Below are 288358 nucleotides of genomic sequence, written 5' to 3' on the forward strand. Positions count from 1 at the left end.
AAATGTCCGTATCTCTCCTTTAACTGAAGAAAAAATTAACAATAATATTTGCAGAAGGCAAAATGGCAAAGACCAACTCTCCATCATATGAATCTTGGGTGCAAAGATTATAGGATTCATATATTAGGGAAGAAATCCTTCGTAATTTAGGATTGCACAAGGAAGAAGAATGGATTCCTGCGATGCAAATAATGGTCTTAAAGGGCAAGACCACTTTGGTAGAGGTTTGGGTTGTGTAGTTACCTTGCCATGATGCAACTCCAAAGGTGGACAAGAAATCGAAAATAATTGCTCCATTGATTAGAAATTGATAATTCAAAATATGCTCTTCATTGACTTACATTGTAAGGTAAAACAGCTCTCAAAGTCACTCTTTTACCCCATCAACGAATGCAAACAAAGTTGATTCAGACAATATAGAACATCACCAAACCCAGTACTGTTTATTTTTTAAATAAAAATGTCAACTTCCTGTTGATTTTACCATTTTTATTAAGAAGAAAACCCGGACTGGATCCGCGGATCCGGATTCAGATCTTCAAATAGTAAAATCAACAGGAAGTTCACATTTTTATTAAAAAAATAAACAGTACTGGGTTTGATGATGTTCTATATTGTCTGAATCAGCTTTGTTTGTGTTCGTTTACGTGCTAAAAGAGTGAATTTGAGAGCTGTTTTACCGTACAATGTAAGTCAATGAGGAGCGTATTTTGAATTATCAATTTCTAATCAATGGAGCAATTATTTTTTATTTCTTGTCCACCTTTGGAGTTACATCATGGCAAGGTAACTACACATCCCAAACCTCTACCAAAGTGGTCTTACCCTTTAAGTGAATAAGGTGAAAGTAGCCAATCCGTTTTTCCATGTTTCTGCAACCAGACAGAGTGAGCAATTTGTTTTAATCATCAGGATATTATCATTGTCATGATATATTTTGTCATGATTATTTCTTAGTAAAATTAGATATTGTGACAGCCCTACAACAGAAGATGGCATTCAATAGATTTGCGCTGCAGTAATCTGATCCCTGGTCAGTCAGTCTATCATAGCAGCACTTGATTCTTGCAGCCCGAGCCCCACGGGCATCTAGTCCATGAGCCAGAGCCCCAAAATGTAACCAGATATTGAATATTCCGTCGTTAAAAACCTTTGACTCCAACATCTAAACAAAATTAAAAAAAAATGTTGACTCTGGCTTTGTCCAATGGTCCAATGTTGATTCTGGAAAGTTATGCAAATTCGGGCATATTTTCCTAATGCCTAATTTGCATATTTAAATATCCAATTTCAGAAAACTTGTAATACGATTCCTGGTGAATCATGACCATAAAACGTTTGATTCTGTGAAAAAACTTTTTTGAAAACGGCAAAACAGAGGGTATTTATTAAATATAGTATATCATATAATTAAATATAAAAATAAAAAAATCACAGAAAAAAACTGTTTTATGGTCATGATTCACCAGGACCCTGGATGGCTTGATTCTAGGCTTAAATTAATTGATATAAATATTTTTGGAAATGTCAATGGGAAAAATGCATTGAGTTTTTCCTTCCGGCACCAGGAAAAAACAGGAAGTGGGCGGGAACTGCGATGCTCTATACACAATTTAATATAGGTATGGTTTTGCCCACTCTTTCAATAATGAAATCTTGTCTGGCTCATTGACTAATCTGCTTCTTTCACACCCACAGGCAGAATACGTAAAGAACAGCGATTTGTTGAGTATTAGCTTGTCTGGCTCCTAGTTTATCGAGTTGAGAGAGCAACTGCACACGTAGCCAGTAACAGAACGGTCATTGCGGCGAGAGGCAAGCCAATGCAGCCAATACACAACAACCATTGTGCAACACGATGGGAACAGTGGGGTGCTAGACCAGAGCTGGTCGGGGATTTATTTTTTAAAATAAATAGACCAGCGGTCGGCGAGATCGACAAGCCGATTGCTAGGCCCTTCTGACCCCCCTTCCGGTGCCTATGGTGTGTGTGCACCACAAGGCAACATGGCCAATTTGTTTAATCATCGGGATATTATCATATATTTTGTCATGACTATTGCATAGTAAAATGTTCATATTGCGACAGCTCTACAACAGAACAGAAAAATATTTAAGAAAGAGAGAGAACATTAAACGTACTGAGGTATGGATGGTCTTCAGGTTCCTGTTTAATAGAAATGGCACTGGCTGAGTCTGGAGAGTTCATCTTCACCTTTAGTCTGGACTCCACACACTTGTCTGAAATGAAGGAATTGAATAAGGATTTTAGGGTTCCATGGTTCTAGTTTCCCCTAAAAAGGTGATCATTGGGTATTATTAATATATGAGGAAGAATGTTTTTCCAAAAATGTTACAGTAAGTGTTAAAATGATATTTGTATGTGGACAAATCCCACCAGTTCATCAAGTATACCTGGTTGGCACCTTACCACCACCCACCTGACCAAGTCCCTCCCCTCCTCCTACATGACCACCCCCACGTGTGTCATTTTCCAACCCGATCGTAGTAACTTGGCAACGCCCCCTTCTGTGACGCACGTGGAACTGCTTCGCCCCTAATCACTGCGTCTCATTCCAAGAGGACAGCACTGGCCGGCTTTCCTCCGTGGTGGAAGATAGTCCTCGGCGCTGGCACTGCCTGGGGGGGGGGTTTAATTTACGATTCTGTCCCTATCGGTACATAACTCCAACGGCACTGAGTCGGCTCTAGTGGACTTCGCAACGTTCGTCACGGCGGCTCGCTCGGCGGTGCCTCTTGTTGCTCAAGTCCACTAGAGTCGGCACGCCGCCGACGTTGTAACAGTTTTTTTTTATCTCCAGGCTTTTATTTTTTAGTTTTGCTAAAAAATAAGAGCCTGGACCAGCCTATTGACGCGAATGGAATAGGAAGTGTTTCATTTCCCCAACCAACCAGAGTGCAGTGGGCGTCGCTCCAAATGTTGTGATGTCAGGGCTCTCAATGCTACACATTGTGGAGGAGGAGGGGCATGGAGCGGGGCGGGGGCTGACGGACAGATCGGTGAACCAATAGGATCCGGCGGAAATTTTCTCAGCAGATTTTGAACCCGCCCCTCTATGCCAGATATGAGACACGTTAGGGCAGCCTAGTTCTCAACAAGTGGGCCGAGTGGTCCTAAACCTAACCTTAACCCTAATAAAATAATGTGACACATTTTAGATTAGATAAATAAACAATGGCGGGAGAGGGATTCCATCCAGACTAGATGCTGGGATTGGAAGTCCAATGTTTAACGTTGAACGCCACAGAACCATGTGGTATTTAGGGATGGGACCATAATCCTTATTATCGTTTATCCTGATAAAAAACGCTCACAATAATCGCATCGCAGAGATTTTAATTCATGGTGAAATTGTCCTCCGTCATACACTGGGATCAATTCAGCTTTGCCGAGCTGCATATCCGGTACCACTTAAATCCTGTAGGATTGGTAAAACACAACTGTAAAGGACTTACTTGATACAGTCTTTTTTTCACTCTCTAAATCTCTTTGCCAAAAAATAGCAGATCTACAAGCTCACAACGCGACGCGACCCCAAGTCGCAACGCGACTAGGGATGCTGTTGTGTTGTGTCGTGTCGCGTTGCGTCGCGTTGCGTCGCGTTGCGTTGTGAGCTTGTAGATCTGCTATTTTTGGCAAATGTTCCACCCCAGACTAGGGATGCTGGGGTTCAAGTGGTTAACAAAAGTGGCATTTTAAGAGTTTTAAAGCATATTTTGATTATCGTGATAATATCGTAAATCGCAATTATTTTGGTCACAATAATCGTGACATGAAATGTTCATATCGTCCCATCCCTAGTGGTATTTCAGGGTTTGGGGATTTATTTAAAGTGGTCCGCTCATGTGAGAGGCAGTTTCGCGGACCCCCAGCAAAATGTATAGCATCAAAATCACTGTAACCAGTTTAAACCTAATTTATATACGTAGGTGATCTGAAAATAGCAGATCTACAAGGTATTGAATAATGATGCATCCCGATGAGACACATTGGGCCCCGATTCACTATCGCTGTTTACGCCCATATTTTTTACATAAAGGAATTTACGCAACTTCCAATGTTAGTAGTCTGATCCATTCATTCTTTTGTCTGTGAATTTTGTGGGAGGCTCGCTCTTTCTCACGTCTGCTCGAAGGCAGACTTACACATAGGACCAAAGCTTTGGTATGTCATTAGAATGCATTATTCTTCATGAAAAATCTATTACAATAGTGCCATACCTCAAATAAAATATGTATGTGCCCAACATTTTGTCAACACATATATAAAAAAAGATATAGGCCTACTATGGCCCTATGTCAAACAATCTATTGCTCGTAGGCTTATGCATATTATAGACATGATGCAAATTCAACCGATTTCTTTTTCCTTTTCAGCATTTAGAGCTGAATTTTTATTCCCACTGCGTGTTTGCCGTTTTCGTAAAATTGTGATGTAACAATAAAGTTTATAATTTGAAAAATAAGGAGAAATCCTTTGTCAATTGATAATAACAGCAGACAGGTGAGTTTGGAGCTAAACTGTCAGATCATTTCCAATGCCATGCATTACCTGGACGGTCATTCTAGGTCTGACACAATACAGCATGACAGATGTTTAGTTGGTATAAGGATTCAAGGTGCATGAAGACATGGAGCTCTAACTTCACTTGACAATCACATTAACATTACAGACAGACTCTGTCTGAAAGAGTAAAAATACTACTGGTGATACTACTCCAGGAGGTATAAATGCCATTAAATGGGGGTCCGTAGCCTAATGCATGTCAAACTGGGGGTCCTTGAAATTAAAATGGTTGAGAATCACTGCTAGAGAGCCGTAAAAACCTTCTCTTATTGGGGTCTCCGGCTTATCTTTTCAAATGGGGGTCTGCGGGGTAATAAGTGTCAATTTGGGGGTCCTTGACATGAACAAGTTTGAGAACCACTGGTTTACAGGATACGTTTGCTTTGCACCTCATTACTTATTATGGGGAGTATCCACTGTAATGACGTAGCATTGATGTAACTATAGGGTTACCATGACAATAGTGACGTGAACAACAACAAAACCATACATGTATTGCTGCTGCTATGTAGGTAGCCCTGAAACATGACAGTCATGGAACCGAGAGTTCCTGGTTTAGAGTGGTGTTCGATGTTTTTACATTGCCAACTCTCACATGTACATAAACGTTCAGAAGTGCTTTATACCCATGAGCCACGGATGTTACAAGTTGATCCGTTCCGCGATAAGTACCGTATCTCCCGTATTGTTCAATAAAAAGCATTTTAATCCGATCATCAGAGTGCAATACACCTCCCAACCGTTAGTGTCGCATGGTTGAAAGCATCGGAGAAAATTTGGAGAAAATGGCCGACGATCGGATTAAAATGCTTTTTATTGAACAATACGGGAGATACGGGTACTTATCGCGGAACGGATCAACTTGTAACATCCGTGGCTCATGGGTCAGCACTTTATATTTGAAATGTGAACGTTTATGTACATGTGAGAGTTGTAAATGTAAAACAAATCGAACACCACTCTAAAGCAGGAACTCTCATGGCTAACATAGATGCAAAACAACCTGAATGAGTTGATCTTTATACCTGCTGTGTTTCAGTGGTTGAGCTGCTAACAAACGTCCTCCTGCTGCTTAACGACGACACTGTTTAGAAACGACACGTTTTACTTTTCTTTGCATTTGACTTTGATATAAATCTATGGTATTTTAAAGTGTCAACAACAGTCAGTCAACACACCATGCTGTTTTCACTACTGCATTGTGGCACTAGAGCAGTGTTGCCAGGTTCTGTGAGAGAAATAAGCAAACAGGGCTAGGAAAACAAGCCCAAAAGCAGGCCACATGAGCACTGTTAACTTATATGATCTATCTAGCGTCTAGCGAGCAGTGGTGGAAAAAGTACTCAAATTCTTTACTTAAGTAAAAGTACCAATACTGCAATATAAAAATACTCAGTTACAAGTAAAAGTCCAAAATCCTAAATTTACTTGAGTAAAAGTACAGAAGTATTGGCATCAAAATGTACTTAAAATACCAAAAGTAAAAGTACTAAAATATTTGAAAATAGCAGATCGTTGTGAGCTTGTAGATCTGCTATTTTCAAATATAAAATAGGGCTAAAGTGGTTAATGTATGTTTTATAATGTAATCATTTATATCTGAAAAGTAACTAGTAACTAAAGTTTTCAAATAATTGTAGTGGAGTAAAAGTACAATATTTGCCTCTGAGATGTAGTGGAGTAGAAGTAAAAGTATTGGAAATTGGAAATACTCAAGTAAAGTACAAATACCTAAACCTTTTAGTTAAGTACAGTACTTAAGTAAATGTACTTAGTTACTTTCCACCACTGCTAGCGAGCCTATTTGAAAAGACCCAATCTACAAGCTCACAACACGTTGTGACTGTGAGCTTGTAGATCTGCTAGATCTGCTATTATCTTTGAAACATTTTAACAACACAAATCTGGTGCGGGGGTCCCTGGCACAAAAAAACACAACTCGCCGCAACTTTTAATATTTACAAGAAACCTTACTTATAATAAGCAGACATGGCAACCCTGATTTGTTGTTCTTCTTGTCTGGCATTTCAAGGAAGTTGCGTCCGACTCCAATGAGCAGGCGCGCCGCCTACTGGGCAGGAGAAGAATAAGAAAATGTGGCACTACAGATTCCCAAACTTTTCAGACGTGACCCCCAAGATAATGACATTTGAAATGGGGACCCCTCACCCTGACAACTTAAGCACTTGGCATTGTAGGAGTTGAGGCATTTAGTTAGCATTACATACAATTAGTATCCCAACCTGAAAATGTAGCTATCTTCTATTTAATAGAGAGCTGGAGAGAGACACCTGTTACTGAACAAAAGTGGGTTTCAACCTTTTTCATGCCAAGGACCCCTAAATTGATATACATTTGGCCGCGGACCCCCATCTGAAAATGTTTTGTGCCAGGGACCCCCAGAAGCAATGATTTGAGTTAAAAATGTTCACTTATAAATATAAATGTTCAAAGATATGCACAAATGTTCAAGATTTTTCAAAAACAGCAGATCTACAAGCTCATAGCACGGCACTCTGTGCCGCGCTATGAGCTTGTAGATCTGCTGTTTTTTAATAGCCAAAGCTAAGTGGTTAAAATGATTGTGACGCTATGTTAACTAATTTTGCTGGGGGGACCACCGCTGGTAGGCTACCCCCCAAGGACCACTGGTGGTCCCCGGAGGGGGGGGGGTCGTTATCAGTGAGAACCAGTCATTAAACCAGGTTTATCAAGCTGTGGGCTATCACACAGGAGCACATTGAGAATGTATTAAAATGGCATTAACATTAACATTGAAGTTCAACCTGTGGATGGTCGTGTCCAGCAGTCCTATTTTAGACATGTTATTAATACACAACCACAACAAAAACAACTACTTTTAAAGAGGTTTTGACATGTTTATTAATTGAAATTCAGCATCTCAACATCTAAAAAGCTATGAGGTCAAGTTTTCAGGATGGACGGGGGCTGGGGTTGGTTGGTGGAGGAGGTATCTCTCTTCAGTTATAGCAGGGGTCATCACCATGCTTTCTTGAGTCATACATATTCTGAAGAAAACTAAATAAGAACATTATAATGGTGTGTAAATCAAAAAAATTGCCACAGACAAGACCAAGTCTTTGCCACGGACACATTTGTCTGTGTACGGACATGTTGATGACCCCTGGTTATAGTCTTGCTTGATCTCTTTTTTTTTAAACATTTTTAGTTGGCAGCCATGACCTGGTCCTGTTTTTTTACCAACACACAGACGTAAAGGGTGTTCAATGGCCCTGATCTATGGAACAACATGCAAAAGCGTCAAAATGGAGTTTACTGGTTTCTGCCGGACAGCCTAAATAATTGTTACCGTTAACACTTGAAGGGATATTTCACTTAAAAAAAAACGTTGGGTCATTTTATCGTCTACTCAGGCTTTTGGGAGCACCCCGGACAGTTTTTAAGTTGCTTGATTCAATATTTAGATATTTGATAGTCATTTTATCAGACACGACCCCTTCCTATACAAACCCATTGTAACTACAAACTCCATTTTAACCATGTTAGATTCATCGGAAACACCCGTCCTTGGTTCTGGTGACTGATATTGTCATTCTAATACATGAGGAGACTGTTTTTCATTGATTTTTTATATATTCTTTGGAAAATGAAAAGAATTAAATACAACAAAAAAAATGTATTAAAAATGGAGAAGAGATCAACGCTGGAGCAACACAGACTTTTTAAGCCTTTTATTTATTTAGGTGCAAGTATAGACTGACGTTTCGGTCTTTCGACCTTCCTCAGAGTCAGCTGATTAAAAATGGAATTTGAAGTTATAATGGGTTTGTATAGGAAGGGGGCGTGTCTGATAAAATTAATATCAAATATCTAAATACTGAATCAAGCAATTTCAAAACTGTCCGGGGGGCTCAAAAAAGCCTGAGTAGACGATAAAATGACCCAATGTTTTTTTGAAAGCGAAATATCCCTTTAAAACAAATGAATGTGAGGATTTAAAAGAAGAAAACAAAAGAGCTGGAGAATGTCTCTAAAGCAGGGGTTCTCAAACGTTTTTTCGGCCGCCTGGGCCACCACACAGGCAGAGGGCCCCATGAGATCTCAACACTAGGGCCTCCCTCAAACCAGAAGAGGCAACTCTTGAGCGCTGCATTTACATTTGAATCAGCACAATCTAATATACATTCACACTCTATCTCTCTTTCTCTCTCTCTCGACCCAGGGGCCTCATACTGGGGTTTGCCTGATCAATGAGCACGCCCCTGTATGGTGGTGTTTCTTCAGGTTACCTGACTGACTGTAACTCTTGTCACAATGTTCACACTGGAAAGGTTTTTCTCCAGTGTGGACACGCTGGTGTCTCTTCAGGTTAAATGACTCTCTGAAACTCTTGTTACACAGTTTACACTGGAATGTTTTTTCAACAGTGTGGACACGCTGGTGTGTCTTCAGGTCACCTGACTCACTGAAACTCTTGTCACAATGTTCACACTGGAATGGTTTTTCTCCAGTGTGGACACGCTGGTGTGTCTTCAGGTCACCTGACTGACTGAAACTCTTGTTACACAGTTTACAGTGGAATGGTTTTTCTCCAGTGTGGACACGCTGGTGTCTCTTCAGGTTACCTGACTCTCTGAAACTCTTGTTACACAGTTTACACGGGAATGGTTTTTCTCCAGTGTGGACACGCTGGTGTGTCTTCAGCATACCTGACTGACTGAAACTCTTGTTACACAGTTTACACTGGAATGGTTTTTCTCCAGTGTGAATACGCTGGTGTATCTTCAGTTCAGATGACCGACTGAAACTCTTGTCACAATATTTACAATGGAAAGGTTTTTCTCCAGTGTGGACACTCTGGTGTCTCTTCAGTTCAGATGACAGACTGAAACTCTTGTTACACAGTTTACACTGGAATGTTTTTTCTCCAGTGTGGACACGCTGGTGTGTCTTCAGCATACCTGACTGACTGAAACTCTTGTTACACAGTTTACACTGGAATGGTTTTTCTCCAGTGTGGACACGCTGGTGTGTCTTCAGCATACCTGACTGACTGAAACTCTTGTTACACAGTTTACACTGGAATGGTTTTTCTCCAGTGTGAATACGCTGGTGTATCTTCAGGTCATATGACCCACTGAAACTCTTGTTACACAGTTTACACTGGAATGTTTTTTCTCCAGTGTGGACACGCTGGTGTCTCTTCAGGTTACCTGACTCACTGAAACTCTTGTTACACAGTTTACACTGGAATGTTTTTTCTCCAGTGTGGACAGGCTGGTGTCTCTTCAGGTAACGTGACTCTCTGAAACTCTTGTTACACAGTTTACACTGGAATGGTTTTTCTCCAGTGTGGACACGCTGGTGTCTCTTCAGGTTACCTGACTGAGTGAAACTCTTGTTACACAGTTTACACTGGAATGTTTTTTCTCCAGTGTGGACACCTCCACTTGTCTCACCCCAATCATCACTGTCTTCAGTGACTTCAGTGTCAGATTCAAGCTCAACTTCAACTTCAGAACAGTGTGAAGAGATGTCTTCATCAATTTCACTTTTCACTGCTAGTAATGTCAACATTGATCCATCAGGCTCCTCTGGTCTTTGAAGTAGCTCCTCCTGTTCCTCTTTAATGTGTGAAGGCTCTGGTTTCTCGTGGAGCAGACTGGGGCTCCTCTCCTGTTCAGAAGAATCCTCCTCTTTACACACAACAAGGTGCAGGATGTCTAGGAGCAGAACAATAACATGATATTGAACAATGGATTTCTAAAATGTAAACTATTCTTCCTTTGTCCATGTAGAACAGGGGTCGGCAACCTTTTCGACATGAAGTGCCATGTTTTTATCTTCTTGATAGTCAGCGTGCCTTAAGTTTAAGTATGACACCACATCAAAATGTCGTATTTCCACCTGATTTTGATTGTCCATAGGCTATACATAACAAACATTAGACTCAATGACCCACCTATCTCCCAGACAGCCTCCCCAGTCAGAGTTATCAGTTTGAATAAATGTAGAATGATGTGCAGGATGTAATTTGTATATAGATGTGAGGAGACTTAATTTAACTGACTAAACCTTTTTTTAATATTTAATTTTAAAAGGAAAAAAAAACTCTCACACTTATGTCAGTGTGCCAATGATCACCCTCCCCTGCGCCAATGTTGGCACTCGTGCGTAAGGGTGCCTACCCCTATTGTATAATAATTCATTGTGGCCCTTTGATGTCATCGGTTTTGTAGGCTTGCCTTCCAGCTGACCAGGGAGCATTGTTGTAGCCAACAGACCAGCACCACCTTCCCCACAGGAGTCGGCACCAACCGCCAGTCCTTCCCGCTCTACTCCTGAGGCCCACATCACCGTTCAACTCTACGTTACTCTGCAGGCTGCCATCGCTCAAACCCAAGCTACCCTTCAGACCAATGCCACCGTTCCAACTCCACACTACACTGTTGGCCATCTCCGCTCAACTTCACGCTATACCAATGTTTTCTCTATACTTGCCTACTTGAAAATTGGCACTTAAAGTTGCGGTTGAATGTATAGACCCCTTAACAGACGACGTCACACTGATAAGAACCAGTATGCGTGCAACCAGTATGCGCGCAATGAAACCCATTCTGTCAGGTCTCGCTAGGACGCGCCTCACTAGCCAACACACAAGAGGGGGTTGGGGTGTGCTGACATAGATATATATAAAGGCTATATGACTCACCCGCGCTGCTGGCCAATGGAGTACGACGTTGCCACATGGCGGCCATCTTGGGACGGTCATTCATAACATTATGTCTATGGTGCATGTACTTTGAAATAACCATAGCGTGCTCAATTTTCATCCGATTTTCAAATAGTTTGGTGTTGAAAAAACATGATTATAATTATAAGTATGCAGTATCATAACTACATCTTTGGTGTTTACAAAACACCAAACCATTTGAAAATCGGATGAAAATTGAGCACGCTATGGTTATTTCAAAGTACATGCACCATAGACATAATGTTATGAATGACTGTTGCAAGATGGCCGCGGTTGAGCTACGCTTGCGACGCCCCCTTGAGCCATCTAGCCTTTATTTATATCTATGCTGAAACCAGCGCACCCCGAAACAACAGGTTGGGAATTGATTGCATGAAACAATCACCTGTGCGTCCAGTCTCAATGTTAGTAAAGTAAAGGTCTATAGCCCAGGGGACGGCAACCTTTTTGACATGAAGTGCCATGTTTTAATTTTCTTGATAGTCAGTGTGCCATGTCAACATTAAGTTTAATTATGACACCACATCAAAAAGTTATATTTCCAACTGATTTTGATTGTCCATATACTGTACATAACTGTACATTTTGTCTTCTTCTTTATCGGTATGTAATGATCATTAGACTCAGATCAATAACCCACTTATCTCCCAGACAATTTGATATGTACCCTCTACACCAAATCTCTTTACCTAAAATAGCTGATCTACAATGCAATGGTGAGTCAAGCTCACCATTGCAGTTGTTTATCGCCCACCGGGCCCTGCTGGTGGCTTCCTGGAGGAGCTGGACCATCTAGTCTCCCACTTCCCTGTCGATGGCTCTGGATTCATCCTTCTGGGTGACTTCAACCTCCCGACTGAGAAGCAGCTAGACCCACTACTTTCGTTTCTCGCCGCCTTTGACCTAGTTATTTCCCCATCTCCTCCTACCCATGAGGCGGGCAACCAACTGGACCTGATCTTCACCAGAGGCTGCTCTATTGCTAACCTGTCTGTCACTCCTCTTTCCAGTGAAAAGGGTAAGAAACTCTCTGATCACTACTTCATGTCCTACTCTCTCTCTCTCTCTCCTCTCCCCCCTCACAGCCCCTCCCTACCCACATGATTTCCTCACGTCACAATCTTCGCTCACTTTCCTCAACTGATCTTTCCTCTTCTGTTCTCACTGCTCTCCCTGCCCCTGAATCCTTTGCTCTTCTATCCCCTGATACTGCCACAGATCTTCTTTTCTCTACTCTTCTCTCGACCATCTCTGTCCCCTCACCACCAGGCCTGCACGCCAAACTCCACCTGCCCCCTGGTTGTCGGACTCAGTGCGGACTGAGAGACGGAGCCTGAGAGCGGCTGAGCGCAAATGGAGAAATGGCAACCTCCTGGAGGACCTTCTCACCTTCCAATCTCTCATTTCTACTTTTTCCTCCTCTCTATCAGCTGCTAAAGCTGCTTTTTTCTCCACTAAAATTCAGGCTTCTGCTTCCAACCCTAAAAAACTCTTTGAAACTTTCTCCTCTCTCCTGCAACCACCACCCCCTCCTCCCTCCTCGTCCCTCCTCCCCGACGATTTCGCCAACTTCTTTGACAAGAAGGTGAACGATATCCGATCCTCCTTCCCTCCTCCCCCGGCTGGTGCCCTGCGCACTACCCACACCCGTCTGCCTGCCACCCCCCCCTCTCTACCTTCATCTACTCCTCTTCCCCCCCCATCCCCTCTCTATCCCACTTCTCTCCCCTCTCCCATAACGAGGTCCTTCTCCTTGTTACCTCTAGTCGCCCCACCTCATGCTCTCTAGACCCGGTCCCATCCACTCTGTTGCAGTCTATTGCACCTGAACTTCTTCCCTTCTTAACCCACCTTATTAACACCTCTCTGACATCTGGCTACTTTCCCTCTACTTTCAAGACTGCCAGAGTCACCCCCCTCCTGAAGAAACCGACACTTGACCCCTCTGAGATCAAGAACTACAGACCGGTTTCCCTTCTATCCTTCCTATCTAAAACTCTCGAACGTGCTGTCTTTAAACAACTGTCCTCCTATCTCCACCAGAACAACCTCCTGGACTCCAACCAGTCTGGGTTCAAAGTGGGTCACTCGACAGAGACTGCCCTCCTGGCAGTGACGGAGTCGCTCCATGCCGCTAGAGCGAACTCTCTCCTCCGTTCTGATACTCCTGGACCTGTCTGCAGCGTTCGACACGGTGAACCATCAGATCCTCCTCTCCACCCTCGAGGGGATGGGTGTCTCAGGCTCTGCACTCTCCCTGTTTGCATCCTACCTGACGGGTCGCTCCTACCAGGTGATGCTGAGAGGGTCTGTGTCAGAACCACACAGGCTCACAACTGGGGTTCCCCAAGGCTCGGTTCTGGGTCCTCTTCTTTTCTCTCTCTACACTACATCTCTGGGTGCTATCATCCACTCCCATGGCTTTTCCTACCACTGCTATGCCGATGACACCCAGCTAATCCTCTCATTCCCCCCCTCTGATACCCAGGTGGAGGCACGCATTGCTGCTTGTCTGGCTGACATCTCGGAGTGGATGTCGACAAACCACCTGAAGCTCAACCTGGACAAGACCGAGCTGATGTTCCTCCCGGGGAAGGGCTGTCCGCACCGAGACATGGCCATCACCATTGATAATGCTGTGGTGACCTCAACTCGGACTGCGAAGAATCTGGGTGTGACCCTGGACGATCAACTGACGTTCTCGGAAAACATCGCATCAGTGACAAGGTCCTGCAGATTCCTCCTCTACAACATCAGGAGGATTCGCCCCTTCCTCACGGAGAAGGCAGCCCAGGTGCTCATCCAGGCTCTCGTCATCTCCCGCCTGGACTACTGCAACTCCCTCCTTGCTGGTGCTCCGGCATCTGCAATCAGACCTCTGGAGCTTGTTCAGAAAGCTGCGGCTCGTCTGGTGTTCAACCGCCCCAAGTTCTCCCACACAACCATCCTTCTCCGTTCTCTACACTGGCTCCCCGTAGCGGCTCGCATCCAGTTCAAAACCCTGGTGCTAGCCTATAGGGCAGTGAAAGGAACAGCTCCTTCTTACCTCCGGGCTATGGTCGATGCCTACACCCCTGCCCGACCACTTCGGTCTGCCACCTCGGGGCGACTGATTGCCTCGTCACTCAAGGGTCCTTCTGGCCGATCCACACGGTCACGACTCTTTTCTGTTCTGGCCCCACAGTGGTGGAATGAACTTCCCACTGATGTTAGGACAGCAGAGTCACTGCCCATATTTCGCCGCAGGCTGAAAACCCACCTCTTCAGGAAACACTACCCTTCCTCTCTGCCTGACCTACTTGTTGTTAACTAGTTGTACAAACGCTTGTTTTCTATTGCTGTATTGTTTATTGGATCTTGTTTAGTCGATACACTTATTTGTTTTAGCTCATGCTCATTTGATTTAGCTATTTTTGTCTCATCTGTTTAAGGAAATAGGTGGCTGATATATTGCACTTTTACCTTAGCGCTAGGTATACTCTTGGTTGCTTGTTTTTGCAGAAAATGCACTAAAGACTTCTGGTGATTAGTAGTTTTCGTTCCCTACCTATGTTGAATACACTTATTGTAAGTCGCTTTGGATAAAAGCGTCTGCTAAATGACTGTAATGTAATGTAATGTACAAGCTAGAGATCTTGTAGATCAGTTAATTTCAGCAAATGCCCCCCCCCCCCAAAAGAAAATAGGGACGCTAGGGATCAGTGTTATTATTGTAACAGCTCTACAACAAAACAGAAAATATGAAAGAAAGAGAGAGTATATGAAACTTACTGAGGTGTGGATGGTCTTCAGGTTCCTCCTGTTTAATAGAAATGTCCCTGGCTGAGTCTGGAGAGTTCATCTTCACCTGCAGTCTGGACTCCACACACTGGTCTGAAATGAAGCAATTGAAAAAGGACTTTGTTAACTGAAGAAAAAAATAACAATAATATTTGCAGAAGGCAAAGGTAAAATGGCAAAGACCAACTCTCCAACATATGAATCTTGGGAGCAAAGATTATAGGATTTATATATTAGGGAAGAAATCCTTCGTAATTTAGGATTGCACAAGGAAGAATGTGTCAAAAGGTGGATTCCTGCGATGCAAATAATGGTCTTAAGTGAATAAGCTGAAAGTAGCCAATCAGTTTTTCCATGTTTCTGCAACCAGACAGAGTGAGCAATTTGTTTTAATCATCAGGATATTATCATTGTCATGATATATTTTGTCATGATTATTTCTTAGTAAAATTAGATATTGTGACAGCCCTACAACAGAAGAGAAAAGAATAGTGGGTGGTCTTCAGGTTCCTCCTGTTTTATAGAAATGTCCCTGGCTGAGTCTGGAGAGTTCATCGTCACCTGCAGTCTGTCTTGTTATGGACATGACAAACCTAAAATGCTGTTCTAACACAGTATTGGTGAGATGTCAGCTATACTCCATATGAAATATGAAATCTAGCCTAGCTGTAGCCCTGAAACATGACTGTCATACCATGACAGTCATGGGCCCACTTGTTCCTGGGTTGCGATTTTTTTTACATTTACAACTGCCACATCTACATAAACGTTCAGATTTCAAATATAAAGTGCTGACCCCCGAGCCACGGATGTAACAAGTTGAGGCGCAAAAGGTTTAAGTACCTGTATCTTCCGTATTGTTCAATAAGAAGCATTTTAATCCGATCGGCGGCCATTTTCTATAAAATAAATTGTAATGTATCAGAGTGCAATACACCTCCCAACCAGTAGTGTCGCATAGTTGAAAGTATCAGAGAAAATTCGGAGACAATGGCCGGCAATCGGATCAAAAAGCTTTTTATTGAACAATACGGCAGATACAGGTACTTAGACCTTTTGCGCCTCAACTTGTTAAATCCGAGGCATGGGGGTCAGCACTTTATATTTGAAATCTGAACGTTTATGTAGATTTGCGCTGCAGTAATCTGATCCCTGGTCAGTCAGTCTATCATAGCAGCACTTGATTCTTGCAGTCCGAGCCCCACGGGCATCTGCTTCTTTCACACCCACAGGCAGAATACGTAAAGAACAGCGATTTGTTGAGTATTAGCTTGTCTGGCTCCTAGTTTATCGAGTTGAGAGAGCAACTGCACACGTAGCCAGTAACAGAACGATCATTGCGGCGAGAGGCAAGCCAATGCAGCCAATACACAACAACCATTGTGCAACACGATGGGAACAGTGGGGTGCTAGACCAGCGCTGGACAGGGATTTAAAAAAATAACAAAATCACACCCAGTGTGAAGTGGGCGGTGTGGTCATCACAGTGATGGAAGCTCACTTTAAAAAAAAGTGGTTTTTTTTAAGTGCATAGTCCTATTTATAGGTTATTAATTTCATCATGTGTCTCGCTAGCCAATCACAGTGCTGAATAGAGTCAGCCAATAGAGTCAGCCAATCACAGTACAGCTAGGGGTGTACTAATGTAGGGGTGTACTAATGTATGAGCCAATCACAGTACAGCGAAGGGTGTACTAATGAGATGTCCCAACCCCACTTATAGGGGCGGCTACACCGCCCAAAAATAGACCAGCGGTCGGCGAGATCGACAAGCCGATTGCTAGGCCCTTCTGACCCCCCTTCCGGTGCCTATGGTGTGTGCACCACAAGGCAACATGGCCAATTTGTTTAATCATCTTTAATCATCGGGATATTATCATATATTTCGTCATGACTATTGCATAGTAAACTGTTCATATTGCGACAGCTCTACAACAGAACAGAAACATATTTAAGAAAGAGAGAGAACATTAAACGTACTGAGGTGTGGATGGTCTTCAGGTTCCTGTTTAATAGAAATGGCACTGGCTGAGTCTGGAGAGTTCATCTTCACCTTTAGTCTGGACTCCACACACTTGTCTGAAATGAAGGAATTGAATAAGGACTTTAGGGTTCCATGGTTCTACTTCCCCTAAAACGGTGATCATTGGGTATTATTAACCCATTTAGACCTGAGGCCCATTCTAAAAACGCCTTATAAATCCTGACCTAAGTTTTCTGAAAAACTTCAAATATTTATTCCAAAATGACAAACAATGTACAGTATGTTGCTATATACTGTACATAACAACAAGAACCCTAAAAGGGGTTCCCGTCCTGAAAGGTATAGTTACAAAAACGGGTCCCCGCCCAAAATGGGTTAATATATGAGGAAGAATGTTCTTCCAACAATTGTGTTAAAATTATATTTTTATGTGAACAAAACCCACCAGTTCAAAAGATATAGGCCTATGGCCCTATGTCAAACCATCTATTGCTTGTAGGCTTATGCATATTATAGACATGATGCAAATTCAACTGTTTTTTTTTCTCTTTTCAGCATTTAGAGCTGAATTAATATTCCCACTGCGTGTTTGCCGTTTTCGTAAAATTGTGATGTAACAATAAAGTTTACACACTATATAATTTGAAAAATAAGGAGAAAACCTTTGTCAATTATAATAACAGCAGACAGGTGAGTTTGTAGCTAAACTGTCAATTTGCAGCCCATGAACAAGACAGGGAGATCATTTCCAATTCCATGCATTACCTGGATGGTCATTCTAGGTCTGACACAATACAGCATGACAGATGTTTAGTTGGTAGAAGGATTCAAGGTGCATGAAGACATGGAGCTCTAACTTCACTTGACAATCACATTAACATTACAGACAGACTCTGTCTGACAGAGTAAAGATACTACTGGTGGTTTACAGGCCGTGACCCCCCAAGATAATCATATTTGAACTGAGGACCCCCCACCCTGATAAGGGTAGGAGTTGAGGATCTGCTATTGTGAAAATAGCAGATCTATAAGCTCGGCTATTTTCAAAACGTTTGCCTATTTCTTATATTATTTGACAATTTTTTGGCCAATGTTTGACCAGTTTTTTATAGTACTTTGTTGATTACTTTTGATGCAGTAAATTATTTTCGAGGTATTAAAAAGGTCTTAAAAGTCCTAAAATTGTCACTTCACCGTCACCTGGGGACCCCCCAAAATCATGTGGGGACCCCCCTGGGGGTCCCGACCCACAGGTTGAGAATCACTGAACTATAGGGTTACAGTGACAATAGTGACGTCAGATTCGTCTGGTCCCAGGCTAACAAAATCATACATGTATTGCTGCTGCTATGGAGGTAGCCCTGAAACATGACAGTCATGGAACCGAGAGTTCCTGGTTTAGAGTGGTGTTCGATGTTTTTACATTGCCAACTCTCACATGTACATAAACGTTCAGAAGTGCTTTATACCCCTGAGCCACGGATGTTACAAGTTGATCCGTTCCGCGATAAGTACCGTATCTCCCGTATTGTTCAATAAAAAGCATTTTAATCCGATCATCAGAGTGCAATACACCTCCCAACCATTAGTGTCGCATGGTTGAAAGCATCGGAGAACATTTTGAGAAAATGGCCGACGATCGGATTAAAATGTTTTTTATTGAACAATACGGGAGATACGGGTACTTATCGCGGAACGGATCAACTTGTAACATCCGTGGCTCATGGGTCAGCACTTTATATTTGAAATGTGAACGTTTATGTACATGTGAGAGTTGTAAATGTAAAACAAATCGAACACCACTCTAAAGCAGGAACTCTCATGGCTAACATAGATGCAAAACAACCTGAATGAGTTGATCTTTATACCTGCTGTGTTTCAGTGGTTGAGCTGCTAACAAACGTCCTCCTGCTGCTTAACGACGACACGTTTTACTTTTCTTTGCATTTACTTTGATATAAATCTATGGTATTTTAAAGTGTCAACAACAGTCAGTCAACACACCATGCTGTTTTCACTACTGCATTGTGGCACTAGAGCAGTGTTGCCAGGTTCTGTGAGAGAAATAAGCAACCAGGTCTAGGAAAAAAGCCCAAAAGCAGGCCACATGAGCACTTTAAACCTATATGATCTATTTGCCTATTTGAAAAGAGCCAATCTACAAGCTCACAACACTTTGTGACTGTGAGCTTGTAGATCTGCTAGATCTGTTATTATCTTTGAAACATTTTAACAACACAAATCTGGTGCGGGGGTCCCTGGCACAAAAAAACGCAACTCGCCGCAACTTTCAATATTTACAAGAAACCTTACTTATAATAAGCAGACATGGCAACCCTGATTTGTTGTTCTTCTTGTCTGGCATTTCAAGGAAGTTGCGTCCGACTCCAATGAGCAGGCGCGCCGCCTACTGGGCAGGAGAAGAATAAGAAAATGTGGCACTACAGATTCCCAAACTTTTCAGACGTGACCCCCAAGATAATGACATTTGAAATGGGGACCCCTCACCCTGACAACTTAAGCACTTGGCATTGTAGGAGTTGAGGCATTTAGTTAGCATTACATACAATTAGTATCCCAACCTGAAAATGTAGCTATCTTCGAGAGCTGGAGAGACACCTGTTACTGAACAAAAGTGGGTTTCAACCTTTTTCATGCCAAGGACCCCTAAATTGATATACATTTGGCCGCGGACCCCCATCTGAAAATGTTTTGTGCCAGGGACCCCCAGAAGCAATGATTTGAGTTAAAAATGTTTGCTTATAAATATAAATATTCAAAGATATGCACAAATGTTCAAGATTTTTTTTAAATAGCAGATCTACAAGCTCATAGCACGGCACTCGTGGTAGGCTACCCCCCAAGGACCACTGGTGGTCCCCGGAGGGGGGGGGTCGTTATCAGTGAGAACCAGTCATTAAACCAGGTTTATCAAGCTGTGGGCTATCACACAGGAGCACATTGAGAATGTATTAAAATGGCATTAACATTAACATTGAAGTTCAACCTGTGGATGGTCGTGTCCAGCAGTCCTATTTTGGACATGTTATTAATACACAACCACAACAAAAACAACTACTTTTAAAGAGGTTTTGACATGTGTATTAATTGAAATTCAGCATCTCAACATCTATAAAGCTATGAGGTCAAGTTTTCAGGATGGATGGGGGCTGGGGTTGGTTGGTGGAGGAGGTATCTCTCTTCAGTTATAGCAGGGGTCATCACCATGCTTTCTTGTGGTGGACATTTTGGTCAAAATTCCATTTTTGGAATACAAAATGATAGGACATACAAAATGAGTGGACAATAATATTACCAGAAACACATAAAGAGCTAGCCCTGAATGACCATATAACAGGTCTGTAACTCTGAGAACCAAATGGACCCTTACGGGTCCATTTGGTTCCATTTGTACACCCTCAGAGTTACGGTGGTCCTTGCAAATAAAACATTTAAGAACCACTAGTACTAGTAGGACTCCTAATGTTCCATACATAGTGTCATAGTAAATCAGAGTCATGCATATTCTGAGGAAAACTAAATAAGAACATTATAATGGTGTGTAAATCAAAAAGACCAAGTCTTTGCCACGGACACATTAGTCTGTGTACGGACATGTTGATGACCCCTGGTTATAGTCTTTTTTTTAATCTTTCTTTTAGTTGGCAGCCATGACCTGGTCCACCCAGCTGCTGAACTGGGCCACGCGGGAGTAGACGCCGGGCACGGAGGTGGAGCAGCGGCTGCTGCCCCAGGACACGATGCCGACCAGGGTCCACATGTTGTCCTTCTCACACACCAGGGGACCACCGGAGTCCCCCTGAGACAGGGCACAAGCAAGGACAGGAGACAGGACACCATTAACAAGAAGCAGACCATTAAAGAATCACTCAATCAATTTCTTCACAATCCTCAATACCATGGACGGATTACCAGTGGTGGAAAAAGTACTCAATTTTTTTGCTCAAGTAAAAGTAATAAGTATCAATACTGCAATGTAGAAATACTCTGTTACAAGTAAAAGTCCGGAATTGAAAATGTACTTGAGTAAAAGTATCAAAAGTATCAAAATGTACTTAAAGTGCCAAAAGTAGAAAGTACTCATTATGCAGAATGTCCCATATCAGGTGTAAATGTAAAAAAATCATTTGAAAATGGCAGATCTACAAGCTCACAATGCGTCGCATCGCGACGCATTGCATCGCGACGCATTGTGAGCTTGTAGATTGTAGATTGTAGATTGTAGATTGTAGATTAGCTATTTTCAAATGGACGAAAACAAAGTAACTAGTAACTAAAGTTTCCAAATAATTGTAGTGGAGTAAAAGTATAATATTTGCCTCTGAGATGTAGTGAAGTAGAAGTAAAAGTATTTCAAATCAGGGGTAGAAGAGGAAAGTTACATAGTGCTGCTTTAAGCATTTAAATACATTCTCAGAATTATAGAGAGTGTTCTGTCGGGGGGGTTGGGGGGGGGACAGACGGACAGAGATTATTGTTTTATTGATACAACTTGCAAAATGTTTAAATAGTACAGTAGTGGTTCTCAACCTTTCCAGGCTGCGACCCCCCCCAAAATAATCATATTTGAACTGGGCACTTGTAGTTGTAGGAGTTGAGGCATTGCATTTAGTTTGACTCGGTTCCACAGATAAATATTGTGAAAATAGCCGATCTACAATCTCACAACACAATCAAAAGTGTACATCTGCTATTTTTGAAATTTTGGGGAATTTTTTTTTAAACTGTTGGGAAGATTTTGAATAATCTTGCACAAATATTTACTTTTCTGGACAAAAGGTGTATTTTAGACGTGAGGTGGGGGGGCTCAGAGTGTTCCCACTAAGTAGAACAGGCTTTCAACTCCATAAAACCGTCTTTGTTTTGGTTAGTAGCAAAAGTGTATTTTTTATTTTGACTAAAGATGAGAGGCTGCTCAGCCTGCGCTACAGCGGGTGTGAGGGGAAAGGATGGAAAGTACCATAGCGTTAAGGAGATCTCCTTCTGACGCTATGGACCAGAGCTAGCCTGTTACCCAACTCATTTCTCCTCCACGTGGAAGATAATAGTCAAAACAATTGACTATTGTCCCCCCCGCTCTGGTAGGACAGAACGGGAGGACAGACAGTGTCCATTGACATTACAGAGAGAGTAGAGAGGGGGGTCCTATACCCAGTGGTATAAAAAGTACTACATTGTTTTACTTAAGTAAAAGTATCGATACTGCCATGAACAGTAGCAATACTCTGTTACAAGTAAAAGTCCAGAATTAAACATTTTCTTGAGTAAAAGTATTGATACAAAAAATTCTAAATGTACTTAAAGTACCAAAAGTAAAAGTACTCATTATGCAGAATGTCCCATTTCAAGTTTTCAAATGTATAAAAGTATTTTGAAAATAGCAGATCTACAAGCTCACAATGCGTTGCATCGCGACACATTGTGAGCTTGTAGATCTGCTATTTTCAAATGTCCAAAATGTATATACAGTATATAGGGCTGAAGGGGTTAATGCATGTTTTGTAATAATAATCTAAATCTACAAAGTAACTAGTAACTACATCTTTCCAAGCTTTTTCCGAGATGTAGTAGAAGTAAAAGTAGTTGGAAAGTTGGAAATACCTTCGTAGCTGGTCTGAATACAAGAAGACTCACTCCAAAACCAACTCACCCCAACTCAAAAAGGAAAACTCACCCCGGAGCTAGGAACACTCACCCCGGGGGGTGGGTAAACTCACCCCAGGACCTGAGAAAACTCACTCCGGAACACTCACCCCGGGGGTAGGAAAACTCACCCCGGGGGTAGGAAAACTCACCCCAGAAAAACTCAATGGTGTAAAGTACAGTGAGTTTTTGTTTTGTGGGTGGGTTTAACTTTTCCCCTCTACACCAAGTCTGTATGTTTAAAAAAGGCACATCTACCGGCTTGTGAGCTTTCCTTTTTCACAGAATGCTTTCATAATGAGACATGTTTAATCCATACTGGATTAAATTCTTTCTTTGAAGGTATAGAATTACCAAATTATGTCGTTCAATGATATTTTTGTGTTTAAAATATTGTCATCATTGTCCATGTAGACGGAGGCAAGATTATATTGATTTCAGCAGAAAAGCCCAAAACTTGTAGAAACACTGCTCTAAATATCAGGTTTACACATAAGCTACAAGTTGCTGTTCACCATAACACAACACAAGAGGTCAAATGTAGGAATAGATCAGTTTATTTGACAAAACTAAATATCCTAGGTAAAAATAGGGGAAAGTGTTTAATGCATGTTTTACAATAGTGAAATGTATATCTAATAGTAACTAAAGTTCAATAATGCTTACAATAGTGAAATGTATATCTAATAGTAACTAAAGTTCAATAATGCTTACCAAAAGCTTTTCTCACAAATGTGTTCACACAGAAAACAAAACATTATACCTGTGTTTTACCTTCACTGGAGTTTTTCTTATTTTTTCTTTGTTAAGTTAGTATTTGTTTGCATTATAAACACATCGATTATAAACACATTGGAATGTTCACTTTTCTGATGAAATCTACCTTGTATTTAAAGCATTTTAATTAGCTAAATGTAATTGAACAACATAATTTGACATTGGAATGTTCACTTTTCTGATGAAATCTACCTTGTATTTAAAGCACTTTAATTAGCTAAATATAATTGAACAACATAATTTGGTAATTCTATACCTTCAAAGAAAGATTTTTTCTTTTTTCTTTTTTTTAAAAAACATTTTTCACCATCACATTATGAAAGCATTCTGTGAAAATGGAAAGCTCACAAAGTTAAAAACCATTGGGGTGAGTTTTCCACAAAGTTAAAAACCATTGGGGTGAGTTTTCCACAAAGTTAAAAACCATTGGGGTGAGTTTTCCACAAAGTTAAAAACCATTGGGGTGAGTTTTCCGGAGTGAGTTTTCTCAGGTCCTGGGGTGAGTTTTCCTACCCCCAAAAATCTTGGGGGTGAGTTTTCCTACCCTGTGGGGTGAGTTTTCCGGAGTGAGTTTTCCTAGCAATGGGGTGAGTTGGTTTTGGAGTGAGTCTTCTTGATACCGCTGGTCTGACCCCAGCCGGAGGTCACGCAGGTCATGCCGGGGGCGAAGACGTTGTGTAACTCGTCAGACAGCGTGGGCAGGCAGACGGGGGACACGCTGGGACCCAGGCGGGCGGGCGTGGCCAGCTTGATCAGAGTGATGTCTAAAAGTGTTGCAACGCGCAACTCCGACAGTAGGCCGCAATCCGCGGCCTTCGGAGTAAGTTTCCATCCATGCAACACTCGTTCTGTGATAGCCACTACTGCTAGTAGCCACTACTGCTAGTAGCCACGGTATATTGTCTGGAAACAGATGAACTGGCCTATTGCTTCTATATTTCAGACGGAGATAAAGAAACAGACGAACATTGAAGAATCCTGGCTTGGCTTCCCTCTACTTGAAACCCCCAGTATTGGCACACATATTGTCTTAGTTATTTATTGTATTTTAATAGCACCTGCACTTTACTTTCGAATAAGTACTTGATGCACTATTGCTATTAATTTGCACATTGCTTTGGCCGCAGAAACCCCCGGTGTTGCACTTGAACTGGCCTAATTATAAATGATATTTACAACGCACTTTATCTAGCACCTGCACTTTACTTACGCAAAGTATTGTTGCCTTCTTGCTATTTATCTGCGCTCTGCTATCATTGTTACTTTCGCCCCATTTTTACATTTTTGGATTGAATGTATTTTAGTTTAGTTTAGCGGCGCCATAGGAGGTTAGGGTTTATATTTTAGGATTGTTGTTTATTTTGTATGCTGGTTTTAAAGGCACAGAGGCCTCTTGTAACAGGGATAAATCAAATAAATGTATGTTCACCCTTTTTATCCATTGTGTCGACTTCAGTTTCCTACTGGGTTTTAAGTTGTGTTGTTCCCGGGGGCACGGTGGCACAGTCGGTAGTGCTGTCGCCTCACAGCTAGAAGGTCCTGGGTTCGATTCCCGCATTCATTCATTCATTTGTTTATTTGGACAGGACAATGCATATTAATTAAGGAGCAAGGAGGCGAAGGCATGTGTTGCAGGATATGTTACTGTGTGTCTGTGTGTGTGTGTAAATGGAAGTCTGTGGTTGGGTGGATGGGTGGCCATCATTCACACTGTATTTCGCTGGGGGATAAAGTCCAGGTTTTTTGGTGTGGGGGGGTCCAAATTGATCCTAGTAGTCCAAGCAGACATTTTGTCTACTTTTTGTACCATTGTGGGTCATCCAGTCTGTCTATGCCCGCTCTAATCAGGGTCAAATCGCCTCGTAGCGCGGTCAGTTCGCCGCGCAGAGCGGCGGCTCGCTCAGCGTTGCCTCTGGCGTCGTCCGCCGCACGTGCCATGATGTTGTCCAGCTTGGTGTCCAGCCCCCGGACCCTCTCGTTGTTGTTATCCATCTCGTGCCTTAGTTCGTTGATGTTGCCCATCTTAACGTCCAGTTTGGAGATCCACTCGGTGATGTTATTCAAGTCGCGTTTCAGCTCAGACACACCTGTCTGAGTAGCCAGCGCTCTGCTCGACTCCGCTCCGTCCAAGGCAGCTCTCTTGACATTTTTTCGATACACAAGTGCAATGCCCGCTCCAATCAGCAAGAAACCTGTTATCATACCAATGAACAGATAGACATCTTCTATGTCCTCGATCGACAGGACTTCCAAACATATAACTCGCCATTTGTAGTCCGAATCCCCCATATATCCTGCCAGATAAGTCCCGTCTGGGCAGATTGGCTCGTCCGGTCCAGATTGCCGGGTTGAGAAAATTTTGTCAATTGCGTTTAATGACCAGTTGATAATATAATCCATGTTTTCCCCCAAGACTGTTAGCTCGTGCAGTGTGGTGAGGCTGGAAAGTTGTGGGATAGGAATGAGGAGGGAGGAGAGGATGCGACCGCCTTCGTCAGCAGCTAGGGAGAATTATCTCCAGGGACGCTGTGGGCGCTGGGGGTGTGTTCTCTCCTCCGCGTCATCAGTGCCCATACCCTAGGTGGGGTTGGCGAAAGGGCCTTTCTGTGTGGAGTTTGCATGTTCTCCCCGTGTCTCCTATATAGGTACCCTCACAAAAACATGCAGTAATCCTGGTCACTATACTGCCTCCCCCTGGCCAGCCGGGGCGCCTGATGGAGGGGAAGGGAACTGGTTGGAATAACGTGTTCCTTCCACGCGCTACGTCCTACCAGGGAAACTCTCCCCTGTCAGGTGACAAGAAGGTCAGTTGGCTCTCATGCATTGAAGGAGGCATGAGCTCGGCCCTGGCCTCCCTAGGTTGGCAGAGGGAAGGTAGTGCCCAGGATTACATAGACAATTGGCACTGGGTGTAAAAAATAGGGTTACAAAATCGTGGGATAAAAATTTTAGAAAAAAAATAAGTTGTGTTGTTCTCCTAAAGTCTAAATACTCACCTAGTTATCTCGAACCTGTGAAAAGCCTGTTAAAGAAAAGAGAGTTAATCAAGGAGTTCTTAGGCTCCTTTAATCCAAACCTAAGTGGCGACAGGCGTAGTCTGCAAGTTAATCATTTTATTCCATTGGTATTTACAACAATTACGCACCCCGCACTTTAATGTGCAACTGATATTTTATTGTTGTAAACCAAATGTGAATAAGTTCAAAGGTGTCATTACTTAACCAGTAAATTGGCAAAGTTAAATGTGACTCAGTCGGCAGTAGCTCACATAAGTAGTAACCTGGGGTTAGGTAAGTTATCTGGCAGCATTTTAAATTCTAGAATTATAGATTTCCTCACCGAGCACAATGTCTTCAGCAAAAGTCAGGTTGGATTCCTCCCAAATTATATAACAGCTGAATGTTCACCACACACACACACACACACCACACACACACACACACCACACACACACACACACACACACACACACACACACAGTGGCGGAGCGTCCGGGGAGGCCAGGGAGGCGGCCGCCTCCGGGCCCGCGACCCAGGAGGGCCGTCAGATAATAAATCGGTAAAATCAGGCAAAAATAAGAATTAAACAACATAACCCTAACCTAACCCTAACCCTAACCCTAAAACCGAAATAAAGTGACCAAAAAACCCCAAAAAGGTAACCGAATCCGCCGAAAACCCGCAAAATTTTGAGCGCGCGCGGGATGTGCATCCACGCACGCGCGCTGCGTGCGCGTGCGTGGATGCGCGAGGGGGGCCTGATCACTGTGCTGTGCCTCCCGGCCCGGCTTTGAGTTGTTCCGCCACCACACACACACACACACACACACACACACACACACACACACACACACACACACACACACACACACACACAATCAAAGGAACGATTCATACATGCTTTGTCGATTTCCAGAAAGCTTTGGACTCGGTCTGGCATGAGGGTTTACTTTTTAAATGAATAGAAGGTGGTATAGGAGGAAAAGTCCTTTGAGGTAATTAAATCCATATGTAACCACCCTGGCCAAAATAGGGGTTACTAAAAACATAAATACTACTGATTACGCCAGTTGGATTTAAACCAACAAGCCAATTAAGGCTCAACATTAAAAGGAGGTTCGTTTAACAGAGCTTTGAAAACTGGGTAGGAGGCTCAGCAATGACACCATGACGCTGCAAAAGTTTTAAATTTTATTCACATTAAATTATTAAAAAATATTATGCCACTGCAATACAACTGGTCAATAGAACACATCTCCCCAAGCATTGTCCAGAGCAGATAAGCCACAGCACACAAAAAGGGAGTAATTAACTCAGGTTAGTCGTTTTACTGCAAAAGAGCACACACACACATATTAGTTCACTATGCTCAGACATGGCATCAAATAGGAGTTCAAATGGACCATCATCATTATATAAATACAGTGGGTTTAAAACATACAACTACATACCATGTACACAAAACAATCTGACTGCATTAAATAGCTTAATACATTGACACACATTTCAAAACAACCTGACATTACGCACACATAATAAAAACATCCTTACCACAGGGCGAGCAGAGTGGAGCGCACCTTAATGGCAGAATTCTGCCCCACAAGCTACACACTCCATTGTTAGCCCCATTTAAAAGTAGCAATAACTATAAATGAACTATTACATTTACCATGGGTGACGCTGGTTCACACTCTGCCCGCCTGTGCAAAATCTGCAAACAAATCTGTTGTTGAATGACAACTTCCTGCTTTTAAAAGGCCAACCAGACCATGATTGGACAGCAGTCGGATTGGTTCACCAATCATGATCCATCCTCAGCTCTACACACACACACACACACACACACACACACACACACACACACACACACACACACACACACACACACACACACACACACACACACACACACACACCACAGGGGGAATACATCCACACGGCGTAGTGTCATCAGTGGGTCGTACCTAGGGTGGTGGAGTCGGCTCGGGGGAAAACACAGATTTCCCCCAGCTGGTATAGACCGAGGGTTGTGGGGTTTTCAAACTCATATGCTGTAAAAGTATACCAATTTAAAAAGCAGGTGTCATGGCTTGCCAGATCACAGGCACAGAACCTTGTTGCCACTCGACAAGGAACGCTACATTAGCAAATTAAACAAGAGTCCGATTGGAATGTTGTCCTGACTGGACAGAGGATCCAACACAACACAATGGCCCGAGGTTATCCGCTTTAATCGCCTGGTAAGAGACACTATTACATTTTCTATAGATATGATCAATTAAACTTATCATAATATCAAAAAGCAAAAGCCATTCATTCATCAATGATGTTTATAACACGTTTTAGTGAATTCCAAGTACAGGAGACATCGACGCCATTACAGTTTGGAAACGCAGTTCAACATGCAGCGATTTACACACAAAACAAGCCAAACCCGGCTATCCTCATTTAAAACCTACAGAAAACACAATTGTAAATCTGGCAATGAACACGGAGCTAAAGCAGTGTGTAAATCCTGCATGATATTAAATGGCGCACTTCGCCAAATGATAATGGCGCCAGTACGTGCCGTTCCGACGTTCCGTGCCGTCGAACTGGGCGAAACACCGGGAAAAGACAGAGTCTGCACACTAATTCTCGTTAGCCTTGGCTAGCTAATTAGCATATTTTATTGTGTAAAGGACACATTTGTGAAAAAGGTTGATGATGTCATCATTTTGCTGCTGTTATTAGTATTTAAAAGCTGAATGGACACACATGTATTTACTCCTGTGTCGACCCTGGTCTATGTTGTGTCCATCTGTTTAGATGTGTTTTTGTTTGTCTGTTGATAACTTTATTGTTACACTGTGCTGCTGTGACACCATAATTTCCCCTTGGGGATTAATAAAGTATTTCTCATCTCATCTCATCTCATCCTCTCTCCACCAGGGGGCAGCGATGACTCTCTGCTTCTCTGAAAACACACCCAGGTGTTCTGTGAAAAGACAATAAACCAAGAAGAATCAGAATGTATTAACTGTGTGAACATGTTAACACTTTAGAATAACCTTCCCTTATAAAATTAAATTAATCATTCCCAAATGATTAGTTAATGTGTTATTTATAGCTTGTTAAATGTGTGTCAATGGTTAATGCTTTAACGATTATTTATAAAACTATGCTATTAATAGTTAATAGATCATGAACAAGTTATTAGTAGGCCTAAACTACTTAAAAACCTAACCTCCCAGCACCTTCCCTGCAACTACAGTAACCATCAAAGTAGAAACAACTCAGTCCATTCAAACAACATTTGACCAATACTTTGTCAATAGTGTATCTTAGTAGGAAGGGCAGCTCAGTTGGTAGAACACTCTCCTTTGGACCACAAGGTTCTGTCTTTGATCCTGTTAGTGATGGAATGATCAGTGTTTTCAATGAACTGAATCATTGGGTACAGTTCACTGAAATGTTGTGTTCAATGTACTGAATCATTGGGTTCAGTTCACTGAAATGTTGTGTTCAAATGATTGGTTCAGAGTTTGGCTGCATTGTGTCGTCTCTTCACTTCCTAACTGAGTCACCTGAACGTCCTCTCAGGCTATGGGATCTAAACTCCTGCGTCATGTAAGACATGTTTATATTTGATTGATGATGAATGGTCCAAACTACACAGTTCACCAAGAGCACCCCCCCCCCCCCGTCTGACCACATTGACATCAGTGTTGTCTGATACAACAAATCATTTGATTATTACATTTGATTATTAGATTCATTATTATAAGAAATGAAGCAGAAGACACATGATGATGTGAATTCACGCGACCGGGATGGTTTACCAGGCTAGTTGTTTCACTTCTTACACAAGCATGTTGTTATGTGTATGTTTTCTAGTTGTATACACTTGTATACATTAAAACTGTATGAATGTATGTACAAAAGTTTAGTAAAAAGAAAGAGGAAGTGAACCTGGGTGTGTGGGAGGAGTCTAAAGATCGTCATTGGCTGTCGGCACCAGAATACGACCTGATAGAAGAAGAAGAGAGACAGTTAAAACAGACACACAAATAAATCCTATGTACTGTATTGTGTGTATTTCTCCATAAAATGCATAAATGTACACACAACACAATAACACAACAACATTAGGGTTCAGTCATCAGGGTCACATGTTACATCAGAACTAATGTGAACATTTGACTCTTATTTAAGACTAAATGTGAAAACATAGAACACACTTTGACCTCTAACTAGGTCGTCTAAACTGGTCTAAACTGGTTAAGGTTCTAAACCAATATAAACCAGTTCAGGTTGTGGCTTTACATTATGTGTTTATTTGTTTGTTTGTTTGCATTTATGTGAGGGTTCCACATGTCATGTGATCCTCTGTTGATCTGACCTCATTTCTTCCACTGGTAGTAGATTAATTAATGAAACTTGTTAATTAAACATGCTAATCACCTTGTTTCTTCCACTGGTAGTAGATGAATCCAGACAGGAACAAGACCAGACCCAGAACCAGACCTGATGCTCCCATGGCCACCTTGTTCTTCACTGACTCTGGCATGGAGTCATCTGACAATACAAATATTATATTAATTATATTATATTATATTATATTATATTATATTATATTATATTATATTATATTATATTATATTATATTATATTATATTATAAATTCTATAAATGTCTTTATACCTGCAGCCATTAGTAAACAAAGATGATGTACCTGATCTAGACAAGACACTTAAGCTCTAAGTAGGTGAGGCTCCTGTCATGACCTTCTTATTAGAATGGTTACTTTTTTAGGATGTTTTAATGTATTTGTATTGATTTTTATTTCTGGTGTCTGTATTATTATTGTGTCTTGTTTTTAATTGGATTGCTGTGTTTCCTTTCTGCAAAACAAATGTACCTTCAGGTACAAAAAGAGAAGAATCCTTGAACCCTTAAAACAGAGTGCAGTGTAACACATTACAGTAGATTACAGTAGAATACAGTAGATTACAGTAGAATATAGTAGAATGCAGTAGAATACAGTAGATTGCAGTAGAATATAGTAGAATGCAGTAGAATACAGTAGATTGCAGTAGAATATATTAGAATGCAGTAGAATACAGTAGATTACAGTAGAATATAGTAGAATGCAGTAGAATACAGTAGATTGCAGTAGAATATAGTAGAATGCAGTAACTGACCCCAGTCCATCTTGATAGGCGCGGTCAGGCTGGGATGTTCCACCATGCATGTGATCTTCTCTCCTGATCTGTAACACACACACACACACACACACACACACACACACACACACACACACACACACACACACACACACACACACACACACACACACACACACACACACACACACACACAGTTTTTCTGCTGATGATCCTCTTCAAAAAGCACAGCATGTTTTCTATTTGATGAGGATGATCAGTACCTACGCACAGGTGCCCCCTCTGTACCACGGTGCGGGGGGGGGGGGGGGGGCACCACGGTGCCGAGGGGGCACCCAAAATGAGCCATGCCGCTCATCATAATAACTAAACGATGAACTATTATATGTAAATGTAAGATTAAAAACACAGCTACAATTATGCACCATAGCACTAGACCGTTATAGGCAATAAGATAAGCTTATACTGATATTTTCTCCACCTAAAATAATCATGACGTGCGTGCGTCCTCAAGTTGAATGTGTGTCCATGTGGATCTGCTCAGAGCTGAAGCGGCCCCTCCTCCCCGCCCGGTCTGGCAGTGAGTGAGCAGCTGTTAATTAGCACTAACATTAGGACAGATTGTGAAAGTAGCCGATCTACACACTGAAACGCGCCGCGCTTCCACACATTGATCCGTTGATCTTTGTTATGTGGTATCTGAAAACCACAGACTTAAAGGTTTCTATTGCTTTTGTAGTTGCCAACAACGCCATATTGCAGTTAAGTTTGTTGTCCCAGAGATGAGAATGAATGGTTGTAGAATGAAGGAGTCATCACTAGTAAGTGAGGTTTCGTTGCTTCCATTTATTGCATAGTACAAAACAGTACAAAACAGCTTCCATGGACCCTGAGGTCCTCTCAGTCAGCCTGCCGGCCACTGAGTCACACACTAAGATGCATTTCGGTACAGTTTATATAACAGAGAGATCTAGAGAAGGTACATGTGGGTGTGTGAGCTTCAAAGGTGAGCCCCCCCACCCGGCACAAACAATAGATCACCCTTCGAGCCCCCGATTCGATTTGCACCTGTATGAAGCAGGAAAGGGGATGGAGACAGATGCATAGACCTCTGTCTCCCAGCTAAACAACAAAGAGAATGTTAATTGTACCCCCAACCAGCTCAGACCAAAAGGCACCTCTGAATACACTCTTGTGTCTGACTGTAGGCTACCTGTAGACTTGTGAAGTTATATAATACTATACTAACAAATATGTATGTTATGTTATCAAATATACTACATTCCCCCCATGAGAGACTTTAAACGTCTTTCACAAACACGTATATTTCAAAAGAACCACAAAGAACCCGCCCCCCATGAAAAGCGACCGGAACACCAACCAGGAAAAAAATAAAACATTCAGGAAGACCAAAACAGCAAACAACATCATACAGAACAATGCACATACAAAAACCAGGATTACATAGTACAGCGACAAGGCGAGACATACAGCCAACCCAGAGAACCCCCCAGGTTTAATAAAATTCCAACAACCCCATCACATAGTTCCCACACCGCCACCCCTCCATGTACCTCGTCACGGGAGTCGCCCGGTCTTCTCAACACACAAACAAAAGGCGGGCATCAAAGCAATTATATTACTCGACATGAGAACCATTGAAGAGAAGTCCAAACTCAAAAAAATATTAACTTAATCCAACATCGCCACCCTATGTACTACAGATAAACAAAAGGCGGGCAAATCAGTGATTACATCAGTCGATATTGGGACAGTTAATTCTAGTAGGTATCCCCTAATTCACAGTCTAACCCACCATTATCACAAAAACACAATCCCAGGTCCCATATGCGCAGCGTTCCGTCCGATAATGTCCCTCTTGCAGTCTCCCTCAATGTCATCTTCTCACCCCAGCCGCGCACCAGCGCCGTACCCAGATTTTCCAACAGATAGCTGCATGTTTACAACAGAGCGCTCCACTCGCGATCGCTGAAGATGTGTTACCACACTCTCCACGAAGAACCCCATCATCGCAAGTCCTCCGCTCTGCCGGCACCCGCTGTCCTCTCCCCACAACATACCCGCCACGAAGAAATTCGACACACCAATTTCTCCGCTCTGCCGTCTGCACCGCAGCGCGCTCCTTTAGCGATCGCAGAAGATATGTTGAGCAGCCAGATGAGTCGTCCAGCCGTCCTAGATCTGGTCATGAAGTCCTCTCCTTGTAGATTCTCGAAAAGTTGCCGTCATGTCGTGCCGATGTCCATGATCACCTACACAGTGGACCCCCCACGTCTCAGGAAGAGAACGTGATCCGTACACCCACCGCAAGGCAAAACTCAGACATCACCGCCCGCCGCCGCATGTCCTTCCGACGCCTGGCTCAGTATCCCTGGAGACTTGCGCCCCCAAAAAAACAAACCAACGCGACTGCCGACTTTGACGCCATAATGTGGTATCTGAAAACGGTAAAGGTTTCTATTGCTTTTGTAGTTGCCAACAACGCCATATTGCAGTTAAGTTTGTTGTCCCAGAGATGAGAATGAATGGTTGTAGAATGAAGGAGTCATCACTAGTAAGTGAGGTTTCGTTGCTTCCATTTATTGCATAGTACAAAACAGTACAAAACAGCTTCCATGGACCCTGAGGTCCTCTCAGTCAGCCTGCCGGCCACTGAGTCACACACTAAGATGCATTTCGGTACAGTTTATATAACAGAGAGATCTAGAGAAGGTACATGTGGGTGTGTGAGCTTCAAAGGTGAGCCCCCCCACCCGGCACAAACAATAGATCACCCTTCGAGCCCCCGATTCGATTTGCACCTGTATGAAGCAGGAAAGGGGATGGAGACAGATGCATAGACCTCTGTCTCCCAGCTAAACAACAAAGAGAATGTTAATTGTACCCCCAACCAGCTCAGACCAAAAGGCACCTCTGAATACACTCTTGTGTCTGACTGTAGGCTACCTGTAGACTTGTGAAGTTAAATAATACTATACTAACAAATATGTATGTTATGTTATCAAATATACTACAGTTATTATTTCGTTTTTTGGAGAAAAAAAAAAGGTTTGACTATTTTTGTGTAGGAGCGTGAATGCCCCGCTGGGCTCTCCTCCGCTCTAGTGTTTATTGTGTATTCCACTATTCCCTCCCCATTGCAGGAAAAATAGGAAGGCAAGAGGCAGAAGAAACTTAGCAACGAGATATGCACGTTATAGCGTATTCCTGTGTGTGTATTCATGTATAGCACACTCGCTCGCGGGTCTCTGTGTGAGTTCGTCATGCTTGCACGACGACGAGCTTGCTGCGTAGTTGTGTCTGGAGTGTGTGTGTGTGTGTGTGTGTGTGTGTGTGTGTGTGTGTGTGTGTGTGTGTGTGTGTGTGTGTGTGTGTGACTTAATATTAGCCTACCAATTAATGGGCAATTTTCAGCAAGTGAGTAACACTTGTTTTGTTTTTAAAGCATATATTGTATAGGTGTCTATTAGGTGTGTATTTCTATGTATAGGTGTCTGTTAGGTGTGTACCTGGGTGTGTACTCCAGGTAGGAGTGGTACTGGTAGTACCAGTCTCCATCAGACAGCTCGTCAGTAGAGGAGAGACCAGAGGTCAAAGGTTCTTGACCTATCCACCAGGTCACCAGGATCACTTTAGGATAGAAGTCGTAGCTGCTGCACCTCAGCATGTGAGTGTGTTCACCACGACGAGGGGGAGTCTCTGACTTCAGACTCACTTTGGGCTCCACTGGATAAATAAGATTATTATTATTATTATTATTATTATTATTATTATTATTATTATTATTATTATTATATAACCGTCATAGGAAGTAGGAACATGTTATTATCATTAATAATTGTATATCATCCAAATGATCCAGAAAGCTGCAACACACTTGTTCTTCAACCAGCCAAAATGTTCACATTTCCCGGCTCTCCCCCGTTCTCCTCTCCCTCCATTGACCCTCCAGTTGCTGCCCTCACAGAGTACAAAACACTGATGTTGGCCTACAAACCAACCAAAGGTATAACACCTCCATATACCTGATCCAACCCTATACAACCCCTCACCCTCCACACGTCCTAGACTCTTCTCCTTTCCCTAAAACACCCTGGACAACGCTCCTCATGTCCTAGACTCTTCTCCCTTCTCTAAAACACCCTGGACAACGCTCCTCATGTCCTAGACTCTTCTCCCTTCTCTAAAACACCCTGGACAACGCTCCTCATGTCCTAGACTCTTCTCCCTTCTCTAAAACACCCTGGACAACGCTCCACGTGTCCTAGACTCTTCTCCCTTCTCTAAAACACCCTGGACAACGCTCCTCATGTCCTAGACTCTTCTCCCTTCTCTAAAACACCCTGGACAACGCTCCACGTGTCCTAGACTCTTCTCCCTTCTCTAAAACACCCTGGACAACGCTCCTCATGTCCCAGACTCTTCTCCTTTCCCTAAAACACCCTGGACAACGCTCCACACGTCCTAGACTCTTCTCCCTTCTCTAAAACACCTTGGACAACGCTCCTCATGTCCAAGACTCTTCTCCCTTCTCTAAAACACCCTGGACAACGCTCCACGTGTCCTAGACTCTTCTCCCTTCTCTAAAACACACTGGACAACGCTCCACACGTCCTAGACTCTTCTCCCTTCTCTAAAACACACTGGACAACGCTCCACATGTCCTAGACTCTTCTCCCTTCTCTAAAACACACTGGACAACGCTCCACATGTCCTAGACTCTTCTCCCTTCTCTAAAACACACTGGACAACGCTCCACACGTCCTAGACTATTCTCCCTTCTCTAAAACACACTGGACAACGCTCCACACGTCCTAGACTCTTCTCCCTTCTCTAAAACACACTGGACAACGCTCCACATGTCCTAGACTCTTCTCCCTTCTCTAAAACACACTGGACAACGCTCCACACGTCCTAGACTATTCTCCCTTCTCTAAAACACACTGGACAACGCTCCACACGTCCTAGACTCTTCTCCCTTCTCTAAAACACCCTGGACAACGCTCCTCATGTCCTAGACTCTTCTCCCTTCTCTAAAACACCCTGGACAACGCTCCTCATGTCCTAGACTCTTCTCCCTTCTCTAAAACACCCTGGACAACGCTCCACACGTCCTAGACTCTTCTCCCTTCTTGACCTAGCCTTGACAACCTTGCAGTCTTATTCAAAGGTTAAAATGTCATTTAGATCATTTAGATAGCATATTATGTAGACAGATGCGAGGTTCAACCTGGTATCCTATCATTTGGATAGTTTAAATGTACATATTATTTATTTGTTTGATATTATACTGTTTAGACTGATGATAGGTTATTGGTTTACATATGATCCTAGATTACTATTTCTATGCATTTGATGTATTACCTCATGTTTACCTTGCTTACTGTAAATCACTCTGGATTAAGAGCGTCTGATAAATGCCTACATTGTAAATTATAACTGTAAATGTCAGTGTTTGGCCACCAGATGGCACCAGAGTACTGTAGATTCTACAATAGTCTACAGTTTTCTACAACGTAGAATGCATTTATATAATATAATTTAAACATATTAAATAATTCACAGTTACACAGTGCTTTACATAAACAACAATAAACCAAGCAATATCATTGTATGCAAATGATATTGCTTAATAAACAAACAAAACAATATACATAATCCTGTAAAATATTGTGATTAAAAACATACAAAACAAACTAGTTAAGACAATAATTAAAATATAAAATCAGGTGGTGAAATGAAGTGTATAGAGGTGTGTTTTAGCCTGCATGGTTCTTTTTAACGATATTTTAAAAACATTAATCCTGGTGTCTTTGTTTTAGGCAGGTCATTATATGTAGGTGAAAACGCTCATAGCCTATAGATCTATGTTTCATTTATACTCGGTGTATGATGGTGACACCACATGTTGTGAGCTTGTAGATCTGCTATTTCCACTGCGTGACAGCCTGTTAGGATACAGTATAAATCAAGAGGATCTGAAATGTTTCTCAGCAGATAAAGAAATATGTAATAATTATTATATGATCAATATTAACACCATTAATCAACTCTGAATAGAATCATGTGATTTCATGTTATAGTTTATGAGGTGATGAGTGTTGAGTGCTGCTCTGAGATCAGCTCACCTCTCTTGTTCAGAGCAGAGGAGTAGTAGTTCTCAATGTTGGGTTTGCAGAGTCCCTCTCGGTTTGCTCTCATCCTAGCCAGTGCTCCAGGATCTTTATTGAGGCGCTCTGCGTTCTTCACACCAAACTCAGTGTATCCAACAAACTGACCTACTCTACTGTCCCACCTGAAGAACTCATCACCATCGAAATTATGTGAGTATATGTACTGTATGTCCTTCAGCTCACTGGAGTTAAACACACAGCGGGAAGCCACATAGTACACATATCCATCTGAAAGTAGTCGACAATGAAAAATGTCATTAATGTTCAGTTTTATTCATCTGTATAATATCAACACTAGGCTAACTGCCCCCCATCAGCCAAATATGTCTCTACATAAAGTCTACAATAGGTTCAGGATGTGAAATCTGGCATTAAAATGTTTTAGGTTTTGTTTCTCTATGTGTCCAGTTGTCTAGTGCGGCTGAGTTAACAAGGACTCTGTCTGTCTGTCTGTCTGTCTGTCTGTCTGTCTGTCTGTCCAGCTGTTGGACTCTAATGTTAACCGGGCATAAACTGTACCCCCCCCCCCCCCCCCCGTTGTGGGGTGGGGGGGGGGGGGTACAGTATATGTATATGAATACATTCTGATATGTTTTATTTTGATGGTAAAGGTCGTTACACACCGGCGATTATGCGAATATACGCAGATTAAAAGACGCTTTTTCGCTTCGCTTTTTCACTCCAAGGAAGCTTGCATTGACTTTATAAGGTTTAAAAAAACGTATTATTCGCATGAAAAAATCGCCCCCGGTGTGTAAGGAGCATAACTGTTGTATAATCGTATTATCTTGGATTTTGACATAATTCATGTCTTTATATTGAAAATCCCAATAAATAAGTAAAGGTGTGTGTGTGTGTGTGTGTGTGTGTGTGTGTGTGTGTGTGTGTGTGTGTGGTGTGTGTGTGTGCAACCGTTTTAGTTAATAACTATTGTGTTAATAGTATTCATGTACCTTTCACTGGTGGTTTCTTCAAGGCAGTGCGAACGATGTCCAGGTTGGCTTTGCAGAGCGCCTGATTACCCAAAGCATTTTCATAAGCTCCTGTGTAGGTCATATGATCTACAAACGGAGGCTGAGGCTCCACCGCCTTCCCTTTGTTGAAGTCTGCGTACCGCAACACTTCACCATCCAGTCCCATCATCCACTCTTTATATGAGTCTTTAACTGTGTCTGAACAGCTATAGAGTAGAATGCTCTCATGGAACACTGGAAATAAAACAAAGATGACGTTCAACAACAAACTTCTTCACAGTGACAATAACACATAATCATCATGTTAAACAATCATGTTTGGTTCTTATATGAAGTGAAAGGTTGGATATTAAAAGTAGCTTCCTGTCAAACGTTTTATTCACACTGATTCAATATTGTATATACAGGTAGCAGGGCCGATGACAGGATTCTTGGGTGGGGGGACAAGTTTTTCGAAAGTGGGCCCCCCCCCATGCTTGCGCGCGCGTGCATGGGGTGCGTCCTCGCGCAATTTTTTTCCGGTTTTAATTCAGTTATTTATTAATTTCTTATTATTATTTTCGGGTTTTTCTCGTTTTTTGAATTAATTTATTATTATTTTTGACCTCAAAACATTAAGTCGGGTGTCTTTGCGTGATTTCACGTTGGCCACTTTAGCCTCAAGCCAATATATAGTCAGTTCTGTTCATAACCAGTGGTGGAAAAAGTATTCACATGTTTTACTTAAGTAAAAGTATGAATAATGCAATGTAGAAATACTCCCTTACAAGTAAAAGTAAATTAAAAATGAATTTCAGTAAAGGTACAAAAGTATTGGTATAAAAATGTACCTTGATTACCAAAAGTAAAAGTACTCCAGTCCATGTGAGTACTTTTACAGGGCTATTTTCAAATGGCCGAAATGTAGCCTATATAGGGCTGAGATCTACAGCTCACAGAGATCTACAAGCTCACAGAGCTTGTAGATCTGCTATTTTCAAAAGGTTTTTATACATTTGAAAACTTGAAATGGGACAATCTGCATAATGAGTACTTTTACTTTTGATACGAGATTACAAGTCCATTTTATACTTTTGCACTTTTACTCATAGGCACTGCAGCCACTTCTGCACATTAAACATTCTGCACTCAATAGCTGTCCCTCCAACGTCCAAACATCTCCTAAATTCATCATTTCTAGTTGAAAACATGCTATTTTCTGTCTCATCATAAATCCACACAATGTTTTGTTTACTTTTCTCCCCGTGACTTGTAACTTCTAGTGTTGCCATATTCTGTGAGAGCAATAAGCAAGCCGGTCTATGAATATTACATGTTTATGAATTGAATACCAAGGACCTCAATGGAAACAAGACCACAAGGACTTTTTTGGACGGACCTTTTAAAATATTCAATCAATCAATCAATCCTGTAAGCCAAATTTTTGCTTTTTTCATAGATTTGACCCGGCAACCACTCCCCCCCCCCCCCTCTCTCTCTCTCTCTCTCTCTCTCTCTCTCTCTCTCTCTCTCCCTCTCTCCCTCTCTCCCTCTCTCCCTCTCTCTCTCCCTCTCTCTCTCTCTCTCTCTCTCTCTCTGATCAGATGCGCAGCAGCGCACACACACACACACACACACACACAGTCACGTCGCGACGCACGCAGCGTGCATTTCCACCAGTCCACCACCACACAAATATAAATTAAATGAATTCTTATGTGAAGAAGTTTGCGATGTCTCTGCCGGCGGGACCCCCCCCCCCCCCGCCTGAGGCCCCTTTAGCCCCGCCTTTCAGCGGGCCTGACAGGTAGTAAAAGGAGGATGTGTGTGTGTGCGTGTGTGTGTGTGTGTGTGTGTGTGTGTGTGTGTGTGTAGTAGATTTTATTTGGTCTGTAAAGCAGTTATATACATACACTCTTCTTTTAACTCTCTTTTTTTTTTCCATCAATAATAATTACAATAATAGTAGTAATAAATAATAAATAAATAATAAATAATAATGATGGTAATACACAGACCAAAAGGTGTAGGCTGAAGCCTAAGCTTATTATGCCTACCCTTTGCACATGTTAATACACATCATGCTTAAAGGAGATACTAGCATACTGAGTAATACAAACACAAAACAACCAAAACAAAGCAAAGATCAAAACATACAAGATGTTTTGACAGAAACGAGTACAAAAAAATAAATAATCAAAGTACAATCACTTGAATTTGCAAACAATAAGGAAGAGAAGAAAGCAATGAAAGGTGCAAGAATTTTTTTTTTTTTTTCTTTCTCTTTTTTTTTTTTGTCACCCAATGTTGTCTTTTTTTCTTTTTTTTTTTGTGTGTGTGTGTGTGTGTGTGTGTGTATGTGTGTGTGAGTGCGTGCGTGCGTGCGTGCGCATGTCATTTGTTTGTATTGTGCATTGTTCATATTTGGTTTTATATAATAACAGTAGATATAAATGTATATATTATATAATAACATAAATATAATGTACTTACTTCCTGGGATCGCTTTGACATGAAGTACAGAGGAGAGGATGAGGAGGGTGGCTGTAATCTTCATCATCACTGATCAAAACTGAACTGAATTCAATAGATGAGAATAAACAGATGAGAATAAACAGATCAGAATAAACAGATGAGAATAAACAGATGAGAATAAACAGATGAGAATAAACAGATCAGAATAAACAGATGAGAATAAACAGATCAGAATAAACAGATGTTTACTGAAAGAGAAGTTCTGGAGTCTGAAAGAGAATGAAGGAGGACTCGTTCTTTAGTTCAGAAGAATCAGCCAATCAGATTAAAGATAAGATGTTACATCATCTGTTTCCAGAAAGACGACAGTCTGTATTATTGCACATAATCATATATGGTATATAGCTGCTGCTTATGCACCTTATGTCTCCTCATGTACATACGGTACCTTATGCACCTTATGTCTCCTCATGTACGTACCTTATGCACCTTATGTCTAACCTCATGTACATACTGTACCTTATGCACCTTATGTCTCCTCATGTACACCTTATGCACCTTATGTCTCCTCATGTACATACTGTACCTTATGCACCTTATGTCTAACCTCATGTACATACTGTACCTTATGCACCTTATGTCTCCTCATGTACATACTGTACCTTATGCACCTTATGTCTCCTCATGTACATACTGTACCTTATGCACCTTATGTCTCCTCATGTACATACAGTATGTAAATATCTTTGTTTCATTCATCTTTTATTCTCTCCTTGCCCCCCCCCGTCTTCTTTTCTTTCTCTTTCTGAAAATAACTAAAACGATGGAGCTGCACAAAAAATAATTCCACCCACTTCTTCACACCTTTAACCTGTGATGTGACAATAAAGATGATTCTGATTATGTTGAAGAGAAACACAAGAAAGTAAAATGTTATAATTAATTAAAAGCTTTCAGATGAGACATGATGGGAGGCTAAAGGTTAAAGTTAATCACTTCAGATTGAAGTGATTACAGAATATTTAAAATATGAATAAAATAAATAATGTTTCCCATGTAGTTGCTGTTGGAGGGCAACGGGTGGGGGGTTCCAATCCACACCAAACTTTACACAAACACTGTTCAGGTCTGGTAAGAGAATAGTCTCACCAAATAAACTGAATGTCACACATATGGTTCTACAGCAGTGTTACACAGTGTTTAACACTTCATATGGACAGAACTCAGAGACCATTGGATTGGAAGGCTGTGCAGTAAAAGTCTATTTAGTCTATTAATTTACTTTTACTAATTTATAAGCTAAGATGTTCTCACACAAAGGAGTCACATTTGACCTCCTAACTCAACCACATCTTCTTGGTCAAAGGTCAAAGGTGACATCTTGGAGCATCAGAGTGGTTAAAGGTAGCCTGGGATCAAATACCATTTTCAGGTTTCTGGTCCGGTCTGGAGTGGAAATAACTTTACGTCATCAGGCGGCCGGAACCCACGACCGGAACCTCCAGCACCGTGCGCCTCCAAAATGATTCCCCTAGTTTAAAACTTGTTTAGTTTGGTATAATCGTTTAGTTTCTTTTGGTATAATAATGGTTTGGTTTGTTCATCTTTAATTCTAACTCGTAGCGTGACTAGTGAGACTAAACAAACTGATTCACATTATGTGGGGAACAAAAATAATGTGACACCAACCGGAACCAACCACCGGAACACGATTCCCCCCCCCCTTTTTTTGTAAACCGGATCACAGGGCTCAGTTTTAGAATGAATACCAGGCTTTCCTCCAACCTGCTCATCAGAAGCAGTTAGGGGTTCAGTGTCTTGCTCAAGGACACTTCAGCATGAAGCCAGGAGGAGTCAGGAATCAAACCGGGAACCTCTGTTAACTGAACTCACAGACGCTCCTCTAATCCAAGCCTCATTACATCTCACTGATGGGGTGTGTGTGTGTGTGTGTGTGTGTGTGTGTGTGTGTGTGTGTGTGTGTGTGTGTGTGTGTGTGTGTGTGTGTGTTCAGCGTTGCTGGTAAAATGCTGTTCATGTTCATTAAACATCAATCCAAGCCTCATTACATCTCACTGCTGAATCTAATGTCTTTAAAAACACACTGGTCATGTGATCAAAGTGTCACATGAGAGGTGTGTGTGTGTGTGTGTGTGTGTGTGTGTGTGTGTGTGTGTGTGTGTGTGTGTGTGTGTGTGTGTGTGTGTGTGCGTGCGTGCGTGCGTGCGTGCGTGCCACTGAAGCTTCTGACTGGAAACTCAAACTTGAATTTCACTTCCTGATTCACTCAGCAGCCAATCAGAATTATTATTTTATTAATCATCACCAGTTACTAGAGAGACATGTTGATGTCAACAACCTCACAGACTGTACATAATTATGTATTTATTTATTGTTTGTTTTATTTGACTCTTGTTGGTAATGTCAACGTGTTGCTCTTTAAATCTGATGTTAAAAGTTGAAACAGACAGACAGACAGACACACATGCAAAACACACTGTTTTGTGTGTGTGTGTGTGTGTGTGTGTGTGTGTGTGTGTGTGTGTGTGTGTGTGTGTGTAATTTCACTTCCTGATTCACTGAGAGAGAGAGAGAGAGAGAGAGAGAGAGAGAGAGAGAGAGAGAGAGAGAGAGAGAGAGAGAGAGAGAGAGAGATTGTTGTCACATGATCTAGAAGCTTCTATCACTTAAAGGACAAGACCACTTTGGTAGAGGTTTGGGTTGTGTATTTACCTTGCTATGATGTAACTCCAAAGGTGGACAAGAAATAAAAAATAATTGCTCCATTGATTAGAAATTGATCATTCATAACATGCTCCTCTTTGACTTACATTGTACGGTGAAACATCTCTCAAAGTCACTATTTTAGCACGTACACGAACACAAACAAAGCTGATTCAGAGAATATGGAACATCACCAAACCCAGTACTGTTTGTTTATTAAATACAAATGTCAACTTCCTGAAGAAACCCGGACTGGGTCTGCAGATCCGGATATTCAAATAGTAAAATGCATTCAAATTTAAATGTTTATCTTTTCGGGCATTTCTGCTTCATTTGGATAGGTCAGTGTAGAGACAGTGAAGGTGGGGGAGAAAGTAAGGGAGTGACAAAGAGCAATGGTCGAGCTGGTCTGGGAATCGAACCAGGGAATCGCTGTCATGGCATTAGAGTCTAAGTTGCTAATAAATGGTGATTTCAAATTGTACAATAAAAGGTATTTCCATGCACCTCATATAGTGGATTCAGCATTCAGCATCATTCCATAAGATTAATTGCATAAGATGTTACAGTCCAATTGGACCTTATAGTTAATTACTCTCAAAAGGTGTGTATACTACATCGTCTCTGTCGGGTAGAAACCTCATATGTCCAGAACTGTTACTTTTCAGGATTCAAATTCAAAAATATCAAAAGTAGCAGATCTACAAGGTCAAAACACGTCGCTTTGCGCCACGTTTCGAGCTTGTAGATCTGCTACTTTTGATGCTTTTGTGTGACGCTGCATGATCAAGTAGGGCATTAATTTAGGAAAAAACTCACAAAGTTAAAATATGGAGGTTTCTGCCCGACTACACATGTTAACCACAAATAGCTGATATACAAGCTCACGTGTGTTTTGTGTTTTCACTAGTTTTTTATTTGTGACGTTTTACCCCTATGCTCAAAATAGGGACAGCAGGTCGAAAGTGGTTAATATAATGTATAGAGCAGTAACACACTGGAATAATAATAATAATAATAATAATAATAATAATAATAATAATAAATATTATCTATTTTATTTTTTAATTTATTTTTATTGTCTATTTTCCTTACAGCAGGAAAGTGCAGAAAAATAGATTAGCCAAGTTTGTTTCTAAACTGGTGTAGAGCAACAGACTCAGACTAACATTGCACCTGATGATGATGATGATGGTGATCTGAAGGTGGAGCACAGGGCCAACACTAGGCAGAATGTAACTCCAGAAAGTGACCAGGTTCCAGTCAATGAGGCTGAAGAGAGTAGCCAACCACAGGCAGTTGAAGCTAAACCTGAGCCAAAAAGATACCCTTCTAGAGTGAGGAGGAAGACCAGTTACACCAAAGTAACATAGATAATTGTTACAGAGTGACATGTAATGTACCTGTAACTTTCACAGGAGCCTTAAAGGGGAATTTTGGACGAAGGATTTTTTTTACCTTTTCTATGACGTTATATTATGTTAGGATGAATGGTACAGTAGAAACATTTCATAACTCCATCCTGAGTTCACCACAGCTTAAAACGTGCGCCAATAGGCCTTGCGTTAGATAGCGTATTTTAATAGCTTTTTTTTTTTTTTTTTTAGATCTGACGTTCATAGTGACAGAACACTGTCCAAAAAAAATAAAAAACCTAGAAGACTTAGGTTTATGTTTTTTTGTTTTTTTTGTTACATTGTGTTCAAGAGTCTTTTTACATAGTGTTCTGTCACTATGAACGTCAGATCTCACCAAAACAAACTTTTAAAAAGCTATTAAAATATGTGATCTAGCGCAAGGCCTATTGGCGCACGTTTTAAGCTGTGGCGGACCCGGGATGGAGTTATGATTTTTTTCTACTGTACCATTCATCCTAAGATATCATAACGTCATAGAAAAGGTAAGAAAACCTAAGTCCAAAATTCCCCTTTAAGCTCAGATAACTCAAAAGAGTGGGTCCATGCGATGGATGAGGAAATGCAATCGATTAAAGAAAATAACACATTTACTCTAATAATCAACTTACCTGAGGGTAAGAAAGCAGTGGGGGGGTAGATGGGTTTATGCTATTAAGAACAACATTGATGGGTCTGAAAAATACAAGGCTAGGTATGTGGCTAAAGGGTACCGTACAGTCAAAAGATGGGAGTTGATTATGAGGAGACATTTTCTTTTACAGCTAACTTGACTAGTATCAGAGTGTTGATGCAGAAAGCAGCAGGAAAACCTGATTTTGCACCAAATGGACGTTAAAACTGCCTACTTGAATGCACCAATAGACTGAAATTTGAAACACAGGTCACAACTTACCATAGGGAGCAAATTCGTACACCTAATTAACGCTTAATTAACACTTTATTAATGATGAACTCATACATTAATTTACCATGCATTCATCATTAATTGGAAGTCACTATGACTTAACCAAAGTTAATTTATCATTAGTTAAGGGCCACACGTGGTGGGTTTGTAGATCTGCTTTTTCCCCCGGTGGCTTCTATGCCCAGGATGAGTGCTCATACAGTAGGTAGGTACGTAGGAGTAGTGAGGAGAGTCGCTCTCTAGTGGTGTTTGTTCCAAAACCTCCATGCGGTGCATTGCTGTGTGTTAGGGTGGCGGGGGTCTCCCAAGTTGGACTGGTTCACTGGACGGGCCCGGTGGTCCCAGGTGGGTCATGGTTTTCATCCTTAGTAAATCATTACTATTAATTAATTCATATTTACTCAACATTTAGTTCATAACTAGTTACTTGATTTCCACTTTTTTCTACTATTTTCTACATTGTTGCTTGCAGCGAAGCTCACAGTTTCACCAGGAACTGCACTTTTCTACTTTCATTTGTAAACACTGAGGATAGCGGCTAAAAAACAAGGTAGGTTGTAGCTTTTTACTCCAGTGACATCACTAGGGAAACTTTGAAGCACATCTTAAGTTGTATTTCAGAGTTATATGGCTGCTAAGGCTAATAGAGCATTTTCCTTGCTGTCGGGCAGAAACCTCGTATCTCCATATTCTAACTTTCATAAATTAACGCCCCACTTGATCACACTACAGCGTCACACAAAAGCAGCAGATCTACAAGCTCGAAACGCGTCGCTTCGCGCCGCGTTTCGAGCTTGTAGATCTGCTACTTTTGATGCTTTTGAATTTGAATCCTGAAAAGTAACAGTTTTGGACATACGATATAAAGAAGAATATGTTGAGAGTGATTAAGTTACAGCTCTATATTGTGATAGTAATCATTGTATAGAGTGTTTGTTCAGTATCAGGGGTCTCCTCGTCTCTCCATCTCTTTAGTAAACAGAACATGTTCAGGTCAGGATACCAATTTGATCCAATCAGAAGAGAAACTCCACAAAGATCATTTATCAGCTTCAATAATAAAGTGTTCCAGTTCCAAATGTGTCTATTTGTTTTGTTTTCGTTTCATCACTTCCTATTTCACTTGTTTATCCTGTATCCTGTATGTTCTCTCTCTTGATTGGATAACAATGACATCCTGACATGAAAATGAATGTTCCGTTTACTAAAGAGCTGGAGAACAAACACTGGATTGCAATGATTAATATAGGAAATATAGGACTATTTAGCACTTATTTTAACAAAAACATATGACTTACAAGCCCTTTTATGCCTGTGTATGTACTATGTACGTACAGGTAGTCACTCACTGAAGCACGGCACTTTGCAGCATTTAGTTCATATATAAATGCATTTATTTAAGTTAATCATTTTGTCCTCATTCAAAGTTGAATTTCTTCCATTTCTATAAAACAGAGAACAGTTAGAAGCGCAGCGCTGTACAATCCAACAACAAAACTATGAACTGAGGCCAAATACACGGTGTATATCTGTGCAGATTCTACACACACTGACAGGTATATACAAACAATGTACACTTTTACATGTGATATCCCCCATGCCACAACATTCACAAACTCATTTTAATAATATTATTATTTGCTTTTGCTTATGAATTCAGTTTTCTGGCATAAAATGGCGATGGGACTTGGGTACTGCCTACGCTCACAAGCTGAACGAAGTCAAATACGAATGTGATCTGTCTCAAATGTCTCACCATGACTCAAACATCCTAGCATGACTCAAACATCCCACAAAGACTCAAACATCCCACAAAGACTCAAACATCCGACAAAGACTCAAACATCCCACCAAGACTCAAACATCCTAGCATGACTCAAACATCCTAGCATGACTCAAACATCCCACCAAGAATCAAACATCCTAGCATGACTCAAACATCCTAGCAAGACTCAAACATCCTAGCAAGACTCAAACATCCTAGCAAGACTCAAACATCCTAGCAAGACTCAAACATCCTAGCATGACTCAAACATCCTAGCATGACTCAAACATCCTAGCAAGACTCAAACATCCTAGCAAGACTCAAACATCCTAGCAAGACTCAAACATCCTAGCATGACTCAAACATTCTAGCAAGACTCAAACATCCCACCAAGACTCAAACATAGCATGACTCAAACATCCCACCAAGACTCAAATATCCCAGCATGACAAACACCTTTCCATACTAATAGTAACAGAGGGATAGTTGTACCCTACACAGGATGTTTTAAGATGGCGATGTTAAAAAGGTGATTTGAGGCATTCCACTTGTTAGCATAGTTGTCATAATCGGTGGATAACTGATAACACTCCCCGAATTCAAACTAATCATCAGTTTAGAGATTCTTCCTCCCAAGCAGCTAAAATGGGATTCATAACTTTTGATTTGCACGCTACATAGTGTTTTCTACATATGACATTGGGCTTTTATTCATCCCGTCAAATACATCATCGCTGTCGGGCGGAAACATTGCATCGTCATACATCGCCTTCGTTCTGCCGTGCAAAAGTCGCCAAAACAGCCAAGCTCACCGCGCGGCTATTTTTACAACATTTTAAAAGTGAACGTGGTTGAGTCTGTCTGTGGAGTTCATACATATTGAACCAACGAAAGGTATTAATAAGAGCTTGTGACTAAATAACTACATTGAATCCATTGGAACACGGGGTTTTTTTTTTTTCATTTTCGTCAGGGTTTTGGACATGCAAGGTTTCCACCAGACAGCGATGACTTGATACTAGATGGTGTCGAAGGCAACATCCCCTGGTCCAACCTCCAACCTCCAGGCTCAGTTCACATCATGTTCAGTCAGATGGAGGAGACTTGTAGAAGTGTGTGGCAGTCTAGAGGGGCGGGTTCAAAATTTCCGGTGAAAAGTTCCGCCGGATCCTATTGGTTCACCGATCTGTCCGTCAGCCCCCGCCCCTGCCCCCGCCCGCGCCCCTCCCCAATGTGCAGCATTGAGAGCCGTGACGTCACAACATTTGGGGCGACGCCCACTGCACTCCATAGACATATAAAGGTAGACGTCTCCTTCGGCTCTGAGGCGTTGGTATCTCGGGCGCCATTTTAGAGAAGGCAAGCTTCCGCGTGTGTCACAGAAGGGGGCGTTCGGTAGGCCAATCAGAGGCAGGTGGGGGCGGGTCTTTTCGTAAGAGGCAGCCGCGCAGCAAAAGTCAGTTAGACACGCTGTGATTGGCCACTAGTCAACGCGCTGTGAGCGCTGTGATTGGCCAGTCTACTTTGAGTGTGTGTCCCCCAATGCACCGCATGGAAGTTTTGGAACAAACACCACTGAGTGAGTGTCAGCTTTCCTCCTCTAAAATGGCGGCCGCGATACCAGTTGCTCCAACGAACTGCAGAGGCCAATGAGGTATCTAGGTTTCTATATCTATGCTGCACTCTGGTTGGTTGGGGAAATGAAACACTTTCATTTAAGGAGACTCAATGGAGACTCCTTTAAAGGTTTCATGACATTAATTTTCATTTTCCCCCTGTTTTTTCATATTTGTTTTATGACCTCAATTACACCCCAAAAAACGGAACTTTGAACATTCAGTGGATTTTCTGTGGTCTGAGGTTTTCTGAATAATTAGGCTAAAAAAACGTGTGTGTCACAGAATCTCTCTCTCGCTCTCTCTCTCTCTCTCTCTCTCTCTCTCTCGCCCCTGTACAGTGGTTTGTCTTCAGACTACCTATCTCAATGAAACTCTTGTCACAATGTTTAGACTGGAATGTTTTTTTCTCCAGTGTGGACACGCTGGTGTCTCTTCAGGTTACCTGACTCACTGAAACTCTTGTTACACAGTTTACACTGGAATGGTTTTTCTCCAGTGTGGATACGCTGGTGTTTGTTCAGGTGACCTAACTGAGTGAAACTCTTGTTACACAGTTTACACTGGAATGGTTTTTCTCCAGTGTGGACACGCTGGTGTTTGTTCAGACTACCTGACTCACTGAAACTCTTGTTACACAGTTTACACTGGAATGGTTTTTCTCCAGTGTGGACACGCTGGTGTGTCTTCAGTTTACCTGAGTCTCTGAAACTCTTGTCACAATGTTCACACTGGAATGGTTTTTCTCCAGTGTGGACACGCTGGTGTGTCTTCAGGTTAAATGACTCTCTGAAACTCTTGTCACAATGTTTACACTGGAAAGGTTTTTCTCCAGTGTGGACACGCTGGTGTTTGTTCAGACTACCTGACTCACTGAAACTCTTGTCACAATGTTCACAATGGAATGGTTTTTCTCCAGTGTGGACACGCTGGTGTGTCTTCAGGTTACCTGACTCTCTGAAACTCTTGTTACACATTTTACACTGGAATGTTTTTTCTCCAGTGTGGACACGCTGGTGTTTCTTCAGGACACCTGACTCACTGAAACTCTTGTCACAATGTTCACACTGGAATGGTTTTTCTCCAGTGTGGACACGCTGGTGTGTCTTCAGGTTACCTGACTCTCTGAAACTCTTGTTACACAGTTTACACTGGAATGGTTTTTCTCCAGTGTGGACACGCTGGTGTCTCTTCAGTTCAGTTGACCGACTGAAACTCTTGTCACAATATTTACAATGGAAAGGTTTTTCTCCAGTGTGGACACTCTGGTGTTTGTTCAGACTACCTGACTCACTGAAACTCTTGTTACACAGTTTACACTGGAATGGTTTTTCTCCAGTGTGGACACTCTGGTGTCTCTTCAGTTCAGATGACTGACTGAAACTCTTGTTACACAGTTTACAGTGGAATGGTTTTTCTCCAGTGTGGATACGCTGGTGTCTCTTCAATTTACTTGACTCACTGAAACTCTTGTTACACAGTTTACACTGGAATGTTTTTTCTCCAGTGTGGACACGCTGGTGTGTCTTCAGCTGACCTGACTGAGTGAAACTCTTGTTACACAGTTTACACTGGAATGTTTTTTCTCCAGTGTGGACACGCTGGTGTGTCTTCAGGTTACCTGACTCACTGAAACTCTTGTCACAATGTTTACACTGGAATGGTTTTTCTCCAGTGTGGACACGCTGATGTGTCTTCAGGGAACCTGACCGACTGAAACTCTTGTCACAATGTTCACACTGGAATGGTTTTTCTCCAGTGTGGACACGCTGGTGTCTCTTCAGGGCACCTGGCCGACTGAAACTCTTGTCACAATGTTCACACTGGAATGGTTTTTCTCCAGTGTGGACACGCTGGTGTGTCTTCAGGTTACCTGACCCACTGAAACTCTTGTTACACAGTTTACACTGGAATGGTTTTTCTCCAGTGTGGACACGCTGGTGTTTGTTCAGACTACCTGACTCACTGAAACTCTTGTTACACAGTTTACACTGGAATGGTTTTTCTCCAGTGTGGACACGCTGGTGTCTCTTCAGGTTAAATGACTCTCTGAAACTCTTGTTACACAGTTTACACTGGAATGTTTTTTCTCCAGTGTGGACACCTCCACTTGTCTCACCCCAATCATCACTGTCTTCAGTGACTTCAGTGTCAGATTCAAGCTCAACTTCAACTTCAGAACAGTGTGAAGAGATGTCTTCATCAATTTCACTTTTCACTGCTAGTAATGTCAACATTGATCCATCAGGCTCCTCTGGTCTTTGAAGTAGCTCCTCCTGTTCCTCTTTAATGTGTGAAGGCTCTGGTTTCTCGTGGAGCAGACTGGGGTTCCTCTCCTGTTCAGAAGAATCCTCCTCTTTACACACAACAAGGTGCAGGATGTCTAGGAGCAGAACAATAACATGATAATGAACAATGGATTTCTAAAATGTAACACTATTCTTCCTTTGTCCATGTAGAACAGGGGTCGGCAACCTTTTCGACATGAAGTGCCATGTTTTTATTTTCTTGATAGTCAGTGTGCCTTAAGTTTAAGTATGACACCACATCAAAAGTCCACCTGATTTTGATTGTCCATAGACTACACATAACAAAGACTCAATGACCCACCTATCAGAGTTATCAGTTTGAATGAATGTAGAATTATGTGCAGGATGTAATTTGTATATAGATGTGAGGAGACTTAATTTAACTGACTAAACCTTTTTTGAATATAAAAAAAAAAACTCTCTCTCACACTTATGTCAGTGTGCCAATGATCACCCTCCCCTGCGCCAATGTTGGCACTCGTGCGTAAGGGTGCCTACCCCTATTGTGTAATAATTCATTGTGGCCCTTTGATGTCATCGGTTTCGTAGGCTTGCCTTCAGGGCCGGCCCAAGGATTTTCGTGGCCCTAAGCAAGATCTTATTTTTTTTATATACCCTCTACACCAAATGTCTTTACCTAAAATAGCTGATCTACAAGCTAGAGATCTTGTAGATCAGTTAATTTCAGCAAATGCCACCCCCCCCCCCCTCAGTGTTATTATTGTAACAGCTCTACAACAAAACAGAAAATATGAAAGAAAGAGAGAGTATATGAAACTTACTGAGGTGTGGATGGTCTTCAGGTTCCTCCTGTTTAATAGAAATGTCCCTGGCTGAGTCTGGAGAGTTCATCTTCACCTGCAGTCTGGACTCCACACACTGGTCTGAAATGAAGCAATTGAAAAAGGACTTTGTTAACTGAAGAAAAAAATAACAATAATATTTGCAGAAGGCAAAGGCAAAATGGCAAAGACCAACTCTCCAACATATGAATCTTGGGAGCAAAGATTATAGGATTCATATATTAGGGAAGAAATCCTTCGTAATTTAGGATTACAAAAGGAAGAATGTGTCAAAAGATGGATTCCTGCGATGCAAATAATGGTCTTAAGTGAATAAGGCTAAAGTAGCCAATCAGTTTCTGCAACCAGACAGAGTAAGCAATTTGTTTTAATCATCAGGATATTATCATTGTCATGATATATTTTGTCATGATTATTTCTTAGTAAAATTTGATATTGTGACAGCCCTACAACAGAAGAGAAAAGAATAGTGGGTGTTCTTCAGGTTCCTCCTGTTTAATAGAAATGTCCCTGGCTGAGTCTGGAGAGTTCATCGTCACCTGCAGTCTGTCTTGTTATGGACATGACAAACTAAATTCTAACAAAGTATTGGTGAGATGTCAGCTATACTCCATATGAAATATGAAATCTAGCCTAGCTGTAGCCCTGAAACATGACTGTCATACCATGATCCGTGGCATGGGGGTCAGCATTTTATATTTGATATCTGAACGTTTATGTAGATGTAGCAGTTGTGAACGTGAAAAATTCGCAAACCAGGAACAAGTGGGCCCATGATGCTTGTGACAGACGAGCGTCATGTGAACCATGGCTAGCCTAGCTGTAGCTGCCTACAATAAGAGACATTCACCTCATGAATAAGGAATCCATGATCACAAATGCCACGGTGCACTTTGATTCCACGGAGGTTTAATGCGATTTGTGCGTGCGCTCTGGGCTCTCACTTTAACTGACGGGGGAACAACTTTGTTCCCATAGCCTATTGCGCTGCAGTAATCTGATCACTGGTCAGTCAGTCTATCATAGCAGCACTTGATTCTTGCAGCCCGACCCCCACGGGCATCTGCTTCTTTCACACCCACAGGCAGAATACGTAAAGAACAGCGATTTGTTGAGTATTAGCTTGTCTGGCTCCTAGTTTATCGAGTTGAGAGAGCAACTGCACACGTAGCCAGTAACAGAACAGTCATTGCGGCAAGAGGCAAGCATGCAGCAAATACACAACAACCATTGTGCAACACGATGGGAACAGTGAGGTGCTACACCAGCGCTGGTCGGGGATTCTTTTTTTAAAGAGGTGGTGCCATGATTTTGCACTTTTTCTGTTTTTCATGTGTCTATGAGGTTGATAGAACTTCATTAAGCCCCCTGGTGGTGTTTTTATGGTGTTTTATGTCTTCTCTGACTATTTTGAGTTTCTTCCTGGAGGCTGAAACCTTGAGGGTCAAACGTGCCAATAGAAAAAAAGCCATTTAATGACACAGTAAAAATATACCCTCCCCCTCATTATTAGAGATGGTCCGATCAATCGGCCATGGATCGGATAGGCCCGATATCAATGAAAATAATTTGATCGGTCATTCCGATAAATAGGTCAATTAACCGAGAGTTTGATATCACTCCAGATCCGAAGGTGGCGGTGAAACGCTGGCTGAATAACAGCCGCCTTAACAGAAGGAAGAAGTGTTTGTTATGATCTCGCTGCAATGCTCTGCTGCACGCACGCAGGTTGGAAAATGTCCGCGGAGTGGAACTTATTACAGTTTGTGAGACCAATGCAACACACGCTATGAAAAAAAACAACAACGCTGAAATCTGTCGCGCACAGAAAAAAACAGCCACGCAGTCTGTGTAAGTGCCTGCCCTGTAGCCTGTGTGTGTGTGTGTGTGTGCGCACAATATTGCCTCGTTAAAAAAAAAGAATCCAGCAAACAGCCCAAACAAATAGTCCATTGAAGTAGATAGGGACAACACTTATTGTCGATGTAAGCACAACATATTAGACCCCTTGAGATAGTTTAAAACTATCAATTTGATGGGAGTTTTGGCTAGCACTAGTATTTAGCTTAGCACATAGCAGTGACAAATGGTACTTTTTCCCCTTGAGTATTCTTGAAAAGCAAAGAGTGACATGGTTTGTTTTTCGCCTTGAATACAAGTGCATGCACCTTGAATGGGGAATTTTTTTTATTTTATTAGGACTCATAGAATCACAAAATGTCTCTGGGACCCATTCAAATGACCACAACTACATTGAGAACCTAACATCACTGCTACTGATGAGGAGTTATTTTGTTGCATTGGAATTGCTGAGGTTTTAGAGATATTAGTTTGTTCAATACAGTATATTTAAATGTAATATGTTGTGGTTATTTGGTTATTTTGTGCTGCATCACTGGGCTATAAAGATATTAATTTAGTTTACTTGTTTTGAACCAATGCTGCCCTCATTTGACTTGTGATTTAAACAAGCCTTATAAAAAATTACAGCAATTCATTGATGTGAAAAATAAGAAATGTACTTTTACTTTTACTTGTACTTACGTATTTTTAAAAGCATGTACTCTTGAATACTTTTTACTCTTACTTGAGTAACATTTTGACTGAGCTACTTTTACTTGTAGTGGAGTAAATTTAACCAGGAGTACTCTTACTCAAGTACTGGGGTTGAATACTCTGTCCACCTCTGGGCCTGGACGACCAGCCAATACATGCATGAGTGAATGAATTAATAAATAAAATAAATAAATAAAATACAAAAAGTTAAAAAATATAAAAAATACATGATCGGATCGGTATCGGTATCGGATGATCAGATTTGAAAATGATCGGATCGGTTTAAAAAAACCTGATCGGACCATCTCTACTCATTATCATAACACAACAGGTGTGGGCATGAGTAGGAGGAGGGACTAGGACAGGTGGGTGGTGCTAAGGTGGTGGAGGAGGTGCTAAGGTGAGAACCAGGTATACTTGATGAACTGGAGGCGTGTCCACATAAAAACATAAACACTTTCTGTCTACACTTTTTTGAAAAAAGATCTTCCTCCTAGTATAACCGTAATACCTGATGATTATGTTTTAGGGGGGGAAAAAAAATCACTGAAAATCACGGCACCCCGTCTTTAAATAAATAGACCAGCGGTCGGCGAGATCGACAAGCCGATTGCTAGGCCCTTCTGACCCCCCTTCCGGTGCCTATGGCGTGTGCACCACAAGGCAACATGGCCAATTTGTTTAATCATCTTTAATCATCGGGATATTATCATATATTTTGTCATGACTATTGCATAGTAAAATGTTCATATTGCGACAGCTCTACAACAGAACAGAAAAATATTTAAGAAAGAGAGAGAACATTAAACATACTGAGGTGTGGATGGTCTTCAGGTTCCTGTTTGATAGAAATGGCACTGGTTGAGTCTGGAGAGTTCATCTTCACCTTTAGTCTGGACTCCACACACTTGTCTGAAATGAAGGAATAGAATAAGGACTTTAGGGTTCCATGGTTCTACTTCCCCTAAAACGGTGATCATTGGGTATTATTAATATATGAGGAAGAATGTTTTTCCAAAAATTGTGCAGTAACTGTTAAAATGATATTTTTATGTGGAAAAAAACCACCAGTTCAAAAGATATAGGCCTATGGCCCTATGTCAAACGATCTATTGCTTGTATGCATATTATTGACATGATGCAAATTCAACAGTTTTTTTTCCTTCTTTTCAGCATTTAGAGCTGAATTAATATTCCCACTGCGTGTTTGCCGTTTTCGTAAAATTGTGATGTAACAATAAAGTTTACACACTATATAATTTGAAAAATAAGGAGAAAACCTTTGTCAATTATAATAACAGCAGACAGGTGAGTTTGGACCTAAAATGATATGTAGCCTGCGAGTTAGTTCTGGCCAGCATACACTCGAGATAGGTTACATGCATTGCTCATTCTATGGGGCTGGTTACAGCGTCATGCAGACCCATACAGTACGTCATACTATGGGTTATTTTCAACAGCTTATTGGTTATTATCAACAGCTTGTAGAAAAAGATGAGCTCGGACTCAGAGGATCAAAGTTGATGAGCAGTTTCGTAGTTTTATTTAGCTTCCATCATTGTTACAGTCAAGGAAGGAGACAGTCAGGTCAAAACTTGAGATGTTGTCCGTTGATCGAAACGTGGAGAATCTCGCGGCTGTCTGTCTGGCGACCAGCAGCTTGTAGCCTGCTCATATACTGTTTAGATCTAATCTAATAACCTGCATAATACAATAGTATGCATACATGGGATCTAATAACCTATGGAATGATCTCGTGACTGTTGCACATGCCTAGTCACATGTAGAAGTGGGACACACACATTATGTTCTATGTAACATGTAGCTTGTAAAATATCCTATATTCCCCCCTTTGTGGCACCCTAGTGTCACAACGAAACGGGGGAGCGTACCTAAACACAATACAACGATATGATCAGGACCAATGACAATGATAATAACAAAACAAGTATATGATAATCATCAATCACATAGACATATATAGAGCCTATGTAAAAGAAAGATTAGGCACACACAACAGAGGCCAAATGCATACAGGGTGAATGCTCACATTCAATGCATGTAGCCCCTCTTCGTTGTTAACACATCAAATACAGCCATACAGTTTAACTATACCAACTGGGCTGTAGTACAGTGCTTGTCAAATAAAATACACAATCGGCAATCACCTTAACACACTACGGCCATCAAGAAATGGCCGATCTACAAGCTTCTCCAAGGCCACTTAAGCAAAAACGGGCCAAGGAAGGACGTTCCACCAGGTGGAAAACAGTCATATCTTTTTACATGTTACACAGCATTACGGGCTGTAAATAGCCAATATGATTACCTCAATTGTGTTTCAACTTGAAAGCGCTGCACAAACACATACAAATCACAATAGTAGAATCACAATAGTAGAAATACGAGGCACAATATCACAACAAGGCATATAGGTGTTGTAATTAGTGTGGCCAAGGCATATACACTTAACGTAAACAAGTGGTGTAATAAATGTGATTAATCCATATATATATCAAAAGAATCCCTATCACCCATGTCAACCTTGTCGTCATCATAATCTAGAATGCGTGTGGCCTCACTGTCTACCTCGCCAAGACGCACGGGTGGAGACAGGACGATGTGCTGCCCAACTGCCGCCCCCATTACACGTTTAACCATGGTCTGAAGCAGTGGGACCACACAGCATATCAATAATAAAAACAAAAATAACACCAGGCCTAGGATAAATCCGACCCTGACCAAGCTCGCCCTCCAAGAAGATGACAGAAGCCATCCCAACCAACTGGTATCCTCACCACCCTTAGTGTGACTGACATGTTCGTCTCTAAGTGTTTTCAACAGTTCAAGAGCCCCCGTGATGTTCCCCCCTTCTCCGGTGTGGATTGGAATTACAGTGCAGCAGTCGCTCCCTATTTTTGCGCAGGCCCCTTGTTCCTCCGCAAAAAGTATATCTAGGAGGAATCTATTTTGTAACGTCATTGTGGAAGTGGCATGCAGTTGTTCACTAAAGTACTCAAATGTAGTGATGGTAAAATTGATGAATCGTTGCTGATTATACCACAAAAAAATTATCCAACGACCGTTTGTTTCAGGATAAAAGAACGGATTAAATTGCAGCGTCTCCTCTGGCATAGCTCTATGCTCCCATGGAATATTCATCGGACCAAACGGGCCCATTTCCACCTTTCCATCAAGACTAGCGAATTTCAGGTCTTTAACGCTCTCAGCACCTTTCTCACCCGTAACATCAGTTGATCTTTTAAGTCTTGTCGAATTCCCATGCAATGTCAAAATTGACAATGGGCCTGTGAGCATAACAGGGGCACATACTCCAATCCAATTACGCTCTAAATAATCGTGAATTTGCTCACCCCCACAATACCAAAAAATGTCAGCTACTGAACGAGTCCCCCCTTGCAAGCTTGGCAGTGGGAACCCATGACGTATAACCGTTCCATTGTCAGCCTTGCGTGCATGAACATGAGCGTTATGTGCGATCACTTCCGTACATCGCATGGGAAGATCCGTCCTATTGTTACAGGCACGTCCTTCCGTGTAATCTGAGCACTGCAAATCATTCTGATTTGGACCAGATACAAGACATAGTGGGAACACAATTCCCTCAGGAATGTTTACAAATGGCGGCACAAATGCATTGCCACTTAGAGTGAGCAACTCAAAGTCCTTACATCTACTGGATTTGTACAGGTCCACACTTGCTTCGGTCTGTCGCATGAATGACAGAATGCATTGAATATAGCATTTCTCCTTTACTGCTGTTTGCAAATCTTCAACACATTGATTCGGTTCAAAAGGTAAAGGTTGAACCCAGGGTGTTCTATTAGCATTATAACACGTAATACAAGTTTCTGTAGTCACACGCTGAGCCGAGAATCGCATCCATTCATAAAACAAATTATTTCGACCACGTGCTGTGACCTGCTTATTAGCAGACACAAAGGCTTGTACTGCAGTTTTGGCTGGTGCACCAATAACAGAACAAATACTATCACCCAAAAGTGTACAAATCAAAATCCACATCACACTCCAAACTCCCTTCATCTGGCCTAATTTATACTGTCTCATGATCTTCTGTATTCTTCAAAGGAGCAGATTCCGAATTCTGCTTAGACCGCAACGGATAACGTTGGCCCATTTCCCCTTCTAGCTGGTCTTTGTCTGTTTGAAGTTCCTTTTCCTGTATCTCAACCATGCTTAACTCGTTCAACAGGGTTTTTTCCAGGTCCCCATTTTTCTCGTGTTCTTCTACTGAGTCTAAATCCTGTATGATCTGGCGTTTCATGCTGCTTACGCTACGTAAGTCTCGAGTTAATTTTTCCAAATCACTTGGAATATCTTTATAGCTTCTCGGGGTGGCGTTGACTGATGAAGTGCCTGGTTTAGTACCTGGTTTGCCTGGTTTCTGAGACCAGTCTGCCTCCTCATCGTCGCAACAGTCTGGCACAGTACTCACCTGTTTAGATGAAGCTTTAGAGCGTGTAAGTTTTCCACGCTGTTCAGCTTTTGCTAAAATATCTTTGATCTGGGAATCATAGCCTCCGACCCTATGATCCTCCTGTCGGTACCTCTCAGGAGTACCACCGGTTCCAGGCCTGTCTGGTAATGTTTCCAAAACCGTCTTGGCCCTGCCCTTCTCAAGGACTTTATTATGATCATCTCTTGTCTCATAATTACCCTCTGCAGTAAGAACAGGATAAATGCCAGTATTCTTATTATACGGAGGAGGAAACAGTGAGAAGGCTGTTTCAGTCAGCTCCTTTTCGCCAGGACGCGGTCTGTCCTGGGTTTTCAATTTTGCCTCAGCAGTTTTCTGAAAGGCTTTAATCGCGATAATCTCCTGTGTACGTTTTTTTACACGTTTCTTGCCAGTCTGGTTCATTTTATAAGTGTCAATCAAATTTTTTAAAGTTTTAATGACATCGAGGTCGAACGTTCCCTCGATCGGCCATGGCTGAAGTAACTGGGGCCAACGTTTATTCCATTTCTCAGAAAATTTACCAATATCTGAGATATGTTCATATCTTGATTGGACTTGCTCAACCGGTGTCGTTTGACTCATTATTGAATCTGGCGGAGATCCACTTCTGAATGACACGCTTAAGATGTGTGTGTGTGTTCCCTAGAAACTCAGTATTAGACTGCTGACCTATCACAGGACCCGAAAATGCCGACCTATATACACTGCCTAGCAGAAACTAAACTACCTAAACTTGCCTAAGTCTTCACTCCCCACGACTGGCTTTTTAAACACCCGACAATTCCTGTTCTGGGCTGTTGTACTCAACTCAAACACAGTAACAGAAACTGAAGGTATACCATTGAACCTCAGGTATTGACCCTTGGCAAGGATATGTGTCCCGGAGGAATTTCACGCAGGAAACCTCACTTGGCCATGGTTGTTGGAGCAAAAATAACAAACAGCGTACTGTCTCTCCCGGTCAGTTTCAAAGTCCTGCAACTTTTAGTCATGCAATCAAACAGGGTCACACTCACACAGCGTCAAAGAGGATCTCGATTATAAATGTAAGCTGATAAAGATTTTTCTTTAAATACACAAAGGTACTGAACTCTATTACGTTACAAAGATTTATTAAGTTACTTCACTTATTGATAACTAAAATGCAAAGATAAGAAATTTATTAAGTTGCTTCATTTATGAAGTTACTAGAAGATGGCAGAAATATAGTGTTTCCAAAAGCATACTATAGGCTGCTTCTTCCCCTCTTTTTTTATTATTATTTTTTTTTTAGATAATTTATGTATTTATTATTATTATTATTATTATTATTATTATTAATTATTAATTGATGTACTGAGTAATTAATCAAGCAATGAACAATGTGATCAAATAAACAAAAAATGAAGTAATCTGCCACTCAGGAAGACAATGAAACAGTGTTTCACTGGTCAATACATTAGGTCAAATGAATGCAGCCTAAACACCCCTCCCCGCTGGATAAAATGAGTAAGATACTGCTGAGAACCTGTTAATCTGCCCGATAGTTAATGACGTGTGTGTGAGGGCGTGTATAATCTTACACGAAAGTGCAGCAGACAGCAGGCAGTCAGCTGTATCCAGACGTCAGTCAGCTGTATTTAGACGTCAGCCAAGGGGGGGTGCGACCTCCAAGTGGGCTGTCCCTGAACCAGGTCTGCTTCCGAACCTATGAGAGCTCAGACACAGCGCAAAATAATGAGGTTACAATGAGATCAGCCTCACATGTCGTCATTCTAAAGTAACTCAATAAGAGAGAGCAGGGTGGGGTCCCTGCCGGAAACATATAATTAGTGGAACAAAGACAACAAACTTCATTAAGAGGTAGAGAGAGAAAGAGAGTGGGGGGGGGGGGGGGGGGGTCACTATGTGCTGAATCAGCTTCAGACCACACGTAACAGCCGCTCATACATTTTAACAGGAACTAAAGCCGGTTATATTCAATCCAGCAGGTATAAAGTTAGTGAATGAAAGCTGTCATATCCAATTCAGCGTTCATAATGTCAGTGAATGAAAGCCGTTATATCCGATTCAGCATTCATAATGTCGGTGAATGAGAGCTGTTATATCCAATTCAGCATCCACAATGTCAGTGAATCATACACAAAGCATAAAATGTTTCCCTAAAGTCATGTTTGTTCTCTGTGTTGGGAAAATCATGCAGTCATTAAAGATCTGCGAGATTCCCAAGACAGCAGATCTACAAGTCTGCAAAATCCCTCAAAAATAGCAGATGTACAAGTTAATGAGGCTGCACATCCACTATTCCCGAGTTACACAAAGCGTGTATTGTCTCTCCGCTCCCGTTCTCCCCTCCTCTTTTGGAGCAATAGGGAGAGACGGAGATACGAGGTTACAATAACGGACACACGGAGCACGGAGGAGAGGGTCTAGTAATCCCTTCACAAAAGTAATCTATACTCTATGTGCTGCACGTATGTGACTGCAGCCCTTGTTTTAGGTCGGAACACACTGCAATCATTGTTATTATTATTATAAATAGACCCGCTATCAGGGTACATCATTGACAATATCACTAAAACTTTTATATTCAATTTGAAACACACAAAACACATCACTCACAGAAAGCACGGCCGGCGCGCGTAACGGAGTGTACACTCATGAAATTCTATTCCACATTTCCAAACTATGATATCATTTAATATCAACCAGTACTTTAGTCATTAGAACCAAGAATAACAGGCGTCCCTATTAACACTATACAGGCTCAAAGACTTGTCAGCATTCTCAGCATGTAATTACTAATTACTTATTAGTGATTTGGGACCGAAACTACAGCATTTTCTGCTAAAATGTCATGACCTAATTTAATTAAAACCCAAACAACAGCCCCTTTGTGCTGACATGCGAGTGCTCCTCTTCACTTCAAGTGCTGAATTATCAGAAGTATTTATTTCTCTGTCTTTTTATGTTGAAGTTGTCCAAACAGCAGTACTTATTTCACTCTTTCTTTTTATTTTTAAGTTGTCCAAACAGCAGTACCAGAGTACAGCATAAGAAGTATAGTGCACTTACTTCATGCATTTATCATCATGTACATGTATTCTTAAATGTGTCAGACTGCTCAGTTCAATTTATCCCTCCGTTACCCAAGTTCACAGTTCTAGGTGCGTTTAAATTGCAACGACAAAAATTTAAGCAGACCTTGCCTCGGGGGTGACAGTACTCGCAGCGCGGGATGCAGGGTGATCAATCTCGCGGCTGTCTGTCTGGCGACCAGCAGCTTGTAGCCTGCTCATATACTGTTTAGATCTAATCTAATAACCTGCATAATACAATAGTATGCATACATGGGATCTAATAACCTATGGAATGATCTCGTGACTGTTGCACATGCCTAGTCACATGTAGAAGTGGGACACACACATTATGTTCTATGTAACATGTAGCTTGTAAAATATCCTATAATACTCTGACGTGGCAGTCACGCCAGTCAGCTGTCCAATCGGGCGGGTTATTTAAAGGGACACTTCACCGAAAACTTATTTTAATGAAGTTTAGGACTCAAGAAACAAGATCCTGGGTTTTTTTTTGTGTATAATCTGTGTTTTTAGATATCTAGTAATCTTCGCAAACGTCGTGACGTTATTTACGTCACGAGAGATAGGTCTCATTCCTTTCCGCACTACATGTTGTCTCGATGCGTCTCAGTCAGACCAGCTTCAAAGACAGCCCCAAAGGGTGTCCCCAAGATTTGGTCCAACCTTGAACCATCTTGGACTCCACCCCATAGAGTTGTAAATAATCCCCACCCCTTTAGCTGCTGAGTGACGCATTACTTTACCTGAGTTACATCTTCTGATAGTTGTACTTGAATTTTGACATGAAATAATAATCCTGTTTAGTGTTTCATAAGCGCAAGCGTGAAAGAATCCAAATACAACGTGGAGCGACGCGACGGTAAACAAACACTGTGAAAGGCTAGGATCATAATATCAAGGATTCGACAGTTACAGTATGTCGCTACTACACAGAAGTAGAACGCCTAAAGATACCAAGGATTTGTCAGTGATGTGACATCACTAACGAATCCTTGAACATGAAGGATGAGATGGACGCTTTTGACTTCCAGTGTTGCCAGATATTGTGAAAGAAATAAGAAGCCAGGTCAATGAAAACAAGCCCAAAAGAAGACTAAGACTAAGACTAAGCCAAGAGCACTTTAAACCTAGACATGGGAATGGGATATTATATATTTGAAAAATGCCGATCTACAAGCTCACAACACATTGCGATGTTACCCATTGTGAGCTTGTAGATCTACTATTTTCCAAAAAATCTTGAGGGGAAAAAAGTGCAAAATGTGGAGTATTTTTTAATCGTTTTAACAACACATATTTGGCACAAATTATAATTTCAGATGGGGGTCCGTGGAAAAATACATGAACATCTTTGAGAACTACTGGTTTAAACAACAATCAAAACATTTGGAAGGATACAAGCCCAAATATCAACTACATTTTAGAAAGAAGCCGCTTATAATAAGCAGACATGGCAACACTGAACACTGGCACACATGTTGTGTGTTGTCGTTGAAGATCACACCCTCAGGCAGCCTCCACTCCCCCACAAGGAGGTGCAGTGCACCAAAGCATTATGGTCATTGTAGTATTGCAGCGTTCCAGTCAAATCCTAGTCAAACACACAGATTTCATTATTTTTCTGGCCATAGGGTGCAAATTTTTAATTGTTCTACTGTTATCTACTACAAATACTATTAACATTGAGTGATTGCAGTTTCTTCCAGGGGTGAAATGCTCCTTTAAGCTCACCTTCATCTGTGTTCTGTCTGCTTTGTGTTTCATAGGTGTTGTCATGCAGCGTTTGCTCCCACCACCACCCCAGCACCACCAGTGGGCTCTGCTATTGTTTCTTTTCCCCAGGGGGGGTTGTTATGTATATCTATCTCCCTGCTCTTAATGGTTAATGATGGCTGTATGATTGTGCTGAGCAGGGAGAAAAAATATAGCAGAGCCTGAACGCCAAAATAAAATATTAAATCCACACTTGTATTCTCATTCTATTATATTGCTTAAATATATTCAATCTAATCGTGAGTTAGCTGACAGAACTGTCAATTTGCACCCCATGAACAAGACAGGGAGATCATTTCCAATTCCATGCATTACCTGGATGGTCATTCTAGGTCTGACACAATACAGCATGACAGCTGTTTAGTTGGTAAGATAAGGATTCAAGGTGCATGAAGACATGGAGCTCTAACTTCACTTGACAATCACATTAACATTAATGAACTGAGGACCCCCCACCCTGATAAGGGTAGGAGTTGAGGATCTGCTATTGTGAAAATAGCAGATATATAAGCTGACAACGCCTCGCGTTGCGAGGCGTTGTCAGCTTGTAGCTCGGCTATTTTCAAAACGTTTGCCTATTTTTTATATTATTTGACAATTTGGCCAATGTTTGACCAGTTTTTATAGTACTTTGTTGATTACTTTTGATGCAGTAAATTATTTTCAAGGTATTAAAAAGGTCTTAAAAGTCCTAAAATTGTCACTTCACTGTCACCTGGGGACCCCCCAAAATCATGTGGGGACCCCCCTGGGGGTCCCGACCCACAGGTTTAGAACAACTGAACTATAGGGTTACAATGACAATAGTGACGTCAACAACAACAAAACCATAGCCTGGTCCCAGGCTAACAAAACCATACATGTATTATTGCTGCTGCTATGGTCTGGAGCTATTGTTTGTGTTTATGATCACCTTATAACAACCTAACAGCTATTAAAGTAATTGGATTTATGTTCCAACTTAAACGATGCGTTAATAAAGACAAATAGATTAAACAAGACGTGATCCGTTCATCTAAAATGATACATAGATGTAGCCCTGAAACATGACAGTCATGGAACCGAGAGTTCCTGGTTTAGAGTGGTGTTCGATGTTTTTACATTGCCAACTCTCACATGTACATAAACGTTCAGAAGTGCTTTATACCCCTGAGCCACGGATGTTACAAGTTGATCCGTTCCGCGATAAGTACCGTATCTCCCGTATTGTTCAATAAAAAGCATTTTAATCCGATCATCAGAGTGCAATACACCTCCCAACCGTTAGTGTCGCATGGTTGAAAGCATGGGAGAAAATTTGGAGAAAATGGCCGGCGATCGGATTAAAATGCTTTTTATTGAACAATACGGGAGATACGGGTACTTATCGCGGAACGGATCAACTTGTAACATCCGTGGCTCATGGGTCAGCACTTTATATTTGAAATGTGAACGTTTATGTACATGTGAGAGTTGTAAATGTAAACAAATCGAACACCACTCTAAAGCAGGAACTCTCATGGCTAACATAGATGCAAAACAACCTGAATGAGTTGATCTTTATACCTGCTGTGTTTCAGTGGTTGAGCTGCTAACAAACGTCCTCCTGCTGCTTAACGACGACACTGTTTAGAAACGAAACGTTTTACTTTTCTTAGCATTTTACTTTGATATAAATCTATGGTATTTTAAAGTGTCAACAACAGTCAGTCAACACACCATGCTGTTTCACTACTGCATTGTGGCACTAGAGCAGTGTTGCCAGGTTTTGTGAGAGAAATAAGCAACCAGGTCTAGGAAAACAAGCCCAAAAGCAGGCCACATGAGCACTTTAAACCTATATGATCTATCTAGCTAGCCTATTTGAAAAGAGACAATCTACAAGCTCACAACACGTTGTGACTGTGAGCTTGTAGATCTGCTAGATCTGTTATCTTTGAAACATTTTAACAACACAAATCTGGTGCGGGGGTCCCTGGCACAAAAAAAACGCAACTCGCCGCAACTTTCAATATTTACAAGAAACCTTACTTATAATAAGCAGACATGGCAACCCTGCTTTGTTGTTCTTCTTCTTGTCTGGCATTTCAAGGAAGTTGCGTCCGACTCCAATGAGCAGGCGCGCCGCCTACTGGGCAGGAGAAGAATAAGAAAATGTGGCACTACAGATTCCCAAACTTTTCAGACGTGACCCCCAAGATAATGACATTTGAAATGGGGACCCCTCACCCTGACAACTTAAGCACTTGGCATTGTAGGAGTTGAGGCATTTAGTTAGCATTACATACAATTAGTATCCCAACCCGAAAATGTAGCTATCTTCTATTTAATAGAGAGCTGGAGAGAGACACCTGTTACTGAACAAAAGTGGGTCTCAACCTTTTTCATGCCAAGGACCCCTAAATTGATATACATTTGGCCGCGGACCCCCATCTGAATTTTTTTTGTGCCAGGGACCCCCAGAAGCAAAGATTTGAGTTAAAAATGTTCGCTTATAAATTTAAATATTCAAAGATATGCACAAATGTTCAAGATTTTTCCAAAATAGCAGATCTACAAGCTCATAGCGGGCACTCTGTGCTGCGCTATGAGCTTGTAGATCTGCTATTTTTGAATAGCCAAAGCTAAGTGGTTAAAATGATTGTGACGCTATGTTAACTAATTTTGCCGGGGGGCCCCCCGCTGGTAGGCTACCCCCCAAGGACCACTGGTGGTCCCCGGAGGGGGGGGGTCGTTATCAGTGAGAACCAGTCATTAAACCAGGTTTATCAAGCTGTGGGCTATCACACAGGAGCACATTGAGAATGTATTAAAATGGCATTAACATTAACATTGAAGTTCAACCTGTGGATGGTCGTGTCCAGCAGTCCTATTTTAGACATGTTATTAATACACAACCACAACAAAAACAACTACTTTTAAAGAGGTTTTGACATGTTTATTAATTGAAATTCAGCATCTCAACATCTAAAAAGCTATGAGGTCAAGTTTTCAGGATGGATGGGGCTGGGGTTGGTTGGTGGAGGAGGTATATCTCTTCAGTTATAGCAGGGGTCATCAGCATGCTTTCTTGTGGTGGACATTTTGGTCAAAATTCCATTTTTGCCACGGACATACAAAATGAGTGGACAATAATATTACCAGAAACACATAAAGAGCTAGCCCTGAATGACCTTATAACAGGTCTGTAACTCTGAGCGTGTACAAATGGAACCAAATGGACCCTTACGGGTCCATTTGGTTCCATTTGTACACTCTCAGAGTTACGGTGGTCCTTCATAAAACATTTGTGAACCACTACTACTGGTAGGACTCCTAATGTTCCATACATAGTGTCATAGTAAATCAGAGTCATACATATTCTGAAGAAAACAAAATATAACATTATAATGGTGTGTAAATCAAAAAATTTGCCACGGACAAGACCAAGTCTTTGCCACGGACACATTTGTCTGTGTACGGACATGTTGATGACCCCTGGTTATAGTCTTGCTTGATCTCTTTTAAAAAAAAACATTTTTAGTTGTTAGCCATGACCTGGTCCTGTTTTTTTTTACCAACACACAGACGTAAAGGGTGTTCAATGGCCCTGATTTATGGAAAAACATGCAAAAGCGTCAAAATGGCGTGAGCTGGTTTTTTGCCGGACAGCATAATTGTTACCGTTAACACTTGAAGGGATATTTCACTTTAAAAAAAATCTTTGGGTCATTTTATCGTCTTACTCAGGCTTTTGGGAGCACCCCGGACAGTTTTTAAGTTGCTTGATTCAGTATTTAGATATTGATATTCATTTTATCAGACACGCCCCCTTCCTATACAAACCCATTGTAACCATAGACATATAAAGGTAGACGTCTCCTTCGGCTCTGAGACATTGGTATCTCGGGTGCCATTTTAGAGTAGGAAAGCTTCCGCGTGTGTCACAGAAGGGGGTGTTCGGTAGGCCAATCAGAGGCAGGTGGGGGCGGGTCTTTTTGTAAGAGGCAGCCACGCACCAAAAGTCAGTTAGACGTGCTGTGATTGGCCAGTAGTCTACTCGCTGTGATTGGCCAGTAGTCACTTTGAATGGTAGCTTGCCTACTCTAAAATGCCGACCGTGATACCAGTCTCTCCAACGAACTGCAGAGGCTAATGAGGTATCTAGGTTTCTATATCTATGATTGTAACTACAAACTCCATTTTAACCATGTTAGATTCATCGGAAACACCCGTCCTTGGTTCTGGTGACTGATATTGTCCTTCTAATACGTGAGGAGACTGTTTTTCATTTATTTTTAATATATTCTTTGGAAAATGAAAATAATTAAATACAACAAAAAAATATATAAAAAATGGAGAAGAGATCAACGCTGGAGCAACACAGACTTTTTAAGACTTTTATTAGTGTGGTTGCCCTAACAGGGCAACCAGACTATAGTTATCTTCGCGCTTTATTAGTGTGGTTGCCCTAACAGGGCAACCAGACTATAGTACTCTATACTCTTTATTAGTGTGGTTGCCCTAACAGGGCAACCAGACTATAGTACTCTTCCCACTTTATTAATCTTCCGGATAAACAATACTTTGGCACGCTACTCCTCCCACAGTTTTTTTTCCCCAATTTAGTGCCATATGTCAAAATGACCGGCCTCACCGGGAATCGTGTGCTTGTATTTTGCTAAGAGATTGGTTACATAGTTTTATTGATATTGATTTATTAGTGCATTAAATTTCCCCATCCACTTTAATGGAAAAGTCAAAAAACTCAAATTCAAGTATTTCTTTCTCAGAAACTGTAAGAGCTACAGTTACCAGATTTGGAGAGGAGGTTCATAATTTAGCGCAAAATTATTTAAAAAATAATTACACCAATCGGCCCGATGGTGGCGCTATAACAGCCCACTTTACGTTTTGGCCTATAACTCTTGAACCGTAGGTCGTAAAATCAAAAAAAAAAATCACCTGGATTCCTTGGGTCACGACGCAACTCCCCATATAGGCCACGCCCATTTGCGTCAGGATAGATTTTCCACCATTTTGAATTTTCTTCAAAACACACTTTTAGCTCCTCCTCCCACATATTTTGTCCAAATTTCACAAAAATCGGTACACATGATCTCTGAACCCATGCGATGAATATCTCCAAGCGGAATTTTGATAGTCCGTACCGTTCGTCCGTAAATGGCTTCCGAAGTTAGCGGAAGGGGCCCGTTTTACAAAAAAGGCCAAAAATCACGAACAAAACGTCCGGTCAATCCCAAATTTGAATCACATGTCAAGGGTGGTTTACTCAACGAATCTCCAAAAGCATTTCCACTTTCATCCATAGGGGGCGCCACAAATGCACAAAACGTAACCGTTTGATGCAAAAACCTTATTTTGTGGGGATCAATCCTCTCTAAATGAAACGCAAGTGATCTCAGGAGTGACGTAACAATGTAATTGGCGCAGCCTCCGACCGTATTCCTCCCAGCGTATCCCTCGAGTCCCGGCGGCAGCGACCCGCGACCCGCGTCGGCGCAACCACACTTTGCAATTGCCCTGAATTGCGAAAATTCTAGTTAGTGTGGTTGCCCTAACAGGGCAACCAGACTATAGTACTCTTCCCACTTTATTTATTCTAGATAAACAATAGTTTGCCGCGCTACTCCTCCCACAGTTTATTTTTCCCAAATTAGTGCTATATGTCAAAATGACCGGCTTCACCGGGAATCGTGTGTGTGTATTTTGCTAAGAGATTGATTAAATAGTTTAATTGATATTGATTTATTAGTGTATTAAATTACCCCATCCGCTTTAATGGAAAAGTGAAAAAACTCAAATTCAAGTATTTTTTTCTCAGAAACCGTAAGAGCTAGAGTTACCAGATTTGGAGGGGAGGTTTATAATTTAGTCCGAAATTATTGAGAAAATATTTACACTAATCGGCCACATGGTGGCGCTATAACAGCGCCCTTTACGTTTTGGCCTATAACTCTTGAACCGTAGGTCGTAAAATCAAAATGTCTTTTTCCCTGGATTTCTTGGGTCACTACGCATCTCCCCATATAGGCCACGCCCATTTGCGTCACGATAGATTTTCCGCCATTTTTTATTTTCTTCAAAACACACTTTTTGCACCTTTTCCTAATTTTTGTTTCCAAATCTCACAAAAATCGGTACACGTGATCTATGGACTCATGCGATAAACATATCCAAACGGCATTTTGATAGTCCTTACCGTTCGTCCGTAATTGGCTTCCAAAGTTAGTGGGAGGAGCCCGTTTTACCAAAAATGCCAAAAATCACGAACAAAACGTCCAATCGATCCCAAATTTGAATCACATGTCGAGGGTGGTTTACTCAATGAGTCCCCAAAAGCATTTCCACTTTGACCCATAGGGGGCGCCACAACTGTGCAAAACGTAACCGTTTGATGCAAAAACATGATTTTTGGGGGGATCACTCCTCTCAAATTGAAAAGCAGGTGATCTCAGGAGTGACATGACGATGTCATTGGCCCGCTACATTTGTGGGAGGGGCTTATTTATTTTAGTCGGAGGGGCCTATTTCTTCAAATCAAAACGCCATGTATCACAAACACAGGATCCAATCAGCACCAAATTCGAATGGCACGTCACGCGGCCTCCGCCGGTATTCCTCCAAGCATATTCCTCAAGTCCGGGCGGCGGCGACCGGCGTCGCGCAACCACACTTTGCAATTTCCCAGAATTGCGACGCGTCTAGTTATTCATACGTATAGATAAACTTTATTTCCAATCGTAACTCCTCCCACAGTTTATTTTTCCCAATTTAGTGCCATATGTCAAAATGACCGGCCTCACCGGGAATCGTGTGCTTGTATTTTGCTAAGAGATTGGTTGCATAGTTTTATTGATATTGATTTATTAGTGCATTAAATTTCCCCATCCACTTTAATGAAAAAGTGAAAAAACTCAAATTCAAGTATTTTTTTCTCAGAAACCGTAAGAGCTAGAGTTACCAGATTTGGAGGGGAGGTTCATAATTTAGTCCGAAATTATTGAAAAAATAATTACACTAATCGGCCACGTGGTGGCGCTATAACAGCCCCCTTTACGTTTTGGCCTATAACTCTTGAACCGTATGTCGTAAAATCAAAATTTATTTTTCCCTAGATTCCTTGGGTCACGACGCATCTCCCCATATAGGCCACGCTCATTTGCGTCAGGATATATTTTCCGCCATTTTGAATTTTCTTCAAAACACACTTTTAGCTCCTCCTCCCATATATTTGGTCCAAATTTCACAAAAATCGGTACACATGATCTCTGGACCCATGCAATAATCTGGACCGAAACAGAATTTTGATAGTCCATACCGTTCGTCCGTAAATGGCTTCCAAAGTTAGCGGGAGGGGCCCGTTTTACAAAAAAGCCCACAAATCACGAACAAAACGTCCAGTCAATCCCAAATTTGAATCACATGTCAAGTGTGGTTTACTCAACAAATCCCCAAAAGAATTTCCACTTTGATCCATAGGGGGCGCCACAAATGCTCAAAATATAACCGTTTAATGCAAAAACCTTATTTTGGGGGGATCAATCCTCTCAAAATGAAACGCAAGTGATCTCGTGACAATGTAATTGGCACAGCCTCCGACGGTATTCCTCCCAGCGTATTCCTCGAGTCCCGGCGGCAGCGACCCGCGACTAGCGTCGGTGCAACCACACTCTGCAATTGCCCTGAATTGCGACGCGTCTAGTTTATTTAGATGCAAGTATAGACTGACGTTTCGGTCTTTCGACCTTCCTCAGAGTCAGCTGATTAAAAATGGAGTTTGAAGTTATAATTGGTTTGTATAGGAAGGGGGCGTGTCTGATAAAATTAATATCAAATATCTAAATACTGAATCAAGCAATTTAAAAACTGTCCGGGGGGGCCCCATGAGATCTCAACACTAGGGCGTCCCTCAAACCAGAGGAGACTTATTCCTTATAAGCCACCGGCATAAAGTCTCTCTCTCTCTCTCTCTCTTCCCCCCACCCCCCCCCCAGGGGCCTCATACTGGGGTTTGCCTAGGGCCTCCTGATCATTAAGCACGCCCCTGTACAGTGGTTTGTCGTAGTGTACCTGACTCACTGAAACTCTTGTCACAATGTTTACACTGGAATGTTTTTTCTCCAGTGTGTGGACACGCTGGTGTCTCTTCAGGTTACCTGACTCACTGAAACTCTTGTCACAATGTTTACACTGAAAAGGTTTTTCTCCAGTGTGGCTACGCTGGTGTCTCTCCAGTGTGGCTACGCTGGTGTTGCTTAAGAGAAAATGACGCACTGAAACTCTTATCACAATGTTTACACTGGAAAGGTTTTTCCCCAGTGTGGACACTCTGGTGTTTCTTCAGGTTACCTGACTGAGTGAAACTCTTGTTACACAGTTTACACTGGAATGGTTTTTCTCCAGTGTGGACACGCTGGTGTGTCTTCAGCTTACCTGACTGAGTGAAACTCTTGTTACACAGTTTACACTGGAATGGTTTTTCTCCAGTGTGGACACGCTGGTGTGTCTTCAGGGAACCTGACTCTCTGAAACTCTTGTCACAATGTTTACACTGGAATGGTTTTTCTCCAGTGTGGACACGCTGGTGTGTCTTCAGGGAACCTGACTGATTGAAACTCTTGTCACAATGTTCACACTGGAATGGTTTTTCTCCAGTGTGGACACGCTGATGTTTCTTCAGGTCACCTGACTCTCTGAAACTCTTGTCACAATGTTTACACTGGAATGGTTTTTCTCCAGTGTGGACACGCTGGTGTGTCTTCAGGTTACCTGACTCTCTGAAAGTCTTGTCACAATGTTCACACTGGAATGTTTTTTCAACAGTGTGAACACGCTGGTGTCTCTTCAGGTCATATAACCGACTGAAACTCTTGTTACACAGTTTACACTGGAATGTTTTTTCTCCAGTGTGGACACACTGGTGTGTCTTCAGCTTACCTGACTGACTAAAACTCTTGTCACAATGTTTACACTGGAATGTTTTTTCTCCAGTGTGGACACGCTGATGTTGCTTCAGGTTACCTGACTCTCTGAAAGTCTTGTCACAATGTTCACACTGGAATGTTTTTTCAACACTGTGAACACGCTGGTGTCTCTTCAGGTCATATAACCGACTGAAACTCTTGTTACACAGTTTACACTGGAATGTTTTTTCTCCAGTGTGGACACACTGGTGTGTCTTCAGCTTACCTGACTGACTAAAACTCTTGTCACAATGTTTACACTGGAATGGTTTTTCTCCAGTGTGGACACGCTGATGTTGCTTCAGGTCACCTGACTGATTGAAACTCTTGTCACAATGTTCACACTGGAATGGTTTTTCTCCAGTGTGGACACGCTGGTGTGTCTTCAGGTTACCTGACTCTCTGAAAGTCTTGTCACAATGTTCACACTGGAATGTTTTTTCAACAGTGTGAACACGCTGGTGTCTCTTCAGGTCATATAACCGACTGAAACTCTTGTTACACAGTTTACACTGGAATGGTTTTTCTCCAGTGTGGACACACTGGTGTCTCTTCAGCTTACCTGACTGACTGAAACTCTTGTCACAATGTTTACACTGGAAAGGTTTTTCTCCAGTGTGGACACGCTGGTGTTTGTTCAGACTACCTGACTCACTGAAACTCTTGTCACAATGTTTACAATGGAAAGGTTTTTCTCCAGTGTGGACACGCTGGTGTCTCTTCAGGTTAAATGACTCTCTGAAACTCTTGTTACACAGTTTACACTGGAATGGTTTTTCTCCAGTGTGGACACCTCCACTTGTCTCAGCCCAATCATCACTGTCTTCAGTGACTTCAGTGTCAGATTCAAGCTCAACTTCAACTTCAGAGCAGTGTGAAGAGATGTCTTCATCAATTTCACTTTTCACTGCTAGTAATGTCAACATCGATCCAACAGGCTCCTCTGGTCTTTGAAGTAGCTCCTCCTGTTCCTCTTTAATGTGTGAAGGCTCTGGTTTCTCGTGGAGCAGACTGAGGCTCCTCTCCTGTTCAGAAGAATCCTCCTCTTTACACACAACAAGGTGCAGGATGTCTAGGAGCAGAACAATAACATGATATTGAACAATGGATTTCTAAAATGTAACACTATTCTTCCTTTGTCCATGTAGAACAGGGGTCGGCAACCTTTTCGACATGAAGTGCCATGTTTTTATCTTCTTGATAGTCAGTGTGCCTTAAGTTTAAGTATGACACCACATCAAAATGTCGTATTTCCACCTGATTTTGATTGTCCATAGGCTATACATAACAAACATTAGACTCAATCTCCCAGACTGCCTCCCCAGTCAGAGTTATCAGTTTGAATGAATGTAGAATGATGTGCAGGATGTAATTTGTATATAGATGTGAGGAGACTTAATTTAACTGAAAAAAGTCCTTCCCGCTCTACTCCTGAGGTCCACATCACCGTTCAACTCTACGTTACTCTGCAGGCTGCCATCGCTCAAACCCAAGCTACCCTGCAGACCAATGCCAGCGTTCCAACTCCACACTACACTGTTGGCCATCTCCGCTCAACTTCACGCTATACCAATGTTTTCTCTATACTAGCCTACTTGAAACTTGCCACTTAAAGTTGCGGTTGAATGTATAGACCCCTTAACAGACGACGTCATACTGATAAGAACCAGTATGCGTGCAACCAGTATGCGCGCAATGAAACCCATTCTGTCAGGTCTCGCTAGGACGCTTCTCACTAGCCAACACACAAGAGGGGGTTGGGGTGTGCTGAAACCAGCGCACCCCAAAACAACAGGTTGGGAATTGATTGAATGAAACAATCACCTGTGGGTCCAGTCTCAATATTAGTAAACAAATAATTGGTCTATAGGCCAGGGGACGGCATCCTTTTTGACATGAGTGCCATGTTTTAATTTTCTTGATAGTCAGTGTGCCATGTCAACATTAAGTTGAATTATGACACCACATCAAAAAGTTATACTTCCAACTGATTTTGATTGTCCATATACTGTACATAACTGTTTTTTCTTCTTCTTTATCGGGATGTAATGATCATTAGACTCAGATCAATAACCCACTTATCTCCCAGACAATTTGCTATGTACCCTCTACACTAAATCTCTTTACCTAAAATAGCTGATCTACAAGCTAGAGATCTCGTAGATCAGTTAATTTCAGCAAATGCCCCCCCCCCCCCCCCCATTATTGTAACAGCTCTACAACAAAACAGAAAATATGAAAGAAAGAGAGAGTATATGAAACTTACTGAGGTGTGGGTGGTCTTCAGGTTCCTCTTTTTTAATAGAAATGTCCCTGGTTGAGTCTGGAGAGTTCATCTTCACCTGCAGTCTGGACTCCACACACTGGTCTGAAATGAAGCAATTGAAAAATAACTTTGTTAACTGAAGAAAAAAATTACAATAAAATTTGCAGAAGGCAAAGGCAAAATGGCAAAGACCAACTCTCCAACATATGAATCTTGGGTGCAAAGATTATAGGATTCATATATTAGGGAAGAAATCCTTCGTAATTTAGGATTGCACAAGGAAGAATGTGTCAAAATATGGATTCCTGCGATGCAAATAATGGTCTTAAGTGAATAAGCTGAAAATAGTCAGTTTTTCCATGTTTCTGCAACCAGACAGAGTGAGCAATTTGTTTTAATCATCAGGATATTATCATTGTCATGATATATTTTGTCATGATTATTTCTTAGTAAAATTAGATATTGTGACAGCCCTACAACAGAAGAGAAAATAATAGTGGGTGGTCTTCAGGTTCCTCCTGTTTAATAGAAATGTCCCTGGCTGAGTCTGGAGAGTTCATCGTCACCTGCAGTCTGTCTTGTTATGGACATGACAAACCTAAAATGCTGTTCTAACACAGTATTGGTGAGATGTCAGCTATACTCCATATGAAATATCAAATCTAGCCTAGCTGTAGCCCTGAAACATGACTGTCATACCATAACAGTCATGGGCCCACTTGTTCCTGGGTTCCGATTTTTTTACAAATACAACTGCCACATCTACATAAACGTTCAGATTTCAAATATAAAGTGCTGACCCCCGAGCCACGGATGTAACAAGTTGAGGCGCAAAAGGTTTAAGTACCAGTATCTTCCGTATTGTTCAATAAGAAGCATTTTAATCCGATCGGCGGCCATTTTCTATAAAATAAATTGTAATGTATCAGAGTGCAATACACCTCCCAACCAGTAGTGTCTTATAGTTGAAAGTATCAGAGAAAATTCGGAACAAATGGCCGCTGATCGGATTAAAAAGCTTTTTATTGAACAATACGGAAGATACAGGTACTTAGACCTTTTGCGCCTCAACTTGTTAAATCCGTGGCATGGGGGTCAGCACTTAATATTTGAAATCTGAACGTTTATGTAGATTTGCGCTGCAGTAATCTGATCCCTGGTCAGTCAGTCTATCATAGCAGCACTTGATTCTTGAAGCCCGAGTCCCACGGGCATCTGCTTCTTTCACACCCACAGGCAGAATACGTAAAGAACAGCGATTTGTTGAGTATTAGCTTGTCTGGCTCCTAGTTTATCGAGTTGAGAGAGCAACTGCACACGTAGCCAGTAACAGAACGGTCATTGCGGCAAGAGGCAAGCCAATGCAGCCAATACAGTTTTTCATGTGTCTATGAGGTTGATAGAACTTCATTAAGCCCCCTGGTGGTGTTTTTATGGTGTTTTATGTCTTCTCTGACTATTTTGAGTTTCTTCCTGGAGGCTGAAACCTTCAGGGTCAAACGTGCCAATAGAAAAACAGCCATTTAATGACACAATAAAAATATACCCTCCCCCTCATTATCATAAAACAACAGGTGTGGGCATGAGGAGGAGGAGGGACTAGGACAGGTGGTGGTGCTAAGGTGGTGGAGGAGGTGCTAAGGTGAAAACCAGGTATACTTAATGAACTGGAGGCGTGTCCACATAAAAACATAAATACTTTCTGTCTACATAGTTAGGGAATTTTAGCAAGATGTTTGGACCATGTGTGAAAAAAATTACTACCAATAGCTTTCTTCACCAATGTGTTCTTATAGGTGTCTAGAATCACCTCTGAATTAATTGAAACCCAAATCCTCTCCGGGCATATCTCCAAACCAGAGACTGGCTACTGCTACAAAGTCCATCACTGGATGTCCTCGACTACGGGTGGAAACTGGGAGCAGAAGGCTATGCACTAGTCCCTACCACAGACCCCATTGCCCTTGACTATCTACTGAAATTCATCAGCTGCAACTGTGAGGGAGACTGTAGTACAAACAGGTGCTGCTGTAAAAAGCAGGGGGTCAAGTGTATATCTGCTTGTGGCAAGTGTAATGGAGAATGTAAGAACATCAACCAGACGAGAAAAGGAGTGAGGAAGATGAGGAGTTGGCTGAGTAAGACTGACACCAGGTTTCATCAATACTGCACATTTCTTACTTTACATTTTTCTTGTAATATGTAATAATAATATGTTCTTATGGAAAATGAGTTGTTTCTTTTACTCAAAAACTAATGGTTGGAATAGATTCAGCACCCCTGAAAACCCCTAGTTCCACCTCACAAGTTAATTTTAGACTTTTTATTTTTTTTTGTTTTTTTTTCACCCAAGCCCTCGGGGCTCCTTAGGTCCCCACATGCAGACAGTGTATCCCACTGAGCATGTGCACAGTAGGTGTACACTCTTATCAAGTGTTTAGCAATATTTTCTTATTTTACTTTTCAGAATAGAATCAATTCAACAACACCCCAATCCCCTACCATTGATTATACACTATGCTATACGTTACAGCTTAACAATAACCAATATACCAATATTATATGGCCAGGGAGACATTTTTACTCAAAAATAATGGTTGGAATGGATTCAGCACCCCTGAAAACCCCTAGTTAGACACCTCACATGTTCATTTTAGACTTTTATTTATTTTTTCATATTTTTCACCCAAGCCCTCTGGGCTTCTTAACTTTGATTGGCTCTCCAGGATTTCCCATGAGGATTTGGGTTTCAATTAATTCAGAGGTGATTCTAGACAACTATAAGAACACATTGGTGAAGAAAGCTATTGGTAGTAATTTTTTTTCACAGATGGTCCAAACATCTTGCTAAAATTCCCTAACTAACACTTTTTTGAAAAAAGATCTTCCTCCTAGTATAACCATAATACCTGATGATTATGTTTTAGGGGGGGAAAAAAATCACTGAAAATCACGGCACCCCGTCTTTAAATAAATAGACCAGCGGTCGGCGAGATCGACAAGCCGATTGCTAGGCCCTTCTGACCCCCCTTCCGGTGCCTATGGCGTGTGCACCACAAGGCAACATGGCCAATTTGTTTAATCATCTTTAATCATCGGGATATTATCAATCATATATTTTGTCATGACTATTGCATAGTAACATTTTCATATTGCGACAGCTCTACAACAGAACAGAAACATATTTAAGAAAGAGAGAGAACATTAAACGTACTGAGGTATGGATGGTCTTCAGGTTCCTGTTTAATAGAAATGGCACTGGCTGAGTCTGGAGAGTTCATCTTCACCTTTAGTCTGGACTCCACACACTTGTCTGAAATGAAGGAATAGAATAAGGACTTTAGGGTTCCATGGTTCTACTTCCCCTAAAACGGTGATCATTGGGTATTATTAATATATGAGGAAGAATGTTTTTCCAAAAATTGTACAGTAAGTGTTAAAATAATATTTTTATGTGGAAAAAAAACACCAGTTCAAAAGATATAGGCCTATGGCCGTATGTCAAACGATCTATTTCTTGTATGCATATTATAGACATGATGCAAATTCAACTTTTTTTTTCTTCTTTTCAGCATTTAAAGCTGAATTAATATTCTCACTGCGTGTTTGCCGTTTTCGTAAAATTGTGATGTAACAATAAAGTTTACACACTATATCATTTGAAAAATAAGGAGAAAACCTTTGTCAAATATAATAACAGCAGACAGGTGAGTTTGGAGCTAAACTGTCAATTTGCAGCCCATGAACAAGACAGGGAGATCATTTCCAATTCCATGCATTACCTGGACGGTCATTCTAGGTCTGACACAATACAGCATGACAGATGTTTAGTTGGTAGAAGGATTCAAGGTGCATGAAGACATGGAGCTCTAACTTCACTTGACAATCACATTAACATTACAGACAGACTCTGTCTGACAGAGTAAAGATACTACTGGTGGTTTACAGGCCGAGATCCCCCAAGATAATCATATTTGAACTGAGGACCCCCCACCCTGATAAGGGTAGGAGTTGAGGATCTGCTATTGTGAAAATAGCAGATCTATAAGCTCGGCTATTTTCAAAACGTTTGCCTATTTCTTATATTATTTGACAATTTGGCCAATGTTTGACCAGTTTTTATAGGACTTTGTTGATTGCTTTTGATGCAGTAAATTATTTTCGAGGTATTAAAAAGGTCTTAAAAGTCCTAAAATTGTCACTTCACTGTCACCTGGGGACCCCCCAAAATCATGTGGGGACCCCCCTGGGGGTCCCGACCCACAGGTTTAGAACCACTGAACTATAGGGTTACAGTGACAATAGTGACGTCAACAACAACAAAACCATAGCCTGGTCCCAGGCTAACAAAACCATACATGTATTATTGCTGCTGCTATGGTCTGGAGCTATTGTTTGTGTTTATGATCACCTTATAACAACCTAACAGCTATTAAAGTAATTGGATTTATGTTCCAACTTAAACGATGCGTTAATAAAGACAAATAGATTAAACAAGACGTGATCCGTTCATCTAAAATGATACATAGATGTAGCCCTGAAACATGACAGTCATGGAACCGAGAGTTCCTGGTTCAGAGTGGTGTTCGATGTTTTTACATTGCCAACTCTCACATGTACATAAACGTTCAGAAGTGCTTTATACCCCTGAGCCACGGATGTTACAAGTTGATCCGTTCCGCGATAAGTACCGTATCTCCCGTATTGTTCAATAAAAAGCATTTTAATCCGATCATCAGAGTGCAATACACCTCCCAACCGTTAGTGTCGCATGGTTGAAAGCATGGGAGAAAATTTGGAGAAAATGGCCGGCGATCGGATTAAAATGTTTTTTATTGAACAATACGGGAGATACGGGTACTTATCGCGGAACGGATCAACTTGTAACATCCGTGGCTCATGGGTCAGCACTTTATATTTGAAATGTGAACGATTATGTACATGTGAGAGTTGTAAATGTAAAACAAATCGAACACCACTCTAAAGCAGGAACTCTCATGGCTAACATAGATGCAAAACAACCTGAATGAGTTGATCTTTATACCTGCTGTGTTTCAGTGGTTGAGCTGCTAACAAACGTCCTCCTGCTGCTTAACGACGACACTGTTTAGAAACGACACGTTTTACTTTTCTTTGCATTTGACTTTGATATAAATCTATGGTATTTTAAAGTGTCAACAACAGTCAGTCAACACACCATGCTGTTTCACTACTGCATTGTGGCACTAGAGCAGTGTTGCCAGGTTTTGTGAGAGAAATAAGCAACAAGGTATAGGAAAAGAAGTCCAAAAGCAGCCCACATGAGCACTTTAAACCTATATGATCTATTAGCCTATTTGAAAAGAGCCAATCTACAAAATCACAACACGTTGTGACTGTGAGCTTGTAGATCTGCTAGATCTGCTACTATATTTGAAACATTTTAACAACACAAATCTGGTGCGGGGGTCCCTGGCACAAAAAACGCAACTCGACCCAACTTTCAATATTTACAAGAAACCTTACTTATAATAAGCAGACATGGCAACCCTGCTTTGTTGTTCTTCTTGTCTGGCTTTTCAAGGATGTTGCGTCCGACTCCAATGAGCAGGCGCGCCGCCTACTGGGCAGGAGAGGAATAAGAAAATGTGGCACTACAGATTCCCAAACTTTTCAGACGTGACCCCCAAGATAATGACATTTGAAATGGGGACCCCTCACCCTGACAACTTAAGCACTTGGCATTGTAGGAGTTGAGGCATTTAGTTAGCATTACATACAATTAGTATCCCAACCTGAAGATGTAGCTATCTTCTATTTAATAGAGAGCTGGAGAGACACCCGTTACTGAACAAAAGTGGGTTTCAACCTTTTTCATGCCAAGGACCCCTAAATTGATATACATTTGGCCGCGGACCCCCATCTGAAAATGTTTTGTGCCAGGGACCCCCAGAAGCAAAGATTTGAGTTAAAAATGTTCGCTTATAAATATAAATATTCAAAGATATGCACAAATGTTCAAGATTTTTCAAAAATAGCAGATCTACAAGCTCATTGCACGGCACTCGGTGCCGCGCTATGAGCTTGTAGATCTGCTGTTTTTGAATAGCCAAAGCTAAGTGGTTAAAATGATTGTGACGCTATGTTAACTAATTTTGCCGGGGGGACCCCCGCTGGTAGGCTACCCCCCAAGGACCACTGGTGGTCCCCGGAGGGGGGGGGTCCTTATCAGTGAGAACCAGTCATTAAACCAGGTTTATCAAGCTGTGGGCTATCACACAGGAGCACATTGAGAATGTATTAAAATGGCATTAACATTAACATTAAAGTTCAACCTGTGTATGGTCGTGTCCAGCAGTCCTATTTTGGACATGTTATTAATACACAACCACAACAAAAACAACTACTTTTAAAGAGGTTTTGACATGTTTATTAATTGAAATTCAGCATCTCAACATCTAAAAAGCTATGAGGTCAAGTTTTCAGGATGGATGGACGACGAGGTATATCTCTGGTGGACATTTTGGTCAAAATTCCATTTAACAAAATGAGTGGACAATAATATTACCAGAAACACATAAAGAGCTAGCCCTGAATGACCATATAACAGCCAGGTCTGTAACTCTGAGAGTGTACAAATGGAACCAAATGGACCCGTATGGTGGTCCTTGCAAATAAAACATTAAAGAACCACTAGTACTAGTAGGACTCCTAATGTTCCATACATAGTGTCATAGTAAATCAGAGTCATACATATTCTGAAGAAAACTAAATAAGAACATTATAATGGTGTGTAAATCAAAAAAATTGCCACGGACAAGACCAAGTCTTTGCCACGGACACATTTGTCTGTGTACGGACATGTTGATGACCCCTGGTTATAGTCTTGCTTGATCTCTTTTTTTTAAAAACATTTTTAGTTGGCAGCCATGACCTGGTCCTGTTTTTTTTACCAACACACAGACGTAAAGGGTGTTCAATGGCCTTGATTTATGGAAAAACATGCAAAAGCGTCAAAATGGCGTAAGCTGGTTTCTGCCGGACAGCATTATTGTTACCGTTAACACTTGAAGGGATATTTCACTTTAAAAAAAACGTTGGGTCATTTCATCGTCTTACTCAGGCTTTTGGGAGCACCCCGGACAGTTTTTAAGTTGCTTGATTCAGTATTTAGATATTTGATATTCATTTTATCAGACACGCCCCCCTCCTACCAAACCCATTGTAACTACAAACTCCATTTTAACCATGTTAGATTCATCGGAAACACCCGTCCTTGGTTCTGGTGACTGATATTGTCCTTCTAATACGTGAGGAGACTTTTTTTCATTTATTTTTAATATATTCTTTGGAGAATGAAAATAATTAAATACAACAAATTTGTTTTATTAAAAATGGAGTAGAGATCAACGCTGGAGCAACACAGACTTTTTAAGCCTTTTATTTATTTAGGTGCAAGTATAGACTGACGTTTCGGTCTTTTGACCTTCCTCAGAGTCAGCTGATTAAAAATGGAGTTTGAAGTTATAATGGGTTTGTATAGGAAGGGGGCCTGTCTGATAAAATTAATATCAAATATCTAAATACTGAATCAAGCAATTTAAAAACTGTCCGGGGGGCTAAAAAAAACCTGAGTAGACGATAAAATGACCCAACGTTTTTTTAAAAGCGAAATATCCCTTTAAAACAAATGAATGTGAGGATTTAAAAGAAGAAAACAAAAGAAATGGAGAATGTCTCTAAAGCAGGGGTTCTCAAACGTTTTTTTCGGCCGCCTGGGCCACCACACAGGCAGAGGGCCCCATGAGATCTCAACACTAGGGCCTCCCTCAAACCAGAGGAGACAACTCTTGAGCGCTGCATTTACATTTGAATCAGCACAATCTAATCTATATTCACACTCTCTCTCTCTCTCTCTCTCTCTCTCTCTCTCTCTCTCGACCCAGGGGCCTCATACTGGGGTTTGCCTAGGGCCTCCTGATCATTAAAAGCACGACCCTGTACGGTGGTGTGTCTTCAGACTACCTGACCCACTGAAACTCTTGTTACACAGTTTACACTGGAATGGTTTTTCTCCAGTGTGGACACGCTGGTGTTTGTTCAGACTACCTGACTGACTGAAACTCTTGTCACAATGTTCACACTGGAATGTTTTTTCTCCAGTGTGGACACGCTGGTGTTTGTTCAGACTACCTGACTCACTGAAACTCTTGTTACACAGTTTACACTGGAATGGTTTTTCTCCAGTGTGGACACGCTGGTGTGTCTTCACACTACCTGACTTACTGAAACTCTTGTTACACAGTTCACACTGGAATGGTTTTTCTCCAGTGTGGATACGATTGTGTGTCTTCAGGTGACCTGACTCACTGAAACTCTTGTTACACAGTTTACACTGGAATGGTTTTTCTCCGGAGTGGGTACGATTGTGTGACTTCAGGTGACCTGACTGACTGAAACTCTTGTCACAATGTTCACACTGGAATGGTTTTTCTCCAGTGTGGACACGCTGGTGTGTCTTCAGCTGACCTGACTGACTGAAACTCTTGTCACAATGTTCACACTGGAATGGTTTTTCTCCAGTGTGGACACGCTGGTGTGTCTTCAGCTGACCTGACTCTCTGAAAGTCTTGTTACACAGTTTACACTGGAATGTTTTTTCTCCAGTGTGGACACGCTGGTGTCTCTTCAGCTTACCTGACTCTCTGAAACTCTTGTTACACAGTTTACACTGGAATGGTTTTTCTCCAGTGTGGACACCTCCACTTGTCTCACCCCAATCATCACTGTCTTCAGTGCCTTCAGTGTCAGATTCAAGCTCAACTTCAACTTCAGAACAGTGTGAAGAGATGTCTTCATCAATTTCACTTTTCACTGCTAGTAATGTCAACATTGATCCATCAGGCTCCTCTGGTCTTTGAAGTAGCTCCTCCTGTTCCTCTTTAATGTGTGAAGGCTCTGGTTTCTCGTGGAGCAGACTGGGGCTCCTCTCCTGTTCAGAAGAATCCTCCTCTTTACACACAACAAGGTGCAGGATGTCTAGGAGCAGAACAATAACATGATATTGAACAATGGATTTCTAAAATGTAACTCTATTCTTCCTTTGTCCATGTAGAACAGGGGTCGGCAACCTTTTCGACATGAAGTGCCATGTTTTTTTCTTCTTGATAGTCAGTGTGCCTTAAGTTTAAGTATGACACCACATCAAAATGTTGTATTTCCACCTGATTTTGATTGTCCATAGGCTATACATAACAAACATTAGACTCAATGACCCACCTATCTCCCAGACTGCCTCCCCAGTCAGAGTTATCAGTTTGAATGAATGTAGAATGATGTGCAGGATGTAATTTTTATATAGATGTGAGGAGACTTAATTTAACTGACTAAACCTTTTTTGAATATTTAATTTTAAAAGAAAAAAAAAACTCACACTTATGTCAGTGTGCCAATGATCACCCTCCCCTGCATGCGCGCTCACATGCATTCAGTCAGCATCTGTTGTCTCAGACACTGCCACTAACTACGTAGATCAGTACTTAAGTAAATATTTGAGGTATTTTTTTTACTGTACTAGAGTATTTCCAGTACTTTTACTTCTACTCCACTACACCTCAGTCACTGCTATAACTACAGTATATCAAATTCTTGGCCGAAACCGAATACCGAATATAGGAAACACTTGGCCAAATGGCTGAAAATGTTTATAAATATATATACATTTTCTTAAATATTATTTCGTACCATTGTTGTCATGGCTATGCCTCTGTTGTAGAGCTACATGATTATGGCAAAACGTATCATAACTATAATCCATAGATCAGTTATTTAAAACATATTTTTAGAATTATTTATTTACTATTGTGTAGTAATATAATACAATATGTCTCAAAACCTTAGCATGCCATACAGTTGAATTATTGCAAAAATAAATAAATATGATTTCAAGAAATTAAAACTAACATTGAATAGCCTAACAAAAGGCAATATAATGTCTGCAGTTGCATTATTGCACACAGCCAAAATGCATCAATAATATTAGACCTAACAGTCTAGTTATGTTACTTTCAGTTTCATTTCAGAAAGACACACACACACACACACACACACACACACACACACACACACACACACACACACACACACACACACACACACACACACACACACACACACACACACACACAGCTGGTGTTAATTATTTTGCCCTGCGCAGGCTCTTAACTATCGCTGGTTATCCTACTAATGTCACACCCTCTGACAAATGGATTCTAGTTTTCAAGATGGGAACAGCAACACTGGTTACAAAGTGGGGGGGGGGGGGGTGGGGGGGCGGGGAGGAATGCAGCCGCTCTCTCTACTCCTCCAGACAAGTAAGACGCGCGAACGCGGGAAGCGAACGCAAAAAAAGAAAAAAAAGAATGAAAAAAAATATTTTAAAAAAAGTAACCAATAAATTTTTTTTTTTTTTTTTTTTTTAAATCGGCGTTAAAAGGAGCATCTTAGAAAAATACAAATTCACAAAAAAAAAACTTGGAATGTTTTTGAACAATTCAACAAAGTGTTTGAAGTGCCTGTTTCACCCACTTCCGGGGGGCGGAGCCAAAATCCGAGCCCGATGTATTTGTTCGTAGACCCCCACTTAGGGGGGGTAGAAAAAGTTTGGGAGCGATTCGGGCACTTTTCATTTAACATGGGGTTTCAATGGGGAGTTTTTAGGAGCCTTCTCCGGGGCGTGGCTTCCGGGGGAAGGGGCGGGCTTAAACGCAACCTTGACAGGTGTGTTCAGTTTTCAAAGACCTTTCATTTGATGTATGGTACGTCTAAATTGGACATTTACTTATCTCAGAGGAGCTGCACACAGGCAGTGCACACAGGCAGTGCACACAGAGACCCAGAGACACACACAAGCCGAGCACGGTTTCATAGTATGCTCCACTTGCGCGGAGGCGCGCCTTCGGCGCGCCTCCTTCCGCTGCGTTCGCAATGAGAGACGCAACTGTCATATACTTCTCCATAGAACGGTGTTTTACCGGATTTGTGATGCTGTTGAAAAAGCGTTCTCTCAGGTAGAGTTGAATGGTGATGGTCCTCTGTATGCTAATGACCTTGGCCGTGGCTTCACGGCTTGGTCATTGTTCTCACAGAACAAGTTTGTCCAGTATTCAGACACTGAGGCTGGCAGGCGGCAGCCTTTTTTTTTATTTTTTTTCTCGCTCGTTTTTTTTTCCATTAAAAGGTAGTATTAAATGGCGTTTTCTAAAATCACATCGCGGGCCAGATTTGACGGTTTCTGGCCCGCGAAACACCAGTGTCACTGCTTTAGACCAATGCCACGGTTCCAACTCCACACTACACTGTTGGCCATCTCCGCTCAACTTCACGCTATACCAATGTTTTCTCTATACTTGCCTACTTGAAAATTGCCACTTAAAGTTGCGGTTGAATGTGTAGACCCCTTAACAGACGACGTCACACTGATAAGAACCAGTATGCGTGCAACCAGTATGCGCGCAATGAAACCCATTCTGTCAGGTCTCACTAGGACGCGCCTCACTAGCCAACACACAAGAGGGGGTTGGGGTGTGCTGAAACCAGCGCACCCCAAAACAACAGGTTGGGAATTGATTGCATGAAACAATCACCTGTGCGTCCAGTCTCAATGTTAGTAAACAAATAATTGGTCTATAGGCCAGGGGACGGCAACCTTTTTGACATGAAGTGCCATGTTTTAATTTTCTTGACAGTCAGTGTGCCATGTCAACATTAAGTTTAATTATGACACCACATCAAAAAGTTATCTTTCCAACTGATTTTGATTGTCCATATACTGTATATAACTGTTTTTTCTTCTTCTTTATCGGGATGTAATGATCATTAGACTAGATCAATAACCCACTTATCTCCCAGACAATTTGCTATGTACCCTCTACACCAAATCTCTTTACCTAAAATAGGGATGCTAGGGATCAGTGTTATTATAAAACAGAAAATATGAAAGAAAGAGAGACTATATGAAACTTACTGAGGTGTGGATGGTCTTCAGGTTCCTCCTGTTTAATAGAAATGTCCCTGGCTGAGTCTGGAGAGTTCATCTTCACCTGCAGTCTGGACTCCACACACTGGTCTGAAATGAAGCAATTGAAAAAGGACTTTGTTAACTGAAGAAAAAAATAACAATAATATTTGCAAAAGGCAAAATGGCAAAGACCAACTCTCCAACATATGAATCTTGGGAGCAAAGATTATAGGATTTATATATTAGGGAAGAAATCCTTCGTAATTTAGGATTGCACAAGGAAGAATGTGTCAAAATGTGGATTCCTGCGATGCAAATAATGGTCTTAAGTGAATAAGCTGAAAGTAGCCAATCAGTTTTTCCATGTTTCTGCAACCAGACAGAGTGAGCAATTTGTTTTAATCATCAGGATATTATCATTGTCATGATATATTTTGTCATGATTATTTCTTAGTAAAATTAGATATTGTGACAGCCCTACAACAGAAGAGAAAAGAATAGTGGGTGGTCTTCAGGTTCCTCCTGTTTAATAGAAATGTCCCTGGCTGAGTCTGGAGAGTTCATCGTCACCTGCAGTCTGTCTTGTTATGGACATGACAAACCTAAAATGCTGTTCTAACACAGTATTGGTGAGATGTCAGCTATACTCCATATGAAATATGAAATCTAGCCTAGCTGTAGCCCTGAAACATGACTGTCATACCATGACAGTCATGGGCCCACTTGTTCCTGGGTTGCGATTGTTTTACATTTACAACTGCCACATCTACATAAACGTTCAGATTTCAAATATAAAGTGCTGACCCCCGAGCCACGGATGTAACAAGTTGAGGCGCAAAAGGTTTAAGTACCTGTATCTTCCGTATTGTTCAATAAGAAGCATTTTAATCCGATCGGCGGCCATTTTCTATAAAATAAATTGTAATGTATCAGAGTGCAATACACCTCCCAACCAGTAGTGTCGCATAGTTGAAAGTATCAGAGAAAATTCGGAACAAATGGCCGTTGATCGGATTAAAAAGCTTTTTATTGAACAATATGGAAGATACAGGTACAAGACCTTTTGCGCCTCAACTTGTTAAATCCGTGGCATGGGGGTCAGCAGCACTTAATATTTGACATCTGAACGTTTATGTAGATTTGCGCTGCAGTAATTTGATCACTGGTCAGTCAGTCTATCATAGCAGCACTTGATTCTTGCAGCCCGAGCCCCACGGGCATCTGCTTCTTTCACACCCACAGGCAGAATACGTAAAGAACAGCGATTTGTTGAGTATTAGCTTGTCTGGCTCCTAGTTTATCGAGTTGAGAGAGCAACTGCACACGTAGCCAGTAACAGAACGGTCATTGCGGCAAGAGGCAAGCCAATGCAGCCAATACACAACAACCATTGTGCAACACAATGGGAACAGTGAGGTGCTACACCAGCGCTGGTCGGGATTCTTTTTTTAAAGAGGTGGTGCCATGATTTTGCACTTTTTCTGTTTTTCATGTGTCTATGAGGTTGATAGAACTTCATTAAGCCCCCTGGTGGTGTTTTTATGGTGTTTTATGTCTTCTCTGACTATTTTGAGTTTCTTCCTGGAGGCTGAAACCTTGAGGGTCAAACGTGCCAATAGAAAAACAGTCATTTAATGACACAATAAAAATATACCCTCCCCCTCATTATCATAAAACAACAGGTGTGGGCATGAGGAGGAGGAGGGACTAGGACAGGTGGGTGGTGCTAAGGTGGTGGAGGAGGTGCTAAGGTGAGAACCAGGTATACTTAATGAACTGGAGGCGTGTCCACATAAAAACATAAACACTTTCTGTCTACATAGTTAGGGAATTTTAGCAAGATGTTTGGGCCATCTGTGAAAAAATGTACTACCAATAGCTTTCTTCACCAATGTGTTCTTATAGTTGTCTAGAATCACCTCTGAATTAATTGAAACCCAAATCCTCGTGGAAAATCCTGGAGAGCCAATCAAAGTTAAGAAGCCCAGAGGGCTTGGGTGAAAAATATGAAAAGAAATGAAAGTCTAAAATGAACATGTGAGGTGTCTAACTAGGGGTTTTCAGGGGTGCTGAATCCATTCCAACCATTATTTTTGAGTAAAAATATCTCCCTGGCCATATAATATTGGTATATTGGTTATTGTTAAGCTGTAATGTATAGCACAGTGTATAATCAAGGTAGGGGATTGAGAAAAATAAGAAAATATTGCTAAACACTTGATAAGAGTGTACACCTACTGTGCACATGCTCAGTGGGATACACTGTTTGCATGTGGGGACCTAAGGAGCCCCAAGGGCTTGGGTGAAAAAAAACGGGAAAAAAATGAAAAGTCTAAAGGTGTCTAACTAGGGGTTTTCAGGGGTGCTGAATCTATTCCAACCATTAGTTTTGAGCAGAAAAACAACTCATTTTCCATAAGAACATATTATTATTACATATTGCAAGAAAAATGTAAAGTAAGAAATGTGCAGTATTGATGAAACCTGCCTGGTTGATGTTCTTGCATTCTCCATTACTCTTGCCACAATCAGATATACACTTGAACCCCTGCATTTTACAGCAGCACCTGTGTGTACTACAGTCTCCCTCACAGTTGCAGCTGATGAATTTCAGTAGATAGTCTGGGGCAATGGGGTCTGTGGTAGGGACTAGTGCATAGCCTTCTGCTCCCAGTTTCCACCCGTAGTCGAGGACATCCAGTGATGGACTTTGTAGCAGTAGCCAGTCTCTGGTTTGGAGATATGCCCGGAGAGAATGTTGTGCTGCAGCTGTTGTAGTGGGACCGTACCTATGTTCCCCAGGTTCTATGTTCCCCGCAAAAAAGGTTCTATATTCCCCACTTACCAAAAAAGGTTCTATGTTCCCTGGGTTCTATGTTCCCCTTTTACCTAAAAAAAGGTTCTATGTTCCCTGTTTACCCCAAAAAAGGTTCTATGTTCCCCATTAACAAAAAAAAGGTTCTATGTTCCCCGCTCACCCAAAAATGCAGGAAACATACATTTCTAATTTCCAATTATTAATAACATCTCTGAACACACACAACTGAACATAATGGGGAGAAATTACTATCAGAAACTTGCCCGCCCCTTTCCCCTGGCGGCCATCTTGGTGATATAGAGCACCTTGTAGCAACTCTTAATGTAATATCATGGTCTCATCATGTATCATGGTCAGTACCATGTCAGTATCATGTCAGTATCATGTCAGTACCATGTCAATATCATGTCAGTATCATGGTAGTATTAAGGTAGCATCATGGTCAGTATCATGGTCAGTATCATTTTAGTATCATGGTCAGTATCATGGTCAGTATCATGGTCAGTATCATGGTCAGTACCATGTCAGTACCATGTCAGTATCATGTCAGTACCATGTCAATATCATGTCAGTATCATGGTAGTATCAAGGTAGTATCATGGTCAGTATCATGGTCAGTATCATGTTAGTATCATGGTCAGTATCATGGTCAGTATCATGGTCAGTATCATGGTCAATATCATGTTAGTATCATGGTCAGTATTAGGGGTGTCACGATACGCCTAATCCACGATTCGATTCGACTTTCGATATTAAGGTCACGATTCGATTCGATTCGATACGATATATATTTTTAAAACGTCCTTTTTTTCAGCTTTGAGGGCTATATGATTATTAATTTAGGCTATTGTCTTGATTTGTAAAGAAAAACACATGTTTCTCAATAAGTCCCTTTTATTTGAATAATATCAAATGAGAATGAGAATAACAAAAAGGGTTTTATGCCCTTACAACAACTGTCATTTTCAGATTCTTCTTTAAGATGAGTTAACAACAAGAAGCTCTATAACAAAATAAAATCTAAATACAAAGTTGAACATGTAAGAAAAAAGGATCCAAAGACAACTGTTATTTGGCTACATGTTCTTAAACATCTTAAAGTATGTTCACATTGTTTGAACAGGTAAGAGCTTTAACAAACAAGAAATGTGAATAATAAGCTAAGCCAGGGGTCTTCAACAGGTTTTTTTTTTTTTTACCTTAACCCCATCCCTTTTCTGAGGTGAACTTTAGCCAAAAATAGCAGATCTACAGGTTCACAACGCCTCGCGCTGTGAGGCGTTGTGAGCTTGTAGATCGGCGATGTTTGGCCGTGAGGTATAGGTGTAGAGGGGAAAAAGAGAAGACGGAGCAACTATCAATGTGAGTCAGTCAACAACAACAACAAAAGCAAAACAACACCAGAACTATACTAAAATTGAAGAAATTCCAGTAAAAATGTTAAGATATGCCTATCAAATTTAGCAAAATCAAAAATGTACACGGTCTAGCCCATGTAAATGATACGGCTGACAGCCCTCCAGTATGAAGGCAGATCTCTGTGGCCCTGATTGTATTGCGGTTAAACATGAGGTATCATGTCAGTATCATGTCAGTATCATGTCAGTATCATGTCAGTATCATGTCAGTATCGTGTTCAGTATCGTGTTCAGTATCATGTCAGTATCATGTGTCATGTCAGTATCATGGTCAGTATCATGTCAGTATCATGTCAGTATCATGGTCATATGATATGACCATGCGATCATGGTCATATAGAAAGGCATGGCGAGAGAGTATGTTTTACCCCCTGTCCGTCCGTCCGTTCGTCCGTCCGTCCGTGTGTGTGTCCTGTCCGTGTGTTACCAGCTAATCTCCGGCAACATTGGCCCGCTTGCTGAGAAACTGTGCACACACACTCCCTCGATACCAATTCAGAACCTCTGCCCCAAATTTTTCACATGGGCCTGTTATAGCGCCACCAGGAGGCCAATTTGTGCAAAACCCATTTTTTGACATTACTCCTACAGATTTTATCCAAACGTCATGCAAATCGGTACATAGTATCTCTATAGTCATGTGATCAACCCGGATCTGTCCGATTTCCCATATTCCATCCTGATTGGCTTCCAAAGTTTGCAGGATTGGTCCGTTTTGAACAAAATGCCTCGAATCATGAACGCAGCTTGCAATTTCCGTGAAATTTCACACGCACATTCCCACTAGGCCGAGGAAGAAATGCCACCCATTTCACATTGGCCTGTTATAGCGCCACCAGCAGGTCTAATTTATCAAAACACATTTTTGGAACAAAATGCCACAAATCATAAATGCAGTGTCCGATTGCCGTGAAAGGCCTAGGAAGAAATGGCACCCTTTTCACATTGGCCTATTATACCGCCACCAGGAGGCTACAATAACGTACCTGACCTGGCGTAGACCTGTGCTCCGAGGAGCACTTTTTCTAGTAACTTTTTTTATATGCTTTATAAATTAAGCACTTTGAAACTGAAGATGATGGCCAATGTCGATGATAGCAAAAATGATAATAATATCGTATCGATATTGTGAGCCCAATATCGTGTATCGTATCATATGTACGGTGAAATTAATGTATCGTGACACCCCTAAATAGATTTTGAGTAATGTCAAAGAAGTTTTCAAAACATGATATTTTGACACTTTAAAAACTGAAAAATTACAAATAACTAATGGGTATAAATACATGTATTTAAACCTTATTAAATGTCTCACCATTTCCTGCATTTTTGGGTGAGCGGGGAACATAGAACCTTTTTTTGGTTGAGTGGGGAACATAGAACCTTTTTTGGTTGAGTGGGGAACATAGAACCCTTTTTTGGTTGAGCAGGGAACATAGAACCTGGGGAACATAGGTACGGTCCCGTTGTAGTCGGGGGCAGTTTCTCTGGTCTGATATTCCCAGCAGCAGCATGCTTGCTGAACATCTCAAATCTCAAGTCCCCCACCAGTCTTTTGGTGGTTTCCCGTGGTACATGAGTTTGAAGATTTCACAGCCGGCTGTGATGATGGCATCTTTCTGGGCTTGGATGTCAAGAAAAACGTCCATGGCTGTCTCTGCTTGGTCCGTCTTGCAGAGTTTACGTAGTATAGGTGGTTTGCCAAAACCAAAAAGTATCACAGCCCGAGAAGCTGTGTAAGAAGAGCAGATACTTCCTGTATTTCTCTGGGAGGGCCTCTTGGATCTTTGCAACATCGTAAAATATTTTTTTTGCTGCTGTGATGAAGACTGAGTGGTCTGCTTTATGATGAATAAGCATAACCAGAATGTCCGTATCCTCAGCTCTCACCTTAACAGCGGACTCTCTTGCTTCATCTAGAGCTAAGTGTCTGCACCCTCGGAGCATTGCTGTACACGGATTCCATTACCACTGAATGTCTCAGCAAGTAGCAGGATGAGCTGGGCCTTGTTACTCTTGTTGTCAAGGAACTTTTCTCTAGGAATAATGTTTTGGATGTCTGGACGAATCTGGATGTCACAGCATGCATGCTTTGTATGTCTGACGTGATCATGCATACAGCAGCTGCAGCACAACATTCTCTCCGGGCATATCTCCAAACCAGAGACTGGCTACTGCTACAAAGTCCATCACTGGATGTCCTCGACTACGGGTGGAAACTGGGAGCAGAAGGCTATGCACTAGTCCCTACCACAGACCCCATTGCCCCAGACTATCTACTGAAATTCATCAGCTGCAACTGTGAGGGAGACTGTAGTACACACAGGTGCTGCTGTAAAAAGCAGGGGGTCAAGTGTATATCTGCTTGTGGCAAGAGTAATGGAGAATGTAAGAACATCAACCAGACGAGAAAAGGAGTGAGGAAGATGAGGAGTTGGCTGAGTAAGACTGACACCAGGTTTCATCAATACTGCACATTTCTTACTTTACATTTTTCTTGCAATATGTAATAATAATATGTTCTTATGGAAAATGAGTTGTTTCTTTTACTCAAAACTAATGGTTGGAATAGATTCAGCACCCCTGAAAACCCCTAGTTCCACCTCACAAGTTAATTTTAGACTTTTCATTTTTTTCGTTTTTTTTTCACCCAAGCCCTCGGGGCTCCTTAGGTCCCCACATGCAGACAGTGTATCCCACTGAGCATGTGCACAGTAGGTGTACACTCTTATCAAGTGTTTAGCAATATTTTCTTATTTTATTTTTCAGAATAGAATCAATTCAACAACACCCCAATCCCCTACCATTGATTATACACTGTGCTATACGTTACAGCTTAACAATAACCAATATACCAATATTATATGGCCAGGGAGACATTTTTACTCAAAAATAATGGTTGGAATGGATTCAGCACCCCTGAAAACCCCTAGTTAGACACCTCACATGTTCATTTTAGACTTTTATTTATTATTTCATATTTTTCACCCAAGCCCTCTGGGCTTCTTAACTTTGATTGGCTCTCCAGGATTTTCCACGAGGATTTGGGTTTCAATTAATTCAGAGGTGATTCTAGACAACTATAAGAACACATTGGTGAAGAAAGCTATTGGTAGTAATTTCTTTCACAGATGGTCCAAACATCTTGCTCAAATTCCCTAACTAACACTTTTTTGAAAAAAGATCTTCCTCCTAATAAAACCATAATACCTGATGATTATGTTTTAGGGGGGGGGGGGAAATCACTGAAAATCACGGCACCCCGTCTTTAAATAAATAGACCAGCGGTCGGCGAGATCGACAAGATTGCTAGGCCCTTCTGACCCCCCTTCCGGTGCCTATGGTGTGTGCACCACAAGGCAACATGGCCAATTTGTTTAATCATCTTTAATCATCGGGATATTATCAATCATATATTTTGTCATGACTATTGCATAGTAACATTTTCATATTGCGACAGCTCTACAACAGAACAGAAAAATATTTAAGAAAGAGAGAGAACATTAAACGTACTGAGGTGTGGATGGTCTTCAGGTTCCTGTTTGATAGAAATGGCACTGGCTGAGTCTGGACAGTTCATCTTCACCTTTAGTCTGGACTCCACACACTTGTCTGAAATGAAGGAATAGAATAAGGACTTTAGGGTTCCATGGTTCTACTTCCCCTAAAACGGTGATCATTGGGTATTATTAATATATGAGGAAGAATGTTTTTCCAAAAATTGTACAGTAAGTGTTCAAATAATATTTTTATGTGGAAAAAAACCACCAGTTCAAAATATATAGGCCTATGGCCCTATGTCAAACGATCTATTGCTTGTATGCATATTATAGACATGATGCAAATTCAACTTTTTTTTTCTTCTTTTCAGCATTTAAAGCTGAATTAATATTCCCACTGCGTGTTTGCCGTTTTCGTAAAATTGTGATGTAACAATAAAGTTTACACACTATATAATTTGAATCAGAATCAGAATCAGTTTTATTGTCACATCACAGGTTTACAAGGTAAAAAAGTGGGTGAAATTCTTTTTTGTACATCGTTCCCATCGCAACGTTAGTTTCCATAGAAAGAAGAGGGGGGGGGGAGAAGAAGAGGGTGGGGGGCAGGTGGGAAGGAGATCAAAAACAAGAGAGCAACAGAAGGCCAGACAAGTTATCTACATATTTACAAATTACCTGAGATAATAAAAACTAAAAAACTAAACTAAGGTGCCTGAGCGTAGCAGCAATGTATTGTACTGTGCATGTTATACTTATACTGTGCATGATAGACAAAGGACGTTAAGGTGCTTAGAGGAAAAGGAGCACAATAAAAAGACCCAAAAAAAGTCAGTGCGTTATACAAGGGATTAAGGTGCAAAAGGTCAGTGCGTGTCCACCTAGAGTGGACTGACCCTAGTATAATCCGCATGTAGCTCCATGAGGGAGTGCAACAAAAAGTCATTTGTACCTGGTGTAGTCCACAGGTGTGTCCGAGGGGGGGCTAAAGTCCAAGTCATTGTCCCTGGTATAATCCACAGGTGTGTTCAGGAAGAGCCAGAAAAGTCTGCGCCGCCTGCTGTCAGGCTGCTGAACTCATCCAGGCTTATGCCCCATTCAGCATTCTGACAGCGGCTGGATTGAAACTACACCAAAATCTGGTGGTGGAACTCTTGATACTGCGGTAGAGCCCCTTGCCCGGTCGCGGTCGTTGTAGGGGGTTGAACAGTCTATGACTTGGGTGGTGCTTGTCCTTGATGATGCGCTTGGCTTTGACCACGCACCGCTTTTTGTACAGTTCCTGGAGCGCTGGGAGCTCGATTCCCATTATCCGCTCTGCCGATCGCACTACTCGTTGTAGGCTGACCTTTTCTCGGGCAGTGCAGTTCCCGTACCAGGCCGTGACACAGCCTGAAAAATAAGGAGAAAACCTTTGTCAATTATAATAACAGCAGACAGGTGAGTTTGGAGCTAAACTGTCAATTTGCAGCCCATGAACAAGACAGGGAGATCATTTCCAATTCCATGCATTACCTGGATGGTCATTCTAGGTCTGACACTGTGATATATGGTACTCTGTGTTCGACTAAGAGTACTGCACTAACCTGTTCTATGATCGACTGCTCATGTCTGTTCATTCATTCCCCTACGTTCTCAGTAAAACTGAAGCTGCTGCTACAAACTGCTCGCAAGTGTGTTGTCCAGTTATTATCTTAAAGAACCCATTCAAAACTATAACATGGTGTCAGAAGTGGCCGGATCTTCACTCGATGCACGTCGATCTCACAGAGAGTTATAAAAACCCAGCGGATTTGCGGAGCGAGCGAGTGAGGAACGCTTTGTTGTTGCTAACGCTAGCATTAGCATGGAGCAGCTCAAACCACCGTCATCGCTGCTACTCACTGGAAACCTGGCCGAGAATTGGCGCAGGTGGGAACAGCGTTTTCAACTGTATATGACAGCCACTGGAGCAATCGAAAAAGATGAAAAGATTAAAGTTGCCATACTGTTACACACTATTGGAGAAGATGCTTTGGATGTATTCAATACGTTTACATTTGCTGATGGAGAGGATGAGAAAATGGATGAAATCATCAAGGCATTTGAAAAGTATTGCAGCCCACAGAAAAATATTGTTTTTGAACGGCACCAGTTCTGGTCTCATGCTATGGCAGATGGGATAACAGTGGACAAGTTTGTCACAGAACTGCGCCAGAAGAGCAAAAACTGTGAGTTTGGAATAAGTGACACTGAAATGATAAGAGACAAGTTGGTATTCAGCTTGAATAATGCCTCTCTGAAAGAAAGGCTACTAAGGGAGAAGGATTTAACCCTTGAGAAAGCAGTAGGCTTGTGCAGAGCATCAGAAGCTGCAAGGAGCCAGATGCAAGCTATGCAAACAACACATGCTGTGGGTGAATCACATGTGCAAGCCATGAATAGAGCTCCAGCACACACAGAGAAAGGAACACCTTACCAATACAGAAAGACAGAAAAGAAAAACAGAGAGTGGAGTGCACAATGCAACAAGTGTGGGAGGACACATGAACCGCGCCAGTGTCCTGCTTATGGTGCTGCATGCCACAAATGTAACAAGCAAAACCATTTTGCGAAGATGTGTGCCACACCAACTGACAGGACCGGCACCCCAACCAACAGAACAGTGACAAGACGTGGTGTCCACGACCTAGAGGTAGAGACAGAGATAGACTCACTGTTTATAGGTACTGTGTCATGTGTGGAAGTGAATGCAGTCACTGAAAGTAAAGACACTGCATGGTACACTATGGCCAGTGTTATGAATGTCCCGGTCAAATTCAAGATTGACACAGGAGCGGATGGAAACGTGCTGCCTATGTCCATTGTAGAGACATTCCCAGGTCGCATCCAGCTACAGCCCACAAGAACAGTGCTGGTGGCTTATGGAGGGAACCGTCTGAAACCTGAAGGTACTGTGTCACTGATGTGTGAAACTGCTAAGGCTAAAGCCAAGCTTGATTTCTACGTGATCAACCAGTCAGCCGTGCCAATCATGGGCAGAGAGGCAAGTGAGGTACTGCGGCTTGTGAAACGAATTGATGCACTTGAGAGGAGACTTCCAGCCACAAAACAGGAGCTGAGGAGAACTCCAGCCACAAAAGAGGAGTTGTTGGAGATGTATCCATCAGTCTTCAGCGGGCTGGGTGAGTTCCCAGGTGTACATCACATACACACTGACCCCAAAGTTACACCTGTGGTGCATGGGTGCAGGAAAATTCCTCTTGCTGTCATGGACAGGCTGAAAGTCACACTGCGACACCTAGTGGAAGCAGATGTAATAACCCCTGTAAATGACCCAACAGAATGGGTGAGCAGTTTGATGATCACAGAAAAAAAAGAACGGATCACTAAGGGTGTGCTTGGACCCTCGTGACCTGAACAAGGCCATAAAGAGGCAACATTACTCTATTCCCACTCCAGAAGATGTCCGCTGCAAACTTGCAGGGAAATCCATCTTCACCATTCTGGATGAGAAGGACGGATATTGGCAGGTGAAGCTGGATGGGCCATCATCTGAGCTGTGCACATTCAACACACCATGGGGCCGGTACCGCTTTAAGAGACTGCCATTTGGCATTAAGTCAGCCAGCGAAGTGTTTCAGCAGAAGAACTGTGAGACCTTCGGCAACATTGAAGGTGTACATGTCATAGCAGATGACATGATAATCGCCGCATCATCAGACCAGGAGCACGCTGAAATCCTCCAGCAAGTCATGAAGAGGGCACAAGCTGCCAATGTCAAATTCAACAAGGACAAAATCCAATTCAAGGTCAACACAGTGAGGTACATGGGCCACATCATCACACCAGAGGGTGTTAAACCAGATGATGCAAAGGTGACAGCCATCGCCAACATGCCGGCACCAGAGGACAAGAAAGGTTTACAGAGACTGTTAGGCATGACAAGATACTTAGCCCAATACATTCCAGGGGAAGCTACAATAACAGCACCTCTGAGACAGCTGCTGAGGAAGGATGCAGCATGGCAGTGGGCCCATGAACATAATGCAGCACTGGAAAGCCTGAAGGTTGCTCTCATTCGAGCCCCAAGTCTCAAGTTTTATGACCAGCACAAACCCTTGATAATCCAAGCAGATGCATCCAAAGATGGACTGGGGGCGTGTCTTCTACAGGAAAGCTGCCCGCTGAGCTATGCCTCCCGAGCATTGTCAGACACAGAGAAAAACTATGCTCAAATAGAAAAAGAGCTGTTGGCAATTGTGTTTGCAGCCAAGCGGTTCCACCAATACATATATGGGAAGACAGTGAGTGTGCAGTCAGATCACAAGCCTCTTGAAGTCATCTTTAAGAAACATATGAGCAAAGCACCTGCTAGATTGCAGCGGATGCTTCTCCAGTTGCAATGCTATGATCTCGAGATTGTGTACACTCCAGGAAAAGACATGCATGTTGCCGACACACTCTCTCGTGCAGTGGTGAAAGGGCGAGTTGATGACCTCACTGAGAACCTGTTCGAGGAGAAAGTGGTGTACGCGATGGAGGCCACAGATGCGTTGAGTGAAAACATGCTCAAGCAACTCCAGGAAGCAACTGCAGCAGACAAAGTGTTACAGGCAGTGATGCAAGCACACCAGAAGGGCTGGCCAGAGAGAAGACAACGCTGCGACAGCATATTACACCAATACTGGCCGATGCGTCACACATTGAGCATCAGAGATGGTGTAGTAATGACGACAGACAAGATCATCATTCCTCAGAGCATGAGAGCAGTCATCATGGACAAATTACACCTTGCACACCAAGGTATCCAGCGAATGAAAGCCCATGCCAGGAAGGTCCTGTACTGGCCAGGAATGGCACAAGACATAGAGAAGAAGGTAGAAATGTGTGCCACATGTCAGCAAATGCAGCCACAAAACCAAAAAGAACCTCTCCAGTCACATGAGATACCAGAACTGCCATGGTTGAAACTGGGGACTGACATATTTGAGCTGCATGGACAACCCTATCTCGTGATTGTAGACTACCTGACTAAGTACCCAGAAGTGCTAAACCTACCAGACAAGACTGCCCACTCAGTCATACAAAAGATGAAGTCAGTCTTCGCCAGACATGGGATCCCCAAAGAGTTGGTGAGTGATCATGTGCCTTTTGCAAGCTGTGAGATGCAGAAGTTTGCTGCAGAATGGGGCATCAAGCTCACACACTCTAGCCCAGGATACCCACAGTCCAATGGACTTGCAGAGAACATGGTCAAAATTGTGAAACGTGCACTTAAGAAAGCAGCACAAACAGGGACTGACCCACATCTGGCTTTACTGTCATTGAGAAACACACCGGTGACAGGCCTAGATGTCTCCCCAGCACAGATGTTAATGGGACGTGTCCTGAGAAGCCCACTGCCGTGCACTAGTGCAGTGTTGCAACCCTTCACCCCAAGTAACATCCACGACAGACTCCAACACCTGCAGACACAACGGCAGCAGTACTACAATGTGGGAGCCAAACCACTACCTGAACTGACTCCTGGAACCACAGTACACATGAAGACAAGGCAAGGCTGGAAACCTGCTGTCGTGTTGAGCAAGAGAGGAGAGCCACGCTCTTACAGTGTGGAATCACCGGCAGGCGTGATCTTCAGAAGGAACAGACGTCACCTGAGGACAATTCATCCAAGTCTGCTTGAGAATGCTGATCCTGAGTCCGTCGACCAGCCAGAGACTCTGCGGGACGAGCTACCTACTTCTGAGGCCCAGCAGAACCAGGCCTCCCAGTCCAGCTCGGGCGACTCCCCTACACACCGCACCAGATCTGGGAGAGCTGTCGTTCCACCTGTAAGGTACAGAGACTATGTCACGAGCCAACGCTGAAAGTTGAGCTCCACCGGTGGGCCATGTTCTGGAACCTCTGGCCCCACACGAACAATGACTTTTGCACACTGAGTGTTGTTTACTTCTATTATTGCCAAGTCCTATTTTGTTACCTATGTCTGCTAAGTTATAAGCTAAAAGGACAAAAAGAAAAAAAAAAAAAAAAAGGAAAAGAAGGTGGAATATCTGTGAAGGGAAATGTGAATGCATTTTACATTGTTTTTGTTTGTCAGCTATTTGGGAAGAGAGATTGAATGATTTTGCTAATTCTTGTTCAGCATTTCAAAAGTTAATATTTTCCTTAAGAAAGGAGGATGTGATATATGGTACTCTGTGTTCGACTAAGAGTACTGCACTAACCTGTTCTATGATCGACTGCTCATGTCTGTTCATTCATTCCCCTACGTTCTCAGTAAAACTGAAGCTGCTGCTACAAACTGCTCGCAAGTGTGTTGTCCAGTTATTATCTTAAAGAACCCATTCAAAACTATAACAGACACAATACAGCATGACAGATGTTTAGTTGGTAGAAGGATTCAAGGTGCATGAAGACATGGAGCTCTAACTTCACTTGACAATCACATTAACATTACAGACAGACTCTGTCTGACAGAGTAAAGATACTACTGGTGGTTTACAGGCCGTGACCCCCCAAGATAATCATATTTGAACTGAGGACCCCCCACCCTGATAAGGGTAGGAGTTGAGGATCTGCTATTGTGAAAATAGCAGATCTATAAGCTCGGCTATTTTCAAAACGTTTGCCTATTTCTTATATTATTTGACAATTTGGCCAATGTTTGACCAGTTTTTTATAGGACTTTGTTGATTACTTTTGATGCAGTAAATTATTTTCGAGGTATTAAAAAGGTCTTAAAGGTCCTAAAATTGTCACTTCACTGTCACCTGGGGACCCCCCAAAATCAAGTTTAGAACCACTGAACTATAGGGTTACAGTGACAATAGTGACGTCAACAACAACAAAACCATAGCCTGGTCCCAGGCTAACAAAAACATACATGTATTATTGCTGCTGCTATGGTCTGGAGCTATTGTTTGTGTTTATGATCACCTTATAACAACCTAACAGCTATTAAAGTAATTGGATTTATGTTCCAACTTAAACGATGCGTTAATAAAGACAAATAGATTAAACAAGACGTGATCCGTTCATCTAAAATGATACATAGATGTAGCCCTGAAACATGACAGTCATGGAACCGAGAGTTCCTGGTTTAGAGTGGTGTTCGATGTTTTTACATTGCCAACTCTCACATGTACATAAACGTTCAGAAGTGCTTTATACCCCTGAGCCACGGATGTTACAAGTTGATCCGTTCCGCGATAAGTACCGTATCTCCCGTATTGTTCAATAAAAAGCATTTTAATCCGATCATCAGAGTGCAATACACCTCCCAACCGTTAGTGTCGCATGGTTGAAAGCATCGGAGAAAATTTGGAGAAAATGGCCGGCGATCGGATTAAAATGTTTTTTATTGAACAATACGGGAGATACGGGTACTTATCGCGGAACGGATCAACTTGTAACATCCGTGGCTCATGGGTCAGCACTTTATATTTGAAATGTGAACGTTTATGTACATGTGAGAGTTGTAAATGTAAAACAAATCGAACACCACTCTAAAGCAGGAACTCTCATGGCTAACATAGATGCAAAACAACCTGAATGAGTTGATCTTTATACCTGCTGTGTTTCAGTGGTTGAGCTGCTAACAAACGTCCTCCTGCTGCTTAACGACGACACTGTTTAGAAACGACACGTTTTACTTTTCTTTGCATTTGACTTTGATATAAATCTATGGTATTTTAAAGTGTCAACAACAGTCAGTCAACACACCATGCTGTTTCACTACTGCATTGTGGCACTAGAGCAGTGTTGCCAGGTTTTGTGAGAGAAATAAGCAAACGGGGCTAGGAAAACAAGCCCAAAAGCAGACCACATGAGCACTTTAAACCTATATGATCTATCTAGCCTATTTGAAAAGAGCCAATCTACAAGCTCACAACACGTTGTGACTGTGAGCTTGTAGATCTGCTAGATCTGCTATTATCTTTAAACATTTTTAACAACACAAATCTGGTGCGGGGGTCCCTGGCACAAAAAACGCAACTCGCCGCAACTTTTAATATTTACAAGAAACCTTACTTATAATAAGCAGACATGGCAACCCTGATTTGTTGTTCTTCTTGTCTGGCATTTCAAGGATGTTGCGTTCGACTCCAATGAGCAGGCGCGCCGCCTACTGGGCAGGAGAAGAATAAGAAAATGTGGCACTACAGATTCCCAAACCTTTCAGACGTGACCCCCAAGATAATGACATTTGAAATGGGGACCCCTCACCCTGACAACTTAAGCACTTGGCATTGTAGGAGTTGAGGCATTTAGTTAGCATTACATACAATTAGTATCCCAACCTGAAAATGTAGCTATCTTCTATTTAATAGAGAGCTGGAGAGACACCTGTTACTGAACAAAAGTGGGTTTCAACCTTTTTCATGCCAAGGACCCCTAAATTGATATACATTTGGCTGCGGACCCCCATCTGAAAATGTTTTGTGCCAGGGACCCCCAAAAGCAATGATTTTAGTTAAAAATGTTCGCTTATGATTATAAATATTCAAAGATATGCACAAATGTTCAGCTTACATGACTGAGTGAAACTATTGTCACAATGTTCACACTGGAATGTTTTTTCTCCAGTGTTGATACGCTGGTGTTGCTTAAGAGAAAATGACGCACTGAAACTCTTGTCACAATGTTTACACTGGAAAGGTTTTTCTCCAGTGTGGGTACGATTGTGTGACTTCAGGTGACCTGACTGACTGAAACTCTTGTTACACAGTTTACACTGGAAAGGTTTTTCTCCAGTGTGGACACGCTGGTGTGTCTTCAGTTTACCTGACTCTCTGAAACTCTTGTTACACAGTTTACACTGGAAAGGTTTTTCTCCAGTGTGGACACGCTGGTGTCTCTTCAGGTCACCTGACTCTCTGAAACTCTTGTCACAATGTTTACACTGGAAAGCTTTTTCCCCAGTGTGGACACCCAGGTGTTTCTTCAGGTGACCTAACTGAGTAAAACTCTTGTCACAATGTTCACACTGGAATGGTTTTTCTCCAGTGTGTACACGCTGGTGTGTCTTCAGGTTATATGACCCACTGAAACTCTTGTTACACAGTTTACACTGGAATGTTTTTTCTCCAGTGTGGACACGCTGGTGTGTCCTCAGCTGACCTGACACTCTGAAACCCTTGTCACAATGTTCACACTGGAATGTTTTTTCTCCAGTGTGGACACGCTGGTGTGTCTTCAGGTTACCTGACTCTCTGAAACTCTTGTTACACAGTTTACACTGGAAAGGTTTTTCTCCAGTGTGGACACGCTGGTGTGTCTTCAGTTTACCTGACTCTCTGAAACTCTTGTTACACAGTTTACACTGGAAAGGTTTTTCTCCAGTGTGGACACGCTGGTGTCTCTTCAGGTCACCTGACTGTCTGAAACTCTTGTCACAATGTTTACACTGGAATGGTTTTTCTCCAGTGTGGACACCCTGGTGTTTCTTCAGGTGATATGACTGACTGAATTTCTTGTTACACAGTTTACACTGGAATGGTTTTTCTCCAGTGTGGACACGCTGGTGTCTCTTCAGTTTACCTGACTCACTGAAACTCTTGTTACACAGCTTACACTGGAATGGTTTTTCTCCAGTGTGGACACCTCCACTTGTCTCACCCCAATCATCACTGTCTTCAGTGACTTCAGTGTCAGATTCAAGCTCAACTTCAACTTCAGAGCAGTGTGAAGAGATGTCTTCATCAATTTCACTTTTCACTGCTAGTAATGTCAACATTGATCCATCAGGCTCCTCTGGTCTTTGAAGTAGCTCCTCCTGTTCCTCTTTAATGTGTGAAGGCTCTGGTTTCTCGTGGAGCAGACTGGGGCTCCTCTCCTGTTCAGAAGAATCCTCCTCTTTACACACAACAAGGTGCAGGATGTCTAGGAGCAGAACAATAACATGATATTGAACAATGGATTTCTAAAATGTAACACTATTCTTCGTCCATGTAGAACAGGGGTCGGCAACCTTTTTCGACAAGTATGACACCACATCAAAATGTCGTATTTCCACCTGATTTCGATTGTCCATAGGCTATACATAACAAACATTAGACTCAATGACCCACCTATCTCCCAGACTGCCTCCCCAGTCAGAGTTATCAGTTTGAATAAATGTAGAATGATGTGCAGGATGTAATTTGTATATAGATGTGAGGAGACTTAATTTAACTGAATATTTAATTTTAAAAGAAAAAAAAACTCTCTCTCACACTTATGTCAGTGTGCCAATGATCACCCTCCCCTGCGCCAATGTTGGCACTCGTGCATAAGGGTTCCTACCCCTATTGTGTAATAATTCATTGTGGCCCTTTGATGTCATCGGTTTCGTAGGCTTGCCTTCCAGCTGACCAGGGAGCATTGTTGTAGCCAACAGACCAGCACCACCTTCCCCACAGGAGTCGGCACCAACCGCCAGTCCTTCCCGCTCTACTCCTGAGGCCCACATCATCGTTCAATTCACTAGCCAACACACAAGAGGGGGTTGGGGTGTGCTGAAACCAGCGCACCCCAAAACAACAGGTAGGGAATTGATTGCATGAAACAATCACCTGTGCGTCCAGTCTCAATGTTAGTAAACAAATAATTGGTCTATAGGCCAGGGGACAGCATCCTTTTTGACATGAGTGCCATTTTAAAATTTTCTTGATAGTCAGTGTGCCATGTCAACATTAAGTTTAATTATGACACCACATCAAAAAGTTATATTTCCAACTGATTTTGATTGTCCATATCAGGGGCGCCGATGACGTGGGGGCGTCGGGTCCAGCGCCCCCACACTCAATTGGTCAGCCCCCTCATGAATCTCAGATGTCAGGCTAAAACTTACAGTACCATTACTATAGCGGGGCGCAGATAGGCGTTAACGCGCCGTTGACACCTAGAACAATAGCCCAGACAGAGAAACGGCTTGCGGCGGGGGGGCGGGGCTATTGCGGCTCGAGTTGAGCCCCCACGGCCGTGCACATAAATCGGCGTGCCTGGTCCATATACTATACATAACTGTTTTTTCTTCTTCTTTATCAGGATGTAATGATCATTAGACTCAGATCAATAACCCACTTATCTCCCAGACAATTTGCTATACCCTCTACACCAAATCTCTTTACCTAAAATAGCTGATCTACAAGCTAGAGATCTTGTAGATCAGTTAATTTCAGCAAATGCCCCCCCCCCCCAAAAATAAATAAATAGGGATGCTAGGGATCAGTGTTATTATTGTAACAGCTCTACAACAAAACAGAAAATATGAAAGAAAGAGAGAGCATATGAAACTTACTGAGGTGTGGATGGTCTTCAGGTTCCTCCTGTTTAATAGAAATGTCCCTGGCTGAGTCTGGAGAGTTCATCTTCACCTGCAGTCTGGACTCCACACACTGGTCTGAAATGAAGCAATTGAAAAAGGACTTTGTTAACTGAAGAAAAAAATAACAATAATATTTGCAGAAGGCAAAGGCAAAATGGCAAAGACCAACTCTCCAACATATGAATCTTGGGAGCAAAGACTATAGGATTCATATATTAGGGAAGAAATCCTTCGTAATTTAGGATCGCACAAGGAAGAATGTGTCAAAAGGTGGATTCCTGCGATGCAAATAATGGTCTTAAAGGTAGGGTAAGTGATTTGCTTTGGTTAAAATAAGTGTTAAATAGCTCTATATTCTGATAGTACTCATTGCTATAGAGTTCAGTATTAGGAGTGTCCTTGTCTCTCCACCTCTTTATTAAACAGAAAATGCATTTTCGTTTCAGTTTCAGTTTCATTTCCAATTTTATCCAACCAGGACAGAGAACTCAATCAGGATACAGATTAAACAAGTGAAATTGGAAGTGATGACACTAAGAAATGAGCAGACAAAATTGGAACTGGAACACTATACAAATTAAGCTTAAAAATGGGTACTTTCTCCTGATTGGCTGAGATTTTGACACCTACCGAAAAATGTATTTTCTGTTTATTAAAGAGCTGGAGAGACAGGGAGACATCTGTTACTGAAAAAACACTCTATAGCAATGATTACTATCAGAATATAGTATTTTAACCTTTTAACAAAATACTTTTTGTTTTAACCAAAAAATATCACTTACCCTACCTTTAAGTGAATAAGCTGAAAGTAGCCAATCAGTTTTTCCATGTTTCTGCAACCAGACAGAGTGAGCAATTTGTTTTAATCATCAGGATATTATCATTGTCATGATATATTTTGTCATGATTATTTCTTATTAAAATTAGATATTGTGACAGCCCTACAACAGAAGAGAAAAGAATAGTGGGTGGTCTTCAGGTTTCTCCTGTTTAATAGAAATGTCCCTGGCTGAGTCTGGAGAGTTGCTGTTCTAACACAGTATTGGTGAGATGTCAGCTGTACTCCATATGAAATATGAAATCTAGCCTAGCTGTAGCCCTGATACATGACTGTCATACCATGACAGTCATGGGCCCACTTATTCCTGGTTTAAGATTGTTTTACATTTATAACTGCCACATCTACAAAAACGTTCAGATTTCAAATATAAAGTGCTGACCCCCGAGCCACGGATGTAATAAGTTGAGGCGCAAAAGGTCTACTGTATCTTCCGTATTGTTCAATAAAAAGCATTTTAATCCGATCGGCGGCATTTTCTATTATTTTTCTAGTAATGTATCAGAGTGCAATACACCTCCCAACCAGTAGTGTCGCATGGTTGAAATCATCGGAGAAAATTTGGAGAAAATGGCCGGCGATCGGATTAAAATGCTTTTTATTGAACAATACGGGAGATACGGGTACTTATCGCAGAACGGATCAACTTGTAACATCCGTGGCTCATGGGTCATATTTGAAATGTGAACGTTTATGTACATGTGAGAGTTGTAAATGTAAAACAAATCGAACACCACTCTAAAGCAGGAACTCTCATGGCTAACATAGATGCAAAACAACCTGAATGAGTTGATCTTTATACCTGCTGTGTTTCAGTGGTTGAGCTGCTAACAAACGTCCTCCTGCTGCTTAACGACGACACTGTTTAGAAACGACACGTTTGACTTTTCTTTGCATTTGACTTTGATATAAATCTATGGTATTTTAAAGTGTCAACAACAGTCAGTCAACACACCATGCTGTTTCACTACTGCATTGTGGCACTAGAGCAGTGTTGCCAGGTTTTGTGAGAGAAATAAGCAACCAGGTCTAGGAAAACAAGCCCAAAAGCAGGCCACATGAGCACTTTAAACCTATATGATCTATCTAGCCTATTTGAAAAGAGCTACAATCTCACAACACGTTGTGACTGTGAGCTTGTAGATCTGCTAGATCTGTTATTATCTTTGAAACATTTTAACAACACAAATCTGGTGCGGGGGTCCCTGGCATAAAAAAAACGCAACTCGCCGCAACTTTCAATATTTACAAGAAACCTTACTTATAATATGCAGACATGGCAACCCTGCTTTGTTGTCCTTCTTCTTGTCTGGCATTTCAAGGAAGTTGCGTCCGACTCCAATAAGCAGGCGCGCCGCCTACTGGGCAGGAGAAGAATGAGAAAATGTGGCACTACAGATTCCCAAACTTTTCAGACGTGACCCCCAAGATAATGACATTTGAAATGGGGACCCCTCACCCTGACAACTTAAGCACTTGGCATTGTAGTAGTTGAGGCATTTAGTTAGCATTACATACAATTAGTATCCCAACCTGAAAATGTATCTATCTTCTATTTAATAGAGAGCTGGAGAGACACCCGTTACTGAACAAAAGTGGGTTTCAACCTTTTTCATGCCAAGGACCCCTAAATTGATATATATTTGGCCGCGGACCCCCATCTGAAAATGTTTTGTGCCAGGGACCCCCAGAAGCAATGATTTGAGTTAAAAATGTTCGCTTATAAATATAAATATTCAAAGACATGCACAAATGTTCAAGACTTTTCAAAAATAGCAGATCTACAAGCTCATAGGCACTCGGTGCCGCGCTATGAGCTTGTAGATCTGCTATTTTTGTCGTTATCAGTGAGAACCAGTCATACAACCGGTTTATCAAGCTGTGGGCTAGCACGCAGGAGCACATTGAGAATGTATTAAAATGGCATTTAACAATAACATTGAAGTTCAACCTGGAGTCGACTAGTGTCTCTCTCACATTAACTGTGGATGGTCGTGTCCAGCAGTCCTATTTTGGACATGTTATTAATACACAACCACAACAAAAACAACTACTTTTAAAGAGGTTTTGACATGTTTATTAATTGAAATTCAGCATCTCAACATCTAAAAAGCTATGAGGTCAAGTTTTCAGGATGGACGGGGGCTGGGGTTGGTTGGTGGAGGAGGTATCTCTCTTCAGTTATAGCAGGGGTCATCACCATGCTTTCTTGTGGTGGACATTTTGGTCAAAATTCAATTTTTGCCACGGACATACAAAATGAGTGGACAATAATATTACCAGAAACACATAAAGAGCTAGCCCTGAATGACCATATAACAGGTCTGTAACTCTGAGAGTGTACAAATGGAACCAAATGGACCCTTACGGGTCCATTTGGTTCCATTTGTACACTCTCAGAGTTACGGTGGTCCTTGCAAATAAAACATTTAAGAACCACTAGTACTAGTAGGACTCCTAATGTTCCATACATAGTGTTATAGTAAATCAGAGTCATGCATATTCTGAGGAAAACTAAATAAGAACATTATAATGGTGTGTAAATCAAAACATTTGCCACGGACAAGACCAAGTCTTTGCCGTAACAAAATCGGAGATGTGGTTCTTTGTCTGTGTACGGACATGGTTATAATCTTGCTTGATCTTTTTTTTAATCTTTCTTTTAGTTGGCAGCCATGACCTGGTCCACCCAGCTGCTGAACTGGGCCACGCGGGAGTAGACGCCGGGCACGGAGGTGGAGCAGCGGCTGCTGCCCCAGGACACGATGCCGACCAGGGTCCACATGTTGTCCTTCTCACACACCAGGGGACCACCGGAGTCCCCCTGAGACAGGGCACAAGCAAGGACAGGAGACAGGACACCATTAACAAGAAGCAGACCATTAAAGAATCACTCAATCAATTTCTTCACAATCCTCAATACCATGGACGGGTTACCAGTGGTGGAAAAAGTACTACATTTTTTTGCTCAAGTAAAAGTATCAATACTGCAATGTAGAAATACTCTGTTACAAGTGAAAGTCCGGAATTTAAAATGTACTTGAGTAAAAGTATCAAAATGTACTTAAAGTGCCAAAAGTAGAAAGTACTCATTATGCAGAATGTCCCATTTCAGGTGTAAATGTAAAAAAATGGCAGATCTACAAGCTCACAATGCGTCGCATCGCGGCGCATTGTGAGCTTGTAGATTGTCGATTGTAGATTGTAGATTGTAGATTGTAGATTAGCTATTTTCAAATGGACGAAAACAAAGTAACTACTAACTAAAGTTTCCAAATAATTGTAGTGGAGTAAAAGTATAATATTTGCCTCTGAGATGTAGTGAAGTAGAAGTAAAAGTATTGGAAATTGGAAATATTCAAGTAAAGTACAAATACCTCAAAATTGTACTGTACGTAAAGTAAGTACATGTACTTAGTTACTTTACACCACTGGCAATTAAGGTCCTTACACACCGGGGCGATTTTTTTCATGCGAATAATACTTTTATTTTAAAAACTTTATAAAGTCAATGCAAGCTTCCACACCAGTTTCGCGGAGCGAAAAAAGCGTCTTTTAATTATTCGGAACGAGTCCGAATTTTGCGTATATTCGCATATTCGCCGGTGTGTAACCGCCTTTAGACCCTCCCATGCCAGCACACACACACACACACACACACACACACACACACACACACACACACACACACACACACACACACACGATTCAATACATCCCCTGAGCAAGGCTATATTCTCAATGGTAAAACATTTTCAAATCAGGGGTAGAAGAGGAAAGGTACATTGGTGCTGATTTAAGCATTTAAATACATTGAGCGCATGAAGCTATTTCAGATAGACAGCATGAGTGGCACGTCCACATCAAGGTGATTATGTTTCGTTAATTACAATAATCGGGTGTTCTATTTTAGATGCTAAGCCCACGCTCATTCTAGCTGCTGCTACAGATAGATAGATCATTTTAGATAGATCATTTTTTATGTCTGTGTCCTGCACACAAAGTGCCCAACCCTCATGGGTTTATAAGACACCATTTTACGCTTATAACATGTTTTACAATATTCACGTAATACATGCAATTACATCTCAGAATTATAGAGAGTGTTCTGTCTTCTCTCCCAAGCTTGACAGATAAAATCTGCCACAACAAAAGCTCCTTTAACAAAACATATCTCTTACATAATCATCTAACTCAAGGAAATTTCCACAAATAGAAGACATCTTACTAACAAATACCTGGAGACACCATCGTCGTGGGTTCTCAGATGCACAGCGTTACGTGTGTGCTAAAACTACATTCAGGAGACAGCATGCACGTAAAGACCTCCCGGACGAAGCCTACGTAAAGCCTACATAAACTACGTAGTGCTGTCCTACGCTACACAGCAGTTTAAACACCCTTTGCGAATATATGCAGTGAAATGGATCATAAAAATACCAGAGCCAACTGTCAGATGTCCTGAAGCAGTCCACTCCAAATACAACTTTTGAATAATATATTTATGAATTAAATTACAGCGGTGAGGTGACATCTGCAAGGTAAATAAAACACTAAAGTGTCCCCATTATGCAAGTAAATTAAATATACTTAATATACCAAAAGTAAAGATATGCAGAATGTCCCATTTCCCAAATTTAATATGTATTAAAATCTTTTGAAAATAGCAGATCTACAAGCTTGTGAGGCGTTGTGAGCTTGTAGATCTGCTATTTTCAAAAGATTTTTTAACCGTTCATAAACATGGCGAGCGCAAGAGCTGTCACTTTGTGAGAGGAACTGTGGACTTTAATCATAACGTTTAACTATAAAACTTCGAAATTAAGGAAACATGTTTAGCTCAGCATCATTTATATACCTTTAGTTAACTTGGCATATGCTTAATATTTTTATCAGACGATCGGATCATCCGTGAGAGTACAATTTGTAAACTTCGGGTTCATGCATAGAGGACGAAGCAGCGCAGCCGCTCTCCCTACCCAAAAGAACAGATCTGCAAGCTATCGACACGGCATGTCGCAGTGCGTTGACAGCTTGTATGTCTGTTTTTTTGGGTAGGCATGCACGTTATGCACCGGCCCGGCCGTAATATATATATATATATATGTGTGTAACCGCTGTATACCCGTCCCACCAAGAACACACACAGAGGCACTGGGTTGGATGATGTGGTACTTTAGTGAAGCTGCAATGGGTTGGTTCAAGACACAAAACATATGTGGTTAGCACCTCCACTGGTTCTGACTTCTACAGGAAGAAATAACATTGATTTCAGTATCAAATACATAGTGCATCTAACGTGAGTTACAGCAACAAAACGAAAACACACAGAAACAACATATCAACTGCTGTTACAGGACAGTGTATCTTACAGTAAATCTCACGTTAGCTTTAGTGCAATTTATAATACTTTTACAGAGCAGCACACATGTCCAGAACTGTTACTTTTCAGGATTCAAAAGTAGCAGATCTACAAGCTCAAAGCTTGGCACCACGATTGGAGCTTGTAGTGATGAAGTAGGGCATTAATTTACCAAAACACTCACAAAGTTAAAATATGGAGATAAGAGGTTTCTGCTCGACAGCAACGATATGTTACTACTCGTGTTAACCACAAATAACTGATATACAAGCTCACATGTGTTTTGTTTGTTAAATCTTTCCCTTATGACATGCTCAAAATAGAGAGAAAAATAGGTCTAAAGTGGTTAATGAAATATATAGAGCAGTAACACATTGGAATAATAATAATAATAATAATAGTTGTTTTAACTATGTAATGGTGGAATTCCATTGTATTATGTTTTAATTTGATTGTGAATGTTTGGACCCCAGGAAGAGTATAGCCTTCACTGCTGTGAGGACTAATGGGATCCTTAATAAACAATGTGACACATTAAAACCATTTTGGGCTTTAGTTTTTATTTTATCCAAATGTCAAATTCCTCTATTGCTTCACTGTAGATTAAAAAAAATAGTTTAGATTTATAGTGTAAAAATTGATAAGCATACAATATGCTGTAATGATTGCCTATGTTCCTCAGTAAGGTTTGAGCTAAATTGTGGATAAAATGGTAAATGGTGCATTAATATAGCGCTTTTATCCTTTTATATGTGCCATTAACCCATTCACACACACATTCATACACCGATGGCGGAGGAAACCATGCAAGGCACCAACCTGCTCACCGGGTTCAGCGGGGTTCAGCGTCTTGCTCAAGGACACTTCGACACTAACAGCCCCAGCCCGGGATCGAACTGGGAACCTTGTGGTTTTCCAGTTCACTCTACCCAGCCACTTTACCCCTGAGCCACTGCCGCCCGCCGCAATCACTTAATACTATCTTCTGATAGTTATGGATACAGACACACTGTTTGTTGTGTTTTCATCTGACCACATTTCTGTATTGTAACCAATGGAGAAAAGGGAAATGTAGCTGTACTTAAACTTGAACTGCTGATTTAAAGTGGAATTAAATGTGTCTTGTTCTTTGTTTTATCGTTTTTTTTTTATTGACCAGATCCAAAACATGTAAGTTGGGGTAAAATCACAGTTAACAGGTAAAATGTACAATATTATTTACAGTAGCCTACTTACTGACTTGAGTACTCGGTTACAGTATTACAGCAAAAATACAAGCAATATTGTTTACTTAATATACAGCATTTTACTGTAATTCCACAGACTGTCTCTCATAGCAGCCAGTCTATGAACAGATAAATGACAGAGAAATATATCAAACACTGCAGCCTCTGAAGCAGCTCCATCATTATGGCTTCTCCAGTGACTTCACATCATACTCCTTTGTTCTTCTGTCAGGACATTCTGGCATGATGTTCATCGTTCTTCTGCAGACTGAGGAGCTCCCTCTTGTGTGTGGAAGCATCCATGACAGGCTGCAGGTACCTCCTTCTGAGGAAGACTTCAGTGTAGACACCTTGTTGAAGGGCTATGCGTTGGCCTGTTCACAGGCATCTATCCACTCACTGAAAACATCCACCGGCTCTGACAGATAATGTATAGGCGTTTGGTACGCCTCCATGCACACATAGCATGTTATAATCCCCACACTCCGAGTCCTTTCCATTGTGACAGAACAGGAGTTTAGGTAGTTACAGAATGGACAGGTGAACATGGTGTCCAGACCCATCTGTTGTTTCTTGGCCGCTGCTGGCTTCCTGGTGGACTTTCTGCGTCCCATTGTTGACAGTCCTGGATCCAATGTGCTGTAGACTCTGCTGTAGGTGATGCTCTGGAACGAACAGTACGAACTCAGTACAGAGCTTTGTCTCAGTGAGACTGAGTCCTGGAACTCATCTTCACCTTTATATAGACGCCTCTGCTCTGACGTCACAGCACCAAGTGTTCCATCAACAAAACATGGTCATACAAACGCGTTGCCATGACGACGCAGATTTGCGCATGTGCCCTAATCCTTGCAGTTGGCCATGGATGTTATGTGCACATAATAACAATCTCTTTATGAATGACGCTGCTTTCCATCCACAACAGTTGTAATGCTAACTACATGATAACACATTTAAATGGTACAATACTGCCATCTGCTGTTTTCTTTTAAAGTCAAACAAAAACACTGGATTCATGCATCAACAGTAAAGCGGCACAACTTTCTTTTTAATGAATAAAATGTAATTTAGTCCAATCTGTATGGTAGAGTATGTTAATACAATTAATATAGGCTAACTATGAAGAAGTGGGGCTTGGCAGACAGCGCGGCATGTGAGTGAGCCTGAGCCGAATCGAGTCTGACTTTGACTTTCGTATCTACGATAGTCCTGGCTGCACCCCCCACCGCGTCCTGCACTTTCACCAGTAAAGCCCGTATTTCTCCGCACATGTACAAAAATATATAAGGTGATTTCCGGTTGCTGCAAAATGTTACCTCAGCATCCGGAGTCTTTGTGCAATGTATTAGTCCGTATTTGTCAATAAATATGTGTTTTAATCCCGTTTGTGGCCGAATGTCAGTCTCCCCCCTCGTTTACTTCCTGTTTACATTGAGTGTAATACCGGCTTTCACCTGATGCGTCCCATCACTACCGCCCATTGAGGAGTACAGTAGAATCGGACACAGACGGGATTAAAACACATATTTTGGAAAAATACGGACTAATACAGTGAACAAAGACTCTGAGTAAAAGAATGAAAGTATTGGCATCAAAATGTATTTAAAGTACCAAAAGTACTCATGCAGAATGTCCCATTTCAAGTTTTCAGATGTATAAAAATCTTTTGAAAATAGCCAAAGTATATAAAGGGCTGAAGTGGTTAATGCATGATTTGTAATAATGAAAATCTTAACTAAAGCTGTCAAATAATTGTAGTTGAGTAAAAGTACAATATTTGCCTCTGAGATGTAGTGGAGTAGAACTAAAAGTATAACAAATTGGAAATACTCCAGTCAAGTTTCGAGCCGTTTCCCTCACACCCCCGGTAGCGCAGACTCTAATCTGTAGTAAAAAAAGATAGCTAGCTATATGCACTAAAACAGACGGTTTTATGGAATTGAAAGCCTATTTACCTTAGTGGAAAAACTCAAAGCCCTCCATCTCACGTCTAAAATACACTTTTTTGCCAGAAAAGAAAATATTTCACCGGAAGAAAAAATGTTTTAGTTATTCCACTGGGCCCCCTACAAATCTTGTCAATAGAAAACTACCATTGACCAATTCTGTTGGGCAGTGGTTCTCAAACTTTTTCATGTAAAGGACCCCCAAATTGACACTTATTAGCCCGCAGACCCCCATTTCAAAAGATATGTCAGGGACCCCATAAGAGAAGATTTTTTACGGCTCTATAGCAGTGATTCTCAACCATTTTAATTTGAAGGACCACCAGTTTGACATGCATTAGGGCTACGGACCCCCATTTAATGTCTTTTCTATCACTTGGACCGCAATTTATATTTTAAAATCTATGTCAATTTAACTCTCAGAGTTACAGACCCATAAGGGTCCATTTGGTGCCTAATCTATCATTTAGCTGGGGACCCCCTGGAACTCCCTCAAGGACCCCTGGGGGTCCCCGGACCCCACTTTGAGAACCAATGCTGTAGGGAGCACAGTAGAGTAACTTTTTAAAAAATCTTCCGGTGAAACCTTTTCTTTTCTGGCGAAAAAGTGTATTTTAGACGTGAGGTGGAGGGCTTTGGTGTTCCCACTAAGAAAGAGGTGGATTTTGGGACTTCATCGAAAAGACTGGAAACACAAAGCATTTAACTCACATGACTCTCGATGTTGCACCATAACGTAGTATTTGTATTATAATTGGTATTTTCAGTGGGCCTGTATCATAAGTAGAAGTCACATTGCTTTTTAATACCTTTCCACATTTCCAAACCAAACATGTCTCCAAACATGCTCATGTTTCAATTGTAGGCCTACCAATAAATATGTTTTTCTTTTCTAATAAATAAATAAATACATACATACGAATGGATGAATGAATGCCAACGTATGTTCATGTTCTATAAAGTACACATTAAGATAAGATATTAATAAGATCATCTCATGATAATACTCATCTACATTACGTTTGAATGTGTGTAATTTGCTGCTCCATTAATTCACATTTTGCACTTATTCTCTGATGCTTTGTGTCCTCATATGTAGCAGTTCATAACTTTATTCAACTTTAATAACTGGCATGCTCAGGTGGGCAGAATAGGGAAGAACTGGTTTGGACCCAATTGTCTATAAGTTAATATGGTTCATGAATAGGACTGTTTCCAGACATCCTGATTGAAAGAAAGGTTTCACAGCCTCCTGCACAACCAGCAGACTAGCAGCCCAATGGACACCAGACATTATGTATAAAACATGTTTTTTACAACAACAACAAAAGTGTTCAAAAGTATTTAATGTCAGAGTCAGACGTGCAGAGAATGTTACAGGGGGAGGGGCTAAAACTGAACTGAACTTTTGTTTTGACATTTCTAGACAGATTTAGAGGAATGTCTCATTTTAAATTAACATTAGAATGATACACTATTTGTCACACAACATAAACTCCACTAGCTGAATATTATTCATACAAAATGTGTTTCATGTCATTATTCACTTGTCAAAAAATCACTTAAAATAAATTCTTCGTCTTAAACCTCAATATTTGCTCCTTTTCTCACTAAGTTTCATCTCAACACATGCTCTCCTTTTAAACTCAGAGCGAGCGAGCAAGAGAAACTAAAGGCTCTGCAGAACCAAAAAGCATGTGGGCCTGATGGCATCCTAAATGAGATGTTAAAATATACCAACAGAAAATGTAAATTGGCCACCCTAAAACTATTCACCTTGGTACTACGTGTGGGTCACTAACCTGAAAGCTGGAGTGAAGGGTTGATCACACCCATTTTCAAGTCCCAACAACTACAGAGGCATCTGTGTAAGTAGTAACCTGGGGTTAGGTAAGTTATCTGGCAGCATTTTAAATTATAGATTTCCTCACCGAGCACAATGTCTAAAGCAAAAGTCAGATTGGATTCCTCCCAAATTATAGAACAGTTGAATGTTCAGCCCACACACACACACACACACACACACTTTTTAAATGAATAGAAGGTGGTATAGGAGGAAAAGTCCTTTGAGGTAATTAAATCCATATGTAACCACCCTGGCCAAAATAGGGGTTACTAAAATCATAAATACTACTGACTACGCCAGTTGGATTTAAACCAACAAGCCAATTAAGGCTCAACATTAAAAGGAGGTTCGTTTAACAGAGCTTTGAAAACTGGGTAGGAGGCTCAGCAATGACACCATGACGTTGCAAAAGTTTTACATTTTATTCACATTAAATTATTAAATGCCACTGCAATACAACTGGTCAATAGAACACATCTCCCCAAGCATTGTCCAGAGCAGATAAGCCACAGCACACAAACAGGGAGTAATTAACTCATAGGTTAGTCGTTTCACTGCAAAAGAGCACACACACATATTAGTTCACTTTGCTCAGACATGGCATCAAATAGGAGTTCAAATGGACCAATATTATATAAATACAGTGGGTTTAAAACATACAACTACATACCATGTACACAAAACAATATGACTGCATTAAATAGCTTAATACATTGACGCACATTTCAAAACATCCTGACATTACGCACACATAATAAAAACATCCTTACCACAGGGCGAGCAGAGTGGAGCGCACCTTAATGGCAAAATTCTGCCCCACAAGCTACACACTCCATTGTTAGCCCCATTTAAAAGTAGCAATAACTATAAATGAACTATTACATTTACCATGGGTGACGCTGGATCACACTCTGCCCACCTGTGCAAAATCTGCAAACAAATCTGTTGTTGAATGACAACTTCCTGCTTTTAAAAGGACAACCAGACCATGATTGGACAGCAGTCGGATTGGTTCACCAATCATGATCCATCCTCAGCTCTACACACACACACATCAGAGGGGGAATACATCCACACCGCGTAGTGTCATCAGTGGGTCGTACCTAGGGGGGTGGAGTCGGCTCGGGGGAAAACACAGATTTCCCCCAGCTGGTATAGACCGAGGGATGTATATGCTGTAAAAGTATACCAATTTAAAAAGCAGGCGTCATGGCTTGCCAGATCACAGGCACAGAACCTTGTTGCCACTCGACAAGGAACGCTACATTAGCAAATTAAACAAGAGTCCGATTGGAATGTTGTCCTGACTGGACAGAGGATCCAACACAACACAATGACCCGAGGTTATCTGCTTTAATCGCCTGGTAAGAGACACTATTACATTTTCTATAGATATGATCAATTAAACTTATCATATTATCAAAAAGCAAAAGCCATTCATTCATCAATGATGTTTATAACACGTTTTAGTGAATTCCAAGTACAGGAGACATCGACGCCATTACAGTTTGGAAACGCAGTTCAACATGCAGCGATTTACACACAAAACAAGCCAAACCCGGCTATCCTTGTTTAAAACCTACAGAAAACACAATTGTAAATCTGGCAATGAACACGGAGCTAAAGCAGTGTGTAAATCCTGCATGATATTAAATGGCGCACTTCGCCAAATGATAATGGCGTCGGTACGTGCCGTTCCGTCTCTAAACTGTACTTCAAATTCCCTATAAACATTATTGATGACTTAATGGCTGTTGGGTTTTGATATTAGGGTAAGTTTAATTGATCATATCTTGTAATAGTGTCTCTACCAGGCGATTAAACACTGTGCATATGTAAACATGTTTTGTAACAAAGAGGGAGACGAGAGGTAACCAGAAGACTCGTCCCAAAACACGCTCGCCCCCATTTTTCTCACCGACCAGCGGTTCTTGTATTCTTGTATTTGTTTTACAGAGGATAAGGTTTGAAATCAGGGTTAGGCATAGTTTTACTGAGGTTCAGTTTAGGAATAAGGTTATGTTTTGGCACCGTTTTACTGAGGTTACGTTTAGGAATACCAGGTGAATCCTCGCAGGTTTGCCCCGGGGCGACTGTGTTTTGGGGCGAGTGTTTTGCTATTCAGACGGAGATGTAAAGAGGGAAACAGATCTCCGATCTCAGTGGTGCTTGTGCTGAAACTTGACTCATGCAATAAGATGATATAAAGATAATCTGATAAACCACATGAACCCCAGCTTACGTATTCTGGGGGGAACATAAACCGAACATTGCCAATCTAGCTCACAGTTACAACGCGTCGCGTTCCGACGCGCTGTGAGCTCATAGATGTTTGGTCTTTTTAGTCACATATATCTTAATAATAAGTCAACTTTTCCGAGGGCGAGTGGACGATTGTGTTCCAGCTGTCCTTCTGATGGATTTTTCTTGGCTGACAATGTTTCTATCGTCCATAAAACAGCTCTGAAAGTGATCCAAACGATCGTGTATGATGTAACTCTATGAGGCAGATCGTTCTGTTTTCCCCCAAGCTAAAATCGAATGGGGCGTTCCTGGGCGTTCCCGTCTATCTCTGTGTGTATCTATAAGACAACATTAACTCCACCCAGTTACACATATATGAAAATAAAATATTGCCTGTCAAAATTGGAGATGAACATACAGACTTCTTCCCACAAGGCAGAGGGGTGAAGCAAGGCTGTTTTATGCAGGTGATCAGGTCATACTGTATCCTACTAGAGAAGGTCTTCAGCAAAGCTTGGACATTCTTCATCAGTACTGTCAGACCTGGGCCCTGACAGTGAATATGAAGAAGACCAAAATTATGACCTTCCAAAATGTATCACGGTTACAGAGAAATTACTCAACATTCAAAATAGGTGGGACCCAAATAGAACAAACAAACTTCTATACTTTATTTGGCTTCCAAAGGAAACTTCTGTTCAGCTGTGAAGGAACTCAAAGAGAAGGCAAAAAGGGCTTTATATGCCATCAAGTGTTCAGTTCAAATCCAATTTCCGATCAGGACATGGCTCAAAATATTTAATTTGGTTATAGAATCCATAGCACTGTATGGCAGTGAGGTATGGGGCCCTTTATTAGAAAGTGATTGGGCAAAATTGGACAAAAATCCAGTTGAGATCCTGCACGCAGAGTTCTGCAAAACTATTATCCTGGTACAAAGAAAAAGCACAAACTCTGCATGCAGGGCTGAATTAGGCCAATATCCTTTACTTCTTAATATACAAAAAAAGATCTATTAAATTCTGGAGCCATATTAAAAAGAGTGACCCCGCCTGTTACCATTATAAAGCCCTTGTCTGCCAAGAGTTGAACATAGAAAGGAGCCTCAGTCAACTGGTCCTGAAACTAGCTGACCTTTCACCTTCTGACATCACAAACCACAGCCAGCCTCAGTGCAGCTACACTATCACTCAGATGATTAGACCTAACCACATTATAACTAGAGATTAAACCTAACCACATTATAACTAAAGATTAGACCTAACCACATTATAACTAAAGATTAGACCTAACCACATTATAACTAAAGATTAGACCTAACCACATTATAACTAAAGATTAGACCTAACCACATTATAACTAAAGATTAGACCTAACCACATTATAACTAAAGAAAAAGATAAATACATCACTTATTGGAATGAACTTACACAATCACAACACAAAGAAGAAACATATTTGGCCCTAAACAGACGGTATACTGTGGCAGCTAGACTACCTAAGCACAGTAACTGATTAAAAAAACCTGAGAAAGACATTGACAATGTACAGGGAACAGATGTACAGACAGAGAGACAGAGACCGACCCCTACTTGACATATAAGATATAAATGAACAGTAGTGTTACGACCTTATAAGGTCTAGAGGCTATAAAGAGGTAAATATATATATATAAAGAGGTAAAAATATCACAAACCAGAGGAACGGAAAGAGTTTACAATTTATTAATAGGATCAAACTTAAATTTACAATGGATTATTAAACAGATTAGGGAAAGCACAAAACTTCAGGGTGGCCAAAGCCAAAATACTCCAACCCTACCTGAAAAGAAAACCTAAACTACACCAAAACAAGAGTTACAGTCTAGGCCGTCGGTTCTCAAAGTGGGGTCCGGGGAACCCCAGGGGTCCTTGGAGGGGTTCCAGGGGGTCCCCAGCAAAATGTGTTAATATAGCATCACACAATCATTTTAAATCACTTCAACCTTTTATACTTTGGTTATTCAAAAATAGCAGATCTACAAGCTATAGCTATGAGCTATTTTTTTTATAGATCTGCTATTTTTGAAAAAACATGAAAATGAGTGAAAATCTTTGAATATATATATATTTTTAAAGCGAACATTTTTAACACAAATCTTGGCTTCTGGGGGGTCCCTGGAACAAAATATTTCGAGATGGGGGTCCGCGGCCAAATACATATCATTTTGGGGGTCCTTGCCATGAAAAAGTATGAGAACCACTAGTCTAGGCTCCCTAACTAAACAAAACAGGCTCAAAACGGGGAACAAAACAAATGGCGGCACACCCCTACCAAGCTTCCCTTCTCTAGTACACTCAGGTGAAGGTTTGGAACATAGTGAAGTGAAGTTTCCTATCTAATAAGTGTCTGTACTTTAAACACACAGTATTAAAGTTACCTTTACGCACTAAACAGAAAAAGGTATGGCACACAGCCTATATAGACCTACAGTAGTAAACACCAACTAACTAACAGAAAGGGTTCAGCACATGGAGGTGACGGAGGGTTAAAGGACTGAAGAGGAGCTTCTCCCAGGCTTTTATTCTGGCTGGGCTGATTGAGGATGAAGCCCAGGTGTGTCTCCAGACACCACGCCACTCCTCCAATCTCCACTCCACCCTCCAATTACCAAACGGGGCACTGAGAACACTCGGAGGGTTAAAAAACACAATATGAGGCCACACAGGGCCGTAACACATGTCATCAGTGTTTCCCATTCATTTCATAGACTGTAGTGGCCCACCGTTGTCTAATTTGGGTGGACCCATCACCCCAGATCACCCTAGAAGGTCTAGGTCCACCCATAACCCCGGACCAGCCTATAGGGTTCAGGTCCACCCATAACCCCGGACCACCCTAGAGGGTCCAGGTCCACCCATCACAGGGAAACAGTGATGTCATAATGATCTTAACACATTCATTATCACACATTATAAATGATTACATAATAAATGACCAGGTCGAACTGGGCGAAACACCGGGAAAAGACAGAGTCTGCACACTAATTCTCGTTAGCCTTGGCTAGCTAATTAGCATTTTAATTGTGTAAAGGACACATTTGTGAAAAAGGTTGATGATGTCATCATTTTGCTGCTGTTATTAGTATTTAAAAGCTGAATGGACACACATGTATTTACTCCTCTCTCCACCAGGGGGCAGCAATGACTCTCTGCTTCTCTGAAAACACACCCAGGTGTTCTGTGAAAAGACAATAAACCAATAAGAATCAGAATGTATTAACTGTGTGAACATGTTAACACTTTAGAATAACAAATTAATCATTCCCAAATGATTAGTTAATGTGTTATTTATAACTTGCTAAATGTTATTAGTAGGCCTAAACTACTTAAAAACCTAACCTCCCAGCACCTTCCCTGCAACTACAGTAACCATCAAAGTAGAAACAACTCAGTCCATTCAAACAACATTTGACCAATACTTTGTCAATAGTGTATCTTAGTAGAAAGGGCAGCTCAGTTGGTAGAACACTCTCCTTTGGACCACAAGGTTCTGTCTTTGATCCTGCTAGTGATGGAATGTTTCAACTGAATCATTGGTACAGTTCACTGAAATGTTGTGTTCAATGAACTGAATCATTGGGTACAGTTCACTGAAATGTTGTGTTCAATTAACTGAATCATTGGTACAGTTCACTGAAATGTTGTGTTCAATTAACTGAATCATTGGGTATAGTTCACTGAAATGTTGTGTTCAATTAACTGAATCATTGGTTCAGTTCACTATAATGTTGTGTTCAATTAACTGAATCATTGGTATAGTTCACTGAAATGTTGTGTTCAATTAACCGAATCATTGGTACAGTTCACTGAAATGCTGTGTTCAAATGATTGGTTCAGAGTTTGGCTGCATTGTGTCGTCTCTTCACTTCCTAACTGAGTCACCTGAACGTCCTCTCAGGCTATGGGATCTAAACTCCTGCGTCATGTAAAACATTTTTATATTTGATTGATGATGAATGGTCCAAACTACACAGTTCACCAAGAGCACCCCCCCCCCCCCCCCCCATCTGACCACATTGACATCAGTGTTGTCTGATACAACAAATCCTTTGATTATTACATTTGATTATTAGATTCATTATTCTAAGAAATTAAGCAGAAGACACATGATAATGTGAATTCACGCGACCGGGAAGGTTTACCAGGCTAGTTGTTTCACTTCTTACGCAAGCATGTTGTTTTGTGTATGTTTTCTAGTTTTATACACTTTTATACATTAAAACTGTATGAATGTATATGTAAAAAGGTTTAGTAAAAAGAAAGAGGAAGTGAACCTGGGTGTGTGGGAGGAGTCTAAAGATCGTCATTGGCTGTCGGCACCAGAATACGACCTGATAGAAGAAGAAGAGAGACAGTTAAAACAGACACACAAATAAATCCTATGTACTGTATTGTGTGTATTTCTCCATAAAATGCATAAATGTACACACAACACAATAACACAACAACACAACAACATTAGGGTTCAGTCATCAGGGTCACATGTTGCATCAGAACTAATTTGAACATTTGACTCTTATTTAAGACTAAATGTGACAACATAGAACACACTTTGACCTCTAATTAGGTCGTCTAAACTGGTCTAAACTGGTTAAGGTTCTAAACCAATATAAACCAGTTAGGATGTGGCTTTACATATGTGTTTGTTTGTTTGTTTGTTTGTTTGTTTGCATTTATGTGAGGGTTCCACATGTCATGTGATCCTCTGTTGATCTGACCTCATTTCTTCCACTGGTAGTAGATTAATTAATGAAACATGTTAATTAAACATGCTAATCACCTTGTTTCTTCCACTGGTAGTAGATGAATCCAGACAGGAACAAGACCAGACCCAGAACCAGACCTGATGCTCCCATGGCCACCTTGTTCTTCACTGACTCTGGCATGGAGTCATCTGACAATAGAAATATTATATTAATTATATTAATTATATTATATTATATTATATTATATTATATTATATTATATTATATTATATTATATTATATTATATTATAAATTCTATACATTCTATAAATGTCTTTATACCTGCAGCCATTAGTAAACAAAGATGATGTACCTGATCTAGACAAGACACTTATAAGCTCTAAGTAGGTGAGGCTCCTGTCATGACCTTCTTATTAGAATGGTTACTTTTTTAGGATGTTTTAATGTATTTGTATTTTCTGGTTATTTCTGGTGTCTGTATTATTATTGTGTCTTGTTTTTAATTGGATTGCTGTGTTTCCTTTCTGCAAAACAAATGTACCTTCAGGTACAAAAAGAGAAGAATCCTTGAACCCTTAAAACAGAGTGCAATGTAACACATTACAGTAGAATACAGTAGATTACAGTAGAATATAGTAGAATGCAGTAGAATACAGTAGATTATAGTAGAATATAGTAGAATACAGTATATTACAGTAGATTACAGTAACTGACCCCAGTCCATCTTGATAGGCGCGGTCAGGCTGGGATGTTCCACCATGCATGTGATCTTCTCTCCTGATCTGTAACACACACACACACACACACACACACACACACACACACACACACACACACACACACACACACACACACACACACACACACACACACACACACACACACACACACTTTTTTCTGCTGATGATCCTCTTCAAAAAGCACGTTTGCATGTTTTCTATCTGATGAGGATGATCAGTACCTACGCACAGGTGCAGGGGGGGGAACCACTGTGCCGAGGGGGCCCCCAAAATGAGCCATGCCGCTCATCATAATAACTAAACGATGAACTATTATATGTAAATGTACACCTAAAATAATCATGACGTGCGTGCGTCCTCAAGTTGAATGTGTGTCCATGTGGATCTGCTCAGAGCTGAAGCGGCCCCTCCTCCCCGCCCGGTCTGGCAGTGAGTGAGCAGCTGTTAATTAGCACTAACATTAGGACAGATTGTGAAAGTAGCCGATCTACACGCTGAAACGCGCCGCGCTTCGACACATTGATCCGTTGATCTTTGTTATTATTTAGTTTTTTGGAGAGAAAAAAAAAGGTTTGACTATTTTTGTGTAGGAGCGTGAATGCCCCGCTGGGCTCTCCTCCGCTCTAGTGTTTATTGTGTATTCCACTATTCCCTCCCCATTGCAGAAAAAATGGGAAGGCAAGAGGCAGAAGAAACTTAGCAACAAGATATGCACGTTACAGCGTATTCCTGTGTGTGTATTCATGTATAGCACACTCGCTCGCGGGTCTCTGTGTGCGTTCGTCATGCTTGCACGACGACGAGCTTGCTGTGTAGTTGTGTCTGGAGTAGACTGGTGATAAACACGGAATCGTGTGTGTGTGTGTGTGTGTGTGTGTGTGTGTGTGTGTGTGTGTGTGTGTGTGTGTGTGTGTGTGTGTGTGTGTGTGTGTGTGTGTGTGTGTGTGTGTGTGTGTGTGTGTGTGTGACTTAATATTAGCCTACCAATTAATGGGCAATTTTCAGCAAGTGAGTAACACTTGTTTTGTTTGAAAGAATATATGTATAGGTGTCTATTAGGTGTATTTCTATGTATAGGTGTCTGTTAGGTGTGTACCTGGGTGTGTACTCCAGGTAGGAGTGGTACTGGTAGTACCAGTCTCCATCAGACAGCACGTCAGTAGAGGAGAGAACAGAGGTCAAAGGTTCTTGACCTATCCACCAGGTCACCAGGATCACTTTAGGATAGAAGTCGTAGCTGCTGCACCTCAGCATGTGAGTGTGTTCACCACGACGAGGGGGAGTCTCTGACTTCAGACTCACTTTGGGCTCCACTGGATAAATAAGATTATTATTATTATTATAATTATTATATAACCGTCATAGGAAGTAGGAACATGTTATTATCATTAATAATTGTATATCATCCAAATGAAAGCTGCAACACACTTGTTCTTCACCAGCCAAAATGTTCACATTTCCCAGCTCTCCCCGTTCTCCTCTCCCTCCATTGACCCTCCAGTTGCTGCCCTCACAGAGTACAAAACACTGATGTTGGCCTACAAACCAACCAAAGGTATAACACCTCCATATACCTGATCCAACCCTATACAACCTCTCACCCTCCACACGTCCTAGACTCTTCTCCTTTCCCTAAAACACCCTGGACAACGCTCCTCATGTCCTAGACTCTTCTCCTTTCCCTAAAACACCCTGGACAACGCTCCTCATGTCCTAGACTCTTCTCCTTTCCCTAAAACACCCTGGACAACGCTCCTCATGTCCTAGACTCTTCTCCTTTCCCTAAAACACCCTGGACAACGCTCCTCATGTCCTAGACTCTTCTCCTTTCCCTAAAACACCCTGGACAACGCTCCTCATGTCCTAGACTCTTCTCCCTTCTCTAAAACACCCTGGACAACGCTCCACACGTCCTAGACCAGAGGTGTCAAACTCATTTTGATGTCCGGGCAAGATTGGTCAAATGGTGACTTGAGGTGGGCAGGAACCAGGTGCGGACGCACATGCGCGCTCACACGCATTCAGTTATACAGCATTGTTTTTCAATCTGTTGTCTTGTCTTGTCTTATTATTATTATTATTATTATTACTACCCTTATTATAAACCATTTTAAGTAGAATAATTCAATTTGAAATTAAACAATACCAGGGTGTTTTAGAGAAGAGAGAAGAGTCTAGGACCTAGACTCTTCTCTCTTCTCTAAAACACCCTGGACAACGCTCCACACGTCCTAGACTCTTCTCTCTTCTCTAAAACACCCTGGACAACGCTCCACACGTCCTAGACTCTTCTCCCTTCTCTAAAACACCCTGGACAACGCTCACACGTCCTAGACTCTTCTCTCTTCTCTAAAACACCCTGGACAACGCTCCACACGTCCTAGACTCTTCTCCCTTCTCTAAAACACCCTGGACAACGCTCCACACGTCCTAGACTACTCCCTTCTTGACCTATCCTTGACGACCTTGCAGTTTTATTCAAAGGTTAAAATGTAATTTAGATCATTTAGATAGCATATTATGTAGACAGATGGCAGGTTCAACCTGGCATCCTATAATTTGGATAGTTTCAATGTACATATTATTTATTTGTTTGATATTATACTGTTTAGACTGATGATAGGTTATTGGTTTACATATGATCCTAGATTACTATTTCTATGCATTTGATGTATTAACTCATGTTTTCCTTGCTTACTGTAAATCACTCTGGATTAAGAGCGTCTGATAAATGCCTACGTTGTGAATTGTAACTGTAAATGTCAGTGTTTGGCCACCAGATGGCACCAGAGTACTGTAGATTTTACAATAGTCTACGGTTTTCTACAACGTAGAATGCATTTATATAATATAATTTAAACATATTAAATAATTCACAGTTACACAGTGCTTTACATAAACAACAATAAACCAAGCAATATCATTGTATGAAAATGATATTGCTTAATAAACAAACAAAACAATACACATAATCCTGTAAAATATTGTGATTAAAAACATACAAAACAAACTAGTTAAGACAATAATTAAAATATAAAATCAGGTGGTGAAATGAAGTGTATAGAGGTGTGTTTTAGCCTGCATGGTTCTTTTTAATGATAATTTAAAAACATTAATCCTGGTGTCTTTGTTTTAGGCAGGTCATTATATGTAGGTGAAAACGCTCATAACCTAGATCTATCTATCTATCTATTTCATTTATACTACTGTACGATGGTGACACCACATGTTGTGAGCTTGTAGATCTGCTATTTCCACTGCGTGACAGCCTATTACAGTATAAATCAAGAGGATCTGAAATGTTTCTCAGCAGATAAGGAAATATGTAAGAATTATTATATGATCAATATTAACACCATTAATCATCTCTGAATAGAATCATGTGATTTCATGTTATAGTTTATGAGGTGATGAGTGTTGAGTGCTGCTCTGAGATCAGCTCACCTCTCTTGTTCAGAGCAGAGGAGTAGTAGATCTCAATGTTGGGTTTGCAGCGTGCCTCTCGGTTTCTTCTCATCCCAGCCAGTGCTCCAGGATCTTTATTGCCGCGCTCTGCGTTCATCACACCAAACTCAGTGTATCCAACAAACTGATCTACTCTACTGTCCCACCTGAGGAACTCATCACCATCGAAATTCTGTGAGTATATGTTCTGTATGTCCTTCAGCTCACTGGAGTTAAACACACAGCGGTGAGCCTCATAGTACACATATCCATCTGGAAGTAGTCAACAATGAAAAATGTCATTAATGTTCAGTTTTATTCATCTGTATAATATCAACACTAGGCTAACTGCCCCCCCCATCAGCCAAATATGTCTCTACATAAAGTCTACGATAGGTTCAGGATGTGAAATCTGGCATTAAAATGTTTTAGGTTTTGTTTCTCCACGTGTCCAGTTGTCTAGTGCGGCTGAGTTAACAAGGACTCTGTCTGTCTGTCTGTCTGTCTGTCTGTCTGTCTGTCTGTCTGTCTGTCTGTCTGTCCGTCCGTCCAGCTGCTGGAATCTAATGTTGACCGGGCATAAACTGTGCCCACCCCCCCCCCCGCACCTGTGTTGCGGACCACATGCGTGCGCGACTCATGCGCGAATGTTTTGTATTAATTAATTAACCGACCATAAAACAACATTAACAACACAGTCTACCATCCTTCAGTGGTGGAAGAAGTACTCAAATGTTTTACTTAAGCTAAAGTGTCTGTCTGTCTGTCTGTCTGTCTGTCTGTCAGTCAGACCCCATCATGTATTTCCAGGATAACCAGGGTTGAGCTGAAGGGGGTGCTACGGGGGGTCGTCGACCCCTTAGTTCCCAGGCTGGGGGCTCGCGCGTGCTCCACATGCACGAGCTCCACATGCACGCACGAGCACTCACCGTCAGCCGCCCGCGAGCCGTCAATCATTAACACAACAACGCACCGTCAGGGGCGAGCTATATTATACCTCTATGGGGGCGAGCCGTCTTTAACACCTTTAACAATGGCCTCAACCTGGCTGCTTTGCATAACATTAAAGCCATGGAGTGTGAAAGGGTTAATCGCTTAGCAGAGGACAAGAGCTAGTAGCCTGCCAGACACTCACAAACTTATCCCTGTCTAGCTCTGGTCCATAGCGTTAGAAGGAGTTCTCCTTAACGTTATGGTACTTTCGATTCTTCCCCTCGCACCGCGGTAGCGCAGCCTCTCGTCTGTAGTAAAAATAAAACACTTTTGGTACTCACCAAAACAAAGACGGTTTAATGGAGTTGAAAGCCTATTCTACTAAGTGGGAACACTGTGAGCCCCCACCTCACGTCTAAAATACACTTTTTGGCCAGAAAAGAAAATATTTCACCGGAAGGAAGAATCTGGTCTAATAGGAAAATTCCATTGACCAGATCTGTAGAGGGCACTGTGGAGTAACGAAAAACAGGTTTTAATTCCGGTGAAATATTTTCTTTTCTGGCCAAAAAGTGTATTTTAGACGTGAGGTGGGGACTCACGTGTTCCCATTTAGTAAAGTAGGCTTTCAACTCCATAAAACCGTCTTTGTTTTGGTGAGTAGCAAAAGGGTATATATTTTTTTTTTACTTGTTTTAAAAAACACTGTTTTAAAAGCAATGGAAGTCTTTAAAAAAAAGTTATTCAAGTAAAGACAAGTTGATTGATTATTTTAAGTACTTATGTGTGGGTGAATATATGTAAAGGGCTTTTATATAAAAAAAAGGAAAATAATGTTGCTATGTTGGATATGCAGGCATGTTGCTATGTGCACATGCCTGCGCGCGAGCGTGCACGTGCGCGCGCACGTGACGTCATAAAATATAGCCCCCTTAGTTAAAAAATCCACAGCTCACCACTGAGGATAACAGAGATAACACTTGCAAAAAGGTTGTTATTTTGAGAGCGAAATGCCTCACAATATGAATACATTCTGATATGTTTTATTTTGATGGTAAAGGTCGTTACACACCGGCGATTATGCGAATATACGCAGATTAAAAGACGCTTTTTCGCTTTTTCACTCCATGGAAGCTTGCATTGACTTTATAAGGTTTTAAAAAAACTATTATTCGCATGAAAAAATCGCCCCCGGTGTGTAAGGAGCATAACTGTTGTATAATCGTATTATCTTGGATTTTGACATAATTCATGTCTTTATATTGAAAATCCCAATAAATAAGTAAAGGTGTGTGTGTGTGTGTGTGTGTGTGTGTGTGTGTGTGTGTGTGTGTGTGTGTGTGTGTGTTCAACCGTTTTAGTTAATAACTATTGTGTTAATAGTATTCATGTACCTTTCACTGGTGGTTTCTTCAAGGCAGTGCGAACGATGTCCAGCGCGGCTTTGCAGTAGTGCTGATCAGCCAAAGCTTGTTCATAAGCTCCTGTGTAGGTCATATGATCTACAAACGGAGGCTGAGGCTCCACCGCCTTCCCTTTGTTGAAGTCTGCGTACATCATCACTTCACCATCCAGTCCCATCATCCACTCTTTATATGAGTCTTTAACTGTGTCTGAACAGCTATAGACTTTAATGTCCTCATGGAACACTGGAAATAAAACAAAGATGACGTTAAACAACAAACTTCTTCACAGTGACAATAACACATAATCATCATGTTAAACAATCATGTTTGGTTCTTATATGAAGTGAAAGGTTGGATATTAAAAGTAGCACATTTTTTTCCGGTTTTAATTCAGTTATTTATTAATTTCTTATTATTATTTTCGGGTTTTTCTCGGTTTTTGAAATAATTTATTATTATTTTTGACCTCAAAACATTAAGTCGGGTGTCTTTGCGCGATTTCACGTTGGCCACTTTAGCCTCAAGCCAATATATAGTCAGTTCTGTTCATAACCAGTGGTGGAAAAAGTATTCACATGTTTTACTTAAGTAAAAGTATGAATAATGCAATGTAGAAATACTCCCTTACAAGTAAAAATCAATTAAAAATGAATTTCAGTAAAGGTACAAAAGTATTGGTATAAAAATGTACTTTGAGTACCAAAAGTAAAAGTACTCCAGTCCTTGTGAGTACTTTTACAGGGCTATTTTCAAATGGCCGAAATGTAGCCTATATAGGGCTGAGATCTACAGCTCACAGAGATCTACAAGCTCACAGAGCTTGTAGATCTGCTATTTTCAAAAGGTTTTTATACATTTGAAAACATGAATTGGGACATTCTGCATAATGAGTACTTTTACTTTTGATACGAGATTATGAGTCCATTTTATACTGTTGCACTTTTACTCATAGGCACAGCAGCCACTTCTGCACATTAAACATTCTGCACTCACAATAGCTGTCCCTCCAACGTCCAAACATCTCCTAAATTCATCATTTCTAGTTGAAAACATGCTATTTTCTGTCTCATCATAAATCCAGACAATGTTTTGTTTACTTTTCTCCCCGTGACTTCAATCAATCAATCAATACTGTAAGCGCACATTTTTGCTTTTTTCATAGATTTTACCTGGCAACCCCCCTCTCTCTCTCTCTCTCTCTCTCTCTCTCTCTCTCTCTCTCTCTCTCTCTCTCTCTCTCTCTCTCTCTCTCTCTCTCTCTCTCTCGCGCATTTCCACCAGTCCACCACCACACAAATATAAATTAAATGAATTATTATGTGAAGAAGTTTGCGATGTCTCTGCCGGCGCCCCCCCCCCCCCCCACCCCCACCCCCGCCTGAGGCCCCTTTAGCCCCGCCTTTCAGCGGGCCTGACAGGTAGTAAAAGGAGGGTGTGTGTGTGTGTGTGTGTGTGTGTGTGTGTGTGTGTGTGTGTGTGTGTGTGTGTGTGAGTGCGTGCGTGCGTGCGTGCGCATGTCATTTGTTTGTATTGTGCATTGTTCATATTTGGTTTTATATAATAACAGTAGATATAAATGTATATATTATATAATAACATAAATATAATGTACTTACTTCCTGGGATCGCTTTGACATGAAGTACAGAGGAGAGGATGAGGAGGGTGGCTGTAATCTTCATCATCACTGATCAAAACTGAACTGAATTCAATAGATGGGAATAAACAGATGAGAATAAACAGATCAGAATAAACAGATGAGAATATACAGATGAGAATAAACAGATGAGAATAAACAGATCAGAATAAACAGATGAGAATATACAGATGAGAATAAACAGATCAGAATAAACAGATGAGAATAAACAGATGAGAATAAACAGATCAGAATAAACAGATCAGAATAAACAGATGAGAATAAACAGATCAGAATAAACAGATGTTTACTGAAAGAGAAGTTCTGGAGTCTGAAAGAGAATGAAGGAGGACTCGTTCTTTAGTTCAGAAGAATCAGCCAATCAGATTAAAGATAAGATGTTACATCATCTGTTTCCAGAAAGACGACAGTCTGGATTATTGCACATAATCATATATGGTATATAGCTGCTGCTTATGCACCTTATGTCTCCTCATGTACATACGGTACCTTATGCACCTTATGTCTAACCTCATGTACATACTGTACCTTATGCACCTTATGTCTTACCTCATGTACATACTGTACCTTATGCACCTTATGTCTAACTTCATGTACATACTGTACCTTATGTCTAACTTCATGTACATACTGTACCTTATGCACCTTATGTCTCCTCATGTACATACTGTACCTTATGCACCTTATGTCTAACCTCATGTACATACTGTACCTTATGCACCTTATGTCTCTTCATGTACATACTGTACCCTATGCATCTTATGTCTCCTCATGTACATACTGTACCTTATGCACCTTATGTCTCCTCATGTACATACTGTACCTTATGCACCTTATGTCTCCTCATGTACATACTGTACCCGATGCACCTTATGTCTCCTCATGTACATACTGTACCTTATGCACCTTATGTCTCCTCATGTACATACTGTACCTTATGCACCTTATGTCTCCTCATGTACATACTGTACCTTATGCACCTTATGTCTCCTCATGTACATACTGTACCTTATGCACCTTATGTCTCCTCATGTACATACTGTACCTTATGCACCTTATGTCTCCTCATGTACATACTGTACCTTATGCACCTTATGTCTAACCTCATGTACATACTGTACCTTATGCACCTTATGTCTCTTCATGTACATACTGTACCCTATGCATCCTATGTCTCCTCATGTACATACTGTACCTTATGCACCTTATGTCTCCTCATGTACATACTGTACCTTATGCACCTTATGTCTCCTCATGTACATACTGTACCCGATGCACCTTATGTCTCCTCATGTACATACTGTACCTTATGCACCTTATGTCTCCTCATGTACATACTGTACCTTATGCACCTTATGTCTCCTCATGTACATACTGTACCCGATGCACCTTATGTCTCCTCATGTACATACTGTACCTTATGCACCTTATGTCTCCTCATGTACATACTGTACCTTATGCACCTTATGTCTCCTCATGTACATACTGTACCTTATGCACCTTATGTCTCCTCATGTACATACTGTACCTTATGCACCTTATGTCTCCTCATGTACATACTGTACCTTATGCACCTTATGTCTCCTCATGTACATACTGTACCCGATGCACTTTATGTCTCCTCATGTACATACTGTACCTTATGTCTCCTCATGTACATACTGTACCTTATGCACCTTATGTCTCCTCATGTACATACTGTACCTTATGCACCTTATGTCTCCTCATGTACATACTGTACCTTATGCACCTTATGTCTCCTCATGTACATACTGTACCCGATGCACCTTATGTCTCCTCATGTACATACTGTACCTTATGCACCTTATGTCTCCTCATGTACATACTGTACCTTATGCACCTTATGTCTCCTCATGTACATACTGTACCTTATGCACCTTATGTCTCCTCATGTACATACTGTACCTTATGCACCTTATGTCTCCTCATGTACATACTGTACCTTATGCACCTTATGTCTCCTCATGTACATACTGTACCTTATGCACCTTATGTCTAACCTCATGTACATACTGTACCTTATGCACCTTATGTCTCTTCATGTACATACTGTACCCTATGCATCTTATGTCTCCTCATGTACATACTGTACCTTATGCACCTTATGTCTCCTCATGTACATACTGTACCTTATGCACCTTATGTCTCCTCATGTACATACTGTACCCGATGCACCTTATGTCTCCTCATGTACATACTGTACCTTATGCACCTTATGTCTCCTCATGTACATACTGTACCTTATGCACCTTATGTCTCCTCATGTACATACTGTACCTTATGCACCTTATGTCTCCTCATGTACATACTGTACCTTATGCACCTTATGTCTCCTCATGTACATACTGTACCCTATGCATCTTATGTCTCCTCATGTACATACTGTACCTTATGCACCTTATGTCTCCTCATGTACATACTGTACCCGATGCACCTTATGTCTCCTCATGTACATACTGTACCTTATGCACCTTATGTCTCCTCATGTACATACTGTACCCTATGCATCTTATGTCTCCTCATGTACATACTGTACCTTATGCACCTTATGTCTCCTCATGTACATACTGTACCCGATGCACCTTATGTCTCCTCATGTACATACTGTACCTTATGCACCTTATGTCTCCTCATGTACATACTGTACCTTATGCACCTTATGTCTCCTCATGTACATACTGTACCTTATGCACCTTATGTCTCCTCATGTACATACTGTACCTTATGCACCTTATGTCTCCTCATGTACATACTGTACCTTATGCACCTTATGTCTCCTCATGTACATACTGTACCCTATGCATCTTATGTCTCCTCATGTACATACTGTACCTTATGCACCTTATGTCTCCTCATGTACATACTGTACCCGATGCACTTTATGTCTCCTCATGTACATACTGTACCTTATGTCTCCTCATGTACATACTGTACCTTATGCACCTTATGTCTCCTCATGTACATACTGTACCTTATGCACCTTATGTTTCCTCATGTACATACTGTACCTTATGCACCTTATGTCTTTCTCTTTCTGAAAATAACTAAAACGATGGAGCTGCACAAAAAAATATTCCACCCACTTCTTTACACCTTTGAAAATAAAGATGATTCTGATTCTGTTGAAGAGAAACACAAGAAAGAAAGAAAGTAAAATGTTATAATTAATTAAAAGCTTTCAGATGAGACATGATGGGAGGCTAAAGGTTAAAGTTCATCACTTCAGATTGAAGTGATTACAGATTATTTAAAATATGAATAAAATAAATAATGTTTCCCATGTAGTTGCTGTTGGAGGGCAACGGGTGGGGGGTTCCAATCCACACCAAACTTTACACAAACACTGTTCAGGTCTGGTAAGAGAATAGTCTCACCAAATGAACTGAATGTCACACATATGGTTCTACAGCAGTGTTACACAGTGTTTAACACTTCATATGGACAGAACTCAGAGACCATTGGATTGGAAGGCTGTGCAGTAAAAGTCTATTTAGTCTATTCATTTACTTTTACTAATTTATAAGCTAAGGTGTTCTCACACAAAGGAGTCACATTTGACCTCCTAACTCAACCACATCTTCTTGGTCAAAGGTCAAAGGTGACATCTTGGCGCATCAGAGTGGTTAAAGGTAGCCTGGGATCAAATACCATTTTCAGGTTTCTGGTCGGGTCTGGAGTGGAAATAACTTTACGTCATCAGGCGGCCGGAACCCACGACCGGAACCTCCAGCGCCGTGCGCCTCCAAAATGATTCCCCTAGTTTAAAACTTGTTTAGTTTGGTATAATCGTTTAGTTTCTTTTGGTATAATAATGGTTTGGTATGTTCATCTTTTATTCTAACTCGTAGCGTGACTAGCGAGACTAAACAAACTGATTCACATTATGTGGGGAACAAAAACAATGTGACACCAACCGGAACCAACCACCGGAACACGATTCCCCCCCCCCCCCTTTTTGTAAACCGGATCACAGGGCTCAGTTTTAGAATGAATACCAGGCTTTCCTCCAACCTGCTCATCAGAAGCAGTTAGGGGTTCAGTGCCTTGCTCAAGGACACTTCAACATGAAGCCAGGAGGAGTCAGGAATCAAACCGGGAACCTCTGTAAACTGAACTGACAGACGCTCCTCTAATCCAAGCCTCATTACATCTCACTGATGGTGTGTGTGTGTGTGTGTGTGTGTGTGTGTGTGTGTGTGTGTGTGTGTGTGTGTGTGTGTGTGTGTGTGTGTGTGTGTGTGTGTGTGTGTGTTCAGCGTTGCTGGTAAAATGCTGTTCATGTTCATTAAACATCAATCCAAGCCTCATTACATCTCTCTGCTGAAACCATCTAATGTCTTTAAAAACACACTGGTCATGTGATCAAAGTGTCACATGAGAGGTGTGTGTGTGTGTGTGTGTGTGTGTGTGTGTGTGTGTGTGTGTGTGTGTGTGTGTGTGTGTGTGTGTGCCGTGCGTGCGTGCGTGCGTGCGTGCGTGCGTGCGTGCGTGCGTGCGTGCGTGCGTGCGTGCGTGCGTGCGTGCGGTTGAACCTAAGATTGTTAATTTAGCAAGATACACATTCTCCATTGGAGCCACTAGAGGCGAAGTAGTACACAAATCCTACAAATGGTCTCCTAAGTAGGCGTGGTTGTCTTCTCCCCCGACCATCCCACCACCCTCCCCCTCCCCTCTCCCTGGCTGACAATGTCATATGGATGTGTATTTGTGTATTTTCTTCATTAAAGAAAATAAATGCTTTACATGTTTGAAAGTAAACTGTTATTGGCAAAGACAGTAAAATCAACCAGGACAGTAAATAATGGAAAATTGTATTATTGAGCATTGGAACACACATTTTATTTAATTTTGAATATGTCCATAATGATTTTCACGTACTATATTCACATATATATACATATACATATATAATCTCAGTTAATCAGTTTTTAGAACATCTTATAGGGACAGAGCATAGAGTTAAGAAATAAGGGACATAGCCCTCTATGTCTCGTCCGTCAGACTGCAGATGGACTCTTCAGATATCTTCCGAAATCTCGCGAGTGTGTGTTGTTGGGATAGAGAAAAGTTTGTGTCTCTAAAAAAAGCAATTTTAGTATGAAAATCTTGTACATAATGTGTGTCTTGTGACGATTGGGTCCAATATTTAGTTCAGTGACCATGAAGCTAAAGAATGGTTCAGAAGCTGTGTTCACGTTCACTCTTCCATTGGAATCAATAGACTCCAACTTGCTTCCTGTCTCCTAAACGGGAAGTAAACCGGAGAATGCGACTCTTGCTATTTCCCTCTTGGGTTAAACCCAAGAGGGAAATAGCAAGAGTCGCTATTAATTTCACTTCCTGATTCACTCAGAGAGAGAGAGAGAGAGAGAGAGAGAGAGAGAGAGAGAGAGAGAGAGAGAGAGAGAGAGAGAGAGAGATTGTTGTCACATGATCTAGATTCTAGAAGCTTCTATCAATTAAAGGGCAAGACCACTTTGGTAGAGGTTTGGGTTGTGTATTTACCTTGCCATGATGTAACTCCAAAGGTGGACAAGAAATCAAAAATAATTGCTCCATTGATTAGAAAGTGATCATTCAAAACATCTCTCAAAGTCACTCTTTTAGCACGTACACGAACACAAACAAAGCTGATTCAGACAATAACATCAAACCCAGTACTGTTTGTTTTTTTAATAAAAATGTCAACTTCCTGTTGATTTTACTATTATTTATTAGGAAGAAACCCGGACTGGGTCTGCAGATCCGGATATTCAAATAGTAAAATCCATTCAAATTTAAATGTTTATCTTTTCTGGCATTTCTGCTTCATTTGGATAGGTCAGTGTAGAGACAGTCAAGGTGGGGGAGAAAGTAGGGGAGTGACAAAGAGCAATGGTCGAGCTGGTCTGGGAATCGAACCAGGGAATCGCTGTCATGGCATTAGAGCCTAAGTTGCTAATAAATGGTGATTTCAAATTGTACAATAAAAGGTATTTCCATGCACCTCATATAGTGGATTCAGCATTCAGCATCATTCCATAAGATTAATTGCATAAGATGTTACAGTCCAATTGGACCTTATAGTTAATTACTCACAAAAGGTGTGTATACTACATCGTCTCTGTCGGGTAGAAACCTCATATGTCCAGAACTGTTACTTTTCAGGATTCAAATTCGAAAATATCAAAAGTAGCAGATCTACAAGGTCAAAACGTGTCGCTTCGCGCCACGTTTCGAGCTTGTAGATCTGCTACTTTTGATGCTTTTGTGTGACGCTGCATGATCAAGTAGGGCATTAATTTAGGAAAAAACTCACACAGTTAAAATATGGAGATAAGAGGTTTCTGCCCGACTACACATGTTAACCACAAATAGCTGATATACAAGCTCACGTGTGTTTTGTGTTTTCACAATTTTTTTATTTGTGACATTTTTCCCCCTATGCTCAAAATAGGGACAGCAGGTAGAAAGTGGTTAATATAATGTATAGAGTAGTAACACACTGGAATAATAATAATAATAATAATAATAATAATAATAATAATAATAATAATAATAGTAATAAATATTATCTATTTTCTTATTTTCTTTTTTTTTATTGTCTATTTTCCTAACAGCAGGAAAGTGCAGAAAAATAGATTAGCCAAGTTTGTTTCTAAACTGGTGTAGAGCAACAGACTCAGACTAACATTGCACCTGATGATGATGATGGTGATCTGAAGGTGGAGCACAGGGCCAACACTAGGCAGAATGTAACTCCAGAAAGTGACCAGGTTCCAGTCAATGAGGCTGAAGAGAGTAGCCAACCACAGGCAGTTGAAGCTAAACCTGAGCCAAAAAGATACCCTTCTAGAGTGAGGAGGAAGCCAAGTTACACCAAAGTAACATAGATTATTGTTACAGAGTGACATGTAATGTACCTGTAACTTTCACAGGAGCCTTAAATTTGTACACCTAATTAATGCTTAATTAACGCTTTATTAATGATTAACTCATACATTAATTTACCATGAATTCATCATTAATTGGAAGTCACTATGACTTAACCAAAGTTAATTTATCATTAGTTAAGGGCCACACGTGGTGGGTTTGTAGATCTGCTTTCCCCCCCGGTGGCTTCTATGTCCAGGATGAGTGCTCATACAGTAGGTAGGTACGTAGGAGTAGTGAGGAGAGTCGCTCTCTAGTGGTGTTTGTTCCAAAACCTCCATGCGGTGCATTGCTGTGTGTTAGGGTGGCGGGGGTCTCCCAAGTTGGACTGGTTCACTGGACGGGCCCGGTGGTCCCAGGTGGGTCATGGTTTTCATCATTAGTAAATCATTACTATTAATTAATTCATATTTACTCAACATTTAGTTCATAACTAGTTACTTGATTTCCACTATTTTCTACTATTCTTCTACTTGCTTGCAGCGAAGCTCACAGTTTCACCAGGAACTGCACTTTTCTACTTTCATTTGTAAACACTGAGGAAAGCGGCTAAAAAACAAGGTAGGTTGTAGTTTTTTACTCCAGTGACATCACTAGGGGAAACTTTGAAGCACATCTTAAGTTGTATTTCAGAGTTATATGGCTGCTAAGGCTAATAGAGCATTTGCCTTGCTGTCGGGCAGAAACCTCTTATCTCCATATTCTAACTTTCATAAATTAACGCCCCACTTGATCACACTACAGCGTCACACAAAAGCATCAAATGTAGCAGATCTACAAGCTCGAAACGCGACGCGAAGCGACGCGTTTCAAGCTTGTAGATCTGCTACTTTTGATGCTTTTGAATTTGAATCCTGAAAAGTAACAGTTTTGGACATACGATATAAAGAAGAATATGTTGAGAGTGATTAAGTTACAGCTCTATATTGTGATAGTAATCATTGTATAGAGTGTTTGTTCAGTATCAGGGGTCTCCTCGTCTCTCCATCTCTTTAGTAAACAGTAAAACAGAACATGTTCAGGTCAGGATACCAGTTTTATCCAATCAGAAGAGAAACTCCACAAAGATCATTTATCAGCTTCAATAATAAATTGTTCCAGTTCCAAATGTGTCTATTTTTGGGGTTTTTGTTTCATCACTTCCAATTTCACTTGTTTATCCTGTATCCTGTATGTTCTCTCTCTTGATTGGATAACAATGACATCCTGACATGAAAATGAATGTTCTGTTTACTAAAGAGCTGGAGAACAAACACTGGATGGCAATGATTAATATAGGAAATATAGGACTATTTAGCACTTATTTTAACAAAAACATATCACTTACAAGCCCTTTTATGCCTGTGTATGTACTATGTACGTACAGGTAGTCACTCACTGAAGCACGGCACTTTGCAGCATTTAGTTCATATATAAATGCATTTATTTAAGTTAATCATTTTGTCCTCATTCAAAGTTGAATTTCTTCCATTTCTATAAAACAGAGAACAGTTAGAAGCGCAGCGCTGTACAATCCAACAACAAAACTATGAACTGAGGCCAAATACACAGTGTATATCTGTGCAGATTCTACACACACTGACAGGTATATACAAACAATGTACACTTTTACATGTGATATCCCCCATGCCACAACATTCACAAACTCATTTTAATAATATTATTATTTGCTTTTGCTTATGAATTCAGTTTTCTGGCATAAAATGGCGATGGGACTTGGGTACTGCCTACGCTCACAAGCTGAACGAAGTCAAATACGAATGTGATCTGTCTCAATGTCTCACCATGACTCAAACATCCTAGCATGACTCAAACATCATAGCATGACTCAAACATCCCACAAAGACTCAAACATCCTAGCATGACTCAAACATCCTAGCATGACTCAAACATCCTAGCATGACTCAAACATCCTAGCATGACTCAAACATCCCACAAAGACTCAAACATCCTAGCAAGACTCAAACATCCTAGCATGACTCAAACATTCTAGCATGACTCAAACATCCCACAAAGACTCAAACATCCTAGCAAGACTCAAACATCCTAGCATGACTCAAACATTCTAGCATGACTCAAACATCCCACAAAGACTCAAACATCCTAGCAAGACTCAAACATCCTAGCAAGACTCAAACATCCTAGCATGACTCAAACATCCTAGCATGACTCAAACATTCTAGCATGACTCAAACATCCCACAAAGACTCAAACATCCTAGCAAGACTCAAACATCCTAGCAAGACTCAAACATCCTAGCATGACTCAAACATCCTAGCATGACTCAAACATCCTAGCAAGACTCAAACATCCTAGCATGACTCAAACATTCTAGCATGACTCAAACATCCCACAAAGACTCAAACATCCCACAAAGACTCAAGCATCCTAGCAAGACTCAAACATCCTAGCAAGACTCAAACATCCTAGCATGACTCAAACATCCTAGCATGACTCAAACATTCTAGCATGACTCAAACATCCCACCAAGACTCAAACATAGCATGACTCAAACATCCCACCAAGACTCAAATATCCTAGCATGACTCTAACACCTTTCCATACTAATAGTAACAGAGGGATAGTTGTACCCTACACAGGATGTTTTAAGATGGCGATGTTAAAAAGGTGATTTGAGGCATTCCACTTGTTAGCATAGTTGTCATAATCGATGGATAACTGATAACACTCCCCGAATTCAAACTAATCATCAGTTTAGAGATTCGTTCTCCCAAGCAGCTAAAATGGGATTCATAACTTTTGATCTGCACGCTACATAGTGTTTTCTACATATGACATTGGGCTTTTATTCATCCTGTCAAATACATCATCGCTGTCGGGCGGAAACATTGCATCGTCATACATCGCCTTCGTTCTGCCGTGCAAAAGTCGCCAAAACAGCCAAGCTCACTGCGCGGCTATTTTTACAACATTTTAAAAGTGAACGTGGTTGAGTCTGTCTGTGGAGTTCATACATATTGAACCAACGAAAGGTATTAATAAGAGCTTGTGACTAAATAACTACATTGAATCCATTGGAACACGGGTTGTTTTTTTTCCATTTTCGTCAGGGTTTTGGACATGCAAGGTTTCCACCAGACAGCGATGACTTGATACTAGATGGGTGTCGAAGGCAACATCCCCTGGTCCAACCTCCAACCTCCAGGCTCAGTTCACATCATGTTCAGTCAGATGGAGGAGACTTGTAGAAGTGTGTGGCAGTCTAGAGGGGCGGGTTCAAAATTTCCGGTGAAAAGTTCCGCCGGATCCTATTGGTTCACCGATCTGTCCGTCAGCCCCCGCCACCCTGCCCCCGCCCCCCGCCCCTCCCCAATGTGCAGCATTGAGAGCCGTGACGTCACAACATTTGGGGCGACGCCCACTGCACTCCATAGACATATAAAGGTAGACGTCTCCTTCGGCTCTGAGGTGTTGGTATCTCGGGCGCCATTTTAGAGAAGGCAAGCTTCCGCGTGTGTCACAGAAGGGGGCGTTCGGTAGGCCAATCAGAGGCAGGTGGGGGCGGGTCATTTCGTAAGAGGCAGCCGTGCAGCAAAAGTCAGTTAGACACGCTGTGATTGGCCAGTCTACTTTGAGTGTGTGTCCCCCAATGCACTGCATGGAAGTTTTGGAACAAACACCACTGAGTGAGTGTCAGCTTTCCTCCTCTAAAATGGCGGCCGTGATACCAGTTGCTCCAACGAACTGCAGAGGCCAATGAGGTATCTAGGTTTCTATATCTATGCTGCACTCTGGTTGGTTGGGGAAATGAAAGGAGACTCCTTTAAAGGTTTTGATGAAATGACATCAATTTTCATTTTTTCCCTGTTTTTTCATATTTGTTTTATGACCTCAATTACACCCAAAAAAAAGAACTTTGAACATTCAGTGGATTTTCTGTGGTCTGAGGTTTTCTGAATAATTAGGCAAAAAAAAGTGCTGCGATTGGCCCCTGGACTTTGATGTCATAGTCCATTAATCTCGCCCCCTCTCTCTCGTGAAACATTTAACTCTGACAGTATACAAATGGAACCAAATGGACCCTCATTTGTATACCGTCAGAGTTACAGACCTGTAAGGGTCAATTTAGACCCTCCCCTCAAGGAACCCTTAGAGTCCCTGGCCTGGACCCCACTTTGAGTTTGAGAACCATTGCTCTAATCATTAGAGGTACCACACAGACTTCTACAAGTCTCCTACCACTTCTACAAGTCTCCTCCCATTTCCGTCTTCCTCCTGGTGACGAGACAGGAAGGAACTTTGGCACGTTGTGCTACTATAGAACATGTAAACACTTTATCATCCAAATTAAAACAGAATGCATCTTTAATTGTCACCGTTTTCTCTCCTCAATTCATATAAAATATAAAATAAAAACAGCAAACGTTTCATCCTCACATATAGGTAAGACTTAATTTAAAAAGAAAAAAAGGCTTCCAAACAATGTATTTGACCCATCGATGCAGACAGCAATAATGCTATATGATTAATACATTACATGTTCTACTGCCTCTCCTCTCTTGTTCAGCGGCGTTAAACACACCATCCTCCACAGGGGGGCGCTAACCAAAACCAGGGCCAAATGAACACAATGTATTAATAGCACATGATTTTTTAAACAAGAACTGGCTTATTTCAAACTATGACCCGGTTAGTTGGCAAATAAACATAGATAGCGGCATACTGAAACAGAATGATGACATTTTGGTTGATATTAATGTGTCCTGTATGACCCATGTGGCCATGTTTGGTCCTGTAGTGGAAAAAAACTAACTTATTGTTTTCTAACTAAATCTGAAGCTTTGTTCAGGCTGCAGCAAAATCACATTTGTTTCTCAAATCTGATCTTTAGGACTGACTGTTATTTACAAAGTGATCAGACCGGATTATTGTATTCAGTTGCTGTCGTTAACGTTTAACGACATAGGCGTGGCTAATGCTTAACTTATACTCTATCCAGGGGTCTTCAACGTTTTTCAGCGCAAGGACCCCCTATAGCTGAGAGAGAGAGAGAGAGATGAAGCAGGGACCCCCTATAGCTGAGAGAGAGAGAGAGAGAGATGAAGCAGGGACCCCCTATAGCTGAGAGAGAGAGAGAGAGAGAGATGAAGCAGGGACCCCCTATAGCTGAGAGAGAGAGAGAGAGATGAAGCAGGGACCCCCTATAGCTGAGAGAGAGAGAGATGAAGCAGGGACCCCCTATAGCTGAGAGAGAGAGAGATGAAGCAGGGACCCCCACTACATTGCATACAATTGTGTTGCAGATTCAACTTTTTTCATAGATTTCATAGATAGATTCATTGACTATCATCAGTGTTGTGTAAATTAATGCTTCCTTTGTTAATTTCAGACATTTAACCACTTAAACCTTCAAGACATAGTACTTGATTTGCTCCTTTCCCCCCCCTACACCAAACCTCTTTGCCGAAAATAGCCGATCTACAAGCTCACAACGCAGCTTGTAGATCGGCTATTTTCGGCTAACGTTCCTCAGAATAGAGATGCTATATAGGGTTCAAGTGGTTAATGTAAAAAAAGAAAAAATACCCCCTGGAGTAACTGAGGACCCCCTAGGGGTCCCCGACCCCCTTGTTGAAGACCCCTGCTCTATCGTACAGCGGTTCATCGTTCCCCAAAAACAGCTCAGCTCGTAGGTCGGCGAGTTACACCATCGCTTGATGAATTATAAACCAGTATAAACCAGTATAAACCAGTATAAACCAGGCTTCAGTGTCAAGAGTGTCCAGACTGAGAGACGGCTTTAGAAATCAGGTTGGAATCCAATTTTAATTTAACTCTGAGAGTGTACAAATGGAACCAAATGGACCCATTTGTACACTCTTAAATTAACGTTGATTTTACTATATAAATTGGGGTCCCAGAGATGCCAGTTGATAGAAATAGAAATGCCATTAAATGGGGGTCCGTAGCCTAATCAATGCATGTCAAACTGGGGGTCCTTGAAATTAAAATGGTTGAGAATCACTGCTAGAGCCGTAAAAAAAAATGGCATTCGCAGGAAAATAGTCGATCTACAAGCTCACAACGCGAGCTTGTAGATCGGCTATTTTCGGCTAAGATTTGCCAATCAAGTATAGAGGGTTTAAGAGGTTAAAAAGCACCGACGCTGATCAAAGGAACATGTGCATTCTTTGTATGATTGCTGATAAAGAGATTATGTCAGAGATAGATGTCAGTACTGCCATGTGGTCTCTGTGTACAACAACACATACGGTACATTACAGACAAACCAATGGAAATCACAAAGAAAGAATATGAGCTGCTGTCTACGTCACAATAAAACTATATGGAACAATTTCCATGTACTGTATTTGGCCATGTGTATTATGTGCATATATGTATGTGCATATATGTAGGTTATTATAGTTAAATTAAATTAAATAAAAACAAGGCTGTACAAAAAAACGATAACTAACTGTATAGTTTTAGGCAATATTTCATACGTCAGGGTAGTATTTTGCTTGGATATGAAATTTGGCTTTCTTAGCTATGACTGAAAATATATTTTTGTGTTTTGTATTTTAATGACAATACTTTATTACCGTTTTGAATCTTGACCCTGACAAATACCCCATTTTACAACAAATTCAAAACTAAGCCTTTAAAAAAAATGAAATAATAATACTCTAAACCCACATTAAAACAAATTTAAACTAATTGAAATAAAAAATGAAAAATGTTAAACTTTAACAACCTTGGTATGTGCATGTATTTGAGTGCATGTATGTATGCAGTAATGCCAATTCATTTAACTCTCCCCCAAAGCTAAATTCACTCTTGAATTTACACTCAAGACCTTACTGTCAGTTAAACCATGAGAAAAAGTGCAATATCCAGACCTAAACCAGTAATACCAATAGAACCAGGATGATAGTCAGTACATTCAGGACATACATTAATACCAGGTATTAGTCTGAAACAGTGGTTCTCAAACCTTTTGTTTTAAACTTCAAGGACCCCCATAACTCTAAGAGTACAAGAACCAAATGGACCCAATTTTGTACACTCTCAGAGTTACTGACCTGTAAGGTCACTTTTTGCACACTAAATACTATAATATAACCAGTGGTGGAAAGTAACTAAGTACTTGTACTCAAGTACTGTACTTAGGTATAATTCTGAGGTACTTTACTTTGGAGTATTTCCAATTTTCAGTACTTTTACTTCTACTCCACTACATCTCAGAGGCAAATTTTGTACTTTTACTCCACTACAATTATTTGAAAACTTTAGTTACTAGTTACTTTGAAGATTTTTGATTTAACCACTTCAGCCCCATTTATTTTGGCCATTTGAAAATAGCAGATCTACAAGCTCACAATGCGACACATTGTGAGCTTGTAGATCGGCTATTTTCAAAAATATTTTAATACATTTGAAAACTTGAAATGAGACATTCTGCATAACGAGTACTTTTACTTTTGGTACTTTCTAAGTACATTTTCATACCAATACTTTTTGGACCACTGCTAAATAGTATAATATACCTTACAGGTCTGTCCATTTAAGAGCCCCCTCAAGGAACCCGGAGGGTCCCTGGACCACACTTTGAGAACCTCTGTTCTGAAACCAGGATGAAGAACTTCCAGTGGAGACAACAGACCATAATAACCGGCACAATGCTATGTGATGATATACCTAATACTGTATCCATTATATTCATATCTTTTTAATCAAAAACACTTGTGAGATCAGGGCATTTCACAGCAGTGTTCAACCCTCTGAACAGGCTGCTCTGTTAAACTAAAGATAAGACTCTCTAGATCAGGGGTCTTCAACGTTTTCAGCCCAAGGACCCCCTAGCTGAGAGAGAGATGAAGCAGGGACCGCCTCTATATTGTATAAAATTGTGTTTTAGATTCAACTTTTTTTGTTTACGTTTACCGTTCTTTTTTCCCTCTACACCTAGACCTCTTTGCCAAAAATAGCCGATCTACAAGCTCCGATCATCAGAGTGCAATACACCCCCCAACCGTTAGTGTCGCATGGTCGAAAGCATGGGAGAAAATGTGGAGAAAATATTTGAAAAGAGCCAATCTACAAGCTCGCAACACGTTGTGACTGTGAGCTTGTAGATCTGCTAGATCTGTTATTATCTTTGAAACATTTTAACAACACAAATCTGGTGCGGGGGTCTCTGGCACAAAAAAAACGCAACTCGCCGCAACTTTTAATATTTACAAGAAACCTTACTTATAATAAGCAGACATGGCAACCCTGATTTGTTGTTCTTCTTGTCTGGCATTTCAAGGAAGTTGCGTCCGACTCCAATGAGCAGGCGCGCCGCCTACTGGGCAGGAGAAGAATAAGAAAATGTGGCACTACAGATTCCCAAACTTTTCAGACGTGACCCCCAAGATAATGACATTTGAAATGGGGACCCCTCACCATGACAACTTAAGCACTTGGCATTGTAGGAGTTGAGGCATTTAGTTAGCATTACATACAATTAGTATCCCAACCTGAAAATGTAGCTATCTTCTATTTAATAGAGAGCTGGACAGACACCTGTTACTGAACAAAAGTGGGTTTCAACCTTTTTCATGCCAAGGACCCCTAAATTGATATACATTTGGCCACGGACCCCCATCTGAAAATGTTTTGTGTCAGGGACCCCCCAGAAGTAATGATTTGAGTTAAAAATGTTCGCCTTAAAAAAGATATGCACACATTTTCAAGATCTTTCAAAAATAGCAGATCTACAACCTCATGTGCTTGTAGATCTGCTATTTTTGAATAGCCAAAGATAAGTGGTTAAAATGATTGTGACGCTATGTTAACTAATTTTGCCGGGGGGACCCCCGCTGGTAGACTACCCCCCAAGGACCACTGGTGGTCCCCGGAGGGGGGGGTCGTTATCAGTGAGAACCAGTCATTAAACCAGGTTTATCAAGCTGTGGGCTATCACACAGGAGCACATTGAGAATGTATTAAAATGGCATTAACATTAACATTGAAGTTCAACCTGTGGATGGTCGTGTCCAGCAGTCCTCTTTTGGACATGTTATTAATACACAACCACAACAAAAACAACTACTTTTAAAGAGGTTTTGACATGTTTATTAATTGAAATTCAGCATCTCAACATCTAAAAAGCTATGAGGTCAAGTTTTCAGGATGGATGGGGCTGGGGTTGGTTGGTGGATGAGGTATCTCTCTTCAGTTATAGCAGGGGTCATCACCATGCTTTCTTGTGGTGGACATTTTGGTGTAAATTCCATTTTTGCCACGGACATACAAAATGAGTGGACAATAATATTACCAGAAACACAAAGAGCTAGCCCTGAATGACCTTATAACAGGTCTGTAACTCTGAGAGTGTACAAATGGACCCTTACGGGTCCATTTGGTTCCATTTGTACACTCTCAGAGTTACGGTGGTCCTTGCAAATAAAACATTTAAGAACCACTAGTACTATTAGGACTTATAATGTTCCATACATAGTGTCATAGTAAATCAGAGTCATACATATTCTGAAGAAAACAAAATAATGGTGTGTAAATCAAAAAATTGACACGGACAAGACCAAGTCTTTGCCACGGACACATTTGTCTGTGTACGGACATGTTGATGACCCCTGGTTATAGTCTTGCTTGATCTCTTTTTTTAAAAACATTTTTAGTTGGCAGTCATGACCTGGTCCTGTTTTTTTACCAACACACAGACGATAGTGTTCAATGGCCCTGATTTATGGAAAAACATGCAAAAGCGTCAAAATGGCGTAAGCTGGTTTCTGCCAAGACAACATAATTGTTACCGTTAACACTTGAAGGGATATTTCACTTTAAAAAAAACTTTGGGTCATTTTATCGTCTTACTCAGGCTTTTGGGAGCACCCCGGACAGTTTTTAAGTTGCTTGATTCAGTATTTAGATATTTGATATTCATTTTATCAGACACGCCCCCTTCCTATACAAACCCATTGTAACTACAAACTCCATTTTAACCATGTTAGATTCATCGGAAACATCCGTCCTTGGTTCTAGTGACTGATATTGTCCTTCTAATATATTTTTAATATATTCTTTGGAGAATGAAAAGAATTAAATACAACAAAAAAAATGTATTAAAAATGGAGAAGAGATCAACGCTGGAGCAACACAGACTTTTTAAGCCTTTAATTTATTTAGGTGCAAGTATAGACTGACGTTTCGGTCTTTCGACCTTCCTCAGAGTCAGCTGTTTAAAAATGGAGTTTGAAGTTATAATGGGTTTGTATAGGAAGGGGGCGTGTCTGATAAAATTAATATCAAATATCTAAATACTGAATCAAGCAATTTAAAAACTGTCCGGGGGGCTCAAAAAAGCCTGAGTAGACGATAAAATGACCCAACGTTTTTTTGAAAGCGAAATATCCCTTTAAAACAATGAATGTGAGGATTTAAAAGAAGAAAACAAAAGAGCTGGAGAATGTCTCTAAAGCAGGGGTTCTCAAACGTTTTTTCGGCCGCCTGGGCCACCACACAGGCAGAGGGCCCCATGAGATCTCAACACTAGGGCCTCCCTCAAACCAGAGGAGACAACTCTTGAGCGCTGCATTTACATTTGAATCAGCACAATCTACTCTACATTCTCTCTCTCTCTCTCTCTCGACCCAGGGGCCTCATACTGGGGTTTGCCTAGGGCCTCCTGATCAGTGAGCATGCCCTTGTACGGAGGTGTTTCTTCAGACTACTTGACTCACTGAAACTCTTGTCACAATGTTCACACTGGAATGGTTTTTCTCCAGTGTGGACACGCTGGTGTCTCTTCAGGTGACCTGACTCACTGAAACTCTTGTTACACAGTTTACAATGGAAAGGTTTTTCTCCAGTGTGGACACTCTGGTGTCTCTTCAGTTCAGATGACAGACTGAAACTCTTGTTACACAGTTTACACTGGAATGTTTTTTCTCCAGTGTGGACACTCTGGTGTCTCTTCAGTTCAGATGACTGACTGAAACTCTTGTTACACAGTTTACAGTGGAATGGTTTTTCTCCAGTGTGGACACGCTGGTGTGTCTTCAGCATACCTGACTGACTGAAACTCTTGTTACACAGTTTACACTGGAATGGTTTTTCTCCAGTGTGAATACGCTGGTGTATCTTCAGGTTACCTGACTCACTGAAACTCTTGTTACACAGTTTACACTGGAATGGTTTTTCTCCAGTGTGGACACGCTGGTGTGTCTTCAGGTTACTTGACTGACTGAAACTCTTGTTACACAGTTTACACTGGAATGTTTTTTCTCCAGTGTGGAAACCTCCACTCGTCTCACCCCAATCATCACTGTCTTCAGTGACTTCAGTGTCAGATTCAAGCTCAACTTCAACTTCAGAGCAGTGTGAAGAGATGTCTTCATCAATTTCACTTTTCACTGCTAGTAATGTCAACATTGATCCAACAGGCTCCTCTGGTCTTTGAAGTAGCTCCTCCTGTTCCTCTTTAATGTGTGAAGGCTCTGGTTTCTCGTGGAGCAGACTGGGCCTCCTCTCCTGTTCAGATGAATCCTCCTCTTTACACACAACAAGGTGCAGGATGTCTAGGAGCAGAACAATAACATGATATTGAACAATGGATTTCTAAAATGTTACACTATTCTTCCTTTGTCCATGTAGAACAGGGGACGGCAACCTTTTCGACATGAAGTGCCATGTTTTTATCTTCTTGATAGTCAGTGTGCCTTAAGTTTAAGTCACGCGCTCCCATTATGCCAACGGAGGGGGTCGAAAAAATGACGACAGGGGAATCGCTGGAAAAACTCAACGCCACTTCCTACGTCGGTGAGTGACTAATGACACATCAAAGATAACACTTAAAATGTCCGGATCTCTCCTTTAACTGAAGAAAAAATTAACAATAATATTTGCAGAAGGCAAAATGGCAAAGACCAACTCTCCATCATATGAATCTTGGGTGCAAAGATTATAGGATTCATATATTAGGGAAGAAATCCTTCGTAATTTAGGATTGCACAAGGAAGAAGAATGGATTCCTGCGATGCAAATAATGGTCTTAAGTGAATAAGGTGAAAGTAGCCAATCCGTTTTTCCATGTTTCTGCAACCAGACAGAGTGAGCAATTTGTTTTAATCATCAGGATATTATCATTGTCATGATATATTTTGTCATGATTATTTCTTAGTAAAATTAGATATTGTGACAGCCCTACAACAGAAGATGGCATTCAATAGATTTGCGCTGCAGTAATCTGATCCCTGGTCAGTCAGTCTATCATAGCAGCACTTGATTCTTGCAGCCCGAGCCCCACGGGCATCTAGTCCATGAGCCAGAGCCCCAAAATTTAACCAGATATTGAATATTCCGTCGTTAAAAACCTTTGACTCCAACATCTAAACAAAATAAAATAAGAATGTTGACTCTGGCTTTGTCCAATGGTCCAATGTTGATTCTGGAAAGTTATGCAAATTCGGGCATATTTTCCTAATGCCTAATTTGCATATTTAAATATCCAATTTCAGAAAACTTGTAATACGATTCCTGGTGAATCATGACCATAAAACGTTTGATTCTGTGAAAAAACTTTTTTTAAAACGGCAAAACAGAGGGTATTTACACATTGGCTGCCAAAGACGCATATCTGCGTTCTATTTAATTTCTCGCCTGGCTGCCAAAGACGCAGATCTGCGTTCTATTTAAAAAAAAAAAAAATATTTTTTCGTTTTTTTCTTATTTTTAGACCCAAAGACCAAGGAGATATGATATATCAAAGATTTAAACTCCTATCCACTTCATTGTTAACTTAAAACTTAAAAAATCTGTATCTCGGCTCCTGAGAATTTTTTTTTTCAATGGAAAATCTCTGGCAGTCTACAGCCAAAAATCTGAAATAATTCTGGCAGGAAATTTAAATATAGTATATCATATAATTAAATATAAAAATTAAAAAAAATCACAGAAAAAAACTGTTTTATGGTCATGATTCACCAGGACCCTGGATGGCTTGATTCTAGGCTTAAATTAATTGATATAAATATTTTTGGAAATGTCAATGGGAAAAATGCATTGAGTTTTTCCTTCCGGCACCAGGAAAAAACAGGAAGTGGGCGGGAACTGCGATGCTCTATACACAATTTAATATAGGTATGGTTTTGCCCACTCTTTCAATAATGAAATCTTGTCTGGCTCATTGACTAATCTGCTTCTTTCACACCCACAGGCAGAATACGTAAAGAACAGCGATTTGTTGAGTATTAGCTTGTCTGGCTAGTTTATCGAGTTGAGAGAGCAACTGCACACGTAGCCAGTAACAGAACGGTCATTGCGGCGAGAGGCAAGCCAATGCAGCCAATACACAACAACCATTGTGCAACACGATGGGAACAGTGGGGTGCTAGACCAGAGCTGGTCGGGGATTTATTTTTTAAAATAAATAGACCAGCGGTCGGCGAGATCGACAAGCCGATTGCTAGGCCCTTCTGACCCCCCTTCCGGTGCCTATGGTGTGTGCACCACAAGGCAACATGGCCAATTTGTTTAATCATCGGGATATTATCATATATTTTGTCATGACTATTGCATAGTAAAATGTTCATATTGCGACAGCTCTACAACAGAACAGAAAAATATTTAAGAAAGAGAGAGAACATTAAACGTACTGAGGTATGGATGGTCTTCAGGTTCCTGTTTAATAGAAATGGCACTGGCTGAGTCTGGAGAGTTCATCTTCACCTTTAGTCTGGACTCCACACACTTGTCTGAAATGAAGGAATTGAATAAGGATTTTAGGGTTCCATGGTTCTAGTTTCCCCTAAAAAGGTGATCATTGGGTATTATTAATATATGAGGAAGAATGTTTTTCCAAAAATTGTACAGTAAGTGTTAAAATGATATTTGTATGTGGACAAATCCCACCAGTTCATCAAGTATACCTGGTTGGCACCTTACCACCACCCACCTGACCAAGTCCCTCCCCTCCTCCTACATGACCACCCCCACGTGTGTCATTTTCCTACCCGATCGTATTAACTTGGCAACGCCCCCTTCTGTGACGCACGTGGAACTGCTTCGCCCCAATCACTGCGTCTCATTCCAAGAGGACAGCACTGGCCGGCTTTCCTCCGTGGTGGAAGATAGTCCTCGGCGCTGGCACTGCCTGGGGGGGGGGGGGAATAATTTACGATTCTGTCCCTATCGGTACATAACTCGAACGGCGCTGAGTCAGCTCTAGTGGACTTCGCAACGTTCGGCACGGTGGCTCGCTCGGCGGTGCCTCTTGTTGCTCAAGTCCACTAGAGTCGGCGCGTCGCCGACGTAACTGTTTTTTTGCCTTTAACTACTTCCTCTTCCTAACTTAATGGCTGTAGTCTGTTCTCACCTAGCCTCGATCTCCAGGCTTTTATTTTTTTGTTTTGCTAAAAAATAAGAGCCTGGACCAGCCTATTGACGCGACTGGAATAGGAAGTGTTTCATTTCCCCAACCAACCAGAGTGCAGTGGGCGTCGCTCCAAATAATGTGACGTCAGGGCTCTCAATGCTACACATTGGGGAGGAGGAGGGGCATGGGGCGGGGCGGGGGCTGATGGACAGATCGGTGAACCAATAGGATCCGGCGGATTTTTTTCCCCGCGGATTTTTTTCCCCGCAGATTTTGAACCCGCCCCTCTATTCCAGATATGAGACACGCTAGGGCAGCCTAGTTCTCACCAAGTGGGCCGAGTGGTCCTAAACCTAACCTTAACCCTAATGAAATAATGTGCGACACATTTTAGATTAGATAAATAAACAATGGCGGGAGAGGGATTCCATCCAGACTAGATGCTGGGATTGGAAGTCCAATGTTTAACGTTGAACGCCACAGAACCATGTGGTATTTAGGGATGGGACCATAATCCTTATTATCGTTTATCGTGATAAAAAGCGCTCACAATAATCGTATCGCAGAGATTTTAATTTATGGTGAAATTGTCCTCCGTCATACACTGGGATCAATTCAGCTTTGCCGAGCTGCATATCCGGTACCACTTAAACCCTGTAGGATTGGTAAAACGCATCTGTAAAGGATGTACTTGATACAGTCTTTTTTTCACTCTCTAAATCTCTTTGCCAAAAATAGCAGATCTACAAGCTCACAACGCGTCGCGTTGTGAGCTTGTAGATCGGCTATTCTTGGCAAATGTTCCATCCCAGACTAGGGATGCTGGGGTTCAAGCGGTTAACAAAAGTGGCATTTTAAGAGTTTTAAAGCATATTTTGATTATCGTGATAATATCATAAATCGCAATTATTTTGGTCACATTTTTGGTCATTTTGGTCTGGGAGGCATTGCGTCGGAGCTTGGACAGCAGGGGCGCGGCCACTGCGTTGTGATTCAAATAAACAGCCAATGAAGAAAAGGGGGCGGGATCCACATGCACTGGGTGTTGCATCTAAATAGGATCGACGGGAAGCAATTTCCCCTTGAGAAATTGCGGCCACCATTGTTGTGTACTGCTGTTTGCCTCTCGTCGGACTTTTCAGACGAGTTGCACAGCTCTCAGACCGGTAAGAGGCGTGTCCGCTCAGATTCTGAGCGTAAGTTACATCCCGCCCACAAATACCAGGGCTCTGGCCCAGAAGTTCCTCGCCGAGCTGGCGAAAACTTCTGGGAACTCAGATTACAATACTTGTGACATGAAATGTTCATATGGTCCCATCCCTAGTGGTATTTCAGGTTTTTGGGATTTATTTAAAGTGGTCCGCTCATGTGAGAGGCAGTTTCACGTGTGTCACAGAAGGGGGCGTTGCCAAGTTACTACGATCGGGTAATGAAACGACACGCTGACCCCCCACTTAGCTAGTCCCCCTCATCCCTCCTGGCCCCCCACTTCACTAGTCCCCCTCATCCCTCCTGACCCCCCACTTAGCTAGTCCCCCTCATCCCTCCTGGCCCCCCACTTCACTAGTCCCTGTTTACAAAAGGGTCTAGATTAGAATAATGATTCTCAAACTGAAGTCCGGGGACCCTCAGGGGTCCTTGAGAGGGTTCCAGGGGACCCCCAGCAAAATGTATAGCATCAAAATTACTGTAATCAGCTTAAACCTAATGTATACGCGTGTTCAGCATTCCCCTAGCGTAGCTTCCTGGTTGCTATGTGGGGAGGAACAACAAAAGCAAAGCCCCGCCTCGCACCTCCTCCTCCTGCCGCGTCGCATCAAAGCCCCGCCTCTCGCCTCCTCGCGAGGAGGAGCGCCTCGCGTAAAAAACCCTGTCTCGAAAAGCCCCGCCCCGCGCCTAAAAACTAGCATACCTTTCCAATTTCCCAACGAATGTAAATTTCCCTGTGACACCATGTTGATATCAGTCATGTTACATAACATCAGCATCATTTCTACCTGGGAATTTGTTTTCAGACATCTGCAAAGACATTGATGTGAGATGAGATTTTGTATTTTTTACGTGTCCGAGTAACCTTTTTTTTTTGGTGTTGGTTTTGTAATAAAAGTTTGTAGGATATTAGACATTTAAAAACAAATCACTCGTTAGAAACAGGAAGTCAATAGCTTCATTTTGATGCCATGTGTCATTGGCTAGCTACAGTCATGTGACAGCTACAGTAGCATTGAAGGTTTGTCACATGGTCAGGTGGGGTTGGTTGTCTCAAGTTTTCTGGGGCTGGTTGTCACATCCTGATGTGACAACTAATTAAAAATAATAATGGTTTACAACTATAAAGGGCCTTGGGTATTGGGGGGGGGGGGGTTTCTAGTAATTTAAAAACGTATTGTGTGTCTCTAGATTAAAAAACAAAAAAGTTACGAATGTTTTTTTTTAAATCATATGTTTAAATCACATCCCATTGATTATAGGGACAACCAACCCTGTACACTGTGGCAAGCTACCCCGCTATGGGGTTGGTTGTCACAATGTGTCAAAGTGACTTTGATGGCTAATAACTTCCTGATAGGATAAGTTATGCGGAAAAAGGTTATACCCATGTCAAGCCAAGACCTTAAGCTTCCTTCTAATGTAGGAGTGTTCATCAGATGTGTTGTTGATGAGCAATTCAAGTCAGAGTAAAAAGTGTGACAACCATCCCCGCTCTCCCCTATGCATATTATAGACATGATGCAAATTCAACCATTTTTTCCCAGCATTTAGAGCTGAATTAATATTCCCACTGCGTGTTTGACGTTTTCGTAAAATTGTGATGTAACAATAAAGTTTACACACTTTATAATTTGAAAAATAAGGAGAGAACCTTTGTCAATTATAATAACAGCAGACAGGTGAGTTTGGAGCTAAACAACTGTCAATTTGCAGCAGATGAACAAGACAGGGAGATCATTTCCAATGCCATGCATTACCTGGACGTTCATTCTAGGTCTGACACAATACAGCATGACAGATGTTTAGTTGGTATAAGGATTCAAGGTGCATGAAGAAGACATGGAGCTCTAACTTCACTTGACAATCACATTAACATTACAGACAGACTCTGTCTGACAGAGTAAAGATACTACTGGTGGTTTACAGCAGTGGTTCTGAAACGTTTTCATGTCAAGGACCCCCAAATTGACACTTATTGGCCCGCAGACCCCCATTTGAAAATATTTGCCAGGGACCCCCATAATAGATTTTTACGGGTCTAGCAGTGATTTTCAACCATTTTAATTTCAAGGACCCCCAGTCTGACATGCATAGGGCTAAGGACCCCCATTTAATGGCATGTCTATCTCTGGGACATGCCAATGTAAAATCAATGTTAATTTAACTCTGAGAGTTACAGAGAGTTACTCAGAGTTACAGACCCATAAGGGTCCATTTGGTTCCTAACTATCCATAATTTAGCTGGGGACCCCCTGGAACTCCTTCAAGGACCCCTGGGGGTCCCCGGACCCCACTTTGAGCACCAATAGTTTACAGGATACGTTTGCACCTCATTGCTTATTATGGAGATTATCCACTGTAATGAAGTAGCATTGATGTACCTATTGTTTGTGTTTATGATCACCTTATAACAACCTAACAGCTAAGAGTAACTGGATTTATGTTCCAACTTAAACGATGCGTTAATAAAGACAAATAGATTAAACAAGACGTGATCCGTTCATCTAAAATGATACATAGATGTAGCCCTGAAACATGACAGTCATGGAACAGAGAGTTCCTGGTTTAGAGTGGTGTTCGATGTTTTTACATTGCCAACTCTCACATGTACATAAACGTTCAGAAGTGCTTTATACCCCTGAGCCACGGATGTTACAAGTTGATCCGTTCCGCGATAAGTACCGTATCTCCCGTATTGTTCAATAAAAAGCATTTTAATCCGATCATCAGAGTGCAATACACCTCCCAACCGTTAGTGTCGCATGGTTGAAAGCATGGGAGAAAATTTGGAGAAAATGGCCGGCGATCGGATTAAAATGCTTTTTATTGAACAATACGGGAGATACGGGTACTTATCGCGGAACGGATCAACTTGTAACATCCGTGGCTCATGGGTCAGCACTTTATATTTGAAATGTGAACGTTTATGTACATGTGAGAGTTGTAAATGTAAAACAAATCGAACACCACTCTAAAGCAGGAACTCTCATGGCTAACATAGATGCAAAACAACCTGAATGAGTTGATCTTTATACCTGCTGTGTTTCAGTGGTTGAGCTGCTAACAAACGTCCTCCTGCTGCTTAACGACGACACTGTTTAGAAACGACACGTTTTACTTTTCTTTGCATTTGACTTTGATATAAATCTATGGTATTTTAAAGTGTCAACAACAGTCAGTCAACACACCATGCTGTTTTCACTACTGCATTGTGGCACTAGAGCAGTGTTGCCAGGTTTTGTGAGAGAAATAAGCAACCAGGGCTAGGAAAACAAGCCCAAAAGCAGGCCACATGAGCACTTTAAACCTATTTGATCTATCTAGCCTATTTGAAAAGAGCCAATCTACAAGCTCACAACACGTTGTGACTGTGAGCTTGTAGATCTGCTAGATCTGTTATTATCTTTGAAACATTTTAACAACACAAATCTGGTGCGGGGGTCCCTGGCACAAAAAAAACGCAACTCGCCGCAACTTTCAATATTTACAAGAAACCTTACTTATAATAAGCAGACATGGCAACCCTGATTTGTTGTTCTTCTTGTCTGGCATTTCAAGGAAGTTGCGTCCGACTCCAATGAGCAGGCGCGCCGCCTGCTGGGCAGGAGAAGAATAAGAAAATGTGGCACTACAGATTCCCAAACTTTTCAGACGTGACCCCCAAGATAATGACATTTGAAATGGGGACCCCTCACCCTGACAACTTAAGCACTTGGCATTGTAGGAGTTGAGGCATTTAGTTAGCATTACATACAATTAGTATCCCAACCTGAAAATGTAGCTATCTTCTATTTAATAGAGAGCTGGAGAGACACCTGTTACTGAACAAAAGTGGGTTTCAACCTTTTTCATGCCAAGGACCCCTAAATTGATATACATTTGGCCGCGGACCCCCGTCTGAAAATGTTTTGTGCCAGGGACCCCCCAGAAGCAAAGATTTCAGTAAAAAAAATTTGCTTTAAAAAAAATAAAAAAAATAATATATATATATATATATATATATATATATATATATATATATATATATATATATATATATATATATATATATATATTCAAAGATATGCACAAATTTTCAAGATTTTTCAAAAATAGCAGATCTACAAGCTCATAGCGCGGCACTCGATGCCGTGCAATGAGCTTGTAGATCTGCAATTTTTTGGGGGGCAGACGGACAGAGATTATTGTTTTATTGATACAACTTGCAAAATGTTTAAATAGTACAGTAGTGGTTCTCAACCTTTCCAGGCTGCGACCCCCCCCCCAAAATAATCATATTTGAACTGGGCACTTGTAGTTGTAGGAGTTGAGGCATTGCATTTAGTTTGAGTCGGTTCCACAGATAAATATTGTGAAAATAGCCGATCTACAATCTCACAACACAATCAAAAGTGTACATCTGCTATTATTGACATTTTGGGGAAAAAAATTGAAACTGTTGGGAAGATTTTGAATAATCTTGCACAAATATTTACTTTTCTGGACAAAAGGTGTATTTTAGACGTGAGGTGGGGGGGGCTCAGAGTGTTCCCACTAAGTAGAATAGGCTTTCAACTCCATAAAACCGTCTTTGTTTTGGTGAGTAGCAAAAGTGTATTTTTTATTTTGACTAAAGATGAGAGGCTGCTCAGCCTGCGCTACAGCGGGTGTGAGGGGAAAGGATGGAAAGTACCATAGCGTTAAGGAGATCTCCTTCTGACGCTATGGACCAGAGCTAGCCTGTTACCCAACTCATTTCTCCTCCACGTGGAAGATAATAGTCAAAACAATTGACTATTGTCCCCCCCGCTCTGGTAGGACAGAACGGGAGGACAGACAGTGTCCATTGACATCACAGAGAGAGTAGAGAGGGGGGTCCTATACCCAGTGGTATAAAAAGTACTACATTGTTTTACTTAAGTAAAAGTATCGATACTGCAATGTACAGTAGCAATACTCTGTTACAAGTAAAAGTCCAGAATTAAACATTTTCTTGAGTAAAAGTATTGATACAAAACATTCAAAATGTACTTAAAGTATCAAAAGTAAAAGTACTCATTATGCAGAATGTCCCATTTCAAGTTTTCAAATGTATAAAAGTATTTTGAAAATAGCAGATCTACAAGCTCACAATGCGTTGCATCGCGACGCATTGTGAGCTTGTAGATCTGCTATTTTCAAATGGCCAAAATGTATATAGGGCTGAAGGGGTTAATGCATGTTTTGTAATATAATCTAAATCTACAAAGTAACTAGAAACTACATCTTTCCAAGCTTTTTACGAGATGTAGTAGAAGTAAAAGTAGTTGGAAAGTTGGAAATACCTTCGTAGCTGGTCTGACCCCAGCCGGAGGTCACGCAGGTCATGCCGGGGGTGAAGACGTTGTGTAACTGGTCAGACAGCGTGGGCAGGCAGACGGGGGACACGCTGGGACCCAGGCGGGCGGGCGTGGCCAGCTTGATCAGAGTGATGTCTAAAAGTGTTGCAACGCGCAACTCCGACAGTAGGCCGCAATCCGCGGCCTTCGGAGTAAGTTTCCATCCATGCAACACTCGTTCTGTGATAGCCACTACTGCTAGTAGCCACTACTGCTAGTAGCCACTACTGCTAGTAGCCACGGTATATTGTCTGGAAACAGATGAACTGGCCTATTGCTTCTATATTTCAGACGGAGATAAAGAAACAGACGAACATTGAAGAATCCTGGCTTGGCTTCCCTCTACTTGAAACCCCCAGTATTGGCACACATATTGTCTTAGTTATTTATTGTATTTTAATAGCACCTGCACTTTACTTTCGAATAAGTACTTGATGCACTATTGCTATTAATTTGCACATTGCTTTGGCCGCAGAAACCCCCGGTGTTGCACTTGAACTGGCCTAATTATAAATGATATTTACAACGCACTTTATCTAGCACCTGCACTTTACTTACGCAAAGTATTGTTGCCTTCTTGCTATTTATCTGCGCTCTGCTATCATTGTTACTTTCGCCCCATTTTTGCATTTTTGGATTGAATGTATTTTAGTTTAGTTTAGCGGCGCCATAGGAGGTTAGGGTTTATATTTTAGGATTGTTGTTTATTTTGTATTCTGGTTTTAAAGGCACAGAGGCCTCTTGTAACAGGGATAAATCAAATAAATGTATGTTCACCCTTTTTATCCATTGTGTCGACTTCAGTTTCCTCCTGGGTTTTAAGTTGTGTTGTTCTCCTAAAGTCTAAATACTTACCTAGTTATCTCGAACCTGTGAAAAGCCTGTTAAAGAAAAGAGAGTTAATCAAGGAGTTCTTAGGCTCCTTTAATCCAAACCTAAGTGGCGTAGTCTGCAAGTTAATCATTTTATTCCATTGGTATTTACAACAATTACGCACCCCGCACTTTAATGTGCAACTGATATTTTATTGTTGTAAACCAAATGTGAATAAGTTCAAAGGTGTCATTACTTAACCAGTAAATTGGCAAAGTTAAATGTGACTCAGTCGGCATTAGCTCACATAAGTAGTAACCTGGGGTTAGGTAAGTTATCTGGCAGCATTTTAAATTCTAGAATTATAGATTTCCTCACCGAGCACAATGTCTTAAGCAAAAGTCAGATTGGATTCCTCCCAAATTATATAACAGCTGAATGTTCACCACACACACACACACACACACACACACACACACACACACACACACACACACACACACACACACACACACACACACACACACACACACACACACACACACACACACACACACACACACACACACACACACACACACACACACACACACACACACACACACACACACACACACACACACACACACACACCAAAACAAAGGAACGATTCATACATGCTTTGTCGATTTCCAGAAAGCTTTCGACTCAGTCTGACATGAGGGTTTACTTTTTAAATGAATAGAAGGTGGTATAGGAGGAAAAGTCCTTTGAGGTAATTAAATCCATATGTAACCACCCTGGCCAAAATAGGGGTTACTAAAATCATAAATACTACTGATTACGCCAGTTGGATTTAAACCAACAAGCCAATTAAGGCTCAACATTAAAAGGAGGTTCGTTTAACAGAGCTTTGAAAACTGGGTAGGAGGCTCAGCAATGACACCATGACGCTGCAAAAGTTTTACATTTTATTCACATTAAATTATTAAAAAAAGATTATGCCACTGCAATACAACTGGTCAATAGAACACATCTCCCCAAGCATTGTCCAGAGCAGATAAGCCACAGCACACAAACAGGGAGTAATTAACTCATAGGTTAGTCGTTTCACTGCAAAAGAGCACACACACATATTAGTTCACTATGCTCACAGAAGGCATCAAATAGGAGTTCAAATGGACCATCATTATATAAATACAGTGGGTTTAAAACATACAACTACATACCATGTACACAAAACAATCTGACTGCATTAAATAGCTTAATACATTGACACACATTTCAAAACAACCTGACATTACGCGCACATAATAAAAACATCCTTACCACAGGGCGAGCAGAGTGGAGCGCACCTTAATGGCAGAATTCTGCCCCACAAGCTACACACTCCATTGTTAGCCCCATTTAAAAGTAGCAATAACTATAAATGAACTATTACATTTACCATGGGTCACACTCTGCCCGCCTGTGCAAAATCTGCAAACAAATCTGTTGTTGAATGACAACTTCCTGCTTTTAAAAGGACAACCAGACCATGATTGGACAGCAGTCGGATTGGTTCACCAATCATGATCCATCCTCAGCTCTACACACACACACACACACACACCACAGGGGGAATACGTCCACACGGCGTAGTGTCATCAGTGGGTCGTACCTAGGGGGGTGGAGTCGGCTTGGGGGAAAACACAGATTTCCCCCAGCTGGTATAGACCGAAGGATGTGGGGTTTTCAAACGCATATGCTGTAAAAGTATACCAATTTAAAAAGCAGGAGTCATGGCTTGCCAGATCACAGGCACAGAACCTTGTTGCCACTCGACAAGGAACGCTAGATTAGCAAATTAAACAAGAGTCCGATTGGAATGTTGTCCTGACTGGACAGAGGATCCAACACAACACAATGGCCCGAGGTTATCTGCTTTAATCGCCTGGTAAGAGACACTATTACATTTTCTATAGATATGATCAATTCAACTTATCATATTATCAAAAAGCAAAAGCCATTCATTCATCAATGATGTTTATAACACGTTTTAGTGAATTCCAAGTACAGGAGACATCGACGCCATTACAGTTTGGAAACGCAGTTCAACATGCAGCGATTTACACACAAAACAAGCCAAACCCGGCTATCCTCGTTTAAAACCTACAGAAAACACAATTGTTAATCTGGCAATGAACACGGAGCTAAAGCAGTGTGTAAATCCTGCATGATATTAAATGGCGCACTTCGCCAAATGATAATGGCGTCGGTACGTGCCGTTCCGTCTCTAAACTGTACTTCAAATTCCCTATAAACATTATTGATGACTTAATGGCTGTTGGGTTTTGATATTAGGGTAAGTTTAATTGATCATATCTTGTAATAGTGTCTCTACCAGGCGATTAAACACTGTGCATATGTAAACATGTTTTGTAACAAAGAGGGAGACGAGAGGTAAACAGAAGAGTCGTCCCAAAACACGCTCGCCCCTATTTTTCTCACCGACCAGCGGTTCTTGTATTTTTGTATTTGTTTTACAGAGGATAAGGTTTGAAATCAGGGTTAGGCATAGTTTTACTGAGGTTCAGTTTAGGAATAAGGTTATGTTTAGGCATAGTTTTACTGAGGTTACGTTTAGGAATACCAGGTGAATCCTCGCAGGTTTGCCCCAGGGCGACTGTGTTTTGGGGCGAGTGTTTTGCTATTCAGACGGAGATGTAAAGAGGGAAACAGATCTCCGATCTCAGTGGTGCTTGTGCTGAAACTTGACTCATGCAATAAGATATAAGGATAATCTGATAAACCACATGAACCCCAGCTTACGTATTCTGGGGGGAACATAAACCAAACATTGACAATCTAGCTCACAGTTACAACGCGTCGCGTTCCGACGCGCTGTGAGCTCATAGATTGGCAATGTTTGGTCTTTTTAGTCACATATATCTTAATAATAAGTCAACTTTTCCGAGGGCGAGTGGACGATTGTGTTCCAGCTGTCCTTCTGATGGATTTTTCTTGGCTGACAATGTTTCTATCGTCCATTAAATAGCTCTGAAAGTGATCCAAACGATCGTGTATGATGTAACTCTATGAGGCAGATCGTTCCGTTTTCCCCCAAGCTAAAATCGAATGGGGCGTTCCTGGGCGTTCCCGTCTATCTCCGTGTGTATCTATAAGACAACATTAACTCCACCCGGTTACACATATATGAAAATAAAAAGAAATTGCCTGTCAAAATTGGAGATGAACATACAGACTTCTTCCCACAAGGCAGAGGGGTGAAGCAAGGCTGTTTTGTGCAGGTGATCAGGTCATACTGTATCCTACTAGAGAAGGTCTTCAGCAAAGCTTGGACATTCTTCATCAGTACTGTCAGACCTGGGCCCTGACAGTGAATATGAAGAAGACCAAAATGTTGACCTTCCAAAAATTATCACGGTTACAGAGAAATTACTCAACATTCAAACTCGGTGGGAGCCAAATAGAACAAACAAACTTCTATACGTATTTGGCTTCCAAAGGAAACTTCTGTTCAGCTGTGAAGGAACTCAAAGAGAAGGCAAAAAGGGCTTTCTATGCCATCAAGTGTTCAGTTCAAATCCAATTTCCGATCAGGACATGGCTCAAAATATTTAATTCGGTTATAGAATCCATAGCACTGTATGGCAGTGAGGTATGGGGCCCTTTATTAGAAAGTGATTGGTCAAAATTGGACAAAAATCCAGTTGAGATCCTGCACGCAGAGTTCTGCAAAACTATTATCCTGGTATAAAGAAAAAGCACAAACTCTGCATGCAGGGCTGAATTAGGCCAATATCCTTTACTTCTTAATATACAAAAAATATCTATTAAATTCTGGAGCCATATTAAAAAGAGTGACCCCGCCTGTTACCATTATAAAGCCCTTGCCTGCCAAGAGTTGAACATAGAAAGGAGCCTCAGTCAACTGGTCCTAAAACTAGCTGACCTTTCACCTTCTGACATCACAAACCACAGCCAGCCTCAGTGCAGCTTCACTATCACTCAGATGATTAGACCTAACCACATTATAACTAAAGATTAGATCTGACCACATTATAACTAAAGATTAGACCTAACCACATTATAACTAAAGATTAGATCTGACCACATTATAACTAAAGATTAGACCTAACCACATTATAACTAGAGATAGACCTAACCACATTATAAATAAAGATTAGACCTAACCACATTATAACTAAAGATTAGACCTAACCACATTATAACTAAAGATTAGACCTAACCACATTATAACTAAAGATTAGACCTAACCACATTATAACTAAAGATTAGACCTAACCACATTATAACTGAAGATTAGACCTAACCACATTATAACTAAAGAAAAAGATAAATACGTCACTTATTGGAATGAACTTACACAATCACAACACAAAGTAGAAACATATTTGGCCCTAAACAGACGGTATACTGTGTGCACACTACCTAAGCACAGTAACTGATAAAAAATCTGAGAAAGACATTGACAATGTACAGGAAACAGATGTACAGATAGAGAGACAGATACCGACCCCTACTTGACATATAAGATATAAATGAACAGTAGTGTTACGACCTTGTAAGGTCTAGAGGCTATAAAGAGGTAAATATATATATAAAGAGGTAAAAAATATCACAAGCCAGAGGAACGGAAAGAGTTTACAATTTATTAATAGGATCAAACTTAAATTTACAATGGATTATTAAACAGATTAGTGAAAGCACAAAACTTCAGGGTGGCCAAAGCCAAACTACTCCAACCCTACCTGAAAAACTACACCAAAACAAGGGTTACAGTCTAGGCCGTCGGTTCTCAAAGTGGGGTCCGGGGACCCCCAGGGGTCCTTGGAGGGGTTCCAGGGGGTCCCCAGCAAAATGTGTTAATATAGCATCACAATCATTTTAAATCACTTCAACCTTTTATACTTTGGTTATTCAAAAATAGCAGATCTACAAGCTTGCCATGAAAAAGTTTGAGAACCACTAGTCTAGGCTCCCTAACTAAACAAAACCGGCTCAAAACGGGGAACAAAACAAATGGCGGCACACCCCTACCAAGCTTCCCTTCTCTAGTACACTCAGGTGAAGGTTTGGAACATAGTGAAGTGAAGTTTCCGATCTAATAAGTGTCTGTACTTTAAACACACACAGTATTAAAGTTACCCAGTGAGCCATAGTCGTTTTTTAGACGTCCGGTTTTTTTAAAGACCTAAATTAGCTGGTCTAGATTCGGTCTATATCTAGACCAAATCTAGCCGAAAGTGAAGTGAAGTTTCCTATCTAATAAGTGTCTGTACTTTAAACACACAGTATTAAAGTTACCTTTACGCACTAAACAGAAAAAGGTATGGCACACAGCCTATATAGACCTACAGTAGTAAACACCAACTAACAGAAAGGGTTCAGCACATGGAGGTGACTGAGGGTAAACAGGACTGAAAAGGAGCTTCTCCCAGGCTTTTATGCTGGCTGGGCTGATTGAGGATGAAGCCCAGGTGTGTCTCCAGACACCACGCCACTCCTCCAATCTCCACTCCACCCTCCAGTTACCAAACGGGGCACTGAGAACACTCAGAGGGTTAAAAAACACAATATGAGGCCACACAGGGCCGTAACACATGTCATCAGTGTTTCACATTCATTTCATAGACTGTGGTGGCCCACCGTTGTCTAATTTGGGTGGACCCATCACCCCAGATCACCCTAGAAGGTCTAGGTCCACCCATAACCCCGGACCAGCCTATAGGGTCCAGGTCCACCCATCACAGGGAAACAGTGATGTCATAATGATCTTAACACATTCATTATCACACATTATAAATGATTACATAATAAATGAACAGGTTCAACCGGTCGAAACACCGGGAAAAGACAGAGTCTGCACACTAATTCTCGTTAGCCTTGGCTAGCTAATTAGCGTTTTTAATTGTGTAAAGGACACATTTGTGAAAAAGGTGGATGATGTCATCATTTTGCTGCTGTTATTAGTATTTAAAAGCTGAATGGACACACATGTATTTACTCCTCTCTCCACCAGGGGGCAGCGATGACTCTCTGCTTCTCTGAAAACACACCCAGGTGTTCTGTGAAAAGACAATAAACCAATAAGAATCAGAATGTATTAACTGTGTGAACATGTTAACACTTTAGAATAACCTTCCCTTATAAAATTAAATGAATCATTCCCAAATGATTAGTTAATGTGTTATTCATAACTTGTTAAATGTGTGTTAATGGTTAATGCTTTAACAATTATTCATAAAACTATGCTATTAATAGTTAATAGATCATGAACAAGTTATTAGTAGGCCTAAACTACTTAAAAACCTAACCTCCCACCACCTTCCCTGCAACTACAGTAACCATCAAAGTAGAAACAACTCAGTCCATTCAAACAACATTTGACCAATACTTTGTCAATAGTGTATCTTAGTAGGAAGGGCAGCTCAGTTGGTAGAACACTCTCCTTTGGACCACAAGGTTCTGTCTTTGATCCTGCTAGTGATGGAATGATCAGTGTTTTCAATGAACTGAATCATTGGGTTCAGTTCACTGAAATGTTGTGTTCAATGTACTGAATCATTGGTACAGTTCACTGAAATGCTGTGTTCAAATGATTGGTTCAGAGTTTGGCTGCATTGTGTTGTCTCTTCACTTCATAACTGAGTCACCTGAACGTCCTCTCAGGCTATGGGATCTAAACTCCTGCGTCATGTAAAACATGTTTATATTTGATTGATGATGAATGGTCCAAACTACACAGTTCACCAAGAGCACCCCCCCCCATCTGACCACATTGACATCAGTGTTGTCTGATACAACAAATCATTTGATTATTACATTTGATTGATTCATTATTATAAGAAATTAAGCAGAAGACACATGATAATGTGAATTCACGCGACCGGGATGGTTTACCAGGATAGTTGTTTTGTGTATGTTTTCTAGTTTTATACACTTTTATACACTAAAACTGTATGAATGTATATTTAAAAAGGTTTAGTAAAAAGAAAGAGGAAGTGAACCTGGGCGTGTGGGAGGAGTCTAAAGATCGTCATTGGCTGTCGGCACCAGAATACGACCTGATAGAACAAGAAGAGAGACAGTTAAAACAGACACACAAATAAATCCTATGTACTGTATTGTGTGTATTTCTCCATAAAATGCATAAATGTACACACAACACAATAACACAACAACATTAGGGTTCAGTCATCAGGGTCACATGTTATATCAGAACTAATGTGAACATTTGACTCTTATTTAAGACTAAATGTGACAACATAGAACACACTTTGACCTCTAACTAGGTCGTCTAAACTGGTCTAAACTAGTTAAGGTTCTAAACCAATATGAACCAGTTCAGGTTGTGGCTTTACATTATGTGTTTATTTGTTTGTTTGTTTGCATTTATGTAAGGGTTCCACATGTCATGTGATCCTCTGTTGATCTGACCTCATTTCTTCCACTGGTAGTAGATTAATTAATGAAACATGTTAATTAAACATGCTAATCACCTTGTTTCTTCCACTGGTAGTAGATGAATCCAGACAGGAACAAGACCAGACCCAGAACCAGACCTGATGCTCCCATGGCCACCTTGTTCTTCACTGACTCTGGCATGGAGTCATCTGACAATACAAATATTATATTAATTATATTATATTATATTATATTATATTATATCAATGATATGATATGATATGATATGATATGATATGATATGATATGATATGATATTATATTATATTATATTATAAATTCTATAAATGTCTTTATACCTGCAGCCATTAGTAAACAAAGATGATGTACCTGATCTAGACAAGACACTTAAGCTCTCAGTAGGTGAGGCTCCTGTCATGACCTTCTTATTAGAATGGTTACTTTTTTAGGATGTTTTAATGTATTTGTATTGATTTTTATTTCTGGTGTCTGTATTATTATTGTGTCTTGTTTTTAATTGGATTGCTGTGTTTCCTTTCTGCAAAACAAATGTACCTTCAGGTACAAAAAGAGAAGAATCTTTGAACCCTTAAAACAGAGTGCAGTGTAACACATTACAGTAGATTACAGTAGAATACAGTAGATTACAGTAAAATATAGTAGAATGCAGTAGAATACAGTAGAATATAGTAGAATGCAGTAACTGACCCCAGTCCATCTTGATAGGCGCGGTCAGGCTGGGATGTTCCACCATGCATGTGATCTTCTCTCCTGATCTGTGACACACACACACACACACACACACACACACACACACACACACACACACACACACACACACACACACACACACACACACACACACACACACACACACACACACACACACACACACACACACACACACACACACACACACACACACACATTTTTCTGCTGATGATCCTCTTCAAAAAGCACAGCATGTTTTCTATCTGATGAGGATGATCAGTACCTACGCACAGGTGCCCCCTCTGCACCACGGTGCAGGGGGGGGGGGGACACAACGGTGCAGAGGGGGCACCACGGTGCCGAGGGGGCACCCAAAATGAGCCATGCCGCTCATCATAATAACTAAACGATGAACTATTATATTTAAATGTAAGATTAAAAACACAACTACAATTAGGCACCATATCACTAGACCGTTATAGGCAATAAGATAAGCTTCTACTGATATTTTCTCCACCTAAAATAAATAATCATGACGTGCGTGCGTCCTCAAGTTGAATGTGTGTCCATGTGGATCTGCTCAGAGCTGAAGCGGCCCCTCCTCCCCGCCCGGTCTGGCAGTGAGTGAGCAGCTGTTAATTAGCACTAACATTAGGACAGATTGTGAAAATAGCCGATCTACACACTGAAACGCGTCGCGCTTCAACACATTGATCCGTTGATCTTTGCTATTATTTAGTTTTTTGGAGAAAAAAAAAAGGTTTGACTATTTTTGTGTAGGAGCGTGAATGCCCCGCTGGGCTCTCCTCCGCTCTAGTGTTTATTGTGTATTCCACTATTCCCTCCCCATTGCAGAAAAAATAGGAAGGCAAGAGGCAGAAGAAACTTGGCAACGAGATATGCACGTTATAGCGTATTCCTGTGTGTGTATTCATGTATAGAACACTCGCTTGCGGGTCTCTGTGTGCATTCGTCATGCTTGCACGACGACGAGCTTGCTGCGTAGTTGTGTCTGGAGTAGACTTGTGATAAACACGGGACTCGGGAGGAATCGTGCGTGTGTGTGTGTGTGTGTGTGTGTGTGTGTGTGTGTGTGTGTGTGTGTGTGTGTGACTTAATATTAGCCTACCAATTAATGGGCAATTTTCAGCAAGTGAGTAACACTTGTTTTATTTTTTAAAGAATATATGTATAGGTGTCTATTAGGTGTGTATTTCTATGTATAGGTGTCTGTTAGGTGTGTACCTGGGTGTGTACTCCAGGTAGGAGTGGTACTGGTAGTACCAGTCTCCATCAGACAGCTCGTCAGTAGAGGAGAGACCAGAGGTCAAAGGTTCTCGACCTATCCACCAGGTCACCAGGATCACTTTAGGATAGAAGTCGTAGCTGCTGCACCTCAGCATGTGAGTGTGTTCACCACGACGAGGGGGAGTCTCTGACTTCAGACTCACTTTGGGCTCCACTGGATAAATAAGATTATTATTATTATTATTATTATTATTATTATTATTATTATTATTATTATTATTATTATTATTATTATTATTATTATTATTATTATTATTATATAACCGTCATAGGAAGTAGGAACATGTTATTATCATTAATAATTGTATATCATCCAAATGATCCAGAAAGCTGAAACACACTTGTTCTTCAACTAGCCAAAATGTTCACATTTCCCAGCTCTCCCCCGTTCTCCTCTCCCTCCATTGACCCTCCAGTTGCTGCCCTCACAGAGTACAAAACACTGATGTTGGCCTACAAACCAACCAAAGGTATAACACCTCCATATACCTGATCCAACCCTATACAACCTCTCCACCCCTGTCCTAGACTCTTCTCCTTTCCCTAAAACACCCTGGACAACGCTCCTCATGTCCTAGACTCTTCTCTCTTCTCTAAAACACCCTGAACAACGCTCCTCATGTCCCAGACTCTTCTCCCTTCTCTAAAACACCCTGAACAACGCTCCAAACGTCCTAGACTCTTCTCCCTTCTCTAAAACACCCTGGACAACGCTCCACACGTCCTGACCTAGACTCTTCTCTCTTCTCTAAAACACCCTGAACAACGCTCCTCATGTCCCAGACTCTTCTCCCTTCTCTAAAACACCCTGAACAACGCTCCAAACGTCCTAGATTCAATTCAATTCAATCTTTATTTCAGACTCAGGGTCCATATAGCAAAACATGACAATCACACAGTAAAAGCAATAAAATAATAAAAAGAAATAAAAAAAACACATAAAAACAGTCCAACTACAGCTTTTCAAAGTCCGTAGAGGCTGTTACGCCAATGTCTCCATATCGTGGAAGAGTACCGAGTAGAACTTTTGACAGGGTTAATTAAAATCTTAATAACATGATTGTCAGACTTTTCAAGACGACATATGAATTTGTACATTAAATTTCTTAACAGGGCTTGACAGGTAGGTACCCCCAGGTTTACAAACAGCTGGCTGGCACTGTGCCATCTTGGTACCCTCACCAGCAACCGTAGAGCATCATTATATGCTACTTTTAGTTTTCGCATGCTGCTAGCTTTGTAGTTACTCCATAAGTGAGCCGTATACAATGGTGTACAGAATGCTTTAAAGAGTGATACCTTGACATGTACAGAGCATTTGTGAAATTTCCGCATTAGTATGTTTGCCTGGGCATACAATTTGCATCTTTGTCTATGGATGTCTTTGTCATCAGAGAGATCATCGGATATACAGTGTCCTAGGTACTTAATCTCACTGCACACAAGTAGTATGTTGCTACTGAGAATAAAATTAGGAAATACTGCCTTTTTATCATCTTTACTTCGCACAATCATGATGCTACTCTTCTTGGCATTATATTTAATATTAAAATCAATGCCAAACTGGGAGCAAACCCTGAGAAGCTGTTGTAAGCCTGCACTGTACGGGGAAAAGATAATTAAATCATCTGCATACATAAGGTGGTTGACTACAGAGTCACCTATGACACATCCAGTTTTACACTGGTTCAGTTTCCTAGACAGCCCATCCATGTATAAATTAAATAATAGAGGAGATAAAATCCCCCCTTGCTTAACACCATTACCAACATAGAAATGTTCGGACACAGTATTTCCCCACTTCACCTGCATAGTCTGATGTGCATACCAAAAGGCTAGTATCCTTATAATGTACTTGGGTACCCCTCTTTGGCACATTTTGTCAAATAACTTGAAATGATTCAACCGGTCAAATGCCCTAGAAGCATCAATAAAACACAGAAACATGGTGGAATTCTGGCTTCTATATTTTGCAATAATGTCCTTTAAAGCAAAAATACACATATCAGTGCCATGTTTCCTTTTAAATCCAAACTGGTTGTCAGCTGTGGTAATATACCTATCCAGTCTGTCCAACAGGATTTTCTCCAATACTTTGGAGAGTATACTAGCTAAAGCAATGGGTCTGTAATTATCAATGCTATTTATTTTCCCAGCTTTGTCCTTAATAACTGGCACAAGTAGTACCGCTAACATGGAATCTGGTAAGATACCATGGTTAAGGAAACCAGTAATACATAGAGCAAGCATAGGAGCAAGCTTCAGACTGGCATAGACTCTAGACTCTTCTCCCTTCTCTAAAACACCCTGAACAACGCTCCACACGTCCTAGACTCTTCTCCTTTCTCTTAAACACCCTGGACAACGCTCCACACGTCCTAGACTCTTCTCTCTTCTCTAAAACACCCTGAACAACGCTCCACACGTCCTAGACTCTTCTCCCTTCTCTAAAACACCCTGGACAACGCTCCACACGTCCTAGACTCTTCTCCCTTCTCTAAAACACCCTGGACAACGCTCCACACGTCCCAGACTCTTCTCCCTTCTCTAAAACACCATGGACAACGCTCCTCATGTCCTAGACTCTTCTCCCTTCTCTAAAACACCCTGGACAACGCTCCTCATGTCCTAGACTCTTCTCTCTTCTTGACCTAGCCTTGACGACCTTGCAGTCTTATTCAAAGGTTAAAATGTAATTTAGATCATTTAGATAGCATATTATGTAGACAGATGCCAGGTTCAACCTGGCGTCCTATAATTTGGATAGTTTCAATGTACATATTATTTATTTGTTTGATATTATACTGTTTAGACTGATGATAGGTTATTGGTTTACATATGATCCTAGATTACTATTTCTATGCATTTGATGTATTACCTCATGTTTTCCTTGCTTACTGTAAATCACTCTGGATTAAGAGCGTCTGATAAATGCCTACATTGTAAATTGTAACTGTAAATGTCAGTGTTTGGCCACCAGATGGCACCAGAGTACTGTAGATTCTACAATAGTCTACAGTTTTCTACAACGTAGAATGCATTTATATAATATAATCTAAACATATTAAATAATTCACAGTTACACAGTGCTTTACATAAACAACAATAAACCAAGCAATATCATTGTATGAAAAAGATATTGCTTAATAAACAAACAAAACAATACACATAATCCTGTAAAATATTGTGATTAAAAACATACAAAACAAACTAGTTAAGACAATAATTAAAATATAAAATCAGGTGGTGAAATGAAGTGTATAGAGGTGTGTTTTAGCCTGCATGGTTCTTTTTAACGATAATTTAAAAACATCAATCCTGGTGTCTTTGTTTTAGGCAGGTCATTATATGTAGGTGAAAACGCTCATAGCCTATAGATCTATGTTTCATTTATACTACTGTACAATGGTGACACCACATGTTGTGAGCTTGTAGATCTGCTATTTCCACTGTGTGACAGCCTGTTAAAGTATAAATCAAGAGGATCTGAAATGTTTCTCAGCAGATAAAGAAATATGTAATAAAAATTATGATATGATCAATATTAACACCATTAATCATCTCTGAATAGAATCATGTGATTTCATGTTATAGTTTATGAGGTGATGAGTGTTGAGTGCTGCTCTGAGATCAGCTCACCTCTCTTGTTCAGAACAGAGGAGTAGTCGATCTCAATGTTGTGTTTGCAGAATCCCTCTCGGTTTGCTCTCATCAAAGCCAGTGCTCCAGGATCTTTATTGCTGAGCTCTGCGTTCTTCACACCAAACTCAGTGTATCCAACCCACTGACCTACTCTACTGTCCCACCTGAGGATCTCATCACCATCGAAATTCATTGAGTATATGAACTGTATGTCCTTCAGCTCACTGGAGTTAAACACACAGCGGGCAGCCCCATAGTACACATATCCATCTGGAAGTAGTCGACAATGAAAAATGTCATTAATGTTCAGTTTTATTCATCTGTATAATATCAACACTAGGCTAACTGCCCCCCATCAGCCAAATATGTCTCTACATAAAGTCTACAATAGGTTCAGGATGTGAAATCTGGCATTAAAATGTTTTAGGTTTTGTTTCTCTATATGTGTCTAGTTGTCTAGTGCGGCTGAGTTAACAAGGACTTGTCTGTCTGTCTGTCTGTCTGTCTGTCTGTCTGTGTGACCCCGTCCGCCCGTCTGTCCGTCTGTCTGTCTGTCTGTCTGTCTGTCTGTCTGTCTGTCTGTCTGTCTGTCTGTCTGTCTGTCTGACCCCGTCCGCCCGTCCGTCCGTCTGTCTGTCTGTCTGTCTGTCTGTCTGTCCGTCCAGCTGCTGGATTCTAATGTTGACCGGGCATAAACTGTACCCCCCCCCCCCCCCCCCTCGCCCCCACCTGTGTTGCGGACCACATGCGTGCGCGACTCATGCGCAAATGTTTTGTATTAATTAATTAATTAATTAATTAACCGACCATAAAACAACATTAACAACACACTCTACCATCCTTCAGTGGTGGAAGAAGTACTCAAATGTTTTACTTAAGCTAAAGTGTCTGTCTGTCTGTCTGTCTGTCTGTCTGTCTGTCTGTCTGTCTGTCAGTCAGACCCCATCATGTATTTCCAGGATAACAGAGATAACACTTGCAAAAAGGTTGTTATTTTGAGAGCAAAATGCCTCACAATATGAATACATTCTGATATGTTTTACTTTGATGGTAACTGTTGTATAATCGTATTATCTTGGATTTTGACATAATTCATGTCTTTATATTGAAAATCCAAATAAATAAGTAAAGGTGTATGTGTGTGTGTGTGTGTGTGTGTGTGTGTGTGTGTGTGTGTGTGTGTGTGTGTGTGTGTGTGTGTGTGTGTGTGTGTTCAACCGTTTTAGTTAATAACTATTGTGTTAATAGCAGTGGTGGAAAAAGTACTCAAATGTTTTACTTAAGTAAAAGTATCAATACTGCAATGTTGAAGTACTCTGTTACAAGTAAAAGTCCGGAATTCAAAATTTACTTGAGTAAAAGTACAAAAGTATTGGCATCAAAATGTACTTAAAGTACCAAAATTAAAAGTACTAAAATGTTTGAAAATAGCAGATCTACAAGCTCACAACACGTCGCGATGCGACGCGTTGTGAGCTTGTAGATCTGCTATTTTCAAATAGCCTACAGTAGTTATAAAATAGCACTAAAGTGGTTCATGTGTGTTTTATAATATAATAATTTATATCTGAAAAGTAACTAAAGTTTTCAAATAATTGTAGTGGAGTAAAAGTACAATATTTGCCTCTCAGATGTAGTGGAGTAGAAGTAAAAGTATTGGACATTGGAAATACTCAAGTAAAGTACAAATACCTCAACATTGTACTTAAGTACAGTACTTAAGTAAATGTACTTAGTTACTTTACACCACTGGTTAATAGTATTCATGTACCTTTCACTGGTGGTTTCTTCAAGGCAGTGCGAACGGTGTCCAGCTGGGCTTTGCAGAGCGCCTGATCACCCCAAGCTCTTTCATAAGCTCCTGTGAAGGTGATATGATCTACAAACGGAGGCTGAGGCTCCACCGCCTTCCCTTTGTTGAAGTCTGCGTACACCAACACTTCACCATCCAGTCCTATCATCCACTCTTTATATGAGTCTTTAACTGTGTCTGAACAGCTAAAGACTGTAATCTGCTCATGGAACACTGGAAATAAAACAAAGATGACGTTAAACAACAAACTTCTTCACAGTGACAATAACACATAATCATCATGTTAAACAATCATGTTTGGTTCTTATATGAAGTGAAAGGTTGGATATTAAAAGTAGCTTCCTGTCAAACGTTTTATTCACACTGATTCAATATTGTATATACAGGTAGCAGGGCCGATGACAGGATTCTTGGGTGGGGGGACAAGTTTTTCGAAAGTGGGCCCCCCCCATGCTTGCGCGCGCGTGCATGGGGCGCGTCCTCGCGCGATTTTTTTTTTCGGTTTTAATTCAGTTATTTATTAATTTCTTCTTATTATTTTCGGGGTTTTCTCGGTTTTTGAATTAATTTATTATAATTTTTGACCTCAAAACATTAAGTCGGGTGTCTTTGCGCGATTTCACGTTGGCCACTTTAGCCTCAAGCCAATATATAGTCAGTTCTGTTCATAACCAGTGGTGGAAAAAGTATTCACTTTTTTACTTAAGTAAAAGTATGAATAATGCAATGTAGAAATACTCCCTTACAAGTAAAAGTCAATTAAAAATGAATTTCAGTAAAGGTACAAAAGTATTGGTATAAAAATGTACTTTGAGTACCAAAAGTAAAAGTACTCCAGTCCTTGTGAGTACTTTTACAGGGCTATTTTCAAATGGCCGAAATGTAGCCTATATAGGGCTGAGATCTACAGCTCACAGAGATCTACAAGCTCACAGAGCTTGCAGATCTGCTATTTTCAAAAGGTTTTTATACATTTGAAAACATGAATTGGGACATTCTGCATAATGAGTACTTTTACTTTTGATACGAGATTACGAGTCCATTTTATACTGTTGCACTTTTACTCATAGGCACTGCAGCCACTTCTGCACATTAAACATTCTGCACTCACAATAGCTGTCCCTCCAACGTCCAAACATCTCCTAAATGCATCATTTCTAGTTGAAAACATGCTGTTTTCTGTCTCATCATAAATCCACACAATGTTTTGTTTACTTTTCTCCCCGTGACTTGTAACTTCTAGTGTTGCCATATTCTGTGAGAGCAATAAGCAAGCCGGTCTATGAATATTACATGTTTATGAATTGAATACCAAGGACCTCAATGGAAACAAGACCACAAGGACTTTTTTGGACGGACCTTTTAAAATATTCAATCAATCAATCAATCCTGTAAGCGCAAATTTTTGCTTTTTTCATAGATTTGACCCGGCAACCCCCTTCTCTCTCTCTCTCTCTCTCTCTGATCAGATGCGCAGCAGCGCACACACACACACAGTCACGTCGCGACGCACGCAGCGTGCATTTCCACCAGTCCACCACCACACAAATATAAATTAATATGTGAAGAAGTTTGCGATGTCTCTGCCGGCGGGGCCCCCCCGCCTGAGGCCCCTTTAGCCCCGCCTGTCAGTGGGCCTGACAGGTAGTAAAAGGAGTGTGTGTGTGTGTGTGTGTGTGTGTGTGTGTGTGTGTGTGTGTGTGTGTGTGTGTGTGTGTGTGTGTGTGCGTGCGTGTGTGTGTGTATGTGTGTGTGAGTGCGTGCGTGCGTGCGTGCGTGCGCATGTCATTTGTTTGTATTGTGCATTGTTCATATTTGGTTTTATATAATAACAGTAGATATAAATGTATATATTATATAATAACATAAATATAATGTACTTACTCCCTGGGATCGCTTTGACATGAAGTACAGAGGAGAGGATGAGGAGGATGGCTGTAATCTTCATCATCACTGATCAAAACTGAACTGAATTCAATAGATGAGAATAAACAGATGAGAATAAACAGATGAGAATAAACAGATGAGAATAAACAGATGAGAATAAACAGATCAGAATAAACAGATGAGAATAAACAGATCAGAATAAACAGATCAGAATAAACAGATGAGAATAAACAGATGAGAATAAACAGATGAGAATAAACAGATCAGAATAAACAGATGTTTACTGAAAGAGAAGTTCTGGAGTCTGAAAGAGAATGAAGGAGGACTCGTTCTTTAGTTCAGAAGAATCAGCCAATCAGATTAAAGATAAGATGTTACATCATCTGTTTCCAGAAAGACGACAGTCTGTATTATTGCACATAATCATATATGGTATATAGCTGCTGCTTATGCACCTTATGTCTCCTCATGTACATACTGTACCTTATGCACCTTATGTCTAACCTCATGTACCTTATGCACCTTATGTCTAACCTCATGTACATACTGTACCTTATGCACCTTATGTCTAACCTCATGTACCTTATGCACCTTATGTCTCCTCATGTACATACTGTACCTTATGCACCTTATGTCTCCTCATGTACATACTGTACCTTATGCACCTTATGTCTAACCTCATGTACATACTGTACCTTATGCACCTTATGTCTCCTCATGTACATACTGTACCTTATGCACCTTATGTCTCCTCATGTACATACTGTACCTTATGCACCTTATGTCTCCTCATGTACATACTGTACCTTATGCACCTTATGTCTCCTCATGTACATACAGTACCTTATGCACCTTATGTCTAACTTCATGTACATACTGTACCTTATGTCTAACCTCATGTACATACTGTACCTTATGCACCTTATGTCTCCTCATGTACGTACTGTACCTTATGTCTCCTCATGTACATACTGTACCTTATGCACCTTATGTCTCCTCATGTACATACTGTACCTTATGCACCTTATGTCTCCTCATGTACATACAGTATGTAAATATCTTTGTTTAATTCATCTTTTATTCTCTCCTTGCCCCCCCGTCCCCCGTCTTCTTTTCTTTCTCTTTCTGAAAATAGCTAAAACGATGGAGCTGCACAAAAAAAAATCCACCCACTGGTTTGGTATGTTCATCTTTTATTCTAACTCGTAGCCTGACTAAACAAACTGATTCACATTATGTGGGGAACAAAAACAATGCGACACCAACCGGAACCAACCACCAGAACACGATCCCCCTCCCCCTTTTTCTAAACCGGATCACAGGGCTCAGTTTTAGAATGAATACCAGGCTTTCCTCCAACCTGCTCATCAGAAGCAGTTAGGGGTTCAGTGCCTTGCTCAAGGACACTTCAACATGAAGCCAGGAGGAGTCAGGAATCAAACCGGGAACCTCTGTAAACTGAACTCACAGACGCTCCTCTAATCCAAGCCTCATTACATCTCACTGATGGTGTGTGTGTGTGTGTGTGTGTGTGTGTGTGTGTGTGTGTGTGTGTGTGTGTGTGTGTGTGTGTGTGTGTGTTCAGCGTTGCTGGTAAAATGCTGTTCATGTTCATTAAACATCAATCCAAGCCTCATTACATCTCACTGCTGAAACCATCTAATGTCTTTAAAAACACACTGGTCATGTGATCAAAGTGTCACATGAGAGGTGTGTGCGTGTGCGTGTGCGTGTGCGTGTGTGTGTGTGTGTGTGTGTGCGTGTGCGTGCGTGCGGTTGAACTCAAACTTGAATTTCACTTCCTGATTCACTCAGCAGCCAATCAGAATTATTATTTTATTAATCATCACCAGTTACTAGAGAGACATGTTGATGTCAACAACCTCACAGACTGTAAATAATCATGTATTTATTTATTGTTTGTTTTATTTGACTCTTGTTGGTAATGTCAACGTGTTGCTCATGGCAATAATGACACTTTAAATCTGATGTTAAAAGATGAAACAGACAGACAGACAGACAGACAGACAGACAGACGACAGACAGACACGCAAAACACACTGTTTTTTGTGTGTGTGTGTGTGTGTGTGTGTGTGTGTGTGTGTGTGTGTGTGTGTGTGTGTGTGTGTGTGTGTGGTGTTGAAGCGTCCCACCGGAAACTCCCCGAACATTAATTTCACTTCCTGATTGAGAGAGAGAGAGAGAGAGAGAGAGAGAGAGAGAGAGAGAGAGAGAGAGAGAGATTGTTGTCACATGATCTAGAAGCTTCTATCAATTAAAGGGCAAGACCACTTTGGTAGAGGTTTGGGTTGTGTATTTACCTTGCTATGATGTAACTCCAAAGGTGGACAAGAAATCAAAAATAATTGCGCCATTGATTAGAAAGTGATAATTCAAAACATCTCTCAAAGTCACTCTTTTAGCACGTACACGAACACAAACAAAGCTGTTTTAGACAATATGGAACATCATCAAACCCAGTACTGTTTGTTTTTTAAATAAAAATGTCAACTTCCTGTTGATTTTACTATTATTTATTAGGAAGAAACCCGGACTGGGTCTGCAGATCCGGATATTCAAATAGTAAAATGCATTCAAATTTAAATGTTTATCTTTTCGGGCATTTCTGTTTCATTTGGATAGGTCAGTGTAGGTGGGGGAGAAAGTAAGGGAGTGACAAAGAGCAATGGTCGAGCTGGTCTGGGAATCAAACCAGGGAATCGCTGTCATGGCATTAGAGCCTAAGTTGCTAATAAATGGTGATTTCAAATTGTACAATAAAAGGTATTTCCATGCACCTCATATAGTGGATTCAGCATTCAGCATCATTCCATAAGATTAATTGCATAAGATGTTACAGTCCAATTGGACCTTATAGTTAATTACTCACAAAAGGTGTGTATACTACATCGTCTCTGTCAGAATGGCAGAATGTAACTCCAGAAAGTGACCAGGTTCCAGTCAATGAGGCTGAAGAGAGTAGCCAACCACAGGCAGTTGAAGCTAAACCTGAGCCAAAAAGATACTCTTCTAGAGTGAGGAGGAAGCCAAGTTACACCAAAGTAAAAAACGTTTTTAATAGCTTTTTTTTGTTGTTTGTTTTTGGGTGAGATCTGACGTTTATAGTGACAGAACACTGTCAAAAAACAAACAAACAGAAGACTTAGATTTTTTTTGTTTTTGTTTGTTACATAGTGTTCTGTCACTATGAACGTCAGATCTCACCAAAAAAAAACTTTAAAAAAGCTATTAAAATACGTGATCTAGCACAAGGCCTATTGGTGCACGTTTTAAGCTGTGGCGGACCCGGGATGGAGTTATGATTTTGTTCTACTGTACCATTCATCCTAAGATATCATAACGTCATAGAAAAGGTAAGAAAACCTAAGTCCAAAATTCCCCTTTAAGCTCAGATAACTCAAAAGAGTGGGTCCATGCGATGGATGAGGAAATGCAACCGATTAAAGAAAATAACACATTTACTCTAATAATCAACGTACCTGAGGGTAAGAAAGCAGTGGGGGGGTAGATGGGTTTATGCGATTAAGAACAACATTGATGGGTCTGAAAAATACAAGTCTAGGTATGTGGCTAAAGGGTACCGTACAGTCAAAAGATGGGAGTTGATTATGAGGAGACATTTTCTCTTACAGCTAACTTGACTAGTATCAGAGTGTTGATGCAGAAAGCAGCAGGAAAACCTGATTTTGCACCAAATGGACGTTAAAACTGCCCACTTGAATGCACCAATAGACTGTGACATTTGAAACACAGGTCACAACTTACCATAGGGAGCAAATTCGTACACCTAATTAACGCTTAATTAATGCTTAATTAATGATTAACTCATACATTAATTTACCATGAATTCATCATTAATTGGAAGTCACTATGACTTAACCAAAGTTAATTTATCATTAGTTAAGGGCCACACGTGGTGGGTTTGTAGATCTGCTTTCCCCCCTGGTGGCTTCTATGTCCAGGATGAGTGCTCATACAGTAGGTAGGTACGTAGGAGTAGTGAGGAGAGTCGCTCTCTAGTGGTGTTTGTTCCAAAACCTCCATGCGGTGCATTGCTGTGTGTTAGGGTGGCGGGGGTCTCCCAAGTTGGACTGGTTCACTGGACGGGCCCGGTGGTCCCAGGTGGGTCATGGTTTTCATCATTAGTAAATCATTACTATTAATTAATTCATATTTACTCAACATTTAGTTCATAACTAGTTACTTGATTTCCACTTTTTTCTACTATTTTCTACTATTCTTCTACTTGCTTGCAGCGAAGCTCACAGTTTCACCAGGAACTGCACTTTTCTAGTTTCATTTGTAAACACTGAGGAAAGCGGCTAAAAAACAAGAAAGGTTGTAGTTTTTTACTCCACAAAGACTCAAACATCCTAGCATGACTCAAACATCCTAGCATGACTCAAACATCCCACAAAGACTCAAACATCCCACAAAGACTCAAACATCCTAGCATGACTCAAACATCCTAGCATGACTCAAACATCCCACCAAGACTCAAACATCCTAGCATGACTCAAACATCCTAGCAAGACTCAAACATCCCACAAAGACTCAAACATCCCACAAAGACTCAAACATCCCACAAAGACTCAAACATCCTAGCATGACTCAAACATCCTAGCATGACTCAAACATCCCACCAAGACTCAAACATCCTAGCATGACTCAAAAATCCTAGCAAGACTCAAACATCCTAGCAAGACTCAAACATCCTAGCAAGACTCAAACATCCTAGCAAGACTCAAACATCAAACATCCTAGCAAGACTCAAACATCCTAGCATGACTCAAACATCCCACAAAGACTCAAACATCCCACAAAGACTCAAACATCCTAGCATGACTCAAACATCCTAGCATGACTCAAACATCCCACCAAGACTCAAACATCCTAGCATGACTCAAACATCCTAGCAAGGCTCAAACATCCTAGCAAGACTCAAACATCCTAGCATGACTCAAACATCCTAGCAAGACTCAAACATCCTAGCATGACTCAAACATTCTAGCATGACTCAAACATCCCACCAAGACTCAAACATAGCATGACTCAAACATCCCACCAAGACTCAAATATCCTAGCATGACTCAAACACCTTTCCATACTAATAGTAACAGAGGGATAGTTGTACCCTACACAGGATGTTTTAAGATGGCGATGTTAAAAAGGTGATTTGAGGCATTCCACTTGTTAGCATAGTTGTCATAATCGGTGGATAACTGATAACACTCCCCGAATTCAAACTAATCATCAGTTTAGAGATTCTTCCTCCCAAGCAGCTAAAATGGGATTCATAACTTTTGATTTGCACGCTACATAGTGTTTTCTACATATGACATTGGGCTTTTATTCATCATGTCAAATACATCATCGCTGTCGGGCGGAAACATTGCCTTCAATTCTGCCGTGCAAAAGTCGCCATAACAGCCAAGCTCACTGCGCGGCTATTTTTACAACATTTTAAAAGTGAACGTGGTTGAGTCTGTCTGTGGAGTTCATACATATTGAACCAACGAAAGGTATTAATAAGAGCTTGTGACTAAATAACTACATTGAATCCATTGGAACACGGGTTGTTTTTTTCCATTTTCGTCAGGGTTTTGGACATGCAAGGTTTCCACCAGACAGCGATGACTTGATACTAGATGGTGTCGAAGGCAACATCCCCTGGTCCAACCTCCAACCTCCAGGCTCAGTTCACATCATGTTCAGTCAGATGGAGGAGACTTGTAGCAGTGTGTGGCAGTCTAGAGGGGCGGGTTCAAAATTTCCGGTGAAAAGTTCCGCCGGATCCTATTGGTTCACCGATCTGTCCGTCAGTCCCCGCCCCTGCCCCCGCCCCTCCCCAATGTGCAGCATTGAGAGCCGTGACGTCACAACATTTGGGGCGACGCCCACTGCACTCCATAGACATATAAAGGTAGACGTCTCCTTCGGCTCTGAGGCGTTGGTATCTCGGGCGCCATTTTAGAGAAGGCAAGCTTCCGCATGTGTCACAGAAGGGGGCGTTCGGTAGGCCAATCAGAGGCAGGTGGGGGCGGGTCTTTTCGTAAGAGGCAGCCGCGCAGCAAAAGTCAGTTAGACACGCTGTGATTGGCCAGTAGTCAACGCGCTGTGAGCGCTGTGATTGGCCAGTCTACTTTGAGTGTGTGTCCCCCAATGCACCGCATGGAAGTTTTGGAACAAACACCACTGAGTGAGTGTCAGCTTTCCTCCTCTAAAATGGCGGCCGCGATACCAGTTGCTCCAACGAACTGCAGAGGCCAATGAGGTATCTAGGTTTCTATATCTATGCTGCACTCTGGTTGGTTGGGGAAATGAAACACTTTCATTTAAGGAGACTCAATGGAGACTCCTTTAAAGGTTTCATGACATTAATTTTAATTTCCCCCCCGTTTTTTCGTCTTTGTTTTATGACCTCAATTACACCCCAAAAAACTGAACTTTGAACATTCAGTGGATTTTCTGTGTTCTGAGGTTTTCTGAATAATTAGGCTAAAAAAAGTGCTGCGATTGGCCCCTGGACTTTGATGTCATAGTCCATTAATCCCGCCCCCTCTCTCTCGTGCAACCTTTAACTCTGACAGTATACAAATGGAACCAAATGGACCCGTCAGGGTCCATTTGGTTCCATTTGTATACTGTCAGAGTTACAGACCTGTAAGGGTCAATTTAGACCCTCCCCTCAAGGAACCCTTAGAGTCCCTGGCCTGGACCCCACTTTGAGTTTGAGAACCATTGCTCTAATCATTAGAGGTACCACACAGACTTCTACAAGTCTCCTCCCACTTCTACAAGTCTCCTCCCATTTCCGTCTTCCTCCTGGTGACGAGACAGGAAGGAACTTTGGCACGTTGTGCTACTATAGAACATGTAAACACTTTATCATCCAAATTAAAACAGAATGCATCTTTAATTGTCACCGTTTTCTCTCCTCAATTCATATAAAATATAAAATAAAAACAGCAAACGTTTCATCCTCACATATAGGTAAGACTTAATTTAAAAAGAAAAAAAGGCTTCCAAACAATGCATTTGACCCATCTATGCAGACAGCAATAATGCTATATGATTAATACATTACATGTTCTACTGCCTCTCCTCTCTTGTTCAGCGGCGTTAAACACACCATCCTCCACAGGGGGGCGCTAACCAAAACCAGGGCAAAATTAACACAATGTATTAATAGCACATGATTTTTTAAACAAGAACTGGCTTATTTCAAACTATGACCCGGTTAGTTGGCAAATAAACATTGATGGCGGCATACTGAAACAGAATGATGATATTTTGGTTGATATTAATGTGTCCTGTATGACCCATGTGGCCATGTTTGGTCCTGTAGTGGGAAAAAAAACCTAACTTATTGTTTTCTAACTAAATCTGAAGCTTTGTTCAGGCTGCAGCAAAATCACATTTGTTTCTCAAATCTGATCTTTAGGACTGACTGTTATTTACAAAGTGATCAGACCGGATTATTGTATTCAGTTGCTGTCGTTAACGTCTAACGACATAGGCGTGGCTAATGCTTAACTTATACTCTATCCAGGGGTCTTCAACGTTTTTCAGCGCAAGGACCCCCTATAGCTGAGAGAGAGAGAGATGAAGCAGGGACCCCCTATAGCTGAGAGAGAGAGAGAGAGAGAGAGAGATGAAGCAGGGACCCCCTATAGCTGAGAGAGAGAGAGAGAGAGATGAAGCAGGGACCCCCTATAGCTGAGAGAGAGAGAGAGAGAGAGATGAAGCAGGGACCCTCCACTACATTGCATACAATTGTGTTGCAGATTCAACTTTTTTCATAGATTTCATAGATAGATTCATTGAGTATCATCAGTGTTGTGTAAATTAATGCTTCTTTTGTTAATTTCAGACATTTAACCACTTAAACCTTCAAGACATAGTACTTGATTTGCTCCTTTTCCCCCCCTACACCAAACCTCTTTGCCGAAAATAGCCGATCTACAAGCTCACAACGCAGCTTGTAGATCGGCTATTTTCGGCTAACGTTCCTCAGAATAGAGATGCTATATAGGGTTCAAGTGGTTAATGTAAAAAAAGAAAAACTATGGCAGACCCCCTGGAGTAACTGAGGACCCCCTAGGGGTCCCCGACCCCCTTGTTGAAGACCCCTGCTCTATCGTACAGCGGTTTATCGTTCCCCAAAAACAGCTCAGCTCGCAGGTCGGTGAGTTACACCATCGCTTGATGAAGTATAAACCAGGCTTCTGTGTCAAGAGTGCCCAGACTGAGAGACGGCTTTAGAAATCAGGTTGGAATCCAATTTTAAACCACAAAGGAATGTGGTTCACAAAAAAACATGTTTCCATCCATGTGGTCTTCTGCTGCTCAGACTCCATACAAACCAATTTAATTCCAATCGGGATATTAAAGGCCAAAAGGCTGCCAGTGTGGACATAGCTTTAATGGGATATTTCACTTTAAAACATGTTTGGGGTCATTTTATCGTCTACTCAGGCTTTTGTGAGCCCAACAGTTTTTAAGTTGCTTGATTCAGTATTTAGATATTTGATATTCATTTTATCAGACATGCCCCCTTCCTATACAAACCCATTGTAACTTCAACTCCATTTTAAACATGTTAATTAATCGGAAACACCCGTCCTTGGTTCTGGTGACTGATATTGTCCTTATAATACGTGAGAGAGGGCCGTGTTTTTTCACAATGAATGTTTTCATGTATTTTTTGTAATTTCTTTAGAAAATGAAAATAATTAAATCAAAAAATTAAATGAAATAAATTAAATATGTAATTGAACGGCCCCTCACATATTAGAAGGACAATCAGTCACCAGAACCGAGGACAGGTGTTTTCAACTAATCCATCATGGTTTAAAATGGAGTTTAAAAGTTACAATGGGTTTGTATAGGAAGGGGGCGTGTCTGATAAAATAAATATCAAATATCTAAATACTGAATCAAGCAACTTAAAAACTGTCTAAGGTGTTCATAAAAGCCTGAGTAAACGATAAAATGACCCCAAACATGTTTTAAAGTGAAATATCCCTTTAATGACTCCTGCTGCGTTCAAACTGTGTCCAACGTTTCCCTTAAACATCTGTCTGTCAATCAAAAACCAACAAGGACATTCAAGGAAAAGGCAGCAAGGAAGTGAAAAGGAGAGTTCAAAACACTCTGTGGCAGCAAGTGGCCAAAGCACAAAAAAACTAAATATTTAACCACTTGAACCCTATCCCGGCTCTTGGGGGAGGGGGGGGCATTCACAGAACATAGTTGATCTACAAGCTCACAACGCGATGCTTTGTGAGCTTGTAGATCGGCTATTTTCGGCGAAGAGATTTGCCAATCAAGTATAGAGGGTTTAAGAGGTTAAAAAGCACCGACGCTCATCAAAGGAACATGTGCATTCTTTGTATGATTGCTGATAAAGAGATGTCAGTACTGCCATGTGGTCTCTGTGTACAACAACACATACGGTACATTACAGACAAACCAATGGAAATCACAAAGAAAAAATATCAGCTGCTGTCTACGTCACAATAAAACTATATGGAACAATTTCCATGTACTGTATTTGGCCATGTGTATTATGTGCATATGTGTACGCATGCATGTATGTGCATGACCGTACAGTATGTGCCAAGGTTATTATAGTTAAATTAAATTAAATAAAAAAAAGGCTGTACAAAAAAACAATAACTAACTGTAACAGCATTGTGTGTTTAGTTTTAGGCAATATTTCATACGTCAGGGTAGTATTTTGCTTGGATATGAAATTTGGCTTCCTTAGCTATTCCTAAGCTAAAATATATTTTTGTGTTTTGTTTTTTAATGACAATACTTTATTACCGTTTTGAATCTTCACCCTGACAAATACCCCATTTTACAACAAATTCCAAACTAAGCCTTTAAAAAAATGAAATAATAATACTCTAAACCCACATTAAAACAAATTTAAACTAATTGAAATAAAAAATGAAAAATGTTAAACTATAACAACCTTGGTATGTGCATGTATTTGAGTGCATGTATGTATGCAGTAATACCAATCAATTGAACTCTCCCAAAGCTAAATTCAGTCTTGAATTTACACTCAAGACCTTACTGTCAGTTAAACCATGAGAATAACTGCAATATCCAGACCTAAACCAGTAATACCAATAGAACCAGGATGATAGTCAGTACATTCAGGACAAATGAATACCAGGTATTAGTCTGAAACAGTGGTTCTCAAACTTTTTTTTTACATCAAGGACCCCATAACTCTAAGAGTGTACAATAACCAAATGGACCCAATTTTGAAATTTTTGAAACTTTTTTATTATGAATTGCCCCACAATATGAATACATTTGGATGTGTTTTGTTGGTAACTGTTGTATAATCGCAATATTACACTCGAGGGTGTGCTTTACCTTACATTATTGGCACGCCTGTGATGCGGTCAGGAACGAGGCGAACACCCTCTCGTGTAATATTGCTTAAATCAAAAACACTTGTGAGATCAGGGCATTTCACAGCAGTGTTCAACCCTCTGAACAGGCTGGTCTGTTAAACAAAAGATAAGACTCTCTAGATCACTGGTTCTCAATGTGGAGTCTGGGGGACCCCCAGGGGTTCTTGGGGGGTCCCAGGGGGTCCCCAGCAAAAGCTCCCTGGGGGGCTTTTTTTGGTGTTATCCTTTTTAGCACAACCTTGGACTGTACTAACTGTACTGTTAAGAAACGTGTTAATAAAGTAATCAAATCAAATCAATCAATCAGTGGGGGTCTGCGGGCCAAATACAATCATTTGGGGGTCCTAGACATGACAATGCTTGAGAACCACTGATCTAGACCTTCAAACTGGACAGTGTTTTAATAAGGTTTCGTTTACAAAGGAAGCTTTGGTCTTTTGAAACATTTCACTCTTCCCTTCTGGCTAAATTTCAGTTCAAGTTCTCAGAGGACTTAACGTTATTCATTCGTTTATTATTATATTTCTTATTATTATTCCCGGAGCATTTTGGTGCCATATGGTCCAAAACCACATGACAGGAAAATCTTCGGCAAATATACTTTTAGGGCGAAATATATTTAGTTCTGGGTAAAAACATTGATTGGCACAGGCGCAGCCATAACTTAAATGACATTATTTTTAATTACTCATAGAATGGAATCCCTGGAACGTCTTTGGGACCAAAGGGTTTGGAACGTTTTCTCTGGCGAGCGGTTTACCTTCTGCAATATAGGCTCTATGCACAGCAGAACATATTGGAAAGAAATTGGGCCTCTTCCTTACTGTTACCAATGATACTAATGAAGGCTCTGTTCCATTCTGGTCAAACACAATCAAGGGGAGTTGATGTTGTGCATGTTGTTGGCTCACTGGAAACACTCTGCTACACCAGTGGGTCTCAAAAGTGTGGTCCAGGGACCCTCATAGTTCCTTGAAGGGTTTCCAAATGCCCTCTTGTGAGTGTGTATTACGGGTCCATTTGGTTCCATTTGTACACTCTCAGAGTTACGGGGGTTCTTGAAATTAATAAGTGTGAGAACCACTGTGCCACACTAAATGGAACAGAGCCTTAATTAGTATAATTGGTAAGACCTGTTAAGGCAGTAAGGCAGAGGCCCAATTTCTTTCCAATATGGCCGCTGTACACAGAGCCTATTCTCCCTCACGGGTCACCAGATAGTTCCACTGCGGTGACGTCGACAGCTGCTTCTACCGGGCCTATAATCACCTGGCCAATGATGGCTGGGCGTGTGTGTGTGGCTATTGAGGGCTTTTCACAAGGGAAGCGACTAATTCATTTGAATGCGTTTTAAACCAGTGGTTCTCAAACTGTGGGTCAGCACTCCTAGGGGGGGCCCCAGGTGATTAGCTTAATTAATGTGCAACATTGTTTTCAAAAGTAATCCACAAACTATACTATAAGAAATTGTCAAACATTGGCCAAATTGTCAAATTTTACCAAAGACAGAGGCAAACATTTTTGAAAATAGACGAGACGATCTACAAGCTTGTAGCTATTTCCACCTTATTTATCTGTGGAACAGAGTCAAACTAAATGTAATGCCTCAACTCCTACAATTCCAAGTGCTTGTAAGGGTGGGGGGTTCCACAGTTCAAATATGATTGTTTTGTGGGGTGAAAAGTTTGAGAACCGCTGGCTTAAACGCTATCTATTCCACCGAGGAACAAAGTGGGTGTTTGTCCCCGCGGATCAATGCCACAACGCAGGCGCGGTGCCGTCTTTTGCCGTTCTTGTCGGTTGGCGGAGGGGGTCGAGTTGAAGAACCGACGAGAGGAAGAGCTCTGCGTGGTCGAGTCTTTTCTCCGCTCTCTGCGAAACCGAACCAACGAACAAACGACCGCTGTTGTCGGAAACCCCGCCTCTCTCTCTCATAACAATTCTCTATGAATATAACTTGTAATGTAGTGAGATTGGAATAGAGTTATCAGACAGACAGACAGTCTGTGGACACACACACACACATACATGTGTATATTTAGGAAAAAAACATAGCTCGATCTGCTATTTTCACTCCTTTAAAATATATATATATTTCATTTTAATTTTTTAGTAAAACATATTTTTTTTTAAATCCAGTGAAGTGAGCGGTGCTATTTATGAGTTATTAATGTCATCATGCATCTCGGTAGCCAATCACAGCACGTCCTGCGAAGTGACGTGCTTACATTTTTTACATTATTATTCATTATTATTCAGTTCCCTCTAGATATGAGGGATCGTTTAGCGCCATGGTGTTCATGGTTCATGTTTATGGTTCATGTTCATCGTTTACGGCTGCTGTGGTGTTGTTTTTTTAAGCTGCACTAAAATGAATTTCACCCACTTTTTTACCTTGTAAACCTGTGATGTGACAATAAAACTGATTCTGATTCTGATTCTGATTTCATCATGCGTCTCGCTAGCCAATCACAGCCCCTCTTGGTTTAAAGTTAATTTCATCATGTGTCTCGCTAGCCAATCACAGCACGTCCTGCAGAGCTTAGCCTATGGGCGTGTTTTCCACAGCATGGCGTCACAGCGAAAGACAAATTTTCACGACGGAAAGAAAAACTTTCACCACAAATGGATCCTAAACCCTCTTATAGGAGCGGTTGCACCGCTCAATAATTAAAAACTAAATGTAGGAAACAAAAAATAAAGGGTTATTTACTCACGACCCTTAAAAATTGGTCCGCGACCCACATATGGGTCCCGACCCAGGGGCCTCATACTGGGGTTTGCCTAGGGCCTCCTGATCCTTAAGCACGCCCCTGTACGCTGGTGTGTCTTCAGGTCACATGACTGAGTGTAAATCTTGTCACAATGTTCACACTGGAATGTTTTTTCTCCAGTGTGGACACGCTGGTGTCTCTTCAGGTTACTTGACTGAGTGAAACTCTTGTTACAAAGTTTACACTGGAATGTTTTTTCTCCAGTGTGGACACGCTGGTGTGTCTTCAGGTCACATGACTCACTGAAACTCTTGTCACAATGTGTACACTGGAAAGGTTTTTCTCCAGTGTGGGTACGATTGTGTGACTTCAAGTGACCTGACTGACTGAAACTCTTGTCACAATGTTTACACTGGAATGTTTTTTCTCCAGAGTGGACACGCTGATGTCTCTTCAGGTCACCTGACTCTCTGAAACTCTTGTCACAATGTTCACAATGGAATGTTTTTTCTCCAGTGTGGACATGCTGGTGTGTCTTCAGCTTACCTGACTGACTGAAACTCTTGTTACACAGTTTACACTGGAATGTTTTTTCTCCAGTGTGGACACGCTGGTGTCTCTTCAGGTCACCTGACTCACTGAAACTCTTGTCACAATGTTTACACTGGAAAGGTTTTTCTCCAGTGTGGACACGCTGGTGTTTGTTCAGACTACCTGACTCACTGAAACTCTTGTTACACAGTTCACACTGGAATGTTTTTTCTCCAGTGTGGACACGCTGGTGTGTCTTCAGCTGACCTGACTCTCTGAAACTCTTTTTACACAGTTTACACCGGAATGTTTTTTCTCCAGTGTGGACACGCTGGTGTCTCTTCAGGTCACCTGACTGACTGAAACTCTTGTCACAATGTTCACAATGGAATGGTTTTTCTCCAGTGTGGCTACGCTGGTGTCTCTTCAGGTCACGTGACGCACTGAAACTCTTGTCACAATGTTTACACTGGAAAGGTTTTTCTCCAGTGTGGCTACGCTGGTGTCTCTTCAGGTCATGTGACACACTGAAACTCTTGTCACAATGTTTACACTGGAAAGGTTTTTCTCCAGTGTGGCTACGCTGGTGTTGCTTAAGAAAAAATGACGTACTGAAACTCTTATCACAGTGTTTACACTGGAAAGGTTTTTCTCCAGTGTGGACAACCTGGTGTGACTTCAGGTGACCTAACTGAGTGAAACTCTTGTCACAATGTTTACACTGGAATGGTTTTTCCCCATTGTGGACACGCTGGTGTGTCTTCAGACTACCTGACTGACTGAAACTCTTGTCACCATGTTTACACTGGAATGGTTTTTCTCCAGTGTGGACACGCTGATGTCTCTTCAGGTCACCTGACTCTCTGAAACTCTTGTCACAATGTTTACACTGGAATGGTTTTTCTCCAGTGTGGACACGCTGGTGTCTCTTCAGGTCACCTGACTCTCTGAAACTCTTGTCACAATGTTTACACTGGAATGGTTTTTCTCCAGTGTGGACACGCTGGTGTCTCTTCAGGTTACTTGACTCACTGAAACTCTTGTTACACAGATTACACTGGAATGGTTTTTCTCCAGTGTGGACACGCTGGTGTCTCTTCAGGTTACTTGACTCACTGAAACTCTTGTTACACAGTTTACACTGGAATGGTTTTTCTCCAGTGTGGACACCTCCACTTGTCTCACCCCAATCATCACTGTCTTCAGTGACTTCAGTGTCAGATTCAAGCTCAACTTCAACTTCCGAACAGTGTGAAGAGATGTCTTCATCAATTTCACTTTTCACTGCTAGTAATGTCAACATTGATCCATCAGGCTCCTCTGGTCTTTGAAGTAGCTCCTCCTGTTCCTCTTTAATGTGTGAAGGCTCTGGTTTCTCGTGGAGCAGACTGGGGCTCCTCTCCTGTTCAGAAGAATCCTCCTCTTTACACACAACAAGGTGCAGGATGTCTAGGAGCAGAACAATAACATGATATTGAACAATGGATTTCTAAAATGTAAACTCTTCTTCCTTTGTCCATGTAGAACAGGGGTCGGCAACCTTTTCAACATGAAGTGCCATGTTTTTATCTTCTTGATAGTCAGCGTGCCTTAAGTTTAAGTATGACACCACATCAAAATGTCGTATTTCCACCTGATTTTGATTGTCCATAGGCTATACATAACAAACATTAGACTCAATGACCCACCTATCTCCCAGACTGCCTCCCCAGTCAGAGTTATCAGTTTGAATAAATGTAGAATGATGTGCAGGATGTAATTTGTATATAGATGTGAGGAGACTTAATTTAACTGACTAAACCTTTTTTGAATATTTAATTTTAAAAGGAAAAAAAAACTCTCACACTTATGTCAGTGTGCCAATGATCACCCTCCCCTGCGCCAATGTTGGCACTTGTGCGTAAGGGTGCCTACCCATATTGTATAATAATTCATTGTGGCCCTTTGATGTCATCGGTTTTGTAGGCTTGCCTTCCAGCTGACCAGGGAGCATTGTTGTAGCCAACAGCCCAGCACCACCTTCCCCACAGGAGTCGGCACCAACCGCCAGTCCTTCCCGCTCTACTCCTGAGGCCCACATCACCGTTCAACTCTACGCTACTCTGCAGGCTGCCATCGCTCAAACCCAAGCTACCCTGCAGACTAATGCCAGCGTTCCAACTCCACACTACACTGTTGGCCATCTCCGCTCAACTTCACGCTATACCAATGTTTTCTCTATACTTGCCTACTTGAAAATTGGCACTTAAAGTTGCGGTTGAATGTATAGACCCCTTAACAGACGACGTCACACTGATAAGAACCAGTATGCGTGCAACCAGTATACGCGCAATGAAACCCATTCTGTCAGGTCTCGCTAGGATGCGCCTCACTAGCCAACACACAAGAGGGGGTTGGGGTGTGCTGACATAGATATATATAAAGGCTAGATGACTCACCCGCGCTGCTGGCCAATGGAGTACGACGTTGCCACATGGCGGGCATCTTGGGACGGTCATTCATAACATTATGTCTATGGTGCATGTACTTTGAAATAACCATAGCGTGCTCAATTTTCATCCGATTTTCAAATAGTTTGGTGTTGAAAAAACATGATTATAATTATAAGTATGCAGTATCATAACTACATCTTTGGTGTTTACAAAACACCAAACCATTTGAAAATCGGATGAAAATTGAGCACGCTATGGTTATTTCAAAGTACATGCACCATAGACATAATGTTATGAATGACTGTTAACATTAAGTTTAATTATTACACCACATCAAAGTTATATTTCCAACTGATTTTGATTGTCCATATACTGTACATAACTGTACATTTTTTCTTCTTCTTTATCGGGATGTAATGATCATTAGACTCAGATCAATAACCCACTTATCTCCCAGACAATTTGCTATGTACCCTCTACACCAAATCTCTTTACCTAAAATAGCTGATCTACAAGCTAGAGATCTTGTAGATCAGTTAATTTCAGCAAATGCCCCCCCCCCCCCAAAAGAAAATAGGGACGCTAGGGATCAGTGTTATTATTGTAACAGCTCTACAACAAAACAGAAAATATGAAAGAAAGAGAGACTATATCAAACTTACTGAGGTGTGGGTGGTCTTCAGGTTCCTCCTGTTTAATAGAAATGTCCCTGGCTGAGTCTGGAGAGTTCATCTTCACCTGCAGTTTGGACTCCACACACTGGTCTGAAATGAAGCAATTGAAAAAGGACTTTGTTAACTGAAGAAAAAAATAACAATAATATTTGCAGAAGGCAAAGGCAAAATGGCAAAGACCAACTCTCCAACATATGAATCTTGGGAGCAAAGATTATAGGATTCATATATTAGGGAAGAAATCCTTCGTAATTTAGGACTGCACAAGGAAGAATGTGTCAAAAGGTGGATTCCTGCGATGCAAATAATGGTCTTAAGTGAATAAGGTGAAAGTAGCCAATCAGTTTTTCCATGTTTCTGCAACCAGACAGAGTGAGCAATTTGTTTTAATCATCAGGATATTATCATTGTCATGATATATTTTGTCATGATTATTTCTTAGTAAAATTAGATATTGTGACAGCCCTACAACAGAAGAGAAAAGAATAGTGGGTGGTCTTCAGGTTCCTCCTGTTTAATAGAAATGTCCCTGGCTGAGTCTGGAGAGTTCATCGTCACCTGCAGTCTGTCTTGTTATGGACATGACAAACCTAAAATGCTGTTCTAACACAGTATTGGTGAGATGTCAGCTATACTCCATATGAAATATGAAATCTAGCCTAGCTGTAGCCCTGAAACATGACTGTCATACCATGACAGTCATGGGCCCACTTGTTCCTGGGTTGCGATTTTTTTACATTTACAACTGCCACATCAACATAAACGTTCAGATTTCAAATATAAAGTGCTGACCCCCGAGCCACGGATGTAACAAGTTGAGGCGCAAAAGGTTTAAGTACCTGTATCTTCCGTATTGTTCAATAAGAAACATTTTAATCCGATCGGCGGCCATTTTCTATAAAATAAATTGTAATGTATCAGAGTGCAATACACCTCCCAACCAGTAGTGTCGCATAGTGTAAAGTATCAGAGAAAATTCGGAACAAATGGCCGCTGATCGGATTAAAACGCTTTTTATTGAACAATACGGAAGATACAGGTACAAGACCTTTTGCGCCTCAACTTGTTAAAACCGTGGCATGGGGGTCAGCACTTAATATTTGAAATCTGAACGTTTATGTAGATTTGCGCTGCAGTAATTTGATCACTGGTCAGTCAGTCTATCATAGCAGCACTTGATTCTTGCAGCCCGAGCCCCACGGGCATCTGCTTCTTTCACACCCACAGGCAGAATACGTAAAGAACAGCGATTTGTTGAGTATTAGCTTGTCTGGCTCCTAGTTTATCGAGTTGAGAGAGCAACTGCACACGTAGCCAGTAACAGAACGGTCATTGCGGCAAGAGGCAAGCCAATGCAGCCAATACACAACAACCATTGTGCAACACGATGGGAACAGTGAGGTGCTACACCAGCGCTGGTCGGGGATTCTTTTTTTAAAGAGGTGGTGCCATGATTTTGCACTTTTTCTGTTTTTCATGTGTCTATGAGGTTGATAGAACTTCATTAAGCCCCCTGGTGGTGTTTTTATGGTGTTTTATGTCTTCTCTGACTATTTTGAGTTTCTTCCTGGAGGCTGAAACCTTGAGGGTCAAACGTACCAATAGAGAAACAGCCATTTAATGACACAATAAAAATATACCCTCCCCCTCATTATCATAACACAACAGGTGTGGGCATGAGGAGGAGGAGGGACTAGGACAGGTGGGTGGTGCTAAGGTGGTGGAGGAGGTGCTAAGGTGAGAACCAGGTATACTTAATGAACTGGAGGCGTGTCCACATAAAAACATAAACACTTTCTGTCTACATAGTTAGGGAATTTTAGCAAGATGTTTGGGCCATCTGTGAAAAAATTTACTACCAATAGCTTTCTTCACCAATGTGTTCTTATAGGTGTCTAGAATCACCTCTGAATTAATTGAAACCCAAATCCTCGTGGAAAATCCTGGAGAGCCAATCAAAGTTAAGAAGCCCAGAGGGCTTGGGTGAAAAATATGAAAAGAAATAAAAGTCTAAAATGAACATGTGAGGTGTCTAACTAGGGGTTTTCAGGGGTGCTGAATCCATTCCAACCATTATTTTTGAGTAAAAATATCTCCCTGGCCATATAATATTGGTATATTGGTTATTGTTAAGCTGTAATGTATAGCACAGTGTATAATCAAGGTAGGGGATTGAGAAAAATAAGAAAATATTGCTAAACACTTGAAAAGAGTGTACACCTACTGTGCACATGCTCAGTGGGATACACTGTTTGCATGTGGGGACCTAAGGAGCCCCGAGGGCTTGGGTGAAAAAAAACGAAATAAATGAAAAGTCTAAAGTCTATCTAGGGGTTTTCAGGGGTGCTGAATCTATTCCAACCATTAGTTTTGAGCAGAAAAACAACTCATTTTCCATAAGAACATATTATGATTACATATTGCAAGAAAAATGTAAAGTAAGAAATGTGCAGTATTGATGAAACCTGCCTGGTTGATGTTCTTGCATTCTCCATTACTCTTGCCACAATCAGATATACACTTGACCCCCTGCATTTTACAGCAGCACCTGTGTGTACTACAGTCTCCCTCACAGTTGCAGCTGATGAATTTCAGTAGATAGTCTGGGGCAATGGGGTCTGTGGTAGGGACTAGTGCATAGCCTTCTGCTCCCAGTTTCCACCCGTAGTCGAGGACATCCAGTGATGGACTTTGTAGCAGTAGCCAGTCTCTGGTTTGGAGATATGCTCGGAGAGAATGTTGTGCTGCAGCTGTTGTAGTCGGGGGCAGTTTCTCTGGTCTGATATTCCCAGCAGCAGCATGCTTGCTGAACATCTCAAATCTCAAGTCGCCCACCAGTCTTTTGGTGGTTTCCCGTGGTACATGAGTTTGAAGATTTCACAGCCGGCTGTGATGATGGCATCTTTCTGGCCTTGGATGTCAAGAAAAACGTCCATGGCTGTCTCTGCTTGGTCCGTCTTGCAGAGTTTACGTAGTATAGGTGGTTTGCCAAAACCAAAAAGTATCACAGCCCGAGAAGCTGTGTAAGAAGAGCAGATACTTCCTGTATTTCTCTGGGAGGGCCTCTTGGATCTTTGCAACATCGTAAGATACATTTTTTGCTGCTGTGATGAAGACGGAGTGGTCTGCTTTATGATGAATAAGCATAACCAGAATGTCCGTATCCTCAGCTCTCACCTTAACAGCGGACTCTCTTGCTTCATCTAGAGCTAAGTGTCTGCATCCTCGGAGCATTGCTGTACACGGATTCCATTACCACTGAATGTCTCAGCAAGTAGCAGGATGAGCTGGGCCTTGTTACTCTTGTTGTCAAGGAACTTTTCTCTAGGAATAATGTTTTGGATGTCTGGACGAATCTGGATGTCACAGCATGCATGCTTTGTATGTCTGACGTGATCATGCATACAGCAGCTGCAGCACAACATTCGCTCCGAGCATATCTCCAAACCAGAGACTGGCTACTGCTACAAAGTCCATCACTGGATGTCCTCGACTATGGGTGGAAACTGGGAGCAGAAGGCTATGCACTAGTCCCTACCACAGACCCGATTGCCCCAGACTATCTACTGAAATTCATCAGCTGCAACTGTGAGGGAGACTGTAGTACACACAGGTGCTGCTGTAAAAAGCAGGGGGTCAAGTGTATATCTGCTTGTGGCAAGTGTAATGGAGAATGTAAGAACATCAACCAGACGAGAAAAGGAGTGAGGAAGATGAGGAGTTGGCTGAGTAAGACTGACACCAGGTTTCATCAATACTGCACATTTCTTACTTTAAAATTTTCTTGCAATATGTAATAATAATATGTTCTTATGGAAAATGAGTTGTTTCTTTTACTCAAAACTAATGGTTGGAATAGATTCAGCACCCCTGAAAACCCCTAGTTCCACCTCACAAGTTAATTTTAGACTTTTCATTTTTTTCGTTTTTTTTCTCACCCAAGTAAAGCCCTCGGGCTCCTTAGGTCCCCACATGCAGACAGTGTATCCCAATGAGCATGTGCACAGTAGGTGTACACTCTTATCAAGTGTTTAGCAATATTAATTTTATTTTTCAGAATAGAATCAATTCAACAACACCCCAATCCCCTACCATTGATTATACACTGTGCTATACGTTACAGCTTAACAATAACCAATATACCAATATTATATGGCCAGGGAGACATTTTTACTCAAAAATAATGGTTGGAATGGATTCAGCACCCCTGAAAACCTCTAGTTAGACACCTCACATTTAGACTTTTATTTATTTTTTCATATTTTTCACCCAAGCCCTCTGGGCTTCTTAACTTTGATTGGCTCTCCAGGATTTTCCACGAGGATTTGGGTTTCAATTAATTCAGAGGTGATTCTAGACAACTATAAGAACACATTGGTGAAGAAAGCTATTGGTAGTAATTTTTTTCACAGATGGTCCAAACATCTTGCTAAAATTAACACTTTTTTGAAAAAATATCTTCCTCCTAGTATAACCATAATACCTGATGACTATGTTTTAGGGGGGGAAAAAATCACTGAAAATCACGGCACCCCGTCTTTAAATAAATAGACCAGCGGTCGGCGAGATCGACAAGCCGATTGCTAGGCCCTTCTGACCCCCCTTCCGGTGCCTATGGCGTGTGCACCACAAGGCAACATGGCCAATTTGTTTAATCATCTTTAATCATCGGGATATTATCAATCATATATTTTGGCATGACTATTGCATACTAAAATGTTCATATTGCGACAGCTCTACAACAGAACAGAAATATATTTAAGAAAGAGAGAGAACATTAAACGTACTGAGGTATGGATGGTCTTCAGGTTCCTGTTTAATAGAAATGGCACTGGCTGAGTCTGGAGAGTTCATCTTCACCTTTAGTCTGGACTCCACACACTTGTCTGAAATGAAGGAATAGAATAAGGACTTTAGGGTTCCAAGGTTCTACTTCCCCTAAAACGGTGATCATTGGGTATTATTAATATATGAGGAAGAATGTTTTTCCAAAAATTGTACAGTAAGTGTTAAAATAATATTTTTATGTGGAAAAAACCCACCAGTTCAAAAGATATAGGCCTATGGCCCTATGTCAAACGATCTATTGCTTGTATGCATATTATAGACATGATGCAAATTCAACTTTTTTTCTTTTCAGCATTTAAAGCTGAATTAATATTCCCACTGTGTGTTTGCCGTTTTTGTAAAATTGTGACGTAACAATAAAGTTTACACACTATATAATTTGAAAAATAAGGATAAAACCTTTGTCAATTATAATAACAGCAGACAGGTGAGTTTGGAGCTAAACTGTCAATTTGCAGCCCATGAACAAGACAGGGAGATCATTTCCAATTCCATGCATTACCTGGATGGTCATTCTAGGTCTGACACAATACAGCATGACAGATGTTTAGTTGGTATAAGGATTCAAGGTGCATGAAGACATGGAGCTCTAACTTCACTTGACAATCACATTAACATTACAGTCAGACTCTGTCTGACAGAGTAAAGATACTACTGGTGGTTTACAGGCCGTGACCCCCCAAGATAATCATATTTGAACTGAGGACCCCCCACCCTGATAAGGGTAGGAGTTGAGGATCTGCTATTGTGAAAATAGCAGATCTATAAGCTCTGCTATTTTCAAAACGTTTGCCTATTTCTTATATTATTTGACAATTTGGCCAATGTTTGACCAGTTTTTATAGTACTTTGTTGATTGCTTTTGATGCAGTAAATTATTTTCGAGGTATTAAAAAGGTCTTAAAAGTCCTAAAATTGTCACTTCTCCGTCACCTGGGGACCCCCCAAAATCATGTGGGGAGTGGGGACCCCCCTGGGGGTCCCGACCCACAGGTTGAGAACCACTGAACTATAGGGTTACAATGACAATAGTGACGTCAACAACAACAAAACCATAGCCTGGCGTAGCCGACTATATCACTGCAGAGTGCAATTTTTTTTTGCACTCGCAGATTCGTCTGGTCCCAGGCTAACAAAACCATACATGTATTATTGCTGCTGCTATGGTCTGGAGCTATTGTTTGTGTTTATGATCACCTTATAACAACCTAACAGCTATTAAAGTAATTGGATTTATGTTCCAACTTAAACTATGCGTTAATAAAGACAAATAGATTAAACAAGACGTGATCCGTTCATCTAAAATGATACATAGATGTAGCCCTGAAACATGACAGTCATGGAACCGAGAGTTCCTGGTTCAGAGTGGTGTTCGATGTTTTTACATTGCCAACTCTCACATGTACATAAACGTTCAGAAGTGCTTTATACCCCTGAGCCACGGATGTTACAAGTTGATCCGTTCCGCGATAAGTACCGTATCTCCCGTATTGTTCAATAAAAAGCATTTTAATCCGAGTCAGAGTGCAATACACCTCCCAACCGTTAGTGTCGCATGGTTGAAAGCATGGGAGAAAACTTGGAGAAAATGGCCGGCGATCGGATTAAAATGTTTTTTATTGAACAATACGGGAGATACGGGTACTTATCGCGGAACGGATCAACTTGTAACATCCGTGGCTCATGGGTCAGCACTTTATATTTGAAATGTGAACGTTTATGTACATGTGAGAGTTGTAAATGTAAAACAAATCGAACACCACTCTAAAGCAGGAACTCTCATGGCTAACATAGATGCAAAACAACCTGAATGAGTTGATCTTTATACCTGCTGTGTTTCAGTGGTTGAGCTGCTAACAAACGTCCTCCTGCTGCTTAACGACGACACTGTTTAGAAACGACACGTTTTACTTTTCTTTGCATTTGACTTTGATATAAATCTATGGTATTTTAAAGTGTCAACAACAGTCAGTCAACACACCATGCTGTTTTCACTACTGCATTGTGGCACTAGAGCAGTGTTGCCAGGTTTTGTGAGAGAAATAAGCAACCAGGTCTAGGAAAACAAGCCCAAAAGCAGGCCACATGAGCACTTTAAACCTATATGATCTATTCTAGCCTATTTGAAAAGAGCCAATCTACAAGCTCACAACACGTTGTGACTGTGAGCTTGTAGATCTGCTAGATCTGTTATTATCTTTGAAACATTTTAACAACACAAATCTGGTGAGGGGGGTCCCTGGCACAAAAAACGCAAGTCGCCGCAACTTTTAATATTTACAAGAAACCTTACTTATAATAAGCAGACATGGCAACCCTGATTTGTTGTTCTTCTTGTCTGGCATTTCAAGGAAGTTGCGTTTGACTCCAATGAGCAGGCGCGCCGCCTACTGGGCAGGAGAAGAATAAGAAAATGTGGCACTACAGATTCCCAAACTTTTCAGACTTGACCCCCAAGATAATGACATTTGAAATGGGGACCCCTCACCCTGACAACTTAAGCACTTGGCATTGTAGGAGTTGAGGCATTTAGTTAGCATTACATACAATTAGTATCCCAACCTGAAAATGTAGCTATCTTCTATTTAATAGAGAGCTAGAGAGACACCTGTTACTGAACAAAAGTGGGTTTCAACCTTTTTCATGCCAAGGACCCCTAAATTGATATACATTTGGCCGCGGACCCCCATCTGAAAATGTTTTGTGCCAGGGACCCCCAGAAGCAATGATTTGAGTTAAAAATGTTCGCTTATAAATATAAATATTCAAAGATATGCACAAATGTTCAAGATTTTTCAAAAATAGCAGATCTACAAGCTCATAGACATAGGCACTCGGTGCCGCGCTATGAGCTTGTAGATCTGCTATTTTTGTCATTATCAGTGAGAACCAGTCATACAACAGGTTTATCAAGCTGTGGGCTAGCACGCAGGAGCACATAGAGAATGTATTAAAATGGCATTAACATTAACATTGAAGTTCAACCTGTGGATGGTCGTGTCCAGCAGTCCTATTTTAGACATGTTATTAATACACAACCACAACAAAAACAACTACTTTTAAAGAGGTTTTGACACAGGCTGTCTGATAATTCTATTCCAATCTCACTACTTCATTAGAAGTTATATTCATAATTAATTAATGTGTGTTATTAACAATATGCCACTTGAGTATTAAATAATAGTTAAAGGTAACACAAGCAAATTATTTAATTGTATTTTAAATAGGAATTAAATCCCAATACACAGAATTAACAATGCAATGAGTAAATACAATACAATAAGAATGAATCCTAGGTCACCTTACTTTGTTTTGATCACTAAATAACACCAAGGTTCAGGGTGAAAAATAGCAAAAAAAATCTAATGGGATCCATAAACGTGCTTTATTATGTCCTCACAAGTATGAGTCCTCACAAGTATAGTAATACTGAGAGACAGAGAGACAGAGAGTCTCGTCCTCAACATGGACAGCGTCACACTGGTGCGACAATAGACGCTCACGACACATCGCCACGCATTTCAATGAGCGGGTCCCCATCAGCGTGGGGACAGACCAGGGATGTCTGTCTTCGGCACGCCCCGAAACTACCAGCCTGACGTCAGCGGTCACGCTCCGTTGCTAGCTGGGTAGAAGAGATCAACGCTGGAGCAACACAGACTTTTTAAGCCTTTTATTTATTTAGGTGCAAGTATAGACTGACGTTTCGGTCTTTCGACCTTCCTCAGAGTCAGCTGTTTAAAAATGGAGTTTGAAGTTATAATGGGTTTGTATAGGAAGGGGGCGTGTCTGATCAAATTAATATCAAATATCTAAATACTGAGTCAAGCAATTTAAAAACTGTCCGGGGGGCTCAAAAAAGCCTGAGTAGACGATAAAATGACCCAACGTTTTTTTGAAAGCGAAATATCCCTTTAAAACAAATGAATGTGAGGATTTAAAAGAAGAAAACAAAAGAGCTGGAGAATGTCTCTAAAGCAGGGGTTCTCAAACGTTTTTTCGGCCGCCTGGGCCACCACACAGGCAGAGGGCCCCATGAGATCTCAACACTAGGGCCTCCCTCAAACCAGAGGAGACAACTCTTGAGCGCTGCATTTACATTTGAATCAGCACAATCTAATCTACATTCACACTCCCTCTCTCTCTCTCTCGACCCAGGGGCCTCATACTGGGGTTTGCCTAGGGCCTCCTGATCAGTGAGCATGCCCCTGTACGGAGGTGTTTCTTCAGACTACCTGACTCACTGAAACTCTTGTCACAATGTTCACACTGGAATGTTTTTTCTCCAGTGTGGACACGCTGGTGTTTGTTCAGACTACCTGACTCACTGAAACTCTTGTCACAATGTTCACACTGGAATGTTTTTTCTCCAGTGTGGACACGCTGGTGTTTGTTCAGACTACCTGACTGACTGAAACTCTTGTCACAATGTTCACACTGGAATGGTTTTTCTCCAGTGTGGACACGCTGGTGTGTCTTCAGCTGACCTGACTGACTGAAACTCTTGTCACAATGTTCACACTGGAATGGTTTTTCTCCAGTGTGGACACGCTGGTGTCTCTTCAGCTTACCTGACTCTCTGAAACTCTTGTTACAAAGTTCACACTGGAATGGTTTTTCTCCAGTGTGGATACGATTGTGTGTCTTCAGGTGACGTGACTCACTGAAACTCTTGTTACACAGTTTACACTGGAATGGGTTTTCTCCGGTGTGGATACGATTGTGTGACTTCAGGTGACCTGACTGACTGAAACTCTTGTCACAATGTTCACACTGGAATGGTTTTTCTCCAGTGTGGACACGCTGGTGTCTCTTCAGCTGACCTGACTCACTGAAAGTCTTGTTACACAGTTTACACTGGAATGGTTTTTCTCCAGTGTGGACACGCTGGTGTCTCTTCAGCTTACCTGACTCTCTGAAACTCTTGTTACACAGTTTACACTGGAATGTTTTTTCTCCAGTGTGGACACGCTGGTGTCTCTTCAGGTCACCTGACTCTCTGAAACTCTTGTTACACAGTTTACACTGGAATGGTTTTTCTCCAGTGTGGACACCTCCACTTGTCTCACCCCAATCATCACTGTCTTCAGTGACTTCAGTGTCAGATTCAAGCTCAACTTCAACTTCAGAACAGTGTGAAGAGATGTCTTCATCAATTTCACTTTTCACTGCTAGTAATGTCAACATTGATCCATCAGGCTCCTCTGGTCTTTGAAGTAGCTCCTCCTGTTCCTCTTTAATGTGTGAAGGCTCTGGTTTCTCGTGGAGCAGACTGGGGCTCCTCTCCTGTTCAGAAGAATCCTCCTCTTTACACACAACAAGGTGCAGGATGTCTAGGAGCAGAACAATAACATGATATTGAACAATGGATTTCTAAAATGTAAACTATTCTTCCTTTGTCCATGTAGAACAGGGGTCGGCAACCTTTTCGACATGAAGTGCCATGTTTTTATCTTCTTGATAGTCAGTGTGCCTTAAGTTTAAGTATGACACCACATCAAAATGTTGTATTTCCACCTGATTTTGATTGTCCATAGGCTATACATAACAAACATTAGACTCAATGACCCACCTATCTCCCAGACTGCCTCCCCAGTCAGAGTTATCAGTTTGAATAAATGTAGAATGATGTGCAGGATGTAATTTGTATATAGATGTGAGGAGACTTAATTTAACTGACTAAACCTTTTTTGAATATTTAATTTTAAAAGAAAAAAAAACTCACACTTATGTCAGTGTGCCAATGATCACCCTCCCCTGCATGCGCGCTCACATGCATTCAGTCAGCATCTGTTGTCTCAGACACTGCCACTAACTACGTAGATCAGTACTTAAGTAAATATTTGAGGTATTTTTTTTACTGTACTAGAGTATTTCCAGTACTTTTACTTCTACTCCACTACACCTCAGTCACTGCTATAACTACAGTATATCAAATTCTTGGCCCGAAACCGAATACCGAATATAGGAAACACTTGGCCAAATGGCTGAAAATGATTATTTAAAAAATATATATATACATTTTCTTAAATATTATTTTGTACCATTGTTGTCATGGCTATGCCTCTGTTGTAGAGCTACATGATTATGGCAAAACGTATCATAACTATAATCCATAGATCAGTTATTTAAAACATATTTTTAGAATTATTTATTTACTATTGTGTAGTAATATAATACAATATGTCTCAAAACCTTAGCATGCCATACAGTTGAATTATTGCAAAAATAAATAAATATGATTTCAAGAAATTAAAACTAACATTGAATAGCCTAACAAAAGGCAATATAATGTCTGCAGTTGCATTATTGCACACAGCCAAAATGCATCAATAATATTAGACCTAACAGTCTAGTTATGTTACTTTCAGTTTCATTTCAGAAAGACACACACACACACACACACACACACACACACACACACACACACACACACACACACACACACACACACACACACACACACACACACACACACACACACACACACACACACACACACACACACACAGCTGGTGTTAATTATTTTGCCCTGCGCAGGCTCTTAACTATCGCTGGTTATCCTACTAATGTCACACCCTCTGACAAATGGATTCTAGTTTTCAAGATGGGAACAGCAACACTGGTTACAAAGTGGGGGGGGGGGGTGGGGGGGGGGGAGGAATGCAGCCGCTCTCTCTACTCCTCCAGATGAGAGACGCAACTGTCATATACTTCTCCATACAACGGTGTTTTACCGGATTTGTGATGCTGTTGAAAAAGCGTTCTCTCCAGGTAGAGTTGAATGGTGATGGTCCTCTGTATGCTAATGACCTTGGCCGTGGCTTCACGGCTTGGTCATTGTTCTCACAGAACAAGTTTGTCCAGTATTCAGACACTGAGGCTGGCAGGCGGCAGCCTTTTTTTTTTGTCTTTTTTTTCTCTCTCGTTTTTTTTCCATTAAAAGGTAGTATTAAATGGCGTTTTCTAAAATCACATCGCGGGCCAGATTTGACGGTTTCTGGCCCGCGAAACACCAGTGTCACTGCTTTAGACCAATGCCACGGTTCCAACTCCACACTACACTGTTGGCCATCTCCGCTCAACTTCACGCTATACCAATGTTTTCTCTATACTTGCCTACTTGAAAATTGCCACTTAAAGTTGCGGTTGAATGTGTAGACCCCTTAACAGACGACGTCACACTGATAAGAACCAGTATGCGTGCAACCAGTATGCGCGCAATGAAACCCATTCTGTCAGGTCTCGCTAGGACGCGCCTCACTAGCCAACACACAAGAGGGGGTTGGGGTGTGCTGAAACCAGCGCACCCCAAAACAACAGGTTGGGAATTGATTGCATGAAACAATCACCTGTGCGTCCAGTCTCAATGTTAGTAAACAAATAATTGGTCTATAGCCCAGGGGACGGCATCCTTTTTGACATGAGTGCCATGTTTTAATTTTCTTGATAGTCAGTGTGCCATGTCAACATTAAGTTGAATTATGACACCACATCAAAAAGTTGTATTTCCAACTGATTTTGATTGTCCATATACTGTACATAACTGTTTTTTCTTCTTCTTTATCGGGATGTAATGATCATTAGACTCAGATCAATAACCCACTTATCTCCCAGACAATTTGCTATGTACCCTCTACACCAAATCTCTTTACCTAAAATAGGTGATCTACAAGCTAGAGATCTTGTAGATCAGTTAATTTCAGCAAATGCCCCCCCCCCCCCCCCAAATAGGGATGATAGGGATCAGTGTCATTATTGTAACAGCTCTACAACAAAACAGAAAATATGAAAGAAAGAGAGTATATGAAACTTACTGAGGTGTGGATGGTCTTCAGGTTCCTCCTGTTTAATAGAAATGTCCCTGGCTGAGTCTGGAGAGTTCATCTTCACCTGCAGTCTGGACTCCACACACTGGTCTGAAATGAAGCAATTGAAAAAGGACTTTGTTAACTGAAGAAAAAAATAACAATAATAATTGCAGAAGGCAAAGGCAAAATGGCAAAGACCAACTCTCCAACATATGAATCTTGGGAGCAAAGATTATAGGATTCATATATTAGGGAAGAAATCCTTCGTAATTTAGGATTACAAAAGGAAGAATGTGTCAAAAGATGGATTCCTGCGATGCAAATAATGGTCTTAAGTGAATAAGGCTAAAGTAGCCAATCAGTTTCTGCAACCAGACAGAGTAAGCAATTTGTTTTAATCATCAGGATATTATCATTGTCATATATTTTGTCATGATTATTTCTTAGTAAAATTAGATATTGTGACAGCCCTACAACAGAAGAGAAAAGAATAGTGGGTGGTCTTCAGGTTTCTCCTGTTTAATAGAAATGTCCCTGGCTGAGTCTGGAGAGTTCATCGTCACCTGCAGTCTGTCTTGTTATGGACATGACAAACCTAAAATGCTGTTCTAACACAGTATTGGTGAGATGTCAGCTATACTCCATATGAAATATCAAATCTAGCCTAGCTGTAGCCCTGAAACATGACTGTCATACCATGACAGTCATGGGCCCACTTGTTCCTGGTTTGCTATTTTTTTTACATTTACAACTGCCACAACGACATAAACGTTCAGATTTCAAATATAAAGTGCTGACCCCCGAGCCACGGATGTAACAAGTTGAGGCGCAAAAGGTCTAAGTACCCGTAACTTCCGTATTGTTCAATAAAAAGCATTTTAATCCGATCTGCGGCCATTTTCTATAAAATTTTTTGTAATGTATCAGAGTGCAATACACCTCCCAACCAGTAGTGTTGCATAGTTGAAAGCATCAAAGAGAATTCGGAGACAATGGCCGGCGATCAGATTAAAAAGCTTTTTATTTTCTTTCTGTGTGGAGTTTGCATGTTCTCCCCGTGTCTCCTAGGTACCCTCACAAAAACATGCAGTAATCCTGGTCACTATACTGCCTCCCCCTGGCCAGCCGGGGCGTCTGATAGACGCGTCTGATCCACGCGCTACGTCCAACCAGGGAACCGCTCCCCTGTCAGGTGACAAGAAGGTCAGTTGGCTCTCATGCATTGAAGGAGGCATGAGCTCGGCCCTGGCCTCCCTAGGTTGGCAGAGGGAAGGTATTGTCCAGGATTACATAGACAATTGGCACTAGGTGTAAAAAATAGGGTTACAAAATCGTGGGGAAAAAAAGAAGAAAAAAAAAAAAGTTTTTTATTGAACAATACGGCAGATACAGGTACTTAGACCATTTGCGCCTCAACTTGTTACATCCGTGGCTCGGGGGTTGGCATTTTATATTTGATATCTGAACGTTTATGTAGATTTGCGCTGCAGTAATCTGATCACTGGTCAGTCAGTCTATCATAGCAGCACTTGATTCTTGCAGCCCGAGCCCCACGGGCATCTGCTTCTTTCACACCCACAGGCAGAATACGTAAAGAACAGCGATTTGTTGAGTATTAGCTTGTCTGGCTCCTAGTTTATCGAGTTGAGAGAGCAACTGCACACGTAGCCAGTAACAGAACGGTCATTGCGACGAGAGGCAAGCATGCAGCCAATACACAACAACCATTGTGCAACACGATGGGAACAGTGGGGTGCTAGACCAGCGCTGGTCGGGGATTTTTTTATTTATTAAATAGACCAGCGGTCGGCGAGATCGACAAGCTGATTGCTAGGCCCTTCTGACCCTCCTTCCGTTGCCTATGGTGTGTGCACCACAAGGCAACATGGCCAATTTGTTTAATCATCTTTAATCATCGGGATATTATCATATATTTCGTCATGACTATTGCATAGTAAAATGTTCATATTGCGACACAGCTCTACAACAGAACAAAAACATATTTAAGAAAGAGAGAGAACATTAAACGTACTGAGGTGTGGATGGTCTTCAGGTTCCTGTTTAATAGAAATGGCACTGGCTGAGTCTGGAGAGTTCATCTTCACCTTTAGTCTGGACTCCACACACTTGTCTGAAATGAAGGAATTGAATAAGGACTTTAGGGTTCCATGGTTCTACTTCCCCTAAAACGGTGATCATTGGGTATTATTAACCCATTTAGACCTGAGGCCCATTCTAAAAACGCCTTCTAAATCCTGACCTAAGTTTTCTGAAAAACTTCAAATATTTATTCCAAAATTACAAACAATGTACAGTATGTTGCTATATACTGTACATAACAACAAGAACCCTAAAAGGGGTTCCCGTCCTGAAAGGTATAGTTACAAAAACGGGTCCCCGCCCAAAATGGGTTAATATATGAGGAAGAATGTTCTTCCAACAATTGTGTTAAAATTATATTTTTATGTGGACAAAACCCACCAGTTCAAAAGATATAGGCCTATGGCCCTATGTCAAACCATCTATTGCTTGTAGGCTTATGCATATTATAGACATGATGCAAATTCAACTGATTTTTTTTTCTTTTCAGCATTTAGAGCTGAATTAATATTCCCACTGCGTGTTTGCCGTTTTTGTAAAATTGTGATGTAACAATAAAGTTTACACACTATATAATTTGAAAAATAAGGAGAAAACCTTTGTCAATTATAATAACAGCAGACAGGTGAGTTTGGAGCTAAACTGTCAATTTGCAGCACATGAACAAGACAGGGAGATCATTTCCAATGCCATGCATTACCTGGATGGTCATTCTAGGTCTGACACAATACAGCATGACAGATGTTTAGTTGGTATAAGGATTCAAGGTGCATGAAGACATGGAGCTCTAACTTCACTTGACAATCACATTAACATTACAGACAGACTCTGTCTGACAGAGTAAAGATACTACTGGTGGTTTACAGGCCGTGACCCCCCAAGATAATCATATTTGAACTGAGGACCCCCCACCCTGATAAGGGTAGGAGTTGAGGATCTGCTATTGTGAAAATAGCAGATCTATAATCTCGGCTATTTTCAAAACGTTTGCCTATTTCTTATATTATTTGACAATTTGGCCAATGTTTGACCAGTTTTTATAGTACTTTGTTGATTACTTTTGATGCAGTAAATTATTTTCGAGGTATTAAAAAGGTCTTAAAGGTCCTAAAATTGTCACTTCACTGTCACCTGGGGACCCCCCAAAATCATGTGGGGAACCCCTGGGGGTCCCGACCCACAGGTTGAGAACCACTGAACTATAGGGTTACAGTGACAATAGTGACGTCAACAACAACAAAACCATAGCCTGGTCCCAGGCTAACAAAACCATACATGTATTATTGCTGCTGCTATGGTCTGGAGCTATTGTTTGTGTTTATGATCACCTTATAACAACCTAACAGCTATTAAAGTAATTGGATTTATGTTCCAACTTAAACGATGCGTTAATAAAGACAAATAGATGAAACAAGACGTGATCCGTTCATCTAAAATGATACATAGATGTAGCCCTGAAACATGACAGTCATGGAACCGAGAGTTCCTGGTTTAGAGTGGTGTTCGATGTTTTTACATTGCCAACTCTCACATGTACATAAACGTTCAGAAGTGCTTTATACCCCTGAGCCACGGATGTTACAAGTTGATCCGTTCCGCGATAAGTACCGTATCTCCCGTATTGTTCAATAAAAAGCATTTTAATCCGATCATCAGAGTGCAATACACCTCCCAACCATTAGTGTCGCATGGTTGAAAGCATGGGAGAAAATTTGGAGAAAATGGCCGGCGATCGGATTAAAATGCTTTTTATTGAACAATACGGGAGATACGGGTACTTATCGCGGAACGGATCAACTTGTAACATCCGTGGCTCATGGGTCAGCACTTTATATTTGAAATGTGAACGTTTATGTACATGTGAGAGTTGTAAATGTAAAACAAATCGAACACCACTCTAAAGCAGGAACTCTCATGGCTAACATAGATGCAAAACAACCTGAATGAGTTGATCTTTATACCTGCTGTGTTTCAGTGGTTGAGCTGCTAACAAACGTCCTCCTGCTGCTTAACGACGACACTGTTTAGAAACGACACGTTTTACTTTTCTTTGCATTTGACTTTGATATAAATCTATGGTATTTTAAAGTGTCAACAACAGTCAGTCAACACACCATGCTGTTTCACTACTGCATTGTGGCACTAGAGCAGTGTTGCCAGGTTTTGAGAGAGAGATAAGCAACCAGGTATAGGAAAAGAAGTCCAAAAGCAGGCCACATGAGCACTTTAAACCTATGAGATCTATCTAGATTCTAGCCTCACAACACGTTGTGACTGTGAGCTTGTAGATCTGCTATTATCTTTAAACATTTTTAACAACACAAATCTGGTGCGGGGGTGCGGGGGTCCCTGGCACAAAAAACGCAACTCGCTGCAACTTTTAATATTTACAAGAAACCTTACTTATAATAAGCAGACATGGCAACCCTGATTTGTTGTTCTTCTTGTCTGGCATTTCAAGGAAGTTGCGTCCGACTCCAATAAGCAGGCGCGCCGCCTACTGGGCAGGAGAAGAATAAGAAAATGTGGCACTACAGATTCCCAAACTTTTCAGACGTGACCCCCAAGAAGATAATAAGAGTAATAAGATAATAAGAGTTGAGGCATTTAGTTAGCATTACATACAATTAGTATCCCAACCTGAAAATTCTATTTAATAGAGAGCTGGAGAGACACCTGTTACTGAACAAAAGTGGGTTTCAACCCTTTTCATGCCAAGGACCCCTAAATTGATATACATTTGGCCGCGGACCCCCATCTGAAAATGTTTTGTGCCAGGGACCCCCAGAAGCAATGATTTGAGTTAAAAATGTTTGCTTATAAACATAAATATTCAAAGATATGCACAAATGTTCAAGATTTTTCAAAAATAGCAGATCTACAAGCTCATAGCGCGGCACTCGGTGCCGCGCTATGAGCTTGTAGATCTGCTGTTTTTGTCGTTATCAGTGAGAACCAGTCATACAACAGGTTTATCAAGCTGTGGGCTAGCACGCAGGAGCACATTGAGAATGTATTAAAATGGCATTAACATTAACATTGAAGTTCAACCTGGAGTCGACTAGTGTCTCTCTCACAACAACTGTGGATGGTCGTGTCCAGCAGTCCTATTTTAGACATGTTATTAATACACAACCACAACAAAAACAACTACTTTTAAAGAGGTTTTGACATGTTTATTAATTGAAATTCAGCATCTCAACATCTAAAAAGATATGAGGTCAAGTTTTCAGGATGGATGGGGCTGGGGTTGGTTGGTGGAGGAGGAATCTCTCTTCAGTTATAGCAGGGGTCATCACCATGCTTTCTTGTGGTGGACATTTTGGTCAAAATTCCATTTTTGCCACGGACATACAAAATGAGTGGACAATAATATTACCAGAAACACATAAAGAGCCCTGAATGACCATATAACAGGTCTGTAACTCTGAGAGTGTACAAATGGATTAGCTATTTTCAAATGGACGAAAACAAAGTAACTAAAGTTTCCAAATTATTGTAGTGGAGTAAAAGTATAATATTTGCCTCTGAGATGTAGTGAAGTAGAAGTAAAAGTATTGGAAATTGGAAATATTCAAGTAAAGTACAAATACCTCAAAATTGTACTGTACGTACGTAAGTAAGTACATTTACTTAGTTTCTTTACACCACTGACCATTAGACCCTCCCATGCGCCCCACACACACACACACACACACACACACACACACACACACACACACACACACACACACACACACACACACGTTTACTTTTTAAATTAATAGAAAGTGGTATAGGGGGAAAAGTCCTTTGAGGTAATTAAATCCATAAAACCACCCTGGCCAAAATAGGGGTTACTAAAATCATAAATACTACTGACTACGCCAGTTGGATTTAAACCAACAAGCCAATTAAGGCTCAACATTAAAGGAGGTTCGTTTAACAGAGCTTTGAAAACTGGGTAGGAGGCTCAGCAATGACACCATGACGTTGCAAAAGTTTTACATTTTATTCACATTAAATTATTAAAAAAGATTATGCCACTGCAATACAACTGGTCAATAGAACACATCTCCCCAAGCATTGTCCAGAGCAGATAAGCCACAGCACACAAAAAGGGAGTAATTAACTCATAGGTTAGTCGTTTCACTGCAAAAGAGCACACACACATATTAGTTCACTATGCTCACAGAAGGCATCAAATAGGAGTTCAAATGGACCAATATTATATAAATACAGTGGGTTTAAAACATACAACTACATACCATGTACACAAAACAATCTGACTGCATTAAATAGCTTAATACATTGACACACATTTCAAAACAACCTGACATTACGCGCACATAATAAAAACATCCTTACCACAGGGCGAGCAGAGTGGAGCGCACCAGAATTCTGCCCCACAAGCTACACACTCCATTGTTAGCCCCATTTAAAAGTAGCAATAACTATAAATGAACTATTACATTTACCATGGGTGACGTTGGATCACACTCTGCCCGCCTGTGCAAAATCTGCAAACAAATCTGTTGTTGAATGACAACTTCCTGCTTTTAAAAGGCCAACCAGACCATGATTGGACAGCAGTCGGATTGGTTCACCAATCATGATCCATCCTCAGCTCTACACACACACACAACACAGGGGGAATACATCCACACGGCGTAGTGTCATCAGTGGGTCGTACCTAGGGGGGCGGAGTCGGCTCGGGGGAAAACACAGATTTCCCCCAGCTGGTATAGACCGAGGGATGTGGGGTTTTCAAACTCATATGCTGTAAAAGTATACCAATTTAAAAAGCAGGCATCATGGCTTGCCAGATCACAGGCATAGAACCTTGTTGCCACTCGACAAGGAACGCTACATTAGCAAATTAAACAAGAGTCCGATTGGAATGTTGTCCTGACTGGACAGAGGATCCAACACAACACAATGGCCCAAGGTTATCTGATTTAATCGCCTGGTAAGAGACACTATTACATTTTCTATAGATATGATCAATTAAACTTATCATAATATCAAAAAGCAAAAGCCATTCATTCATCAATGATGTGAGACATCGACGCCATTACAGTTTGGAAACGCAGTTCAACATGCAGCGATTTACACACAAAACAAGCCAAACCCGGCTATCCTCGTTTAAAACCAACAGAAAACACAATTGTAAATCTGGCAATGAACACGGAGCTAAAGCAGTGTGTAAATCCTGCATGATATTAAATGGCGCGCTTCGCCAAATGATAATGGCGTCGGTACGTGCCGTTCCGTCTCTAAACTGTACTTCAAATTCACTATAAACATTATTGATGACTTAATGGCTGTTGGGTTTTGATATTAGGGTAAGTTTAATTGATCATATCTTGTAATAGTGTCTCTACCAGGCTATTAAACACTGTGCATTTGTATACATGTTTTGTAACAAAGAGGGAGACGAGAGGTAACCAGAAGACTCGTCCCAAAACACGCTCGCCCCCATTTTTCTCACCGACCAGCGGTTCTTGTATTCTTGTATTTGTTTTACAGAGGATAAGGTTTGAAATAAGTTCAGGGTTAGGCATAGTTTTACTGAGGTTCAGTTTAGGAATAAGGTTATGTTTTGGCACCGTTTTACTGAGGTTACGTTTAGGAATAAGGTTATAGGGGTGTGCCGATATATCGTCCTGCGATATATCGCGATACGTTTTCGTGACGATATGTATCGTTTTGGGAGAAAAAAATAATATTTTTTTTTACAATAATAATAATCAGGCATGCAAACAGCCCCGAGGTGAAAAGGGTGACAACATGTTGTTTTTTTTCGGGTCAGGTGTCACACTATTGCCCTATTTGGATTCAAAACGGCTATTGTAGCTGAAAAGCTACAAGTTTGCATGTCTGAATAATGCAAAAACAGAATTATTTGTTTGCATTTGCTTTTTTTCTCCCCCATATATTTTCATAATTTAAAAAAAGTGCGTATCGTATCGTATCGAAATCGTATCGAAGTTGTGAACCCAATATCGTATCGTATCGTTTCGTGAAATTAGTGTATCGGCACACCCCTAATGTTTAGGCATAGTTTTACTGAGGTTACGTTTAGGAATACCAGGTGAATCCTCGCGGGTTTGCCCCGGGGCGACTGTGTTTTGGGGCGAGTGTTTTGGTATTCAGACGGAGATGTAAAGAGGGAAACAGATCTCCGATCTCAGTGGTGCTTGTGCTGAAACTTGACTCATGCAATAAGATATAAGGATAATCTGATAAACCACATGAAGCCCAGTTTACATATTCTGGGGGGAACATAAACCAAACATTGCCAATCTAGCTCACAGTTACAACGCGTCGCGTTCCGACACGCTGTGAGCTCATAGATGTTTGGTCTTTTTAGTCACATATATCTTAATAATAAGTCAACTTTTCCGAGGGCGAGTGGATGATTGTGTTCCAGCTGTCCTTCAGATGGATTTTTCTTGGCAGACAATGTTTCTATCGTCCATAAAACAGCTCTGAAAGTGATCTAAACGATCGTGTATGATGTAACTCTATGAGGCAGATCGTTCCGTTTCCCCCCAAGCTAAAATCGAATGGGGCGTTCCTGGGCGTTCCCGTCTATCTCCGTGTGTATCTATAAGACAACATTAACTCCACCCGGTTACACATATATGAAAATAAAAAATTGCCTGTCAAAATTGGAGATGAACATACAGACTTTGTGCAGGTGATCAGGTCATACTGTATCCTACTAGAGAAGGTCTTCAGCAAAGCTTGGACATTCTTCATCAGTACTGTCAGACCTGGGCCCTGACAGTGAATATGAAGAAGACCAAAATTATGACCTTCCAAAAATTATCACGGTTACAGAGAAATTACTCAACATTCAAAATAGGTGGGACCCAAATAGAACAAACAAACTTCTATACGTATTTGGCTTCCAAAGGAAACCTCTGTTCAGCTGTGAAGGAACTCAAAGAGAAGGCAAAAAGGGCTTTCTATGCCATCAAGTGTTCAGTTCAAATCCAATTTCCAATCAGGATATGGCTCAAATTATTTAATTCGGTAATAGAATCCATAGCACTGTATGGCAGTGAGGTATGGGGCCCTTTATAAGAAAGTGATTGGGCAAAATTGGACAAAAATCCAGTTGAGATCCTGCACGCAGAGTTCTGCAAAACTATGATCCTGGTACAAAGAAAAAGCACAAACTCTGCATGCAGGGCTGAATTAGGCCAATATCCTTTACTTCAGGGGTGTCAAACTCGCGGCCCGCGGGCATTTTGCGGCCCGCGGAAAGGTCCAGTGCGGCCCGCGAAATACTTTTCAAAATAGTGAATTGATACTACCTCTAACAGCAGTAGAGTCGGAGTTTGCACGTTGCCTTGCTGAGAGTCCAAGCAGCTCTCCCCCCTCCCCCACTGGCTGCAGCAAGTACCTCTGATGGCCCGGTAGTCAGCCAACATTCCACAGCCAGCTGTGGACTGTTCTGGCTGATTGGCTCGTTAACAGTCTATTCAAGTCGGTCGATCTCTCTCTCTCTCTCTCTCTCTCTCTCTCTCTCTCTCTCTCTCTCTCTCTCTCTCTCTGTCTGTCTGTCTGTCTGTCTGTCTGTCTGTCTGTCTGTCTGTCTCACACACACACACACACACACACACACACACACACACACACAGGAGCTGGAGCTCGCACTATGAGCTTGTAGATCTGCTATTTTTGAAAAATCATGGAAATCTTTACAGATGTCTCCTAAATCCTAACAGTTTTCTGAAACACTTATGTTGCTATAATATGTGGTTCTCTAACTTTTTTATGTCTATATTATATGTCTATATTATATATATATATATATATATATATATATATATATATATATATATATATATATATATATATATATATATATATATATATATATGTGTGTGTGTGTGTGTGTGTGTGTGTGTGTGTGAGAACGCTCCCCCCTCCCCACTTGTTCTGTAAAGAACAATAGGCAAGCAATTGAAGCCATGGCCATGTAAATTAACATAAGGTGTCCTCTTCTACGTCGTCAAATACCGCATAAAAAGAGCCACAGGTAAACAGCTATTTACCATTCACCTGAAAGCTGAGGAGAAGAGAGAACTTGAATGAATTTAATTGTTCTATTTCAAATGGATGGGCTCATTACAAATTGCATTGTTTGATTTTAATGTAAATAATTAAAGTAGCTAATCTTCATAAAACATTTTTTAAAGTGATATACTGTAGTTATAGCAGTGACTGAGATGTAGTGGAGTAAAAGTTCTGGAAATTGGAAATACTAAAGTAAAGTAAAACTATAAAAAATATTTAGGTACAGTACTTGAGTAAATGTAATTAGTTACTTTACACCACTGTTCTATAAATGTAATTATTTAACCACCCACACACATTACCAGGTATTGTTTAATTTCAAATTGAATTATTCTACTTAAAATGGTTTATAATAAGGGTAATAATAATAATAATAATAATAATAAGACAAGACAAGACAACAGATTGAAAAACAATGCTGTATAACTGAATGCGTGTGAGCGCGCATGTGCGTCCGCAACTGGTTCCTGCCCACCTCAAGTCACCATTTGACCAATCTTGCCCGGACATCAAAATGAGTTTGCCACCCCTGCTTTACTTCTTAATATACAAAAAAGATCTATTAAATTCCGGAGCCATATTAAAAAGAGTGACCATTATAAAGCCCTTGCCTGCCAAGAGTTGAACATACAAAGGAGCCTCAGTCAACTGGTCCTGAAACTAGCTGACCTTTCACCTTCTGACATCACAAACCACAGCCAGCCTCAGTGCAGCTTCACTATCAGTCAGAAGGTTAGACCTAACCACATTATAACTAAAGATTATACCTAACCACATTATAACTAAAGATTAGACCTAACCACATTATAACTAAAGATTAGACCTAACCACATTATAACTAAAGATTAGACCTAACCATTATAACTAAAGATTAGACCTAACCACATTATAACTAAAGATTAGACCTAACCACATTATAACTAAAGATTAGACCTAACCACATTATAACTAAACATTAGACCTAACCACATTCTAACTAAAGATTAGACCTAACCACATTATAACTAAAGATTAGACCTAACCACATTATAACTAAAGATTAGACCTAACCACATTATAACTAAAGATTAGACCTAACCACATTATAACTAAAGATTAGACCTAACCACATTATAACTAAACATTAGACCTAACCACATTCTAACTAAAGATTAGACCTAACCACATTATAACTAAAGATTAGACCTAACCACATTATAACTAAAGATTAGACCTAACCACATTATAACTAAAGATTAGACCTAACCACATTATAACTAAAGAAAAAGATAAATACATCACTTATTGGAATGAACTTACACAATCACAACACAAAGTAGAAACATATTTGGCCCTAAACAGACGGTATACTGTGGCAGACTACCTGAGCACAGTAACTGATAAAAACCTGAGAAAGACATTGACAATGTACAGGAAACAGATCTACAGACAGAGAGACAGAGACCGACCCCTACTTGACATATAAGATATAAATGAACAGTAGTGTTACGACCTTATAAGGTCTAGAGGCTATAAAGAGGTAAATATATATATAAAGAGGTAAAAAATATCACAAGCCAGAGGAACGGAAAGAGTTTACAATTTATTAATAGGATCAAACTTAAACAGATTAGGGAAAGCACAAAACGTCAGGGTGGCCAAAGCCAAAATACTCCAACCAAAGTGGGGTCCGGGGAACCCCAGGGGTCCTTGGAGGGGTTCCAGGGGGTCCCCAGCAAAATGTGTTAATATAGCATCACAATCATTTTAAATCACTTCAACCTTTTATACTTTGGTTATTCAAAAATAGCAGATCTACAAGCTCATAGCGCGGCACCGAGTGCCACGCTATGAGCTTGTAGATCTGCTATTTTTGAAAAAACATGAAAATGAGTGAATTACTCATTTTCTGAGTGAGTTTTTAACACAAATCTTGGCTTCTGGGGGGTCCCTGGAACAAAATATTTCGAGATGGGGGTCCGCGGCCAAATACATATCATTTTGGGGGTCCTTGCCATGAAAAAGTTTGAGAACCACTAGTCTAGGCTCCCTAACTAAACGAAACAGGCTCAAAACGGGGAACAAAACAAATGGCGGCACACCCCTACCAAGCTTCCCTTCTCTAGTACACTCAGGTGAAGGTTTGGAACATAGTGAAGTGAAGTTTCCTATCTAATAAGTGTCTGTACTTTAAACACACAGTATTAAAGTTACCTTTACGCACTAAACAGAAAAAGGTTTATGGCACACAGCCTATATAGACCTACAGTAGTAAACACCAACTAACTAACAGAAAGGGTTCAGCACATGGAGGTGACGGAGGGTAAACAGGACTGTAAAGGAGGTTCTAACAGGCTTTTATGCTGGCTGGGCTGATTGAGGATGAAGCCCAGGTGTGTCTCCAGACACCACGCCACTCCTCCAATCTCCACTCCACCCTCCAATTACCAAACAGGGCACTGAGAACACTCAGAGGGTTAAAAAACACAATATGAGGCCACACAGGGCCGTAACACATGTCATCAGTGTTTCCCATTCATTTCATAGACTGTAGTGGCCCACCGTTGTCTAATTTGGGTGGACCCATCACCCCAGATCACCCTAGAAGGTCTAGGTCCACCCATAACCCCGGACCAGCCTATAGGGTTCAGGCCCACCCATAACCCCGGACCACCCTAGAGGGTCCAGGTCCACCCATCACAGGGAAACAGTGATGTCATAATGATCTTAACACATTCATTATCACACATTATAAATGATTACATAATAAACTAGAAAAAGTGCTCCTCGGAGCACAGGTCTCCGCCAGGTCGGGTAGGCTATTGTGGCCTCCTGGTGGCGCTATAATAGGCCAATGTGAAAAGGGTGCCATTTGTTCTTAGGCCTTGCACGACAATTGGACCCTGACTGCATTCATGATTTGAGGCATTTTGTTAAAAACATTTGTTTTGCTAAATTAGACCTGCTGGTGGTGCTATAACAGGCCAATGTTAAAAGGGTGGCATTTGTTCCTCAACATAGTGTGAATGTGCGTGCAAAGTTTGACCGCAATCGGACAGTGCGTTCATGATTTGCGGAATTTTGTTCAAAACAAGCCAATAATGCAAACTTTAGATGTCAATCTTAGCCAATCAGGATAGAATATGAAAAATCAAACACATCCGTCTTGATCACATGACTATAGAGATCATGTGTACCGATTTGTGTGAAATTTGGATAAAATTGGAAGGAGTAGTATAAAATAATGTGTTTTACATAAGTCGACCTCCTGGTGGCGCTATAAAAGGCAGATGTGAAAAATGCAGGGCAAAGGTTTTTTGTTGACCTCTAGGGAGTGTGCATACAAAGTTTTACACAGATTGGTGCAGTTATAGGTAAAAAACACAAATCGGCCTGTTATAGCGCCACCATGAGGCTGATTGGAAAATGTTCAAGTGTCATTTCCTCGGCCTAATGGGAATGTGCGTGCAAAATTTCACGGAAATTGCATGCTGTGTTCATGATTTGAGGCATTTTGTTCAAAACGGAGCACTCCTGCAAACTTTGGAAGACATTTTTAGCCAATCAGGATGGAATATGAAAAATCTGAAAGACCATTTTCGTTTAATGACTATAGAGATACTGTGTACCGATTTGCGTGATTTTTGGACAAAATCTGTAGGAGTACTGTCAAAAAATATGTTTTGCGCAAATCGGCCTCCTGGTGGCGCTATGAAAGGGCCATGAGAAATATTTGGGGCAGAGGTTCTGAAATAGCATCCAGGGAGTGTGTGTGCACAGTTTCGCTGCGATCAAGCCAACGGTGCCGGAGATGGTCACAGACGGACGGACGGACACACACGGACACACGGACACACAGACGGACGGACAGGGTGAAAAACATACTCTCTCGCCATGCCTTTCGGCCTGGCGGAGACAATGACCAGGTCGAACTGGGCGAAACACCGCACACTAATTCTCGTTAGCCTTGGCTAGCTAATTAGCATTTGTGAAAAAGGTTGATGATGTCATCATTTTGCTGCTGTTATTAGTATTTACAAGTAAGACGCGCGAACGCTGGAGGCGAACGCAGATTGACTGTGGCTGCCATATTTCAACCACACTGTAGTAGTGCACTCTGCCGCACTCTGCCGGCTGTATACAGGCAGTGCAGCTGCTGGTATTTCAGCATGGAGTTTCGAGTCACATGGGGGCGCGAGCCAATGAGAGCGTGAACACACCCGGAAAGACCATAAATATGGGACACACACACAACGCAAGCACGATGATATAGTAAGCTCCACTTGGTCGGAGGCGCGGCTTCGCCGCGCCTCCGACCAAGTGGAGCAAAAAGCTGAATGGACACACATGTATTTACTCCTCTCTCCACCAGGGGGCAGCGATGACTCTCTGCTTCTCTGAAAACACACCCAGGTGTTCTGTGAAAAGACAATAAACCAATAAGAATCAGAATGTATTAACTGTGTGAACATGTTAACACTTTAGAATAACCTTCCCTTATAAAATTTAATTAATCATTCCCAAAGGATTAGTTAATGTGTTATTTATAACTTGTTAAATGTGTGTTAATGGTTAATGATTTAACGATTATTTATAAAGCTATGCTATTAATAGTTAATAGATCATGAACAAGTTATTAGCAGGCCTAAACTACTTAAAAACCTAACCTCCCAGCACCGTCCCTGCAACTACAGTAACCATCAAAGTAGAAACAACAAAGTCCATTCAAACAACATTTGACCAATACTTTGTCAATAGTGTATCTTAGTAGGAAGGGCAGCTCAGTTGGTAGAACACTCTCCTTTGGACCACAAGGTTCTGTCTTTGTTTTCAATGTGCTGAATCATTGGTACAGTTCACTGAAATGTTGTGTTCAATGAACTGAATCATTGGGTTCAGTTCACTGAAATGTTGTGTTCAAATGATTGGTTCATAGTTTGGCTGCATTGTGTCTGAATCACCTGAACGTCCTCTCAGGCTATGGGATCTAAACTCCTGCGTCATATAAAACATGTTTATATTTGATTGATGATGAATGGTCCAAACTACACAGTTCACCAAGAGCACCCCCCCCCCATCTGACCACATTGTCATCAGTGTTGTCTGATACAACAAATCATTTGATTATTACATTTGATTATTAGATTCATTATTATAAGAAATGAAGCAGAAGACACATGATAATGTGAATTCACGTGACCGGGATGGTTTACCAGGCTAGTTGTTTCACTTCTTACACAAGCATGTTGTTTTGTGTATGTTTTATAGTTTTATACACTTTTATACATTAAAACTGTATGAATGTATATGTAAAAAGTTTTAGTAAAAAGAAAGAGGAAGTGAACCTGGGTGTGTGGGAGGAGTCTAAAGATCGTCATTGGCTGTCGGCACCAGAATACGACCTGATAGAAGAAGAAGAGAGACAGTTAAAACAGACACACAAATAAATCCTATGTACTGTATTGTGTGTATTTCTCCATAAAATGCATAAATGTACACACAACACAATAACACAACAACACAACAACATTAGGGTTCAGTCATCAGGGTCACATGTTGCATCAGAACTAATTTGAACATTTGACTCTTATTTAAGACTAAATGTGACAACATAGAACACACTTTGACCTCTAACTAGGTCGTCTAAACTGGTCTAAACTGGTTAAGGTTCTAAACCAATATAAACCAGTTTAGGTTGTGGCTTTACATATGTGTTTGTTTGTTTGTTTGCATTTATGTGAGGGTTCCACATGTCATGTGATCCTCTGTTGATCTGACCTCATTTCTTCCACTGGTAGTAGATTAATTAAATAAAAAAACATGTTAATTAAACATGCTAATCACCTTGTTTCTTCCACTGGTAGTAGATTAATTAAATAAACATGTTAATTAAACATGCTAATCACCTTGTTTCTTCCACTCGTAGTAGATTAATTAAATAAACATGTTAATTAAACATGCTAATCACCTTGTTTCTTCCACTGGTAGTAGATTAATTAAATAAACATGTTAATTAAACTTGCTAATCACCTTGTTTCTTCCACTGGTAGTAGATGAATCCAGACAGGAACAAGACCAGACCCAGAACCAGACCTGATGCTCCCATGGCCACCTTGTTCTTCACTGACTCTGGCATGGAGTCATCTGACAATACAAATATTATATTAATTATATTATATTATATTATATTATATTATATTATATTATATTATATTATATTATATCATATTATATTATATTATATTATAAATTATATAAATTATGTAAATGTCTTTATACCTGCAGCCATTAGTAAACAAAGATGATGTACCTGATCTAGACAAGACACTTAAGCTCTAAGTAGGTGAGGCTCCTGTCATGACCTTATTATAATGGTTACTTTTTTAGGATGTTTTAATGTATTTGTATTAATTCTTATTTCTGGTGTCTGTATTATTATTGTGTCTTGTTTTTAATTGGATTGCTGTGTTTCCTTTCTGCAAAACAAATGTACCTTCAGGTACAAAAAGAGAAGAATCCTTGAACCCTTAAAACAGAGTGCAGTGTAACACATTACAGTAGATTACAGTAGATTACAGTAGAATATAGTAGAATGCAGTAGAATACAGTAGATTGCAGTAGAATATAGTAGAATGCAGTAGAATACAGTAGATTACAGTAGAATATAGTAGAATGCAGTAGATTGCAGTAGAATATAGTAGAATGCAGTAACTGACCCCAGTCCATCTTGATAGGCGCGGTCAGGCTGGGATGTTCCACCATGCATGTGATCTTCTCTCCTGATCTGTAACACACACACACACACACACACACACACACACACACACACACACACAGCACAGCATGTATTCTATCTGATGAGGATGATCAGTACCTACGCACAGGGGGGGGCACCACGGTGCAGAGAGGGCACCATGGTGCAGGGGGGGGGGGGGAACCACGGTGCCGAGGGGGCACCCAAAATGAGCCATGCCGCTCATCATAATAACTAAACGATGAACTATTATATTTAAATGTAAGATTAAAAACACAACTACAATTAGGCACCATATCACTAGACCGTTATAGGCAATAAGATAAGCTTATACTGATATTTTCTCCACCTAAAATAATCATGACATGCGTGCGTCCTCAAGTTGAATGTGTGTCCATGTGGATCTGCTCAGAGCTGAAGCGGCCCCTCCTCCCCGCCCGGTCTGGCAGTGAGTGAGCAGCTGTTAATTAGCACTAACATTAGGACAGATTGTGAAAGTAGCCGATCTACACGCTGAAACGCGCCGCGCTTCGACACATTGATCCGTTGATCTTTGTTATTATTTAGTTTTTTTGAGAGAAAAAAAAAGGTTTGACAATTTTTGTGTAGGAGCGTGAATGCCCCGCTGGGCTCTCCTCCGCTCTAGTGTTTATTGTGTATTCCACTATTCCCTCCCCATTGCAGAAACAATAGGAAGGCAAGAGGCAGAAGAAACTTAGCAACGAGATATGCACGTTATAGCGTATTCCTGTGTGTGTATTCATGTATAGCACACTCGCTCGCGGGTCTCTGTGTGCGTTCGTCATGCTTGCACGACGACGAGCTTGCTGCGTAGTTGTGTCTGGAGTGTGTGTGTGTGTGTGTGTGTGTGTGTGTGTGTGTGTGTGTGTGTGTGTGTGACTTAATATTAGCCTACCAATTAATGGGCAATTTTCAGCAAGTGAGTAACACTTGTTTTGTTTTTAAAGCATATATTGTATAGGTGTCTATTAGGTGTGTATTTCTATGTATAGGTGTCTGTTAGGTGTGTACCTGGGTGTGTACTCCAGGTAGGAGTGGTACTGGTAGTACCAGTCTCCATCAGACTCGTCAGTAGAGGAGAGACCAGAGGTCAAAGGTTCTTGACCTATCCACCAGGTCACCAGGATCACTTTAGGATAGAAGTCGTAGCTGCTGCACCTCAGCATGTGAGTGTGTTCACCACGACGAGGGGGAGTCTCTGACTTCAGACTCACTTTGGGCTCCACTGGATAAATAAGATTATTATTATTATTATTATTATTATTATTATTATTATATAACCGTCATAGGAAGTAGGAACATGTTATTATCCCCACCCGCCCTCCGCCCCCTTGCGCTTCAACAACATGCAAAAAGGGTTCGCGTCTGATAAATGCCTACATTGTAAATTGTAACTGTAAATGTCAGTGTTTGGCCACCAGATGGCACCAGAGTACTGTAGATGCTACAATAGTCTACAGTTTTCTACAACGTAGAATGCATTTATCTAACTATAATTTAAACATATTAAATAATTCACAGTTACACAGTGCTTTACATAAACAACAATAAACCAAGCAATATCATTGTATGAAAATGATATTGCTTAATAAACAAACAAAACAATACACATAATCCTGTAAAATATTGTGATTAAAAACATACAAAACAAACTAGTTAAGACAATAATTAAAATATAAAATCAGGTGAAATGAAGTGTATAGAGGTGTGTTTTAGCCTGCATGGTTCTTTTTAACGATAATTTAAAAACATTAATCCTGGTGTCTTTGTTTTAGGCAGGTCATTATATGTAGGTGAAAACGCTCATAGCCTAGATCTATGTTTCATTTATACTACTGTACGATGGTGACTCCACATGTTGTGAGCTTGTAGATCTGCTATTTCCACTGCGTGACAGCCTGTTACAGTATAAATCAAGAGGATCTGAAATGTTTCTCAGCAGATAAAGAAATATGTAATAAAAATTATTATATGATCAATATTAACACCATTAATCAACTCTGAATAGAATCATGTGATGTCATGTTATAGTTTATGAGGTGATGAGTGTTGAGTGCTGCTCTGAGATCAGCTCACCTCTCTTGTTCAGAGCATTGGAGTAGTAGCCCTCAATGTTGGGTTTGCAGGCTGCCTCTCGGTTTGCTCTCATCACAGCCAGTGCTCTAGGATCTTTATTGAGGCGTTCTGCGTTCTTCACACCAAACTCAGTGTATCCAACCCACTGATCTACTCTACTGTCCCACCTGAGGTACTCATCACCATCGAAATTCTGTGAGTATATGTACTGTATGTCCTTCAGCTCACTGGAGTTAAACACACAGCGGGAAGCCACATAGAACACATATCCATCTGGAAGTAGTCGACAATGAAAAATGTCATTAATGTTCAGTTTTATTCATCTGTATAATATCAACACTAGGCTAACTGCCCCCCATCAGCCAAATATGTCTCTACATAAAGTCTACAATAGGTTCAGGATGTGAAATCTGGCATTAAAATGTTTTAGGTTTTGTTTCTCTATATGTGTCCAGTTGTCTAGTGCGGCTGAATAAACAAGGACTCTGTCTGTCTGTCTGTCTGTCTGTCTGTCTGTCTGTCTGTCTGTCTGTCTGTCTGTCCGTCCAGCTGCTGGAATCTAATGTTGACCGGGCATAAACTGTACCCCCCCCCCCCGCACCTGTGTTGCGGACCACATGCGTGCGCGACTCATGCGCGAATGTTTTGTATTCATTCATTCATTAACCGACCATAAAACAACATTAACACAAATGTTTTACTTAAGCTAAAGTGTCTGTCTGTCTGTCTGTCTGTCTGTCTGTCTGCCAGTCAGACCCCATCATGTATTTCCAGGATAACAGAGATAACACTTGCAAAAAGGTTGTTATTTTGAGAGTGAAATGCCTCACAATATGAATACATTCTGATATGTTTTATTTTGATGGTAACTGTTGTATAATCGTATTATCTTGGATTTTGACATAATTCATGTCTTTATATTGAAAATCCAAATAAATAAGTAAAGGTGTGTGTGTGTGTGTGTGTGTGTGTGTGTGTGTGTGTGTGTGTGTGTGTGTGTGTGTGTGTGTGTGTGTGTGTGTGTCAGTGGCGTTCCCAGGAATTACATTTAGGGCAGGCGACTTTTTTTTTCTTCTCCCCCCCCCCCTCCCCACGAAGGGGGGGCGGGGGGGGGGCGGGGGGCGGAGGTATTAGGGGAAAAATCTCGGGGGAAACAAGTTAACAACAACACTACACTGACTACAAAACTGAAAAACGTTAATAAAAACAATATGCAAGTATAATCAATCAATCAATTCTTCAGCGGTGGTCTCTTGCTCTCTTCATGTTGTAGTTTAGTAATGAATGGCTCAAGCTGCCCTCAGAACCCCTTTTATGCCAGGTGAGTACAGGTGATGGCCCAGACACTCCTTGCACCCCATGAAGACAATGCATACATTTGCATCACTATAGGCGGGGGTCGCTCTGCTGAATGGATACGGTAGCTGCCTGCCTGCGTGAATGGACCATAGAGTTAAAAATAATAGAGAGGGCACCCGAAATCTCCTCCCATCCACTTGCATTGAGTTGCTCACCCAGCCATAGAGTTAGGGGAATGGACGAGGAGGCGGAGGATTTTTTTCACTGCCTGTTTTTCGGTCAGTCTTTTACTTTATTTTCTAGGGGAGGTGAGATTTTAGTGGTGCGTACGCCACTGGTGTGTGTGTGTGTGTGTGTGTGTGTGTGTGTGTGTGTGTGTGTGTGTGTGTGTGTGTGTGTGTGTGTGTGTGTGTGTGTGTGTGTGTATGTGTGTGTGTGCAACCGTTTTAGTTAATAACTATTGTGTTAATAGTATTCATGTACCTTTCACTGGTGGTTTCTTCAAGGCAGTGCGAACGTTGTCCAGCTGGGCTTTGCAGTAGTGCTGATCAGCCAAAGCATTACCATAAGCTCCTGTGAAGGTGATATGATCTACAAACGGAGGCTGAGGCTCCACCGCCTTCCCTTTGTTGTAGTCTGCGTACACCATCACTTCACCATCCAGTCCCATCATCCACTCTTTATATGAGTCTTTAACTGTGTCTGAACAGCTAAGGACTAGAATCTCCTCATGGAACACTGGAAATAAAACAAAGATGACGTTAAACAACAAACTTCTTCACAGTGACAATAACACATAATTATCATGTTAAACAATCATGTTTGGTTCTTATATGAAGTGAAAGGTTGGATATTAAAAGTAGCTTCCTGTCAAATGTTTTATTCACACTGATTCAATATTGTATATACAGGTAGTAAAAGGAGGGTGTGTGTGTGTGTGTGTGTGTGTGTGTGTGTGTGTGTGTGTGTGTGTGTGTGTGTGTGTGTGTGTGTGAGTGCGTATGTGCGTGCGTGCGCATGTAATTTGTTTGTATTGTGCATTGTTCATATTTGGTTTTATATAATAACAGTAGATATAAATGTGTATATTATATAATAACATAAATATAATGTACTTACTTCCTGGGATCGCTTTGACATGAAGTACAGAGGAGAGGATGAGGAGGGTGGCTGTAATCTTCATCATCACTGATCAAAACTGAACTGAATTCAATAGATGAGAATAAACAGATCAGAATAAACAGATCAGAATAAACAGATCAGAATAAACAGATGAGAATAAACAGATCAGAATAAACAGATGTTTACTGAAAGAGAAGTTCTGGAGTCTGAAAGAGAATGAAGGAGGACTCGTTCTTTAGTTCAGAAGAATCAGCCAATCAGATTAAAGATACGATGTTACATCATCTGTTTCCAGAAAGACGACAGTCTGGATTATTGCACATAATCATATATGGTATATAGCTGCTGCTTCTGCACCTTATGTCTCCTCATGTACATACTGTACCTTATGCACCTTATGTCTAACCTCATGTTCATACTGTACCTTATGCACCTTATGTCTCCTCATGTACATACTGTACTTTATGCACCGTATGTCTCCTCATGTACATACTGTACCTTATGCACCTTATGTCTCCTCATGTACATACAGTATGTAAATATCTTTGTTTAATTCATCTTTTATTCTCTCCTTTTCCCCCCCCGTCCCCCGTCTTCTTTTCTTTCTCTTTCTGAAAATAACTGGAGCGGCACAAAAAATAATTCCACCCACTTCTTCACATCTTTAACCTGTGATGTGACAATAAAGATGATTCTGATTCTGTTGAAGAGAAACACAAGAAAGTAAAATGTTGTAATTAATTAAAAGCTTTCAGATGAGACATGATGGGAGGCTAAAGAGGTTAAAGCTAATCACTTCAGATTGAAGTGATTACAGATTATTTAAAATATGAATAAAATAAATAATGTTTCCCATGTAGTTGCTGTTGGAGGGCAACGGGTGGGGGGTTCCAATCCACACCAAACTTTACACAAACACTGTTCAGGTCTGGTAAGAGAATAGTCTCACCAAATAAACTGAATGTCACACATATGGTTCTACAGCAGTGTTACACAGTGTTTAACACTTCATATGGACACAACTCAGAGACCATTGGATTGGAAGGCTGTGCAGTAAAAGTCTATTTAGTCTATTCATTTACTTTTACTAATTTATAAGCTAAGGTATTCTCACACAAAGGAGTCACATTTGACCTCCTAACTCAACCACATCTTCTTGGTCAAAGGTCAAAGGTGACATCTTGGAGCATCAGAGTGGTTAAAGGTAGCCTGGGATCAAATACCATTTTCAGGTTTCTGGTCGGGTCTGGAGTGGAAATAACTTTACGTCATCAGGCGGCCGGAACCCATGACCGGAACCTCCAGCGCTGTGCGCCTCCAAAATGATTCCCCTAGTTTAAAACTTGTTTAGTTTGGTATAATCGTTTAGTTTCTTTTGGTATAATAATGGTTTGGTATGTTCATCTTTTATTCTAACTTGTACCGTGACTAGCGAGACTAAACAAACTGATTCACATTATGTGGGGAACAAAAACAATGCGACACCAACCGGAACCAACCACCGAACACGATTCCCCCCCCCCCCCAACCTGCTCATCAGAAGCAGTTAGGGGTTCAGTGCCTTGCTCAAGGACACTTCAACATGAAGCCAGGAGGAGTCAGGAATCAAACGGGGAACCTCTGTTAACTGAACTCACAGACGCTCCTCTAATCCACGCCTCATTACATCTCACTCATGAAACCATCGCGTCATGTGATCATATAGTGTCACATGAGAGTGTGTGTGTGTGTGTGTGTGTGTGTGTGTGTGTGTGTGTGTGTGTTCAGCGTTGCTGGTAAAATGCTGTTCATGTTCATTAAACATCAATCCAGGCCTCATTACATCTCTCTGCTGAAACCATCTAATGTCTTTAAAAACACACTGGTCATGTGATCAAAGTGTCACATGAGAGGTGTGTGTGTGTGTGTGTGTGTGTGTGTGTGTGTGTGTGTGTGTGTGTGTGTGTGTGTGTGTGTGTGTGTGTGTGTGTGTGTGTGTGTGTGTGTGTGTGTGTGTGTGTGTGTGTGTGTGTGTGCGCGCGCGCGTGCGCGCGTGCGTGCGTGCGTGCGTGCGTGCGTGCGTGCGTGCGTGCGTGCGTGCGTGCGTGCGTGCGTGCGTGCAGTTGAACTCACCACTGAAGCTTCTGACTGGAAACTCAAACTTGAATTTCACTTCCTGATTCACTCATCAGCCAATCAGAATTATTCTTTTATTCATCATCACCAGTTACTAGAGAGACAAGTTGATGTCAACAACCTCACAGACTGTACATAATTATGTATTTATTTATTGTTTGTTTTATTTGACTCTTGTTGGTAATGTCAACGTGTTGCTCATGGCAATAAGGACACTTTAAATCTGATGTTAAAAGTTGAAACAGACAGACAGACAGACAGACAGACACACACACACACACGCACAACACACTGTTTTGTGTGCGCGTGTGTGTGTGTGTGTGTGTGTGTGTGTGTGTGTGTGTGTGTGTGTGTGTGTGTGTGTGTGTGTGTGTGTGTGTGTGTGTGTGTGTGTGGTGTTGAAGCGTCCCACCGGAAACTCCCCAAACATTAATTTCACTTCCTGATTCACTGAGAGAGAGAGAGAGAGAGAGAGAGAGAGAGAGAGAGAGAGAGAGAGAGAGAGAGAGAGAGAGAGAGAGAGAGAGAGAGAGAGAGAGAGAGAGAGAGAGAGAGAGAGAGAGAGAGAGAGAGAGAGAGTTGTCACATGATCTAGAAGCTTCTATCACTTAAAGGACGATACCACTTTGGTAGAGGTTTGGGTTGTGTATTTACCTTGCTATGATGTAACTCCAAAGGTGGACAAGAAATCAAAAATAATTGCTGCATTGATTAGAAAGTGATAATTCAAAACATCTCTCAAAGTCACTCTTTTAGCACGTACACAAACACAAACAAAGCTGATTCAGACAATATAGAACATCATCAAACCCAGTACTGTTTGTTTTTTAAATAAAAATGTCAACTTCCTGTTGATTTTACTATTTTTATTAGGAAGAAACCCGGACTGGGTCTGCAGATCCGGATATTCAAATAGCAAAATGCATTCAAATTTAAATGTTTATCTTTTCGGGCATTTCTGCTTCATTTGGATAGGTCAGTGTAGAGACAGTCAAGGTGGGGGAGAAAGTAAGGGAGTGACAAAGAGCAATGGTCGAGCTGGTCTGGGAATCGAACCAGGGAATCGCTGTCGTGGCATTAGAGCCTAAGTTGCTAATAAATGGTGATTTCAAATTGTACAATAAAAGGTATTTCCATGCACCTCATATAGTGGATTCAGCATTCAGCATCATTCCATAAGATTAATTGCATAAGATGTTACAGTCCAATTGGACCTTATAGTTAATTACTCACAAAAGGTGTGTATACTACATCGTCTCTGTCGGGTAGAAACCTCATATGTCCAGAACTGTTACTCTTCAGGATTCAAATTCGAAAATATCAAAAGTAGCAGATCTACAAGGTCAAAACGTGTCGCTTCGCGCCACGTTTCGAGCTTGTAGATCTGCTACTTTTGATGCTTTTGTGTGACGCTGCATGATCAAGTAGGGCATTAATTTAGGAAAAAAATTAAAATATTGAGGTTTCTGCCCGACTACACATGTTAACCACAAATAGCTGATATACAAGCTCACGTGTGTTTTGTGTTTTCACTATTTTTTTATTTGTGACATTTTCCCCCTATGCTCAAAATAGGGACAGCAGGTAGAAAGTGGTTAATATAATGTATAGAGCAGTAACACACTGGAATAATAATAATAATAATAATAATAATAATAATAATAATAGTAATAAATATTATCTATTTTCTTATTTTCTTTTTTTTATTGTCTATTTTCCTGACAGCAGGAAAGTGCAGAAAAATAGATTAGCCAAGTTTGTTTCTAAACTGGTGTAGAGCAACAGACTCAGACTAACATTGCACCTGATGATGATGATGGTGATCTGAAGGTGGAGCACAGGGCCAACACTAGGCAGAATGTAACTCCAGAAAGTGACCAGGTTCCAGTCAATGAGGCTGAAGAGAGTAGCCAACCACAGGCAGTTGAAGCTAAACCTGAGCCAAAAAGATACCCTTCTAGAGTGAGGAGGAAGCCCAGTTACACCAAAGTAACATAGATTATTGTTACAGAGTGACATGTAATGTACCTGTAACTTTCACAGGAGCCTTAAAGGGGAATTTTGGACTAAGGTTTTTTTTTTACCTTTTCTATGACGTTATATGTTAGGATGAATGGTACAGTAGAAACATTTCATAACTCCATCCTGAGTCCACCACAGCTTAAAACGTGCGCCAATATGCCTTGCGTTAGATCGCGTATTTTAATAGCTTTTTTTTATTTATTTTTTAGATCTGATGTTCATAGTGACAGAACACTGTCCAAAAAAAAAAACATTTTTTTACATAGTGTTCTGTCACTATGAACGTCAGATCTCCATCCATCCATCTTCAACCGCTTATCCGGAGTCGGGTCGCGGGGGCAACAGTTCCAGCAGAGAGCTCCAGACCTTCCTCTCCTGAGCAACATTAGCAACTTCCTCCTGGGGGATCCCGAGGCGTTCCCAGGCCAGTGTGGAGATGTAATCCGCCCATCTGGTCCTTGGTCTGCCCCGGGGTCTCCTCCCAGTGGGACGTGCAGCGAGGACCTCCCTAGGGAGACGCTCGGGAGGCATCCGTACTAGATGCCCGAACCACCTAACCTAACGTCAGATCTCACCAAAAAAAAAACGTAACGTCATAGAAAAGGTAAGAAAACCTTAGCCCAAAATTCCCCTTTAAGCTCAGATAACTCCATGCGATGGATGAGGAAATGCAATCGCTTAAAGAAAATAACACATTTACTCTAATCAACGTACCTGAGGGTAAGAAAGCAGTGGGGGGGTAGATGGGTTTATGCGATTAAGAACAACATTGATGGGTCTGAAAAATACAAGGCTAGGTATGTGGCTAAAGGATACCGTACAGTCAAAAGATGGGAGTTGATTATGAGGAGACATTTTCTCTTACAGCTAACTTGACTAGTATCAGAGTGTTGATGCAGAAAGCAGCAGGAAAACCTGATTTTGCACCAAATGGACGTTAAAACTGCCCACTTGAATGCACCAATAGACTGAAATTTGAAACACAGGTCACAACTTAACATAGGGAGCAAATTCGTACACCTAATTAATGCTTATTATATAACAGGTAGTTCCGACTAAGCAATCTGATTGGCTGAAATAGCTTTCTAGCCGTGCTTCAAACCAGCATCATAGCACGGGCCTAATCACATTAAATAAATCACTCCGCACTGCAGTCCGCACCTGATTAGACCATATATCGCACAGCTGTGCTGTGAAGTCACGCTGTCCCACGGTAGGAAAACAAACAGACAGTACCCACCGCTGCCACCGGAGAACAAACAGCTACGCAAAATGGACTATGTTGTTAATTTTGACTTATTTGGTGGACTTACGGTTGATCAATGGTTAGAAGAGAGCACACTAAATCGCCTAAAATCCTATAATAAAAGGAATAACTGGAAAAAAGTGTGCTTTATTTCAATGGTAACATCCATACTGTATAAATATCCTCCTGTGTTAAAGTAAAATTACTCCCATTTCGTTAACAGTCCAGTGTATGTTATACTCTATCGTACGAAGGTATCGCACGGCAAAAATAGCCGATCTACAAGTTCACAACGCATCGCCATCTTGACGCGTTGTGAGCTTGTAGATCAGTTATTTTGGCCACGTAACACGATCGTACGACGGAGCATATAGCCTACTGGAATCAGCTGTGTTGATGAGACGATGACTCGGAGTGCTGCGCTGTCAGGGACTATTTTGTCTCAGTCAAATAAACTCTTCTCTTTACAGGGAAACGGATAAGCGAAATGTTTTTTATTATGAATTGCCCCACAATATGAATACATTTGGATGTGTTTTGTTGGTAACTGTTGTATAATCGCAATATTACACTCGAGGGTGTGCTTTACCTTACATTATTAGCACTTCTGTGATCGCGGCGGAACTCGGCTGACGCCTCGTTCCTGACCGCATCACAGGCGTGCTAATAATGACGGTAAAGCACACCCTCTCGTGTAATATTGCTTAAATTAACGCTTTATTAATGATTAATTCTACATTAATTTACCATGAATTCATAATTAATTGGAAGTCACTATGACTTAACCAAAGTTAATTTATCATTAGTGAAGGGCCACACGTGGTGGGTTTGTAGATCTGCTTTTTATCTTTCATAAATTAACGCCCCACTTGATCATACTACAGCGTCACACAAAAGCATCAAAAGTAGCAGATCTACAAGCTCGAAGCGTAGTGCGAAGCGACGCATTTCAAGCTTGTAGATCTGCTACTTTTGATGCTTTTGAATTTGAATCCTGAAAAGTAACAGTTTTGGACATACGATATAAAGAAGAATATTTTGAGAGTGATTAAGTTACAGCTCTATATTGTGATTTACATTCAAGAGTTTTGAAACTCGAAGAGATAGTGAAGCTACAGACACTATTAATCATGTTTAGGGCAAAAAGCAAAACGCTGCCAGTTAATGTACAAAAGCTGTTTGTATGTAGTTCAGAAAGTGGGGACAGTAGGAGGAAATATGATTTCAAGCATCAGTTTGCACGAACTACTCAAAGGCAAATGTGTCCTTCAGTTGTAGGAATCAGAATGTGGAATTCGCTCCACACTGACTTAAAATGTTGTACAAATATTTATCAATTTAAAAAATTGTATACAAAAAAGATTATTAGACAATATGAAGAAGATGAATAGACCGCCGAAGTCTGACGTCATTTACACATCCTTTGTTTGTCTACCTGGTTTGCAGTTTTCCACCCCCGTTCTGAATCCCATAGACGTATTTAATATCGCGTCAAATAAGAACTGTGTTCCAAAAATAAACACATGACCCCGGCGGGTTGACTCTTATGGATATGAAGCATCAACTGACGGTGAGAAAACGATAATGTTACTTCCGACGAATTAGTTACATTTTCGCCAGAAACAGACCGTTTCATATATGAGTGACTGACTATCATAAACCATACAGAACCTCCTCCCTGACAATAACGCCGACACGCGGTGTTTATTTTTGGACCACAATTCTTATATGAGACGATTCTAAGATGACCCAATGTTATTCTCCATAGAGAAATTACTTCCGCAAACCTGGGGATGAACGAGTGACATCAGGACTTCGGTGCTCTATAGGAAAGGATTTGACTTTGGAGTTTTCTTTTGTTGTTGTGTTTTGTTTACTATATGTTTGTTCATTTGTTGCTTGTTTTGTTGCTCGTTTTGCTTGTTTTTGTTTTGTTTTTTTTGTTTTGGTTATGTTTACACTTGCATGTTAGTGCAGGTACTGGCGGTATGCGGCGATCATCAAGGATATATATATATTTTTTAAATTGGATAGGGGGCAGGTATTAATAAGAATTTATTCTTCTTCCTGCTCCTTTTCGCTCATGGGTGTATGTGATTTAATGAATTTTTTAAATTATGAATTGTGTGAACTGTTATACACTACCATATGCGAAACAAAATAAAATGAAATGAAATGAAATGAAATGAAATGAAATGATAGTAATCATTGTATAGAGTGTTTGTTCAGTATCAGGGGTCTCCTCGTCTCTCCATCTCTTTAGTAAACAGAACATGTTCAGGTCAGGATACCAGTTTTATCCAATCAGAAGAGAAACTCCACAAAGATCATTTATCAGCTTCAATAATAAAGTGTTCCAGTTCCAAATGTGTCTATTTGTTTTGTTTTTGTTTCATCACTTCCTATTTCACTTGTTTATCCTGTATCCTGTATGTTCTCTCTCTTGATTGGATAACAATGACATCCTGACATGAAAATGAACGTTCTTGTTTACTAAAGAGCTGGAGAACAAACACTGGATTGCAATGATTAATATAGGAAATATAGGACTATTTAGCACTTATTTTAACAAAAACATATCACTTACAAGCCCTTTTATGCCTGTGTATGTACTATGTACGTACAGGTAGTCACTCACTGAAGCACGGCACTTTGCAGCATTTAGTTCATATATAAATGCATTTATTTAAGTTAATCATTTTGTCCTCATTCAAAGTTGAATTTCTTCCATTTCTATAAAACAGAGAACAGTTAGAAGCGCAGCGCTGTACAATCCAACAACAAAACTAACTGAGGCCAAATACACGGTGTTTATCTGTGCAGATTCTACACACACTGACAGGTATATACAAACAATGTACACTTTTACATGTGATATCCCCCATGCCACAACATTCACAAACTCATTTTAATAATATTATTATTTGCTTTTGCTTATGAATTCAGTTTTCTGGCATAAAATGGCGATGGGACTTGGGTACTGCCTACGCTCACAAGCTGAACGAAGTCAAATACAAATGTGATCTGTCTCAAATGTCTAACCATGACTCAAACATCCCACAAAGACTCAAACATCCCACAAAGACTCAAACATCCTAGCATGACTCAAACATCCTAGCAAGACTCAAACATCCCACAAAGACTCAAACATCCTAGCATGACTCAAACATCCTAGCATGACTCAAACATCTTAGCATGACTCAAACATCCCACAAAGACTCAAACATCCCACAAAGACTCAAACATCCTAGCATGACTCAAACATCCTAGCATGACTCAAACATCCCACCAAGACTCAAACATCCTAGCATGACTCAAACATCCTAGCATGACTCAAACATCCCACCAAGACTCAAACATCCCACCAAGACTCAAACATCCTAGCATGACTCAAACATCCCACCAAAACTCAAACATCCTAGCATGACTCAAACATCCTAGCATGACTCAAACATCCCACCAAGACTCAAACATCCTAGCATGACTCAAACATCCCACCAAGACTCAAACATCCTAGCATGACTCAAACATCCTAGCAATCCTAGCATGACTCAAACATCCCACCAAGACTCAAACATCCTAGCATGACTCAAACATCCTAGCATGACTCAAACATCCCACCAAGACTCAAACATCCTAGCATGACTCAAACATCCCACCAAGACTCAAACATCCTAGCATGACTCAAACATCCTAGCAATCCTAGCATGACTCAAACATCCCACAAAGACTCAAACATCCCACAAAGACTCAAACATCCTAGCATGACTCAAACATCCTAGCATGACTCAAACATCCCACCAAGACTCAAACATCCTAGCATGACTCAAACATCCTAGCATGACTCAAACATCCCACCAAGACTCAAACATCCCACCAAGACTCAAACATCCTAGCATGACTCAAACATCCCACCAAGACTCAAACATCCTAGCATGACTCAAACATCCTAGCATGACTCAAACATCCCACCAAGACTCAAACATCCTAGCATGACTCAAACATCCCACCAAGACTCAAACATCCTAGCATGACTCAAACATCCTAGCAATCCTAGCATGACTCAAACATCCCACCAAGACTCAAACATCCTAGCATGACTCAAAAATCCTAGCATGACTCAAACATCCCACCAAGACTCAAACATCCTAGCATGACTCAAACATCCTAGCATGACTCAAACATCCTAGCAAGACTCAAACATCCTAGCAAGACTCAAACATCCTAGCATGACTCAAACACCTTTCCATACTAATAGTAACAGAGGGATAGTTGTACCCTACACAGGGTGTTTTAAGATGGCGATGTTAAAAAGGTGATTTGAGGCATTCCACTTGTTAGCATAGTTGTCATAATCGATGGATAACTGATAACACTCCCCGAATTCAAACTAATCATCAGTTTAGAGATTCTTCCTCCCAAGCAGCTAAAATGGGATTCATAACTTTTGATTTGCACGCTATATAGTGTTTTCTACATATGACATTGGGCTTTTATTCATCCTGTCACATACATCATCGCTGTCGGGCGGAAACATTGCATCGTCATACATCGCCTTCGTTCTGCCGTGCAAAAGTCGCCAAAACAGCCAAGCTCACTGCGCGACTATTTTTACAACATTTTAAAAGTGAACGTGGTTGAGTCTGTCTGTGGAGTTCATACATATTGAACCAACGAAAGGTATTAATAAGAGCTTGTGACTAAATAACTACATTGAATCCATTGGAACACGGGTTTCTTTTTTTCTTCCATTTTCGTCAGGGTTTTGGACATGCAAGGTTTCCACCAGACAGCGAGGACTTGATACTAGATGGTGTCGAAGGCAACATCCCCTGGTCCAACCTCCAACCTCCAGGCTCAGTTCACATCATGTTCAGTCAGATGGAGGAGACTTGTAGAAGTGTGTGGCAGTTTAGAGGGGCGGGTTCAAAATTTCCGGTGAAAAGTTCCGCCGGATCCTATTGGTTCACCGATCTGTCCGTCAGCCCCCGCCCCTGCCCCCGCCCCGCGCCCCTCCCCAATGTGCAGCATTGAGAGCCGTGATGTCACAACATTTGGGGCGACGCCCACTGCACTCCATAGACATATAAAGGTAGACGTCTCCTTCGGCTCTGAGGCGTTGGTATCTCGGGCGCCATTTTAGAGAAGGCAAGCTTCCGCGTGTGTCACAGAAGGGGGCGTTCGGTAGGCCAATCAGAGGCAGGTGGGGGCGGGTAAGAGGCAGCCGCACAGCAAAAGTCAGTTAGACACGCTGTGATTGGCCAGTAGTCAACGCACTGTGAGCGCTGTGATTGGCCAGTCTACTTTGAGTGTGTGTCCCCCAATGCACCGCATGGAAGTTTTGGAACAAACACCACTGAGTGAGTGTCAGCTTTCCTCCTCTAAAATGGCGGCCGCGATACCAGTTGCTCCAACGAACTGCAGAGGCCAATGAGGTATCTAGGTTTCTATATCTATGCTGCACTCTGGTTGGTTGGGGAAATGAAACACTTTCATTTAAGGAGACTCAATGGAGACTCCTTTAAAGGTTTCATGACATTAATTTTCCCCCCGTTTTTCCATATTTGTTTTATGACCTCAATTACACCCAAAAAAACTGAACTTTGAACATTCAGTGGATTTTCTGTGGTCTGAGGTTTTCTGAATAATTAGGCAAAAAAAAGTGCTGCGATTGGCCCCTGGACTTTGATGTCATAGTCCATTAATCCCGCCCCCTCTCTCTCGTGAAACCTTTAACTCTGACGGTATACAAATGGAACCAAATGGACCCTGACGGGTCCATTTGGTTCCATTTGTATACCGTCAGAGTTACAGACCTGTAAGGGTCAATTTAGACCCTCCCCTCAAGGAACCCTTAGAGTCCCTGGCCTGGACGCCACTTTGAGTTTGAGAACCATTGCTCTAATCATTAGAGGTACCACACAGACTTCTACAAGTCTCCTCCCACTTCTACAAGTCTCCTCCCATTTCCGTCTTCCTCCTGGTGACGAGACAGGAAGGAACTTTGGCACGTTGTGCTACTATAGAACATGTAAACACTTTATCATCCAAATTAAAACAGAATGCATCTTTAATTGTCACTGTTTTCTCTCCTCAATTCATATAAAATATAAAATAAAAACAGCAAACGTTTCATCCTCACATATAGGTAAGACTTAATTTAAAAAGAAAAAAAAGCTTCCAAACAATGTATTTGACCCATCGATGCAGACAGCAATAATGCTATATGATTAATACATTACATGTTCTACTGCCTCTCCTCTCTTGTTCAGTGGCGTTAAACACACCATCCTCCACAGGGGGGCGCTAACCAAAACCAGGGCCAAATTAACACAATGTATTAATAGCACATGATTTTTTAAACAAGAACTGGCTTATTTCAAACTATGACCCGGTTAGTTGGCAAATAAACATTGATGGCGGCATACTGAAACAGAATGATGATATTTTGGTTGATATTAATGTGTCCTGTATGACCCATGTGGCCATGTTTGGTCCTGTAGTGGAAAAAAACCTAACTTATTGTTTTCTAACTAAATCTGAAGCTTTGTTCAGGCTGCAGCAAAATCACATTTGTTTCTCAAATCTGATCTTTAGGACTGACTGTTATTTACAAAGTGATCAGACCGGATTATTGTATTCAGTTGCTGTCGTTAACGTTTAACGACATAGGCGTGGCTAATGCTTAACTTATACTCTATCCAGGGGTCTTCAACGTTTTTCAGCGCAAGGACCCCCTATAGCTGAGAGAGAGAGAGAGATGAAGCAGGGACCCCCTATAGCTGAGAGAGAGAGAGAGAGATGAAGCAGGGACCCCCTATAGCTGAGAGAGAGAGAGAGATGAAGCAGGGACCCCCTATAGCTGAGAGAGAGAGAGATGAAGCAGGGACCCCCTATAGCTGAGAGAGAGAGAGAGAGAGATGAAGCAGGGACCCCCTATAGCTGAGAGAGAGAGAGAGAGAGATGAAGCAGGGACCCCCTATAGCTGAGAGAGAGAGAGAGATGAAGCAGGGACCCCCTATAGCTGAGAGAGAGAGAGAGAGAGAGAGAGAGAGAGAGAGAGATGAAGCAGGGACCCCCTATAGCTGAGAGAGAGAGAGAGAGAGAGAGAGAGAGAGAGAGAGAGATGAAGCAGGGACCCCCTATAGCTGAGAGAGAGAGAGAGAGAGAGAGAGAGAGAGAGAGAGAGAGAGATGAAGCAGGGACCCCCTATAGCTGAGAGAGAGAGAGAGAGAGAGAGAGATGAAGCAGGGACCCCCTATAGCTGAGAGAGAGAGAGAGAGAGAGAGAGATGAAGCAGGGACCCCCTATAGCTGAGAGAGAGAGAGAGAGATGAAGCAGGGACCCCCCACTACATTGCATACAATTGTGTTGCAGATTCAACTTTTTTCATAGATTTCATAGATAGATTCATTGACTATCATCAGTGTTGTGTAAATTAATGCTTCTTTTGTTAATTTCAGACATTTAACCACTTAAACCTTCAAGACATAGTACTTGATTTGCTCCTTTCCCCCTCTACACCAAACCTCTTTGCCGAAAATAGCCGATCTACAAGCTCACAACGCAGCTTGTAGATCGGCTATTTTCGGCTAACGTTCCTCAGAATAGAGATGCTATATAGGGTTCAAGTGGTTAATGTAAAAAAAGAAAAAATACCCCCTGGAGTAACTGAGGACCCCCTAGGGGTCCCCGACCCCCCTGTTGAAGACCCCTGCTCTATCGTACAGCGGTTCATCGTTCCCCAAAAACAGCTCAGCTCGTAGGTCGGCGAGTTACACCATCGCTTGATGAATTATAAACCAGTATAAACCAGTATAAACCAGTATAAACCAGTATAAACCAGTATAAACCAGGCTTCAGTGTCAAGAGTGTCCAGACTGAGAGACGGCTTTAGAAATCAGGTTGGAATCCAATTTTAATTTAACTCTGAGAGTGTACAAATGGAACCAAATGGACCCATTTGTACACTCTCAGAGTTAAATTAACGTTGATTTTACTATATAAATTGGGGTCCCAGAGATGCCAGTTGATAGAAATAGAAATGCCATTAAATGGGGGTCCGTAGCCTAATCAATGCATGTCAAACTGGGGGTCCTTGAAATTAAAATGGTTGAGAATCACTGCTAGAGCCGTAAAAAAAAATGGCATTCGCAGGAAAATAGTCGATCTACAAGCTCACAACGCGAGCTTGTAGATCGGCTATTTTCGGCGAAGAGATTTGCCAATCAAGTATAGAGGGTTTAAGAGGTTAAAAAGCACCGACGCTGATCAAAGGAACATGTGCATTCTTTGTATGATTGCTGATAAAGAGATGTCAGTACTGCCATGTGGTCTCTGTGTACAACAACACATACGGTACATTACAGACAAACCAATGGAAATCACAAAGAAAGAATATGAGCTGCTGTCTACGTCACAATAAAACTATATGGAACAATTTCCATGTACTGTATTTGGCCATGTGAATTATGTGCATATATGTATGTGCATATATGTAGGTTATTATAGTTAAATTAAATTAAATAAAAACAAGGCTGTACAAAAAAACAATAACTAACTGTATTGTTTTAGGCAATATTTCATACGGTACTATTTTGCTTGGATATGAAATTTGGCTTTCTTAGCTATGACTGAAAATATATTTTTGTGTTTTGTTTTTTAATGACAATACTTTATTACCGTTTTGAATCTTGACCCTGACAAATACCCCATTTTACAACAAATTCAAAACTAAGCCTTTAAAAAAAATGAAATAATAATACTCTAAACCCACATTAAAACAAATTTTAACTAATTGAAATAAAAAATTAAAAATGTTAAACTATAACAACCTTGGTATGTGCATGTATTTGAGTGCATGTATGTATGCAGTAATGCCAATTCATTTAACTCTCCCCCAAAGCTAAATTCACTCTTGAATTTACTGTCAGTTAAACCATGAGAAAAAGTGCAATATCCAGACCTAAAGCAGTAATACCAATAGAACCAGGATGATAGTCAGTACATTCAGGACATACATTAATATCAGGTATTAGTTTGAAACAGTGGTTCTCAAACCTTTTTTTTAAAACTTCAAGGACCCCCATAACTCTAAGAGTACAAGAACCAAATGGACCCAATTTTGTACACTCTCAGAGTTACTGACCTGTAAGGTCACTTTTTGCACACTAATTAATCAAAAACACTTGTGAGATCAGGGCATTTCACAGCAGTGTTCAACCCTCTGAACAGGCTGCTCTGTTAAACTAAAGATAAGACTCTCTAGATCAGGGGTCTTCAACGTTTTCAGCCCAAGGACCCCCTAGCTGAGAGAGATGAAGCAGGGACCCCCTCTATATTGTATATAATGGTGTTTTAGATTCAACTTTTTTTGTTTACGTTTACCGTTCTTTTTTCCCTCTACACCTAGACCTCTTTGCCAAAAATAGCCGATCTACAAGCTCACAACGCCTCGCAGCGCGAGGCGTTGTGAGCTTGTAGATCGGCTATTTTTGTCTAAAGTTCTCCTCAGAAAAGGGATGCTAGGGCTCAAATGGTTAAGGTAAAAAAAAACTCATACCAAACTAAGATTTGGCGGACCCCCTGTAGTAACTCTGAGGACCCCCTAGGGGTCCTGGACCCCCTGTTGAAGACCCCTGCTCTAGATCACTGGTTCTCAATGTGGAGTCTGGGGGACCCCCAGGGGTTCTTGGGGGGTCCCAGGGGGTCCCCAGTAAAAGCTCCCTGGGGGCTTTTTTTGTGTTATCCTTTTTTAGCACAACCTTGGACTGTACTAACTGTACTGTTAAGAAACGTGTTAATAAACTATTCAAATCAAATCAATCAATCAGTCAATGGGGGTCTGCAGGCCAAATACAATCATGTGGGGGTCCTAGACATGAAAATGCTTGAGAACCACTGATCTAGACCTTCAAACTGTGACAGTGTTTTAAGGTTTCGTTTACAAAGGAAGCTTTGGTCTTTTGAAACATTTCACTCTTCCCTTCTGGCTAAAAAAGAAACAATGTTTTATACCATTTCAGTTCAAGTTCTCAGAGGACTTAACGTTATTCATTCGTTTATTATTATATTTCTTATTATTATTCCCGGAGCATTTTGGTGCCATGTGGTCCAAAACCACATGACAGGAAAATGTTCGGCAAATATACTTTTCGGGCGAAATATATTTAGCGTAGAGCGAAAACAGGAGGGGCTCTAGTGTGGACCCCTGGGGGACTCCGGTTAATACTCTTTCTCAGGCTTTTTTTCCCCAGGCCCCAAGTTCTGGGTAAAAACATTGATTGGCACAGGCGCAGCCATAACTTAAATGACATTATTTTTTAATTACTCATAGAATGGAATCCCTGGAACGTCTTTGGGACCAAAGGGTTTGGAACGTTTTCTCTGGCGAGCGGTTTACCTTCTGCAATATAGGCTCTATGCACAGCAGAACATATTGGAAAGAAATTGGGCCTCTTCCTTACCGTTACCAATGATACTAATGAAGGCTCTGTTCCATTCTGGTCAAACACAATCAAGGGGAGTTGATGTTGTGCATGTTGTTGGCTCACTGGAAACACTCTGCTACACCAGTGGGTCTCAAAGTGTGGTCCAGGGACCCTCATAGTTCCTTGAAGGGTTTCCAAATGCCCTCTTATGAGTGTGTATTACGGGTCCATTTGGTTCCATTTGTACACTCTCAGAGTTACGGGGGTTCTTGAAATTAATAAGTGTGAGAACCACTGTGCCACACTAAATGGAACAGAGCCTTAATTAGTATAATTGGTAAGCCTTGGTAAGACCTGTTAAGGCAGTAAGGCAGAGGCCCAATTTCTTTCCAATATGGCCGCTGTACACAGAGCCTATTCTCCCTCACGGGTCACCAGATATTTCCACTGCGGTGACGTCGACAGCTGCTTCTACCGGGCCTATAATCACCTGGCCAATGATGGCTGGGTGTGTGTGTGTGGCTATTAAAGGGCTTTTCACAAGGGAAGCGACTAATTCATTTGAATGCGTTTTAAACCAGTGGTCCTCAAACTGTGGGGGGGGGGGGGGGTCCCCAGATGATTAGCTTAATTAATGTGCAACATTGTTTTCTCACTCAGCAGTAAACGAACCAACATACAGTATTAGTGTATACAGGCTATCTGCACCTGTCACCAAAGTGACATTCTGAGATATTTTTATATTTAAATTATATATATTTAAATATTTAAATTATAATAATAAGACCATTACTGCGTCAAAAGTAATCAACAAACTATACTATTAGAAATTGTCAAACATTGGCCAAATTGTAAAATTTTACCAAAGACAGAGGAAAACATTTTTAGAAAATAGACGATCTACAAGCTTGTAGCTCTTTTCACCTTATTTATCTGTGGAACAGAGTCAAACTAAATGTAATGCCTCAACTCCTACAATTCCAAGTGCTTGTAAGGCTGGGGGGTTCCACAGTTCAAATATGACTATTTCGTGGGGTGAAAAGTTTGAGAACCGCTGGTTTAAACTGTGGAACACAGTGGGTCTTTGTCCCCCGCGGATCAATGCCACAATGCAGGCGCAGTGTCACCGTCCCCCCAAGGGAAAAGCCCTGAACAGTCCAACCGCAAACACATCCTGTCGGCATCAACGAAAAAAACGAACAAATAAAAACATCTCAGGTTTTGTTGCTTCAATTGAAACTTGAATTAAAAGAAACAGAAAAAGACATGATTGATAACAAAATGGGTGAAGAAAGATGTAGCATCCAGTGCTACAAACAACGTTCACACGACGATGACAAGACAGCTTTTAAAGACACTTCTAGTTTCTGGAAGTTGAGACCCCACCCACCCACCCAGAGACGCGTAGGAAAACAAACAAACAAACAAACAAACAAACACAACATTCCCATTGTGTTTTGTGCCGTCGTCGTTCTTGAGTTTTCTTGTCGGTTGTGGCGGGAAGGGGTCGAGTTGAAGAACCGACGAGAGGAAGAGCTCTGCGTGGTCGAGTCTTTTCTCCGCTCTCTGCGAAACCGAACCAACGAACAAACGACCGACCGACCGCCGTTGTCGGAAACCCCCCCCCACAGCTCGTCTGTTTTTATACATTCCGAACAATGACTACGTGACTAATGCTGCCAACATCCACAAAGAATCAAGAGAGAGAGAGAGAGAGAGAGAGAGAAAAAGGTAAGAACCGGAAAATTAAAAAGAATTCAAAAATTCATAAAAAGAAAAACAGTTCCATTTCACCAGCGTGACAAACACTGAGGTATGTGGGTTGGATGGAACGTCATCTTCAGCAATGTTCACCATCATCATCATCATCATCATCGTCATGAGCACCCACCCCTCCCCCCACCCTCCCTCCCTCCCTCCCTCCCTACCCAAATATGGTCACGTTTCCTCTTTCCTCCGATAATGTTTACAAACATCGCCCCCGCCCCTCCAGGAGGGGAGGGAGGGAGGTGGAGCTCATAGGGGGAATTCTGGACGATGATTGGCTACAACTCAGATTGACTGAGTCCAATGCCCCGCCCCCCCAACCCCCCCACCACCGGGTAAAGAAAGAGGAGTTCTTTATCCGTTCGTCCACAAGTCTGTCTTTCTCCAAGTGTCGCTCTTTTGCTCTGTGTGTGTGTGTGTGTGTGTGTGTGTGTGTGTGTGTGTGCGCGTGTGTGTGTGCGTGTGTGTGTGTGGGTGGGTGTTTTGATGTGGATGTTGTGTTGTTCACTAGCGCCCCCTATTGCTGTAGGTTGAGGGTGAACTTCCACTGCTGGTTGAGGTTGGCGGCGCAGACCTCCACCGTCAGACCGCCCATCCTGGCGCTGCGACTGTCCAGGCACAGGTTGCTGCCCACGTGGCGGAGTTTAGTGTTGGACTCTATCTGCTCCCATTTCTACAGCGCACACACACACACACACACACACACACACACACAAGAGTATATTTTTATACACCAAAATACAGGAATTAAAGTCATAATACTTAGCCTTTTCTTAGTGTTCTTTCCTAATAAAGTAGATTTAGTTTTCTCCCCCATCCCAGACACCCCCACCCGACCAAGATGATCACACTAGGGCTTTCACCAACTAGTCGACTAGTATAACCACTAGTCGACCTTGTTGGTAATAGTCGAATAGTTATTTTTTTTCTCCATTGTTTTAGTGTCATAGTAATGGCCCATTACTATTATTATTATCCTCCTGCTTTAATTTTTTATCAAAAGGGGGTCAAAAGTATGCCCAATAATAGCCTATTATTGGGCAATAACCCCCTTTTGAGGATCCTTGGAGACGCTGCTGTGCCAGAAGCGCTTGCCTTAAAACGGCATGAAAATATGCAAAGATTTTCCTGGAAGTTGGCAGCCCTGATCTTAGCTGTCTACTGTCGTTCTCTCTACATCCCTGTACCCTGGTCTTACCTGTCTGCTGTCGTTCTCTCTACATCCCTGTACCCTGATCTTACCTGTCTGCTGTCGTTCTCTCTACATCCCTGTACCCTGATCTTACCTGTCTGCTGTCGTTCTCTCTACATCCCTGTACCCTGATCTTACCTGTCTGCTGTCGTTCTCTCTACATCCCTGTACCCTGATCTTACCTGTCTGCTGTCGTTCTCTCTACATCCCTGTACCCTGGTCTTACCTGTCTGCTGTCGTTCTCTCTACATCCCTGTACCCTGGTCTTACCTGTCTGCTGTCGTTCTCTCTACATCCCTGTATCCTGATCTTACCTGTCTGCTGTCGTTCTCTCTACATCCCTGTACCCTGGTCTTACCTGTCTGCTGTCGTTCTCTCTACATCCCTGTACCCTGGTCTTACCTGTCTGCTGTCGTTCTCTCTACATCCCTGTACCCTGGTCTTACCTGTCTGCTGTCGTTCTCTCTACATCCCTGTACCCTGGTCTTACCTGTCTACTGTCGTTCTCTCTACATCCCTGTACCCTGATCTTACCTGTCTGCTGTCGTTCTCTCTACATCCCTGTACCCTGGTCTTACCTGTCTGCTGTCGTTCTCTCTACATCCCTGTACCCTGGTCTTACCTGTCTGCTGTCGTTCTCTCTACATCCCTGTACCCTGGTCTTACCTGTCTGCTGTCGTTCTCTCTACATCCCTGTACCCTGGTCTTACCTGTCTGCTGTCGTTCTCTCTACATCCCTGTACCCTGGTCTTACCTGTCTGCTGTCGTTCTCTCTACATCCCTGTACCCTGATCTTACCTGTCTGCTGTCGTTCTCTCTACATCCCTGTACCCTGATCTTACCTGTCTGCTGTCGTTCTCTCTACATCCCTGTACCCTGGTCTTACCTGTCTGCTGTCGTTCTCTCTACATCCCTGTACCCTGGTCTTACCTGTCTGCTGTCGTTCTCTCTACATCCCTGTATCCTGATCTTACCTGTCTGCTGTCGTTCTCTCTACATCCCTGTACCCTGGTCTTACCTGTCTGCTGTCGTTCTCTCTACATCCCTGTACCCTGGTCTTACCTGTCTGCTGTCGTTCTCTCTACATCCCTGTACCCTGGTCTTACCTGTCTGCTGTCGTTCTCTCTACATCCCTGTACCCTGGTCTTACCTGTCTACTGTCGTTCTCTCTACATCCCTGTACCCTGATCTTACCTGTCTGCTGTCGTTCTCTCTACATCCCTGTACCCTGGTCTTACCTGTCTGCTGTCGTTCTCTCTACATCCCTGTACCCTGGTCTTACCTGTCTGCTGTCGTTCTCTCTACATCCCTGTACCCTGGTCTTACCTGTCTGCTGTCGTTCTCTCTACATCCCTGTACCCTGGTCTTACCTGTCTGCTGTCGTTCTCTCTACATCCCTGTACCCTGGTCTTACCTGTCTGCTGTCGTTCTCTCTACATCCCTGTACCCTGATCTTACCTGTCTGCTGTCGTTCTCTCTACATCCCTGTACCCTGGTCTTACCTGTCTGCTGTCGTTCTCTCTACATCCCTGTACCCTGATCTTACCTGTCTGCTGTCGTTCTCTCTACATCCCTGTACCCTGGTCTTACCTGTCTGCTGTCGTTCTCTCTACATCCCTGTACCCTGGTCTTACCTGTCTGCTGTCGTTCTCTCTACATCCCTGTACCCTGGTCTTACCTGTCTGCTGTCGTTCTCTCTACATCCCTGTACCCTGATCTTAGCTGTCTGCTGTCGTTCTCTCTACATCCCTGTACCCTGGTCTTACCTGTCTGCTGTCGTTCTCTCTACATCCCTGTACCCTGGTCTTACCTGTCTGCTGTCGTTCTCTCTACATCCCTGTACCCTGATCTTACCTGTCTGCTGTCGTTCTCTCTACATCCCTGTACCCTGATCTTACCTGTCTGCTGTCGTTCTCTCTACATCCCTGTACCCTGGTCTTACCTGTCTGCTGTCGTTCTCTCTACATCCCTGTACCCTGGTCTTACCTGTCTACTGTCGTTCTCTCTACATCCCTGTACCCTGGTCTTACCTGTCTACTGTCGTTCTCTCTACATCCCTGTACCCTGATCTTACCTGTCTGCTGTCGTTCTCTCTACATCCCTGTACCCTGGAGAGAACGACAGCAGACAGGTAAGATCAGGGTACAGGGATGTAGAGAGAACGACAGCAGACAGGTAAGATCAGGGTACAGGGATGTAGAGAGAACGACAGCAGACAGGTAAGACCAGGGTACAGGGATGTAGAGAGAACGACAGTAGACAGCTAAGATCAGGGCTGCCAACTTCCAGGAAAATCTTTGCATATTTTCATGCCGTTTTAAGGCAAGCGCTTCTGGCACAGCAGCGTCTCCAAGGATCCTCAAAAGGGGGTTATTGCCCAATAATAGGCTATTATTGTGCATACTTTTGACCCCCTTTTGATAAAAAATTAAAGCAGGAGGATAATAATAATAGTAATGGGCCATTACTATGACACTAAAACTCTCTCTACATCCCTGTACCCTGGTCTTACCTGTCTGCTGTCGTTCTCTCTACATCCCTGTACCCTGGTCTTACCTGTCTGCTGTCGTTCTCTCTACATCCCTGTACCCTGGTCTTACCTGTCTGCTGTCGTTCTCTCTACATCCCTGTACCCTGGTCTTACCTGTCTGCTGTCGTTCTCTCTACATCCCTGTACCCTGATCTTACCTGTCTACTGTCGTTCTCTCTACATCCCTGTACCCTGGTCTTACCTGTCTGCTGTCGTTCTCTCTACATCCCTGTACCCTGATCTTACCTGTCTACTGTCGTTCTCTCTACATCCCTATACCCTGATCTTACCTGTCTGCTGTCGTTCTCTCTACATCCCTATACCCTGATCTTACCTGTCTGCTGTCGTTCTCTCTACATCCCTGTACCCTGGTCTTACCTGTCTGCTGTCGTTCTCTCTACATCCCTGTACCCTGATCTTACCTGTCTGCTGTCGTTCTCTCTACATCCCTATACCCTGATCTTACCTGTCTGCTGTCGTTCTCTCTACATCCCTGTACCCTGATCTTACCTGTCTACTGTCGTTCTCTCTACATCCCTGTACCCTGATCTTACCTGTCTACTGTCGTTCTCTCTACATCCCTGTAGTTTGATGAGCGATCCGGCTGTCCTGTCCACCACGGTCAGACACAGGTCCATGTGTTTGACCGACTTGTCTTTAGTCAACGCCCACTCCTGCAACAAACACACCCATGTTACACTAAAGCCACAGCGGACATTTCATCCACATCATCATCGTAGAGACACACACACACACACACACACACACACACACACACACACACACATATTTGTATTACTATACTTGTAGACTGCCCTAGCGTGTCTCATATCTGGCAATCTGCGGAGAGAAATTCCGCCGGATCCCATTGGTTCATCTGTCTGTCCGTCAGCCCCCGGCCCTCCCCGCGCCCCTCCTCCTCCCCAATGCGTAGCATTGAGAGCCCTGACGTCACAACATTTGGAGCGACGCCCACTGCACTCTGGTTGGTTGGTGGAAATTAAACACTTCCTATTCCATGAACGTTAATAGGCTGGTTGGTCCAGGCTTTTATTTTTGAGCAAAACTAAAAAAATAAAAGCCTGGAGATGGAGGCTACTATACTTGTGAAGACATCAACATTTTAGGACAGCGGTTTTATGAATGTAATTTTTAGACCTTTTTTTTTTAAACCAAAACAGCTGATCTACACTGTACGATACAAGCTTGCAGATCAGTATGATAAGTATATCATACTGCACGATAGGGCTGGTAACTTTCCTCAGAAATGATATTCGAATATTGGTCTTAAAAATTGGCAGATATTCGAATATATTCGAATATTATTATTATTATATATTTTTTATTTTTTTCAAAAATTAATTTTGTAAATTTTTTTTTTACAGAAACAATACAAAAAACAATGTATCGAGTGCTCGGATCCAATAAAGCAACATATCTTTTGTTTGTTTTTATAACTTGATACATTGTTTTTTGTATTGTCCCTGTCAAATAAAAATGTTTTAATATTCGAATATACATATTTTCCCCATATTCGAGGAATATTCGATATTCGAATATTAATTCACCAGCCCTAGCACACACACCCTAATGACACGAGGGCAAAGCAATGCAACAGCGCAGAACCTGAAACCTTTCACCACGTGAGCCATTTGATTGGCTGGCCTGTATGTGTGTATGTGTGTGTAGTGTACCTGGTTTCCCCCAGCGTTGTGGCACTCATAAACGCCCACCACTCCATCTGCAAAGTGACCCAGAGTGTCCAGGCAGTTCCCTCCCTGCTGGAGGGCTCCGAACGCTATGTCCTGGTGGTCCGGAACGCTGCACACATTACATAGTTCAGTGAAACAGAGCCATATGAATATTGTTTTTGCGCAATGAATCTGTTACCCCATTAAGACGAGGAAAACATCTGTCATTTAAGATTTTAACCTCTATAACCATTATCTTATACTTTGGCTATTAAAAAAAACATTAAAGCAGAAATGTTTTACTCAAATCTTTGCTTCTGGGGGATTCTACAAATGTCTTCTAAATCCTAAAAGTTTTTTGAAAAAACTTAAGTTGCTATAATATCAGTGGTTCTCAAACTTTTTCATGTCAAGGACCCCCAAAATGACATGTATTTTCCCGCGGACCCCCATCTCAAAATATGTTGTTCCAGGGACCCCCCAGAAGCAAAGATTTGAGTTAAAAATGTTTGCTTTAAAATATATATATATTCAAAGATTTGCACATATTTTCTAGATTTTTCAAAAATAGCAGATCTACAAGCTCGTAGCGCGGCACCGAGTGCCACGCTACGAGCGTGGCACTCGTGGCACACGCTATTTTTGAATAGCCAAATACATCTAAAATGACACAGATGCGTTCCCGGTCTTAATGGGTCAAGAGAACTACATATGACGGCAGACTGCTTATTTTAATTGACGACAATCCATCAGACTGCAGACTGAGTGAGTGTGTGTAGGACTACAGTTCTGTCACAGAGCTATGCGGTGCACATCCAGTAGTCCATGGTGCAAGACAAGCTAAATAACAGTAAAGACAATAGAGAAGCCAGCATGATGAGCCAGATGAAATCTACCACTCACCTCACGCTGCGGAGGTTTAAAGAGTTTAACGCACTTCCATAGTGTGTTCAATGTTTAAGCGCTTTGGATAAAGAGCGCTATATAAATGCACCAATTACCTTCTCCGGTTTACTTCCTGTATCTGCGTGAAGTGGGTGGTTCGCCTTTTTAGGAGACCGGGAGCAGGTTGGAGTCTATTATTACCAATGGAAGAGTGAACGTGAACACAGCTTCTGAACCATTCTGTATTATTATTAGTCTATTATTTCCAATGGAAGAGTTAACATGAATCTGAACCATTATTTATTATCATTAGTCTGTTATTTCCAATAGAGGAGTGAACGTGAACACAGCTTCTGAACCATTCTTTAGCCCTGTGGTCACTGAACTAAATATTGGACCCTATCGTCACAAGCCACACAATCTTCCCAAGATTTTTATACTAAAAATGGCTTTTTTTCAGAGAGACAAATCAGGAGAACATCTACTTTATTATCGACCTTTCTCTGTCCCAGAAACACACTCTCGCAGGATCTAGCACCAGTAAACATGAGACGTTCGCTAGATCAGATCAGACAGCGTCCACTTAGGAGACCATTTGTAGGATTTGTGTACCATTTCGCCTCTAGTGGCTCCAATTGGGATGGCGTATCTTTACTGATTGAATATCTTTGGTACTTTGTCCTCCACTGGACCTGGCCGTATGTAGTTTACACTCCCAATCGGTAGAGGGTGATAATGAGTCATTCAGGTAAAATTGCAACCAGCTGCGCAACGAGGAAGTAAGTGCAAGTGTACAAAAAATTGTGGACACATTTTGCAAACAACGTTGTCATGTGACACATACATTATGCAGGGGTCATCAATATGTCCGTACACGGACAAATATGTCCTTGGCAAAGACTTGGCCTCGTCCGTGGCACATTTTAGAAGTTATGTTTTACACATAATGTCATGTTCTTATTTTGATCATAAGACCCAATTACTGAATGCCAAGTCTCCAGGTTTTTTTCAGAATATGTATGACACTGATTTACTACGACACTATGGCACATTGGGCGTCCACTAGCACTAGTGGTTCTCAAATGTTTTATTCTTAACTCTGAGAGTGTACACTCTCAGAGTTACAGACCTGTTATATGGTCATTCAGGGCTAGCTCTTTATGCGTTTGTGGTAATATTATTGTCCACTCATTTTGTATGTCTGTGGCAAAAAAATGTAATGCTTCACACGAGCCAGCATGGCTCGACCACTGAAATAGGCATTATTAGAACACAAAGAAGAAGTGACGTCATTTCCTGTCTAGGTGTTCTTACCGTAGCTCAGGATAGACATTCTCCAGGTACCATTTAAAGGGCTTACAGCCTAACCTCTTCTTCATCTCAAGACGACTCTGGATACTGAGAGAGAAAGACACATGGCACCAGACCAGATCAGATCAGATTTCAGGTAGGAATTACTAGTAACTAGTAATTAGGACTCATAACTAGTGGTTCTTACTTTCCGTATGGGACGTTTCTAGCTGAAGGGACAGCAGCATAGTAGAAGTTCTTAAACTCGTCCATCCACACTTCTGCTGCCCTCCGTGTGTTCCTGAGACAAGGAGAGAGAGAGGGAGGGAGCCATACCAGACATGGAGAAAACACGTTAAGGCAGTAGTTATTTTTCGTTCTTTTTTGTGCCAAGGACCCCCAAATTGATATATATATTTGACCATGGACCCCTATCTTATATATATTAGTTTTGAACCAAGTGTTAACACTTTTTTCAAAAATAGCTATTTTTTAGCCAATGTATAAAATAAGGATTGAGTGGTTAAAATGATTGTGATGCTGTCCCCAGCACACATTTTGCTGGGGACCTCCTGGAACACCCTCAAGGACCCCTTGGGGTCTCCGGACCCCACTTTGAGAACCACTGCGTTAAGGAAGATGGCAAGAGACTTGCGCTGGGAACCCACCAAAAAAAAAGCATCTCTCACACTTATATTTTATTTTAACCCATTTAGACCTGAGGCCGATTCTAAAAACGCCTTCTAAATCCTGACCTAAGTTTTCTGAAAAACTTCAAATATGTATTAAAAAATAACAACAAATGTATGTTGATATATACTGTACATAGCAACAAGAACCCCAAAAGGGGTTCCCGTCCTCAAAGGTATAGTTACAAATAGGGGTTCCCGCCCAAAATGCGTTAAATAAACCCCTCCCAAATAATAGCCGGGGCTTTTATTTGCAGTTTCTAAAGCATAATGTGGGCACGCCTGGGCTATTATTTGCAGTTATTTCAGCCTACTTGTACAAAAGGCTGCCAGTGAGAGAGTTAAGTGTGTGTGCTCGTTAAGGGTGTGCACAGGTCATCATGACCCTAATCCTGCTTGCACGCACCTGCGGTTAATTAATGAACGCACCTGCGGGTAATTTAGAGAACGAGACTTTTCCCTTCATGTCCTCTTGCATCAGTCAGATCAGAAGGGTGTCCAGTTCACATCAGACAAGTTGCTCTGACTGTTCAGACGGTCAGAAGTGTGTCGCAGTTTGTCATATTAAGACATTGTGCTCGAATTCACTTGGAGTTTGTGTGCGTTCATGTAAATCCTGTGTTTCCTAGTTAAATGCTGTTCATTTGTGTGTGAAATGTGCCCTTTGGTTGTCCTGTTTGTAATGTTTGTGCACGTGGTAAATGCCGTTGCTAGACAGTCTGAAGGTATCAATATTCAAGTGCTTTGATTTCATTGTGACCAAGAGAATGGAAGTTATTTCATTATAAGTGCATCAGTTTCAAGTGACTGTGAATGCTGATGTTTATTCCATGATGTAGGCCCTATATTGTTTATGTTCCACTGTTTGTGTTGTATGACATCACATGTGTGTTTGAACAATGGGCATTAGGCCTAATTCATACAGTTAAGTCTGATAAGTTGTATGCATGCTGCTTTTGCCAAGCATTGTCAGAGTGATGTTTTATGTCATTATGAATGTATGTATATACAGTAGTTCATGATGTCCAGGATGCAAGCATAATGCCGTTGTCAGATTGATATGTTATTGGTTATTATAATTATTTACTTTCTGTGTGGTTGCAGAAAACCACACACACACACCCACAAGTGTTGTACTGTACTGTGCTCATTAACCTCTTCAGTAAAACCCATAAATGAGAGAAGTTGTCTGTCCTGTGTTCTAATCGACACCCCTGGGTGAAGTGGGGAAGCCGGACCAGCCAGCCAGTAGAACCAGTCCATATACAGTCCTTTCCTTTAACCCTCACTAACACTACTTCTGTAACCAAATAATGACCCGGTGCAGGCCGGTGCAAACATAAATAAAAGCCTGTTGCAAAGAGCCGCCTGGTTCCTTTTAAACGCCCGGGGTCCAATCGATGCTGCGTGTTAAACCCCCGGGCTACAGTACTACTGTCTTTGGAAATATATCATTAAATCAGTTATTTGTATGACAATTAATTGTCAACTAAAATGTCATGATCGTGACAGCCTTAGGTAAACAGTGTGTGTGTGTGGGGGGGTACATGTGGAGTGTGTGTGTGGGGGGTACATGTGGAGTGTGTGTGTGTGTGTGGGGGGTACATGTGGAGTGTGTGTGTGTGTGTTACCTGGCGAAGACGGTTCCACTGCCTCCAGGGAAGGTGTATGGATGTTGTTTTCTGAAGACGTGACCCACTCTGCTGCATGGGATGATCTCTAGACTGCCTCCACACTGCCACACCCGGAACGAGATCTCTGGAACGAACACACACACACACACACACACACACACACACACACACACACACACACACACACACACACACACACACACACACACACACACACACACACACACACACACACACACACACACACACACACACACACACACACACACACACACACACACACGTAACTAAAATGTTCATACATATAGTTATTTGTTATCTATATAGTTTTCGCCCCCGTCCGTCCATCTGTGAACAGCTAATCTCCGGCACCGTTGGCCCGGTCACAGAGAAACTGTGCACACACACTCCCTGGACGCCAATTCAGAACCTCTGCCCCAAATCTTTCACATGGGCCTGTTATAGGGCCACCAGGAGGCCCATTTGTGCAAAACCCATTTTTGGATATTACTCCAACAGATTTTATCCAAACATCACGCAAATACAGTATCACGCAAATACAGGTACACAGTATCTCTATAGTCATGTGATCAAGACGGATCTGTCCGATATTTCATATTCCATCCTGATTGGCTAAGGTTGGCTTCCAAAGTTTGCAGGATTGGTCCGTTTTGAACAAAATGCCTCAAATAATGAACGCAGCTTGCGATTTCCATGAACATTTGCATGCACATTCCACTAGGCCGAGGAAGAAATGCCACCCTTTTCACATTGGCCTATTATAGCGCCACCAGGAGGCCACAATGACCTACCTGACCTGGTGGAGTTTTTCTAGTTCCATTCTCTTCCTTTATCCAACATTCCATTAAACACATGCTAACTGATATACTGATTTGTGTCTCATGTATGAGTGAGCAGACACATGTGATTCTATGGGCACATTTCCTAATAATGATGACTCAATCAGGCAATTCGGCACCGACTTCCCAGTAGGGGTGTGCCTAATTTTATGAAACGATACGATATTGGGCTCACGACATCGATACCATATCGATACGATATATGACACTTTTTTATTATGAAAATATATGGGGTGGGGGGGGGGGGGAACCAAATACTTCTGTTTTAGCATTATTCAGACATGCAAACGTGTAGCTTTTCAGCTACAATAGGTGTTTTGAATCCAAATAGGGCAAAAGTGTGACATCTGACCCGAAAAAAAAAACACCCTTTTCACCTCGGGGCTGTTTGCATGCCTGATTATAATTATCGTGTAAAAAAAATATATCGTTTATTTTTTTTTACGATATTTCCCCCCCCCCCCCAAAACGATACATATCGTCACGAAAACGTATCGTGATATATCGCGGGACGATATATCGGCACACCCCTCCTTCCCACTAACTGACGTCATCATACTGTAGGTCACCAGGTCATTTAGTGCGCTGTTCCGTGGGAGGAAGAAAACCCTGTCACTTTCCTATGCATGGTCAGGGACCACATGCAATACCTTCACGGACCACCAGTGGTCCATGGGCCACCTGTCGAAAACCGCTGCTCTACTGTATCCCACTGTACTCACCCAGGTTCTCTCCTCCCCAGACATCCATCATCATGTCGTACTTTCCCAGCCGTTCAAAGTATTCCTTATCCATGACAAACAGGCCTCCTGCTATCATAGGGGTCCTGCACACAGAGACACACTTTGTAAGGGGGATTATAACCTTTATTGCAAACAAAAAGTAGGCTTAATCGTTAGCATAGACTTTGCTCTATTATCGGTAGCCTACTATAATCACCATAAATCATGTGGAGAAGACACAGCTAGCTCTAGCTTGACATGCTGATACATTGTCAATTACCCCCAAACTGGTATCGATATAGCCCATAGATATTTCAGAAAATATTAATTGTAGTAATCAATTGTAAGTTGTAACTCTTTTTGCGGTTTTCAAATATTTTTGGACACAGAATCAAATGTTTTATGGTCATGATTCACCAGGAACCTGGATGGCTTTGGTTCCAGGCTTAAAATAATTCATATTCATATTTTCAGAAATCTCTATGGGCTGAACGAATGGGCTTTCTATCGGTGGAACCAGAGCCGGTAAACAAAATGGCCGCCACTGCTATGCCCCATTGTCATTGTACAAGCAGACAAAGCCACGCCAAGATGACATGACGCTCTGTCAGCTTGTCATGCTGATGGAATATGTGCTGGTTAATGTGACGTGGACATGAATACAGATATGTTGTTTTTTATATTCCTTCTTTTTTCCTTCCCTTGCCCCTTCCCCCCTCCCTTCTTTCTTTTCTTTCTCTTTCAGGAAACACTCAAAAACAATGGAGCTTTTGCACAAAAACACGTTCTACACCTGTAATCCTGTGACGATCATGTTTCTACATGTTGACTTACTTGATGGGAGCGGTGGGGTTTCCCTGTCTGATTCTCCTCTGCTCCAGAGTCATGTAGTCCCATTTAAACACCAGGTTCCAGTCAAAACCTAAAGACACACAAACCTTTACATTACAATACTTGTGGAGGACATTGGTTTAGGAGGTTATAAATGACACTTTGAAATTTTTTGACCTTTTCTTTTTTTTAACCCTACCCTTCAAACCTGAGTTATCCCACTATAAATTGAAAAAACCTCTAACTGACAGACAGACAGACAGACAGACAGACAGACAGACAGACAGACAGACAGACAGACAGTCAGTCAGTCTAATCCTCATTTTTCTCTCTCAAAGGGTTAAGTGATATTGATCTGAACCTGCACACAGGCTTTGACCATTGACCAAAAACGGTTAATATTATTAAAATTCAAAAATAGCAAAAGTAGCTGATCTACAAGCTCAAAACCTTTTCACATACATTTATTTTAGTGTGTGTGTGTGTGTGTGTGTGTGTGTGTGTGTGTGTGTGTGTGTGTGTGTGTGTGTGTGTGTGTGTGTGCACTTACCTCCTTTTAGATCAGCGGACGCTCCGACATACTGAAAGTTGTCCATGTTAATAACGTCAATGATGGGAGATACAACCCTGCTCTTATCCTGAGAGAGAGAGAGAGAGAGAGAGAGAGAGAGAGAGAGAGAGAGAGAGAGAGAGAGAGAGAGAGAGAGAGAGAGAGGGAGAGAGAGAGAGAGATGAGGACATAAAAAAAGAATGGAATCCAATTTTCTTGCTCAAAATGGAATATGATATGCGATATGCTTTGTTAAATGGTTGACAAGTCAATTATACTGTGACTGGTGGTCAATAGGCTAAACATACCAGACCACTGGAATGGTACTTAACTCTCTGCCTGCCAAAAACGTTTATAAACGTTTATTTTATTTTTTTATCAAAAACAAAATAAATTAAAAAAAGTCTAAAATTATTATTATTTTTGGGGTTTTTCAGTTTTTCCGTTCTTCACAAAGAACCAGGAGATAACATTTTCCAAAAAGTTGCTGCTCCATTCACTTCAATGTTAAAAAATAAACAGAGAAATAAATAACATGTTTCCTATGTTTTACCATGTAAACTGCTGGCAGTTTTTGAAAAACCCTGGCAGATAAAAACCGTCTGTCGGGTAGAAACCTCATATGTCCAAAACTGTTACGTTTCAGGATTCAAATTCAAAAGCATCAAAAGTAGCAGATCTACAAGCTCGTAACGTGTCGCTTTCGCGCCACGTTACGAGCTTGTAGATCTGTTACTTTAGATGCTTTTGTGTGACACTGTAGTATGATCAAGTAGGGGTGTTAATTTACAAAAAAGCTGAAAAGGTTAGAATATGGAGATAAAAGGTTTCTGCCCGACGATATCATTTCTAGCCAGGCTGAAAACCTTGCATGTCCATATGTCCAAAAACTTCAGGAACTGGAAACCAGCGTTCCAATGGATCCAATGCAGTTATTATTTAGTCACAAAATAATGTTTTATTGGTTCAATATCTATAAAAATCCACAGACACACTTAACCACTTTCTTTCAAAATGGAAAAAAAACTTCTTTGCCATTTTGTTTTAACTATTTAAAAAAATAAAATCAAATAGTTCAACTAGCCGATCTACCTCAACTCGTTGTGAGCTTGAAGATCGGCTAGTTGAACTATTTGAAAATGTTTCTAAAAATTGTTAAAAATGGCAAAGAGGTTTAGGGACCCCAAAAGAGAAGTTTGATGTCTCCCCGGGACCCAAACTAGTGAAAATAGCAGATCTACAAGCTCACATCGCGAGCTTGTAGATCGGCTATTTTCACTACGTCTTAAAAGTGTTTTTTATTTTATCTAAATAATGTATGGAATTTCTTTGATTTCTTATTTATTTATGAAATTATTTTGGAAAATGTTTTGAATTGGTTTTCAATCTATGAGAGTCACATTATTATTGAAATAATGAGTACTGGGAAGCATGTTATATATACATCGTATATTATAGGATGTCACACCCCACAAACTTGATAATTATCTGTTAATTATGGAAAAAGACCAAGTGACTCACCATTCAGTCACATTTTTGTGTCACGCATTCACTTGGTGTGCAATAACCTTCTGTGTGTGTGTGTGAGTGTCTGTGTCTGTGTGTGTATGTGTGTGTGTGTGTGTGTGTGTGTGTGTGTGAGTGAGTGAGTGAGTGAGTGAGTGAGTGAGTGAGTGAGTGAGTGAGTGAGTGAGTGAGTGAGTGAGTGAGTGAGTGAGTGAGTGAGTGAGTGAGTGAGTGAGTGAGTGAGTGAGTGAGTGTGTGTGTGTGTGTGTGTGTGTGTGTGTGTGTGTGTGTGTGTGTGTGTGTGAGTGAGTGAGTGAGTGTGTGTGTGTGTGTGTGTGTGTGTGTGAGTGAGTGAGTGAGTGAGTGAGTGAGTGTGTGCGAGCGTGCGTGCGTGCGTGCGTGTACCTCAGCGACTCTCTCCAGTAGAGGTTCGAGCCAGTGTTCGTTACATTCACAGTGGGAGTCCAGGAAGGTGAGCACCGATGCGGTCGCGGCGTCCGCCCCTCGTACCCGAGACCGCATCAGACCTGAACACAACAAAACATTTTAAACACCCACTCCACCAAAAATACTGGATTTCTTTTGGTTTGGTTAATGCTCTGGCATATCCAATCATGGATTCCTTATTCATTGAGGTGAAAACGTGCATTTTTTTGTCTCTTATTGTAGGCTGCTGCGTAGCTGCTAGGTTGTATTAGTATAACTAACATCTACAGTAGCCTGTTAGAACGGCATTTTAGGTATGTCAGGTCCATAAAATAATAAGTCGGGTCTGCAATATCTCGGAACAAATCGAATAATAAAAAATAAAAAGATTCGGGTCCACTCGGGTCTCGTAAAACAACATTTAGGGTTGGGCTCTGTCATTTTGGACCTGTGAAGAGCTCTAACTGAAAACACATCTGACTCAGGGAGAGGTTAGGATTTCACATACAAAACAGCAGTCAGAGCCTCTCTAAATGCAGCACTAGCCGATGAGGACAGTCAGTCATACAAAACAAGCGCTCCCCCCATAACCCGACACCAACCGTGGGTCCAGTCAATGAGGACATTTTGGTTTGTTTTATGTCACAGTGCATTCTCTATGGATACTAGTTGGATTACCCAAATTCAGCAGGATCAAGCTCATGCATAATTCATGGGATAATACTACAGTAAACGGGGTCAAAGATTGAGCAAAGAAAAAGGGAACTTTTATTGGGGGAGAAACATATTTGACGTGTACATTTATTTATTTAAACAACGCCATCGGACATGTGGACAGGGACTTTAAGTTATATTATTATTATTATTATTATTATTACCTCTCTGTGTGTATTTGTAATAAAAAGCTACAAAAGTTCAGATCAAATTAGGATGAAACGTCTCTGGTTGACAGTCGACCAAGACCTGAATTCTCAAATATGTAGCGATTCGGCATCGAGTTTTTAATTTGTATTAATGTCCACTAATGTCTCATTAAATGAATGGGGCTGGGTGGAGGTGACACTTTCTGAACACAAGAGGGCGACATTAGATAAATATATGTAATGTTATCCACACGGTGGAGGCCGACAAAGAATTTTACTAATAGATCTAATGATGCCTGGACTCCATCTGTTTGCCATGGTAACAGATGGCTTAAGGCAGTAGTTAAGGCAGTACTTTTTCAAGTCACGAAGTGACAGCAGTACTAGAGGTCCTGGTAGGACATAAAACCATCAGTACTAGAGGTCCTGGTAGGAGATAAAACCAGCAGTACTAGAGGTCCTGGTAGGAGATAAAACCAGCAGTACTAGAGGTCCTGGTAGGAGATAAAACCAGCAGTACTAGAGGTCCTGGTAGGACATGAAACCAGCAGGTCTCCAGGACTCTTCTTACCTTCTCTACGATCATTTCTCAGCACTCGAATCTTCTCCATCTTCCCCAGCAACGCCCCGTCCTCCGCTACAACACACAACACATTCATACAATGATCACACTCAACTATGCATGGATCAAAGCTAAAGACAATCTCACGACTGACAATGTTTGTATTGATTGATTGATTGATTGGATATTTTATCAGGCAAAAATGTAAAACAGCACAGTTACATTTATAATACTTTGTCTAAAAGGTCCGCTCAAAAGAGTCCTTGCGGTCTTGTTTCCATTGAGGTCCTTGGTAATTCATAGACATATATAGTGGCACCACAGTTCAAATATCAATACAAAAAAACTGAAAAAGATAACACTATGTACAAACAAAAACTAAAAAAAGGGGCCAACAAGTCCTTTTAAAAAAGAAAAAGAAATGTTATCCCACGATTTTGTAACCCTTATTTTTCACCCGGTGCCAATTTTCGAAGTGATCCTGGGCACTACACTCCCCTCACCAGCCTAGGGATGCCAGGGCCGAGCTCATGCCTCCTTCAATGCATGAGAGCCAACTGACCTTCTTATCACCTGACAGGGGGGGATTTCCCTGGTAGGACGTAGCGCGTGGAAGGAACACGTTATTCCAACCAGTTCCTTTCCCCTCCAACCCCAACTCCAAGGCCCTTTCGCCAACCCCACCTAGGCTATGGGCGCTGATGACGCGGAGGAGAAGACACGCCCCCAGCGTCCCCGGCGGGAATCGAACCCAGGACCTTCTAGCTGTGAGGCGACAGCGCTACCGTGCCCGGGGCCAACAAGTCCTAATAATGTGTCATTTATAAAACAGTGTGAAAGGAACCCCCCCCCCCCACACTAGCACTGTTTCTTAAACAATGAACACATGATATTTTAGTCAAATTGTTCCTGCCTTGCTTTTATGAAATATCCAAGACCAGTAGCTTCCATGCTTCTAAACATAATTAGCTAGTTTGACCACTTCAAACGCTCCAATCTTACAATAATGACCCAAAATAGTCTATCTACAAGCGCATTGAGAGCTTGTAGATCGGCTATTTCCGCTGTGCAACATGTATGTACCTATGTGCTTGTGGGTGGGTGTGTGCATGTGTAGGCGTCAGGTGTTTTACTCACCATTGTCGCTGTAGTCGTCAACTAAGATGATCTCTTTGACCAAGTGGACGGGGCTTTTCTTCAGAACACTAGAGAGAGATGTTAACAGATACACTTTAAACCATTTAGACCTGGAGAGACTTTTTTTTATTTCTTTGGCTATTCAAAAATAGCAGATCTACAAGCTCATACCGCGGCTATCTTTGAAAATTAGTACAAAATCTAATCTTTGAATACATATATTTTCAAAGCAAACATTTGTAACTCAAATCTTTGCTTCTGGGGGGGATTCTACAAATGTCTTCTAAATCCTCCTGTGTTTCTATATCAGTGGTTCTCAAACTTTTTCATGTCAAGGACCCCCAAAATTATATGTATTTGGCCGTGGACCCCCATCTCAAAATATTTAGTTCCAGGGACACCCATGAAGCAAAGATTTGAGTTAAAAATGCTTGCTTTAAAAAATATATATTCAAAGATTTGCACTAATTTTCCACAATAAAAAAAGTTAATCTACAAGATTTGCTATTTTTGAATAGCCAAAGAAATCTAAAATGACACAGATGTGTTCCTGGTCTTAAAAATACCTAAAATATGTCGTTGCCGATTGAGAGAAAGATTTTAACTTTTTTTAAATTATTCTTTCTTTCAAATGAATGTTACTTCGTCACACAAAGAGTGTCACACAAACGAAAATAGCCGATCCCACAATGTGATGTGATCCTTTGTGGGCTGGTAGATCTTCTATTTTCTCTATAGTTCTGTCCATAAAGTCCAAAACACGGCTCATATTATCATTTAGATTATGTTCTACTGAAGTTCACTGAGAAACCTTCCAGGAATATCACCAAAAGAAGAAAAATGTACTTTAATGAGCTTTACACCCGGAAGCATAGGGTAGGGTTTAACCCTCGTGCCGTGCTATGAGCTTGGTTAATGTAAGAAAAACGTTCCTAACACACACACAAACACAGATTTGGCGGCCCCCCCTTTTGTAACTCTGAGGACCCCCTAGGGGTCTACCTGATGACAGAAGGACAGAGAGAGACCTACCTGACGACGGTTCGTAGCAGAGCAGAACGTGCTTCATTGTGGAAGGTGATGACAACGCTGGAGGCAGGAAGCTCCCCCTGCCACTGTTTATGTCTGCAACTACACACACACACACACACAGGTTTGTATTAGCATACTAGTGAGGACATCAATACTTTAAGACAGTAATGGCATTTTTTTTTTTTATCACTAAACATATTTTGTTCAACCATAAAACGAGCATTTTTCTTGTGAGGACCAGGAACACGGCCCTCACAACGTCCATGTCTCATATTCTACTATACATGTGGGGACATTATGGTCCTCAAGTATAGTAACACACACCCGTAAGGGTCCATTTTACACTCTCAAGAGTTAAAGATCTATAAGGGTCCATTTGGTTACCAACTCTCCATCATTTAGCTGGGGACCACCTGGAACCCCCTCAAGGACCACTGGTTGAGAACCACTGATATCACACACACACACACACACACACACACACACACACACACACACACACACACACACACACACACACACACACACACACACACACACACACACACACACACACACACACACACACTAGGGCATTTACAACTAATGATTTTTACTAGTCGACTCATTTGACCAAGTAGTAGTCGATTAGTCGAAATTTACATAAAAAAAAAAATTTTTAGGGGGGGCATTGTTTTAATGCCATCCTACTACTATGTTACTATTATTATTATCCTCCTGCCCTTATTTTTATGGCGTTTTAAGGGAAGCGCTTCTGGCACAGCAGCACAGCACCACAGCAGCGTCTCCAAGGATCCCCGTTGCCCAATAATAGGCTTTTATTGGGCATACTTTTGACCCCCTTTTGATAAAAAATAAAGTCAGGAGGATAATAATAATAGTAAGATGGGCCATTACTATGGCATTAAAACAAATTACAAAATAACGTTTTTTTGTTTGTTTGTTTTTTCAACTATTCGACTAGTACCAACAAAGTCGACTAGTGGTTATTAGTGCTGCACGATTCTTGCTCAGATGTGAATCACGATTTTCCTCCATAAGAATTGAGATCACGATTCTCACACAATTCTCTTGTAAATATAAAAATATTAAGCATATTTTTATTGAAAAGAAAAATCGTCATAATTTAAAATCGAGATTGCATAGGTGTCTGAATCGAGATCACGATCTTTTTTTGATTAATCGTGCAGCACTAGTGGTTATACTAGTCGGTGAAAGCCCACACACACACACACACACACACACACACACACACACACACACACACACACACACACACACACACACACACACACACACACACACACACACACACACACACACACACACACACACACACACACACCTGGAGTTAGAGAGTGTAAGAGCTACTTCTCCATGTGGTAAAGTGCCCACATATACTTGATGCAGCCAGTTGACCTATTTATTTCCTGAGCCAAACGTTGCGTTTGCACATGGGCACAGAGGCTGAATGTGGATGAGGCAATACGCAGCGTTTTGTGGGGAAAATACCCACTGTGAGAGAGCAGCTACGTCCAATCTAACATCACATTAGGATTTAACAAGCAGCCCGCCTACTCTGTCCACTTCTGCTTAAATCTAAACCACAACAACATGGAGGAGGTTAGCGGGGACTGGCACCAGTGTCGCTTACATTTCGTGGTGGAAAAGGTACTCGTTTTTTTTTACTTAAGTAAAAGTATCAATACTGCAATGTACAAATACTCTGTTACCAGAAAAAGTCAGGAATTCAAAATGTAGTTGAGTAAAAGTACAAAAGTATTGGTATCAAAATGTGCTTAAAAGTACCAAAAGCAGAAAGTAGTCATTATGCAGAATGTCCCATTTCAGAAGTTTTCAAATGTATAAAATCTTTTGAAAATAGCCCATCTACAAGCTCACAATGAGTCATTGTGAGCTTGTAGATCTGCTATTTTCAAATGGCTGAAATGTATGTTGGGCTTAAGTGGTTAATGTATGTTTATCAATGATCAAAATCTACAAAGTAACTGGTAACTACGGTTTTCTAATAATTGTAGTGGAGTAAAAGTACAATATTTGTCTCTGAGATGTAGTAGAGTAGAAGTAAAAGTACTGAAAATTGGAAACACTCCAGTAAAGTAAAAATACCTCAAAATTGTACTTAAGTGCAGTACTTGAGTAAATGTACTTAGTTACTTTACACCACTGGTCACTTGCCGAAAATAGTCTACAAGCTACAAGCTCACAAAGCATGGCGGTGCTTGTAGATCGGCTATCTTCGGTGAGGGGACACAAATTCAAAGGCAGTATTGATGACTTTTCCACTGGTCTGGTCTGGAAAGAGGAATAGTTGACAGCGCTCCACACGTCCCAGACTCGTCTCCCTCCTGGCTCCCAGACAGTGGAACAAACTCTCCACTGCAGTCAGAACTGCAGACTCACCAAACAGACGAGGCTACTTCAGATTACTACAGACTGGCAGTCCAATGAAGTCTGGAGATCAGTCGGTTGGAAGGTGTGAAAAACAAAAAAGGTGCCGACACCGACAGACGGCAACTATGGTGCTAAAAAATAGCCAGAGGCTTGATGTCCCATGAACATGTACATGCTTAAATCATTTGAGAAATTATAGAGATAACAACTGCACTGCAGAGTGCTTAGGGCACGGGCACAAGGTTATCTGTACTTACTACACGGCATGGTTGAATGCTCGATTCTGATTGGTGAGTCATCAGTCATTATTTCTGGATAATGACCGATGAGCTCTATAACGGACCGCTGTCTAATCAGAGACTCAGAACACCTGCTCATATCAACCTGTCTAATCAGAGACTCAGAACACCTGCTCATATCAACCTGTCTAATCAGAGACTCAGAACACCTGCTCATATCAACCTGTCTAATCAGAGACTCAGAGCACCTGCTCATATCAACCTGTCTAATCAGAGACTCAGAACACCTGCTCATGTCAACCTGCGCTGCTTGGTTTTATGCTTTATCCAACATGACAGCCATGTAAACAAACACACCATGTCATTTACAACTAAACGTTGCTCTCAAGAATGTTTTTGAAAACATTTGAAGTGAGAAAGAGACGATGCAATAACCGAAAAGTCATTCTATTTGATCCACTGCACTTCCTTGTTTATCGTGGCGCACCGACGCAAGAATATCAAAACACTCGCCCCAAAACACAGTCACCCCGGGGCAAATCCGGCGGTAATATACGCAAATCCGGTGGTAAAGAATGGGGGCGAGTGTGTTTTGGGGGCGAGTCTTCCGGTTACCTTATGGAGTCTATGGACTACTATAGATTTTGTATTTAGGCCTAATGTTCATTAAAACAATAATGCGCACACGGCCGCGCACACGGCCGCGCACACGGCCGTATCCTTTTGCTTCAACTATAGGATTAAAATATAATAAATAGCTAGAATGATTAGAAAAAAGTTAAGCCTGTCATTTCTGTTGGAGCAGGCCTACTGTACGATACTCACCGCACGAGCATTGTGTGTCCACGAAGTAGGCTAATCCAACGTCTCATCATCATAATCATCATCATTTTCAATTAATATAATGGCCAATCTATCCTCCCTGTATAGCCATTGTCCCATGAAATAGCTGGAGAATTAGCACTCAGGCAATGATAAATGATGATATGAGCTATGAGCTTGTAGATCTGCTATTTTTGAAAAGGCGCTCATAATAAGCGGACATGGCAACACTGCATGTCATTGGTGAGCTACTCCAAAGCTGCCTGTAGCAGAGGAGCTTCGTGACGCGTTGTAAGCTTGTAGATCAGCTATTTCTGCTTTTTTTTTATTATTTGAAAATGTGTGAACATTTTTCAACATGGAAACGATTATGCAAGAATAATTGCCCTACATATCTCCTTGACGACCATGCAGTCTTATGCAAAAAAAAAAAATTGATTTGTTTTGACTTTTTACCTAATCTCTCAAGAACAGATTCTGCTGTCCGCTTGAATCTGTCGGGGGGGGTTCGTCATAACGCGTACGCACTGACCTACAAGTGGGCGTGCCATCAGATCAGGAAGCCGGCCGCGCTTTACCCAATCAAATGTAGTGGGCGGGATTTACTGTCTGCTCTCGCTTCCCACTGAAAACAAACCGAAACTCATTTAAAGGAGAATTCCAGTCATTTTAGATGTTTGCTTTGATGTGTCGCTAATCACTCACCAACATACAAAGGGCCGTTGAATTTTTCCAGAGAAGCCCCTGTTGTCCATTGTGGAGACCCCTTCCCCTGGCATATTGGAGTAATGTGTATAAATGAAAATCGCCTATTTTAGCAGCTCCAAAGTTCGTTTTTTTTCCACTAATCCTCATTTTGCAGTGTACTGACACTCAAACATGCACTGAATGTCCCTTATGAGCTGCCGTTCATGCAGAACGACGTGAAGCTTGTCCTCGGTGTTGCCAGATTCTGTGAGAGAAACAAGTAACCAGCTCCATGTCGAGCATAACATAAGCGCACCAACGGAAGTGGAGCGCTGAGGGCAGACCAAAAACCCTGGTTTCCTTGCGCACGGGTGCTCCATTTTGCTCCCCCCAGAGTCAAGTGAAAGAGTAAAAAACAGCAGAGGGCGCTGTTTTTCCTTTTTATTTGGCGATGGGTTCCCAGCTTGCTTTTTACCTTGCTTACTGTAAGTCCCTCTGCATAAAGAGAGTCTGATAAATGCCTACATTGTAAATTCACTGTGAAACAGCAGGAGGCCAGTCCAATAAAAAAAACATCTTGGATGTGTTCTGTTGGGGGAAGGGGCTGTTATGTTACTTTTTCACCGTAGTAATGCAACTTCCATGTCGTCCCTACTAGCTAACACTTCTAGCTACGTGTGTTCAGAATATATGAATACAACACGTTACATTCAGTACTGTACATGCTCACACACACACACACACACACACACACACACACACACACACACACACACACACACACACGCCAATGCTCTACTGCAGCTGTGATTGACAGACTGTAGGGACAAATCCCATGAGATTAGAACACTGCAGCTACAGACGTGTGTGTGTGTGTGTGTGTGTGTGTGTGTGTGTGTGTGTGTGTGTGTGTGTGAAACGACACAAATCCTCTGTTGACATAAATTTGAGGAACATGGCTGAGAGGAGAGGAGAGGAGAGTGTGGAGAGGAGCGGAGGGGAGGGGAGAGGAGAGGAGAGGAGAGGAGAGGAGAGGAGAGGAGAGGAGAGGAGAGGAGAGTTTGGAGAAGAGAGTTTGGAGAGGAGAGTGTGGAGAGGAGAGTGTGGAGAGGAGAGGAGAGTGTGGAGAGGGGAGAGGAGGGGGGGAATTCGAGAGGAGGAGAGGAATTGGAGAGGAGAGGAGAGGAGAGGAGAGGAGAGGAGAGGAGAGGAGAGGAGAGGAGAGGAATTGGAGAGAGAGGAGAGGAATTGGAGAGGAATTGGAGAGGAGAGGAGAGGAGAGGAGAGGAGAGGAGAGGAGAGGAGAGGAGAGGAATTCATACATTCATTAATTCATTCCCTAGCCTGTACAGTGACTGCTTGTGACCATAAAGTTATCAGAATTACAAATGCAAACTAATTAGGTAATTAGTAAAGTGTGTTCCTACTTTAAGTGTCATGGTGGGTTAGTGTGGGGAATGTTGTGGTGGATGAGCTGATTTTCTATAGCGTTTTCACAGTCAAATAGTTCCAGCACAAGAAGCTCCTCTGCTACAGGCAGCTTTGGAGTAGCTCAATGACATGCAGTGTTGCCATGTCCGCTTATTATAAGCGACTTTGGGCTTGTTTTTCGGTAAAGTTGCTTGTAAATATTGGTAATTACGGGTTGCGTTTTTTAGGGCTCGTTTCTGAAGTGTAACTGCTTATTTGGGCTTGCTTCCACATTTTTCTTTAAACTCTTAAACTGCCAGGGTTTTTCAAAAATAGTACTCAAAAACTACCAGCAGTTTACATGGTAAAACATAGGAAAATGTTATTTATTTCTCAGTTTAACATTAAAATGAATGGAGCAGCAACTTTTTGGAAAATGTTATCACCTGGTTCTTTGTGAAGAACGGAAAAACTGAAAACCCCCCAAATTTTTTAATTATTTTAGATTTTTTTTGTTTTTTTTTTGATAAAAACAAAAACCAACGTTTATAAACGTTTTTGGCAGGCAGAGAGTTAATTTAAACCAGTGGTTCTCAAAGATCTTCATGTCATGGACCCCCAAATTAATATGTATTTGTCCCTAACCGTCATCTGAAAATGTTTTGTTTTATCTCAAGATCTTTCTAAAATAGCAAATGCATATAGAGTAGGTTTGACCTATAGTCGCTTCTTTTGGGCTTGTTTTCCTAGACCAGGTTGCTTATTTCTCTCAAAAAATCTGGCAACTCACTGATGACATGCTCACAAGTAATTTTTTTGCCTAATCCAGTTGGAGTCTCAAGTCTTTCATCTGATGCATGATGGCATCCGGTCTGCTTAGAAAACAGACACACTTAAGTGCTGATCGGTCCAGTGGTTTACCAGATTAGCTAGACAGACAGACAGACAGACAGACAGACAGACAGACAGACAGACAGAACACTATTGAGGAGGGAGATCGCTGTTCAATGCAAAAAGAACAGTTTGAATGCTTTTAAACTGCTAATTCAAACAAAAGGGAAAACAAACAATTAGCTCCAAATCGATACGTTCTGATCAGCAACGAGTTCCGAGTACAAGAGCTCTTTCTTCCACAGGCAGCCATGCCCTAAAAAATAGACATTTAACCCATTTAGACCTTGAAAGAATCTGTGTCATTTTTTGATTTCTTAAAAACTAAGCTATGATGACTAAAACTAAGACTTAAAAAAGGTCTTTAAAAAAATATCATGAAATGACTAAAAAAGTAATTTTATGTTTCGTTGCACTCGGGTGTTGCGCTCTGAAAATAGCAGATCTACAAGCCGCGACGCGTTGTGAGCTTGTAGATCTGCTATTTTCAGCATGCAACAAAGTGTAAAATCAGGCATTACGACGCCATCAAGGCACCGCCAACATACATTTTAGTCGACTAAATCAACTGTAGATTTAGTCGAGTATAATCTTATGATATTTAGTCAACTAAAACTAGACTAACACTAAAACATTTCAGGTGACTAAAATATGACTAAAACTAAATCTAAATCAACACTGCAGTGAGTTATGTCAAGTTTCCTGGCCTGGACATGGGGGGGGGGGGGGGGGGGGGGGGCGTGTTGACATTGACGTATGGCCCTCAGTAGCCAATGCTGGCATCTATATATTTATGTCTGTGGTCTGTGTGGTCTGTGAGCTCTATGTGGTCTGTGTGGTCTGTGAGCTCTATGTGGTCTGTGTGGTCTGTGAGCTCTATGTGGTCTGTGTGGTCTGTGAGCTCTGTGTGGAGCTCTGCATCTGGCTGAGCCTTATCAGGGCTGCTCTAAATGAATGGCTTTAATGTGCGTGCTGACAGTACTTTACTTGAGTATTTACAATTTCCAATACTTTTACTCCACTATATCTCAGAGGCAAATATTGTACTTTTACTCCACTACATTTACATGCAAACTATAGTTACTAGTTACTTTGCAGATATAAATTATGATATTATGAAACATACATTAACCACTTTAACCCTATTTTATACCTAGGCTATTTGAAAATAGCAGATCTACAAGCTCACAACGCGTCGCATGTGAGCTTGTAGATCTGCTATTTTCAAATATTTAGTACTTTTACTTTTGGTACTTTAAGTACATTTTGATGCCAATACTTTTGTACTTTTACTCAAGTAAATTTTTTATACTGGACTTTTACTTGTAACAGAGTATTTTTATATTGCAGTATTGGTACTTTTACTTAAGTAAAGAATTTGAGTACTTTTTCCACCACTGTTTATGCCCGACAGCAACGACTTACAGATCATGATTGGTGTCATGAGCCCAAGTTTCACTATGACTCAGACATGACCATATATAGAGCTCACTATGACTCAGACATGACCATATATAGAGCTCACTATGACTCAGACATGACCATATATAGAGCTCACTATGACTCAGACATGACCATATATAGAGCTCACTATGACTCAGACATGACCATATATAGAGCTCACTATGACTCAGACATGACCATATATAGAGCTCACTATGACTCAGACATGACCATATATAGAGCTCACTATGACTCAGACATGACCATATATAGAGCTCACTATGACTCAGACATGACCATATATAGAGCTCAGTATGACTCAGACATGACCATATAAGGAGTTCCCACTACGTACTGGTCGTGTCGGGTGTCGGGCACGGCTCGGTCCATGTGCAGCTTGTCACTCTCCACCTGGTTGAACTTGTTCCTGGAGTAGGGGTCCTGGCCCGGTCGGACCACCGTGGCTCCAATATACAGGTCCTGGTCAAAGTCCTGCCACCGCACCTTACCTAAACACACACACACACACAATCACATATGATTGGTACATCGCACCTTAAAAGGTTTCATAACATTCAGTTTTACAACACATTAAAAGTCTTTGTCGTTGTCCTTAAAACGTGTATAAAAAGTTTTAACTGAAAATTCCACTCCAGTGAGCCATTGCAGGTGTTTTTCTCTCACATTTCTAAAGCCTTTTCAACTGCAATGAAAAAAGAAATCTTTGCCTGCGGGTGTCGCTGTTGAGGGATTTTGCATGTCAATCATCACCTCTGCTCCGCCCCCCCCCCCAAAGGAAAGGATAGAGGAGGGGAGGGGAGGGGCGAGGAGGAGAGTGGGCGGGATTAATGGCCTGTGACTTCACTCTTCAAGGGGCAATCACAGATTACTTTTCAACCTAATTATTCAGAAAACCCCAGATCACAGAAAATCCACTGAATGTTGGGGTGTAATTGAGGTCAAAAAACATTTAAAAAATCACACCCAGTGTGAAGTGGGCGGTGTGGTCACAGTGGTCATGTGACCACACCGCCCACTTGGAAGTTCACTTAAAAAAAAGTAATATTGTGGACCAACCATTGTACACCCCTAACTTAAAAAAAACATAAATGTGTTTTTTTTAAGTGCATAGTCCTATTTATAGGGCTATGCACATGTGTCATGTTTCACTAGCCAATCACAGTCCTGAATAGACTGTGATTGGCCAATCACGGTGCAGGGTTAGGGGGCTACAATGGTGGCCAATCACAGCGCAGGGTTGGGGGGGTGCAATGGGTGGCAATGTCCAAACCTCACATATAGGGGCGGTTTCACCGCCCAAAAATAAAAAAAAATGTGAAAATGAATGTCATAGAACCTTTAACTAAACACACACACACACACACACCAATCACATATGATTGGTTCAGCGCTCTCAACATTTGTATTATTCATTTTATTACCCTTCATACAGATCCTTCTAAAACAATTAGAATATCGTGGAAAAGTTCATTTTCTTCTGTAATATAATTCAACAAGTAATGATGACTAACAGTCATATTATACCAGCTGCATGCTTTATTTTCTCCTATCTCTGTGTATGTGTGTGTTTGTGCCGTGTATGCGCGGCTTGTTTTCATAGACCTGGTTGCTGATTTGTCTCGCAGAATCTGGTAACACAATCTGGCTATTGGCTCCCCATTGGCTTAGACAGGTCTAAGCCAATGGGGAGCCGCTACTAGTGTTTCCAGAGTGTTGCCTATATATAACTCTGTGTCAGTGATTTGAACCGACGGCAGGCGTGTCTAGTGGCCATAGAGGCGAGAGGCGAGTCTAGTACCATAGCTGGGGAGGACGAGGCCGCCAGTTCAGAGTATGGGAAAGTATCCCCATTGGCTTAAAGGACAGCCAATGATTGAAAACATGTCGCAAATATGTCGAACACATGTCGAACACATGGAGTAGGTCAGTCTCTTCGTAGACCAGCTTGCAGCTGGTAAAAAGTGAAACTTTCATATATTCGCGATTCATTGCACATAAAGTGAAATATTTAAAACCTTTTTTATATTTTAATCTAAATGACTATGGCATACAGCTCATGATAAGCAAAAATCCATTTCTCAAAATATTACAATATTACATGAGGCCGCTCAAAAAATATATATAATAAAGAAATGTCGACCATCTGAAAAGTACTTATGTCGCCACAACTAATGCACAATTTACAACGCAAACAATAATGACACGGAGCTTCCTTTTGTGTATGCAAAGAAGGGTGTGTGTGTGTGTGTGTGTGTGTGTGAATGAGAGAGAAACAAAAACGAAAGAGTGTGGTTGTGTATGCGTCTAGTCTACAAAATGGGAATGTGTGTATGTCTGTGCATATGTACGTGTGTGTGTGTGTGTGTGTGTGTGTGTGTGTGTGTGTGTGTGTGTGTGTGTGTGTGTGTGTGTGTGTGTGTGTGTGTGTGTGTGTGTGCGTGTGTGTGTGTGTGTGTGTGTGAGTGAGACAATACAGTGTGTGTGTGTGTGTGTGTGTGTGTGTGTGTGTGTTTAATATCCTTGATGATGTGCAGGATTAGCAGAAGCTGGTAATTTCTCTCTGGGCAGAGCTCAGTCTCACACACGCAACGGGTCTCATTCACAAAGTGTGGCCCCGGGGCAGCAGACCCACAGGATGTGCGAGCATCAGCGCACAGATGCTCCTTTTCCTCTGCTCCATATTAATACATGCAGCTGTTCTCAATGGCCGCCGCGCACGGACAGTCCGCTTGCGCAAGTTAAGCATCTCTTTTCCACGCCTCTGGGCGAAAACAAAAGGCATTATTCTCATAGTGACCAGACGTCCCAGTTTGGCTGGGATTGGCGAGAACAGTCTCGTATGCAAACCTGAACGCGCAATAGAACTCATAGACAGACTCTTTTTTTTTGTTTTTGCTGGGTTCCGTGCATAAGAGTGTGATCACATCACCCAGTTCTCATGCGGGCCCACTTTGTACCTCGGCCCAACTCTCCTCTATCCTGCGCTACCGACATATTATAATGCCTATAATAATCACAATAGCCTATCAATCACACTTCCCAAACTGCCTCAAAAGGTTAAAGTTTGTCATTGTCCTTTTTGCTATGTTGTATAAATGTTCACTATGTTTGGAAGTGAATTGATAATGCACAAAGGAGGATTAAATAGGCTGTAATGTAACCCATCAAGACCTGAGGCGATACTTAAAAAAAAAATTTAAGTTTAAAAAAAAAATAAATAATAATAATTCAAGATTTTTCAAAAATAGCAGATATACAAGCTCATAGCGCGGCACCGAGTGCCGCGCTATGAGCTTGTATATCTGCTATTTTTGAATAGCCAAAGAAATCTAAAGTGACACAGATGCGTTCCAGGTCTTAACACATTGTGTGCCAGAGGTTTATTAAAACACTGTACGTTCAGTGCCTGCAAATCTTCCATCCACTTACGTTGATACGTTTCGTGCTGTAGAAGCCCCGACGCGGAAGTGCATGTAAACAAAGCGTGCGTGCGAGACGGCGGAGGGTCCCGACTAACGCCTGGAACAATAATATTTCGAACGCGATCCTCCATTGCAGAGTGATCGCCGATCGAAAACGGCTCACTTCCACCACGTTAAAAAGAAATGGAGATATTAAGCTTTTAGTCAAGGAGTTAACATTGGAGCGGCTGACCGGAAGGATTTTTGACATGGATCCACATCCGGCCTCTCCTTCTCAGAGACTCCTTGGATGATCCCAAAGTTTCGTTAGAGCGCCCCACGTGGGCCCCACGTATAAAAATAAAATTGGGACAAAAACGGTCCGGACCGTTTATGGTACTCCCCGAGAAGAGAGATCAAGTGAGGACAATAAATAGCCGCCATTTTCTTGTTTTCTTTTTACTTCGCCGAGACCATCAATAAGCAATTTATTACATTAAAATAGCTTATACCACCACCTATCATATAGTGTTGACTGGTGAGGGAACATTATTGCTAGACAGTGTATTGGTCAATTAGCAACAAACTGTCTATTGCCCCTTTATCATAAAGGGCCTTTTTGATGACCCTTTTTGTCGTCATTACCCTGGAATGTTCATGTTGTACTGAATTAATTTAGCCTCCAGGAAGATACAATTCGAAAATGTCTACATGAATTACACATGAGAAGCGACATCAATTCAGGAAGTTTAACAGCCACCATTTGCCTTGTTCTCTTTTGACTTCACCAATACCTAACCAAACAACATAAATAAGCAATATTTATTTTTCATATATTCACCAAAAAGTGTGAGGGAATGTATTGGCATTTCCACTTTGACCCATGGCAACGCGGGATAAAAGGGGCAAATCGAAAGATCACCGAATTCGAGTCGCACGTCGCGCGGCCTCCGACGGTGCTCCTCCCGCCGTATCCCTTGCGTCACGGCGGCGACCCGCGTCGTCGCAACCACACTTTGCAATTTCCCATAATTGCGACGCGTCTAGTTATCATTCCTCTGTCCATCTTGTCCTCCACCACTTCATCCCTCTTTCATCCCACACTCCCCTTTCTTTCTCACAGATCTTTCCTTTCATCTCCTCTCCTGCTCTCGCCGTCTGTTCCTCCCTTTTCTCTGTCAAATCCAGTCAGTGGTATTTATATTGTATTTATATTATAGCACTTTTCATATGACAGGCTGCTATTTGTATGAAAGCACCATTAAACAGTGTGTGTGTGTGTGTGTGTATGTGTATGTGTGAGTGTGAGTGTGAGTGTGAGTGTGAGTGTGAGTGTGAGCGTGAGCGTGTGTGTGAGTGTGTGTGTGTGTGTGTACAACAAGGGTTTTAGACTGTGTAGTCTCTCTTGGTGTAAACCCATCCTTCGTTTGGGTTACTTTCAAACGGCGGATCAAACGGCTCGTTTTCTCCTGTCAACGTTTGTGGTCTCAGGCTGTTGAGACGTGAAGTTCTGGTTCAGGACGGACCCAAACAAGAACGCTAAATCAAACACACATGGGGTGCAAAGCACAGCCACACCAACGTCTATTATGGCTGTCAAACGAATATTCGATATTCGGATATTCTTCGAATATTGGGAAAATATGTATATTCGAATATGAAAATTCATATTCGAATAAAATAAATAAAATAAAAAAACGTTTTTTTGTTTTTTGTTTTGTTTATTTGACAGGGACAATTATACAAAAAACAATGTATAAAGTTATAAAAACAAACAAAAGATATGTTTTATTGGATCCGAGCCTGACATTTGTTCATAGATTTCATAGATAGCTTCATTGACTATCATCAGTGCTGTCTAAATTAATGCTTTTATGTTCATTTCAGAGACATTTTTTAAGGTAGGGTAAGTGATTTTCTTTGGTTAAAATAAGTGTTAAATATCTCTATATTCTGATAGTACTCATTGCTATAGTGTGTTTATTTTTGCTATTTTTGCTACTTTTGTGTGACATAGAATGGCGAAGTACGGCATTAATTTATGAAAAAAGTTAAAATACGGAGATAAGAGGTGTCTGCCCAACGTGGCCCTCTGGAGTGAATGTGGAACGCCGTCCATTTATTTTTACAGTCTATGTTTTGTACACTCTCTGACTTAACAGAGCTGTAAGGGTCCATTTGGTTCCTAACTATCCATGATTTAGCTATGGGGACCCCCCGGAACCCCCCTTCAGGGACCCCCCGGACCCTACTTTGAGAACCACTGTTCAACATAGGTACCACTGAGACCACCTTGGATCAGCTGCATCACGGCCTGGTTTGTTAACCCATTAAAAAACGGGAACGCATCGGCGTGTAGCCCACTTAAACCATTATTTTATACTTAAGGCTATTCAAAAATAGCAGATCTACAAGCTACGAGCTTGTAGATCTGCTCTTTTTTTGAATCGTGAAAATGTGTGCAAATCTTTGAATATATATATATATATATTAGACATATATATTTTTTAAGCAAACATTTGTAACTGAAATCTTTGCTTCTGGGGGGTCCCTGGAACAAGGTATTTTGAGATGGGGTCGGCGGCCAAATACATATCATTTTGGGGGTTCGTAATGGGTCAATTTTCTGCCCTCAAGCTGCAGATCGTTGTTGTGTGGACAGCCGAGGCCATCAGATTAACACTTATAAATGTTCATAATTATGTATGACAACTTATAACAAGGTTTATAATATGTATAGAGAACAGCGCGATCTTTTATAAAACAATTTAAAAAGTATTCGACGTGTTAACGCGTCCATGGCAGGCTGCGCCTTGGCAGAATTCGAAGCGTCCATGGCAGGCAAAGAGTTAATATAAAGTCTTACAAAAAAGGGTACATTTCCAGTGCCTGCGTCTGGGGGCATACACTCGCATCTAAAAATAGCGTTTAGTTGTCAAAAAACGACATTTATGTGTAATGGTTATTGTGAAAAGCATACCAGAGTAAGCTACTTTTGTTAAATTTATAAAGTAAGTGTCTGAATTGTTTCTCCACAGGGTTTGAGCCCCTACATAGCATCAGTAAGGCAGAGACACAGGGTTTGAGCCCCTACATTGCATCAGTAAGGCAGAGACACAGGGTTTGAGCCCCTACATAGCATCAGTAAGGCAGAGACACAGGGTTTGAGCCCCTACATTGCATCAGTAAGGCAGAGACACAGGGTTTGAGCCCCTACATTGCATCAGTAAGGCAGAGATTGATGACGGTCCGGCTACAACCAGACACTAATGGAACACGTTAAGTGTGTCTAGACGCCTGATGAATGAAGCGTCTAGCCGGGCATCGTGTTCAGAGCGCCGTGGTGTCAGGTGTCAGGTGACTCCTCCGTGTATCATGTGTCCTTTGTCCGTGGCGTTCCAGGTGGGTAGTAGTGAGTATCATAGATATATATAAAGAAAGGCTAGATGGCTCAAGGGGGCGTCCCAAGCGTAGCTCAACCGCGGCCATCTTGCGACAGTCATTCATAACATTATGTCTATGGTGCATGTACTATTGGAATAACCATAGCGTGCTCAATTTTCATCCGATTTTCAAACGGTTTGGTGTGTTGTAAACACCAAAGATGTAGTTATGATACTGCGTACTTATAATTATAATCATGGAATTCATATGAAAATAACATTAAGTATGCAGTATCATAACTACATCTTTGGTGTTTACAACACACCAAACCGTTTGAAAATCGGATGAAAATTGAGCACGCTATGATTATTTCAAAGTATATGCACCATAGACATAATGTTATGAATGAGCGAGCTGACTGTCGCAAGATGGCCACCATGTGGCAACTTCGTACTCCATTGGCCAGCAGCGCGGGTGAGTCATCTAGTGTTTATATATATCTATGGTGAGTATGCCCTGGTGCATTGTGGGTAGCGTAGTTTTTACCAGCTTGCAAAGCACGCGTGGTCTAAGAAGAGACTGACCTACTCTACTAGTCATCCATGCGTTTGACATATTCTCGACACGTTTTCAATCATTGGCTGTCCTTTAAGCCAATGGGGAGACTTTCCCATACTCTGAACGGGCGGTCTCGTCCTCCCAAGCTATGGCACTAGACACGCCTCTCGCCTCTATGGCTACTACACACGCCTGCCGTCGTTTTTAAATCACTGTGACACAGAGTAATATATAGGACCAAATTTAAGTAAAGTACTTGAGTAGATGTACTTAGTTACTTTACACCTCTGCATACGAGCTGCGCGGCGTCCGTTCTGGCCTAGCAGTGTTGCCAGATTCTGCGAGAGAAATAAGCAACAGGTCTAAGCCAATGGGGAGCCACTAGCAGTGTTGCCAGATTCTGCGAGAGAAATAAGGAACCAGGTCTATGAAAACAAGCCGCGCATACACAGCGCATACACACACACACACAGAGAGAGAGACATGTCATGTCTTGGTTTTTTCCCATCCTACCTGGCGGCAGCGTCTCCAGGCTGTGTGTCTTGTCGTCAGAGCCGTGAGCCTGACTTCTACTGGAGTCACTGGAGCTCCACTCATCCTAGAGGAAGAACACAATACACAATGAATGAGATGCGCGCACACACACACACACACACACACACACACACACACAGGTTTGTAGGACAGTGGTTCTCAACCTTTTCAGGCCGCAAACCCCCCAAATTAATCCTATATTTGAACTGGAGACCCCCCACCCTGACAAGCACTTGGAATGTAGGCATTACATTTAGTTTGACTCGGTTCCACAGATAAATATTGTGAAAATGTTTGCCTCTTTCTTATATTATTTGACAATTTGGCCAGTGTTTGACCTGTTTTTATAGTAAAGCTTGAGACACGCGCGCGCACACACACACACACACACACACACACACACACACACACACACACACACACACACAGTGTGAGAAACGATGACAGAGAAGTCAGTGTATCAGCCGTGTTCTTCTCTATTGCCCGTTTTCCCAAGTACACCCCAGTGATTTATGGGAAGTGGAGTCCATCAAAGATAAGTGCACAATCAGGGGGCATTAGGAGATAATGACCACAATGCAGTGCTTCAGTAGGCCGCACATGATTTATCAACAAGTGGAAGCTATAAATATGATACTTGCCAACAAATGAAATCTCATATTTGAAAGCAGAGATAACGTGCAGCAGACGCTGAAAAGACCTTTTTTATGGACGTCTCATGAACGTCTCAGAGAACCTTTAGTAGAATGGCCTTTTCAAGGTAGGGCAACAGATAAGGGACAACTTCAGATATTAACCCATTAAGACCGGGAACGCATCTGTGTCATACTCATATTTAAGATTTATTTGGCTATTCAAAAATAGCAGATCTACAAGCTCATAGCGCGGCACCGAGTGCCGCGCTATGAGCTTGTAGATCTGCAATTTTTTGAAAAATCCTGAATAGGTGTTCAGAACTTTGAATATATCTTGTTTTAAAGCAAACAACTTTAACTCAAATCTTTGCTTCTGGGGGGGTCCCTGGAACAACATATTTTGAGATGGGGGTCCGCGGCCAAATAGATATCATTTTGTGGGCATGGAAAAAGTTTGAGAACCACTGATGTAGCAACATGAGTTTAAAAAATATATATGTTTACTGTGGATTTAGACATTTGTAGAATCCCCAGAAGATTTGAGTAAAACATTTTCGCTTTAAAACAAATATATATTCAAAGATTTGCACACATTTTCACGTAAAAAAAAAAACATGGTGCCGCTCTATGAGCTTGTAGATCTGCTATTTTTGAATAACCAAAGAAATCTAAAATGACACAGATAAGTGACATATATGTTTATGTTTTTTTACTCAAATCTTTGCTTCTGGGGGATTCTACAAATGTCTCCTACAACAAGTTTTTTTTTGTTTAAAAAACCTATGTTGCTATAATCAGTGGTTTTCAAACTTTTTTCATGTCAAGGTGACATGTCGCGTAGATCTACGCCAACTTAAAAAATATATATATATATATATATTTATTTATTTATTTTAAATTTGACCCAAAGACCAAGGAGATATGATTTTGTGAAGATCTAGACTCCTATCCACTTCCTTGTTAACTTAAAACTTAAAAATTATGTATCTCGGCTCCTGAGCACTTTTTTTTTTCAATGAAAAATCTCTGGCAGTGGGCAAATGCGGCCAGAAATAATTCAGGCAGTGAATGAGTTAATGGGTTAAAATTTGAACTGCAAACAGTTTTGGACATGAGGTTTCCACCCGACAGAGATGATATCTAGACCAGCGTGATGTAGAATGAGAGTGATGACACTGGCACAGACTCCCATTGTAAGAATGGAATGCGGAAATGCTCTGTCTATTGTCTCAACGAGGAAGTTCCAATGTGTGGAACTACAGCCCATAGCGGCTCGCTTTGTGGAGAGATCAAAGTGTGACGGAACTCTCTCTCTCTATTAGGGCTGTCAAACGAATATTCAATATTCAAATATTATTCGAATATTGGGAAAATATGTATATTCCAATATGAAAATTAATATTCGAATATTATATATATATATATATATATAATGTTTATTTGACAGGGACAATACAAAAAACAATGTATGAAGTTACAAAAACAAACAAAAGATACGTTTTATTGGATCCGAGCACTCGATACATTGTTTTTAGTAGTTTGTCAAAAAAATATATTTTTCTTTAAAAAAATTAATAATAATAATATTCAAATATATTCGAATATCTGCACATTTTTAAGACCAATATTTCGAATATCATTTCTGAGGAAAGTTGACAGCCCTACTCTCTATGGGTCTAGACAACACAACCAGTGGCTTTTTTCATCATTATATGGAAATGAGAAGTTATTAAAAAGGCTGAACTGCAGAGGAAGCAGAATGGAATTACACAGTAATGACATCACACACGTGGAGGAAGTTTGCAGTCATACATACTGTATTAACTGTATGGTATAATATTGTCCCTTAAATATCCATAGAAACATTATGGCCGACCAAAATCAAAGTTGATTATTCTACTGCTATTAATAAGGAATATGTGTGTGTGTGTGTGTGTGTGTGTGTGTGTGTGTGTGTGTGTGTGTGTGTGTGTGTGTGTGTGTGTGTGTGTGTGTGTGTGTGTGTGTGTGTGTGTGTGTGTGTGTGTGCGCGTGCGTGCGTGCGTGCGTGCGTAAACCAATAGACCTCATCAGACTAAAATGTTCCATTTTTTGACCGGATCTCCAGAATGAACAAACTGTGACAAGTATCACCAAGGTGGGTAGAGAGAGAGAGAGACAGAGAGAGAGAGACACTCAATAGAGTGATTGTGCTGCTGAAACCATATCTGCATCCTAGCTACACACACACACACACACACAATATACTCAGATGCAAACAATACAAACACACCTTGTTGGCTGTTATCTAAATGATTAATCGGATTATGGCTCTTATTTAGCTGTTACCATGTACATTTTATTTTAGGTTGTTTTAGGCATGTTCTAACTAAACCATAAAGACAATAAATATGAATAATGAATAAAAAAATACATGTTTTTAGTTTGGCTCAGCTGCTGATTAATGGCTAACTACTCATAAGACATCTATCTATACATTAGGGAAAAACTCCCAGTTTCCGACGCCACTGATCTCATTGTTTGGGGATAAACACAACAACAACATATCACATGTCACTACAACACTAGCCACAACGTGCGCGAGTCATTTACGCATGGCGTAGGCTACTTTTCATTGTTCACTACACATTTCCCTCCTCGGAGCATAATTAATTTCGTCCAACACAAACTCACCACATTACCGACCACACCGGACTCACCACATTACCGACCACACCGGACTCACCACATTACCAACCACACCGGACTCACCACATTACCGACCACACCGGACTCACCACATTACCGACCACACCGGACTCACCACATTACCAACCACACCGGACTCACCACATTACCGACCACACCGGACTCACCACATTACCGACCACACCGGACTCACCACATTACCGACCACACCGGACTCACCACACTACCGACCACACCGGACTCACCACACTACCGACCACACCGGACTCCCCACATTACCTACCACACCGGACTCCCCACATTACCGACCACACCGGACTCACCACATTACCGACCACACCAGACTCACCACATTACCGACCACACCGGACTCACCACATTACCGACCACACCGGACTCACCACATTACCGACCACACCGGACTCACCACATTACCGACCACACCGGACTCACCACATTACCGACCACACCGGACTCACCACATTACCGACCACACCAGACTCACCACATTACCGACCACACCGGACTCACCACATTACCGACCACACCAGACTCACCACATTACCGACCACACCAGACTCACCACATTACTGACCACACCGGACTCACCACATTACCGACCACACCGGACTCACCACATTACCGACCACACCAGACTCACCACATTACCCACCACACCGGACTCACCACATTACCAACCACACCGGACTCACCACATTACCGACCACACCGGACTCACCACATTACCGACCACACCGGACTCACCACATTACCGACCACACCGGACTCACCACATTACCGACCACACCGGACTCACCACATTACCAACCACACCAGACTCACCACATTACCGACCACACCAGACTCACCACATTACCCACCACACCGGACTCACCACATTACCGACCACACCAGACTCACCACATTACCCACCACACCGGACTCACCACATTACCGACCACACCGGACTCACCACATTACTGACCACACCGGACTCACCACATTACCGACCACACCGGACTCACCACATTACCGACCACACCGGACTCACCACATTACCAACCACACTGGACTCACCACATTACCGACCACACCGGACGGGGAAACCCTTTAGCACCGTTTAGCGTGAGCACAGCCGAGCCAAAACGAAGCGGCGGCCATTGAAATCTCTCCATCTCCAAAACAAAAACACACGCGAGCCCTTGGCTTCAACCCCCGCTGTTGCTTTGGGTTTCGGTTTGGTAATGTCTCCATCCCACCACACTCACGCTAATATGTCCGTCATTTTCGTGCCATGCACATCCCAAACAAAACATTATTACCCACGCCAGCGTCGAAACGCAGCCTCTAAGACTACCGATTCACCACTCAGTCAGGATTGCCAGGTTGGAGGAAACAAGCAACCAGCTCAGTGTTGCCAGATTGTGCGTGAGAAACAAGCAACCACGTTCATGAAAAAACAAAAGACCGAGGAAGCGAGACGGTGGATCTATATAAATAATATACGTATGAATATGGATATTATATGAATATTTATATATATTCTACGCTACTAGAGCCCCGTGCACGGCTAGAGGTCCGGGCTCCCGGACCTCTAGTAAAATACAAATACAAATCAAAATAAATAAAAGCCACCTATGGAATCTTTTCTACTATTTATTATATTTTTAACCCATTTAGAACTGAGGCCTCTTCTAAAAACGGCTTCTAAATCCTGACCTAAGTTTTCTGAAAAACTCCCCTGTGCCAACGTTGGCACAGGGGAGGGCGATCACTGGCACACTGGCATAAGTGTGAGAGAGAGAGCAGGGGTTGACACTAAGGTCTCACCCGTCGAGCAAATACAGGTCAGCTAATTCTGCTGAAGATGTGGAAGAAGTGATGGGGGGATGAGAGAGAGAGGGATAGATGGAGAGAGACGGATAGAGGCAGAAAGAGAGGAGGGGGATGGATAGAGGTCAGGAAGAGAGTGAGAGAGATGGAGGTAGAGAGAGAGAGAGAGCGAGAGGAGTGACAGCTGTGTAAAAGATTAAAGAGATGGAGTGATGATTCATCTGCAGCGTTGCCAACTTGGCAATTTTGTTGCTAGATTTCCCTACTTTTCAGACTACCCTCACAGGTTTTATTTAAACAACACCTTAAACACACATTTAGCTACTTTAAAAAAAAACTAATTTGGCAATCATAGCAAGTGTGTAAAAACACTCAAATGCACACATCTTACCTCTAAATGATACAGATACTATCATTATTTCTTCAACACTCACAACACATGACAGAGGGACAGAGAGCGAGCAGAAAGAGAGGAATAAAGAGAGGAGAGGAACAAGAACAAATGACATAAATGTCAATTATGACTGCGGTCGTCTTGCGTGGCCAGACTGTTGCCTCCCACAATTTTCAAATTCTTCCGGTCATACAGTCTGGAGCACGGAAGCTCTGCTGATGATCAAGCGATAAAAAGCAGATATGGCGTCTCCTCCCCACTTCAGTTAAAAAAACTATTGAAGCATATATAGCTTTGCTGCTCAGCAGAAATGGAAATACAAAAATAAGATATTTCAAAATATATTTTAGTGAACGGAAATGACAAACAGATGACAGCTTCCTGGCTTGGATTTGGGGAGGTGTAGTTCCAGACTCTACATAGCGTTCAGAGATTGTGGAATATAGTATTAACAGGGTTTCTCAAAGTGGGTGCCGTGGCACCCTAGGGTGCCTTGACGCAAGTCCAGGGTTGCCTCAGAATACTTTGATAATATTTGGAATTTATCACTATGTCACTTGCACTTCACTTGCGTTCTTTTTCAGTCTACAGTACACCAAGTCTCTTCACCAAATATAGCAGATCTACAAGCTCACAACGCGTCACACGGTCACCCAGTATGACCCACCGTCTGGGCGCTATCGCCGCTTTAAGCTGAAAAGCGTAGATCTACAAGCACCGGCCAGCGAAAGCCGCCCGTGTCCAGCACTGAAGAGCACTGTGGCCGTCCCCTCCAGAGCATGGGACCCCCTCCAGAGCATGGGAACTTTGGAAGCGATAGTGAACCAATCATCAAAGGTTTGACACGCATTAGGGCTACGGACCCCCATTTAGACATTTCTATCTCTGGGACCCCAATTCATATTGTAAAATCAATGTTCATTTAACTCTGAGAGTGTACAAATGGAACCAAATGGACCCTAACAGGTCCATTTGGTTCCATTTGTATACTCTCAGAGTTACAGACCCATTTGGTTCCTAATCTATCATTTAGCTGGGGACCCCCTGGAACTCCCTCAAGGACCCCTGGAGGTCCCCGGACCCCACTTTGAGAACCACTGTTCTATCTCATCTGAGAATAAACATCACTGTTGCTTTAATGACACCACACACAGTACAGTACATGTGACCTCATACTGTAGGTGTGTGTGTGTGTGTGTGTGTGTGTGTGTGTGTGTGTGTGTGTGTGTGTGGTTGGTTGGAACAGTAAAAAAAAAACGACATGCCTATAAATACGTTCTTTCCCATAGAAGGAGAA

At 41.3% G+C, this 288358-nt stretch overlaps 3 protein-coding genes across 7 annotated transcripts in view; all 3 read right to left on the minus strand.

Annotated features, from left to right (window-relative positions):
* Positions 1-27760: 27760 nt before the first annotated feature.
* On the minus strand, positions 27761-229832 carry LOC308104776 (H-2 class II histocompatibility antigen, E-S beta chain-like). 4 transcript variants are annotated; one of them, XR_013934854.1, is made up of 10 exons: positions 133355-133443; positions 41334-41417; positions 38841-39095; positions 37843-38115; positions 35224-35440; positions 31712-31779; positions 30972-31085; positions 30480-30536; positions 28423-29505; positions 27761-28348 (listed from the first exon to the last, which is right to left on the minus strand). XR_013934854.1 is itself a non-coding variant. In XM_080455301.1 (10 exons), the coding sequence occupies exons 3-9, from the start codon at positions 133419-133421 to the stop codon at positions 124802-124804; spliced, it is 1032 nt and encodes a 343-aa protein (XP_080311427.1). In that variant the 5' UTR covers positions 133422-133438; positions 133684-133703; positions 229724-229792; the 3' UTR covers positions 122176-123686; positions 124783-124801. The 4 variants fall into 4 exon arrangements, 3 of the variants coding, with proteins under 3 accessions (XP_080311425.1, XP_080311427.1, XP_080311426.1); XM_080455301.1 differs by lacking the exons at positions 27761-28348; positions 28423-29505; positions 30480-30536; ... (4 more) ...; positions 38841-39095; positions 41334-41417 and adding exons at positions 122176-123686; positions 124783-124839; positions 125289-125402; ... (4 more) ...; positions 133684-133703; positions 229724-229792 and having other exon boundaries at positions 133355-133438; XM_080455299.1 differs by having other exon boundaries at positions 27761-29505.
* LOC308104985 (H-2 class II histocompatibility antigen, E-S beta chain-like) lies at positions 167989-179133 on the minus strand. 2 transcript variants are annotated; one of them, XM_080455620.1, is made up of 9 exons: positions 179123-179133; positions 178836-178919; positions 176910-177164; positions 175136-175408; positions 171434-171650; positions 170186-170253; positions 169552-169665; positions 169060-169116; positions 167989-168117 (listed from the first exon to the last, which is right to left on the minus strand). In XM_080455620.1, exons 2-8 carry the CDS (start codon positions 178900-178902, stop codon positions 169079-169081), a joined length of 1032 nt encoding a protein of 343 aa, XP_080311746.1. In that variant the 5' UTR covers positions 178903-178919; positions 179123-179133; the 3' UTR covers positions 167989-168117; positions 169060-169078. The 2 variants fall into 2 exon arrangements, with proteins under 2 accessions (XP_080311746.1, XP_080311747.1); XM_080455621.1 differs by lacking the exons at positions 178836-178919; positions 179123-179133 and adding an exon at positions 178063-178105.
* Positions 229833-247482: 17650 nt separating the features above from the next.
* Positions 247483-288358, minus strand: part of galnt2 (UDP-N-acetyl-alpha-D-galactosamine:polypeptide N-acetylgalactosaminyltransferase 2) — a 77536-nt gene continuing 36660 nt past the window's right edge. The window contains exons 2-16 of the mRNA XM_080436053.1: positions 281491-281575; positions 273969-274122; positions 265707-265805; positions 264675-264742; positions 263547-263612; positions 262092-262213; positions 260181-260268; positions 259634-259721; positions 258800-258903; positions 257215-257341; positions 255103-255195; positions 254919-255002; positions 252723-252849; positions 251583-251702; positions 247483-247979 (exon numbers count right to left, since the gene is read on the minus strand). Of these exons, the coding sequence (XP_080292179.1) occupies positions 247824-247979; positions 251583-251702; positions 252723-252849; positions 254919-255002; positions 255103-255195; positions 257215-257341; positions 258800-258903; positions 259634-259721; positions 260181-260268; positions 262092-262213; positions 263547-263612; positions 264675-264742; positions 265707-265805; positions 273969-274122; positions 281491-281575 (1581 nt within the window). The 3' untranslated portion in view covers positions 247483-247823. The remainder of the gene's footprint in view (positions 247980-251582; positions 251703-252722; positions 252850-254918; positions 255003-255102; positions 255196-257214; positions 257342-258799; positions 258904-259633; positions 259722-260180; positions 260269-262091; positions 262214-263546; positions 263613-264674; positions 264743-265706; positions 265806-273968; positions 274123-281490; positions 281576-288358) is intronic.

Source organism: Gymnoscopelus braueri (genome assembly GCF_963280865.1).
Source record: "Gymnoscopelus braueri genome assembly, chromosome: 1".
NCBI classification, from domain to species: Eukaryota; Metazoa; Chordata; class Actinopteri; order Myctophiformes; family Myctophidae; genus Gymnoscopelus; species Gymnoscopelus braueri.

Coding starts and splice junctions, on each gene's coding strand:
- LOC308104776 (XM_080455299.1), bottom strand. CDS start 41,400: ATGATGAAGATTACAGCCACCCTCCTCATCCTCTCCTCTGTACTTCAT. Junction 38,116..38,840: donor GAAGAAACCACCAGTGAAAG/GTACATGAATAC, acceptor GACTACTTTCAG/ATGGATATGTGTACTATGTG. Junction 35,441..37,842: donor CTCTGCTCTGAACAAGAGAG/GTGAGCTGATCT, acceptor TTATTTATCCAG/TGGAGCCCAAAGTGAGTCTG.
- LOC308104985 (XM_080455620.1), bottom strand. CDS start 178,902: ATGATGAAGATTACAGCCATCCTCCTCATCCTCTCCTCTGTACTTCAT. Junction 177,165..178,835: donor TGTCAAAGCGATCCCAGGGA/GTAAGTACATTA, acceptor TTTTATTTCCAG/TGTTCCATGAGCAGATTACA. Junction 170,254..171,433: donor TACCTGGAGTACACACCCAG/GTACACACCTAA, acceptor TGTGTGTCACAG/ATCAGGAGAGAAGATCACAT.